Source organism: Falco cherrug, chromosome 9 (genome assembly GCF_023634085.1).
Source record: "Falco cherrug isolate bFalChe1 chromosome 9, bFalChe1.pri, whole genome shotgun sequence".
Taxonomy (NCBI): Eukaryota; Metazoa; Chordata; class Aves; order Falconiformes; family Falconidae; genus Falco; species Falco cherrug.
Window position 1 is genome coordinate 6,509,336 of NC_073705.1, and position 269,141 is coordinate 6,778,476.

General features: G+C 43.9%; 10 protein-coding genes and 1 non-coding gene across 51 annotated transcripts; 7 read left to right on the forward strand and 4 right to left on the reverse strand.

Annotated features, from left to right (window-relative positions):
- Window positions 1-1,939: 1,939 nt before the first annotated feature.
- STRBP (spermatid perinuclear RNA binding protein) lies at window positions 1,940-74,828 on the forward strand. 21 transcript variants are annotated; one of them, XR_008733832.1, is made up of 20 exons: window positions 2,247-2,375; window positions 26,812-26,987; window positions 30,272-30,489; window positions 34,399-34,564; window positions 37,242-37,386; window positions 42,945-43,039; window positions 43,452-43,547; window positions 44,304-44,415; window positions 45,005-45,102; window positions 45,576-45,687; window positions 46,377-46,502; window positions 47,338-47,537; window positions 50,931-51,089; window positions 53,190-53,324; window positions 54,244-54,384; window positions 55,974-56,097; window positions 58,210-58,254; window positions 64,512-64,576; window positions 64,857-64,927; window positions 65,989-74,828. XR_008733832.1 is itself a non-coding variant. In XM_055720308.1 (19 exons), exons 2-18 carry the CDS (start codon window positions 26,985-26,987, stop codon window positions 64,532-64,534), a joined length of 1,998 nt encoding a protein of 665 aa, XP_055576283.1. In that variant the 5' UTR covers window positions 2,247-2,375; window positions 26,812-26,984; the 3' UTR covers window positions 64,535-64,576; window positions 64,857-74,828. The 21 variants fall into 21 exon arrangements, 19 of the variants coding, with proteins under 19 accessions (XP_055576273.1, XP_055576283.1, XP_055576284.1 ...); XR_008733831.1 differs by having other exon boundaries at window positions 64,512-64,927; XM_055720308.1 differs by having other exon boundaries at window positions 64,857-74,828.
- A 12,202-nt stretch (window positions 74,829-87,030) lies between these two features.
- RABGAP1 (RAB GTPase activating protein 1) lies at window positions 87,031-161,281 on the reverse strand. 2 transcript variants are annotated; one of them, XM_055720293.1, is made up of 26 exons: window positions 161,189-161,281; window positions 154,327-154,528; window positions 147,791-148,025; window positions 147,016-147,220; window positions 146,213-146,387; window positions 145,661-145,818; window positions 142,024-142,134; window positions 140,903-140,969; window positions 139,247-139,349; window positions 137,879-138,048; window positions 134,965-135,139; window positions 133,077-133,170; window positions 130,031-130,181; window positions 106,016-106,129; window positions 104,982-105,056; window positions 102,981-103,106; window positions 102,265-102,408; window positions 100,559-100,600; window positions 100,076-100,204; window positions 95,742-95,834; window positions 94,624-94,734; window positions 91,730-91,834; window positions 91,137-91,220; window positions 90,322-90,393; window positions 89,563-89,760; window positions 87,031-88,763 (listed from the first exon to the last, which is right to left on the reverse strand). In XM_055720293.1, exons 2-26 carry the CDS (start codon window positions 154,474-154,476, stop codon window positions 88,641-88,643), a joined length of 3,210 nt encoding a protein of 1,069 aa, XP_055576268.1. In that variant the 5' UTR covers window positions 154,477-154,528; window positions 161,189-161,281; the 3' UTR covers window positions 87,031-88,640. The 2 variants fall into 2 exon arrangements, with proteins under 2 accessions (XP_055576268.1, XP_055576269.1); XM_055720294.1 differs by lacking the exon at window positions 154,327-154,528 and having other exon boundaries at window positions 161,189-161,239.
- On the reverse strand, window positions 111,791-123,290 carry GPR21 (G protein-coupled receptor 21). Its single transcript, XM_055720324.1, has one exon. It carries the CDS (start codon window positions 122,855-122,857, stop codon window positions 121,811-121,813), a length of 1,047 nt encoding a protein of 348 aa, XP_055576299.1. The 5' UTR covers window positions 122,858-123,290; the 3' UTR covers window positions 111,791-121,810.
- A 5-nt stretch (window positions 161,282-161,286) lies between the features above and the next one.
- On the forward strand, window positions 161,287-169,705 carry ZBTB26 (zinc finger and BTB domain containing 26). 3 transcript variants are annotated; one of them, XM_055720320.1, is made up of 4 exons: window positions 161,287-161,373; window positions 161,630-161,710; window positions 163,179-163,408; window positions 164,127-169,705. In XM_055720320.1, exon 4 carries the CDS (start codon window positions 164,137-164,139, stop codon window positions 165,451-165,453), a length of 1,317 nt encoding a protein of 438 aa, XP_055576295.1. In that variant the 5' UTR covers window positions 161,287-161,373; window positions 161,630-161,710; window positions 163,179-163,408; window positions 164,127-164,136; the 3' UTR covers window positions 165,454-169,705. The 3 variants fall into 3 exon arrangements, with proteins under 3 accessions (XP_055576295.1, XP_055576296.1, XP_055576293.1); XM_055720321.1 differs by lacking the exon at window positions 163,179-163,408 and having other exon boundaries at window positions 164,127-165,061; window positions 165,712-169,705; XM_055720318.1 differs by lacking the exon at window positions 163,179-163,408 and having other exon boundaries at window positions 161,288-161,373.
- On the forward strand, window positions 161,762-214,680 carry PDCL (phosducin like). 3 transcript variants are annotated; one of them, XM_055720327.1, is made up of 5 exons: window positions 161,762-161,769; window positions 207,709-207,753; window positions 208,195-208,369; window positions 209,454-209,635; window positions 210,729-214,680. In XM_055720327.1, exons 3-5 carry the CDS (start codon window positions 208,201-208,203, stop codon window positions 211,278-211,280), a joined length of 903 nt encoding a protein of 300 aa, XP_055576302.1. In that variant the 5' UTR covers window positions 161,762-161,769; window positions 207,709-207,753; window positions 208,195-208,200; the 3' UTR covers window positions 211,281-214,680. The 3 variants fall into 3 exon arrangements, with proteins under 3 accessions (XP_055576302.1, XP_055576300.1, XP_055576301.1); XM_055720325.1 differs by lacking the exon at window positions 161,762-161,769 and adding an exon at window positions 206,202-206,293 and having other exon boundaries at window positions 207,710-207,753; XM_055720326.1 differs by lacking the exon at window positions 161,762-161,769 and adding an exon at window positions 206,398-206,417 and having other exon boundaries at window positions 207,710-207,753.
- Window positions 169,851-174,265, forward strand: ZBTB6 (zinc finger and BTB domain containing 6). Of its 2 annotated transcripts, none has more exons than XM_055720322.1 (2): window positions 169,851-169,922; window positions 170,088-174,265. In XM_055720322.1, the coding sequence occupies exon 2, from the start codon at window positions 170,098-170,100 to the stop codon at window positions 171,379-171,381; it is 1,284 nt and encodes a 427-aa protein (XP_055576297.1). In that variant the 5' UTR covers window positions 169,851-169,922; window positions 170,088-170,097; the 3' UTR covers window positions 171,382-174,265. The 2 variants fall into 2 exon arrangements, 1 of the variants encoding a protein (XP_055576297.1); XR_008733833.1 differs by lacking the exon at window positions 169,851-169,922 and having other exon boundaries at window positions 169,999-173,301; window positions 173,963-174,265.
- On the forward strand, window positions 174,932-206,152 carry RC3H2 (ring finger and CCCH-type domains 2). Of its 8 annotated transcripts, none has more exons than XM_055720284.1 (21): window positions 174,932-175,095; window positions 183,608-183,904; window positions 185,340-185,457; window positions 185,904-186,137; window positions 187,089-187,264; window positions 188,556-188,756; window positions 189,158-189,290; window positions 189,519-189,637; window positions 190,005-190,117; window positions 190,751-191,059; window positions 191,805-192,019; window positions 192,969-193,396; window positions 193,833-194,003; window positions 195,103-195,258; window positions 196,641-196,854; window positions 197,012-197,096; window positions 197,634-197,715; window positions 198,125-198,259; window positions 198,817-198,924; window positions 199,974-200,122; window positions 200,736-206,152. In XM_055720284.1, the coding sequence occupies exons 2-21, from the start codon at window positions 183,674-183,676 to the stop codon at window positions 200,932-200,934; spliced, it is 3,576 nt and encodes a 1,191-aa protein (XP_055576259.1). In that variant the 5' UTR covers window positions 174,932-175,095; window positions 183,608-183,673; the 3' UTR covers window positions 200,935-206,152. The 8 variants fall into 8 exon arrangements, with proteins under 8 accessions (XP_055576259.1, XP_055576264.1, XP_055576261.1 ...); XM_055720289.1 differs by having other exon boundaries at window positions 199,974-200,103; XM_055720285.1 differs by lacking the exon at window positions 174,932-175,095 and adding an exon at window positions 175,235-180,076.
- Window positions 188,958-189,069, forward strand: LOC114016649 (small nucleolar RNA SNORD90). Its single transcript, XR_003561250.1, has one exon. It is a non-coding gene; the product is annotated as a small nucleolar RNA SNORD90 (small nucleolar RNA).
- A 146-nt stretch (window positions 214,681-214,826) lies between the features above and the next one.
- Window positions 214,827-231,515, reverse strand: PTGS1 (prostaglandin-endoperoxide synthase 1). 5 transcript variants are annotated; one of them, XM_055720315.1, is made up of 11 exons: window positions 231,342-231,515; window positions 225,366-225,482; window positions 225,073-225,213; window positions 224,179-224,322; window positions 223,591-223,772; window positions 223,401-223,484; window positions 222,820-223,066; window positions 221,948-222,234; window positions 221,018-221,165; window positions 217,590-217,712; window positions 214,827-217,101 (listed from the first exon to the last, which is right to left on the reverse strand). In XM_055720315.1, exons 1-11 carry the CDS (start codon window positions 231,463-231,465, stop codon window positions 216,881-216,883), a joined length of 1,818 nt encoding a protein of 605 aa, XP_055576290.1. In that variant the 5' UTR covers window positions 231,466-231,515; the 3' UTR covers window positions 214,827-216,880. The 5 variants fall into 5 exon arrangements, with proteins under 5 accessions (XP_055576290.1, XP_055576292.1, XP_055576288.1 ...); XM_055720317.1 differs by having other exon boundaries at window positions 216,993-217,368; XM_055720314.1 differs by lacking the exons at window positions 214,827-217,101; window positions 217,590-217,712 and adding exons at window positions 220,055-220,190; window positions 220,268-220,643.
- A 10,621-nt stretch (window positions 231,516-242,136) lies between these two features.
- On the reverse strand, window positions 242,137-256,484 carry MRRF (mitochondrial ribosome recycling factor). Of its 4 annotated transcripts, none has more exons than XM_055720491.1 (7): window positions 256,348-256,484; window positions 255,003-255,178; window positions 254,407-254,562; window positions 253,055-253,173; window positions 250,083-250,174; window positions 244,198-244,357; window positions 242,137-242,667 (listed from the first exon to the last, which is right to left on the reverse strand). In XM_055720491.1, exons 2-7 carry the CDS (start codon window positions 255,151-255,153, stop codon window positions 242,590-242,592), a joined length of 756 nt encoding a protein of 251 aa, XP_055576466.1. In that variant the 5' UTR covers window positions 255,154-255,178; window positions 256,348-256,484; the 3' UTR covers window positions 242,137-242,589. The 4 variants fall into 4 exon arrangements, with proteins under 4 accessions (XP_055576466.1, XP_055576463.1, XP_055576465.1 ...); XM_055720488.1 differs by lacking the exon at window positions 256,348-256,484 and adding an exon at window positions 256,155-256,243; XM_055720490.1 differs by lacking the exon at window positions 256,348-256,484 and adding an exon at window positions 255,971-256,126.
- On the forward strand, window positions 256,346-267,556 carry RBM18 (RNA binding motif protein 18). Its single transcript, XM_055720492.1, has 5 exons — window positions 256,346-256,479; window positions 262,165-262,291; window positions 263,519-263,605; window positions 265,451-265,536; window positions 266,927-267,556. Exons 1-5 carry the CDS (start codon window positions 256,367-256,369, stop codon window positions 267,084-267,086), a joined length of 573 nt encoding a protein of 190 aa, XP_055576467.1. The 5' UTR covers window positions 256,346-256,366; the 3' UTR covers window positions 267,087-267,556.
- Window positions 267,557-269,141: the final 1,585 nt, after the last annotated feature.

Genomic DNA, 269,141 nt, shown 5'->3' on the forward strand with positions numbered 1-269,141 from the left:
ATCCACTGTATTGTAGATTAATCCATCAATCCCTTTTCCTCTGTGTTTTTGCCCTTGGCAAATCATTAGCCCAAGGGAGAACTCAACAGAAAAATCCAAGATTTCACTCCAACCACAGCTGAAAATATCTTTCTTCTGCCTCTACAAAAGCTTCGCTATCTCAGATACCATATCTTGCAGATTTTCCTCTCCTTACTACATTTCCAGCTTTACTGCACAGCCACTAATTTCCACAGTTGTCCCTTTCCATTCCACTATCTTCCCTCCAGCAGCTGCCTTCTGGGCTATATTTGTACTGTGTCTCTACTTGCCGTAATCAATTTCAAATAAAAACGTTCTCACATTAAGTCCTTGGACCAGACCCTGATTTTCTAGCCATTATCTTCCCCCCCACTTCTCAAGTCATACGATTTAGCTGAACACATTCATTGCTTTGAAACCTCTCGATTCTAAACTTGAAAGTAGTAATTGAGATTCCTCAGATTCGTTTCTCTTTTCAGTCCTTGAACACCATGAGATAAAAGTTCATTACAAAAGTAGAGCTACTCCTGACTGTTCAAAGAAGATACAAAACATAAGATTAATTTGAAAAGGCTGGACCTTTCACTACAGGTAAAATTATTAATGCATAGGTGTTTTCTACTTCCACTCTAATGCTGCAAATCACTCTTTTGAATGGAAGGTACTGTTTCACTTCAGCCCTGAAAATCTCCTGATCCTACTGCCTTTTGCAAAGTTCTCTCCTAGGCTGCTTCAGCACAGCATGTTGTGTACTGATTATTTTGGCACAGAGCTCCCCAGTCAACTGTCTTTCACCTTTACAACCTATATAAAAATTAGTTCTGGAAAGTGTAAAAGGTGGTATTAAATATGATTGCCGTGGATTTATGCACCAAAAGCTGAGTTCAAAAAGGCACTTAACCTAGAAAACCCAAAATTTCAAAAAAAATTCTGAAGCACTCATGTGAAGGTATTGGCCCTCTGAATAATGAAGCAAAGCTGTAAAGGTTCTATGGAGCACGCACCCCAAGGAGGAAAAACCCACCAGACTGAACCCTCCCCGCTGTACCTAGAGGTTGTGGTGTGCTGCAGGTTTCTGTGGAGCCTGGTAGTGACAGCACGGGGAGCTCCTCAACCCCACCGCAGCGCCCACCTGCTCTGGAACGCTCAGATGTCAGGGATCAGGAAGGATTACGCCAGGGCAACTGGAAGCTAACTGGAACCCATTTGTCTGGGTTTCTAGAAGAGGAAGATGGAGATCACTGACCCCAGTGTTCCTCGCGCAGCCAACCTGCCTGACCATGGCACCGAGCTGCCTCGGCTCCCACGTCCTCAGGGAACCGCTGAGGATTCTGTGGTAACTACTCACACGGAAACGCTACTTCTCAGCGCAGTTTAGGAAACCGCTCCCTCTCTGCGCTGCTGCGGGTGTCACAGTGGGATATAACCCCCGAGGCCGGGCCCTGCCTGGGTACGCGGTGCCGGGGCCCTCGCACCTCACCGCGGCCTTCGCCCCCTCCATCGCTCCTTGCGGCCTGGCGCTGCGCCACGGCCCCCTCAGGCGGCGGGGCTGGGGCTGCATGGGGCGGGTATCGACACTCACGGCCCGGGGCCGGGCGACAGGGAAACCGCCCGCCGAGATGCCCGGCGCGGGGAGGGGGCGGCTGCTCCCGCCCTGAGCGGGACCGGGCCGGTGCTCCGCGCACACCTGCCTCCCGCCGCGCCGCCAGGCCCGGCCACCCCTCCGCCGGGGACGGCGATGAGTAGGACCCGACCGCGCCGCTTACGCACTCTGCGCCCGACACGCTAGCACCTACGGCATTTGCGCAGCGCCAGCCCTCTCAGGTGCAGCGCCCGTTGACGACATTACGGAGAATTCGTAGGGAACACTGACCTCTTTGAGGGGCTTTACGTAAGTGACGTTCCTAGGTGCAGGCTTGGCCGCTCCTAACCCGCGTAGCTGCGGGAGCCCTCCGAACCGCAGGGACCCCTCTCCCCGGACGGCGGGTGGGACTACGCAGTTTGCGCAAGGAGTAGCGGCCCCAGGTAGGAAACCGGCGGGGCCGGGCCGAGCAGCTTTACGCCAATTCCGTAAGGCTGCGCCGGCCTGCCGCGGGGAGAGAGGAAACGGCCGGTTCCGCGCCGCTACGCAATCGTCGCGACGGCCCGGCATCCCGCTACGCAGTTGGCGTAAGGCTCTCTCTCAGGTGCAGGGAGGGGGCGGGCCCACGTTGCCCGGCAGCCCCAGCCTATGGGGGCGCTGGGCGCTGTCACGTGCCGGAGCCCCGCTCGCCGCTGCGGAGCCGGAGGAGCCGGACGGGGCCACGGAGCCGGGACGGGGCCGGGGGGCTGCGCCGGGGCCGGCGGCGCGCGGGGTGAGGCGGGCGAGCGGCGGGGCCGGCGGCGGGCAGGGCGCGGGGCGGCGGGCAGCCCTCCCTGCGCGCCCCTGAGGGGAGGCGGGCGCCGGGCGCCGCTCCTCCCACTGCACCGGGCACTGCGGGCAGGAGGCAAGGGCAGGGCACGGCGCGGGGGGCGGCGCGGGGGGGATGGGAGGCGGCGCGGGGCGGGGGGGGGGCGCTGCTGCGCGCGCGGCGGGGTCGCTCGGCGCCCTGAGGGGCGGCCCGCGGGCGGTGCGGGGGCGGCGGTGCGGGGCTGGGCGCTGCGCGCGGGCGGGCGGCCTCGCGGCGGTACCTGCCCGCGGGCGCGCAGGTGCGTGCGGGCTGCGCGCGGGGCGGGGCGGGGCCGCGCGGGGCGGGGCGGGGGCGCCCGGCGGGCGGAGCGGGGGTCCCGTCCCCGCCAGGTGCCCGGGGGGGCGGCGGGCCGGGGCTCCCGCAGAACTTCGCTCGGGCCGGGCCCGGGGCGGGGGCACCCGCGTCCCCCGCGCTGCGCCGCCTCCCCGGGACGCGCTCCGGTGCTGGGGCTCCCTGCGGGCCGGTTCCCTCTCCTCGTCCTGCGGCTGCCCCGCGCTGCGGTTTTGTTAACGATTAACCCGCTCGCTCTGCTGCAGGGGGGGCTTGGAGGGGCAGCTGGGGTCCTGTGCAGGCTGCTGAGCCACCGAAACCTGAGTTCTGAATGGGAGCAGGAGCGCGCATTGCCTACCTCCGTGCCTTATTATTTATTTACCTGGTTCTGAAAATGGTGCCGTGTGATTTACAGAAAGTACGGAGAGCGTGTCCCGCTCCAGAGAGCGTGCATTCCCGACAGCCCGGCCACAGGGCACGGCAGTACCAAAAATTGATGAACCAGGGGGTCCTGGATGTACTTGAATTATTTTTTTTCTCCGGCTGTGCACTATGGTTCCATTAACATTTTTTAAAAGTTTTGCAGACTTTGTCCTCAAAACTCAGGAATTCAAAGTGTGGCTGAAGTAAAGAAAGGCTGAAGCGGAGGGCATTGTTGTCAGAACAGAAGGTATTTCTTATTGCCAAGTTCCAGAAAATATTTGCGCAACTGTAACTTCATTTAAAATAGCTTAAATTAAAATAGCTGTGTGTTCTAGTGAGCATTTGAAACTTGGCCTTCTAGGGTAATGACAGAAAATTAAAATAATTTCCTTCATTCATGCAGAATAGTTTAACAGCCTTGGAAGGAATGGAGAAGGAAGGACTGCTTGAAAAACTTGGTCTCATTTTATTTTTGAAGACATGGTAGTAACCATTTTTGAGAGACCCAAAGGAAGCGACTGTGGAGGCGGAGGGGTCTGGTGCTTGCGGGGAGGAAGGAAGGAAGGAGGATGGAGCAGTGCTGTCTGTGCTTGGAGGGAGGCCTTACAAACAAAACTTTTGGAACAGGAGGGGAGGAAGGCCTGACGGTGTCTCTGTAGAGGTTATGTTGCTGTGTTTCTTTATTTGCACAAGGTTGTTGCTCATAGTCTCTGAAAAGCAAAAGCGTTTTCCAAGAATTTAAAGAGTCCGCCTCTTAGAGGGGCCATCAGAAATTTGTAAAAGCTGGGTTGAAGTTATTTCCTCCCAGTGTGGAGAGGGAGAAGTAATCCATGTCAGCAGGCTGCAGCTGGCTGTAGCTTCTGCTAAATTCCTGGTCATTTTTAGGAAGTTGGACTTGCCTCTGGAAATTTTCCTCTGCTTTGTGTTGGTGTGGGATGAAGGGAGAGATGGCAAAAAGAGTGGGTAGGGATTGCCAACAGTAAGGTTTCAATATTTTCGGTTTTCTGTTTCTCGGGATGTTGTCATTGACGATGCAAGTCTAGTGCTGATTTGGCATTTCTAGTAGAATCTTTAGTCCTTGCTGGTTTTCTTATTCCTGTTTCTATAAAGGGGTTTTATTTGCGTGGGCTACTCATCTGAACTAATCATAATTATTGAACTATTGACAATGTCGTCATCTCTCCACAAAGACAACACTGATGAAGTGCCAGTTCTTGCTCTGAGTGGTTGATGAGCTAAATGCAAGGTAGAAATCTAGGACTTAATTTCTTAGGGAACTGGAGAAATATTCGATCTAGAAGTACTTGTGTGTTGGGTGATAACTGGTATGAGTGCTGCTGAAGAAGTGACTGAATCAGCCTCATGGTTTGTCTTAGAAGGAGGACTTGGACAGAATTGATTTCATACCAAAGATTCAGAAGCAAATGAGAAGAAAGTGTAAATGAATGGCAGATGGCAAAAGGCACACCATGCCTAAACATTAGAGAAGTAGTTTAAACTCGGGTGGATATGCAGGTATTGGTGACCCTTGTTTCTGACGTGTAAGCAGTTTTTTCCATGCGTGTTCGTTCAGTAACATGATGCTTAAGGTGGCAGAGCTCTTTCCTTTTGAAGCCCCTCAGTTAATGTTCCTCAAAGGCCTGCGGGTGGACTGAGATACTACCTTTTTTGAACTGCGAAATCCTGTTTGGAAATAAGAAAAAAAAATAGTCTGAGAAGCTGCTTCATGTTGTGAAAAACCTCACTGTAGAATCATGAAAGCTGCACTTTTTCCACGTTGCTTTGGAAGCAGCTGAACTTTGTAACTTGGCGTGTAAATAGAGCTCTTTGAAGAGCACATCCAGGGCTGGAAGGAGGGGAGAGGGAAATGCCCTGGCTTGGTTAACAAACTTCTGAGCGTGTAAAGAAAGCCACGGTGGGCGTGCTTGTTGAAGTGTCTGTTAAAACACAGAAGTTTGCAGAGTCTTGTCCTTGGTTGTGGTGGTGTACATACACCTAGAAGTGGCCAGCGTAAGCGTAAATATGAAACAAGTAGGAAAGTGGTGGGTTGTGTATTTCTGTAGACTGGGCTGGGGGAGGGAGAGTACTCGGGCGATGGAGGGGAAGGTGCCAGGGGATGTGCTGGACACCCAAGGGCGAGTGAGGATGCAGAGGTTCAGTCCACACCTCGCTAGGGTAACTTGCAGCTCTTGGTGAGTTAGGATTTATGGTGAGCCTAGCCGTGCCAACAGACCGCTGCAGCACAGCAGTTTGATTTCTGTAACTTACTTTGTATCGAGGCGGGAGGAGGGAGGGGTTTTCCGTGCTAACAACATGCACATGAGGAGCACTTGGCTGATGTGGTGTCCTGGATTTGCAATAAACTGAGCAATATTGGCAAGTAAAGATTGCTTTACTGCTGTATATGCTGTAGTGATGAGATCAAAAGGAAAATTCCTGTTTAAAGCAACATGAAAAAGTTACAGATTTAAATAGCAGAAAACTGCAAGTCTTAAACATTTCTGTAGAAATCATAGTTTAAGTACATTTGTTGTAGTTGCAGTGTGATTTGACAAATAAAACTTTCTTTTTCATTTTCATATTTAAAGAAACAGAAGCCTAAGCTGCCCTCCCTGAAAATATTTGCTTATATTTTTTATCAAAAGCGCTAATTGATACAAGCTACAAGACCAGAGACAATATTTTTTCAGTTGTATTTTTGCATTTCTTGGCACTTGTGCAGTTTTTCCTTCTTATGTGCATGTCTCGCTGAGCAATGATGACAGAAAACATAGATTGTGGCACATACGCTGTGTCAACTCACAGAGAGAGAGTGTTTCTGTTTAACTTTTTTGAAAACCTTAATTCAGGTCCCTTTAAGAAAACGCATTCATAGGATTTCTTATGAAGGATATGAGAGAGTTAACGTAAACTTCTTGCACTTTGGATTTTTGGACTTTATTTTGTAACTAAATTACCTTATGTTTCTGGTCCTTTCACTCTCTGCATCAGGGAATGGAAGAGGACTGAGAAAATTCTTGGACCCTACTCCGCGTTGGTCTGTGCCTTGTATTCATACTTCTGCTTTGTAACGCATATACTGACCTTTCTGTTGATTTCCTATGCAGTATCGGAATGTGAACAAGGTGCTGGTTGTAGGAGAAGCATAAGAAAAAATTCAGGGTATGTCATTTGTTCTGCTGTTACTGAAGGCATGTATGTAAAGCATGGGACTGGGGCTGTTCTGTCCCTTCTCTCCTGCTAAAACCAAGACCTCTGAGAGTAATCCAGTGTGTGGATTTTCCATGTGGCTGAGCGGGGGTGCTGTATTACTGGCCACCTGCACATTTGCCAGTTGGCTAATGGAGTAGTAAAGACCATGGATTATTAAAACCCAGGCCCTTATTGTTTTACTTAATTGATTTTTCTATAATTATGCAAAACTTCATAACTCTTTTGTAGTAAAGTATCTTCATAACGTGCTGGCAAATTAGAGGTGTAGATGGATGTTGAAGAAGAACAATCTTGCGAAATCCAATTGCTAACTGATTTTAGGGGATCTCTTGGATTGTGGAAACTTAAGTAATCCTGCTGCATGGGTTGATTTAAATTAGTTCTCTTACATTGTGGTTTGGCATACTGTTTAAGAGCCTCAAGACGCTACTTGTGATTGACATAACAAAATGTAAATTATATGCTGTTTTACTAGGCTCTGATTTATCTGTTGTAAGGTTTGTGTACCAATAGTATTAAGCTCTTCTTGCAGTAATGTTTCTCTTGCATGCACTGTCTGCATAGGGGAATTAAATTATCCTTAATTGTATGCTTAAAAATAAAACAAAATTGGGGTGTGTCTGGCTATCACAGTAAAATAAATTTTGCTGCTTCTTGTTCTTTTTGTGCATTTACTTTAAATTGACTTTATTGAAAAATTGAATGTTTGAATATCTGGTTGGAAAGAACACTCTTACTGGTGGCTAACCATGAGATGTCATGGAACTTGAAGAAATATTAGAAAGCAGAACCAATTAAGGTTTTAGACCTTAAACTGTGATGTAGTTACTGCCGAAGAAGTAAAATGATTGAAGCAGAACTTGGCATTTGGCTTGGCAGTAAATGAACTCAATGGTGAGAGACTGGTGTTGCCTCTTAGAAATTGCCCAGGAGCAGGAAAGGGCAAGCTGGTTTTAGAGGCCTTTACTTCTCTATTTCCTCCGTTTATTGGGAGGGGAGACACTTTAAATGCATTTCTTGTTTGACTTGTAATGCAGCAAATCTGAGTGTTAGCATAGTGTTTGAAGTACTGGTCCCTGAAGTGTCTTTAGTTATTTTCTGAGACACAGGTGTGATGCTCCGAACACGTGGAAGTGTTTCTCCCAGGCTATTGGATTGAGTTGATTATGACACTAAACAAGACCTTCCCCTAATCCTCGCTGTCGGCTGGCAGTACCTGCTTTCCTGGAAGAGCATAAACAGAGTACAGGCGTGTGGGAAGCGCAGGAGCTCTTTGAAGCTGTTTTGGGAACAAGTGGTGTGTGTTTTTAGAAATGAGCTTTGGCAAAACAGTCACTGTGGAGGCTGAGACTTGAGGCTGGAGAGCAGGGTGTCCTTGGGCAAGCAATGCTGCTGACTTCCTCCAGTGAGATTTTCCCACAAAATGGTTTATCCTAGTGCCAATGACACTGAAACTGATATATTGTTTTTATTCTATATGTTAAAGGAGGTGGGTCAGGTCCTGTAACAGTGAATTGTGATAAGCCATGGTTAATCTTGGAGGAGGCATCAAAAATTTCATTACTTGTTGCAGAGCATTGAGTGGCTTTGTTTTTTTGTTATGGTGCAGCAGCCAAAGCATTGTTACTGAGAGCCTGTTTAACCCTTTCCATAAATGTGGTATCTCTCTTGAATGCCCTTGTAGCTGCTCTTTTAAAAGTGTACACAATTCAGCAAGGAAACAAGCCAACATGCTGCATCCCACTGAAGTTAGTTGCCATTGTTGAAATAGGTGGTGTCTTAAAGTTGCTAGCTGGTATATGTAGGAATAAAGAAGGTGTTTAACTTAAATGGTCTTTTTGCAGCCTGCTTAGCAAGACATTGAGTGGCTGTACTAAACATATCACCTGGAGACTTGTGAAAGCCTACAGTTAAGACAGTACAAATCAGTCCATTTAAAAAACAAATTACAGCTTGTATTGAAAAGAAAAAAAAAAGCCATTTGAGTTCTCTGCCCTATGGGAGTCAGCTGTCAAGAGTGAAGCTGGTGCTGTGTTTCTGGTATGATATGTAGCATGATCATAAAGGATCCGACTCTGTCACCTTTCATAGATAGGATGAATGGGGTCGGGTTGGGGATCTTTTTGTTAGTCATAGAAACAAATAACATGTTATCTGAAAGTGCTGACTAACGTGTGTTAACATTTAATCAATTGTGGAGTTCAATTCAAATAACAGCTATTTATGTGGTGGTAATTATCTGATCCTGAGCGTGGCTGTAGTGCTGAGCTCTGGGCTGGTGGGGCACGGTGCAGGCAGCGCGGCCTGGTTTTCCAGCCGTGCTGTGGGGAAGCTGTGAGAGGTGTGTGACTGATGCTGGATCCGGATGAAGGCTTCTGTTTTCGAGTATGAAGACAAGAAGAAATATTGGTAATTTATTCTTATTTTTTGATACTTCTGTGCCGAAGGGGCAGCTCTTCGCACATTGGGAACTTGCTCTTTTTCTTTGGGGTGGTGCTGTAGTTTGCTCTCTGACCCTCTGTGTGCTTAGTACTTTTTTACTTATCTACTTGGCTTGATTTCCATATATATAACATGACACTTTTTAAGTATTTGCTGCAGTGGAGAGGGCTCTGGAATAGAAGGGGAGCTGTAGGTGTACAGCATGTGTCTTCAGGGAGTGAGGTACCACAGAACACATGCCGCAGCTGGAAAGCTGGGGGCTGTGGTACGATGGGACAGGTAGGGAACATGGAGCTCCAGGTAAGATAGTTGGAGGGAAAGGGTTGCAAGGAATCCATAAAGGACAGTATGGAGGACTGTGAAGTGCTCGTAGAGAAAACTGAGGATTGGAAGGTACCCGTAGAAAGCTGGGGAGTGTTTAGCCCCAGAATAACATATTGTGGTAGTTGTGCACCTCAGAGCCAAGCCTGGACTAATTTTAGAGTAATTAGTAAGAGAGACTTCAGGTTCGATTGTCTTTGGGGGTGGATTCTAGCAACCTGACTGGCTGATCTTTTTTCTTTTTTTCTTTCTATATAGGGACATGAAAGGTGTGCCTAGGTAGGTCTTCTGTTAATTAGCAATACTGATGTTATTATGATGAATGTTAGTTATGTAACTCCTCACCCTGAATCAAAGAGGAAGAAAAATTTGTATGGCCTCAGCTCTTGGCTTTTGCAGTTACTTTCCTGAATAGTAAGTGCAGCAAGAACAGGAGGGTTTTTTCTTTTTTTTTTTTTTTTTTCTTTTTTTTCTTTCCCCTTAAGTAAACTAGACTGAAATCCTACCTGAGAACCTACTGGAGCTGGCAGCTGGACTCTAATGAAAGTGAAGGAGCTTGGGCTCATCTTATTTGCCTCACGAAAACTTTTGACATTGCTAGACTGAGAAATGAGATCTCAGATGTAATCTCAGATGTCTGCTGGAATTATTTTGTAAATGCATGTGGTACAGAGACTTGGATTTGTACTCCTCTTCCAGTCCTAATCTCTTTGCCTTTACTCTGATAGCTGGTTTAGCTCAACAGAAGAGGAAAGGAAAACATAAATGCCCAAGAACTGATTTCTCCCCACCTCTGCTTTGAAGAATGCCTCTTCCATGTCATAGATTCTTAGTGACTGTCACCTTTTCAGAGAGCTAAAAGTGTTTGGTAAGCAGCTATTCAATGTCCCAATGCCTCATGATTTCTTGATTTGATGTCTAGATAATTTGACTTAACAAATAGATCAGGGCTTCTTTGGTTACCTGGTCATGCTGTGCAAGCCTTTAATAATATAGAGACTTAATTTGTTTCTTTAAAGTAATCAGCTGTGCCATTTGGATGACCTTAAAGAGTGTATCACTGGGCTTGAAATGGAGCGCTGCATCTGTGTGGTAACCGCGGATGTTACGTTCTGTGCATCACAGTCAAGACTTGAATAATCGTGAGCATTCCTTCTAAAACTGGAAATGGGTAAAAAGCCCAGTGAATAACCTCTTCAACACCAGGTGCAGAGCAGCACTGTGATCCAGTGGAGAAGGTCTGGTGTTTAAACTGAAAGTATTGGTTACGGGAGCATTTAGCCCTTTTTCAGGTTCTGCTGCTGATTTACCGCACAACTTCATTTCTTTGTGTCTGAAGATCCCCTATAAAGACCTGACATGTTTCCCTCTGTTGCAAAAGCTGTTATTTTAAAACCAGCAATAAACGTACTCTGGTAAATATGGTGACAAGTATTCTAGAAAAGCCAGGAAGAAAAGCAAATACTGGGAAGGTGGGGGGAGACAAAGCTGATAACTTCTTTGCTTCTGGTGGGTGAGGGTGAAATTGGTGACTGCCAAAAATATGAGCTCAGAGAAGTATCTTGTTCTGCTCTGAGCCCACATCTGTACACACCTCCTCATCTCTACAGATGGCCAGGAGGCTGAAGAGAGAACACAGTTGTCTAAATTTGTGTAAGAGAAAAGAATCATGACTCCCACCTTGAAGGCGAACAGGAACCTCCTGTAACTGGGTTATTTTCAACAATTTAAAGAATTTGGTTGATTTTTCAGTTTTAGCAAATTATGTGAAACCTGACACTGTTTTTAGTTGCTAAATAAATGATTTTTTTAAAACTACTTTGTATAAAAAGGTGGTTGGCTGGAACTGTACTCTTTACTTTTTCAAAACTAGCCTGCTAAGGAATACATTTGATCTAGAAGTCATCTTTTCATGCTGATGTTTTAACAACTTACAAGATACTTCTCCACTTCAGTGTTCATAGTACTTCATATTTTAGAAAAAACAACGGTCGCTGTTTAAATAGTGATGGTACTATTTAAATCAATCGTGATAAAAGGCACAAAAATAAAATATTTTCTTCTTTATGTTTCTCTTCTACCGACATTAGCGTGGGAATAAGATCGTTGTTTGTAGGTTGATTATTTTTATAAAGTCTGCTTTATTTTGGGGGGGAATTCAGTCATTTTCCTTATGTTAGCCCATGAGATAAAGGATGCTGTTTAAAGCAGGGAGCTGGGAGTCAGCATTATATAAGTCGTGGCCTCTTGACCAAAAACGTTTTTGTGGATGTGGCCTCATGTAATAAACCAACAATAAGAGTGGTTTACAAAGTACATCTTTGACAGTTCTCCAATTAACCCCCGTTCTTTGCAGACAGGAGTTGAATACTGAATGTTCCTGAATTGTGACTGTATATACTGTTCCCCTCCACCCCGAACACTGAAGAACCTGAAACTGGAGACTTCCTGACCCTTTTAAAAACAAACGAGCAATGTTGTTTAACTTCTTGCTATGGGTCAGGAACCTGAGCTTCATGCCAAGTTTCAGCATGAAACTGAAAACTGAAACTCTGAAACTTTCAGAGTTAAGAAAAAAATCTCTTGCAAAGAACACTTATGTGGAATTACTGATAAAGCTGCGACTGTTGAGGCGCTGTGACTTACTAAAGCAGATTCTTAAAAGGGGAATGATATGTGGCCTGCCCTAAACATTCTTCAGTAAATTAGAGTTCTTATTTGAAAAATGTAACCCAGTGCATAGGTGTGATATTTTGTGTTCCTTAATATTGATTCTGCATTGGTGGTAAAATAACTGTGTGTTACAAATAGATCTTTTTCTGTGTAGTTGGGTAGTAACACACCTCTGTTTTGGTTCCCGTTGAGATGTTTCCAAGTGTGCTTTTAGCAGTGCAACATAAGCATTGTGTCATTGTCATAACAGCATTCCATTCTCAGTGAGAAGTTGCAGCAGCACCATAGCAGCAAAGATGCCCTTGGCCTCTCCCTTACAGCATGGTGTTGGTCATCCTTCCAGCACCATGTCTGCAGAACTTTCTCTGATGGCTGCGTTGAGTTCCGTGAAATTTTGTAGGGGAACCAGCGTACTGAAAGAATATTAAGGATTCAGAAGAGTTTCCAGAGAAACAGTCGAATAGAGTTGAATTAAGCTGATTGAGATGAATGAATTGCCCAATGAGGTGAAGAGAGTCGAGGTAAAACTGTCAAATGTTCCTTCAGCATTTGGAGTATCCATTTACTGATGCTTCTGCAGTTACTGCAGCGTTTGAGTATCATTGTACCAGTGCTTCTGCAGTTGCTGTAGAAACTGTTGGCTCAGGCTCTCTCCTTGCAGTTCTCCTTCAGGGGAAGAATGGCACGAGGAGAGCTTGTATGGGCATGGGACTCGGGGGTACGTTTATTGCTTTCTTTCACACTGCGATCTGTAATCTTTATTTTTAATATAAATCCCTTGGCTAGCTTCTTTCCTTTTGCTTGTAAATGTTTGATGTGTATGTGGTGCTCGCAGTAAAGGAGTTCTCTTGTGCCAGAAGAACAAAGACTAGCTTTCTGTTTGCAATGGGCACTGCTGATTTGCAGCAGTCGACTGGTTTTACTGCCAGTTTTAGCAGGTGCACCTTGTCTCAATGGGTGCTCTTTACCCTCGTCACCCAGTACAGTAGTGAGCCTCATGCTCAGTACATAGAAGACTGAATTTTGTCTGAGAGCTGAGTACAGGGGTCTGCTATACTTCTCTCTTTCCTTTTCCCTGCTTCGTTTCCATTATTCGTGCTCTCTTGTGTTGCAGTTGGACTAGATGATCGTTATAGGTCCCTTCCAACTGAAAATATTCTAACAAAGTTTGGAATATCTCCTCAGAAGACTTCTCATGTGCATATGTAGCAAGCAGTTCAATAATATGCATGTACAAAATACAGTCAGAACTTTTCTTCATATTTCAGAATGTTGGAGCAGATTAGAAAACTTGACAGCCTATATGCTGTAAAAAGACTCTAGTGTTCAGTCATGAAAGTGTGTAGAGAGAAGGTTGTTAGTGTAGAAAAGACTGAAAAATGTGTTTTGGCTGCTCTTGTCGAGAAAGAAAAATATCTTCTAAGTTTGTCATGGGGTTACAAAAACTTGCTGTTCTCTTCCTGATAGGTAGAGAACGGGGAGGCTGGAGGGAAGGGGGGAGAGCGGGGTTGGTTGGTGGCCTTTGGTGCTGTCCTTCTATTGCAGTGCTTCGTCTGCGGCAGCACAGAGCGGGCTTTCCTCTTGCCAGACTGGCAGTAGCAGCCAAGCACTGCAGCACAGGAACAGCTTGCATTGCCCCAGCACAGAAACCATTACACAGGGTAGCTGTTGGGACTAGTAGGGGGGAAGGAGAAGAGCTGCTACCTTTTAGACCTCTCTGGGTTTGCTGTACAAGAGACAAAATTGCTTGTCTGGAGATCCAGATATCCAGAATGCATGAAGCCCAAGGGAAGCGGTACATATTTGTGACGTCTGTGCGTTCGCTTTGCTTCTGTTTGTTTGTTAAGAGCCTAAGAGAAGATGGGATTAGAAGGAGGAAAAAGTAGCATCAATAGGGATGAAAAGTGGCCTTTGGGCAGAGTTGGGTTTGTGGTAGGGGTCATCATATTGAAGTACACACTCTGTATTCTCCTTACCAACAGATCTAGGATCAAAGTTGTTGTCCTGAATGAACTCACAGAATTTATAAACTGCTATTAGATGGCTGGAGCTGAGCATGGGGAAGGTTGAAGACACCCTGTTTGAGGTGTGTGATTCGGGTACAGGCAGGGGAAGTGATGACACATGCACTACTGGTCATCCGGGAGTTGCCAATTTCTTTTCTGATTTTTGAGAGAGATGCTGTGAGACCCTCCATCCTTTTTGTTTGAGTGGTTTAGATGGCTACCTGGTATCTAGTGTGACAGCAGGGGGGGGTTGATTGGTTGATTTTTTTGTTTGTTTTTTAAGAGAGCGAGAGAGAAGAATGAACTCCATTATCCCCTATAGCCTGCCTCTATGCCATGTAGAGCTTTAGAAGTGGCAGAGACAACTACTTTTGGCTTTTTTTCTTCAAAGCCAAACATTATGCTAGAATTCTGTGTCTGGAACTAGATGCTCAATGCTGAGGAGCAGGCTGCTTTATAGAGTGGGGCTGCAAAGCTTCCTCTTTATCTTGCAGAATGGCTCGGGTCCCTTGCTAGTGTCCTGAAATGGTCTTATTTTTCTGGCTCCTGTTCTTCCTGAGAACAGACTGTGTGTGTCCTGCTGCCTAATGAATGAGGGACTCCATTGTCCTCTTTTGAAAGACACATAAGGTGCCTGAGTCCATGTCAGTTCAAGAGTGGAGTGCTCAAAAAATTTGATGCCTGAAAATAGGACACTCTGAATTAGACTCCTGAGTTTAATCACACCATATTCAGATATTGAATTGCTAATTTGAGTCTCATGAATCTACAGGTAATTGTCAAACATTTACTATGACAGTTTGCCAGGCTGACCTGTGAAGGGTGGCTGTCGTCCTGTGAGGAGAGACTGAATGGCAAAAGCAGCCAGCAATGCAGTGTCTGTTCAAATTAAACTAAAGAAGCCAAAGTAAAGGGTGGAAAGCTAGAAAGCAGGGGGAGAGAGAGCATGCTCCATGCTCGGTGTGTATAGTAAATGAAAAACTAACTACTTTTCCGAGTCCTGCCTGTTTACTGTGGCATTGGGCAAGTCACTTAAGTCATTGGGCAGTGGGGTCTCTGTGCAACAGCATAACACTTACACCTCTTACAGCAATTGGAGAATTAGTATTTATGAAGTGTTGTGAAATTATGTGCGTGTGGCTAAGGTCTGATACTTTTTGCTAATAAAAGCATGTTGAAGCTTGATACTGCAGTCAGAATGGAGAAGACTGAGTAATGGTTTTAGTCTCTGCTGTAAAGTCCAGCCTGAAGATTGCGGTCTCCCGCAGGTTAGCAAGGTGACATTGGGTAGTACTGTCTTGTTTACCGGTAGATGGAGAAGTAGTTTCCCAGACTTTCTTGGTTTGTAACCTCTGAGTCCTTTCATTCAATTTATTGTTCATGGTGTTGCAAAAAGCCTTAATCTCTTGGGTGGCTGCAGAGACAACGCTAGGGAACTTGAAAAGGTTGCCAGTTGCTTCTACAAAACAGCTTGGCAACACCTGCATACTTTGGTGAGTATCAAGGTGCAGTGTTTAAGAATGAGATCAGAGAGCCTAGGAAAGCAATATATTCTCCCCATGGAAAACTGAAAAAAATTATCACAACCACTTTGAATTAATACAGTTATGTAAGCAGTGTTACTCAGCAAACTATGCTTATTCTCCAGTGGAGATAAGTTCGATTCCTCTGTTAGCTTTTAATTTTCATGGCGATATTCCAAGAGGAAAAAACACTACTTAAGCTTTGTTTTTAGCACAGAGGTAGATGGAACATCTCTGTCACTTGTCTGAAGCCATGTGTTAAAAGGCATGATTTTTTTTTTCCTAACAGTTTTGCAGAGTAATAGGGCAGAGTATGATTTGGATTACAGAAGACACATGCTGGGTCAGTTTCAAGTCTGCCAAGTTCTAATTTGCAATTTCTAGAAAATTTAGAACAGAAACATCTGAGTGCCTGCAGAAATCATCATTCTAAATTTAACTTGTGGATTTTGTCTCGGTAAGGCATGAAACTGTCTGGTAGTATTCGTCCACTGAGTTTCAGGGTCAGCCTTTTCTTGTGTTGTGAATTCTGTGCTGGTGGTTCTGGCATTGCTTTTCCTGGTCCTGCGGGGTGGGAGTTTTAAATGCTTTAGAGCAAAATGCTAAGTGAAAAAGGGTTAGCTAGGTTTAATTACTTTCTTTTTGTTTCTCTCAAAGCAAGCAAAAAGCCTTTGGAAAAAGTTTCTTTCACCTTGTTATTGTTTTCTTTAATTTCTGCAGCTAATTAATGGTGGACTGACTTTTAAAAATGGTTCTTATTGGCCTCTAAACGCTCCGTGGGAGTTTCCAAATGGCACTGAGAAGGCCCAATACAGGGGCTTTTGTTTCCACAATAGAGGAGCCGTGCAAAGTGAGTAGAAGAACTCATAAACCAGCAGCAGCAAGTGCTCTTTCAGTGCACAAAGCAACACATCCATGTAATTTTTTAAAAAGGATTTTTCTCATTAACGCAAAAGTTTCAGGTTTTAGAGTTGAATTTTATTTGAACTGTGGAATGAGCTAGATTGACTGCATTATTTTACAACTAAAAGTATAGTTTTAGACTGTGAAAGCCAAGCAGGCTTTTTGTTCTGACAAGAGCAGAGTTCAATGTTCATGTCCCTTTGGTTCTTGTTCTCCTTGTTGTGGTACTTGTAATAATGGTGGTGCTGTGACATGGGTGCAGATTTAGGTGTCTAGGTAGGCAATAAAAATGTTAAGACTCTAATCTAGCTTCCTCATACCATGTCACTGAAGGATGAAGGGGTTTATATCCTATTGCTGAGTTTAGGAGAATACCATTCATTTAAACTTAAACTATAGCTGTTCCTTAATTCTGGTTTTGATCCTGCCTCCGCATCTTGAACTGTGCGCTCTCCTACCCTGAGAAGTTTTGGCTTTCCAAGTGCACCTTCTTTTGAAAATAAAATAAAACCCATCAATGTTGGTTTTAGGAACAGCAGGTTCCCTGTTATCGGGGGAAACTGAAGTGGCTAGACACAAAATGCAGTTAATGGCCCAAAATAAACTAAGTTAGATTGTTTTTCTCTAGTCTTTCCCCTGACAGTAATTTCAAGTGTTACTTTTAGCAGCTATAGTGTATGAAGGGAGCTTTGGGGAGAAAGTGAGAGTTTTGTTGTTGTAAATCGATCTCTCTGCAAAGCTGAGAGCATTCTGAATGCTGCTATTGATTGTGCCGTCTGTTTGCTTCCCTCAGAGAAAAACGGGTACGCACCCTCTTCTGCACTAGAGTTCAGCAGCTTGCTATCACACGCTTTGTTTCCTAACCTGGATGTCATGTCATTAACCTCCACAAACTCCCTAAAAAGCAGGTTCCTGTGGTTTGTGGCAAGCGTGTTTCCTCCAAGACACTTGATGCTGATCATAGCCTTGTATTTTGCTGTTCAGAAATGTGTTGCTTAACGTTGACAGGGAGAACAATGTGTGGTGTTGATCACTTGATCTAAGGAAAGCAGTAGTGAATGGCAAAGACTGAGGAAGCTTCCTGTTAACGAATGAGGAACTAAATGTCTTTCATGCTGTTGGGAGTAAAGTGGCACACTAGAGATGACTGCATTATCTATAAAGAGATACTAAACTAATTGATAGCTCCATATGAAATACAAAGAAAAGAGACCAAACTGGCGAAGTTGTGTCTATGTTCTTAAAAATTATATCCTGGTAGGCTTGGCAGATTTATACTGATAGCTGCTTCTTTCCACCAATTTTATTTGAAATTCAGAAGATTTAAAAAAGATTGAATGTGACTTCTTGAGTTCAAGATCAGTTGCTTGTACAGTTGTGTTCTCCAAAAGCATTGGAGAACAAGTGCTAGAGACACCTAAACATAATTTTGCTAACTTTTTTGTTTCAGTATGATGCTAAAAATAAGCAAACAAAAAAAGCTGTGGAATTCACTACTCGTTTCAGGAAGTTCCGAAGGATAAGACTGGCAGATATATCTTATGCAGAGAAATGTATTCTACAACGTAGCTTGTGGTCTTCAAACTGAGCATTCGTACCGCTGATGGTCCCTGCTAAAGTTATCTTTTTTTTTTTTTTTTTCCCCTTTTACATAGCTGTACTGTGCTGTGCTAGCTGGAGAGAAGAATAATAGATGAGTTTTGCAACTGAACTTGGCAGATCTGACAGCACATGCATGCAGCATAGATCTGCTGCAGCAAGAAGATGCTGGATTAAGCCAATAAAAGTTATTTTTAGACACATACAGTTTTACAGGGAAATAGGGTTTTTTTTCTATTGGTTTTGTAAATCTCTAAATATGATTATGGCTCTTTTTCGTCCTTTTAGCCAAGCTAGGACTTCCTACTACAAAATCTTGTTCAAGACATAAATAGTGGATTTAGAACTGTCATTCTGACATTAGTGACTTTTCCATCTGATGCATTGGTGCAGCATTTTTTACTTTCAGTATGGATATCGTTCCTAGTTTTCATGCCTAAATAAACTGCTTCAAATCTTTTGGTAGGTTTATCGAGCATTTGAAGTAAATAATTGTGTTCCAAGGCTGAAAATTGATGGCAGCCAGGGTACCCTTCCCTAGAGAGATATCCCCATTGCTTTCTGTTGGAGGGATTCTTGCACAATATTCTGAATCAAATTTGGTAGTTTCTGCCTTGCAGACAGTATCTCTACCATTCTTCTCTCTCCAAATGCTTCCATTACTGACCCTGATTCATTGGCATTGAATACTGTTTCTTTGGAACATGTGCTTTTTAGAAAAAAAATCTACTAAAAATCCCCCTTTCCCCTTATTTGTGTGTGATTGACTTACAAAATCAATTTCAAGTCAGTCATGTGGAAGAAATTCATTAATTATACTGCAGGTTCTGTTTTGTTGTAGCTGAGGACCACAGTGAGCCCTTGCAGGTGGGACTGACAGCAGCCACGGGGCAGGACTTCTGGGCTGGTGAGGCTGTACGGGTTGTATCTGCAGCGTTGTGGAGGAAGAGTGTTTTAAAGGAGGAGGCTTTTGTTTCGGAAACAACCTAAGATCATAGTTACAGATTTTGTTTCAGGTGCTGCTTTGGCAGTACGTGTTGTGACATTGAACTTCAGACTGGAAATAATAATCTAAGGCACAGGAGAACAAGAGGGAAACGGACTGAAAATAACAGGGTTGGATGGATGAGATGGCTGGAAAAAAAACTTATAGTAACCTAGAACCTTTGAAAAGATGTTTTTTGACAAAATAGCCAATTAGACAAGAAGTGAAAAATTAACCTGAACTTGTTCAGTAGTGATAGCGGTACTAAACCATGGTAAAAGTCTGATGGAGGGTGCATAATGGCTGAAAGTACAAGAGCTCCTTGCATGATACTTGCTGGGTCTAGTTGTCTTCTTTTCCAAATCCTTTTAAATCTTCTCTCTTTAATTAAAAAAAAAAAAAAAAGTCACTGAAGCAGCAAGACTGACATACTAGAAAATGCATTTAAGTGGAGTCATGAATGTTTAAACTGGCTGAAAGGCAGATGTGCCCAGTAGCCAGTGTGGATCTGCAGTATTGAAAATGCTGGCTTCTTTACATATTGACATCAAGAAGGAATTCTAGGGGAGAAATTGTTGCTTAAATTTTGCCATTAAGGGTAGCTGAAATTCTAGTCAGAAGGATAGCGTAAAAACTTCTTAATACTTTGAAACTGAAACTACATAAACATTAGAAAAATGTGTTGCACATAGTATTTACATTGTATTACTTGTAAGAGAGTTACTAAATTTGTTTTATTTACGACACAGAGGTTTAGAATCCATGTTGCTTTTCTCTTTCATCTTGCCAATTACCAAGATAGGTATTAGCTTGAGATGCGGAGCAGAGAACAGCTAGCAGAGCAAGCTTGTTTTGCTCTTGCCTCATGGGATTGATGAACAGTGCAGACCACCAGTACAAACAGATCTAGTTTTACCGTAGGACAGTTTGTTCTCCAGTCTTTCTCTTTTAAATTTTATTTATGACCAACATAGGGAGGGAATACTGTGATTTCCAGTCTTTCATGTGTACGCCTTTGGCCTCACAGTTCTGTAGAAGAAAGACACGTTCTCTTTGGTGGAAGAGTGACATCTCGCTGGCCTTTCCTCTGTCCCGGTTGTGTGTGTCAAATGGAGACAGCGGTGGGCTGCAGCCGGGGTCAGTGTGCAGCCTATGGAATGTGAATCAGAGCAGGAAAGAAACTGGGGCACTGCAGCTATTTCAGTTGAGCTGAAGGGTGCTAGGGAAGAAATGTCCCAGTTCTTAATCTCTTAAACATTGTGGCTGCTTTCCACGGTGGTTCTGGAGCAAAGAAAGCCTTGCAGCTAAGGGAGTGGACACAAATGATACAGACATGGAAAGTACCTAGGAATCGGAAGGTCTGCAAAGCTTTGGTGTTGAGATACAAGTGCAGAACAGGGCTTCGGTGGTGAGAAGCCCAGCATGGCACTAAACGGCGCTGTGTGGTTGAGGAGGTAGAGCTGTGATTCTCTTTTGGAGAATGTGATGTAATGTCAGGCATAGATCCAGAATTTTGCTTAAACCAGCTCTGTCTCTGGAAAAATGACATTGCAGATGGTGAGTGTAATTTCAGTGTAACATCATCCTTTTCATTAATTTAGTTAATTCTTCAAGTGTAAATGAATGTAGTTACAAATTTCAGATGATTCTGAATGTGGATGTCAAATTGCAACTGCTTCACAGACGGGTGCGTACTGCAAAGTAGCATCAGGTTTCCACTGTCCAGTTTAGCCAGAAGAGCAGGAATGCTTAGCATGTTAGAAGTCAGAAATCAGTGTAACATTTCACGGTTGTTGAGAATCCAGTGGTGGTTTCTACTTTGTCTCAAATTAATACTTTGCTATTAATTACTTAGGTACTATCTAATCTGTGATTTTTTTAAATTTTATTTTATTTTTTTAAGATAGCTGCCAAGAAGTGCTGCCTTTGAGATGTTTTGTTTTCTGTACTTCTTAGCTCTACAGGTAATTCAGTTTTGGATGTTTCTGACTGGTTGAGCAGGAAATACATTAAACTGTTAATGTTCATGTGTCAATTTGTTATTTAAGTGTCAACAGCCAGTTTTTAATTATTTTTTGCATGTGGTCTGTCTCTACTCAGTCTTGCATGTTGACACCCATACCAAGAGATGAAGGCGTTTTCAAAATTAATTCATTAGAGACCCTTTTAGCGCTAGCTGTGACTGGGGTGCTGGGCATTGTGTGTTGGGGAACATGAAGCCATATAAAAATCTGGAGGGCGATAGATGTAAAAAAGTACTTTGAGGGCTGCAACTGGTGTGCTGCTCTGAAGACCACGTAGGGAGTTTGGTGGTATATCTTCCTGCCCTCAGTAGTGAATAGTAGCTTAAATACTGAAGGAAAGGATTTATATTGCTTCCAAACCTATTTTTTTGTTACACGTTATAATTTGATACCTGCAGTTATTTCTAATGTATATTTCTTTCTGAGATTGGATGGTATGGTTCTATATAAAGTACAGCATTTTATTTTTCCGGTGATTGTATATATGATCGCACTGTGCCTCTGCGTTCCTTTTTTAACCTTCCTGTTAGGCGAGTGATGATTTCCCCTTAGACCATCTTTTCTTCACCCTCTTTCCAAGAGCTAAAAATATAAGCTATGCTTTGCGCATCCCTGTTTCCTTTTACCTTAGTATATCAATCTAGATTAACTGATTGTTTGGCTTGAATTCTTCAGCTGCTTTAATTACTTTACCAGTGGGATCTATTTTGGCTGTTTTTTCATTCGTTGCTTTACAATCTGGAGGGGAATCCATGTGTTCTCCCACTGTCAGTTGCAAGGACTTTGTTGCATCTTTGAACCCAGGTCCCAAGTTCCCTGCCCATGCCTGTCCCCCTCGGCACAGCTGGACCCTCGGGGAGCTCTCTCAGTAGACGGGTGGGCAGCTGCTTGCCTTGCACTGTGAGCATCGTCAGAGCTCTGGACCCTGGAAGATGACTTCCATTCCTCAATTCTGGTGATCACAGGTGCCATGAGTCCAGGTCTGTTTATCAAGTGTGTGCCTGCCCTGTCTCTGGCACTTGTTAAAGCCAGGTGTTGGGGCTACCTGGCAGAGGCTAATCCTACGGGATTTCCGAGTCCAGGAGCCTTCTCTCGAAGAGAGCTGTGAGAACAGAGTACTAGACTCAAGTGTCTGTTGTGTGAAGTGTAAGAATTTGCCAGAGGAAGTACCTTTCCCGCTTTGAACTCTAGTGTTGCTTTGTAATTATTCATTTGGCTGGAAAATTCCAGCCTTCTAAAGGCTAACCCAGATGCAACTTTGCCAGGAATTGCATTACTTGGAAAATAGTAAGACTACTATGAATATACAGTCTCCAGGTGAAATTGAATGCTGAGCATATTGTTGGAAGCAGTCTGAGCCTTATTAAATATGTATCCCAGTGTTACAATTGCACTTCTTTACAAAATGCTTATATGACTGTGAGTGGCAAGAATTTCTTTTCATACGGTGGTGAAGAATGAAGAAACCAGTTCTGTGCAGCATACAGGGAGTTCGGATTTAAAGTAGTAAATATCTGCACAAGCAGAAGGTCAGTCATACTTTGCAGATTTCTTTGCCTCATACTCCTCACTGAATCCTCATGAATTGTATTTCTTATCTGTTCCCCTCAGTTTGTTGATACTTTTAACATGAGGGAAAACTATTTTGATATTTCTCTGTCAGTTACTTTGACATTAATCAACATTGCAGATCTTGTTTTGTTTGGTGTCTGGGTACATCATAAAAAGAGTTGCTGAAAGAGTTCAATTACAATATCAGCATCTCTGCCAAATGTATTGAGCTGTTCTGAAAAGCGGCTTGTCTTTTCTGACCCAGATACACAGTTTCCAACTGTGGGAGATGCTGCCAGAAAGACTCTTGGCAGAAGGCCAGCAATAAAATTATACTGCAGAAAAACACAACATATTTTCAGCAGTACTGTATAGGGTGTGACGAAAAATTACCTGTCTGCTGAATGCAAAGCAGAAATAAAAATAAACTTCCAATTTAAAATTGCAAGCCTCGTATTCTGACTATTGCTGACTTTTAAAGGTAACAAAAAAGGATATAAATTCCTTTCTATTACCGTGTCTGATACACCTCAGGCTGCATTAGATACTCACTGATTTGTTATTAGCAACCTTATTTGGCTTTGCTGCTCTGTTAACATATACTCAGAGTGAGCTTAGGGTGATGTGCACTGTAACTGCAGTTCTCGTGGACAGACGCTGGTGTAAGGGTAGGTTAGGAGGGTGGAGGCCGTTTTTAGTGCCTCAGCTGAATATTGTTGGCATGTGCCTTCTTGATGTAGCATTTAAAACCAATTTTCATGGCATCCTTCTTGGCCTGGCCAGGTGCCTGAAGAGCAGCTCACTGAGGTGAGGGTTTGGAGGAGCGGAGTCCAGCGACCCTGGTTTACTCTTCTCTGTTGCACCACTAACACTCCCCTGCGAGGTACCACGCTGTGCTGTGAGGGGGCATCAGAATGCCGAGCACAGTTTATATCTCCTTTCTGGAAGCTCGTAGCTCCCTGATTCTGCTGTTATCTTTCAGTCCCCATGGAGCACAAGTACCTGTTTCTCCTGCTTTTTCACTTTTGTGTTCACCAGCGCTCAGAGGTAGCTAAGCGCATTCATTATTCTGGCTGTTTAAATGTCCGTCTCTTGGGAACACAACTGCCAGATGCAGGGATATATCCTACTACAAAGGCCTCATCTGAAATTCTTTTCGTTGTTTGTCTTGTGCCAAAGCATAAACTTCCTCTGTGAAGGATGGAATGTTTAATGGAAACATTGCTAGACAGTCATGGTGTTTTAATAACATTTCTAATGTGTCAAATCCCCAGTGACTTTAAACCACACTGCAGACTCCACTCCGCTCCTCTGTGACCTGGTTTGGAGACAGCAAGTATTTACTCTTGTTTTACACTTTAGGGCCACATGATGCAGAGGTAAAGTGACTTTCCCAAGGTCACCTAGGTCTTGGTAGTGCTGGTAGCTTTTCCTAGAAATTTTTGTGCAAGTGTGGGTGGCAGCCCCTGGGTAAGACAAGCGTGCGTTTTAGTATTGTGCTTTTTATTCTGGGCATCAGCTGTTAGTTCCCTGAGGATGCAGGGACAAATATCCTGCCTGCTGTAGCCTGGTAGTAAAATAAGGCTGTTGGATTTATGGAATAGCTGCTCACTTCACGTAATGCTTTCTGATGTGTTTTGTGCTGAGCTATGTTCTGCTGCCTTAGTCCATATGGTTGGAGCAGATTTGATTTTAGTTTTGCTTAATTTAATTCTGCATGCTGTCAAATGTACATTGTTCTGTATATTGTGTCTGCACTTTTATAGTAAACTCCCTCCTGTTTAGTGCTTTTGTTGAAAATTTTCTCTCAAAGTCTGAACTATATTAGGATTTCACTCCTGTGTTTATTTGTGTGAAATATTCTCGGGATGTTAATGAAAGAAGTTGTCTATCAGCTTCAACTCGACTTTCAGGATTTTTTTTCCCCAGCTTTCTGGATTTTATAGTAAAGGTCTCTTCATGATTCAGCTCTATATGCCCAGACCTTGGCCATTCACTGCTGAGAAAAAGGGCAGGTAGAATCGAACTGGTAAATACTCTCTTGCCACTGAAATTTGAAGCTGCCTTGGAAACAATATGGTTACTACAGCTTAAGGCAAAGTACTGAGAGGTGTCGGTGGTTTTGCTTCTCTGCCCAGTAGAAGATTAATGCCCATAGTAGCTGTGAAACATTTATTTTCAGTCTGTTTCAGGTTTTCAAAGAACACTGAAAAGCACTCAGCACATCCAGGATTGCACTCTGAGGTATGTCTGTTTCCAGAGCTTGTGATGTAGTTTGCAGACTTGCCCTCTAGACAACAGTCTGCTCAGCAGTTTAGTGGAGCACCAGAATTTGCTCGGCCAGCTTTCTCTGTCCATCTGCTTCCAATACCCTGTACAGGCTGATAAGCAACAGCTTGCGGTAGTCTTCGGAGGGAGGCCAGGCTGGAGTGTTGCTCGGAGTCTAGAGACACTGTACTGGGCATATGCTGCAGTCAGCAACACATTCCAGTGTCCTCCTCTCTGCCTCGAATTGCCAAGTTACTGTTACCAGAGAAGATAGCAAACTGAAAATGTGAAGTGTAGGAGTCACAGGGAAGGAGAGTATGTGAAGATAGCTGGAATTCAGTTTGAAGAGAGAACTAACTTGAAATAGATAGATGGTCTAGAAACATGTCCCATAAAAGTCTCTCTAGCTTGCCATCTGATGACTCAAAAGCATATTATTATTATTATTATACAAAAGCAAAACAAAAAGACCTCCTAAAGGGTGTGGTTGCTTCTGAAGGTGGAAAAGCTTGTGACTAGCTCGTAGAATAAATAGTTCAAAAGGAGTAATCTTTCTGTATTTTCCTTCTCAGCTGCCCCTGCTTGGCTTTCAGGATCTCTTAAGAGAAGAATCTGGTCTTACGAAAGAACATCCTCTTCCTTGATCGCTTCTGGGAAGCAATGTGGTAGAGTTCTAGTGTACCTCAGTTGGGTATTTGGCCTTTGTGGTAGGAAGTGAGGTCCTTCAGTGTTTTCGTTAGCTTGCTTTTCCCAAGTATTTTTAGTATGACTGCATTTAACTCTCTTGGGGTTTCTTCCTTGGCAATCTTTAGCTGCTGGAGCAGACAGGCCCCTGCACAGTGTTCTTGTCTGGCTGTTCTTTGTTTTACTCAATCCTACATCCTAAATTTGGTGGTGTGCGATACAACCAACCAACTATTAGGCACTTGCTGCCAAAGCTATTCGTCCTGTAAACCTGCTACATTTTTCCTTTACTAGGAAAGTAGTGAAGCAGGATTTGTTGCTGCCTTTCGCCTGGCGTGTTGAGATCTCTATGGGATGCAACATTTTAATTATTCCCTGTCACACCCCTGAGGTTCAGGCATCTACTCTGCTTTCAAGTCATCTTGCCTATCCCTCTGCTGTTGCCAAACACGCTTTTAACCTCTAACAATGTCGGGATTCTCCGACAGACAATATGCAACATACTGCTAGAGAAGAAGGGATTGACTTGCAGGAGAAAAAGAAAACAAATTTGAGTGCGTGTGTCAGTCTGCAGAAATTTACTGACTGGGTTTCCAGTTGCTTCAAAATGTTGCTGAAAAGCTGACGCAACAATATGTGCAGTGAAAGGAAAACAGGACTTTTCTGCAAGGACTAGTGTCTTGCTATGCAATGAGCTTATGCTTTCCTCTCACATTACCTGCTCTGTTATTCTGCTCTTCTATTGTCTTACAGAGTGTTTGTTCGCAGTTCCTTATGCTGCCAGGCTGGTGTTTGTTTCTTAGTGTAGTACAAAAGGGTTGCTTTTGCAGGATCTTTTAAATGTTGTATGCTGTGAAAAGTGGTGAAAGACAGAAAAGGCCGTGTGGATTATTTCAGCTGAACGCTCTGACGAGTCTTAAGTCTTCAGTTTGTTACAATGTGCTTGTCTCTCTTTATATAACGACTTGCAGTTATTGCCACCTGAAGTCTTAGTTCTTGTTGCACAGCATCTGACACATCCAGGATTGAGGGCTGCACTGGGGATTTCAACAGATAATTACATTTTGATAATTAAATACAGGGGGGTTGATTCCTAATGTGCATGCGATGTAAAAATAGACACTTCTTGAGCTGGTTTCATATAGAGCATATTCGAGATGATGGATTTCCCATCTTCCTCATATGAGAAACTTAGGTTGCCAGGTGGCTGACAAGCCACACCGAGAGAAGCTCTGACTGGCATGGGTAAGTCGTTACATACGTGTGGGCACATTACAAAAAGTTGCTTTCCACAGTGACATCTGCTTGTTCAGGAATAAACGGATCAGTGACTGCCTCCCCATCTTGAAGCCTGCTTGCTTTAATCAGTGGCTTGACTCGATGTGCTGCATCGAACACTTATTGGAATTAACATGCCGTTTCTTCTGGTTTCAAGTTTTCTCTCTCTTTTTGCAGGTGAATTACAGAAAGTGACTACCAGAGCATCTTGGCTGTATGAACTCTTGAGCTGTCAAGGGACTAAGAGGCTTATGAAGAGGTTCTGTCAGGCAAAACAGTGCTTAGCAAAGACACCAAGGAGGAGGGAAAAGGAGAAAGGGAGGGAGAGAGAGCTGAAACACTAACAAACCATGGTAGGTATTTGTCATCTTTCATAGGGTTGCATTAAAAATATTATCTGCTGACAGTCTTGCATGGGGCCTGATAAAAGGGGGGATTTTCTGACCTTGCACTAAATCAGAGATGGTGCTGCATGCTTGGAGCAAAGCAAATGAGGTCTGATATATTGTCAGCCTCTTAAAACCAGAGAGTTGTCTTGTGAGCCTGCATTACATGAATTATTAAATATGAACGAAGGGGATGCTCATAAGGTTTTCTAATAAAACTGGCATTAGCAAGCTGTACCAAACAGCACGAGTGACCTTGAACTTGCAGATTGCATAACGAAATGCTGATATTCCCCTTCCACCTCTTTCTCACAAAACCAAGTGTTGATTATTCGTATTTGTGTGCGTGTGATTGAATGTGGTTCTGTGCCTGCATTGTTAATAGCATGGATGATGTTGCTGTATATGGTTTAAATGAGGAGTTGTTTCTGATCTGCCTGGTACTGGTTGTGAATTGGGAGTGCCTGAGATGTTGAATTTGTAAAGATGTGCAGGTATGAAGTATTGTGATGGTAAGATTCTGAAAAGGTGTTCACTAAAAGCCAATAAACCTTCCCAGTTCCTGAAAAATACTTGTGGAGAGCAGTTTAAGCATTATTTTTTTTTTTTTTAAGTCCTCTAAAGTTATTACTGAGATAATGGAAATGAGAATAAATGCAATAAATTTTAAATACAGTTCTATAACATTTGTGTAGCTGATTGCTGCTATGAGGCTGTGTGTTTATATATATATATCTCTAAAAAAAAGACCTAAGGTGAGACACTTACTTCTTACAGAGCACAGAGGGAGGAAGAACACTTGACAAAGCAGAGTTGTCTATATATTTTATTTTAAAGTGTCCCATTTTTTGCTGCTATTTTTTACCTAAATTGTAATGAGGAATTGATCTTGTTAGTCCGTCTTCATTAGAAAACAGTTGTCTTCTGATATAGGAGTTTGTAATTTGTTCCTGTTTTACTGTTTTTCCTAATTGATATTTCATGAGATAAGAGATGGTGGGGGTGAGTTAATAAATCCAGCTTATCAGTTTTCACTGCTGAACTGCAGCTTCTCTCTATATCCGTGTGGCAGAGAAGCCACAAGAGGGACCTCCGGGAAGCATTTTGCAACCTGTGAAAGTGCTGGGGATGATACCAGACCCCGGCTGATGAGTTTCTTTTACTACCCGAATTGTCCATCTGGGTAGGAGCCCAGAAGTTAGGAAAGGGATGGTGTCACAATGATCTTCAGTGGAAGGGACCTAGTGAACACAATAAGCTGGGAAATCAGGACCGGTTCCTTAACAAGGATTCAACCCAGAGGCCTTTGAGCATCTTCAAAGGCTCTGTGGCTGTTAGGAGTGCTGTTACAAACCCATGAAGCAGGGAGAAAATGAAACCTAATTAAATTATTTAATGTGTAGGAGGAACAGAGGTTTTTGGTTGATGATTCCAAGTTCTGGGAGGCTTTCAGCAATGATTGATGTTTGTGTCTATAGAGAACAAGATATAGAGCTGCTCTTACCAGAGGTCTGTGCTGTGATCGCAGCAGGTCTGGGGCACTGTTTAGATCAAAAAAAGTCTCATCTGGAACAGCGTGTGGCACAAACCATAAGCTTCCTAGCACAGGTTACCCAACCGCTTAAGTTTACCTTCCTCAACAATATCACTAGGGACTCAGTTTCACTGCTGACTCTTTTAATTAGCACTCTAATATCTTCCTATTCTTTAAACTTTTTTTTTTTTAAAGAAATTACTTAGTCTTTTCTTATTAGTTTGTCTCTGTCCTCATCTTCATTCATGCCTTTGTAAATCCCTGAGCAGTTTGCTAAGCCCCTTGCAGCAGTGTGTGTTGCCGATGACTTCATCTGCAGCAGCCATGGAACCCGAGCAGGGTGGCCGTCTGATGGCCGCCTGCTGAGGTGTGTGCCAATGTCTCTAGTGCAAGTGGAGGAGAGGTGGCTGCGCTCAGCACTTCCAGAACGTGCAAAGCTGTGTTCGGAGAGTATTGGTGCCTCTTACAAAAGAGGAACCTTTTCTGTCTCCTTGTCTGCCCTCCTTTCCGCATGCTTTACCCAGTCTCCTCTCACCCTGCAACACTTAGGTTTTAAATTTCCCTGCCTTGAAATGAGGTTACCTTTTGGAATAAGGAACCCTGGCTTTTCTCTTTGCTTTGAGCTATCCAGCTGCTGAAGGTTGACACAAGCCAACAAACATCGCTAAAATTCAGGAACTCCTTAATTCTTGCAAGTATTCCAGGGTAGGGAAGCCCCTCTTTCCTTTGTACTAATGCTCACGGCTTGTAGGTCCTTCAAGCAAGATCAAGGTCTAACTGATTTCTCGCTGACTTTGAAAGCTTAATCTAAATAAACAAGCTAGTCAAAGGATGAAGGAGGTCTGTCTCTGACACTTAATGAAACTGGGAATGAAACTCAGAGGGTTTTTTGGTCCCCTGTTTCAGCACTCCAACCTTATGCTTAGCCAGCCAGACCATGTCCTCTCCTCAAAGAGAAGCGTGGCAGGGGAGGGCAGGGAGAAGTGAGATAATGAAAATGAGAAAAAGGTGGGGAGGGGGAGGTCATGAAAGGACAAGACATAGAAACTCCACTTCTAGCTGTTGCAGACAAATGCATGCTACAGGTCTTGACCGTATTTTGTATCTACCACAACTGTAGATGGGTGCATGGAGTTCTCCCTTTTTCTGATTTGTGACCCGTGCACACTTCCACTTATGAGGCATGTACCAAACAAAAGATGAAATCTGTCTTGCTTAATTTTTGGATATCTGTAACATCTAGCCTGATGTAACAGTCTAGATTTCTGTAGTCACATGTGGGTGGGTGAGGAAATGTACCTCTGAAGCACAATTTATCTCATCCCAAAGTAGACATAAACTGCTTCAGATGTGCCTGGTAGACATAAACATGAACTGTGCTCTACATGTGCATGTTCCTCTTAGTAGCCAATAAAAGGATTCTAGAAGAGGTAAATTAAGGCATCAAATATTAGGTGCCGTATAACCCACCCAAGGCCGTATATGTTTTGCCAGCTTAATGCTGATTTTTGCACTGGTGTTTGCTTGCTTTTTTTTTCTTTTTAAAATTTATATTTAAATAAAGATAAGAAATCACTCCTGTGTGATTATAAGCAATGGTCGTCATAAACCACTTTCCTACATCTGTCAGGGAGGATTCCCGTTCAGGCAATGTCCTTCTATCGATAATCCAATAACTTTGTTCTTTTTTCCCCCCCTGTTTCCCACTTCATAACAGAGATCTATCCGATCTTTTGCTAATGATGACCGCCATGTAATGGTGAAACATTCAACCATTTATCCATCTCCAGAGGAACTTGAAGCTGTCCAGAACATGGTATCAACAGTAGAATGTGCCCTTAAACATGTCTCTGACTGGATGGATGAAAAGAACAAGTCTACAAAATGTGAGGGTGATGTGGAAGCAAAGGAGGAAACTGCAGAAAGCAATGCCAAGTGAGTGAGCTGAGCCTCATAATGTGTTACTGTACTGCTCTGAATTGGGTTCCTTTCCCTCTAAATAAGAGTCTTAGTGTTACTTGATTCTGTTGCATATGAATGTTCACAGAAGGAAGTGGATATATTTGGACTTTTTGAGGTGGGAGCACATAGGGTTGAGGGCAAGGAATAGTAATAAGCCCAGTGTGGGCAGCAGTTGGTCTCTATTTCGTTATTTATTTTACTGTAATGTTGTGAAGTTGAATTTGGCAGACAAACCTTTCAGTAGTTATAAGCGAATACATGTCCCTGTAACACACCAATGCAAATCCACAGCCATGTATTTTAGGGGCTCCTTCAGCTTAATGCACAAAAAAAGATTTTTATAAACTTTGTTTATTCAGCAAACTAACTTTTCTAAGGATCCATTACCTTCCATTACTGTCATGGGTCAACCATCCAAGTGTTATCAGCACAAATCCAAAACGTTAGCCCATGCACACTACTGTGAAGAAATTTAACTCAATCCCAGCCAAACCCAGTACAATTATGTAGTTCTCTACAGAGTGAAACATCTGTTTGCTCTCTGTCCCCGTCTGCTTCCTGACATAGTGCCAAGTTTTGTTCTAGCAGAACGCTGGTAGCCAAGGAAGAAGCAGGAGCAATTAGTGGGGGGTTTTGGTGAGTTTGGGGGTTTGGGGTTTTTTCTTCCTTCATTTTCTCTGTGTAAAACTTTTTAACTTGGGCACTTCTGGCTCTTCAGTGCTTTCTGGGTAATCTGGTTGACATGCTCGCCAGCTCAGGTAAGTGTCTGTCCAGGTTATGATGAATTGGCTGCTGGTCTCCCGGTGCTTCACTTCCTAATCCATGACTTGAAAAACAGATTTCCAGTTCTCTGCACTTCCTGTGATCCAATACTTCTCCACTGAACTTCTTGGGACAGTCTGGTTACATCTGCAGCATAACCTGCACTAGAGATGCAGTCAGAGACCTCTTTCCACTTCCTTTCTGATGATGCATGGAATATTAGTCTGCTGCTGCATGGGCTTTGCCTAGTACAGTCTGATCTTAAAACTGATAAAGGAGGTGTATTCTTTTTCATATATTTGTTACATTTTCTGGCACCTTTTATGGCAGTGGAAGGTTTATTGTGAGACCTCTCTTGATTTTTGGTGTTGTGGTAAATAAGTGAAGTTGTTTACATTTTGGGATGGTGGAAGTGTAGCCTACTCTAGCAGTAGTAGATGGAAATACAGACCCTGTATGTTTTATACTTCTGGAGTAAGATACAGTTCAGTGCAAGTCATGGAAAAATATCTAACTCTGAATCAGGAAGACTGCATTAGGTTTTTAAACTGAAAAAATAGTTTACTGGCTTAATATGAAAGGGATGGTGGTTACTGTTGTATTTATCAGTTATTCCTAAATGCATAAGGATGTCTGTCTGAAAATTCAAAAGTTAAATACTGTTTCCTGTTTTATTGTAGTAACGTGGTTCTTGGTTATTTCCATGTCTTCATAAATCTTTAGAGTAGCATTTAGGAAAGAAGGTGCAAAGCCCTGCTGTGCCTCACTATCTGGATGTACCTCAGTTTAGACACAAGAGATGCGCTGTACTAACTGGGGAAGTTTGTATGGCTGGGAGGGGCAGAAAGCATTCATGACTCGATCTGGTTTCTTGGCAGTGTTGTGGATTCTGCAGAAAATTCTTCATGTGTTAGTAGTGGTTTTCCCCAGGTTTCTTTCTTAACATTTAAGGTTGTCTTTGGTTATCTCTAGGATAAGGTTGTGGGCATGGGAGCTATTGAAATAAACTGCTTGCTCTGCATGAAGTTTAAATGCAGCACCACCTACTCAGAATATACTGATCCACATAGGAAATGTTCAGCAGCATGAAGGCTGTTGCCTGATAGCCTTGGAAAAGTAAATATACAAATGGTCCCTCATTTGATGCCTGTGGTTTTCTGTTCCCTAATAAATATTTAACAAGTCTGATCACTGGCATTTTTGTGTAAGGCTGAGCTGTGATAATGTCACTTTTCTTTGGTGTGAAACGTATTCAAATAGAAATAGCAAAACACTTAAAATCATGAATATTTTTACATAAATTAATGTATAAATTGCTGTAAGACAGTGTGATTGTATTGACACAGGAGAATAATTGTAGTGGATTGGTAGGCTGCTTCTTTACGGGTGGACAATTAAGTTTTGTCATCTTCTTGAGGAAGGTATTTAAGGTCAGTGTTTTGCTGAAGAACAGTCAGTCTTTCTTGATACGCAGGTGCTGTATGTGGTGGTGCTGCCTTCCTAGCACTACTGGCGATGGTTTTAGGTGTCTTCTGATGTTGGTAAAATGAGCACGGAATGGATTCTAAAAACCAAACAAATAAAAAAATACCCAAAAAACCCAAAAAAACCCCCAAAATTAAAATCCAAGCCTGCAGTAAATGCTTTTGAGACCATTGGACAGCCTTGCTTTCACACGTGTGTGTGGGATTTTTCATGCTTGTGTTCTGTTTGGAGTACAGATTTTATAAATGTCATTGTACTATTTATACATATAAAATAATTTCTGTGTCTGTGCATTTGTTTGGGACAAATTATTTTAGTATTCACTTTGTAAACCCCTTTTAGCTTGTATTGTCCAAAAATATGTAACTGACAGTGTCTTAATGCTAATTACAAACCATATGTCAAGGAGTTCTGTGTTTTCTCATGTTTGCATCCAGATACGGTTGAAGTAGCATAGTTCCAGGGTGGAAGCTGAGATGATGTTTACTTTCTAACAGTTTTTGTTTGTTTGCTTCTGGCTAATCAAGGATGGTAGCTGGTTTGGGATTGCCACTTCATTTCCTGTGTCATTCCTTCTTTTCATCTGTCTACTGCTTAAGCACCTGTTCCTGCTCTGCCATTTAAAGCACATGAAGACAAAGACGGTACAATTATTAGATGAAGATACTTCTGAGTGAAGCTTAGGATCTGTGTGTTAACCCTTGATCACAGCATGACTGGTTTGGGTTTGTTGTTTATTGGGTTTGGGTTTTTTTTTGTTTTATATCCAGCCTATCTCTCTGGATGGCAGGAATGATGTGAACAGGAATGCTCTGTTCCTGGCTGAGGTGGTTATGCTTTCTGTGGGTTTTGCAGTGGCGATGTGCCACAGGGCGTGGGATGCATCATGTGGCAACAGCTGGTGTTGAACTGTCAAAGATGCATTTCTTGCATTTTTCCTGATGTTTTTAAGCAGTTCTAGCCTACTAAGCTGGTTTTTGTTGGTCTTGTTGTCTGTACTTTGGTTTGTACAAAACCAAAGTGTTCTTATGTTGCTTCCAGGGTTGCTTACTGTGGCTCATAAGTGCTCTGTGGAACCGTAGCTGGAAACTTGTAGTCCGACCTCTATTTCTGTAGGTTTTAGTGGTAAGATTTGTTGAAGAAATTGTGCCTGAAAGGCTTTTGGAAATTAGAAGCTTTCCTGAAATGTCAGTTTGTAGTATGGGCTAAAACTTCAGGATTCGGTTGTATAATTTTAAAGATAAAGGTTTGAATGTATGGATCAACTAAAAGAAACATTGAAAAAGTGCATGGCCATGTTTAAAGTTGGAGTGTCACTAAAAGACAACTCAGATCACTTTTGAAAACGGTTTCTGTCAGAGAGCTCCTCTAGATTAATTATTTTACTCTTTTTTGGTGGATCTGCAGATAGTGAACTTGGGTGCACTTGGTGACTTGAGGTAGGCTACATTTATTTTTTTCACAGGAGCTACTTGCATAAAAAGAGTCTGTGCCTTTCATTTTCTGATCGGTATTATGCCATTTCAGCACAGTCATCAGTCCCATCTGTTTATCTCCTCACTGTGATAGGATAATACAATTATTTTGAATGTGTGAAAATACCATTTTAATTACTCCAAATTGTTTCATTTTCAGGGATCAAGGTGGTCGGACATTGTGTGGTGTTATGAGAATTGGCTTGGTTGCAAAGGGCTTGCTGATAAAAGATGATATGGATCTGGAGCTGGTTCTCATGTGCAAAGAAAAACCCACAAAGACCTTGTTATGTATAGTTAAAGACAATCTCCCAGCTCAAATTCAGGTGAGTTAATGTAGGGTAGTCCTCTAACAATGGCCAGTAGCCCTGCAGGGTGTACTTGGGAAAAGGCTGGAACTTGTTCCAGGAAAAAAGACAAGTGGCATGGATTAAAGAAATAGAGTTTGAATCTAGGATGATATCTAAGGTGTGCGACACATTTTACGTAGTGACATAAAGTAGTTATTCACAAAATCTAACATCTTATTCCTGTTGTTGCCCACGCCCCATTTGTGATGTGGGTTTCCCATGATGGCAGTTAACCGTTCTGTTTGGTAACTAACCCAGCTGATTTTTGCTCTCTGGTCTGACCACTAACGTGAGCTAAACTGCAGCCCCAGAAGTCTTCCCCATCAGGCATGTGAATCAGTCTGTATTGTTGTCCCCTGCCGCAACCTTAAGTTCTACACTGCAGCTGCTTTGCTTCACTTGGGCTGTTCCAAGGTAAACACCTCTGTACTCCTGAGTGAGAGCAAGCCACTTTAGGTGGTCACTCATTTTAGCTCATGTTAGTCATGAGCTCATAATTCTTTTTATTTATGGCTATTTAATTCTGATGTTGGCATCTAGTAGGCAGCACTTACAGCTGACATCGGTCTCTTTAAAGCAGCTAGGGATAATACCTTTTTCACAGAGTCAGTCTGAATAATCAGTCCAGCTTCCAGACTGACATATGCTGTTGCCGAGAAACTGCCCTAAAGTATTTCACTGCAAGTGTCTCTCTCCAAACCATGTCCAAACTTGATCTGCTTTTCTCCCGATCAGCTTTTCTGGCTTTGTTGATTTCCACATAGACAGTATGTGTTTTACCATTCTTGACAGCTGTTTGTTTTCACTGTTCACATAAAGGGCTTGTTTTAATGAGATAATGTTGTGCCTGCAGATGTGGCCCTATCCATAGCTGAAAATGCTAAGTATCTATTGAGTAGTAGAGAGTAAATTTTACTTGTTTGAAAATGATAGGGATGTGTCAAGTAGTAAAGAGTACATTTTTTTTTTTTTTGTTTGTAGCGAGGCATGAGATGAGAAGGGTTGAAAGTGATAAGAAAAGTTAGCGTATGCTTCAGGAAAGTGACAACAGCAGAACAGATGTAATGAAAAGATGTGAAGACTGCAGTAAATTCAAGGGACAAGTAGTTAAGATCCTATGGGGAAGAACTGTGAGGAAAGGGATTACAGAAAAGATGAGTATTCTGACTCATGAAACAAGCTACAGCCACTGTGGGCATGAAAGACAATGAGGGGTTCTGCAGATGCACCCGATGCAGGAGGAGGAAGGTAGGTGCCAGCCCACTGGTGGACAAAAAGAGCAAATGAGGTACAGGGATGTTAACAGTTCTGCTTTGCCGCTTTGTCGGCTCGGCTTGTAGTGAGCAGATGCTTACAGATTTTCATCCCAACAATAAAGGAGCTGGAGGAGTACAGATTGCAACGAGGAAAGAAGTTAGAGTATATGTTAGATACGCTCTAACTGTGTGGTCTTGCTGCAGCAAACTCACAAACAGAAGGGGCAGCTTTAGGACTCTGAACCACCTGTGGTTATCTTTGCACTTCTGGAGGTTGAGGGAGGTCCCAAAGGACTACTGAAAGACCTGCAGACACAGATCACTTGAGATAACTCTGGTACAATCCACAATGGAACAAATTAGAAGGTGGTTGGAGTATTATCTACAAAAGAAATCTAAGCAAGAAATTAAAAGTTTCTTGAAAACAGTTTAAAGCCCACTCAGTTTATTGGTGTGCTGTCAAGAGAGGGAGGTCATGTTTTCCAGGCATTGTTAGGGATCTCTCCTGGCACTGGTATTAATGAGTGAAGTGGGTGACAGTGTTGTCTTGCATCCAGTTTCAAGCACTGTGTGGAAAGGGAGTGAGAGGGATGGGTGGACAAATTGGAGAAAATCAGACAAGTGAGAATGAGCACCTAAGAAACCCACATAATTAAAACTTACCTGGTTAGGAAAAAGTCAAGACATAATGCAGGTGTAGGTTTTAAAAGACATTAATGGTTATTTATAAAGGGACAGTGATTCAGTGTTTCACATGACTGCCAAAGGTAGGGTGAGAAGTAATTGGAACTGCAGCAAGGAGCATTTTTTGTTGCAAAATAGGTCATCTAAATTATATCTGCAGCTAAGGATCAGAATAGACTATTTGGAGAGGTGGCAAAATCTCTGTTGCTAGGGCATCTGAAGATATCTTAGGGTTGGTAGGAGATGGCCGAGGTATGTTTGGTTCTACTTCATGGCAGGTACGTGGACTAGGTGAGCTGGTGCAACTCTGGCCCTGGAATCTGTCATCCGTTTGCACTGACAGTTACGGTTGTGTTGGTCATGCCACATATGAGAGCTTTTACATTTAGAGGTAGCAGTACCTGAGGAATGTGTACTTACTAAGAACAAAGGTTGCTGGCGGTATTTGGCATGCTAGCAGCTATGAAAAAGTTAAAAAAGAGTGATAGCCTAGTGGAACTACTCGGTGTTCTTACTAAACTTGTTGAAGATCTTTATTTTTTTGTAAGCATGTTACTGGGGTTTTTCTGTTTGTTTTTAATGAGGGAGGCAAGGTCTTGTTATTGCAATGTCTGGTAGGCTTCTCATTAGTTAAGAGGCATATGCACATACAGAGATTTTGCAGTTTTTCAGTTGATTGGGAGATTCTTGAAATCTTTCTTGGTGACTTTCAGAAACTTACAGAAGAGAAGTATCTCGTGGAGGAGCATGTAAATGAGGCAGCTATTATTATTCGTAACACAAAGGAGCCCAAGCTAACTTTGAAGGTGATACTTACATCCCCTCTCATTCGAGATGAAGCAGAGAAGAAGGAAGGAGGTACACAGAGCGTTTTAACTTGTTTTTAAGACTGTTCTATCTAAATGCCCTGACTGTGCAGCACAGGGTTAATTGGGAAGTAGGTTTTTAATTGTGCATCATGTACTAACTAGATTGGCTATTGCGACCATAGGTTACCTTATCTGTGCCTTAAAAAGACAACAGTCACTTAATTTTCATGTAAAATATGCATAGCTTTCATTTGCAAGCAATATGCCTACATTGATAACTGGGACGTACAAGTAGATCTTAGTTCTTTTTTTCAGACTTGCTAGTTAATTCTTGAGCACCCCAGCGCTGCACAGTCTTGTTTTCGAATTAAGTCAGTCAAGTGGGATTGGTTGGTAGTATCTTGAAAACCTCATAAAATTATTTCTCCTTTTACATAAAAACACTCTCCTGCAAAGCTCGCAAGTATGTCATCCTGGCCCTCAATTTTTATTAATTGATGATACATATGTATATGTTTCTAGCTTTTAAGAGTTTCCTAACTGGGATACAACTGAAGTTGCAGTGCTGTAACACAGCACTTTTGCTTCTGAATTGAATGTTGTACCTCATGTCTTTAGAGCAAAATAGATGTAGCAAATGGTAACTTAGTTTCTTTCTGTTCCTTCTCCCTAACTGCTTGATGTCCAATGTAGTTCCATGCCCCTTGTTCAAGGAATGTTGACTGGTAGTATCAACCAGGTTGGAAACAAACACAGAGAACTAGAGAAGAGCAAATGTAGCCATACTTTGTTTCATTTTTAGAATCTTGTCAGTAATTTCTGCTTCCGCTTCCCAAACCTGTCCCTAGAAACTTTGCCACTGGATGATGTCAGACCTTTGACCAACTGGCCACTCTCTGTCATGACAACTGAGGCAGCTGGGCCCATGTGGGCTAGGGAACTCCCTGTTGCTCTCTTCCCATTTCTAGACTTGCCACAAGTCCTTTGCTTCCTCCCTTCTCCCACATGAAATACCGACACAATGAGAAATGTTGGTCAGTTTCTCCTGGTTTTTGTTTGAGGCCATGGCAGGAAGGATCCCTTTTCAAATGAAATGTTACACTTTGGCAGCAGTTGGATGCAGAAAAATCTTACAAAACAGATGAATGGCAAAGATTCCCTAATTGCAATGTCTGCTTATTCTCAAGTTAGTAACCATGCTCTTTTGCAAGACCATTTAAAAATAAATTGCATGTTACTTCAGTTATTCTTCAGCTTCCCATAAGATGCTGAGATCAGCCCTGTAGTTCTTGCAGCTGATCCGTATTTGTGAGAAAGAGCACAAAGTGCAGAACAAATTTTAATGGTAAAGGATTAATAAGATTCTCACAAGGGGATGCAGTTTTTCACAAAGGTTTCTGTCCAAGTATTTTCTTGCAAAAAACAATGCCTTTGTGGCAGTAAACTCTGGGGACTCCTGAACTCATCACAAACTGAGTGAGGATTTGGATTTTTATGCTTTCCTACATTTAAAATGTGGGCGTTTTGTTTTGTTTTCAGTATCTTAAAATATTCTTCAAGATTCTGTACTAATTTCTTTTAAACTTAAAATGGTTTTACTACCTCCCTTAAGAGTGCTGTTACGCTGTCATTTCTGTACAGCTGACAAGACAGTTAACAAGGTAATTGATCTTGTTTTAAAGCCCAGGTTCTTTGACATTGATTCAACACAAGTGAACAGAATCATTTATCATATTCCTTTTCTAAGGTATGTGAAAAGTTATGCAGATGTCACTAAGTAAATTTAAGAGGGGCATATTTTTTTTGTATTTCCAACCATATTTAGGTCACTTTCACTTAGATTCAGACCAAAAAGGTTTCATGTCTAATATCAAGGGAAGATGACTCAAGAGAAAACTGTCTGCTGAAAATACCTTGATCACCTCTCCAAAGAAAGTACTGCCATATTTTTTCAATACTCCTGAATAATGCCAACCAAATGTAAATATACTTTCTATGCAGTTTTAAAAACTGTTTTGAGTTTATTCCCTACATCCTTTTGAATGAAGGAGCTCAAAATGCTTCTCAACTTGCCTTTCATCTCACTGTAAGATAGGCGGTGGGGTTGCAGGCGCTGTGGCTGGCTGCCCGCCCGCTGGCACCCAGGGAGTGGCGTGGCACGAAACTGACCAAGGTTTCAGGTTCGGTGTGATTAGCACTAATCTGTCCTCTAACCAAACTGGCGAGGTTAGGCGTAACGGACCTCGTTATCAGTGCTCCCATTTGTTCTGTAGGAATGCTGTGTGTGCCTTCATGCCCTGATGTCAGAATGTATTCGAAAAACATGCCTGGATTTCTCTTCAGTCCCCACCTCTTTGGAAAAGTGTTCATGTTTAAGATGTGGTGTTCATCCTATTTGTTTTTGCTGCTTGTTAGCAAAAATAAATAGTGGACCAGTGTGTGTGTGCATTTCAGTGTTTCTCACAAACGGCTATCCATAAAGCTCTGCTGTCTCATGTGGACTTGAGAAGTCAAGCACCTAAAATTCCTGCATCTTGCATCTGTTTAAAATTCAAACTTCTTAAGAAACTGAATTTTTAGTCATAGCATCAAATATAAACCGGGCTTCCCAGACCAGAACGTTGTAGCTTGTAAATCAGTCATTGTTACTGAGCGTACAGTAACAACAAGCTTATGCAATAATGAACAAGTTCATTTACCAAAGTGGGGCTGAAATCAACCTTGCTCCTTGCGCAGCTGCTGCATAAACAGTCCTGCCTCTGCTGCTGCCTTTGCCGGGCAGACGCAGCCAGCGATGCTCCAAAGGTGCCAAGTGCCTTTGAAGGGGCAACGAGTGACAGGTTTACCTTACCTCTATGGAGAAGACAACGCTCCTCGTATGGCTGGCTGCAAATGAATGAAGTTGACAGCTACTGTGTGAAGAGAACACATGCAGCAAGCAGGGAGAGAATTCCTGAAGGATTGGTTCTGGGTTGCATAGTGTGAGCTAACGTCAGGGCTTTATTATTAACTGTTCATTTAAACTCCTTCTATCATTGCCCTTGTTAAAACCATGAGAAAAAAAGTAAAGCTGTGCAATCACATTTGAAAATTTTGATTGGGTCTCACTTTCCTGACTGGCAGAGCATGAAGAAACATGCCATTCTCCTGAGGGTATCGAAAGGGAGCCTGCTGCAAGCCGCTCGCCCTCTTCACTGCCTGTTCTCTTCATCTTTCTGTTTAATAGAATCTTGCACCCAAAAGTTGGCTGACTGCAACATCTGCGAAAGGTGCTCAGGACCCTAAGTACTGAAATTCCAATGGGCAAAATCCTCCAAGATGCCTGTAGTTTAGACCTTTGGCAACAGCCTTACTCCTGTAGGAAAAAGCGTGATTCTAACTTGTTGAAACAAATTAAATCTTACAAGGTTTTTCATTCACCTGAGTGGCAGATGACACATATTCTGTTTTTAAAGGAAAAATGAATTTGCTTTGTCAATGGCTGCAACAAACTTCGGCAGAGCCTTGTACACTACTAAGTAAAAGTCTCTAGGTGTTTAAAGATTTGGTTCACTGCAAACAATGATTTTGCAATCAGTCACCTTTGCCATTTCTAACGTTTTAAAATAAGATTCTGATCATTCATTGACAGTAGTTGTTTTGTACATGAGCTTTAAGCAGATGTTTATATTGTCCACAATAAAGTTTTCTTACAGAACTAGAGAGATGTACATTCAGTAATTGTGTGCCACAAAATGTTACTCCTGAAAATGATGAAACTGCAAAGGAAATCTAGAAGCAAATCTTGTGTTTCAAAGTGACCTTTTGTGCTTGTAGAAATCCAATGCTTTGAGACTTTGCAGCTTTTATTTGGAAAACTGGCAAGAGGTGTGATTAATCCCCGTATTGTCATACTGTTGATGAGGGCAATAAGAAACAATGCAAATATCTGCTGCGAAGTTCATTGGGGTTAGAAAATAAGCTTATAGCACTTGAGTCTTCTGCCGACAGCAGAGCCAGCAGGTGCAAACCGCAACTGTGAACTGTCACAACAAGATACCTGGTTCTGTTCAGTTTTACACTGTGGTTTAATTTTTTCTTGTTTTGGGGTGGGGTTTTTTTGGTTTTGGTTGTTTTGGATTTTTTTTTTAGCTTTGGGCTCTTTTATCCATCATAACATAATGTGCTTTTACCAGAGTAACCTTCCCCTGGAATGGCATAGGAGGTGAAGCAACTTCAACGTTAAAGATGCAGTTGCACATGTAACCAGTACTATCCAAAGCAACCTGCAATAATGTACTTTGAGGTGTTACTAATAAACTGTACTACAGACTGATGATACTTGCTGGATTTTGCTTATCTAGCATAGTCTTTAATTTGTAATGGATATTGTTTTTCATTCAGATCTGCATAGTGGTCTTGAAGACCTGGAGAGCTGACTGCTGTGAATAATGAAAAGACTGTATTTCCAAATTATTTATTTTGAAATAAAGACTAATAGCGTACTCATGGGAAATTAAACATATTCAAAGTTTTAGTTGAGCCATGGATTTATTTAGTTCTTCTAAAATGTTCTCATGTTAGCTAAAAACTAAAATATTTTAAACCAGATTTCATAGATATGCAAGGTCTGTCATTTGTTCAGAGTTTCCAGAGAATCTGGATGCTGATAGATACTTAAGATTAAAAAACCCCATAAATCTAGGGAAGAAAGGACTGACGCGTGATGTCCCTCAATATAAAACTGGATGTGACTGCTAAAAGCAGTTTGTTGCATGCTGGATAAAGAAAAGAGAAAGGGGAAAAAACCAAAAGTGTGTAAACCTGGACAGAAGATATCAGTGTCTTGTCTCTCAAAGACGACTTTGAATTTCCTCTGTTGATTTCGGTTGCTGTTGGGAAGAGTTTTACAAGAGGCGGCCACCTCTCCAGTACACTAATAATCTGGAAGTTACCAAATTTACTCACTTCTTTCATATGTTCTTGTTATATGAAAGACTAATCTGACTGTAAAATATCTTACTAGCATTTCTGGTATATTTCTTTCATTGAATTATATTGGCTAGTACTGTTCATGCAATAATATTTCAAATATATTCAGTGTTTTTCTGTGGAATTCTCAACAGTTGCATGGACGTAACTTCACTTTCTACTGATTACAGGGTTTTTTTTTTATACCCTTACAAGAATATCTTCCTTTTGTCAAAAGAAGCTTGTCTCTTTGAAATTCTCTGCCACCTTTGTGCCATGAAAGTCACAAAGGGAAGGAAGAGGGGAAAAAAGTGCCCAATATAACCCAACAACAAAAAAAAAGAACCAAAAAAGAGGAAAGTGCTATATAGCTATTTTCTGCCCTGAAATGTGTTCTACATTTTTAATAAGATCCCAGATTGTCTGTAGCAGTGGCCATCTTTATTATTACTATTATTTTACAAGGAGTGAATGCCTTTGCTTCTGTTGCACACGTGCACATTTACTACCTTTAATGGCTTGTTTAAATTAAATAACACAGTGCACTTAAATTCTGGGAGTCTTATTATCTCATTGAGATGCTGCCACTCTTTTTGTATTGTGACAGAAACCCCTTGGTCAAATTGTATCTGTCTCTTTTTATCCCATTTTTACCAGTAGATAATGTTGCGATGAAAGATCCTCCGGACTTATTGGACAGGCAGAAATGCCTGGAGGCCTTGGCGTCTCTGCGGCACGCCAAATGGTTTCAGGTTGGCTATTTGTTCTTACCTTGTTGTTACTGTAGCCTTACGAGGTTTAATTTGAGACAGTTTTAATTTTAATGCCTCTTTAATGTCTGACTAGCCCCTAATAGAGCAAAGGTCTAGAATTCTGAATTCAGTGCTGTACTGTGCAAGGGCAAACGTGACAGGTAGACAGCCAGCTGGTCTAGAGTTGTCATGAGGCTACAAAAGCAATCTTGACATTTTGCTTTCTTTTTTATGTGTCTCTAAATTGAAGTATTTTACTTTTATATAACTCTTTTTATTTTGCATGAAGCTGATTAAGTAGTAGTAATAATAATTAAAAAAATCTATCCCAGGACTCTGTGCATTTAAAAAGAAAAGCAAAATTGAAGGCCAGGTTTTTGCAGGTGTATTGGAATCATTTTGTTTGTTTTAGGCCAGGGCAAATGGACTAAAATCATGTGTAATTGTCCTTCGTATTCTGCGGGATTTGTGCAACAGAGTCCCCACGTGGGCACCACTGAAAGGATGGGTAAGTACAGAAAGAGTTGAAGGCCACAAGGTCGGGTCTCAGGTCTCCTGAGAATTGTAGCAGTGTCTGGATTGGAGAAGACAGTGCATTGTATGAAACACCTTAAACCCCCTTCCTTTTACTCCTCACTAACTGTGACCCATGTAGGGAAGTACTTGTAGGAAGGAAAGAGAACGCAAGTACTTGTTCAGTCCTTAGGGTGTACAGATGCCATGGAAAGAGACGTAATGCTGTGGGCCTTGCACATCCTCAAGGATTTGCAATAGAGTCTCACCTGGTGCTTCTAAATTTAACTTTTCAGAAATATCCCGAGAATATTTATGAGAATACCGTGAGAGTGCTGCTCCTACCAGAGGTTACTATGTCATGTTGGCAGGTTTGGGGAGGCCTAAATGCTCTGCGTATCCAGCGAGGAACATTGTAGCTCAGTGGAGGCAGTGTTTTTTCTCACGTAGAACTGACAAACCTTGAGAGGAGGAGAATATTCATGTGACTTGGCTTTAGAAGGCTCCTCCATTTAGACTTCCTGGGCACTTAATGGAGGGCAGTTGGTTTCCTCAAAAGATGACTCAGGGCAGGGAGCAAATACACATGCCATGAACTGTCCTCTGGGATGTCTGTCTCTGTCAGTTAGAGCCGTAGTGGATTAAAAATGAAGCGAGCTGATGTGAATATTCTTCCCCTCTACCCCTCCATATTTAACTGCAGTTACAGTTACCCTTGTGTCCATACTAATCATAATTTAATGTCTTCTAGCCACTCGAGCTTATATGTGAAAAATCTATAGGTACTTGTAATAGACCTTTGGGCGCTGGGGAAGCGCTGCGACGAGTAATGGAGTGTTTGGCATCTGGAATCCTGCTTCCTGGTAAGGGGACAGATTAACTTCAGGAATATCAAAGGTTGATCAGACAGCCTTAATGTTTTGCTGTGGCTGTGCGATTAGATGAAAAACGCCTCCCTTGAACTCCTAACCTGCAGTGGAGCTAAATGAATAATTTGTTGTTTGAAATTAAGAGGAAATAAAAAGAAAAAAAGAAGCTGCATGATTGTAACTGTTTGATTGAGTACTTCTAAAGCGGAAGTAGTTAGTGGGGAATGTTAGGTTTGTTTATAAATTAACCCTAGTAGACTTAATGACCATCTGTTTTCTGTAGATTCATTAAAATCTACATATCTATCCAAATTATATGTTTTTTTAAAACTTACTGCTTTTAGTTCATGCTATTACATATGTGTGGTGTTAACCCTGGTAAGTTCTGTGGCCATTGCTGCAAGGGAGTAAAATCTCGGGGTTAGCTTGCTTTGTGTGATGTTTGAATCCCTTACTAGAAAAGGCGCACTTCCTGCTCAGCTGAAGACTGAGATTAGCTGTTACAATGTCCCATCAGTCCCCATTTTCATATTGCTTCTCATTTACTACTCTCAATAATCTGCTTTGCCTCTTTTCCTCCTAGGAGGCCCTGGTCTGCATGACCCCTGTGAACGGGAGCCAACAGATGCTTTGTCTAATATGACAGTCCAGCAAAAAGAAGCCATTACACACAGTGCTCAGGTAGAAAACATACATCTGAGGAGCTAGATACTGTAGCAGTGAAGATTTTAGCTTGTTAATACAATTTATTCTCTGCCAGGATAGCTTATTTTAATGGTAGTCCTGACAGTTTTTCTGGTGCGCTGCCCTGGAAGGATTAAAGGATAGTTGATGAGTGCAAGAGTTAAAGGTATATGAAATCTAATCCTCACAAAAGCAGTCAAATGGCTGCGCACCGCCTGTGTCCCACCTCAAGTGCTTATGGCACAGAGCCCTTGAGTATGCTCCCTGTCAATGTGCCCTGCACTTTGTATTACAGAAATTGAGTTTTAAATTTTTAGACATTAGCATTACCTATAGCTATCATAGAAGATAGCTGTAGAAGCTGTCTTCTCATAGAAGTGTCTTTGTGTCTACAAAGATATTTAGAAACTTAGATAACTGAGGTAAAGTAGCGCTGTGATGTAACTTACGTTTCTGCTGTCACCTTATAGCATGCCCTCAGATTATCAGCCTTTGGTCAGATCTATAAAGTTTTGGAAATGGATCCCCTCCCATCAAATAAATCATTTCAGAAATATTCCTGGTCAGTAACTGACAAAGAAGGTAGGTATTGTTTGCTCCAAAAGTCACTAATTGGGCAGTAAACTAGGGATTAATTTAGAATGGGTGAAATTCCTGAGTTACATGCTGTGAATGTAAGGTAAAGACTTTTCTTTGTGTTAAATGTGTTTGGTTTTTTGTTTTTTGTTTTAAAATATTTCAGTGTTAGGGAGAAAATCTGGAAGTTCTGTTCTCTAGAAGTACCAGCAGAGGAGCAGCAGTACAGCTAGAATATACCTGATTAATTTTCTTCAAGCACAAAGCCCTTTGGGGTCTGAATAGCAGAAGCAGTGTTTATGATTCTTATGCTGGGGAAGGAGAGACTGTAGACTTGTCAAAAAGCATATAACTAGTGTCTATAATACGAATTTCTCAATAATTTTTCCTAGAAAACTATATACTTCTAATAAAAATAAATTTCTATGTATATTTTTGTGAAAACAGTATTATTAGAGTTTTTGCCTTAGAGTAACTGTAAAAAGCAACACAGCAGAATAACACTACTTATATCGCACATGATATTGGAAACAGACACCTTGCATGGCACGGTACAGTGAGTAATAAGCTAATATTGGCTTACGTGTAGCCGTAAGAAAGCTTTGACTGATGGTTGAGTTCTCTTCATTATAAACATGCAAGGAACAGTATGGGACTAATCAGACTCCTGCTGTGGAATTTTGTTTTTCTAATAGCATATCCATATTACAAGGAAATTTATACCCTAGGTACAGGCTCATCTGCTCTTAAGAGACCATTTGAAGATAGTGTTGGGGATGATAAAGATCCAAATAAAAAGATGAAGCGTAATCTGAGGAAAAGTAAGTGCAACACTTTTCCATTCTGTTTTCAAAGATCTATTGTGCAGTGGGAGTTGGCTTAAAAGCTTCTCTGTGTTGGTGTGGAATAGCATGTGCAAAAGTCTTTGGAACAAAAAATGTTGTCTCTTACCACCCCACATTTAGAATGTCAAACATCTCTTATTGTGCATCTGAATTTCCCCTGACATGTTTTACTAACTGAATGATTTGCATTTTTAAATGGGATTCCCCATCAAGTTACAGTAAAACTTTCAGTTGCCCAAGCAGCTGAGGTATTTTATTGATCATGTCCCTGTACCGTGGGATTTTTTCAAAATACTGCAGTGGCTTTGCTGTGTGAAGATTTGCTTTTTTGCATTCTTCCCCTTCTTGAGCTAGTTCTTGGTCTCCTAAGACCTGCAAGAAAAATAAAATGCTTAATCTACAAAACACTGACATTGCACATATGCACAGACTAGAAGTCTCTCAGCATTGCTGGGATCCAGTCCATTCTGGATCTGGTTCCTCACTACCTATAAAACGTGTTACTCCTTTTATAGCAGCCAGGAAGAATAGAGCTAGCTGCAAAAAATTGTGTTAACAATATAAAAAAAATGGGTAATGACAGTTGTTACCCCGACGCAGAATGGCTTATTAAAGACTTAACAGTGTTATGGCTACCCTCAACCTCTGAGAGGCTGAGGGGTTGTTTTGCTCCTTTATACAGACAGAAGGCACTGAAATGCAAACTGTTTCATTTTTCTGTTCATCTTGTTTTGTTCATTTTCTTTTTTTTTTTTTTTTTTTTTTCCCCACCCTCCTCCTCCCCCACCCCCTTTCTACTATCTTGTACTAGTACTAGATAGTAAAGCAATAGATCTCATGAATGCTCTGATGAGGCTGAACCAAATCAGGCCAGGGCTTCAGTATAAGCTGCTGTCACAGTCTGGTCCAGTCCATGCCCCAGTCTTCACAATGTCTGTAGATGTTGATGGTACGACATATGAAGCATCAGGACCTTCTAAGAAAACAGCCAAGCTCCATGTGGCAGTGAAGGTAAGGCAGCCTGAAGTAATCTGCTAACCCCAGATCTTGGAACAGAGAGTGTAAAATATGGTTAGAACTAGTAATATGCAACCTCAAAATTAAAAAAAATCTGGATGAAACTGAGCTACTGCCTATGTACTCTCTAAACACAGCTGGCCGTGGTTCAAAGAGCATCGCTGGTTTTATACTAGTGGAGGGGAGGGAGAAATTCCCAGGGCTGTGCAGGTCAGCTCATGTGACAATGGATCAAATGTGCTGTGTAAGTTCTGGACTGGAGGGGTTCAGTTTTGTTCTGTTCTACTCCTTCCTCCTGTTGGTTTGAAAATGGCATGTTGGTGGCTCCCTCTTTCTCCCCTTCCTTCTCTGTGTCCATTCCTGGGTTGTGAGCTCCTGGAAACATGCAGTTGTTTCGTATCTTCAGTGTCTGAAGAGTACCTTTGCGTGCCGGGATAAACAATGTACGTAAATGATTGGTCTCCACTCAATTTTTAGTATCATTCAGGTACTAGTCAACCTACTATTGCTTCTTGTAGGTGCTCCGCATGACAGAACTTAGGTCTGTAAAGCAGTGATAGACTGGAACATCCAACATGAACATCTTCGTTGTACTGCATGAGGACAGTTCAGACTGCTAAAGCAGACTGAGCCTGAGGCGTTTCTGGGAAGAAACAAAAGTTTCTTACAGACAGCTCTGGGTACTGAGGGAGCCAGCAGACATGCTCACCAAGCCACTCTCCATCATTTATCAGCAGTCCTGGCTAACCAGGGAGGTCCCAGTTGACTGGAAGTTGATGTCTATCTACAAGAAGGGCCAGAAGGAGGATATGGGGAACTAGAATGACCTTTGTGCCAGGGAAGGCCATGGAGCAGATCTTCCTGAGTGCCATCATGCAGCATGTGCAAGACAACCAGGTGGTCAGGCCCAGCCAGCGTGGGGTTATGAGAGGCAGGTTCTTTGTGACTAACCTGATGTCCTTCTACAACAAGGTGACCAGCTTAGTGGATGAGGGAAAGGCTGTGGATGTTGTCTACCTAGACTTCAGTAAAGCCTTTGACACAGTTTCCCACAGCATTCTCATGGAGAAGCTGGCTGCCCCTGGCTTGGAGGGGTGTGCTTTGCTGGGTGAAACACTGGCTGGATGGCCAGGCCCGAAGAATGGTGGTGACCAGACTTAAATCCAGCCGGTGGCTGGTCACAAGTGGTGCTCCCCAGGGCTCAGTACTGGGGCTGGCCCTGTTTAATATCTTTATCAATGATCTGGATGAGTGGATCGAGTGCACCCTCTGTGTGTTTGCAGATGACACCAGATTGGGTGGAAGCATTGATCTGCTGGAGGGCAGGAGGTGCTGCAGAGGGATGGGGACAGGCTGGGCCAATGAGCTGAGGCAACTGTATGAGGTTCAACAAGGCAGAGGGGAGACCTTATTGCTCCCTACAGCCTGAAAGGAGGCTGTGGCAAGGTGGGGTCAGTCTCTTCTCCCAAGTAACACGTGGCAGGACAAGAGGAAATGCCCTCAAGTTGCACCAGGGGAGACTTCGATTGGTTATTATGAAAAAATTCTTCACCAAACAGCCTGTCAAGCACTGGAACAGGCTGCCAAGGGAGGTGGTGGAGTCGCCATCCCTGGAGGTGTTTAAAAGATGCGTAGATGTGGTGCTTAGGGACATGGTCTAGTGGTGGGCTTGACAGTCCTGAGTTAATGGTTGGACTTGATGATCTCAAAGGTCTTTTCCAACCCAAATGGTCCTGTGAGTCTATGAAAGAGAACCTCTTTTAATAGAACTGCACTTATGATAGGAACAAGCCCATCTGCCATTCTGTCCTTCATTTTGTTTTGAGCAAGAATATCCTTTTTAGAAGCTTCATCTGGCAACTTTCTATTTTCCTTTGATTTCAGTTTTGAAAATCCCATTGTCCCATGTGCTTTCAAGTTCAAAGTGTCCAGAAGTATCTGAAGGAATGTGGTGTTCCTCCAGGAAAAGTAGCTCTCTGCATGTGTGTCCTTCCAGACCTTCTGCCTCATTCTTTTATTTTGCCTCCCTCCCTGCAGTTAGTTTTTGTTTGGTTTTTTTTTTTAAATACGAAATTTCCCTGAAAAAGCTGTGACTTCTCTGCCCTTGAACCTCTCTGCGTCAGCCAGATCTGTGCTGGTGCCTACCCAGCTCTGTTTTCTCTAAATTTACACATATACAAATCCTTGGCTACACTTCAAAACATCCATGATTCGAGCCAAGAGGAAATGGGTGGTGTGGTAGAGTAGCTTTTTTTTCTTTTTTTCTTTCCTTTTTATTCCTAGCAGATCCAGGCCCTGCTTTCCCAGACTTGCAAGAGGGAATAATGCGACCATTTCAGTTTCTAGATCTCAGCCGTTTTAAAATTTAGAAGCCCTGAAAATGCAGCAAAATAGGATTGTATGGGAGCTGAGCCTGGATTTACCCATGCAGCTCTCAGTTCAGTGTTGGAACATAGTGGTTTCTGCAAACTTTGTTCTTGGGACTAAATTTTCAGTGGAGCTTCAGGTTCATTCCAGATTCTTTTGGGCCCGTGTCTGGTACCACTGTATGACTAGGTTAGGTAGCTGGTTCGAGGAGGGGCTGACCTTGCTAGTGGAAGATGTTTTTGAAGGAACTGATGAATAGTACCTGAATCGGTAAAATTTCATTTGCTATATACAGCTCCTGGTTGTTGGAGGTTGTGACGTGGTTCACTAAGAGGTAGGCTTACTGCAGACAGTTTGTTACTCTGCTAGGTGGGCATTCATTCGCCTCACATCTGAGTTTAGGAGTTTGCTCCCTGTACACCTGCTTTGAAAGCATCTGGTGTTCCTGAAAGATGCAAGCAAGGGAGGCGCGACACCAGTCCTCTAGCTTCAGGGACACACTTTGTATACCACTTGGGTACCTACTGGCTGTTGCCTGCGGTTTCCTAGGAAACTCCAGAAGTACCGTCTGGTAGAAGTACAATGCTTTAATTCTCCTAAGACTGTGTGTCTTGTTTGCCCTACAGTCAATCTCTTGATCTGTCCATAGACACAGAGAGAAGGGGAAAATGGTGTGCAAAACAATCTCCCTACCATAGTGTTAAGCAGTGTCAGCAGTGGATGCACTTCTGAATTTTAATCTCTTATTTTACAAGGAGTTACTGAGATGATGAATGATGCTCATGAGTAATTGCTATCTTTTAAAATTCTGTTTGTGTTGATTCCATTCTTGGAAAACTGGAAGGATTTTCCCCATTGCTATTGTGGTGTTCTCCATTTCAATGCAAGAGAAAACTTATTTCTAAGCAATCCACCTTTATTAAGTGTCATGGTGAACATTCTTCTGTATTGTGATCAGCTTTGTATTTGTTTCTGTACTGCGACCTATTGTACCGTTCATTTCATGTGGCTGTGTTGTAGGTTTTACAAGCAATGGGGTATCCAACTGGTTTTGATGCTGATGTGGAGTGTATGAGTTCTGATGAAAAATCAGATACTGAAGGTAAAAATGAAACAATGTCTTCAGTCCCAAGCAATAATACTGGAAATTCCACAGCTGACACCTCTGCTACCCTAGAGGTGAGTAGTGCATTAAAAAGTACAAGTGATGGAAAAGTATAGGTTTGGGGGGTTGATTTTGTTGGTGGGGATGGGTTTTTTCCCCCTTTCAGAAGAGGGTGGCATCTTAGGGTGGTGGTTAAGGAATTAAAGAGAGAGTTTCTAGTATCAAATCTGCCATAGGCTTTGTGTCACTGTAGCACAAAGATCAGTTATTTGTCCTCTTTCCTCAAGTTTAAGGTGGGGTAGCCATCTCATTCTTATAAGACCATAAACTCTGAAACAGGTGTTGTCTCCTCTAGTGAGCTCGTTCGGTGCTGTTGGGCTCTAGTAATGCAAATTTCACAATTTCTGTTTTGTAATAGTGAGTTTGTCAAAAAGGTATACTTAGACAGTATTTTACATTGATACACATGAAGATAAATGAAAATACCAAAATTCATTAGGAGATGTTAAGAAATGTAAAACCTAATACCTCTGTGCATACTGAATAGACTAGAAACTGCATTGAAAATGCTCCAGTTTCAATATGATATACTTTTAACTTTGGTACTTGTAGCACCTGGCTTCAGCTACCAGGAGCATGCTGTGCTTGTCTTCTCACTAAAGTTCTGGGAAACAGGGTATTGCTTAAAGGACAAAATTCCCATAACTTCAGTAACTTTGGCTAAATGTCCCCAGGAATCAAGCTGCGATGGGTCTGTAGTACTTTAATTGGATATTTTCTTAAAAGTATTTCTGGTTGTTTCTTCTCACCATTGAGAAACCAGGAGATTTTAAACTCATGTTTAGATGTCATCCCTTTCACCCTTCTCTTTCCAGTTTCCTCAACCAGTGTTTGTGTCACTAGACACTTTAGAGAAGCATCCTGTGTAAAGACTGATGAACACCTTTAATTTGTATATTTCTTCATCTGCCTACTAACTCTGCGGCAAGCTCTCTGGGGGCTGTACTGATAAACCACTGTAGATCCCTGCTTTCTTTTTCATTGTAATGCTTTTTTCCAGGACTACAAGGAGCTGTGTGTTATGCTGTAAATATAAGTAATTGTTCTGTTCTTCAGATACTTCTTGAGATGTTAAAACACAAAATTCTTCAGTTGGAAGCCACTTAATTTCCAGCAGTGCATAATCACGGACAGCTCAATTCACATATCTATTTAGTCCACTGAGACAATTCCAGAGAAAGGAGATGGGGGTATTTTATACTCAACAAACTGACGTGTTAATTTTCCCTTTGTGATAGAATAAATTTTGAAGTGGGTAATGTTTTAAGATGACCAAGATACGTCGCAAACTACGTGACTTTGGGTTTCCATGTTTATACTTTTGAGACACTACTTCCAAAAGGCAGGTCCTGGTACTACGACTCCTGATCTTTATCCAGAATAAGAAGTTGCTTTGGAAAATACTGCTTTGATCCCTTAATCACCTTTTTCTTCATTAGTAAGTAGACATTTGTACCTGCAGCTGAGTGCGCTCTAATGCTGGCTGATACGCTGAGATCTCAGCGTTACCTTCCTTGCTTTCCAAAGAGTTACAGATTATTTCTGCTGAAACATGTGACCTGGGATATGAGACTTCTTCAGTCAGAGCTCAGTGGTGCCAGGACGTAATTAGATCGAGCAGCAGAGTTGTGAGCAAGGTTGGGAAGACTAATCTCTTCTTTCAGTGATAAAGCTTTTGATTTCAAGGAACTTGACACCATGGCCTCATCTTCAGCTTTGGATACTCTTGGGGTTGAAATTCCAAGTGCAGCTGATGCTGAGTTCAGCTTGTGTAGACACCAAGCCACAAGGACAGTAGCTCTCACCAACAGAAATAAAGAGGGTGGGACTTCTTTTACAGTATTGTTTGTCCTGCTGCCGTTCTTTAGAGAAGAGACTTTATGAGCATGTGAGACTGAGGCCAAGGCAGTGTTACCTTTGATACAGGTCTGTTCCTGGGAAGCCTGCTGAGGCAGGCCTACGTGTTGGGAAGAACAAGCTACTGCAGGGCCTGACACAGTGGTAACACTGGCCAAGTGGCTGGCCGTTGGCACTGTACGCCACAATGCTGTAGATGGCTGTCTGCCTTTTGAGGAGATAAAGGCTCTAAAGCAACACCATAAATGTCTCTCTAGGTAAGAACTCAGGGTCCTATACTCACAGCAAGTGGCAAAAACCCGGTGATGGAGCTCAATGAAAAAAGAAGAGGTCTGAAGTATGAGCTCATCTCTGAGACAGGTGGAAGCCATGACAAACGCTTTGTGATGGAGGTGAGTGAAGCAGTTACAAAGCTGGTAGGTGGTTTTGTTAACCGTGCTTCAGTCTTTGGAGTTGCTTGCTGCTCCAGTTCAGATTTTTTTATATTTTGCTTTTGCAGTGCATATCTCTAGTGGTGACATTTTCACAATTTTGTATCTCTTACTGCTGCTGTGATGATTAGACATGGGGAGAGGAGTATCTTTTATGCTTTAGGAAAATATAATGAGAATTAAAACTGGATTCTGACAGCCCTGAACCACATCATGTCTTGATGTGAGGAGAAGGGAAATAGAAGATCCAGAGCTTGGCAAACATACCTGATTTGCAGGTTTTGCAAACGTACTTGGTAATGCCATGTCAGTGACCTGGTGCAAATCTCCTATTGCCAGCTTGCTGGGGTATTTGGAATGACTGTAGCAAAGGGTAAACTCATTTGATTTCTTCATTAACTTGTGCCATCTCTGAAGTAGCACTGGGCTCTGAAGTAATATGAGGTAGCACCCCAGTTAAACAGTGTTATGTATAGTGTAGACAAAGAAAGTGGTATATAAGGTATTGATAAAGATGAGGGGAGCCTGAAATGATTCCTAGCCCCCCTGTTTCCTAGCCATATCATTATCATTCATGTCTTGTGAAGCTCAAATACATTGGCCAAATTCCATATCAAATAGATACACTGGTCCTTTTTGAATTGCACTTGTAGTTTCTAGATTCCTCATATCTGCGATATAGGGGTTCACAGGATCACTTGGGTTTTCTTTATCAGCTTCATAATAGAAGTAATGGAAATTTGTCACATAAAACACCAAGGATTTTTATTTGTATTTTTTATTACTGAAGTTCTTTACGGATGGCACATCATGACAACTGGGTGCAGCATGGTATTCCCAAGGATAAATACTAGGCATAAACTCCTATCTCAAATTTCAGGTAGAAGTAGATGGGCAGAAGTTCAGAGGTGCGGGCCCAAATAAGAAAGTAGCAAAAGCAAGTGCTGCGTTAGCAGCACTTGAAAAACTGTTTTCTGGGCCTAATGCAGCAAACAACAAGAAAAAGAAGATTCTTCCTCAGGTAAGAATTGTTACTTGCTTTTTGGACCACTCTGTTGTCATAGCTCTAGGTTGTTTTATGATACAGGAAGCAAGTGATTTCAGTCTTGGTTCATGCACACATGTAAGGTTTCTATTTTAATACTTCTATAATAATTACTGTAGTATAACAATATAATCTGAGAGTTGGGACCATATTATGGGCAATACAGTAGAAAAGGAGGTACAAAAAAGGAGAGGGCTAGTTAGGTGGAGATACAGTAAGGTCAGTGGTTCAATCAACGATGATGGGGAAGTCTTGTGCTTCAGGCCAGTTCTGTAGTGTGCTCCATCATGAAGGACGTGTAGACTTGGGGGATAAATCATTTATAGACAGGTACACTCTGGATTCTGGTGAGATTTTTGCAACTTTTCAGATGAGCAATTTTGTTTGGTGAGAAACATTTGTATAATGAAGTGCTCAGTCTTGTCCATTAGGTTTAACAGCCACAATAACTTCCCAAATCTATTAAGATTAAGGTTGAGCAGAGCAGAAACTAATCAAGTGTTCTTCCTCCAGAGGGCTACAGTCTGAACTAAGTCCTGAGAATTAAAATTTGTGTCTCTTTTGTGCAAATACATTAGGATTTTCTTAACATTTCATGCTGGAGAAGAATGTACCATAAAATACCCTTACAAAATACAACAATCACATCTTATTTTTGTTTTTGTTCTGTAACCAAGTCCTCTTAATTTCACCAGTATCTTTGGTTAGAAGTATTTCAGTTTCCATTACTATGTTGGAAGTCTAGTAAATGAGAAAAACATGTCCTCACAGGATAATGTTCCACATGCAGTTAAAATATACAAATGACCTCTGATTCAGGCACTTCCTACATTCTGATTTTTATTTTTTCAGTAGGTCAGTGATGGCAGTAAACTGCCAAACATGTCTTTGAAATACCTGGATTTGCATGATTTTATTGTTTTCAGGGAGCAGTCAGGGCATCTAGTTCAGCAAAGCTGTGATGTGATGCACTGAGCAACACCAGCTTCTCTAACTCCTTGCTGTTCTTTCGCCTGTGGGTAGTAACGATGGGAAAAGAAGGTGGCACTCTAGTACAATTAGGTTAAAACAGTCCAGCGTTGTCATCAGGTGGTTACTGGTCTTTGGGGTGAAATCCTGGCCCTGCTGCAGTTATGTGGGTTCAGAATGGTAGGAGAGAAGCAAAGACAATATTGTAGATAGAGGAGAGGAAGCTTTTAAGGAGGTGGGAAAGGCAGCAGCAAGACGCAGCATAGAAAGGGTCAGAAGCCATGAGTATTCATGCGCACGACTAAAACCAAGGTATATAACACACAGTCCAACCGTGCAGACTGTTGGGTCAGAGTGAAGTGAATGCGCTGGACTCAGCGTTCTGCACTGCTGGCAGTGACCTGGCAAAGGACTCACTTGGTTTCTGTCCATCAGATTCTTTAGGACAGTACTGCTACAGTTATTCTGCCTTTATCAAGACTGGTGCATCAACCATATTTAAAAATCTCTTTAAAAAGTGGTGATTTAATGCAGATGGCCTTTTATTTCCAGCAATGATTTCACATTCTGAATTGCATTTTTATTACTCTGGGCAGACTAAAGGGGTTGTCAATACAGCTGTTTCTGCAGCAGTCCAGGCTGTTCGAGGCAGAGGACGAGGTGCTTTAACACGAGGGGCATTTGTTGGGGCAGCTGCTGCTACTGGATACATAACACCAGGTATGGCATGACACTAATAGCTTATGGTTTAATTTTGGCTGCTGGGGGTGTTCTTTTCCATGTGTGTCAGTCACCTATTCAAGTGATTTCTTCAGCTTTAATCATCTGAGATGAAGCAAAAGGGAGAATTCGTGGGGCTTTAAATAAATCAAAGACCTGAAAAACTGGCAGTACCTGTCCTTTATGAGTGTACAACTTGAAGCTTGGCATACACAGAGCACACAGTTATGAGCATAATGGTTTTCCTGGCTTTGTTATTATATGTTGTCTTCATAGTTCACTGCCATGGCACAATTCCCAAAATTCTCTTCCTAGCTAAGAACCTCCTGGATCATGTGCTCTTCAGCATTAGGAGTGGCTTTCCCAAGAAACCCTTGTGGAGATCAGGTTGGCAGGCTCTGGAGTCACTGTATTCCCAGAAACTTTAGACATGAATTGTGCATGTGAGCACAGCATCTATTAGTAGCTTCTGTGGTGGCCAAAAACCAAAAAGCAAAGAATTTCCATTCATACACTGGCTGATGTTAATTCATGATCCGTGCTGCGTTGTTCTGATTAGCAGAAGCATGTTTTGAAATCCAAGAGCCTTCTGGTCCACTTTATCCATGGTGCTTACAAGGCAGAGCAGGTGACTGGCTGGTCAGGATATCTCGCTGCCGATTCCTTAGGGCAGACTTGCAGCCATCAGAAGCAAACCCATTCCAGCTTGAAGAACTGAAGTGGGCAGCCACTACTGACTGGTACAAAACAGTGTAGGGGGATTTGTTGTGTTGTTTTGAAAATGACAGGCACACAAAGTGTAAGGTGTTAAAATGTAAACACAAGAAAATTTTAACTAAATGTTTACTTTCTCATTCCCCTTTTCGAAGTGCGTTGTTTGTGACTCTCTGCAACATGTCTGAGGCTTGCAGGTGACGTGTGAAAAGAATCTCAATATTGTTTTTACTTAGAATAAGAACCACAAATTTGTAAGAATGAGATGCTGGAGATTCCTTAGTCAAAGCAAATCCAGTAGCTTCCAAAAAATAAAACTTCTATTCCTTGTGCTCAGGTTTTCAGATTACGGCATGAGCTCTAATTACACCCTTCAGCCGTTCACACATGCTAATAGCAGAGCAGTGTTGTTTGGTAGACTTGCTTCCTAGCACAGCTGACAGCATGTCGTCTTCATTGTTCCTGTATGTTCATGTAATTATAAATATTAAAAACCAGTAATTCATTTTTAATGGCTGTTAACATTGTTTTTGGAACTGTCTTTCTGGATGAGGAGTCATTTATGAGACACTTTACCCTGCCAGGGGCATGCTTCTTGCCAGCATGGAATTACTCCAGAAATAAGTTTAATTTCCCAGTTACTGTAGTTGTTAAGCTTTTACTGGCCTTGGCCTTCACTGATTATTTCTCTTCATCCCCTGTTCTTCTCAGAAATCTCTTGCTTTCTGTGATGGACACAAGTGATCCCACCAGGAAAAAAACCACTGTAAAGCCTTCATGAACTACTGAGATGTAGTAACCAAGACTGGTGTTACCGCTGTTGCTTTTTGTCTCACTCCAGAGTCATGTTTAGCTCTTTGGGGAAAAAAAGATAGTTCTCTGCATGCCTCTAGATATTCAGATGTCCTGTGTGGAACTTCCTTTTGTCTGTTAGCAATGGCAGAGAAGGCAGAATTCACTTTACTGATGGTGATGTGGTATCTGCCTCAGGCATCCAGCATTCTCCTCTACAATGGAAGTTTAAGAAAATGACTGTTCTCTGCCTTAGATTATGTGTGTGTGTGTATTTTAGGAAGAACACAGGCAAATACAGGATGTGTGGATCATGCCAACTCCCTGCTCAGACTTGAGGGCTTCAGCCAGAAGAAAATGCTAAGGAAATCAAATATGGAATTTAACTCTTTGATGCTGAGGCGTAAAGTCATTAGGTAGCTTGTTCTTCAAGAAGGATTTTAAGTGTTTTAAGCAATGTTTAATATATATTAGTGTGTTTGGGTTTTCTGTGGTCCTGTTCCATGTACCAGAAAGGGTCCCTCCCTGTGTGGTGGTATGCAAACACCGGTTGTCTTCAGATACTGTAGGAAATGAAAACCATCCCTTTATCTGTTCATATTGCAGGCTACGGAGCACCGTATGGGTATAGTACAGCTGCGCCAGCTTACGGTATGTATAGCCCAATAATTAACAAACTAGAAATGATACAGAAACTGTTGTGGCAGTCCAAATGTGGCAGTCCAAGGAGAAATTCAAAGAGATTAAAGCTCTTAAACCATGACAACAACAATACTTCTATGCCATAACCTTGTGGTTCTTTTTTGGTTGGAGTAGCTTTTTTGCCTATGCTTTGCCTGATTTGTGGAAGGACTGCTTGTTCTAATTGCCTGTTCCCTTTCATACTGAAACTGAATCGAAGTAGTTTTCTTACTTTTTACAGCCAATCTGTGCTCCATTCAAAGACTACCGAAGGGCCTATTTCAGCATTTCTGACCCTTATTTATCTAAATGGCATTACAGTACCATTGGTGAAATGTTTGTCCCCAAGTGTAAGTGGCTTGTGGACAAAACTCCCTTAATGCTGTCAACTCTAGGAAGTCTGTGTTCACATACACCCCCTGCTGCCCCACAGGCTACAACACTGCTGCCTGGGACAAGTAGAATGGTTTCTGTGTAGCCTACACCATTAGCAATCAGACTTCGAGGAAGCTAGGACGTGGTAATTTGCCACAATGCTTTTTGCTAAGAAACACAGTGATACTAGGCTGGCAAAGCATGGGTTTCATGAAGATTGTAAACTAATAATCAAAGAGCTGTGACGGAAGGGTTTTTCTTAACTCAGCTTCTCCCTACCCACTGGCTTTTTTTTATGCTAGACTAACAATGCATACCTCTAACCGGCCCTTTTGGTTACTTTGAATGAGGTTTATGTGGCAATGGGAGCAAAGCAGTTTGGAGTCGGTGATATGTCCTGGCACGCAAAAAGCGAGCCCACCTGAGCCAGTCCCGCTGTCCTCTCCTGTCACTGGGACAGGGGGAAAGCCTGCTACTGAGTACACTTCAAGGCCTGTGGTTTTTCATATGGGAAAATAAGCCTGCCGTTTGCTATTAATTTTCTAGCTTTTGTAGCATTTGCAATGCTTGTTCCTTTCAAATTTGTATAGCTTGGGCAATACCAACTCCCCTGATAGCATTACAAAGTTAAAAGTATTGTAAAATGTTGATTTCATTACTTTATTTTAGAGGTATGAGCTATGAACAATGGGAGAGTGCTGCCGCCGCTTTATTGAAAGCGTTCACTTTGCTTGACTAAGACCAGCTGGTCCTTCTCTGTACTCCTGCAGTGCAACGGGGAAGGAGAATGGGCCTTACGGGTTCCACTCACAGTGTGGAATTCTCCCTTCAAAATTGATGCCGACCTCTCTAGTTTTAGAACTCCTGCCCTGTTGAGTGGCCAAGTGCTCTGACAGCGTGGCAGCCAACAGCAGTGCTGTCCCATGGGGTGTGGTGTCTGCTGGGTTGCATTACATAAGGAACAGCTACATGTTTTTCAAGGAAAAACAAAAGGGAATTCAGTTGAGGGCTTACTTCATGGTATGGATTTTTTAAAAATCCCTTTGGTTCTTTCCAAGCAGCAGTCACAGACTAACTAAGATGACTAGTACCTGCATGTATGTATTTTTACAAGCAGTGACACACAGTGACATAGGAAGAATCCCTTCCCTGCTGAAGAAAAGAATACAGTTGTTACCAACTTCCCTCGCAGCTTTTCTTGCTTTTTTCATTCATTCCTTCCGTTTTCTGTTTTTTTCTCATGATGCCTATTTTGGGAGCTGGATTTTAATCACTTAGCTGTGTATATGTGACATATCACTGACTTCAAAGCATTGTGGAATTGAATGCTCCCATTTTTCACATAAAGAGTTTCTGTTTTTAATGTCTTATGATTGTGATGCAAAGTACTGGGATAATGCTTTTTTGGCTGTAAGGTAAACATGTCTTTCTGCCTTTGTAAGCTGTTGCATGTTGGGAAACTTCACTTTGATCATCTGGTGCTCTGGAATACCTGCTGTTGCTGCTTTGTGATTTCTAAATGGATACATAGGTTAAATACTAGAATTTAAATAGGCAAGATTAAAAAAAACAAACAAAAGTTTAATTGTGCAGAAGTTTGCGAGGCCACAAGAACTCTTTAATAATCACAAAATCAGGCAGATATTAATCTTTCCAGATTTGCCACTTCAATACAGGAGAGGACATGCAGAATTTACTGTAGGTGCTTGATATTTGGCTGACCTACCTGGATGCTTATCAAAACTGCTGAACAGTTTCCCTGTGAGTTCTCTTTCAGGCACAGCAGTGCCTGTCTGGAATATATGCAATTGTAACTGGTCTTTGAAATTAACTCAGAACATAGAATGAGATAATAGAGATAATTATCATAAAGTTCATGAAGTAGAGCTTCAAGTCCAAATACACATTCTGCTTTTCAGAATATTGCTTACTTTAATTTTACCAAACACCAGGACAGAAATAAAAGCAAACTTTAAGCTAACCATCTGGAGTGCAAAGTGTTGAAGTGTTACTGTTTATGGGACTCTGCACCCTAAAATCAAATTGACTGACTGATCTGGAAAAGGTTAATGAGAACACTACTGTAAGCTCTTATCTGACTTTCTTGGATCACTGAACTCATTTGGAGTCCTCTCCCTTTCTTCTCTCTGTAGGTTTACCCAAGAGAATGGTTCTGTTACCAGTTATGAAATTCCCAACTTATCCTGTTCCCCACTACTCATTCTTTTAGCAAATGGCAGAAGCTAATTCCTATTGATTGAACAACACAGTACAGAATGTTAGAAGACAAAAAGCCTTTTTATCCTGTTTTCTTTGAACACATACTTGAGCAAAGTCATTTGTAAAGAAACATCTTTTTCCTACTTCTTGATTTTAACAAAATGCAAATTTAGTTCTCTAAAACTTGAAAAAAATGTTCTGTGAAATGTTACCTCATTTTCAAATAACTTATACCAGCCTTCTGTTATAGGGAAGAACTAGAAGCTTAAATCTTACGTTTTAAATGAAGTATTCGATTATGTAAAATTAAATTTGTGAAGGATGTATAGAATATAAAACACTGATCACAAATAAACTGTTTTGTTGTAACACAAGAGTACTGCCTGTTTCCTAATGCAGTCACACAGATTCAGTTAACATCCTGTACTTGTTGTAGGGTTATTAAATGCAGGGCATAGTTCTTTAAAAAATAAAAATAAAAAATAAAAAAAACCCAAACCCACACAATAGAAACTTTACAGTTAACATTTAACTTTGTAAATATTATGTTGTGTAATAAACTTAGTAAAGTATGGGTTAAAATATTGTTTTATCTTATTTTTTTATAGTTAAGCATCAGTACCTGAGTTTCCTTACAATCTTTAAGATCAGCATACTGTAACTGTGATTTTGGACACAGTCTTAGTTATCCAAGAAGGCTTTTCACTCGTACACAAAATACTGAAAAACAAATGAAACAAAGGGAATTAAATCTTAGACTGTCTCTCTGTATTAGGTTGCATTCAGTGAAATAAGTATTAAACAAAGGAAGTTCCCACTGAAGGACTCTTGTTACGTAATTACAGGGATACACAGTTCAGTCTGTATTGCCCAGAGAAAGGACGACAATAATGTTACAATCAGGTTCTTTAGAGCTCAAAAGCTGCTGGTTTTCCTTTCATTTCTGTTTTTACAAAAAAAAAAAAAAAAAAATTAAAAAAAATTGTACTTGTTCTTGTGGCCTTCTTCACTTTTAAGATTGTCTGCCCACCCTTGATTTTCCATCCACCATTTCTACAGAAAGCATTTTAGTTGTCAATCTTATATTAAAACAAAGGGTTCTCCTTTTCCCCCTTACATTTATAAGAATCTAAAGCAGCAACAAGGTCCCCATGAAAACTTGCTATTTAATTGTCCCAGTTCTTGTTGAGTGCTGCTGTGAAAAGTGACACACTTCAGCCATAGGCCAGTACTTTTCTAAGAGTTGGTGCTCAAACCGAAAGAATCCTCTTTCCGACAAGGAGTGTGTGCACCTGTCTGAAATTCCAGGACAGGCCCCAGCTCTGTGCTGTCTCCATGTACTGTAGACTTCTGCATAACAACGGCTGTGGGCTCTAACGAGGGATTCGAGTAGTCTTTATTAAGGTATCACCCCACAAAATAAGCAGCGTTGTTGGTTGCACTTCTCTACTCAGACCTCACCCGTTGCTTTTCAGTAGGTTTGCTTATGTTCATGCTCTTTTAAGATTGCCTTTATCCACTCTGTTCTCTAACAGACTCTGCTGCTGAGGCAGGGGGAGCTTTATATATGAAGAGGGTGTAAGAACAGTGCTTAAAGCAATGTAAAGTTCCTCCTCCCCTATGCCCCCCCACTGGAGGGAAAGAAATATTAGAAAAGCTTATTAAGGGGTGGCTTATGTAACAAGCTGCTTTTCTTGGAATTAACTGCAGCTGTTATTCTTAAGCTAAGTATTTGTGCTTAGGAATGTGTTTGTATCTTAAATGGTTTTTTCTTCTGCCGTAGCTCTTGCTTTGGTTTGGTGTTGGTGGTACTTTAATAAAAAACGTAGATCTATTGACAAGTAGTGGTGAGCCTGCTGTTGTCATCCATGCGTTAGTGTCAAAATAAAGAGCAGGGTCTTGGGGATGTAGTCAAATTTAGTGGTGCTCATAAATCACTGATATATTTTGCTGGCCTATGGATGAAAGGAAGCCATCACGGAGCAGAAAAAGCATGGCTGATAAGAGCCCATTTTTGTTAATCAAATGTACGTTAAAGGAATCTTTCCTCTGCACATGTTTTTTCCCCACCCCTCTTTCGGAGTTCTCCTGATTGGCAACTGTTTGTAGTCTCTTTTTTTTTCTTCTTTTTTTTTTTTAATCCCTAGCTTGTAAAAATTCAAACAAAATATATTCTGAACCAATTCTATACAATGAACATTCATAAGCCAAATAATTCTTATTTCAAAAACAAGGAGGGCGCTATGCTCTTTTCCAACATGATGGCAGTCATTTCAGATGATTTATAGAAGTCATTTTTTTATTTTTTTGTCATTTGTTGGGAGTTACTAACCACATTGTAAACTTGCCCCCTTGCTGCATATTTTACATTTCTCTGCTTTACTGAAAATATGAATGAGCTGTCAGTTCTTTGTTTAGAAAGTGGTAACCTTGGAAGTGTTAGATGTTTCAATACCTTCAAAGAATTAAAAGTGCCCATTTTACAATGAAAATTCCACTTGCAGCTAAAAGAGCAGAGAAATTTAAATGGAGCTTTAGCTTCAGCCAGTCTCTGAAATTAACGTGAAGTTTTTGCTTCTCTGCTCTTTTCCCACTGTAGGTGGTTTTTTCATTGACAGTCCCTATTGCCAGCCTCTCAGCATCGCACCTTTTATTATTCACTTGGGCCCTCAAGATTTCTTCTCTGACTTCTAGAACCATCAGGTTGTGTGGCTCGAAATGGCATTTTGTACATGTCTTAAAAGCAAGAACAAACGTGGCTCGTTTTGAGGTTTCTCAACTTCAGACATGGAATCTGAGCTTTTTTCCTTTTTCCTTTTTTTTAAAGTGTTTTTCTCACTTCTTGAACTTTGTTCCGTTTAATGAAAAGCAATACTTACTCCAAGCCACAGTCCTTTCTTTGGGTACATAGCAATAGATGTGTATATACTTCTGGTTATTTCTTCACACTAGAAGGGAAAGACTGGTGTGTTGGGGGGTGGGGAGGGGGAACCAAACAACCAAACACCAAAACAAGAAAGAAAACCTAGCAGAGTGCCTGCTTTAAGCAGTGAATCCTGCATTTACTTTCACTACTTTAAGTACTTCTGAATTTTAATACTATGACTGTATTTGCGTGTTTCCTATAAACTTGCTACAAAGACTTGCAATGGTCGCTCTGGAGCTGTAGTGCTTTGTACCATTGTGCATGTCAGCAGACATGAAATGTAGCAAAAAGGCAGAAGAAAAAAAAATATATTTTTTTTTCCAAAATCTAACTAAATGATATATTGTCTCTCTCTCTCTCTCTCTTCCCCACATCATTAATATGAGGCACAAAAAGGGTAGGCCTGAACTTGACTTTCAAATGGATTGCTTTTGTGTCTCTTAAAATCATCATCAAATGATAGGAAAACATATTTGGTAAACAGCTAGTTCACAAAACTTTGCTGCTCTAAATTTACTGAGTTTTTTTCCTCTTAAATATTTGTATGTTGATATTTTGAGATTGTGAATGACCAATCAGCAATAACTGAAAGGTGAATGTTTTTTTTTAATGGTATTGGAACATCTATATGTTGCAGCTTAAGACTTTTAAGCAGTTTTCAGCAGGTTAATACCACTTTATTCTCATTCTCTCCGGACCTTCATAGCCATATGCACTTGTATAAAATAAGCAGAAATGTAGTGACTGTAAGCTGAGATCGTGATATAAAAGGTAAGAGATTTTATTTTCAGCTTAAAGAATATTTTTATTGCTTTTTTTCTAAAAATCTCATTTACCTGTGACAATCTTGTATATGGCGTTTTTATTATGTCTTGTTGAACTAAATGTTTAAACAGGTAATACATAGGTCTGAATTCCAACTTTGTATTTTTCAAGGCCACTTCAAATACTCCCGTTTCAGTTAAAAAAGAAAATATTACTTAACACTTTTAAGAAATTGTTTGGTTTTATCAACAGACTGTTCTCCTTCAAATATTTTTCTCTTGTGTAGCATAAAAAGCTGTATTGATACTGCTGTGTGTCAGGCACTGCATTCCTTGCATACCTGTGGAAAACATTTGGGTAGGTACCAAAGCCACGGCCATGGCCTGCACTGAAAGCCATCCCATGGTTGTAGGTACGTGGGATAAAAATGAGAAGTGAAATGTGTGATACTATCTAACTAATAAGGAGAGAAATTATTTCCCCAAACTATTAAAGCTAAACTGAATGAAGAATGAAAGACTTTGATGATATTACAGTTAAAATCTGCAGAGATCAAATTACATTAGGCCAAATTAATTCATGAAGCAGCCAGGTTTGCTTTCCTCTTGTGGGTGCAGTGGGAGGGGAGGAAGGCAGGCAGGCAGTGATTTAACTCTGCATGAATAATTTGCTTAGCTGTGGTTTTCTAAAGCTAGAGATTAGGATACAGCCATCCATAAATAATTACTTTCATTTCTGTAGTAAATGTTTTAACAATATTTTACTTGGATTAAAATGGTTTTGGATTATGACCTATATAGTGCACATGATATGTGTAGTTTTAAAATACTAGGTTTTTTTAATTTGCCTTTATATAACCTTGCATTATGCAAAGTTGCATAGAACAGTACTGCACAACTGCAGTACTTGCAGTACTTGAAGTTGCTGGAAACAACTCTTTTTATATAAAAACAGTTTAAAAAAAAAAAAGCAAAAGGGAGGGAGTTGATGGTGGTGTTATTAGCATTTTAGGGTCTCAATTCAGAGATGAAAGCATAAAAATCCCCGACTGGTCACAGTTTGTGCCGATGTAAAACAGGAAAACACTTGGTACAGAATATGCAGTAGTGTATCAGGCCAAAAGCTTGTTGTTTTGCATCAAAATGTAACAGCAAAAGTAAACTGTATTCCATTTCAATATTGAAACATCAGATCACTAAATAACTGCATGTGTAGGCTATCCATAACTCGGGACCTGTCTGGATAGAATTCATAGGCTGATGTAGAAAAATAGCTGTTAAATATCGTTAGCTTTGCTACTGTGGGCAGAAACCTGACCCTGCAAGTGGCCTATATATTTGCACCTGGGGAAATGAACTTGAGGAACTGTACGGGTGACTTGCCCGGGAAAGCACATAACCATTTGATTACATTTGCAGGTGCAATTGATGAGCCATCAGAATGTCCTTCCCATTCGGTGGTGCAGATTTTCATCTGCTGTTATCTTCAAGGTGCAAACCTGGGGCTTGGTTTGAAGCTCACTTAAAATTCAATTCATTCTTTCAGCCTGTCAGGCTAAGCAGTCCTGACAGTGGAGCAGCAGGCTGCTCACTTTCCTTCGGAAGACAGTATTTTATATGCGTCAAGGCAATGTTAAGGTGCATTATAATGAACTTCTCTTGAGTATTCCTTTCCTAGGCTTAACTGATGTCAGTCTGACAAGCACTGTCCAGTTCAAGGACCGATTAATAAAATGTCTTGCTGACTCTTATCTGATCTGTTTCTTTGTGGCCTGTACTTGGCAGCTTAATCCATTTGTATTGGTTTCCATCAGAACTGCTTTAACTGTCAATTTCCATATTTTTCTGTCATTACCCTTTAGCTCTTACAATCCTAAGTATTCCACTCTTCTGCTTTTTTTAAATTCTCACTTTGTTGGATCTTCTGTTTTTCACTGAAAGGATACTAAATTTCTCTAATGCATTTTTGTCCGTAATGCAAGTACTTCTGTCCGAAATTTGTCCCCTTGCCTTTGCTGCACCCTCCGTAGGAGACAACATTTCCTGATATGGGGAATACACAGTGTACTTAAGACTCCTAAATCCTGAGCTTTGCAGCCACTTGGAATCAGTGATAAGATCCTAAGGTCAAAGACTGCCTAGGAACCTGTCTCCTTGACAGTGGAACTTGGAGCAAAACATTCCTGTGTATTGAAGGGTCAGGGATGTAGACTCTTGAAGTGCCTAATATATTGGCATTTGAGAGAGCAGTTGAATTCTCACAGTAGGTTTTAACCTAACTGAAATACCAGGCTATCATCTGATGAGTAATTTGGGTAACATCTGCTTGATCAATGTTGCAGCCATCACTGTTTTGCTAAGGCAGAACTAGAAACTCCTTTCTTTTGCATAATACTTGCAGGCTTTCTTTTTTAAAAGCTGCCTCAGAGCATGGTCTAAAGTGCCTTCTCTGTCCGATTAGAGTTCTGGTTTATGGCTACTGAGCTTTCTATTTCTGGATATACCCAACAGCCAAACATGTAAACACAGTTCCGTATGCTTTGTGCAGCTGCTAGTACCCTCGTCTACAATGTTAATTTTGAATTTTAGTTCATCAAAAAGAATTCTGAAAAAGTTCCTTTCAATTAGTACATACATAAATAGCCCACTATGGGAAATCTCTGCCTGTACACTACCCACCTTAGTTTTAGCTAACCAGATGATAAGAGTGTATTTTGGGAGATGGTGTCTGGCACTGAGAAGATTAAAAGAAGCCAGAGACTTTATACAATAAAGAATTGACCTGTTTAACATGCTGTCTGTATTGGAGGTGAACAGCATTACCATTGACTTTGGAAGAACAACTGAGCTTCGGTGGCCTACTCAGTTAACACTGAACCAAGTGAGGCTATTTACAGAATGGGGAGATTAAAATCCAGACTGTTCCACTTTTACAACAGCAGTTGTTTGCCGTTAGCTGCGCCTGCATACAAACCCATTATCAGGCAGGTATGTGCTTCCCCTTTCTACTAGTGTGGGTTTCATGGGACCATATGAGGAAGAAACATGTGTATAGCAGCCTGGTGCATTGCTGACGGGTGGCTGAAGTGCCCTGTTCTCTCTGGCCCATCTCCCCTTCAAAGAATTTAATCCCAGTTGACTTCTTACACAGCTGTAGCACTGGTGTAAGAGCAGCACTGGTATGACCTTGCTGTGAGGTCATGCAGTATTTTTTTGTTTTGAAATAGGTGAAAGCTAGACAGAAGTATTGTTTAGAAATTTGTCAGCAAGTGACTTCGGGAGACACGTGGTGTTATTATACTTATGATACATTTCAGCAGGTAGCTCCACTCCAGAACTGCATAGCTCTGCAAGGAGCTGGCACCTCCACTTCACCAGCTGCAGTGGTCAAAGAACTTAAGTTTTAAACAGCAGTCTTTACAGATGGAAACTCTTAATTACGGTGCACTGCTAACCATGCCTCATGATGGGCGAGTGGCAGCAGGAATGCTTGTCATTTTCCAAGATGTGCAACTGTGAATTTTGAAGATGTAAGGTATTTAATAAAAGTAGAAATTCAATCCTACTTTGCCAGCCATATGAGATTTTTCCAGGCATGTTCTATCTAGAGAAGCTTTTAGGCAACCAGATTGGTTTAGAGGGCTTGGCTAGCTGAAGATGTGGTACATGATGCTTCCTGCCATCATGTCCTCTCTCTGCCAGTGCTTGCTGTCTCCCTCAAGCACACATTCAGGAGCTGGAACATGGTGACCTTATTCCTGGGCATTGTGCCAGTGGGATGGAGGGAGGCCAGCCTATACTCATGAAGGGAATGTGGAACACGCGGCCTGTGTTGCCCAAGCAATTTCTGTTGAACACAGTGCACAATCCAGCCCTCACAAAGACAATTTAGTGCCTGGGTAGGTGGTTCCTAATCTATCCAATTTGCTGTCATGTAGCCAATGTGAGCTAATTAGATGATGCAGCAATTGTCATGGCTCCCACTTAACGTGCAGTAAACCCTGCTGCTGTGGTTTTCACTGCAGTTAAATACCTTTGCTTCTGTGAATTCTGTCCTACTTCCCTGCCTTTTCTGATCACCTTCTAGCATCCCAGTAAATAACTGATTCTCTCTAATTATGGAATTGTTTCATAAAAGTGTCTAGATTCTTAAAAACTTTTAATCAGCCTATGAAGAACTTCAGAGAAGCAGGCTTTCCTACAAATATTCAACTTACTCATGTGCCAAGGGACTATTTCTAGTCATTTACAAAGATCTGTGAAAACTACTCTGGTATCTGCGATCTCTGGAGACTAGGATCCCTTCATTTGAGAACACTTGGAAGGAAAAAAAAGATTTAAAGTGTGTCTTAATAAAAGTCAGTGGCTAGAGGGCACAGAAGGAACTTAATTGGGGGAAAATGCACAAATTAAAACTATTTCAGGCTTTTTGCTTTCATTGAACTATCGAGAAGAATTTCCCTGACCGCAAGTTCCTCGTGTTATTAGGAAGCAGAAAATGAAGGAAGAGTGGCATGAAGATTTCTCAAGTGGTCTAGGAAAAAAAATCTCATATTTGTCGGCTATTCAGCTGTAGGACATCAGTCTCCTGGCGCTTCTTCCAGAACTCCAAGATAGCAATAAACATGAGTAGCTTTAACCTACCATGCCATATCCAGTCCTGGGAATGTCCTTGGAGAGTGAGCCTGGCAATCCCTGTCTTTTCAGTCCATTTTTTTCAATCCCCTGAAAGAAAGTGTCACTTTGCTTCCTTTGTAATTCTGCATCTGTACTTCTGAGAGCCCGTAGATTATCAGAGTCTAGAGGTGGGTTTCCTGAACACGTCCCCAGAACTGAGTAAGTGAAAAGCAAGTAGACAATACAGTTATTTCAGTCTTTACTCAGACCAAACTGCCAGTTTGCCTCTTTTGCTTGGTAGGTTAAGATACGATCATTCGGTATAAGAACTTCTTGCCTTCAGCTAAATTCTTGGTAACAGTTGCCTGTTACTTAATAAAGGGAAAAATATGTCCCAGCTTCAGCTGAGTTCCAAGTCACGGTAAACGGCTTACAAAAACAGCTACTATTTCCGGTGGCTCTGGGAAACCACACAAGAACTCCGCTGCAGTGGATTCTTTTGGACACATGATGAGATATGTAAATATGAAGTTCAGAGTGTTGCTCTCAGTTGTGAGGCTGACTAAGACCTCTCCTCTCTGGCATGAAAAGAATGAAAATGAGTTCTCTGCTGGACTCATTGAGGAGTTCTGTTAAGAATGGTTGCACTGTCTTAACAGTAACTCAGCTTGAATGTTCAGGACACAGACCCTCTCAGGCTTCCTGCTGAATAAACCAATTGAAAAATGAGATGCTTTATTGACTTGTTTAAGCAAAGTGAAGGGATATTGTAGTTGCAGCTGCTATCTATAGTACATGAGACAGCTTGTCTAACAGCTCATTTGGTTTCATTCTTCTGTTTTAGCATATCTAGTTTGCTGTGAAACTGATCCTTACTGTAAAGTGGAAATTCTATTATAGTCATTTTAGAACAATCTGCCAGAGAAACTTGGCACTGAGGTCCTATGCCTGTGGATTGTGGCAGCAGTTTTCACCTGTACTTTCTTTTGAACGTTAACCACTTAAGCTAGTAATTAATTGTTTGGCATTAAGACAGTTGTCATCACAAAGCTGTTTTATTACTTAACTCCAGAAGTTCTGTCTCTTTAGCTTTATTTGTGTCATCTTATTCATACTTATTTATGTCTAGGTTTTCTAGTGCTCCTGAAACATTTTCCTTTTTCCCCATTCTGCTCATGGAAATGGGACTGATTCAGTTGTTCATTTGTAACTGATGTCCAAGATAATACAAAAGCATGAGTAGGACGCATATGCCTGTTCCTCTAGTCTGGGGTCTTCCAGGAGAAAGGGTGCTTTTTCTGCTAGGACTGTCGAACACTGTGTAGGCAATGCAATGCCTTACTAAAAGTAGCTGTGTGAGTGATGTTAAGAGAAAACCTCATCATGCTGTAAGATTTAAATTCAGTAAAGTGTTGTATTTTGGTCTTTTTCTCCAATTCGTGTGGCCATGTGAAGCATTCAGACCACATGTTTACCTTCATGTTTAAGAGGAGATGAATGTCCAGAAGTGGTATGTGGAGATGTGCAGTTCTAAAGCAAATTTCTTATTTTGGATGTTATTTTATCTTGTATTTGGTGCCTTAACTCTGTACAATCTAAGGTCATATATACTGTACCACAGGTAGTTTAATAGTTAAGTGTACTTTAAAAGAACCCAACAAGCCTAGTCTACTTGCAAAGACTGAGGCCTTCTCAGTGGGAGAGTTCTCTTCCATGTTTAATTAATAATCCATTGATAAATAAGAGTTGCAAGAATTTAAAGAGCACATAAAAATTTTAAACACAGATTGAGACTGAATTTCCATCTTCAAAGGTTTGTGGCAATAAGGTAATTAAAGGTACAGTCTCTTCTATGCTGTGTAAATAAACAACATCAAAATGTTTTATAGCTAGCCAGAAGTGCATGTTTGTGAAAACCTCTGGACTGTTATCTCTAGTAGAACAAATTACACTAATTCTAAAAGGCATTAATTGAATGTAATTGGCTAGCCATTCACTGGTACAGGGGAGCTGGAATGAGTGAGACTTGCAATTAATTTTTAATTCTGAAATAGCATGTGGACTTAAGTCTCATTCCTGCCTCTTACCTGCATCTAGAAGCTCCGGGTGCCTTATGCTGCTTTGCAGTTCACGAGGTGTAATGCAGCTTCTACTTGAGCACATGCTTGCTGAATGCATCTGGTCCTGGTAGAATGGACTGAGGCGAGAGAGAGAGAGAAAAGAAAACAATGAAGCCAGAATGCCCTTCTCTTGTCTTAAAGGTTGAGCATCATACATGGGAAGTTGGAGGGAAAGTTGTTCCACTGCCTTTTCCAAGTCCATTAATAGAATCTGTGGTAAAATCAGGCAATTTATATCTACTATGGCAAACCAGGAGCCTTCATATACTAAGAGCAGGGGACATGATACTGTTTTTTCAGTAATTCATAAGAAATTGATGGTTTAAGCTATCTATATAGCAGGCTAAAAGCTGCTAGTAATTTTTTTTTTTTCTGTTCAGTAAATAAGTCCAGGGTGGAAGGTTTTCCAGAGGAGGAAGAACATGAGAAATCCAATGAACAAATTCTATTCCCGATGCAGCCCTATCCAAAATAGGGAGATTGCTCCAACAGTGTATATAGCACTCAACTGAATTTTGGGAAGGAAAGGAATAATAGTAATTTCCCCTAAAGTACTACTAGTAACTTATTTCTGCAATGCCCACAGTATTCTAGACAACTTGCTTTTACACAGAACAGCATAGCAACAAGGGGAAGCAGATACTGCTTCCACAACTACATGCAGTAATGTACATATTTCAGGTCACCAATATTGGTGTAACTAGTTATGACAAAGTAGGTTCACCTTACCAGAAAAGCATGTTTTCAGATTCTATCCATTTCCTTTTTTTTTTTTTTTTTTTTTTTTTTTTTTAAGCTAGAGGGGAGTTAATTATAGTACTCATCTGTTTCAAAGGGAGTAGAGCAGAAGGTAAGTTTAAACTTCATACTTCCAAGCTGCTATAAGTTGATTAACAGTGTTCCATGAAAACAACCTGATGTACTACTTTATTTTCTTTGTGCTCATTTCTATGTTCTTAGAAAAGCACAAGCTTGTGTAAGCGTAATCAACACAAAGTTACTCAGGGTACTGTGTCATCTCAGCAGCGGACACTAACTGCATCTTAAGTCAATAGGCACATATAAATAAAGCTTAATTAAGAGAAACAGAACATGGCAGGTTTTGCTTCACTACTGGCACTGTTGCAGTTTAATGATCTATGCATACGGACATGTGCGTATTGCTGCACTCTCAACAGAACCTGTAGTCCTGTAAGCATCCTGTAAACTAACAAAGTAAAACGTAGTCAGGAGAGAGAGAAGTCTTCTTTCATTATTTTCACAAAGAAGTTTATAAACAGATGGAAAACAAGAATAATGGTGGTCTGAAGACCAGCATTTACAGCAGTACAGCTTTTGGAAATTTAGTGATTATATGAATTTAATTATGAAAACTCTAATTTGCTGTACAAACTAGTATCACTGCTTCCCTGCTCAACAGGATAAAGACAAGTGTAGTTTTCTAATAACATCTATTGCATGGAAATACACATATACTGGAAGAAAACGGAGGCTGTACTGCAGAGAGCATATTCAACTACAGAGCCGTTCTCTGGGCAATGCTGCATAACATAAGAGTGGGTAAATATGCCTTCAGGGACAACACAACACAGAACAGATGTTAAAAAAAAAAAACAAACCACACACAGAAAAAAGCCTTGAAGCTTTGTCCAGTCATATATTTACTCCTCCCTGAAAAAGGAATAGCTACATTCATATACATTTACTGAGTTATATACATCAGACATCACAAAGGTCCTTAAGGACAAATGTTTTAAAGCCAGTCTCCTTTTGGACAGAAAAGGGAGGAAGTTGACTCTGTCTTCCAGTTCCAAAGTACAGTGTCTTATTTCTGATCCTAACCCTAAGTCAATATTTATTGATCAAACTGACTAAGCTTTTTAGGTCAACAAGCTCTCTACGAAGCAATTCTGTTCTCTCAAGCCTCTGCAGGGGCCAGCAACTGGTGCTTAACTACTACTTCCACTCCAGAATGTCACCGTTCTCCGGCTGTCCCAGAGCCATTCTGGGACACTTGCACTTGTAAGAGAGCAACACGGCTGGGTGTGGGGTGTGGGGTGTGCTGTCCAAAGTACTAAAATACTACAGCAGAGCAAGTCCCAGTGGGCTGTATGCTTTTTCAAGTCCTGTCCAGTTCTCAGTGACAAAGTTGAGCATGAAACCTGTACTGCCAAACGTACCAGCCCCTTAATGAGAAGGACATCTATGTGAAGCAGTCTCAGAAGTGGCAGTTTTGAGGAAAGGCTGGTGTTTTCCAAGTCCAACTCATAAGCTTTTTTTTTTTTTTAAGTGGTTCAGTTTCCACCCACCAAAAATCACCACAGTCAATCAATTAAAACAATTGCTGCTAATTTGGGCTAAAACATCCCCTTTGTATAACCCAAACTACCACCACCCATCCATCTCAAGAATTCTTTCTTAAGCAAAGAATCCTCAGGAGGCAGAGCCCTACTAAGAGTCTGCACACTAGAAGACAGAGGAAATCTGTCAGTGCAGTATAATGTGACTTTTCTGATGACAATTACTTCTACAAGACAAGGAAAAGACAGAGGCAGTGCTTTGGGGCAGTGTTTCATGCTCAGCAAGTTTGTAGAGGGAAGGAATGCAATTCTATAAATCACTTGTACTGTATTTGTTTCTAGACTTGAATGAATTTCACTTTCCCTTTGTGGGTCAGCATAGTAAACATTAAAAGAAAAGGTCTATTTTTCTAAATCTCTTTCACCAATAGAGGTCTGACCTGCAGCCAACAGATGGATTTATTTATCCACAGAGGACAGAGTGTTTATTTTTACACTAAGATTGGATATGGCAATGAGAAGTATGACCTTTGAACTATCTAAACCTTAAATACTATGAACAAATTTTACAAATGAGTAATATGGTCGACAATTCCATCTTTCTTCCCAGTAAATCCCTCTCTCAAAAGAAGGTACCCAGAATTAAACTTCCAAATGAAGTACAAGAGATCCTTGTGGTCTAATTACAGACTACTTTCAAAATATTTACCATTTCTCCCAATTTGTAATCTGTACAGAACAAAGATGATTAAACTATTCCTGACTGTACCGTAAATAAAGCAACTTCAAACAAAGCAATTTGGCAACAACCTTAGTATTTATAGCATTAAAAATTAATCTGAACGTTCAAATTGTCTTAATTTGGTAGCAGTTGAGTGGGAAGAAAAATAACTGCACACTGAATTTTAAATTGACCTGTTATCTACTCACTAGCCAAAAAAGCCTGCAAATGTAAAGTAAATGGAATGCTCTTTGTACATTAAGCTGCTTCCTCACGTGATGCTGTACCCTGTACACTTGGCTTCATTTGGCTTCTGTGTTGTGGTTTGTACGCCAGCCACTGTTATTAACTGTACACAACACTTAGATCTGCACTGTAATCTTGGTTCATTTGCCACTGATTGTAACCCAATGCTACAGACTTCTCTGTATATAAAACCGTTAACCATGTCCCATTTGCTTCCAATAGCATACAATAAAGGCTTATCTCTGTAAACAGGAATTATGGCCTTATGATTGGTTTGGGGTTTTTTGTTTACGGTGAGGAAACTGGCTTTAAGGTGTTTTGAAGCCTGGGAAGCCAAACCAGAGAAGTCCATTCTGCTTTAGTCAGGTACATGGGCACAGCAGAAAGGGGAGACAGGCTTCCTAAGGCTGCAGTTTTATCAGAAATTATTACTAGCAAAGTTGTGACTTTGAGATGCAAACATAACGCACATTTATGCTGTAACAAGCAGAATTCAGTCCTTCACAAAGGTGGCACTGAACAGAGTATACAAGAATGAAATTGTGCACAAATCCTTCTGGGTGTTAGCCAATGGAAGCAGCAACAGGAAAACCCAGAGAAGGCTGTGATGAGACTAGCCAGGAAGGCAAGTTTTACTTCAGAATAAAAAGTGGGCATTTCCTAGTGATTAGCTGATTAGAAAAACTGGATGTCTATTTTCTTAAATTACATATGTAAAGAACGAGTAAGATTCTCTCTGACATTTTTCCTTCTCCTGCCCCTCTCATTTCACTGTATTTCCTAAACATTAAATTCCTGTGGACCCAGTTTGTCCTCTGCGGTCTGAAGCAACTCCAAGCAATTTCCTTGTCCAGACAGACAATACCATGAGAATTGTGTGGCTGCTGTTGTTTGCTTGAGGCTGCAACTCATGGGAAGATTTACTGGAATATATATACAAGTATTTCCAGTTGCCTAGAGTAACATAACACAGTTTTACTCTAGAAGGAAAGATAGAGAAATCATTTTATCATATGCTTTTACCTTTCCTTAGAAGTGTTTTTTCTGGTCTTTAATTCAGCATTTCAAGTCTAAGTGCAGAGGTCATTAATCAAATTCAGAAGAGATCAGCCCTGAGGAAGGATTAAAAACTGTTGTGAGCTGACTGAAGTTCAGATTGCTCTTAATAAAATCAGATGTATGGAACCCCACAGCTTAGCATATATGATAACTAGAATAAGACTTGGTATGAAACCTTTGCATTCAACAAGAGTGTGCAGCCAGCTGAGTCTGCTGTTGTGTGGCAAACAAGTCAGTTATGCACATAAGAGCTATTGAACGACCACTGTACCAAAACCAACTAAACCATGCATCACTTAAAATTCAGAGCTCCATCAAATATTCAGCAAGTAAGATCCATAAAGAACTGAAGACAGTTAAGAAAAACATCATTAACACTTGGCTGAAACTGAGGTCAGTTTTACCCTACATATCAGCATAATACCATACCTATGTACATGATTAATGTTACCTAGCTTATTAAGAGGTCATTCAGAAAGCTACCTCAGGATTATCATCTTGGAGGTGCTGAGAAGGCTGACAGCTCTTCGGCAGTAGCCTGGCAATTGCTGGTCAGTGACAGCTAATGAAAAGAGCTGGGCCTACTCCAGGAGCTGGCTGACATTCTGTGGCCTCACAGGAATGAAACAAGGGGTAGATAAGGGAGTGGTGCATGGGAGCAGTAATACAACACTCAGTCTAGATGGATAAAGGAGGCTGGCATGGCCTTCTTTCTTCACTGTGAAACTGCCCGAAATCTCCTACTTAGTTTTATTCCTGTCCTGCTGTAACTAACCTCAACCTGTCCAGGCGGTTACACAATCTTGCTTGGCAGAACAGGGAAGCTGCGGTTTCTGGCCCCTTGTACTCGTTACTGTTCCCACCTCTCCCTGCAGCCCCCTCCAAACCAACAAGCAATACTCAAGTCTTCTACTTTTTCTCAGCATCCTGCAGTGTCTCTCACTATCAACCTGCAGATGAATGCATACAGTGAAATCTGCAACAGAAAGCTCCTTCATCATTTTCAGTACCTCTCCAATGTTGCTTGACCACTCTGGCCCCATCCTTGCTGGCACAGCACTGAAGGGATCCATGCAGAAAGAACCATCTGCTTAAGCAGGACGCCCAGTTTACCTTGCTGCAGTCATCATCACCTTGAAAAAGTGTATTTGATTACAGAGGAAGCAGGAAAAAAATGATTTCTTGACCTATGTCCATGCAACTAACAAGCCAGCCTGTCACTTCCATATGCAATGAACTGCTGCATCTGTAAATCTGCCCCCAAAAAATCAAGAGAATTAGCTCTAGTCTCACTTTACAATAAGCACACAATACCAAACAATGGAAATACCATGTCCTACTTTTCTCAATTTCAGCAGCCTGATTTATCTGGATGTCAGTTCCCTTTTCTCATGAATAAACAACAGATCCCAAATGCAAGGTTTTGTAACAAGCATTTGGGACACTGAGCTGACAAAAGCACCTATTTACTCAAAAGCACACTTACAGCCTGTGTACAGCAAACGCTAAACCATCCCTCATGGTGGTCTACATTGATGCTGGTCTGTTTTAAAAGACTTGCAAAATTTTAAGGAAAAGTAGTTAATGCAGAGTGAAAGTAGGTGTCTACTTTCAAAAGAGAAGTGGGATACTCCACAGTATCTCAAACAAGAACATCTGTGTTCCCCAGGCTCACAAACACTTGTTTTGTTTAGCAGCCTTGTGGATGTTGATGATTACAGGTTTCCCTGGCAAAAAAATCAGAAGACACTCATTTCAGCATTTAGGTTTCTGAAAACACAGGCATCATAGTCTGAGCAACACCCTACTCACCACAGGACCGCTAACCTGGGTGAGAACTGTTAGTTGTCACTCAGAGCAAAGACTTAAGCATGGGATCTATTTCTATTGTTCCACAAAAAGCATTTAAGAAGTCAGATCATGAAACTGTCCACTGGTTGCCAGCAGTAGCAACGTAAATTTCATCATCAGACCCAAGTCCCACAGAACTACTGCACTCCCCTTCAGTCCCTCCATCAAGCACCTGATCTCCCCAGCGCCAGAGGAATGTGTCTCAGCTGCAGAACTCCCTACCGGCACTTTACATTTAACTTGACTGTTACCTATCCTTACAGGGCAACACTTCAATAAAAAAGAAGGGTAATTTCTTCACCAGAACCATCCCCTCTGCTAAACTAACACAAGTTCTTCATGAACAGCACCCCTCTTTCTGCAAGAACAGATGTGTCCCCTCACTTAATTGCTCGCAGCATAATGCTGACTGGTTGTTTGCTGCAGGATTGAGTTCCAGCAAGTCAGCTAGAAAGTGTTCTTCTCTTTCCCATTTGCTAAGCTGTAAATTATCCTTCCTTTTTGTGACCCCGATCCTTGGTACATTCAACTGAAAGGAACTGGAGCTGCTAACACTTTCAGGGCCTTGAATTCATCTTCACTTTGGGGCTATACCTTCCAGCACATTTATTTGTCTGTGTGTACTCTTGTTACAGTAATACAAAAAGGACCTTTCTTGCTCCAGGCACGAACACCGGGCAAAAACTTTGGATCTCAGAAAAGGGTCACATAACCTAGCACAAATAACACTTCCCTCTTACCCTCTGCATAGGTGCTGACGCTTGCCAAAGGTGGGATTTCCTGCCTGCAGTGAAGGCAGACTCAGCCCTCTGCTGGTTATGATTTATTCAAAGGGTTGTGTTTTGTTTTTGTTTTTTTTTTAAATCTGGCTAACTTCTGATTACAGTAGAAGAGGGAAGCATGAAACAGGGCAAGATGACAAACTACAGCTCAGTAAATCAAATTAGGTTGCCCTGCAAAAGCAGTTCCACCCAAACTCCTGTATCACTGACACTGCAGGTCTTGAGGTAGCAACAGGAGTTTTGCACCCATCACAAAGCTAGCATGTGGACAAGGATTTGCCAGCTCAGTTATCCTGGTTTCAGTGAACAATGTGGTTTGGTGCTACATGTTGAAGACACATACACCTTCTGTCTGCAGTCTGGTGACTGCAAAGTTCTGCTGGTGCCTCAGTTTAGGCTGTGAATAAACAAACCTGAAAGATGGAAGGTGAGACCAAATCCCAGGGACTCAGGAAGGGTGAGGAAAGCTTTCTCCATCTTCTATTAATACAGTTATTCCAAAAATCTTCCTTATGCTGGTTCAGCTTCAAGGCTTACACCCCCAGAAAATTAAGCCATATTGCAAGAAACTGCTCCAAACTGACTTTGAGGGCTCTGTTTCTGTGTGGTCTGAAAAGAAAGGTGCTCTTGCAGAGAAAGCCAAGAGCCAGTTTCCAAGCCTCAACCTCAGCTGGCAGACCTCCTTCCAGTCAGTTTCATTTCATCTTGGCCATAGGAGGGCAGAGCCCTGTCTGCACCCTGCCTGCCTGAAGGGTGGGATTGTTCCTACCCAACAGCTTTATACTGGGAGATAGAAGGCATAAGCCACAGTTAGAAAAAAGGATCTGTCCTTCACAGCTATGGCTGACCTACACAGGAAGAGCAGTATCCTAGATTCTTTGTCATTATTGCAATCCTTTGTTCTGCAAATTCTGTTCTGGAAATTGTGGAGGGTAAAAAACACAGAGACACAGAGCTCCTTCTTAAAGGAGGCATCTGTTTACACCATTTGACAAAAGCCCAGCAGAACTAGTCTGCCAAGACCAGGCTGCATGTCTGAGCAGCTATCTCAAGTTGGTTTATGCTCTATTTAATCTCCCACCTTGCTTGCTATGTACAAAGGGCACATGGACTCATCAGGGTTGTCTAGGATAAATGAACTGGTTTATTTTAATACTGGAACAAATTACACAGCTGAAGCAAAAGGCAACACCCTCCCTTGCAAAAATAACAAAATTTACAAAACCTAAAGACACCACTAAGGCCAGACTAGCACATACCCAGATCAGAAAAATGCAGCAGTGTTCAGGTGGAAGATGAAGAATAAACTGATTCAAGTACATTAAATTATTCTCACTGAGAACAAATGAATGAAGACTTGGGACAGAATTCAGAACTTCCGAGTTACACTACTTGTCACTGGCCTCCTCACTCTGTCCTAACCTCGGAATGAGCAGCACGTGTAACTTCTAATGACATTAAGAGATCAGAGCAGGCTGTTGAGCTGCTAGTGGATTCTAAAATCAGTCTATTATTGTAATGCTGAGCACCCAGGAGCTCCACAGTTTGCTGTTCGTTTCTGTGCTAGCAGCAGACATCTCATCCATAATTCATACAAGTCTGGCACAGGCTTCCATAGCCCCTCTGGCATGCTGGGTTTTTCACCATTACCATGCAAAAAACACTTTGGGGAGATGCACAGTCGTCATCTTGTAGAAACACTATCCTTTCCCCTCCATGCTAGATGAGATCTTGTTCCACAAGTAATTCTAAGTGGGATTATGTGGCAGTCCTGCCATGCACCAGGTAGGTGGAGAGCTCAGATATACACTACTCGGTAAGCAACAAGCCTCCATCCTCCACCTCTTTCCCATCCATTCACTCTGGTGTACCACTATTAAATTACCATAAAACCACTTCTTTGAACTAGTATAAGCCTTCAGGACACAGAAGACATTAAGTCTTTTCTTGTCAGCCAAGAACTGCCAAAGCCACAATGGTTTTCTGTGGTATTTCTAAAAGAACTGATAAAACCCGTTTGCTCACATCACGAAAGCTGATACGAAAGTGGCACAGCGCCCAGTCTCATCTCAGAAAGTACTTTACTACCTTTCCTTGGGCACAGAAATTGTATGAAATCTGCACAGCAGTCGTCTTTTCCCATGTGGGATATATTAGTCAGATAAGAAAACTGCATCAGGAGTCATTCCAGTGTCACCTCCCAAAATTAATTTATGAGTGTGGCTCTGATCCTACCCTTTACTTGGATCACACAAGACAACTCTATGCATTAACAGATGCTCACAGCAGGGAGTTTAAACACACGGCTTTGATGTGTTCATGGCATACACTAACCGCACACTCTGCATGATAAGGGCTTCTGCTCGTATCTGGCAGCCTGCAAATCGCATCACTTCTGCACCTTCCGGAGTCTCAAAGTCCAGAGTGGCTGTGATTCCATCTGAAGCACTGCAGAACCTTCCTAAAAATTACTTCTGTCATACAAGCTGTTGATTAAGGTGAACCTCTGCAACATTGTAACTAAAACAGCATGCTCACTGTTACAAAACAACCTGTACTCTGAATAGTTATCTCCCCCAGAGAGTCATGTATAGAGTTAAGCTGCACACCAAAGGCCCATAAGGTGAGATGGTGATATAGCAAGCAAACAACTGTCACATCACCTCCAACTGTAACTCAAGTCACTAAAGCTGATGAAAAAATACTTTTGCCCTAACATCTTAATTAACATAAATTTAAAGTCTTCCATATTCTGAAAAACTTTTCATTATTATGTGATAAACTTTTGCCATGAAGTTTGCTGCACCTCATATCTCAACTGGTATTAGTAAAGCAACACAGTTAACAGAAAGACTTATACCCTAAGTCAAGCCAAGACTTACACTCTAAGACAAGTTCAAGATTTATTAGAAACACATCCCATAGTTTTAGTTTCAACCCACTTCAGTTTCACTACACTTCCTCCTAGCAGATCATTTCTGTACAAGGACATAACACAACTTTCAGAACAGGCTCACAAGAGAATAATATGGAATGTTCTAGTCTTGTACCCACTCCAGATATCGCTCAGATTGTAGATTTTGCGTTTGCTAAAAGGAAATGAGGGTTCACACAGAGGCTTTTGTTCATGCTGGGCACCTAGTATCATTAGATTCCTTGGAAAACTCCAGGCTTAATGATTTGAACGTTTCTCAACAATTCATTCAAACAAGCAAGAGTCTATGAAGTTTAGTGACAATGGTCAGCATGCTGAAAGCAGAAGGTTTTCATGAATGTGTCCCCCAGATCCATCTGTGCCAAAGCAACAGGTCCCTGCCCCTGGCAGTTTTGTCACTGTCATCCTCCCAGATACGATCGCAGCTAAGACTTGCTAGCTGTCTTGTTTGTGAAAGTGCTCCCAGCCTGCGCCAACCAAAATCGGCTGGGTCACTTCAAGCAGTTTTGTTGCTGGTCTGAACTAATCACTGCTCATTTTGTAAGAAGAAAATTACAGAACACTACCAACTGGTCTGCTGGCAAATTGATGTGAGTCATTATTCCAACAGCCCACAACAACTGGCATCCGAGGGCAAACACCTCTGACGTCAGCACTGCACCTGGAAGACAATATCTATCCAGAATGCTAGAACATGCTGCCTTCTTCCATCCTAAAGCAAGGGAAAATCAGAAACAGAAAGCTGCAAAGCATACCTGGAACACACATTTCATTCAAAGCAGTGCATTATGTGTCATGTGTCATCTACATCTAGTTCAGAGTACCTTTTAGGACAGAGCCTATGCTACATCAAGCTCCTGGTTATCACAAAAACTTTTCACTACAAAAAGCGAAAAGCAGCATTAAAACAAGTTACCTAGAGCAAAAAGTCATAAGACTAGTGCTACAGGATGACTTTACTGCAAAACTGTTCAAAGATACTCGAGTTAATCCTACTGGACTGAGTAGAGCCTAAGCATACATTAAAACTGCAACAGCAGAGACAGAGCAGTGAAAACTAAGGAGCTGACTCCATGGCAAATGACCATGAGGCTGGCTGTAGACCTGTCATGTCTCTTGCAGCAGCACTGGTAAGGCTGGGTGAGTGTTCTCACCAGGAATCCAGTAGGAATGTTCAGCTGGGAGAGGAGGACATGTCCTTTTAGTGCCCTCTGACCACTGCACCAGTTCTACCTCACTGTAGATCTGCACCTAGTAAGATGGAACATATTCATCCAAGAGTGTGCACTTCAGCAAAACTGAAGGTTTAGGTCTTGTAGAGTTCATCATTAGACAAGCAGAAACTCAGCACACATCTGAGTGTCCTGAGGCAAAAAAAAAAAAAAAAAAAAAATTAAAAGTACAGCATGAGAAATGCACTTGCAAGTGTTTTCTTTCTTCACCTCTTCTCTGATATATGTAGAATTAATATGACATGCCAAGCAGACTCAATAATACGTGTAATAAGGCTAGGACAGTACAAAGAGAAATATTATCTTGAAATCTGCATTTCTGGCTGGATGCTGTTTGGCATCCTGACAGATTCTATCTTTATTAGTTCACTGCTTGGATTACCTAATTGCTGAATTTTATTAGAATAGATTTTAGCTCCCTAAAATTACAGACAGCATTTAATTTAACATTAAAAGATCGTTCAACAAAGATGATTTCCGTTAAGAACCTTGCTATTTAACATTGCTCTTTAGAAGTCTTGCAGGGTCCAGGACTTTACAGTGCCATCTGCAGCAATTCTATCTACCAATTTGGGCCAAATCCCGTAATATAATTACTCAATTAAAAATATAAGACATTTCACAAAATTGGTTAGCAAACTGCTTCTGCAGTCCTCAGGGGGAGATCAGATAAATCACATTCTCCTCACATTACTTCAGGAACAGAAATCAGAACAATTCTATTCACAGTAGTTTTCACCTTATTATAAATACATTTGCGTGCATTACAGGCGTAAACACATAAGCTATTTTTTTTCTACACACATCAGCTAGTACACAGAAATATCTTCCTTTTACATATCTATACAAGCATTACCTCAGTGATTCTAAGATTTACACAAGTTTTTACCAAAGTTTATGTAATCTTTTTTCATTATTTAAGCTTTCTGTACTTCCAGCATCAGAACACAACCAACACTCAGCAGAGCTTGTAACAGGGTGGAGGAAACCATGAACTACCTTAACCTGCTCAGCAGTTAGTGATTTGATAGGCTTCTTACTGTCCAGGGTCTCCATGGGGAGAACAGTACAAGGTGACCACTCATCACATTATAGATCAAACGGTTCAGGCGCACAGTGCTTTATTAGTTCTCACATCCTATTTCAAAGCTTTCCACTTCAGGAGGCCTCAATTCACCTCTCAGCAAAGCTGGTGCAAGAAAAGAACAAACCTGTCTATAGCTGTGACAAGCTGGCATGAAAATTACCCCCACAGAATAGCAGGTGCTGATGCTACACAGGAAGAGGACTTACCACCCTCCTCAACCTGAAGGGCCTACAGCGTTGTCTGCAAAGCACAAAAAACACCCCATCAAACAGGCTGAAGCGATTTAAATACTACACAAATTAGGAGAAAATTTTACATCTTCTCCACAAGACCATTAACACACCACCAGGTTCAGCACAGCTTTCCTCCAAAGTACTGCCAATCTCTAGCAATTAACATTTCCTTCTAAACTCTATGCCGTCCCCCCTGCCCTAGCACTCCCCACACAGCAGGACATGGCAGACACCAGGGAGGACTCAAGGAGACCAGCCGGCTGAGGGGATGCCCTCTGAGCCAGGACAGGCTCCATACTGGGAATGAGGGAACCGCCATGCTGAGAGGCCTCTCCTCCCCTCCAGGCCGCATGACATGGGGTGGCTCAGCAGCTCTGGGCAGGCTGCTCGGGCTCCATGCGCTGTGCTCGCATTTGGCTCCTCCTTCCCGCTCGCCAGCGCCCTACAACAGGGCCCCTTTCCCTCGGCACAGCACCCACCACCACGGCGCGGTGCCTCACCTACCACGAAGCTTCCAGCAAACAAGATGGCGCCGCAGAGAAGCACTGTAACATCCAACACCAGTCCCACGAGCCGCTGTCTCTCAAGGGCTGCTCCTGCTGCCAATCACTGTGCCAGCCTATCAGAGCGCACCCTGGGACAGGCGGGCTCTGCCCCCACGCCTCAGGAAGGAGGGGGCGCCATGAGCACCACTGAGGCGTGTGGCTGCACACGCGGGGCTTTCTCCTTCGCAGCCGTACAAGGAGGGGGCCGAAGGGTTTGGGGTGCTCCGCATTGCCCCTCCTCACTGACATCAATCCCAGGCAATCATCCGCATGTTAAACTTCAAAGTCAGCTCAGTTCTGCTCAGCTCGTTTTGGCAAGAAATTACAATGCTGTGAGGAAACACTTGACTTTCAATATTACACCCACATCAGGCAACAAATACGGTTTCTTAACCGGGGCAATCATGCTTTTCTCACAGTTCATGTTTTCCTGCCATTCCTGTAACTGGGCTGCAGCTGTGTGGCCAGATTATCCTAAGAAAAAGCCTTCAGTACAGGATTACACTTTGTCCTATTTCATTAGCATGCAGAAAACGCATCAAAATCAAATCCTCATTCCTCAAAGTCGTCATGGCCATGCAGCAGTAAATTATAGCAAAACGTTGAAGGCTTTTGTATGCGGAGTCCTTGATTGTCTTTGGTAATACAGAAGAAATAATACAATAAAAAAAGGGTGGGGAGGAAAAAAAAAAAAGGAAAATTTTAAATAGAAAGCAATCCTCACTGCGTACAGGGATGACACATTTTCATTATTTTTTATGTAAGATGGACCTCCAGTTTAGTTGGTGGGCTCGCACTGGCTTCCTTGCGCAGTAAGGGCAGTGGGCAGGTGGCTGGGGTGGCCACTGCAGCACTGTCCCCTCTGCTGCGAGGGCCAGAAAACCTCCCTGGATTAAGCTCTTACATGAGGCACCTCTGAAGTGTCTAAAGTTAGGCTGGATGAACGCGAGCCAAGCTGCTGAACAGATGGAGTGAAATCCTCCTCTTGATAACAGGAACTTTATATCACTGCCACAGATAAGAAGGGCAGCTAAAAAAAAGTCAGGGAGGTAGTTATATAAATTTCAAGAAGGCTTACCAGCAATGTTTAAAGGTAAAACTTTCCGATAGATCTTAAATATCCACTTCCAGCTGCAGACCCTAAGCAGCCAAGAAGTTCTGCAACAAAAATGAGATCTTAACACTACAGCTACCACAGTATGAGACCACAGGAACTTAATGATGCAGCACAAACATGCAGAGCATTAGAAAGTCAGACCCTGGAGCACACAAGACTTAAAATCCAGCATCAGCAGAGTGGCACTTATCTTGAGTTCAGTGCACAAAACCAGCTGAGAGGCATATGTGAACAGAAAGGTGACTGACTACCAGCAAATAACTAACCATCTCATTAATGTAAAATACTCTTGCTTATAGCAGCTCTGACTCAACACCTTTTTTTTTTTTTCTTTTAACCTTGCTTATTCATAGTCTTGAACATCTCATCTTCCTCATCTTAAAAATGACCTGCTTCCTCATGTTTCACATGTAATTGTGCACAAGATGTGCATCTCAGCATGAGATCCATTTTTCTTATTTAGCTGTGGATATTTTAAGTGGAGTCAGATGTGAAATACATTGCTAATATTTATTTTCAAGCATCAAAATCCTTCAGGTAGATATCTAAAATAATCCATAATGACTGGAAACTGGCTGTAAAATGTTTTGTATAAAATGCTGTGAAACAGTTAGTTTCTCATTACATATATTCCATGTCCATGCTAAAATGGGGAGTTTATGCTGCACAGAGTTTTTAGGTAGTATTTAGTTAGAGTGTGGAAAAGATCTGAACAATAAAGCAACTTTTCCCCTCCCTTTAAGTACCTCATTTTTTGGAGGAAAGAGGAAAGTACACTATTAACACTATTTCCCAGTCCCTTTGGGAAGACAAGTGGATGAAGTGCTTTGGGCTTGGGTTGTTTCTTCCTCTCCCCTATTTACTTTTGAATTTTCTCCAAAAGTTACTGAGAAATTGCAGAGCTGGAGTTACCAAGGGATGGACATCTGTGAAAGACAAAGCACCAAAGACTAACACACAACCTTATAATGCCTTTCTCTTTAAGTATGGTTAGAAAAGTGACAGCATGATAACGGTCTCCTAGAGCAGGGCTGCTTTCGGAGTCACCTTTAGCCATTTTCATGACAAAAATACATTTTTACTCCTTGTTATCTGTGCAGAACACACATAGCTACAGGACCCTATGCTGCACTGTGACCCAATTAGTGCAGTCATCCAGTTGCACAGCTAAACCCTATGTTCAGCTATGACCGGAAAATCCTAGTGAAGATGACGTGAATGACACTTGACCTCACAGAATTTGTTACTGATGATGATAAGCAGAGCTAGCCTACATTTATTTCGCAGATCCAAGCAGAATTTGGAGGGCCATGGAAAAAAACAAATGTTCTAAATTGGACACGTTTGAGAATAGTGAGTCACAAGCCTCAAGCTGCACAAGGTCATTTTTGCAGTTTCTTTTTTCAAAGCAAACCCTAGATTTTGTTATATAAAGCAGCGTTGGCAACACTCAGAATATGCAGTCTTTTTTAGCAAAGCCCTTTGCAGCATGACTATAGTTTTGGTCTCAGGGAAGCTTGCAGATGCTACTGCTTCTACTTTAAGAAGAGAATTAGTTTTATATTGTAAAATATTTAATTAATTTCCTGTTAAAATGAAATGAAACAACAAAATAGTTATACAATTTTACTAGTTTATATTTCAATTCATAAAGTATACACACTGCAACTATGCTACCACAATGTCCACGCATCTAATATTGATGGAGTTACAGTATTTTTTTTTGGTATTAGACAATAGAGATAATGTATGCAGTTAAGGAAAAAAGCTTGGACATAGCATGTTCTATTCCGTAGTTACAGAGTACATTAGCTAGCATTAGTACAGTAAACAAGAAAAAGGTAGAAATACAAAATAAACCAAATATCTTTATATACAAACCAGTGCCTCTTATTGTTACCAGCTTATACTCACACTGCACACAAAATTTATCCACTGATGCAATAGATACTTCAGCATAACACAAACCATTATAAATTAAAAAAATTACAAGGTGCAAAACTCCATTCTACAGCTTTCTGGTGAGAACTCAAGACAATCCAATTAATAAGAAATCCAAGCACGTTTAGCACCTATTAGTGCAACTGCATTGAGTGTGAAAAATGACCTACACAACCTCTGAACGTGTTACCAGGGAAGCGAGTTGGATAGCTGTAGATGCTCACAGCTACTTCACGCAGTGATTCTTGCCTCATATATATCTCAGTTTATTGTTTCTTTGTCCCATTCATACCTATGTGCAAAACTAAATCCTGGAAGCTTTCTCAGAGCTTCACAGAAGGCCTGCTACAGCCGGGTAAAAACAAACAAACAAAAACAAAACAAAAAAACTGACAAAAAACAAACAGAAAGACTCAATTACATGTCAGACCATCCACATAATTAGTACTTATTAGCAGTCCTGGTGTTGGGGATTTTAACGCTGTTGATATGTGGATCAAACAATATGACACAGAAGTGAAACGGAAATTTGCCAAGAATTCTGATTATTCTTGTCTAGCACTCAGACAAGTCTCCCAGCCTCAGGTTGTGAATTTGTTTGGCAGCCCATGCCAAAAAAGCCCAGAGTTGCATAGAATTGATTAGTAACAGAAAGAAATGGCAAACACAGAGAGATGGATGCTGCATCTACTAAAACAAAGTGGGGTTGCTCGACAGGAATGCTGAAATCATCCCCATTCATAAAGCAAAACATGTCACCTCCTACTCTCCATATCCTGCCTCTGGGGACTGCTTTCTGGCACTGATGTAGTTCTTGCTAAAGTTGTCTTTTTTTTGTTGTTCCTTTTTCTTTTTTTCCTTTTTTTTTCTTTTTTTTTCTTTTTTTTACTTTGTTAGTGACACTTTTCCTTTCAAATAAAATATTAAAAAAGGTTATAACTGTAAAAAAACCTATCATATGTAAACTTAACAATTAGGGTTTGGTAAGTTCTCGTACCTAGTCTGTGAAAAGCCTCCAGCCAGACCGCAGAATGGAGTGTTTCTCTGAAGAGCTTCAATCTAGCTACATCACCTGTTAAATATCAGTAGTATGAAGATCCCATGTCTAGCAATAAAACCTTTCTTGTGTTTCCATCCTCTTTATCACTGACCTATTGAAATCCTGACATGCTGTGTTTCTATGCTATTTACATTCTGGTCCTCTCATGTCACAGAATTAAACATCTGGCCAAGGAAGGCAACAAAAGGTGTTGTGTTAAGAAGGTGTGTTTGACAGAACTGTTTTTCAACAAGTCTCTTTTCCTTGGACTCCAGTCACTGTTTTTATAGAGCTTATTGTTCTGTTGAACCATGTTTTCTTTGCAGCTTGTACTTCATTCAATGCCAGACCCAAATGGTGCTCCAAATCCTGCAGATGGAAGAGTAATTTCATTAATTTGTTATGTATTCACAGCACAAAGTTATATGAGTTAAACTTAGAAGGCTCTAGGACATCTACAATCTCTTGGCTACTTTAGAAGTTAAACCAGTCTTACACAAATTAAAAGTAGCGCAACAAGCTGATGGAAAAAAATAAAAAGCTCTGAAAAGCAAAACAAGCCTTGTGTCATTGCCCTTAGTGAAACATTCAGCTTTCTTCAGTACATCCAAACACTTTAATTCTTTCCATCTGAGAAGGAGCTATTCCCACAGGAACTGGACTTCCAACAAACTAATTTTTACCTTTCTGTGAACAAGAAGCACTGATACACCAGATTGAAAAGAACAATGTTGCCATATTTTACACAAACATCTCAAATACCTGGAGTGCTTTCCAATCTTGTTTTAAGAAACATGTCTAACATTTGTCACATGTTACATCTTCATTTAACATTGATTGTGAGATAAAGAAAGGCATGATTCAGTACTTTGTCAGAGCTTGGATTTCTTCCAAGAAGTTGCAGATCAGCCAGTAAGTACTGCACTGCAGCCAGGCAGATGTCTGGAAGTTGTAGTAGCTAGTAAATACCGTTCACGCAATTTCAATTACTTTGTCTGCATACACTAAGTTTCAGACCCAATGTTTCGTTAACATGTTGATATATAACCCATGCAGGAAATAGCAGGTTACAGTTTCAACCAACAGGATCTGTTCCAGTCCTTCTACAACACACACATTTTTCTATGAATACAGACATAGACTACAAAACGAACCTCCAAAGCATTACCTGTATTTTACATTCTGCCTCCACAAGCTGCAACTTGGTCTGGGCCAGCTCAAGCTCCATTTCTCTCAGCTGGTTTTTCAGCATTTCCTTCTCCTCGTCCGTGTCCTCATCTGAACCGTCCTTGGCAGAACTAGCAACCTTCACACGGCCTTCTTTATTGAAGAACTCCCGGCAATGCTCACAGTCATCCACTTTTTGCTAAAGTAAACACCTGATTGTGAACGCTTGCATTGAAGTGCTGGGATATGATCAAAGCCTTTTCCTGCCTCTGCTCTGGAAGAGCAGCACAACACGGGAGGGACTGCTAACAACTTGCAAACTCAGGAACTTTTGGAGAAGCACAGCCAAGGAGGAACTCCTGCCACCCCCAGATTTATGGGTAGGGGAAAAACTACTGAATTTATGGTAACACTGTATAGCTGCAATAATGGGCTCCGTACTGCCCACATGTTACTGTATGGTAAAAGACAAGAGAAATCTCCTCCAGAAGAAAAGACTCAAAAAAATTAACAGTTACTATTAACCACCATCAACATTAGTATGTAACCAATTTAGCATGGGAGAAAGCTGGCAGTTATTCATCTCTTCTCCAAGATCCCCCGCCCCTTATAATCTCCCTTCCAAAAACTCTTCCAAAAAAGTCACTAGGAAACTTTCTTTCAGCCAACATTTTAGTAATTAAATAAATTTTGTATTTGCTGTTATGATTTTTCTAAGAGATTTAAACATTGCAGACTGTGGATCTATCTGGTCTCTTACCCGTATCTTCTCAATTTCAGCTTTATTTGCTGTTTGTTGCTTTTCCAGTCGCTCGCTCAGCTGGGAACAAATCTGACAAGCAAAATCATGTGACCAGACCATTTATAAATGTAAATTTCATCCCAAATGAATGCTAAAGCACAACTAAATGCTACAGGAATATTAACATGGGTAGTCTGAGGGCTCTTAGAAAGTCAGGAAAATTGAGATGCTGCATTAAGTTGCCTCATTGTACATATCCTCATGTTCTCTACATATTATTCTATGCCCACAGGAAAAGCTGCAGTTTCAACATAAGTTATTAGCAGTTTGGCCTTGCTAAAGGAGCCAGAAAAGGTTAGGCATAACATGGCTCTTTTTTTTGCCTTTGGGATAAAAGAACCAGGCAAGAGCCAGAGCAGCAAAAAAACCAGTTCATTCCTCCAGGCCCATGTGATGCAGACTTAATGGTTTGAAGGTCTTGGGCCTGCTAAAAAGATACATGAATTTGCAGGGAAGCTGGGAGAGAACTTTTTTTTTTTTTGGAACGAGGTGAATCTCTGATACACAAGAGCCCATTTGAACATTAGGCTGTAACAGAGGCTGTGGTGACTGACGACCTACAAATACCTACATCAGAGGCAAACAGAACTGTCCACCAAGCATCAGGATCTCAGAAAAAGAAAATGCAAAACCAGCCACAAGCTACCCATTTAAAACAGCTAAAATATCTCCTCAAATGCACAACGCAGATTACGCTTATTTCCAGAAATCTACAATACCTGAGAAAGTCTTGCAATTTGATAGCAAACCACACATCATTACATTGTACTTACCTGTTTGTAGTCACCAATAATAGAGCTGTTCTTTTTGATCTCTGACTCTGCCTTATCTAGCTCCCTACGACACATTTCCTTCAGCTGCAGGGAGGGGGGAAAAAAAGAAAAAAAGGTTTTATATATTTTTAGTCAGGGGAGAAGGGGGGTAGGCGGGGAAGGGTAGTATTTCCTCCTTCTAAACCTCACTGCTATACTCCACACCAGACACCAGGGAACAACAGTCTAGCTTAGCTCCATGCAGGCAAGGAAAAGCTAGACTTTTGTGACCATTGTTAGAAAAATTGACTCGCTAAGACAAGAAAGTATGAAAAAAAAGTGCTGACAGCTGAAGCCCTAGACTGCCTCTCTGTGCAGCAATCTCTGGCACAGTCTTTGCCTTCGTGATTTCAAGTTAAAAATTCACCACTCTATGAAGCACTTGGCAGGAAAGCAAAGAATTCTGCTTTGCTGACATCCTTTACACTAGAGAAGAGGGACAAACATGACTTAGAACATGAAGCCCTTCCCACACTTGTCACTTTTTCTTTTTTTTTTTTTTTATGAATTTCTGTACTGTACAGAAATGCGAAAATGACAGAAATGCCCCTAACCTGAGCTGATTCTTCTTCTAGGCGCCTCTTTTCTTCTTCTGCATCAATCAACTTCTGTTTGGTCATTAGCAGTTCCTTATTCAGAGCATCTGCCTTTTCTTCCGCCTGGAACACAGAGAGTTGAGCACAGCAGTGAAGAGAGGCTTTCTGACTGCTGATGCTGCTGGGCAGCCATGGGCACAGGCTCCAGCAGGACACAGCCAAGACTACCGTCTTTTCATTCTCATTAATAAGGGTCTGTTCGTTGCTCTATTAATAACAATAAAACTTCATAATGAAAATTATTTTTCTAAAAATTACCATCTGCAATGGCAAAGCTGCAACAAATAAAAATTAACGAGGTATACCACTACGTTCCATCAGTCCAAAACTCCTCCTTGAATTCAGTGATTATTTTAGCAAAACTGGAGTAGGGGTTGTTCCAAAGAAACCCAGTAACAGAAATAAGTTTTCTTTTCTCCTCCAGACTGGAAGTCGACCAATACATTTTAAAGACAACAAAAGGCACAGAACAGCTCACAATGTACAAGATAGGTAAAAACTATAATTTAGCTTAGACCTAAGTTTAATTTGCAAACATTCAACTTTGCAATGAAAACAGAATTCATGATTAATCGAAAATGCCTCTGGAATTCAAGAAACCCCAGAGCTCTATGACACCTACCAAAGGACGTGACACCATCTTTATTGTGTCACCAGAAAATACTGCATGAAAAAAAATCAACTGCTAAAGCAAATATAAGTCAGACCCCTCTCTCTTTTCGTTCTTGAAGAAAAGAGATGTTGCACCTGAAACCACACAATCCTTTTTTTACTGCAGTTTTTTAAATATAAAGATGTGTTGTTGAAAAATCTTGGACTCTATAAGCCACTAAAAACTCTCTCTGCAAAGACAAGACACGTACTCCTGTGTCTTATACACAGCAATGCACTATTTCCCAATAGGTGCATGAATTCTACACAAAAATAGATCAATTATTCAATTGATATAAAAAAATCCTCAGAAAGTAGCTGTACTGATTCCCTTCAAAGGAAGAAAATAAAAAAGTGAAGTTTAGTCCCTTAAAGTCCTGCTGATCCTTTAAAACAGACGGCAAAGGCAAAGAGAACATCTTTTCATTATACATGGTTTTAAAGCTGTTTTAAAATTAAAGAAAACTGGGATGTGGGAGTCTAACAACAGTAGAAAAATGAAGCCTATTTTCTGGACTAGTGCAAAGGATATTAAGGAAATTCATTTCCAAATGCGTTGCTTTGATCTTTTAGGTTGCAAGATTTCAGATATGCCATGAAGGTATTACAAAAGGTGTGTTTTAAACAATGTCCTTTGGTACTTTTCTTTCAGGACATCTGGCTAGTAGAATGAAACTTACCATTTCAGGATCCAATTAGAGGAATTAACCAGGGTCCTAAAGTAGGATCAAACCTACCTACCTCCTCCAGGGGAATAACCCAAATGCTGCCAACATCATTTACCATCTTTGAAGGCATGGCTATTATATATCCAAAGAGTTATCTCAAAGATTTTGATTAATTTTGTTCCGCTCCCAGCTTTCCATTTAAATGAATCAATGTAAAAGCGTATCTGTGTCTCATACAGGCTCAAGCAGCCACAAACAACACTTAACAGCGGACACAAAAAGCTTTTTCAGTAGATTTTTTGCTGGAGGTGACCCCCTGAGTGCAGCTGCTGAGCAGTCTGCACAGCCTTCTATGAGCTCTCTTCAATGAAGTGAAAAAGCACAGGTCACAGGAAGCGAACGCACCAAAGCGTTGTGAAAACCCTGCTTCTAGAACATACCTCTCCAATTCACAGATTTGAATACGAAAGAGCAGTAGATGTAATAAACCTGAAAGTCATAAACTAAACCTCATTAAAAGCAACATTCACCCATTAGCATCAACATTTACTAAGAATATTTTTCCAACAACAACTTTCCAGGAGACCGTGGGAAACCTTAGATTCTCTGAAGCAGATAAGCTGAAACATTTTAAAGCCTGTCAACTCCTGCACTGTATGATTTTCAAAAGTCATTTTCCTTTGAGATTTCAGAAATGCACTTATCTTGGTACAGAACAAGAATGGCAAAACATAAGCACTTGAACTCTTCCCCTCATCTCCCCAAGCAGACAGACTAAATGCATTCTAGCCACCACATGCAGTACAAATGCCAGTATCTTTCTGTCTCTGCATGTCCTGTAAAAAAACACCTATTTCCTAATAAAATCTCCCAAACATGAATATGTAAAGCAGCGAGCAGGACAGCAAGCTCAAAGAAGAAAATCTTACTATACAAAGCGAACCTGAAGTTTCCTCCCGGGAGCTCTACTGATAATGGGAAACAACCCAGAATGATGAGTTCACAGGGGCAGATTTCAACAAGCCAAATGGAAACCACAGTAACATTTTCAGAGTTGCCTAAGGTACCTGAGAACCTGACTCCACTCAGAGCCAGACAGACTCAGAGTTTCAAGTTTATTAGGCACTTTGCAAAAGCCTGTCTGCTGTGAAATCTTATTCATAAGAATACCAGTAGAAAGAAAACAGAGTACTTACCTCTGTGACAATTCAAAGACTTGACTTAGCTCCCGCTAGACTTTCTTTTAGTATACTTAGAGAAGAAAGCAACTACTCAAGTACCAGCTCCAAACCTCTCCTCTCCCTCAAATCACTCTGTTTTTCAGGGTAATTAGTATCACAGTCATCGGTCCCGCCTCCCATGGACCTCTGACACAGGCCTATATATCATCAGTCTGCAATAAAGACATGGAGGAAAGAATCCTATCCCACCCAAATAAAAAATACTCTATGTATCTCCTCTCCAATGAGAGGAGTAGTGAGGAATTAGCCCTAGCACCTTGTCTCCACCAGACAGAATAAGGACATCTCTTACATTGTCTAAGTCTTTTCGCAGAGCGATCTTGCTAGTCACCAGTTCGTGTGCAAGGTCATCATTTTCTTGCTCAAGCCTCATGTTTGCTTCTTGTAGGCGCCGGTTCTCACGCTGTGGGAAACAAAGTAACAGAAATCAAGAGAAAGGCCTTCCCAGGTGGCTGTCTATAAAACACAATGCTTACTGTGCCTAAGCACAAATGCCAACCTTTAGATCTTAAGTACGCAAAGACAACTTTAGCAGCATGAAATTCAGTGAGGACCAAACTAGCTAGCCATATTGTAAATATAAAATAAAGGAAATAAAATAGCCTTGAGAAGAAACCACGTATTAATAACTCTGCTCAGCTATTACTTGTTAAGCTACAGAAATGTTTTTGAAGACTGCAGTAGTAGGGTTATCATCCTGCCATCAATACCTTGCCAGGAGGTACCTACAAGTACTGATTTTCTTGGTTGAAAACAGAATTTGCATGCTGGAAACAGGTGAGAGAGGAGGATCCTGGGAAAACCACTCTATATTTTCTCCCTCCTGTTACAACTCTTGGTACACAGACAGATACTAAAGGAAGTTTACAAGTTTACATAGAACTCTTCAGATTAAAATATATAAATTTATGTCTGTATGTCTGTTATTTTGTTATGCATATGCATACCTAATTATACACATAAAGTTTAGTCCTATATTTTATAAACATTTTATTAAATAATTTATATACTTACTGTAACATACATAATTTGAAATCAGGGGGCAAAATGAAGGCAGGATTATAATCAATGGAAGGCAGAGTTCTAATCAGATAGGCATTTTCTTTCTGCTCATGGCTTTTGGTGCAACAGCATGTTACACAAGTGCTAGAAACAGTCCCTAGTGAAACAGTTGTATAAGCCCAAATATAAATTCATACTGTTCCCTTTTTCATTGTGAAGTTGGGCTCACAACGACCCATCCTGATTAACTTTGCCAATATACAGAGATTCATTTCATGTTCACGCAGCCAATTCCCCTGTTGTATCCAAATTGGTCACAAACAAAAGCAGCTCAAAGAAAAAGGAGTCAAAGTTGGAACTTCATGCAGGTACCGCGTGTTCAATCAGGCTGGAATAGGTAAGCGTTACCTCAAATCTTTCTATAGGATCCTCCTGTTGAGCCTGCTGCTCTCTCATGGTATGATATTCCTTTTCATATTTCTTCAGCTTCTTCTGGCTAATCTAAATTAAAGCAGCCTATTAGTTCCTGCCCAGAACATCAATAAAAGAACACAATTCACAAAGGGTTATGGTACAAGCTTTAGGCAGCTCCTGCCTTCTACAAAACACAGCTAGTATCTTCACTCAATTTTGAGTATCAAACCCTTAGAGACTGTCAAAACTTCTGTGACAGAAGCATCCTTTCCTCTTACCCTTTTTTGGAATGTAGGAAAGGTTTTGGAAGGTGCCCACAGGAGCATCCTACCTGAGTCTGCCTTGGTGCTGCGCAGCTATTTGATGCTCCAAATACTACGCTGGCTTAGCATTAAGATTGCCTTGAAACCCACAAGATGTGTTTGATTTTTGAACTAGCATTCTGCTGAGGCTTCTTCAGATACTTTTTAAGCTGTAACATTTATCATCGTGCAGAACTATTTGGTTTACTTTACATGAGACTGCAAATGCTGAAAGGGCAAGTAGAGACTCAGCTGACATTTCTGCTAGTGTCACTCAAGCTCAGTAGAAAACAGTCCAGTCCCAGAGTTGCCTAGGTGTCTCAGCAAGCAGCAACAACTCAGAAGCACATATGCACTGTCCCCTGCTGCTCCAGGATCCAGAAGGCTAGAGTGACAGACACACGGCACTAGGAGAGTGACTCTCTCAGGGTCCCCATTTCCCCTTCTGTGAGAAGGGAGAGAAAGGTGGTGTTGGATTCAGTATTTTGTGCACAGTGTTCAAGTCCTACAGGGACAGAAAACACACCAGAGAACCTGTAACAGATCCTGACCAACATCTTCCCTGGTGTCACCTGTCAGCTCCGCCACATGCTGCAATGGTTTAGCAACACAGGCCATGCCAAGACCACCGTCAGCGTTTCGCATGCAAGTCAGTATGCATCTAAGTTAAACCTCTAGTATTGAAAGCTGGTGCTGAGCCTTTATTATTTCACTAAACCAAATAATTTTAAAAGATATGGCTATGTTTTCCTCTTTTAAAAAGCCCTGTCTCAAAAACATGTTAAACAAATTTTGCATGCGTAAATGACAGGCAGAATGAAAAACATGTTTAGTTTCTCTTATCTGTGGTTTTATCATTAACAACCTTACTTGAACTGACTGTCAAAACCTGGTAGCCAGGCTCCCTCTAGTGAGGGTTGTACAGAAACATTCCACCATGCTCAAGCTGACATTTTCTGGAGATGCCAGCCCATTCATCTGGAGTCAGTCCAGCCACATCACAACTCCAGAAGTTATTCTTACCGAGCACTCCAGACAAACACCCAGAGTATTAACCCTTTGCTGACAACTTGAGTAGATTATTTCACTGCTCTGTCCCTGCTCAAACACTGCCCAAACTACTGGATTTCATACACCAAATCTCAAGCTACGTAGAGGTTAGATCTTGAGAAGTGGAGCAGCCTGCCATGTGAGTGGAAAGGCGGACAGGCACAACAACCTGCTTTCATCTTCTACCTTCCCAAGTGCATTACACCAGTTTTGCCTTGAGATACCAATAATGAGGTGATCCTGAGAAGATGTGCCACTGCCACTGATCCTGGACACTGGAGCCCTAGAGGGAGCTGTGCCCTGGTGAAGGCAGCAAGGCCCCTGGGTTTGCATGGTGGTAGAAAGCAGACATGAACACTGAGGCCTCACCACAGCTTTTCAGGGGCATGGGAAGCAGCAGCAACTCTGTTAACATTTGACAGCAACATTGACCAGTGACTAAGAATCTAGTGTTGTCTCAAACTGATTATTTACTGACCTCCTTTCCAGCAAGAATGCAGTTGTAATCACAATGCCTCCGTCAGGCTACTTCTCCTTCCTTTAAATGATTTATTTTGACATCAGGCCCTTTTCTGCTCAAAACCACTTCCAGATACAGAGCCAGAGATTTCTACTGACAGCAAAGGACTTGTATTTTAGGTCAAAGAGAACAATTATGTGCAGCACTTCCATCAGGTGCAACACACACAGATGCAACACAGAAGGGTTCAGCATCTGTGCAGAACCCAGCAGTGCAGTCTGTACTTTCTCCATAACCTCCCACTTAATCCCCCCAAAAACACACAGCACTCAAGGAAGCAGCGGACAACCTTGCTGTGTACCGCTCGTAGAAGGCTGTTTGCTTTTAACTACTTCACACAGCATCGGGAATGCAGGGAATTTTGGCAGAGTGGGAAGAGGAACAAGTTGTTATTTGGAAACATGAAAGGCAAAAAATGTGCTCATTACACGTGATCTTAACCAGATGCACGTGCAATATCTAATCTGTGGCTAATGTTAAACAATTGGAGAGCTAAAGTAACTTTATTCTTGATTATTCCATAATTGCTACACTAGTTTCATATATGATATGCTCAAACTCTGTGCAGAATACTGTTACATGTGCTGCTGCTACACCAGGAGTACAAGATGCCTTGAACATTAACGTACAGGGACATTGTTACGCACTGATGCTACAAAGAATTCCTCTAGTGAATTTTAAGGAAAAAGGATACTTTGAACCTATCCAGTGTATTTGACTAAAAATTAATCTACATGAAACTGTAAAGAATCATTGCTTCCTTAAAACACACAAAATACCTTATCAAAGTTCCATTTTAGAACTCAATTGTTACATCAATAACTTCCTCACTCTAACTTTTTTGTTGGAAATTTCACTTGTTACAATATTTACTGATTAGAAAAGCAGTTGACTTTCGGCTGTGAGGTAATGCAATATTTGCTATAGGTAACTGAAGTCTTAATGTCAAAGGGTAGAACTTTTATTTCATACAGTTGTGTTTAAGAAATAGGGCTCAGTGGGCATCAGAAATCTAAAAAAACCCCACCACAATTAAGCAAAATAAAACCCCTCCTCCACTATTGACCTCAGTAGTTCAGACACATGGGAGAGCTCACAGAGCACTCTGAATAAGTTCTGTTAAGAAAACAGGAATTACTGAGATTAATTCTTTTATGAGACAGCATCTCTCCAGCCTATAGTACACAGCAAACCCTAGTTTCTATGTTTCTATTCTGTTCAAAGAAGCTCCTATAAGGACTAGAGATGACATTTTACTGTGATACACATTTTCCTTTATGTGTCAGAAGTCTAATTATCATCAGTATTTCCTAAACATTGACTGTATGAATAGTTAATCAATTATTTTTGGGAGAAGTCAAACAGCTGTGGTGACCATGTTAAAAGACAATCCAGATTAGCTCGCTAGCCTCAAAGCACCATCGCAGAAAGCAGTAGGTACTTAAAAAAGATTCACGTTCAGAAACATCTGCACGCCAAACACCTTACGGTATGTCTGAGCCCTACTTCCAACCACAGAGTCTTAGCACTTGTTCCCAGCACCCCAATGAAACGCCAGGAGGGAAGCCAATACTGTGAACCTCCCACATGGGCTTCTCATGAAAAACAATGCTCTTTCACACTATTAAAAAACCTCAGCTAACTGTGGCAGCTCTAAACAACATACAACTCGGCCAGCACTTTGTTTGATTTCATATAAAGTAGACCCTCTTTAGACCACAAAGATCATAACAGATTAACCTATTATTGTCAGCTACCTGGAGTACAGGTGAAACAGTCTTGAGCAGGAAATGAACTTAAAACGCGTTTTATAAGTGGCACACAGCCCTCACCATAAAACTATGACAAATCAAAACCTCACACAGGGAACACAGAAACCTCAAGGTCATTTCCCTAGTTTGACTTCTAAGAAATTTTAAATGCCATATCATATTCCTTCATGTCCCTAGAAGATCTATAAATCTATCAATGCATTTTTAATGAGCTCCCTATTGCAGTACATAAACATTACATGCACCCACAATTAAAAATAGCCATTTTCTCTCTGAAAGATTATATTCTATCTCTGTATTACTTACTCTGTCTTAAATGAACCCCCCCACACACTGCCACTCAATGATACCACCCTGTTTGCAGCTACTATTGGAGAAAGGTTTCATCAAAGAACTGCAGAGATGTCTGTAATTATTTTATATTAGCGCCATTAGTCATTTCAGGGTTTTTTTTGAAGTAGTCTGATTTTTAGTAACACTGAATACTGCTTTCTGAAAGCCACTGTTTCTGAGTTCCCCAAGCAGGCCCATATCACTCGGAGAATCTTGGGGCTTCACTGTATTTCACAGTAAAGCATCTGCAATGTGTTTGCAGTTCGACAAGCAAGTTGCAAAGTTACGTATGGAGCCAGAAATTGCACCCATTTAAAGATACGCTTGCAGTTGCTATCACCACATCTTTACCTTCATATTACATGCCAATTCCATCAGCTTTTTTGCATTTTCTTCTGAACGGTATCTCTTGGGCAGCTGTACCCGGAAGAATTTTAAAGCCCCTTCAAAGTCAGTCAGTAACAAATCATCCTTGGTAGTCTAGAAACAAGGAAAAAAACCAAAACCCAAATCCAGTAGCTGCAAAGCAGATTTTGTACAATTACTGAATTCCCAGAGACAGTAAAGCAACAACGGTTTTGTAAAGCTCCAAGAACATAACTACTTTTTAACCTTCTGCAAATTGTGTTTGTTTCTATTTCTGTAACCTTCTACTTTCCCGCCACTCCACCCCCAAAAGCACTGTGCTGCCCAAGGGCATGCCAGACAACAGCACATGGCATGCAGGAAGTTGTTAGCTTTTCAAAAAAAGCACATTATTTTTGCAATGGGCATCTTAATTATTTATATGGTGCATGATGATGCATAAAGCACAACGTGACATTGCATACTCACTTTTAATAATCCCAGTGCAACGTTAAAGATAACACTTATTCCCTGGAGAGAAAAATAACGACAAAATGAATTCATTTCTCAGTATTTACAAGCCTGGGTATTAATGTATTTAGTGGGGTTTTGTGGTTTGTCTAGTTTCTGTGAAAAGGAGAACCACGATACAAGTGGAACCAAGTAATGTTACCAAAAGTAATGTAACTTTTGTTGTATGTATATAACCAAAGTAAAGTAACCAAAAAAATGTAACAAGGTGATATATTAAATCAAAGGCCCAGAGAACTACTTTGCAAACAGCTAGGAAGTATCTTTACTGAATAGCCTTATAAACGGCAAACCAGTATTTCAACACAGGTTTTACTGCCTACTCAGTAGTTTGAAACTCTAAAATGACAATGGCACTGTTGTGTACTTTATTTTTTTAATGACTAGTTGGTCAGCTCAAGATAATTTAATTTACATACAGCAACTCCTGAAAACACTGGATTCAAATGCAGCAATATATACATCGGTATATTAAGTTCTGGTATTAGAAAACGGTGATAATTTGTGTAATGAAAAAGAAAGTGACTCACTTTAGGACAGAGTCCCACATCATCTGTTTGATGCATAACTAAGAAATGTTTTATTTATATTGTCCAATTAAATATAAACACTATCTACAGTCAGCAGTAGCATACGCCTTCTTAAGGGGTATCTTTGATAATTGACGTGTTGTTCATCTTATTTCAAGATTCTGTCTTTCCTTTTTCCCCTAAATTATTCTTTTACTATTACTTTAAAATTATTTAAAAACCCTTAAAACTTCACTATGAACACATTTACTATTTATGAATTGAAAATCTGTTTCTAAACAAACAGAACCGATTTTCTCAAGACCATCTGTTGCTTTCTATTACATTGGCACATGGACAAAGCAAGCAGCAGAGAGATACACAGAAAGGGTAAAAACATTGACCAGGAGAGGTTTGTGAATGCTGAAACTCTTCAGTAAAGGAAATGCAGACAAGCTGCCACTTCACAGTAACAACTGCAGACCCAATGAAGAATGGACATGTAACGTGAACCAGTGAGTAAAAAAGCAAATCATTAACTCAAGGATGCTTCAATATAAAATGTCATTTGTTCACTTATGTTAATAAGCTCTGACTCAAATATGCTACTCACCAGCATACCACCACATATACTGTTCCAAACGTGATTACATACAAAATCTCAACGTAAAGAATTTTGCTCTCTAAATATATGCTGTGAAGTACAAAAAGACTTCAAGGTTCCAGCAGGAAGAGCTCCAAGCTTGTCAGATTACCAGCATGAGAGTTAGCTGGGCAATTTTATATGCTATGGCCTCCATGCAATAATATTATAGAAAAAAAAATAGTTACCATTGTGTATAATATAATTTAACAACAGAGGAATCCAGGTATTTGTAAATTAACTCTCATCCCAAGAGCACTGTACAGAATCTCACATAGATTCAACAGTGTTACAAGAAATAGATTATAATCTTTTACATAGCTACTGACTACTAATTAGGATCTTTAAAATGCTGAGAACTCTCTTTCATCACAGAAACATAACACTTATATATAAAAATAATTATCACATGCTTAGCTCTGAAAGAACAGATAGTAACAAGGACATGAATCAAGATAGTGAGAAACTGTCTAAAGTTGATAGCAGTACAAGTCTCCAATTATAACACATACCTCACACAGGAGTAAGTCAATAATATGGAAGACCATGTAGAGAGGGAATTTTGCAGTGAACAGGGTAAGGAACCACTGGGAAGCATACATGTGCGCTTCAAGGCTAATGTCCAGAAAGTGGTTATACAGATCAGGAATGTATTCCTAATAATAAAAAAACCCACATAAATACTGAAAGTTAATTTATACTATTTTAGAACTGTAGCTGAAATCCCAAAGTAACAGAAGTAGGGCAGAGTGACAATCCGTGCAGCAAGGCAGGCTTCTGTATCCGCCCATGCCTGACGAGAGCTGCCTGACACGCTGCAGAACCTTCCAAGGATGCCGATGGCTGGCCCTGGTGCGGATGCTCCGAAGGACACTGTATTGCATGCACAGTAAGTCCGATCTCCGAGCCCTCAGCTTAGCAGGAAATCCAGCCAGTGGACGTGCTGGCAGTGCAAAGCTGCTGTGCAGCATGCCTGCCGCAAGTGCAGTGCCCAGAGCCACCCCCACCGCCCAGACCCCCCTGCTGTCACACCTACTGCACACTGCCAGTGGCACCAGGCTGCTCCAGGCAACACCCTCTATGCTTAAAAACCCTCCAGCATGGATAGTCCTCACTCTTACTAAGACCCTTACTACAAGGTCACAAACACTATTTACATGTAAGATAAATCACTGGTTTCGAATCGTGGGCTCTGACCCATTCAGTTCACGCAAGTGTGAACACCCACCTGCATGAGGTGCTCCAGCTGATAGAACTTGCAGTGCAAATCTTCAAAGTTTTGTTTGAAAAGTTCCCTGAGTCCATAATCAAACATGATTTTGACCAGAACACTGAAAGCTTGCTCCTCAGGCATCTGGGAGAGAGGGAAATGTATTTATCATGGAGCATTTAAATCTTTCATATTGGTTCCATTTGCCCTTACCCCTCTTCTCCTCCCTCCTACAAAAAGGCTAAACTGTCACTACTTTTTAATCTGGCCCCATCCAGTTTAAAAGTGAACAAGTATATTAACACACAAAATGAGGTCTAGTGTTGCCAACGGCATTTCCTTCTTATTCTGTGGAATACACCACCTCTCACTCACTCAACTAAAATACATCTTTCAGACATCAAGACCAAAGCAGTTTCTTGGTGCCTTTGTTCCAAATCACCACATCAGAATCAGAACCTTTCAGATGTTGAACAGCCTAACCCTTTGTAACCTACGTAATGACGACAGAAACAGTACGACTAAAGGATGTTAAACAGGATTTCCCCCTTATTCTTAATGATACATTTATCTTTTTAAATGACTATTACAACTGAGGTTTGTTTATTAGATGGCATGAATAAGAGAGACCAGTAACGGCTAAAAAAAGTTCCAAGTATCACAGCTCAGCATTGGTTTGGGAAGGTTCAATATCCCTTTCCTGCCAACAACTGAAGACACACTCCTCTAAGCTCATCAGTGTTTTGACAATTCTCCCTGACATCAAACTCAGTTTTCTTATTTCCATAGTAAAGTCTGACTTCAGGTCCACCACTTGTTCCTGTAAAGGACAGAACACCCAACCCGAAGTGTACCATCATCAGTCAGCAGATGGAGTTTGTTAAAACTGAAAACTTTGCTGAGACGTTCCAAACGGGTAGTGAAGGGCTCACAGAAACTTACATTTCCTTTCCTACAACACTTCTTTCTAATATTTATTTTCCCTAGCAGCCACACTCCACAGGCTGACTTCAAAGAGATTCAAATAAAAAGAAACTTCTTTGAATTTTAGCCTTTTAAAATGCATACATTATTCCCAGAAGCAACAGTTATCGTTAAAGAAAAAACTCTACAATAACACATGGTTCATTCTTGACGGTGAGACTCTCTAATGCAATGGAGATTTTAAAAAAGAAGATATGACAATGAAAAAAGCTTAAAAAAAAGCATGTATGTTTCAGTAAAAGTGTTCAGTTCTCCTAGCAGAAAAATTCACCCTTTTTGATTTGATTTAGTGTACTATTAAAGAATTAATTGCTCATCAAGTAAATATTTCGAATTACATTTACAAAGAACTAAAAGGTTTTATTACTAATAATGTGGCTTTTGTCTCAAAAGAATGGAGTTTACAATCTCTTCTATATCCTCCACTGACTTTACAACACTATGGAAAATCTTCCACCGAAGACCAGACTTCCTCTGCCACTGAGAACTGTGGAGAAGCCTTCACGCTTGGCTTCCCGCTAGCAACAATCACTAAAAAGCAGCTGGGGAAAAGGAATATCAAACCGCTATCGGGCTCAGGAACTCTGCTCCATTTCAACTACCCATGCTTGCAATAGAAACACAGATAAAAAGCAGACATTACTTTTAAAAAAGAACGGTCTATAAGTAATTTGTACCGATTTCTAATCCTCTCACATTTCCCAAGTGTGAGTGAATCTAAAACTTTTCCTTCTGATACACAGTGACCATAAATATCTCTAGCTTCTGAACATGCAAGCAATTAAAGGATATTACTTTGACGAGATCACTTCTACCAACAACAATTAAGTTTAAAAAAGCATAACTCAGTATCTTTAAAAAAATATACCACATTAAGTTTTAAACAATGTACTCTGCCTAAAAATCCCATTATTACTGACAAACGTGTAAGCGGATACATTGCCTGTAACCCCACCAGCTGAGCAGTTACCAGCCTGTGGGAGCACCATTTATTCTTAAGCTTAAAACAAATGAGGGGCAAAGCCCACCACTTACATGCAGCAGCAGCACAGCAGCCAGAAACGACTGGCCTTGGCAGTAACCAATCTCTTCATCATAGACAGAGTAGGCCTGAAAAAAGAATCAAGACTTTACAGCGTATCTGTCTCAAGCTGCAAACACCAAGAACAAGAGACACTGCACAGAACAGCTCCATAACATTTTCACGGGGTGCATCAGCCGCCATTCTAACGCAGGGATAACCTGTATGAAAATCAACCTGTAACATGCAGTGGCGGTTACGGTGATGCACCAAGGCTGCTGCAGCCTGTTGAACCACTTACCCGAGTGCATTTCTCTCTGAACAGGTGCTACAGGGACATTAGGAAGAGGGAGAAACAGTAGGAACACAGAAGAAAGTGCTGGAAATTTAAAACGTTCCAGCTGAGATAACCAAATACGACCACACTGTCCATTTTTGCTAATTTCTTCCCTTTAATAAGCAACTTCAGTGCATGCCTATGGTTTTATAACATTTATGGGAGGTACATTGTCATCTCCCATTTTAAAGACAACTATATATGACAACAGCAGCTTATGGCATACATTACACATAAAGGGCACACCCCAACACCAGAACATTTATTTTTCAAGAAGCAACATCAGCATGATTTCCTGCACTTTCTCTCACTTTGCCAGCACAACTTAGCCGATACTGACAACCAGGGAGCATGCTGCAGTCAAAGGTGAGCCGCTTTTGATCAGTACGGAATTATTAGCCCTCATCTCCATCACAGCACATCATCTGTCCAGCTTGATCCAGGCTGACATGTCTGGAATCACACGGTCTCTGCACCACACCTTTGTGTTCAGGAATCCAGAAGGGCTTGTTACTTTAGGTCTCCTTTCTGAAGGGCACCATAACCAGCTAAACACCTACGATGAAGAACCAGACCTAGTCTAGCGCCAGAGTCTGTCTCCATGATACAGTTAAGGGTAAGACATACACATTCTTCACAGGTAACAGTTACATCTGTTAATGATGTGAAATACAAGTTACCAAAACCAGTCAAGAAGAATTTAAAGAATACCTTGCATATTTTGTACAGGGAGTCCTGGCCATCTCCCCCAGTATCTTTAAAATAATCGTGAGCAGGGAATGTTCGATTGATATCTCGGGTGATAGCACTGTCTTGTGGAGACTCCTGTTAGGGAAAAAATAAAAATGTAAATTAAAACACATCAAAAGATTATAAATTACAATATGCTAGGACTGAGTTAGGAGATTGGTGTTGTGTTTTGTGCACTGTTCTAAATTTAACAAGACAGCGTCTATTCAACCCGAACAGGCTGCCTTCGGGCTGGCAGCTCCAGATCACAATCTTCATAGATTTGGTTACCTAAGCACATCTGGGAATAGTCAGTGAGCAGCAGAAAAAGCACACACAAAGAAGTGTTCCAGGACATTGCAATGCAGATAGCAGCCTTCCCTCGGAGACTCTGAACGCCAATACTGCCCAGGCACATTTCTTTTACCTCACAACTGCAGTGAGTAACAGTCAACTACAAGTAGCCACATGCTGCTGTCCACAACTCTGGCCCTTCGGTTCAGCTAGAGACACCACTCTTCATCCCCTCCACAGAATCAGACAACAGAAAAGAAGAAAACTGAGTAAGAGCCCAAGAAAGACACTACTGTACAGTAAAAAAGGTATACAGTACAGGGACAGTCGCTTGTATGAGCTGGGCATTTCAGCATGAGGGCAGTGGAACTTTGTTCTCTGCTCTCACGCAATTGGGTTCCAGCTGCCTCACACATCTGGGAAGCTGAACAACAAAGAGCAGACAATTAAGAAAAGCAGTAAATGTGATCAATGGACTGAAAAGACCGATTGGAAGAAACACTGAGAAAATCTGCATTGCGGGCAAGTCCTACATAAAAGGCAGTGAAAACTCCTGGTAGAGATGAAAGGAATTGATAAAGCATAACAATTAAATATAGTAAAAAATAAAAGGGAACCTTCGGACCTTTTCTTCCAAACTTTTAACTGAGGGATTTAAACACCAAACGATGCCCATGAAATTAATTGGCAATACTGATCTCAAACAGCCCACCCTACCAGGAACTGTGAGCATTGCTGAGGGTGGCTTAGAAGAAATCCTAGTCCAACCTTGGAGAAGTATCCAGGAAAAAAGTTTCCAGAATACACAAGGAAGAGGTTTGTCAGGCACGCCACAAGAAACCATAAGCATTTATGAACAATGTCCAGCTTAACCTAATTTGCCCTCTACCACAGAGTCACATTCCAAATGGGAAAACAAGCAAGTTCCATTCCCACACTGAGCTCTTCTCAGGTCTCTGACAATATTAGACATGACACCGAATGAGACATAATCACAGAATTGTTTAGGTTGGATGTTCTGATCCAGCTCATTCAGTTCAGTTTGAAACTATTTCTAGTGTAGCAATTTAAACCAGAGCTCAGTGCATTGCAAGGAAAAGTATCCTTTGAAAATAGAAAAAACTACACCACCACCACCATTAACAAATGAATTAAATTGCTTATTTAGGAAGCCAATGGAAACAGCTCATACACATCATACATCCTTCTTCAATAACAGCAAACAGTAAGAAATATGTATTTTAAAAACACACACCAGATACTGACACAAATGAAAAAATTACTAACGAGGCACACAGAAAATAGCTGCTTAAAGATTTGACACAGTCCCCAAAAACTTAACTTTACAAGGAGCATTTATGCAAATTGGAAGATTAAGCAGCTTATTCTGTGTGGATGGAAATGGGATGCTGAAGGGGGCTGTAAAGCCGCCATCATCGCAGGTGCTCAGCACTCAACCCAATGTGGGCAATCAGATCTGGTAAGACCTGCTCTGAGCAAAGGGCTGGACTAGATGGCCTCCAGAAGCCCTTCTCAACCCACGCTGTTCTATGATTAGCATACAACAGAAACTGGTCATTCAAGTTGTCTTTAAAACACTTAATTTACCCAGCACATGATAGGCAATTTTAGTATGTCTTGAATCTGAAATTGTGCTTATCACATTGAATTAAAAAAAAAATATCTGAACTGACCTCTCAATTTCAGAACTATTTCTACAATTTTATGCCATAGTTTTTGATTTCTGATTAATCAGATTTCAGATTTTGTCTGAATGTTTCATCATCATGTCTTGTACCTTTTGAGGCAGTCATGACCCAGCTGTTATCTAGCTGATTACTGTGACCATTGCTACTACCCAAATTGCTAAAACAAAACAGAAACAAAAGCTCTCTGTGTGTAGATATTTCTTCTTGCCTATGACAGGCCCTTCTTGCCACTATTTAAAAGAAGACTTTCCTGGGCAGCTAATGAGAGCAAGAGCTCCTTGGTAAGCGGGAATCATCTGAAAAGATGCCACAATAATCATTAAGCAACCATTGCTAGTGAAAGGGTCAAAGGTTCCCTCCTTAGGTGGCTTCCCTGGCAATGACTGAGCACACAAACAAAAAAGCCAGTCTTCTTCACGGGTGAGATTACCATGTAACAGTGGCCAGGTTAACACTGCAAACATACAAGATGCTCTGTGGAAGCAAAACAGAAGAGATTTTTTTATTTTTTAAAAAAGTTTTACTATATCCAAGTAACCCATGTTTCTGTTAGACAAACGGAAAAAAGGGTTAGAAGTAAACCAGAAGTAAACAGAAGTAAAAAAGTACATGACGTGATCAGTGTGATCATTAAATACAGCTTTCAGTTCATCTTTTTCTTCACAAAACAATTTTGCAAACAAGAACAAAATCACCACAGCGTGCTTGATTTTCTCTTTGGGTTTTAATCCAAGGTTAATGCTCCTCTCTGTGGCTCAATGCAGACATTTCATTAGGAAAGCATTACACTGCTATTAGAATCAAGTTACTGGATTGCTTTGGAAATGATAACAAAAGTACTGTTCAGCATTTCAATTTGACAATAATTAACACGCCAGAGAGATCCGTCTCATTATAAGGAAATCAGAAACAAACAAAAATCCAACGTTAAATAAATTTCAGATAAATATAAGCCTTTTAAGTCAACAAAAACAGGTAACAATAGTGGCTGGCTGTTAGCTTCAGCTAGTTTGGCAAGTAGAGATAGACAATGCTCAGAAACAATTCTGAAAACTTTAAAGCATGTGAATACAGTCTTAGTGATACCTTTTCATTTTCTTAAAAGTTTGCAAGACTGAATTACAGTGAAGCACTCTGCAGGAGCACAGGTACTGCTGACTGTAACAGCAATCTGTGGTACCAAACAAGCGGGTTCCCCGAGCATCACCTGTGTTCTGTTGCAATGGCAAAATAATCTTAAATCCACTTGCCTTTTAATCCACTTATTTAATAGCAGAGACCAAAGCACCTGGCTGGAAACTCTTAAGATAGGCTTCTCAAACAAATCATTCATTATGGCTAATGAGAACTAATTAGTGGTCTCTCTCTGGCTTTGCGTGACTTGTTCAGCACTTGACTCCTATGTTTCAGTACAATTCTTCAAGTAATCTCTAATGCTAGTTCCTGCAGCTGAAACATAGCTTGGGGAGAGAAAAATTAACGGAAATGATAAGGTTTAAAAAATGTTTTTCAAACCATGGCTTTGAAATCTCCCCATTAGTACAAACTGCTGCAATCCAAGCATTGTGTAACCTTTTCTTTACTCCTATTTTTATACCTTGCTGTGAGAATTGGCTCAATGGGCAATTTCTCATGCTTTCAGGGGACTGGGAACTGAAGGAAACCCTTCTGAACCCACACCCTTCACAAACTGGGATTGAAAAATAGAAAGCTAAGAATCACAGGAAGAAAAAGAAAGTAATAAAGAAAACAGAATGGAAAACAGGCATGAGAACTGAGGCAAGTGTAGCAAAGATTAAAATTCTCACAACAGTTCTCTGCTCCAAAAGAAAGTGGGAAAATGTAGATGCTCAGACTAAGAACATACCCTTTTTCTCCCCCTCTTTTAAGCACTTTAAAAATATTAGGGGAGTTATACTGAAACCTTCCTCTCCATCGATTTAAAAAGAAACTACATGAGTAATTATGGAAACCAGAATGCAGTCCAGCAGATCAAAGCTCACCCACTGTATCAGCCTGTCTACAGAAGTATAGTGGTTCCAACCTCCTAAGCTGGACACACTTGAGCCATTTTGTATTTTCGTGATCTTCCAGGGACGACCCCAGTATCTGCAAACCATACCATGCAGTTACAACTTCGATCACCGTCTTCAGACTGAGACTGTGTTACTTCAGAAGCTTTAACTGTAGCTTAAGCCACAATTAAAAGACATAGATGAGCTGGAGTTCCTAGTGCTTCTCCATGGGCTGATCTACTTGCAGTTTTCAGCAGCTCAGGTTTATTCCTCCCAGTCCCCTGCATAACCCCAAATGGATGAAGCAGCAGCAGCAAAGAATTGCTGAAGGGACAAGATGTGTGATGGGAAAAAAACCCTAGAAATAAGACATGTCCAGAGAAGCCAAGGAAGTTGCCTGCTGGAAATGGCTTGCCACCCAAAGATCATCTCCTGTCGCATCCCACTGATGGAGAAACCCAACAGGGGCGTGAAGCACAAAGCCTTTGCCTAGACACAGGTTGACTTGAAAAGCAACATAAAAAGGGAAAAAAGGTAAGGTTCAAATGTTAGATTTCCCCCCGCCCCCACCCCCTGAATGATTAAAAACATGTAAGTCTGCTCACGAGGGTGAGCTGTCTGTCACCCACCACCAATCCAAACCCTGCTGGATTCTCACTCTCGCCACAGTGGGATCAATTTTCACGTTGCTATTATTTCTTAGGGAAGTCCCACTGACTTTGTAAGGGTTTTATCACTTGATCAGAGATGACTGTGCGAAGGGTCTAAAGACTCAATCCATTGGTGGAACTTCACCCGCCTCACGCAGGTCAGACCAGCACATGGCCACGCTCCTGTCGGGCACAGACAAGCCATTTGAGAGCACCGAGCCAGCTGACAGCAGTTGTGACAAGCAGAAAAAGTCAAACCTCTCTGCAGCTTTCATGGGCAGCAAGAAAAGTGGCATCACACGATGGGGATAAGTTATTTTGAGCATACCTGTACATTTTAAGTACATCCACAAATATTAATATTTTCAGTGTTAGTAGGATACCGTGTCACCAGGTCTAATTTGCAGGTTGATGGCATTCCCAAGGTTACTTTTAACAAGCCGTACTGACTGTGGTGTTTACGCAGAGTGCATTTCCTGCATTTGTCTGCAACCAAACCTCTGCAAGAAAGTTTGGATGAGAATTACACCTGTTACTGAGACTTCGAGGAAATATCACAAAACCCACTTCAAGGCACATGTACTGGCAAACTTCTCACAAGAAGTGCTGCCCACCGAATATGACGTGTTACCTGGAGTTGGCACTTACCAGGAACGTTCACAAATAAACAGTATTTGTGGAAAAATCCTGAATAATTTAGACAGATTTGGAACGGTTAGACAGCTGCAATGTGATACAATAGTGCATTGATACAGCACACTTGCAGTCCAAATATGGCAATATAATGCAATTCTAAAAATAAAAGTGAATCCCTTGTGATATCCAGCCCTTTCGCTGTGTTCGTTTCCTTTTAGGGCTCAAGTTTCCCACAGGAAAATTATAGAGAGGACTTTGCCTACAGTGCCCTACATCATGTATGGATAAAGTATAAACACACAACGCATGCTGGAAGGTTTTCCTGCTCTTGGCAATTACGTACAAACCAGACTATTTACAGCAAAGAAGATAAGAGGCTAAAAAACCCCACCCAGCCCCTAACGAACACACCTTTATCGCCACAGTTACATAAAAGTCATCTGAGACAAGACGTGAAAACATGTGACGTATCATTTATTTCTTAAATGTATTTATGATCCATTCAGACCTTTCAAATAAAGTGTACAAGTGCATTTCAGAATAAAAAACTACACTCTTCACACAGCTCTGTAGAACACTACATTTCATCAAGAAACTTGAAGCAAAAACTTCCTATTAAACCACCCATGCATCCTTTGGCTACAATAATATCACTGATCAACAAGTACTGCTATTCAATTCTGAGTTTCCCTTTAAAGAGAAGGAGCATCTTAAAATACGCTACCCCTTCCAGAGACCTCTCTTTAAAGAGAGAATATTAAATAAATTAGCTAGGCTTTTAGGCAAAACAGTAAGGCTACTTAGTACTGTTGATGCATGATCCATATATTTGGAGAACAGGCAAACCTAGGCTATGTGAAATGCGTCAACAGCCCTTGAAATTTTAGTAGTATCAAGATTACATCAATCCAGAACAAATGGCAGACAAAAATGTAACCAGTGGAACAATCACTGAAAAATGTGCAATTTCTCTTAGGATGGCAAGTGCTGATAACAGATTCAGAAAAGTGTTTATAAAACTTGCTAAGAACCACATTGACATTCTTAAAATTACATACCGTACAAAGCCCTAAAGCTCTGTAACTGTACAATAACTGCCCTATGAAACTGCTTGTTTTAAAATCCATATATACACACACACAGCCACATACATATGTAAAATACATATATGTATTTCAAAACAAGCACTTTAACACGGCAGTAACTGTACAGTCACATAGTACACATATATATGTATGTACACCTACAGCAAAAAGGAAACAAGCCAAGAGATGTGTGACACAGCTTGGGGTACAGATCAAAGGGAATAATACATTTCTTTGAGTCTTAATAACTCATAGCAAAAATTACCTCTTGGAAATAATTATGCAAAGATTTAGAATCAGATATTTACATGCTTCCGATTTATCTAGTTCCATTTAATATTTAAAAATATGCAAGTATTATTTTAACTCAGTAACATTTGTCATTTTTGGCTCAACCGTAGTTTTTCTTATTATTAGTCTTAGCTGAAAAATCAGCTACAGAAGTATCTATTAAAACAATGGGGTAGAAGTACTCCTCTGCCCTGTATTTTAACAGCAATTCTGAGTTGGCACAAAGTACATAGTTCTGGAGCCACAACAATAACTCTCCCTCAGCTGCCCTGCACATCACAAACACCCCCCTGCACCATCGCCCCCTCCCCTTGCAGAACAAAACAGAGCAAACCCAGGCAGAGACAAGGGACGGCGAGGAGCACAGGCTGGCACCCCGATACTCCCTGTTGTGTCAGAATTACACACGGCATTAGACCCCAAAGGATCGGATTGCCTCTGATTCACCTGTTTGCTTTTCTAATCTGCTTTGGTGGATTTTTTTTCTGTAGTTCTTCACAGCAGGGGTTTCACACTCGCACGTATTTCTCATCTTTTAATATGAAAAAATGTCCAGCATTAAAAGGTGCACAAAGTTCTTACAAACACACGCACACACATTCTTACCTGTGATTTTGTCTATTCTTGGTCTTTACACTGACACTCAGGGAAAAAAACTACCAGTTGTAATACTACTTGTGTAAGGAGCTGGACTGTCTCCCAAACGAAACTCCTCATAACGACCCTTTGACAAATGTCAAATCACCACAGAACACACTGAAACCATCTCACCAGTGGCTTCTGCTGTCCTAGTTACCATGAGGGCACAGGGAGACAGGTGGGACACAAGGGAAAGCGAGCATCCTTTAAAGTAAGGTTGCTCCACTGTTATTTCATTCAGCAAAGCAACCTAAAAGCCACATGCACGCAGAGCCTCCCATGCTTGCAGTTTAATTGTAAACAGCATGTGAAAAAACAACAATTAAAAAAAGGTACTAATACAATTTTGAAATCCCTGAAGAAAAAGACATACCCACGAGTATTAAGAACAGTAAAAAAGCTCATCATTAGCAACTGCAAACTCGTTTCCATCCTGTTGCATTCATTAGAGGAATACAAAATTGAATCTAGTGTTTACATGCTAGAGTTACAATAGAAACTAGTTTCAAAGATTACACACGGAGAGAAATTTATCAGTATAGGAACTCGCAAAACACTGTGCTCTACAGCATTTCTAAAGACGTTAAGTCTGTGAAGACAATATACGTGATTGCAAATCCTTTCAGACAGTTCAAAAGCATGTCTGGAAGTAATGCTGCTTCCTGGGATCTGAAAGGATTAACTGCACCATTATTTTTAGTAGGTTTTAATGACAATTTAACCTCAAGAAATACCATTCTTGTTTTGAACGGTTTTGAAACCCCTCAAAAACCGAGGTGATCAGAAACATACAGGTACCTTACAGCCCTCAGGGTTTTATTTCTTTGTACACTAAACATCAATTTCTTTGACAGCATCTACAGAAAACATTTTAAAAAAATGTTTTTATGAAATACTTTTAATACTCAGTAATGCTAATATTTAAAAATACTTCACAGTGTGGTACTAATGTAACTTCATAAAACAAGCAACTTGAGTTAGCTAAAGCTCAAAGCCTTACTTAATATAATTATTAAAATAGTCCAAAGATTTCACACACACAAAATCACTAGCACTATAAATATACCTAAGCCACTTTAGTGCAAAGTCTGTTTTTGCTTCCCCTGACAAATCCCTCTATATTCCTGCCAGCATATTAAAATGTCATCCTTTACTAATCTAATTATTGATTTTCAAGGACTCATTTACAGTTGAAATCCCAAAAGAACTTTTTTCAATTTACCGTAAAGTAATGACTTGGTTTATTAAGCATTTGATTGCTTGTATCACGTGACCTTTGTAGCACTCACGAATGACTCACATATGCACAGCAAGATTTGAGTTCATCTTTACAAGGAGCTACTTGAATTTATTGAACTTCGTAATTAAAGGATCTCCAGTAACGACCAGCAGAGAGAAGCCAAAGCTTTGAATTACAAAATTGCTATCCTCATCTCACAAATTCATAAAAAGAAAGAAGTTGGAACAGAAAGTTGGGACGCCCTTCCCTCCTCCCAGCATGCGAAGGAGCTGCCCCGGCACAGCATCCCTCTGCAACGCGGCAACTGCCGACTTCAGCACACATTTTGCTGTCAAAACTCAGATTCCAAATACAACCTAAGACAACGTGCACCCACCCAGCATTTCTAAAAACTCCTCCGCAAATGAAGCTACCAGTTACCAGCCAGCGCACAGGTAACAGCCCCGCAGTGACCTGGCCGCTGGTCTCCCCCCGGCGCAGAGCCTGCCCCTCTATCAACCCTGCAATCCAACGTCCCCACAACAGCGTCAGGGCACAACAGAGAGGACTTCAACAACTTCTGTCCCTCAGTTTCCATATTCTCTAGCTAAAGAATTGGTTCTGACTGGGCAGATGGCAAAAGTACATCAGAGGCTGTAACCAAACACCCTGGATCAGGATACAGGAACGCAACTTACATTTCTGTTTTCATTAACTGCTAAAGCTCAAGAGATGCAAATATGCTATGGGCGAGCTCCGCAAACACTCCTGTTTGCCACCACCACTAAATGCATTTGCAACAGACACAGACCATGGCTTGTTTTAACTCTGCAATGGGAATAAGACCTGCCAAGTGGCAGCAGCCAGCGCAGAGTGGAGCCACCAGCTGCCTGCCCAGGCAGAACGCCTCACCTGTCCAGAAAACACCGTCTCATGGGAAAAAATAAACTGAAAAGATGACTACAGCAACCATATCACATTAGATTGTTTCCCTGTTGCTAGAACACCTCAGATGGTCAACCATGACGCACACTGGTATCATCCCATTTTACCTGAACTGAAATGGAGGGGCTGGATTGCTGCTCCGGGTCTGAAGGGAATCCAATTGCTGCAGGTGTGGGAGCCCGAGGTGCAGCCCAACTGCCTTCAGAGTGCAGCAAAGCAAAAGCTAGAAGGTTAAACTCCATCGCTTAAAAAAAAATGTAAAGACTATGACCCAAATTAAATACTCCATTGTTTTGACAGAACTGCAATTTCCATCCGACCACCAATGCAGGCACAGCTGTCCAGCCGGTTTCCTTTGTTTGTTTCCACTGGCCACAACTTTCAGTTTCTTTCTCTAAATACAACTGTATCTGGTTTTACACATACTCAATTTTAATGTTGAAGAGCTATCCTCTTCCATAAAAATTTTACATACAGAATTTTAGCATTGAATTTTCTGCCTGTGCTTATCTGCAGAAAATGTCTTTCAAAGCAGTACCTCTGCAGTGCACAGGCAATAAGGGATTTACAACGGAGAAGCTTTAAGACGTCAGCCTCCAGAAGTCAGGAGAACACTCCAAGTGCAAAATAGGTTGTTTTCATGATGGGGGATTCTCCCGTCATCCTAAAGGAGGGGCTGTTTACTTTCATGGAGACAGTCTATAAAACCTAAACGGCCCAACAGCCTGACCACCTGCAGCTCATGCCAAGGTCCAACCCAACTTCAGCCAAATGTACTTCAAGCTCACATGATTCCGAAGTCTTAGGGGTCCCAAAGTGACTAACACATCTAATATACTGACCTGAGACCACAGCCACATACAAACAACAGTGTTCATAGTATAAAGACTATGAAAGATAAAAACAGCCCTATGTTAACCATGCTCACAAGAGCTCTGAATTCAGCAATAGGAAGAGCAAGAGAAGAGCAGAGCAAAGACTGAAAGGACCAGGCGGGCTGAGACAGGAGGAAAGAAGCACAGCTTCAGGGGGAGAACAAACTGGCTCGGCTTGGGCATTTCTCCACCGTCGTTATGTCCCAGCCTCTCCCCTCCTGGAAGCCTCAACAGAACAAGCCCAGCATTTGCAAAGTGTCCATTCCTTCAATTGCATAAAGGAAGACATCTACTCTTCCTCCACTTAAGTATAAAAACTACAGAGTCTTTTACATCTCTCAGATCTCAGCAGAGTATCAGTTACAAACATGTGCTTTGCCAACTTCAGACATGTTGGTAGTGAGGTAAAATCCAAGTTTATCTTGAATGACACCACAAAAGGACGCATCGTCATATTCTGCAAAGTCATAGAAGGGAAGGAAAAGGTTTCTAAACTAAACGAAATAAGGGCCAGGTCAGGCAAATGTTTTAGCAGGTGCTTCAAGTACCCAGAGCCAAAAATGTGTTAAAACAAGAGCAAAAGCCCTCCAAAACCTCCACCTCCTCTTAGTAAATTAAAATTACCTGCAACAGATGAATCAAGTAATAGGAAAAATTTTAACCAGGCCTTTTGTTTGTAATGTCTAGAAGGTAGACGTCTAAAGGTAGGCTCCTATGCTCAGGTATTAGTTCCTAAGAAATACGTTTTTTAAAGCACTGACCCGAATGAGAAGTCCTGTCACCTTCAAAACCTGACATGGAGTCAGATCAGACTGAAACGTTTCAGACTTCCCGACTCATGAAGGTTCAGTGCATCCATTATCATCACAGCAGTTGGCAACACCACAATAAATATCAAAAAATCTGCCTATTGAAGTTGTATACTGAACGCGTCCATCTCACATCACATACAGGCCTTGGAAGTGTCTTTATCAGAAGCAACAAACTACTGAAATTTAGGACTTCTTACAGGTAAAACCTTTACATGAGCAGGAAAGGAAGCACGCCACAGAGATGCCGTGCAAAACTCAAATTTGGCAATTCTCATTCGAGTTGGCTGTAAGAAAGACTCTCGGCACAACCTCGTGCTACCTTGCGATGCTCTGTGTGTCGGTACTTTGTACCACTTCCTTCTTGTCAAAGATTTGTGACAAATATTCAAGACTGCCCTCTGGCACTCTGACACTGAGCCAGGTCAGAATTCCAACTAGTAGAATCAAATTTCTGAGTTCTTAAAAAAGAAGTACAAAACCCCTAAGAGCAAACAAAGACTAGTAACTAGACTAGAAACTAGTAACATTTAATTAAAAAAAACTAACAGTAGGTAACAGCAACACTTTTGTTTCACACAAAAGATATCTGTTGAGTTAAAAAATACTGTCACTTGATTAAAGATTATAAAAAAATATTATTTCACAGGTTTTCTCCAAGTCTTTGGAAAATTACAATATAATCATAACCTAAACTTCCAGTAAACTTAAAAAATAATAATAAAGAGCTCTAAATGAAGTAAATTATCACCTTCTGAGAAGTTGTGCATATAGAGATCCTTCCCATGGTACTAAAAAAAAAAAAAGCCACTGAATTGCATCCTGCAAACTGAACCTTCTAGCAGCTTAATTTGAAAGTGAGGCAGATAATCCCAATTTAAAAAAAATAATTAAAAACAAGTATAGCGTGACATGGAACTTCAAAATTAGTTCATTTAATCATATCACAACACACAATTTTTATGAAGATGCAATTTGATTTCTGTACTCTCCTCAGTGTGGCATTTATCTGTGCTCTTGACACCGATTTCTAAAGCACTAGGCACACTTGGGTACAAATATAGCCAAAAAAGGAGTAGTTTCGTATGTACAATGATGAAAGTGATCCAACTGGAAAGTTTGCTGCCTAACAATTCATAGCACAGATTGTCATGAAGAGGACTCCTGTGCCTCATGTGAACTACATGACAGAGGATGCTAAACGATCTGCTGAGCAAACAAGGTAATACCTCTCAAAATCACTTCTTCCACAGCTCGCACCATGAACAAGATGCACCCCCGTGCCATTTCACTGAAGACAACAGACTCAAACTTATAAATATTTAAAACATCTAATCAAATACAAACCTAGATCAACATTAAATTAACTTAGAGGGAAAAAAAGTAATTTACTTCTTTTAAAAAAATAATCAATAAATTAACACAGACAAAAAGAGAAATATTTGACACAAACTACGTTACTGAGGCAACACTTAAAAGTGTCTGTATAAACACTGGATGAAACTTGAATGCACCAACTGGCTGCAGCTCCTCTCTGCCTTCATCTTTTGGAGGCTCCCAGATTCACCTCTCACAGAAATCATCTGAGCTGATAAAGACTTTGAGATGAGTAAGGCAACTGAACAAAAGCCTGGCTGTTCGGAATGTTGTTATCACTGAATCTTAGCTGCAAAGCAACAACAGCATGCATCTGCATCTGTAATGACTACTACACTTCAAGTACAATTCTAGACTTACAGCTGAAGTAGCAACTGCTTCACTTCGAGTTAAATCTCTATGCCATGATTCAGACCCCTTACCACTTTTTAAAATTCTCCATATTCTCAAAAACTAGCATACAATGCTCCTAGTTAAACCCTCTATTCATGCTATGAAAAGAAGAAAAAAAGCAACAGTCTTTGCTCTCCAGCTTCCACTTAAACCTGAAACTGCCATTTTTAGGGGTTTAGGCCCTAGCAGATTCTTTTCTTCTATTAAATTTAATCAAATACTATTTCAATGATAGATTGCATCACTTCAAAGACTTGGAAATGTTAGATAAGGTGAAGAGTCAGAGAAAAGCTATTGGGAGTTTACCTGAGAGGCTGTTCCAAAAATCCCATACACACACGCTTTGATATTAGTGACTAAAGCCCTTAAATTGTTCCCCAAAGCCCACCTTTGCCGTAATACCTACAAAACACTTGAGAACAATTAGCCAGCTGATGTGCTAAGAGCTTATTATACTTATAAATGACTCAGGACGCTCTTACACCCGCTCCCCCCACAGCTGGCTGTGCCTCAGACGTCAGGCGCAGCAGCTCTGCAGGGTAAACCACCTCCGCCGCCCATGCCTGCTCCAGCCACCGTCTTACTACAAAAGACAAGAAACATCGTTGTGAAGGCATCGGGGTTCAGACAACCTTTGTTCCTAGAATTTCAGATGAACTAAGGAGGAAGTTTGCCTTGAGAGGTTTGGACTATGGATAGAAGACGTTGAAAGCAAACCAAAACATGCCTTCAATGCGCTTTGCAACAGGTTTAAAACAAAAATGGGGCCGCAGCAGTGGGGGTCTGCCCCATCCTCCCCAGGGCCAGGCACATCCATACCCATCAGAGGAACTCATGTCTGTCGGCAATGAGTGCGGGCAAGGGCCAGTCATGCCAGGAGCGCTGCATCCTGCTGCTCTGGCTTTTCTTCTCTCTCCTCCACGGCAGCCCCACAAGGCTGTACTGGCATAAATGCGGGCGGGCAGCGAGCAGGACAGGCTGCAGCAATCGTCTCATGTGACAGCACAGAGACACAAACCGTCACCCTCGGTGGCAAAGCCTGGAAGACAAGAGGCTGGGGCTCCCGGCAGGAGGGTATGTGTGTGCTTGGGGGAGGGACAGTGTGCAATAATAAAAATAATAATAATAATAATAATAATAAAAAAAAAAAGATGATCTTGATCTATAACAACAGTAGGCGAGAAACCATTTAATGAAAATAGAGTCTCCCCTTCGGCAAAGAGAATTACCCCGACTCTAAAACAAAAACAAAAATAAATCAAACTACTTTTCCCAAATATTTTTTCATTCCCACTATGCCAACACACCAACCGTAACACACGAGCTCACAGAATTCCCCAGGCTCCCAGCAGCCTGGAAGCACAACGAAGGAAGCCAACTGTGGACAGCCACGGTGTATACCCCACTCCCCGAGCGGCTGTGGTGGGGACACAGCCCTCAGCAGGAGCAGGGGGAGATAAACTGACACAGACTGTAATCTGTTATTACAGGAATACTTGGTTCACTTTCATTTCCCAATATGGCATCAGTCAAAAGGAAAGGATATCCTTCAGGAAAAACTAATCAATTTGAGGGCCACACTGCCTTCTTAACAGCATTACAGCACTCAAAAATATTTAATCTAAGCGAGCTTGAAAAAGCTGTGGTCAATGAGATTTTGTTTCTCACATACTGACTTTGTTTGACCAGTTAGATATGCGTTTGCCAACAGGATTTAGCTCCTGCTATATTCGAACTATCTTTAATCCCACGAAGGCTAAAGAAAAGTGTCTCTGATTTAGCTCTGTGCACTTATGAATAACTCAAATACTACAGTTAAATTTACAGCATAGTTCCCTTAGCTGTTTAGAAGACAATTGTTTTCTTTCCTTTCCCCTTAAGTTCTAGTATGTAAAATATCAGAAGAATTTAGATTAAAAAAAAAAAAAAAAAAAAAAGGGGACATGTTATTTTTAAAGTTGTTCTTGAGAAAATTTCCACATAGAAAACTGTGGCATTTCTCCACTGGTTTGCGAATAATTTTCACATGTTGGCATCATCCTCAAGTGGCTGCCACAACTCTGGTATCACAAAGCAACATGTCTTTTCTCTTAGCTTACCAAAACACATTTTATTTAAACTGCTAAATTTGATCTGATCCAAGTTTTTCTTCTTACTTCACAACAAACAGGAATATGAAGATGCCGTACTCTGATCGCACACACGCATCCCACCAGAGCAACGGGGCACAGAAGCCAGACCAGTCCTCGTAAGTCTACAATCGTTCCGAGTCACATCGCTGCACTCATGGCTCAATAAGACTCTAAGTTCACACTAAGACGTTCACATCGTTCACTACAGTTCTAGAAGTCCTGTCTAGGTAGCACTGAAAAACAAATTGTTTGGCCCCTTCTGTTACGATGCTGGAACACTGTGTCAATATACTTTGGCATGTATTAAAAAAATCCCTGTAATATACCATATACTGTGACATTTCCACTTCAGATCTATCATTTACATGTGAAGCACGAATCTCGAAAGAACCTAGTAAAGCTGTAAGAAAGACTACATTTTGCCGAAGCTCTCAGACACCCACTCCATTCAGTCACACCAGCTGGAGAGGTAAGTGTCAAGATACAGCTTTATTCTTAAAAATGAATATGGAGGTGAAACTCCACAGCCTCCTCCACAGCAATAATTTTTCAAAGCGCAACCACAATGATATGTGCTCCTGATTCTTCTATGTCAGCAGCATTTCTCAGAAACCTTTTTGCAAATCTGGACATCTTAAAATCATATTTAACTTATTTTGTAATTCACGGAATTGTCCCTGCACTTCCCAGTCCAGCTGATAGGCGTCTTTAAACATGACATCCGTTGGAAGATCTTTTGCTCCTAGAGGCAGAGGAGTCCTTAGCTACCCTCTGCCTAGCGCAAGAGGCGCAGATAGCCCCCGAGAGACGCTTAAGCCCCTTCTGAAAGACACTGTTGGAGAGACTGTAAATGACACAGTTGCAGAAACTGTTGCTAATGGCAAGCCAAGTGGTCAAGAAGGATGCAATGCGGTTACTATAGACATTGGAGCTCTCCAGCAGGAAATAGATAATGTAGGGCAACCAGAGGATATAGAAGACACTGGTGATGCGGAAAAGAACCATGGCGTAGCGCTTGTCCGGGCAGGGCTGTGCCTCCCCAGCCTCCCCATCCTGAGAGCTGAAGCGCACTCGCCTCTCGTTGATCTCCTTGGTGTGCTGCTGGCAGATGCGGAAGATGTTGAAGTAAGTGAAGCAGACGATGAACGCAGCTGGGGCATAGAGCATCACCACAATGAAGAGGGTAAAGTAGGGATCGGTGTTCCAGGAATTGGCACACCACTGAAACACATCCCCGTGGTATCCAGGCTTTCCCCAGCGGAAGGAGGGTAAGAAGACCAGGCAGGAGTAGAGCCAGATGATCAGTATGCAGATCCGAAGCCTCCACGGGGTAACCAGCGTGTTGTAGGTCAGCGGCTTTGTGATGGCAATGTACCTGTCAATACTGATGCACGCCAAAGAGGCCATGGAGACGCTCTTCAGCACCGATACCACATACCCAAAGATTTGGCAAACCAAGGACTCACTTAAAACAATAGGATAGTGCAGCAGAGACAAAGAAGGCACCAGACAGCTCACGCCCACCAGGAGGTCAGCATACGCCATAGTCTGGATGAAGTAGCTGGTGGTGTGGTGGTTCAGCAGAGGTGCACAGTGAAAGACAAAGATCACGATAATGTTGCCAGAAATAATCAGCACCATGAGGAACACAATAATGACCACTTCCAGGAGGCAGAAATTGATGGTCTCCAGATAGCTGACGGCCAGGAGGCAGAACGGCCGGCCACTCTGGTTGCCAACCAGAGAGGAGTTCATCTTGAGCACTGCAGCGGTCTCTTCACTTCATGCTCCCGCCCGCTGCCCGCAGCCACCCCAGGCGGCTGCTGTCATTGCGGCTGCTGCGGGCGCGCAGCGGTGGCGGCGGCGGCGCGCGGGTCCCCGGGGCTGCTCCCGCCGCGCATTGTCTGCGGCACCGCTGGGCGCCCCGGCACGGGGGGGGGTCCCGGCCTCACCGGCCCGCCCGGCGGGGCTGGGGGGCTGCGCGGGGGGGGGGGGGCACCTCCGCCGAGCCAGGACGCGCGTCCTCCCCGCGGCTGGCAGAAGAGAAGGGGAAAGCGCTTTACAGACCCGCCGGCCCCGCCACCCCCTCCCTCCCTCCCCGCCGCCCCCCGGGGCCGCGCAGCGCCCCCCCCCGGGCCCGGGCCCCGGCCAGCCAGGCGGCGGGGATGCGCGGCGGGGTCCAGCCCTTCTCGCCTGGCTCCATTTTGCACGACGCTTTTGTTCGCCGCCGCTCCCGGCCCGCCCGCCGCCCCGGCCCCCGCCACCGCCCCCCGCCCGGCCCGGCCCGGCCCGCCGCCCCCCGCCGCCCCGACCCTACCTGCCGCAGGGGAACAAAAGCCCGGCGGCATCCCCGGGGCGCCGGCAGCGCGTGCTCCGGCCGCGGCGATGCGGAGCCGGGGGGAGGGGACGGCGGGAGGAAGGGGAGGGAGGCGGGCAGCGGCGGAGGGCGCGGCGCCGGCGGGGACCCGCGGGGAGCGGGGCCGCAGCCCCCCGGGCCGCCCCCGGGCCGGAGCCCGGGCTCCCGCGGCGGAGGCGCAGCGGCCGCGCCCGGCCGGTGGGCGCCGCACCCGGCGCGGCCCCGCAGCCCCCGGGGAAGCGGCGGATCCCGGCGGGCGCCCCCCCCCCCCCCCCCCCCGCGTCGGGCGGCCCCCACCGCACGGCCCGGCCGGGCAGCGACGCGCAGACCCCGCGTTGCGCCGCAATGTAACGCGGTGCCGCCCCAGCCCGTCCGGGGAGCATCCGCCCCGAACAGGGGCGCCTTCCCCGGCCGCCGGGCTGCTGGCGGGAGGCACCTGAAACCCGGAGCAAAGCTGAGAGCCCCGCACAGGGCAGCACCCCCGCACCGGTGCGCACACATGGCAAAGTCACGGCCCCCCCCAGCCCGCCAGCTGCTGGCAGGGCAGCAAGCCCCGCACATGACAAAGGCACGGCTCCCCCCGCAGCCCCCCGGGCAGGGTAGCACCCCCCCCGGCACCGGTGCGCACACACACGGCAAAGGCACGGCTCCCCCCACCAGCCGCCACCGAGACACACCGGAAACCCTGTAACACCCCGAGACGCACAAGAGCCACAAGGCAGCCCTTGAACCCCCCGAACCCGTACCCACGCCACACAGAACCCATCGTACAGATTTAACCCGTAACGCCACGTCCATGCGTACACGGCGAAGATGCCATAACAGGATACTGATACCTCGTTCTTGGTCAGGAATGTTTTACCCACTCGACATTCTGGAAAATACGTTCCTGTGGTACATGGAAGCTCATTCTCCCACCTGGATAGCAGGCTGCTCCACGGCCACTGCTTTGGACCAGCCCATCACCACTGGACCTGGGATTTGAACTGATCGCACCAGCAAAAGACTTCAGCAATTCAAGCCCTTTTGTCAAAAATGACAGCGTGCAGCTGGCACCCTCACCAGCGTTCAGGCCACTGAGTTCAACCAACACCAGCAAAGCCAAGGCTCTGGTTAACCTGAGCTAAACGTTTGTCATTCCATGGAATACCTAATGGAAAATTAATTGCAGCCAAAGGGACAGACCTCAAAGTAGTCAAGCCACAACGCTCAGGATTTTAGCTGACCTGTAAGTAGGAAAAAACATTTCACAAGACACTTGTGTTGGTCAAAAGTCTGTGCTGGACAACAGCATGACTTGGCAGATTTTTAGTCAGTCTTGTGCAAAAGCCTGAAAACAAAGACTTTTTCCTTCTGCCCTAACTTTACCCCAGAAAAGATCCCTTTACTATTACCCTTCATTTTTGTTACAGTTTAATGGAGTTTCTACTCATGGCAACCGAAGTACTAGAACTGTAGCTAGGAAACATAAACTTTGAATTAAATTTAGGCAAGGGTATTGTGGTTATACAAAAAACAAGCTATGATTGAATTACTGCTGGAGAAATGATCTCCTATCTTTCCAAAGCAGAGAATTATTTACATACCAATTGATTCAAATAGTATTTCTGGATCCTTAGGCATGAATAGATACATTATAACATCCTTAAGAAAACAACATACATGGAACTTTAAATATATCTCAGATATATAAAAACAAGGTAGCGCTGGAAATCCTGAGACTGACCAAAACAACATCTGGTCACTGAAATTTCACAACAGAAGATGCATCACCAAATCAAAAACTCCTCAATGTTTAGATTTCTATTAGAAGTACAAGCTTAAACTCCCATAGCTGACCAATATTTCTGTAGAACAGAGATGGTTTTTATCTTTAACTGACATCCTATTGTTTCTCCAAATCTGAGTAATAACTCTGTTCAAAGTTCAGGCAAACTTACTCCCGCTTGCTTAAAACACCCAAGCCCTAACCAGCAATATTGCAAAGTTAATTCTCTCAAGCACCCCTGCACCAAGTTGAAGCGGCCAACAAAAGGTGTAAATTGCAACTGGAAGGTACCAGGGCCAAGATACACCTGCCAGCCACCCCAGCTGGCTGGTTAGAGCACAGCCAGCCTGCCCAGGAGAACCACCTCTAAGAAACAGGAGAACGTGTGCACATGTGTGCTTCGGGTAGCCCAGGTCTGCGAGAGAAGGAAAATATTTCTGTGTCGCAGAGACGTCTCCTACTCTACACAGTGATACAATACAACCTCACCCATGACTATTAAAAGGTATTCAAGAAGTCATTCAAAGTTACAACAAGAACTCTTGGGAAAATGCTTGTAAAAGATAATTAAACTTGTATCATCACGTGATCAAAACTAATCAAACCAGGGATCTAGATGTTCGGGCACACTGATAGCATGTCTATGCTATGTCATACTTTTTATACAGTGATTCACAGATGTATGTCAGGTTTAATTTCAGTTCATCATACACAATCATGGCCCTTTCTACTCCCAAAAATTAAATATTCTTCTTAATTTATATGAACATATGGAAATGTGATACAAGTGGAAAGTAAGTTAACCACCCACAGCTAAAGCACTGTTACATTTTATGCCACCGAAGAAGCAACACATTCAGTCAAATAATGGTAGTGACATTTTCATCTATTTCTTCATTAAAAACTATTATCATTTGCACCAAGACAGGTGAGTATATTTGGTAGAACTTCTATGTACTGTAATCCTCTGCTCATGGAGACAAAAAAGCAGGAAGATGAGAAAGTGGGTAGCAAGAGTCCTGCTGTAAGAAAAACTGGAACAACTTAATCTCTTATCAGGCCTTAGAATTTTACCAGAAATGGTGACCCCAGGGTAACATTCCAGGATACTCCTCCTGCCACTGGGTTTTTTTAAACTTTATTTGTGCCACAAGATGTCCCTCTCACGTCGTAATTTTCTTAATATAGCGTATTTATCTGGCACAACAGTTCATGGGTTTTTTCCTTTCAACATTATTTCCTCCCACACAGACCTATATCCAAAAGCTTTTCTTTTCTCCTAAATATTGTAAATGTCAGGTTCTTAAAATTTTGGTATTACTGAGTACTTCTCCACCGAGAGATCACCACTGATCTAAGAGATACAGTAGTTGTATTAATCCTTTTTAAAAACCTTGCCTGAAAAGTGGCTACTGTCTATTTTGCTTTGTATGAGGTTTTTGATTTTTTTTGGGGGGGTGGGGTGTTTTTTTTTTTAACCTATGTGGCTCACTTAATACTTTCCATCCACCTACAACTGTCAAAAATGTGAAGCAGATTTCCTGCAGTGTCCATTAACACCCAGAGTGAGTGTCCATGTCTCTTTTCCTACCTTTCAGTGGCTGCAAGCCCAAAGATTAACAGTCGTAGCCGTGATTGCCAAAGTCCTACCAGGAACAGATGCCTCTCAAAAGGATTGTCCAGATAGTTTTACAGTTTGCTTTCTGTCCCCGGTAGGTACATGACCTTAATTCACTGGGCTGGCTTTCAGCCACACTCCCCACCACAAGGCACGGCAATCTGGAGTCGCTAAAAGCTTTATTACTGCACACAGATGGTGCGCAAATTCTCAAAAGTAATTTGTGGAAGCACCACAATGGTGAAACTTAGGCACTACCGCAATAACAAAAGCACAGACTACAAAAATCCAGCTAGTGTTTATCGAAGAAATAAGGTGCAAATAATTAATAAATACTGTCACAATTACTGGAATGCAACAAGCACACCTCGAGGTGCAGTTTCAACGCCATTTTTAATGTACAAGTCCGATTCAAGAAGAGACCTAGACCCAGCCTTCACTGGTAGAACACAACAGAAGACATATCCTTTTCACTCATTCAGTAGCCACATATCAACAGTAAACAAAAAACTATCCTTGTACCACTTAACTCGCAAAAGAAAGCAAAAACCCACAGATTCACTAAGCATCAGAAGCCAGAACCTCACAGGAAAGCAAACACTAGACAAACTACTGGGGCACCTGCATCCAGCACCCTGTGCACAAGGGGAGGGGGGGGAATCCCTGGAAGAGGCCAGAAGCTTTTGAAGCAGCTGTCAACACAGATCCTTATTAATTTGGGACTGTGCTGCTGCATGGGGTCATGCAAAACTTGACAGAAATCAGATGCAGCTACAGGAATAGAGGTCAGCATGAAGAGAGAAGGGGCACTGGATTAGGAGTACTCAAACAGGCTTATCGCATCTCCCACTCGCACTGAAAAGCAAAGGTTTTACACCAATGCCTTGCGCTTCTGCACCGTGCCACAGCAGTTATTCTCAGATAAACCATTGCAATGCGTGGTAACGTAAATAAGTAAATAAGTGCATGCTTGCCACAGAAAAATTTGTATTAGTGACTTGCAAAATGTGGTGAAGCATTACAAGGATGGCAAAGAAACATATTATGAAGGACCCCTACCTTCACAGAATTAACCCCTTTTTCCCCCACACATGTTCACTCCTGCACAACAGCATACTGACTGTAACTGAGCTGCTATTTTAAGAGCAGTACAAATTTGTCACATTAGAACTCTGAAGTTATCAAATAATCTAAAAACAGATTGAATAATATGAAAATAAAAAATTAAGGTCTGAGTGCAGTCCAGCATTATTACACTGTTAGCATATCCCATATACAATGGATCTGCAAACGTTATCTTCCTGGATCTTGAATTCATGTTCTCATCAGCCTCCCAAACAATCTTTGCATTCTTTGCCTATTTTCATCTTTGGTACTTCCACACAGCCACTGATAACCTTTTCTGAAACCTTACACTTCTTCCATTGCCTGCAGATTGAAGAAATCACAGTTCCACCGTGAACCACTTTTGCCCTCAATACACCAGCCTTTGCCCACGGTACAGGAACAGTCACAGCCATTTTCATACTTCAGTCACAATAAGGCAAACAGCCTTATTAGACCACTGCTAACGGTCTAATAAGGCACTTCCACATTAAAGGAGACCTCACTTTCATTTGCTTGAGCTGGTTATTGTAGCATGCTGGTAGTATACTACAGATCTTATATGACTACAGCGGAGCCTGAAAATGGACATGGAGTACTCATTTTCTTTCATTGTTTAATTTCTTAATTGGTTTCCAGGCTGAGTGACCTCTGCAGGTATAGCCAGTCCTCTTGCTGCAGAACGCAGTGCGGGATCAGTCTACTCTGCCTTTCACTTGAACTCCAGAGATGCTTCCAACACATTAGATCCAGGTTACTTCCTTTGTCTCTGCCAAATGTAAATGAGCGGAAGTTTCACAGATTTAAGTGAAATGTTACACTATTCCTTTCTAGCTTACGAAGACAGCAGCAGTAAGTGCCACCAACTGTGCCACAAAGAGATCATCTTTTCCATTCTGATACCAAAACACTGAAACAGAGAAACAACCGACGCTGTCAACTACTCACAAAGCAATTAAAATAACACAACAGAATAACTGTGATACTCTCCTTGCCAGAGCACTCAACCTCCACATTATTTGTATGATTTATTCACCATAAAATCCAAGTTATAGCTCTACAATGCATGTACTAATATTAAGGAACTCAGATCAAGTTTCTTCTATATTCAGTAAGTATGTGAAAGTACTTATGGCAGAACATTTTTAGCTAATCTAATGTGATTCATTCAGATCACATAGGATCCTTCCTGCATGATTTCAGGAGAAACCAAGCTTAACTTCAGGGGCTCTCCTGCCCTCAGAATAAGGTCTTTAATTGCTCCTTGCTAATCCATGCCATCAGAACATAGATATACAAAGGCTGATTCAGTTTTGCTTTAAACTGGTGAATAATTAATTTCTGTTATATTTGTACTTAAGTTGCATCATTGATTTCTATTAGTGATCTTCTACACTTGCAAGTTTGATTAAAGCCGTAAAATACGACATATCTGTACAGATAGTGGTAAAATCCAAATTAACACATCGGTTTTCTAGATAAGGAAGCGACATTTCATTTTGTGACCCATTTGTTACTCTAGAACTTAGAGAAATACTGAGTGATGTCTATATATAGAATTTTGTTTTCTTTTCCTACGTTACTGAGGTCAGCATTCAAGATGAGAAATTAAAAAACTGCTGTCTAGCGCAAGAATGTCCAAAATGGATTTTTCTATGAAAAAAAGGCTGCAATTTCAGCTAATGTTGGATTTTTAACATAAATATTAAGACATTGGCTTTCCTGAATGAAAGCTGAATTTTGCTCTAAACAAGCAAAGGAAATCAGCTCCCTAAATCTCTGTCAATTATGAAAGCAATTAATAGAATACCCGCTTCTGACAAACTAACTCAGAACTCATCCCAGTGAAACAGAAGTAGGACTGTTAAAAAGAAAGCACTCCAAGCAGATAATGCCACAAATAGCTCTGCTGAGAGCGTTCTTTGTCGGGGGGAGGACTGAATTACTCTCGCCAGCTGATACACTACATTCACTCATGAACCTTTAACATGAGGGTACACACTCAGAAGTCTCTGTATATCCATTCTTTAAGATATTGGGGGGGGGGGGGGGGGGGGGGGAAGATGACAGAAAGCATTCTACCTTGGTGATGAGAATTCGGTACTTCTCCACCAGGTGATCGTTGTTGTGACACCCTGCCAGCAACTGCCACACTTCGCCTCTGAGGGCCTCGGGGACACCACTCCTCACCAACGCTGACAATGTCTTCGGCCTCACGCTCAAATTCAGATGCCTGGGTGCAGGGGAAGGCATTGTTACTGTTATCCAAATACAAATAAAGAAGTACATGAGCAACTGATGTGTAACATCAAACATGACAAATGGCAAGAATTCCAAGACAGTCCATATGTTGCCAGCATCAACTAAAATTCAAGTTATGGAAAAAAAAACCCAAAACAAAACCAGCCAGATTTGGAGAAGTATTTTCCAATCTATTTCCTTAATTTCCATTCCATTTAAACATAATATAAATACATAAAACACTCAACAAACCAAAACGCTCCAGCAGAAACTATAACTGGAGGACAGATACCACACTGGGTAAGATTCCGAGCTCAAACTGCACCAAAACAAGAATTAATCTGCAGAGGCATATACTGCTCTCTAGACTTCCTACACCCAAGCGGGCAGGTAACCTTCTAGGTGAGAGAGGGAGAGAAGACAGGCAAACAGAACTAGTAAAAAAAATTAAAATAAAACCGCACATCTATCTATGTCCAAGCAGGTTCCACTGTACAAGCTAGTCCCATCCAAACATCTTTTTCAAGTGAGACTGGTGATAGCACATAAATTACAGCACTAAGTTGTAAAAACTAAACATACATATAACCTATGCAGTTACAGAAAGTTAAGCTGAACAGTCGATTCGTTGCTTATACATAAAATCCCCAAAAGACAGAGGCCTTAAAGAAAATTCAAATTCTCTGCAGTTATGAAAAAAATACCTTCTAGGTAAAATTATTACAAGGACTGATAGACAAAGCCAGGCAAAAAACTGAACTTGTATCAACTACATTATCTTCTTAACAAAAAGCTGGTACTTAATAAGGTTTGTTAACAGTCATAATAGATATATGGATGGTAATTTTATACAGACTATGACCCCTTGTTGCCTTTCTCCAGTCTACTGTGTTCCAACACAGCAATCTAGAGACTAACGATGCAGATATTTAAATCACTGTATATTGCACAGAACCTGGTACCATAATGTCCTCCTCCACTTCGTTTTCTCTAAACAGAATCAACTATAATATTTATATAATCATTACATTTATACCAATGTACATTCATATCTATAGACTTAAAGATCATATATTTAGAGAGCATTTATTGTATTTTTATAATATATAATTAATTTTAAAATTTATATAAAATACTTGTTATATCCCAAATACCCAAATTCTTTGTAAAGGCCTACAAAACTGCTTCTGACCTCAGATCAGAACAAGTACAACAGTAATTCCAATGAATAGTCTACATGAACTGTAAAGCTGCAGACTATAAGCCCCACACTAGTAGGTTCTTCCAAACTCTTTCGAAATGAGAAAATTGTGTGACTCAGCAATTACAAAATATGAGCCAAATATTATTTCGAAATCACAACATACCAATGCATTTTTAATTACTATACAAATCTAATGACAGAATTTTAAAAACTAGCACGAAAATACCTGAACTCTGATTTTTTTTTATGATTTTCAATCCTCTTATGTTAAAAGCTCAAGGATCATTACTTCCAAATACTCATTTTTAGTTAAGAAGGAAAGCCCTTTAACACATATTAAAGTTGTTGCCAGCATTAGCACAGAAGCACTTCACATCCTCTTAGAGCTGCCAAAACATTTTCAATGGGAGTCAGGTGGCTTAATTATCTTTGAGCCCTTGGAAGAATTACACAAAAAAATTCAAGTTGAAAGGAACTTTCTCACAGCAGCAGATGCATAGAGTTCATCTGTTAAAGATGTTTCTGTAAGTCTAAGAGAGGGAGGGAAAAGGGATCATATATCATTTCACCACAGCCTTCCCCTTCTTACTACCAAATTAGCGCCATATATTAGTTCAAAACCAAACTGGAAGTAAAAGTACTTATTCAAACAAGTACCAAGTAACTGCAGAAAATAAGAAATGCTAAATTGTTGTAATCTTAAAAAGAATCCTGGCTAAGTGGTCACATCAATACTTTTCCTCATCCAAAATGCACGACTTCAGACTAATCTCTGCTGTCCTACTCCTTAGATCCAATATTCTGTTCAGACCTTGGTTTGCTGGATACCACCTGCCCTGCTCCTCAGCAACGTTAAGAAACACAAGGTAACAACTAAAGCCAGAGTCAAAATGCAGCATATTTGAGCTCAAGCTGATGTGGTGCCTGTCATTCCACTTCACAGAAAAAAACAACCAAAAAACCAACCCCCAAACAAATAAACAACTGAATTTTGCAATAAGCACCATCGCTTTCTTAGAACTGCTCAGGCTACTTCAAGATGAATAAAGGAGCCTTCCTGAAAGGAGGACAGGTGTCGCATTAGCAACTTGACTGTCAAAAAACACTCTTCTTGTAAATTGGCATTTTCTACGAAAAAAACCAGAAGAGCTCGTATACTTCCTTCTTGGCAGGCTCTGGAACCATCTTCCTTTAGATAGGGGAGGAAAAGCATCTCCACTATCCAAGTACAGATCTCCCATATTCTTAAGCTACAGTTACTAAGATATGACAGCTGCAGGAAAAATTGGCTGCGAACTAAATCAGAATTACAAAGAGGAATGGAAGTGATCTATGCAAAATAAAGGAAGAGCTATGTTTTCTTTATACTTTGTTAAGTTTTTCTTTAACAAAATCCCAGTGAAACTCACAGAAAAGTAAAATGCTGATTTGAATAGAGAAACACTTAAAGAAACAGCACAAGTAAATTTCTATTCAAGCATGCACTCAACAATTAAAATACTCACAATATCCTCTGAAGAAATCTGAAAACACAAAGCCACAGAATAAGGGGGTTTGTGGGGATGAGAGAGGACTAAATCCATACTGATCTCATCTCAACTGGCTTCTGGAAACAGCAACAAAAAGTCCAAGCAGAAGGAGCAAACAGAACACGAGCATTCAGCATGTGATACTGCCACTTACCATTTGGACAGCAGCTCTCCCCACGTCTCGAGAATTTTTTCTGCACACTCTTTGGAAACATCTCCAGAACCACTTAAGAGTGGTTCATCATTGTCTGCCAACAGAACAGAGGAGATCTATGAGACCAACAGTCATCACTCTACCTCTGCAGATTTAAATGCTGCTCTCAGCTGTGTCACTGTGTGGCAAGAGCTCACTCCCCCTCGTCTGGGGGTGCAGCACTGCGTGCCTGACACAGACCGGCAGGAGTAGCCCCTTCTCAGGGGCGCACAGAGATGTGACGAGAGGCAGAAGACAAGCAGCAACATGTGAAATTCTGGGTAAAAATCTCACAAAAACAATTTACCATGAGGGTGGCCAAACCAATACAAGGGCCCAGAGAGGTTCTAGAAACTTCATCATTGGATGACAGTCAAAACCCAACAGCACAAGGTCTTGAACAAGCTATCTGAATTGCCTGAATCTATCTGGCTGGATTCACAGTGAGTGGGACGCACGATTAGAGAGACCCCCAGAGGTCCCTTCCCACTGAAGACTATTTTCCTACCTCCAACTTCTGGAAGACTACAAAAATTCTCAAAGAGCAGAACTTTCTGTATATGAAAAGCTACAATACTCATTGAAGCAAAAAAGACAATAAAATCCATGTGGTGCCACTGAGCAGCCACAGACTTGCCATGCTGTTGCACATCCATGAAAGTCCACAAGGTATTTTACTTTTAATTGTTTTGTACTTTTACTTTACTAGCATTTTTTGGTAACTCCCCTGGCTTAAATTAAACAGCTTTTTGAATGAAACGCGTTCAAAAATTAGGTGGAGGGGGAGGATTAGCATTATCACAGTTAACTTTTTGAAAGCAATACTAACTCATGCACTCCTAGATATTTTTAAACAGAGCAAGTATCATATATAAAAACTATATCTCATTGATCAGTAGTCAACATTGGTTCTGCACTATTGAGGAAATACATTCTTTTTCATTAAATCTTTCTCAGCTGACACCTGAACTTGTCAGCAAACTCTTGCAATGCTGCAAGTCATACCAACAGTAAACAAAATATGTGTGTGTTCCTGGTCTAGAAGAGAATACCATGGTGGTTTAGTGTCGTGGTTAGAAATTGCTTATGAATCACACATTGCAAAAGAGTTAATTTTCAAACCACTACCTCCTCCCGCCACCCACCTCCCCCAGAAAAAAAAGAAAAAAAAAGAAAAAAGGAAATTAAAGCACAGGAATGAAACAATTCAGTCAAGGTCACATAGAAGACCAGTAGAAAAAGTTACAAGCAGAAACTCAAGTCATCTGCATTTCAGCTCAGAGCTGCAAGGCCAGATGTTTATATACTCAGAACTAGCCCATATTTTGGCTTCAGAGAATTTTTAGAAAAATGAATACAGATCTTGAAAATGCATGAAGTTTCAAGCTGGGTAAGTCCTGGTACAGTTTTGTGTATTACAGATGTCTATACTCGCCCCTTCACTAAAGCATGATGCACGCTAATATTTCCAAATAATACCAGCTTCTCATCTTCACTCTCAAATCTGTTCACAGCTACTCGGGGAGGGGCAGAAGCTACATGATAATCCCAAATTTTTAACAGCCTCTTTTCACATTGTTCCAAATATATCAGAGTGGAGGCTTCAGAGGCCTGGGCTGAGAAAAGCACAGACACAGAAGTGTCAGACAAGGGAGAGGCTGATCCAGGAATGCGGGGGTACTGGTTATTGAATACTTAACAGCATTAAAGCAAGAAAAAAAAAAACCCCAAACAAAAAACATCAGCAGGCCAGATTCCAACTGGAAAGGATTCAACTTGTTTCATAACTACATTATTTACCAACCGTCCTTTCCCTTACAGTATGCAAAGCATACAATCCACTCCTTACCTTCCTCTTCATCATCCTCTGGAGGAGAAGGAATCATGGAGCCCTGTGACCCTGACTGGGGCAGGTGAAGCGAGGGGCTTGCTGTAGTTTTTCTTCTCTCCCTCTCTGATTCACTTTCTAGGCACACAACCTCATACAATGTGTCGGAGTTGTTCTTTCTGTCCTTTTGCTTTATCTAGGAAACAAATTTCATTTTCCTGAGAAAAGCCGTGCAAATGCTCAGATTAGTGCGTGTAAGGCTCTGCCTTCTCTTTCTGGCATATGAGAGCTGAGAAATAATTTTTATCACAACCTCCAGCGAGGAACGCTCAACCCTTGCAGCACCCAAGGCATCGCGCACACCTGCAAGCGCCTCTGCCCCTCACACCCTCGAACAAGCCGCACGCTTCCGCGCCAGAGGCGTGAGGAAGATCTGTTCTAGCTGGAGCAGGAGCCTTACTCGGGGCTGCCGTCCATGGGTAGCTCATCTGTTCAACCATAAACAGCCTGGACACACACAAAGATTCCTAAAGCTGTAAAAGCATCTGTACAACAAACAGCCTCAAGAGAGGAAGGCTCCTCAATGTGAAGCAACTCTGCCTTTCTTTAAACATCAGTGGAAAACTAAAAGCAAAACCTTTAAAATTATGTCTGATTTCTCTCTTTAACTTTCTGGGGATACTGATGGTGGGAAAAGGACAGTTTTACTAAAAAGCTGTTTATTGTCCCACCATGGCAATTGTCTTTAGCGATGCTTCTAAGTCATCTGTCAGTATACACATGGCTGCAGAAACACAAGCTGTTGAGTCCCAAAGTTTATCATGCAGCCCTGTTTTCTCCTTAATTTTCAATGCCTTGATACCTTCCTTTCAGTTCAAGGAAGGTTTTTCTTTGTGAAGTGGTTCTAAAACTTTAATATAGTCTAAGGATTTATATTTTTTTTTCATAAATGAATAAAAATAGAGTAGAAGAGGGAAGGTGAAGAAAAGAGGGAAGATTTATAATTATATTCTAAGCTCTCAGTGCTCAATTTTATCCTTTGGAGTATTAAAAATGAAGAGAAATGCATCAAAACTAAAAATGACTAAATCACTAAATGTAATCTGAGCAAATAAAATCCCTCTGCTTTCACCATTTCCGAATAAAGAAACACTGCCAAAGAAAGATAAGCCAATTCTACACAGCTGTATTTTTAATAGGCTAATCATGACTCCATAGAAACAGGTTTCCCTTCCAGGCTTATCAGGCAGTACATTCTATATTTGTTGCTTCCACTATGAATGTTGATAATCTTCCATTAGTAAACACTGGAAGTTGGATAACCTGACAGTGCCTGTGGAAAAAAGAGAATTAGCTAAGATAAGTCACAATGCCTGTGAATTTGGTAAGACAAAAGATACAGAATTAGCGAAGTAAGATAAGCTTCCTTTAAACTGCCAAACAGAAAAAGCAACTTTTAGAGGCTATAGAATATTTATAGCCCAACAACTTTCACTGTTCAACATCTCCATTGTCCACCTCAAAAATATCCTAAACAAAAAGACTGATTTAATCTGTGAAGAATTTTTCTAACTTAAATTTTGAAGGAAATTCTGAAGAAAAGTTTCCAAAATGTTTATTCATGCTTTACATAAAGACTAGGACATACACAAAAAAGAATCCTTAGTAAACCTTTACTCTTTATTACTACCAAGATGCCATTATTTGCTAGCACTGTCAGAGAAGTGCAAAAAGAACTAAGAAAAGCCTCTTATTTCATTCAAAACCTCTCTCTCAAAAAAAAGAATTTATCAAGAAATCAGGACTCCAACCTCGCTTTTTTGGGCTGCGCCCAGAATTATTCAATCTTGAGAGTGCATGTAACATCCACATTGTTACCTATGTATTTCTATTTCTTTAAAAAGGACTCTCTTTTCAGAACAATAATTTCTAAAGCAGGAGGATGGCAGCTACTTCAAGTATATCTCTTTAGTGACTTGGACCTTCAACTTTCCAGCCTTATTTTGAGAGTAAGTTATTGCTTTGTACTGTTACTTGGAATATCCTGGACAGAAATAATCCTTTACTTTTCAGTATATAGGATAAAAAAGTAAGGTGGAAAAAACAGTACAGGGGTTTTTTTAAAGTTCTAGGGATTTTCTGTGGTTGCTTGGATTTTTTTTTTCCTCAGGGCAAACCTGGGCTGTGTGTGAAATCTCTGCTTCCAACCACGTGCAAAGGGGAAGATAGCTTTCCACCAAAAATCTTTTTTACCTCCTAATTTCATGTGGATGTTTGTTCATGTAAAAAAAAAAAAAAAAAAGTTGGATTTGTATGATAAAAATCAATGTAGTGACATATCAGATATAATGTCACCAGGATTATATTAAAGCGTTTTTTAATTTCAACCCTTAATTTTCACATACTTACCCTACTAAACCATTATTGCAAGCTACTCAGCATCACCCCAGTATGCAGATAAATCCTCTGTTCCTTCTACTTCTGTGGTTTGGCTGGGAAATCCATAAGCCTCTACGTAACTTCACAACCTCATCAAAGCTACCAAAATTTGCTTTGAAATGAGGACACCCAGCTTTTTGTGGGAACTTTAGATAGCCACCACAATTAGCATAATGAAGGACAGCTTTTCTAAAATTAAAAAGCATTTATTGTACTTCTTTGACCCAGAAGCAAAATGTTGAAATATGAACATTAGTAAACATTTTACCAGTCATAGAGAGGAAAAAACCAGAGTGAAATTCTGATCTGCCAATGGGCACTAATAACTACAATTCATCTTTACCACCAATGCACTTGTATTTATTCAGTATTACACCACAAACCTACCTCTCAAGTATCAAAACAATATAACTGACCATACCACAGCTATATTTGAAAAATAAACTTGCCAAATGCCAAAGTAACTGTAGATTATATTTTTTTTTTAAAGCGTTACCTGTTTCAATTTCAGAAAAAAATTTTCAGTAGAGCTACGTTTGCTGAAGGGCCAGAACAATCTCTCATTAGGTGAACAAACTCTGACTTTAGTCTCCAAAATGAATCGAACAGGTTCCTGAACCTCAGTTATCACCAAATCCACAGCGGTAGTCATGAACAATACTTTATCTAGAGAAAAAAAACAAAGTGATAGTATTAAAGAAATTTCATACAAAATATTTCACAATATTTTTCTTACTAACATGAAAGAACAAAAGAAACTTTTGCAGAATACAATTTCCCCCCTAATTTAACAACTCGAAAACCTAGAAGTTTCAAAACAGTAAAATAAGATGACTAAGCACTATACCCTAGAGAATAAGGAAACTTAAGTCTTCAAGCCAAGAAAATTATCTTGTTAAAAGAGAATAAAATTTTTACTTTTTCAAATCCCAGTGAAATGTATCAAAAATCTTAATTAAACATTATAAAGGGTCTATATACTTAACTCCATGGTGCAGATCTCTTGCCATATAACCTAACTACATTCTAATTGTTTTTTGGTTTTAGAAGTTACTGTGACGACATTTAAGTCCCACCATATTAAAAGTAGCATTTAAGACCATCTCAGCTGTGAGATTCAGAAAGTTGGCTATACAGTATGATGCTCCAAAAGGAGGCAACTGGATTCAGTGACCTATGAGATCTCTTCTGGTCCTAAATGATAAATGGTGTCCTTCAGGCAGGATGGCATTCAATCTAGTAATAGATTGTACCCAGCTGTACTCAGCAGCTGACTCCCATGACTTTTCCCAGTTCCCATTAACTTCCCCAATCTCTGGCATGCAACGGTGACAATAGATTGAAAAGATGATAATTCAGCTGACATCTTAAAAGAAGCAATGACAGATCGGTTTCAGGGCTCAAGAGCAATGCAGCATCAGCTATTTACAGATTAAAACACTCCCAACTGTATTTTCAAAGGTACGGGAATCCTTCTTTTTTAATTAGTATCTTGGGATTCAGAAAAATCTGAACTGACCACAGAAACTAAGCAAAGAAATCTGCAGTAGTTATTCAGTACAATTCTTGATGGGATTCTTACGAAGACATAATGGTGTGCAAAGCATCTGCATCCTGTCCTCACACCTACACAGCCTCCTACTAGGATACAGTTACTGCTACAAGGTATTATTGAACACAGGAGTTTTCTTCCAGCCTTCAGTTTTGCTTAGGTATTCACGTTACATCTGGCATCCTACTTTCATACTATGGGAGATTCTCAGAAAGTCTTTTTGCAGGATTCATCTTAAAGACAGAATTGATCCGATGCCCAGTGTGTGAGTCATTTGTCCTGGCTAGGGATAGCATCTGGCACAGTTCATACCTTTTGGCGTTTCTTCATTTACAAACTGGAAGTGTGGAGATTTTTGATTCCAGCTCCCAGTGATCACATATGATTTCCCATCAGAACTTTTACCCATGGACTCCTGGAAACAAGGTAAGTTTATGTATTTTTATTTAAATGAAAGAAATCTCTATATTATGAAGTCTCAGCCCCAAAAAACAGCTACTGCACTGGCAAGAGAAGGGGAAGTGTCTGAAATCCATGTGACATAGTTCTGTAACAGACATCATTTCTGAAGAACAGATTTCCAATGCAATCTTTGGTCTCCTTGCTGATAACACAAAAAGGCCAATTCATAATAATTGTTATATATATGTATATGGTATGAACATGTGTCTAGTGAGACCTGAAGACCAATAGCTCAATTTGGAGGTGCCCATTTGACACAACTTTCAGCTCACAGAGGCGTAGGTAAGATCACAGCCAAGTACTTTGAAGCACAGGACTCCAAGCTACAAAGGCTTTGCTTTTTTGTTGCTGTTTGGGACAAAAAAAAAAAAAACAACAACCAAAAAACAAAAACCAAAAAACCCCCACAAAAAAACCAAACAAAAAAAATCAGGGGGAAAAAGTCCCCACAAACAAGAAAAGAAACACCTTTTCACGCTTCTTTTAAGTTGTTCTGGAAAACCCAAGGCAATCCACTCATTCTGGTCTCACTTCGCATCATTCAGTCTCTGACTGACAGCTGCCTGAGCGGTAAAGCATTTAAACATATAAGGCTTTAATCATGAACTTAGGGATGTAGTTCATTGCCTCTTAATACAAGAAAACAAATTAAATCAGAACACCCTCCTACAAGCTGCTGAACTTGTAAAGTTGGCAGATATTTCACATCAACACACCTTCTACTTCGCTATCATACTTTAATACCCAGACATGCTTTAGTTTACCCTAAGCAGCTATTTTCTAAAATAAATTTTATTCTAAAACATCTTGAGATCCAGCTTTATTCAGCATTAAAAACACATGTTATTCAGGTATTCAGAATCAAGTCAATGTTTTATCTTTAGTGTTCAGCATGTCTGTTTTCCCACCAACCTCATTTTCTGGGCAATTCAAAGCCTGGTATAAAGCACAATTTTCACGTAGCATTGTACCTTTTTGGCTACTCACAACTGTAACGAGCATGTACTTCATAAATATCAGCAAGTTTGTTTTCACAACACACGTGTGGTCAGATGATCTCTATCATCATTTTATAGATGGCAAAGTGAGTCATAAAGTAGAGCTCTCTAACTCTCAGTGTTAAATATGAAGCCACTCGGGCCTCAACTTTTATAGTAGTAAGTACGCTGTAAAACTTTTTATGTTCAAAGTACGGCTCTTCAATATTCAGCACTTCCAAAAGTAAGGTTCCATGTTTCTTTCTTTAGGCCCCAAACCAAAACCAGCCATAACTGACTGCAAAACCAGGCAACTCCCCTGACCAAGCATCAGGACATACTCTTAATTCCGTAGCAGAGGCAGGGGTTCAACCCAGCTGCCCAAAGCCTCACCCTCCACAGCATAAGCTACAGCATCAATCCCCATCAACAAGTGTGCTTAAGCGTCTAAATCTTTTTTGTCTATCCTAAGATCGTGCACAATCATAATAAAAATTATTACTGAATATTGTTAATGAAAGATCCTTACCAAATCCAAAAGGTGCATGTCACCGCTCCGAACATCTTTCCCACGGCTAAGGAGAAGGCCGAAACATCTGCAAACCCAGACAAAAAAATTAAATTGCAAAAGTTAGACTTACTCGTAAACAAACTATTAACATTCCTCATCTAAATATTCGCTGTCATACATCACAACCAGCCCATGAATCCAGTAACACATGTCAACAAACCTTGACTTTTGAAAGCAGCATCAAGCAAAACAATGTCAAGCCAGTATTACAAACATTGAGTAAGGTTTCATAAGCTTATTTACAGTATGATTTTACCCTGCCTACAACAGCCTGGAAAGTTGTTCCATTATCTTTGTTTGCAAGAAACCAACACTGCTAACAAGGGCTCCCTACCCCACAGGACACCTTGGCCTGCATTCTTCTTCCCTTTTGGTTTTTTTTGGTAGACATATTTGCATAGATTTACCCTTTGATACAGACAAGAATTAGATGAAGCACAAAGACCTGTCTTTTTGAGTTCATTTTGCAAAAACTTGCGGCCCACAGTGATGTATTGCACCCCAGCCCCCAGTGTACCACACTGTCCTGCACTACGTTTCTGACAGCAAAGGCTAGGAGAAGCGGCACCTTTTCTCTATAGTACGAGCAGCACTGAACTCTGTCAGTAGTCAAAAACTGCTGTTTATTTTTAAGCAGTGAAAGACTTGAAGTCTGGGCTCTCCCCTTCCCTACACAGATGCTTCATGTTCCAGAATTCCAGACTGTGGCAGGTGCAAAGTGCACTTAATTGTCAGATGCCACAAGGAAAGCCTCAGCATTTAAGACAAACTGGCCACTGCAAATAAAAGCATGTATGTTTTTTAAGAAAGGTTTTGAAATGGATATTTAGAGGGGATGTGACCTCTGATTCTGCAACCAGATATGTGGAAGATTTGCCTGTGCCTGCATTGTGTCCCCTGCCACACATGTGCTGAACAAACCAATCTGATCTTCTGCGCAATCCCACTCAAGAGAGATGGGCGGCGTTAAATTATACAAATGGAGTGTGCATAAAACAATTACTAATCTGCTGCCTCAGAGGAAAGAACGCAAAACATCAAACAGATAAAGCATTAAAAATAATAATCAGCGAACATACCTCTCAATAGCAAGTTCTTTATTAGTTGTCTGTTGGACATAAATCACTATCTTCTTATCAATTCCTTGGCGGAGTTTAAAGCATTGCCTGTCCTTGTCTTTGGGAACTGCACTGTTATTTATCAGGAAAGGAAAAAAAAACTCAGATCGTCATTTATCTGTATTCCTTGCATGCATCAAAACCAGCATCAGACACTTGGGTGAAGCCAGCTGCTTACACAAAAGCACTCAAGACCTTCCTTCCTTGCACAATGAAACCAGCAATATGAAAGAAAGTGCAACATAATTAGGTGAAAACCAAGGACAGTTTTCAAAACATACACTGTGACTTTCTATTGCGTGGCATAGTGTTGTGAGACTTCCAGCAGCACTTCAAGAAAGTTTCTAAATACTGAATCCCCATGTAACCTGCCAGTATTATCTGTAAGCAATTACTTATAAGAAACTCCATACTGCTTGCTTTCACAAGGGACGCGTCTGCCATGGTACATGATAAACCACCAAGCCAAAAGAGTGCACCAGCCTTTAGACTACTTCCCTTATTTTTTCTCTACAGAGCCCCTTCTCCTAAATGCTGCAAAGAGACCCCTGAATGCCAATATGCACCCTAAAGTTTTAGCACCAGCATTGCCTGCTGAGCAGCATAATTGCACTAAACACTGGACAAACTCAGCCTGTTGGGTTTTGACTTTCTAAGTCAACCACATGTTCACTTTTCCCATGGATATATAAATAATCCTTATTTTATTTCAGACTTTCAAACTACGCATTGTCACTCGCAGGAGCTGAAAGCGGACTGTGGAGCACTGCCCATAGTTTAACACCTCCAACGCCATCTGGGTTTGTATTCTGGCAGCAGGTGCTTACCCCAGCCAGGGAATGGCAGTCTGCCTTTAACTGGCCGCAGGAGTTTTGTCTGCGTGGCCAGGACATGGATTTCCACATTTACAGCCAGTACGTGCGGTCAGAGCTCATTTTCCTGGCGTGGCAGAAGTGCACTAGTAGTGACCCAGGGTGATGAGCGAAGGCAGATGAGCCGAGACAGGTTCTGGTACATTAAGAATTGAGATCAGAGACTGAGTATGTGGAAAGCGTTCTCCCAACTTCCAGGTCTGCACACCAAGGGGCAGTGTCAAACTGGTTCAAGCTTGCTATTTGAACCAAACCCTGTGCTGCACACCCAGCGTGGGTACGATTCTGCTTAGCTGGAGGCAAACATCCGCGTTTCTTCACCTTGTACAGGGTAGGTACATAGTTTTTAAACAAATGCCCTGTTCCAGCCCTAATGCAACTGTGGTTTTGTGGCTGAAAAGGTCTTTAGATACATCCCCACAGCAAAGGCTGTGGTTCAGCCTACCCAGGCTGGTTAGAACTGAAACAGCTCTTCCTTCTGGAAACCATGTAAGCATCAGATCCCAGGCTGGCTTACGCAGGCTGCACCACTGTGGCCATGCTGACATTGGTACCGAGCCAGCAAGACTGAACTTCAGCAGGCGCATCCCTGTGCGCCACAGCCACGCTCCCACCCACCACGGACCCCAGCAGCTGCTGCTGCACCCAAGCCCCAGATCCATCAGCACCTTTCAGCCTCAGAGCCTCAGCCAAATCGTTTTTCACTTTCAACACTTGAGCAGTCCTCTGGAGTGCTGAATAAATACTGGATTGTTAAATGGGATTTATTTATTTAATAAATAAAACTTGAGCTGAATGTAAATCCAAGAAGAGAAACATCTCTGAAGCTGTGGCTAGGAGCCAATGCGCTCAACAAGTCAGAGCATTTGGCAGACACGCTGTACTGAAATAAAGGCACTTCAGCAATTACAGAACACTATAAATGGTTACATAATACATCTAAGGGCGCTATGTATAGGCTAAGCAGACAAAATCTTTTTAGCATAAACTAAAAAAGGTCTTTTTAGAAACAAGGTTATCCAGCATCAGACTTAACATGAAAACATTAGCTGATACAATGTGAAAATCTGCTCTAATACTCTCAACTTACACCACCACTTGCTAGTAACACCTGGCTCAGGAAAAAAAAATGGAGGAAAAATTAAATTAAATTTTGAGAACTTGGTCAGAAAACAGAACCCATTAGAAACAGAGGCAAGCTTTGTTCATAAAGCTTTTTTGATACTGATGAAGAAACACTGCTTTACAGATCAGAACAGCTGAGTATTTTAATGAAACAATCATAGCAAACCCAAGGAGAGCTAGTATTGATGATCTTTGATAATAAATTGGAATTCTGCCTTCTTTTCTGCTCTTAATAACTAATCCAGAGATCAATTCTAAGACATCACAGGGAAATGGGTACAGATGAAGGATTTATCCTTCATATTCTTAAAATGTATGATGTAACTAGAAGTTGCAATCACAAGGAGGAATACAGCAAGCTGGGTTTCTACTAGGATAAAAACAACAGCACATCTACATAAGGAATGCCATTCAAGAAATTTGCCTTTCCTGGGCAGCACTGGAAGATTTCAGCTTGAACTACGCAACTGCAATAATACCAAGGCACCATCATGTAAAGAGGAAAAAGTCCATCAGGGATGTTTGTTCTGTTACACTTTGCTCTCAAACTTCCCTAGAGAATTCTCTTTGTTCAACATATTTAAGAAAGGCTGAATTGAATTTATCCCATTCACGGAGCAAAAGCAAACCTAATGACCAAAACTAAAATGCAAAGTGATCTTTACATTCCAATATATTAGAACCTTCTGCCTCTACACAAATATCTTTCCTATGACTGTAAGTAAACAACTATTTAAGAAAAGGGTTTAATTAATATTATTTAGTATTATTATTGAATTTTTATATTTTGAATTTTAATATTGAATTATTATAAGAGAGTGTCTCTAATTCAATTATCACAAATTCATGACTGTATAGTTGTTTTCTGACATCGGGTTGCATACAGACCCAGATGTCTGGAGACAAAAACCACATTATGGACAACTACACCTTTATTTAGTTCTGGAAGAGCAATGTGGGAAGACGTTTGAGATTTCAATCATCAAGCTCTCAGCTGATGAAGCAGTAATAGCCCTGCACTAGATATTAAAAGTAAACGTGACTTGTGATGAACAGATTTGACTGAATGTTTCTCTGAAAAGTAACTTAAGTTTTTAGGATCAGAAAAATTATCTAAAAATTTGAATTTTTCAGAGTTTCTAGTTTTCTACACCTTCTTTCATGAGACATTATTAAAAACATGTATGCTTACGCCTCCTGCAGTATTCACACAGTATTCACCTTTGAAAATCTGGCCGAAAACAGGCACAACGCTGGATCTGAGAGCACAGTCACAATGATGCATTTTCAGCTTCAGCAGCAATTTAGCTGAACACAACTTAAAAAGCATTGCAGAGAAAAGGGTTTAAAGACAAAAGAAAAATACCAAATGGAAAAAGCACTCTGCAGGTAGCACCAGGTTCAGTTCAACAACCAAGATGAAATAGTCCACACGGTCACCACTGTTTTACTTCCCAAAAATGTTTTGTCTGGGATTCCTCTAAACTAGAATAAGAAACTTTAAAAAAGGGGATTTAGGGACCACCGCAGGCTCACACTCTCTATTCACTCACTCTCCAACAGAATCAGACACTGTATGCACAGGAATGAAGAAGCTATACCTGAAATAGCCTTTCCCATCATCTTCTTTGATTTCCAGTGACACAGAGAAGGTGAAAATATCACTGTCTGGAGTCTGTGGGGTGGCAATGGCCGAAAGCGGGGTTTGTTTGGCAGAACGACGGAAGGCAGTGGCAAAGCTGTACAGTATTCGGCTCACCTACATTTAGACAGCACCAAAGAAAGATCAGAAAACTACAGACATACAGAATGCAGCAGCTGAAACCGACCTGAATTTTCACTGAAAAATAGAATGAGAAGTAATTATATGAAAATAATTCATTTTCAGCATCTAATTAACTGCTTTTCTACACTTCTTAGAAGGATAAACTATTAAATGTGTGTTCTTATTTCATATCATATATGATTATAATAATAATTATAATCATAATAATATGATTATATTCATATCATATAGGTTTCTATAATTAACTTGGGGTAGAAACAAGTCCAAAGTGATGAACTACATTACTTCTGAAGTGCCTGAAATACTTCATTTCAGTAATAACATTTACATATACATAAGTATCCTCTGACAAAAAGATTCAACTTACAGCCTCTTGGATTTCACATCGGAAGACATGAATCCTGAAGAGTTCTGCATTGTAGTGGCTTTCAGTGAAAGCAAAGCAATCACTTTCAGGGGTTCCATCATGCCCTCGTACACAGAAAAGGATTTTATAGATTGGGTAGTTTGCTATTTCTGTGTTTGTCTGAGGATCTAAAAGTCTGTTAAAAGAGAGAGGGAAAAAAACAAAGCTTGCACCTTTATAAGAATTATTTCAGCCAGATATTAACTTGCAAGCTTTAATAATTCAAGCACTACTGGAGAAAGTACATCACAAAGAAACTAGCTCCTGTCATTTACTGCACAGCTTGACCAGAATAATTATATTTAAATTGAACAGCATAAAAAAGTACAATACAACAGTCATTTCCACAAATAATTTCCCCAAAGTTTTAAGGCCACAGGGTTCCAAAAGCTACACTAATATGCAGCAGTGGATAGCCTCCTCCCTGTTAAGCCTTGTCTATCAGCCATTTTCCAGCTCTACAAACTAAGTATTTCCAAGGCTATTTCCAAAGTGTTCATCAATAAGCACTCCCACTACAGCTTTGGAGACACCTTGGATCATCATAATATTTCATACTGATCCTTGGGACAAAAAATGTCTTTGGTAAACAAACTCAAAGCATCGCTTTTTTCAGATCTCTTTACAACCTGCTTTTTCCTCTAAATGAAATTCGAAGTTGCTCATGTCTCCTTCCAGGTAAACGGGTAGCTTGTTTCCTTTGCTAAAATTAAGTAAGATTAAAATGCACACAGTCACAGAGTACACCTGAGGGAGCTCCATACCTCACCGTTCCTTCAGAGACATTAGGCACTGACAGAGTCACATCTAAAGAAATCTGGCACTGGCTTCGTAAGATGGACATCATCCTGAGGGCTTCCACTTCACTGCGCGGAGCATTCACAGAGGCACAGCCTAAGTAGGTGAGCTTACTAAACACCACGCTGTCCTCATCTGTCATAGGTGTAAAAGGGCTTAAATCCTCACAGTCTAGGGTGAGACACAAAGTTGAAGGTAAGAAGCAAGACAAGGCATACATAAGGAAATTATCAGATTGAGTCATAACTAGCTAAACGACAAAAGCAACCAAGAAACACATCACAGCAAGTCAGGTCAGGCCAATACACTGCAGGGAAACCCTGCCTGAGAGCCAGTTACTGGTGGCAGAGCACAACGCAGCTATCCCAACTCTACAACCAGTTCACTCAGAGGCCTTCTTTTACGTATCAGTGCACCAGTTTTCATTACAGCAGTAAGATTGCACAGACGAGCTAAACAGACCAGTATTTTACACAGCCAGGCAAGTAACCATGACATTTCTGCACACACCTCAAGGCTAGTACAAGTGTTTTCAGGAGAGGACAGCTCAGCATATGTTAGCTCTTGTATCACATAACGTGACATTTACCACACTAGGTGATTATAACGGGAAAAACGGGGAAAGGCTGGTGGACACACCCATACCTACATTCTCCTTCCTTTCCCCACAGAAAGCTAGCTCATTCTTGATACCACCAGGCATTTCCCCCCCCCCCCCCCCCCCTTTTTTTTTTTCCTAACCTCCCTGGGATGGTTTCACTGGCAAACTCATTTCTGGTTTCTGGAGTCCTGCCACCAACACGGGGTTAATGGTAGAGGATGCTGAAGCTTCAAGGACAACAGGTTCTTCCCCATCTCCATCAGTTCTAACTTCTTCTCCATGGTCCCGGTCACTTGACTGATCTTCCATGGGTGGGTCCATCAGCACGTCTTCAAGCTCCCTCTGCAGCTGCTGTTCGCTTCCATTCCCCACAATCTAAGAGCCACAAACAGAGTTGGGACACAAAAAAAGACTGTTCAAATGAAAAAAAACAAACAAACACCAAACCAGAAAAACAACCCCCTCAGGCACAGGGTCATTCATACGGCTTTTTCTGCCAACCAAAGCAGCAGTTAACAAATTTAACGTAGTTGCAACTGTAAACACAAACTGTAACATGCTTTAACAAATCAACAAGCTCAAAGCAGGAATTTTCTAGCACTGGGAAAAGTGAGATTACTTTCAAAGTAGTCTTTAATCACCAACTACAAAGACTAGCTTATGACGGAAGAAACTTAGAGCTGGCCACAGCCCAATGGTCCATAACAATTCTCAGAACAGTACCAGAAAGGGCCAAACATAATTAAATATGCTATGTGGTCCATGGGCAAGATAGCAAGGTTTCACAGGACGAGAAGAATCTGGAACAGGATCCTGCCATCACGCTGAGGAGAAGAGGTAGTGTTTTAATTCCTAACACTCATCTACAGCCTGACTTGGCTCACTGAAGTCAATGTGAAAGCATGAAGCAACCTAAATGGTGCAAAATTACGTCCTAAGCTAAAAAGAGCACGAAGACATTAATTTCAGGAAACTCTTAGGTACTGTATCTGAGGAAACCCTTTGTCTATTCTTCTGCAATTATTTGGGAAGTGACTGATGCTTTACGTAGTTTAGAAATCACACATGGAAATGAGTTTACAGAAGTGTTTTACCAGATGGAAGTCAGAGAAAGGTACTTTGTTCCAACACTTGAGCTGCTGCTGGTTATTATTGTTGGCACCAAACCTCAACCCTATGAGCAGATATGCATTTCTATATCCTTATGCATCTGTAAGCTTACCGACTTAAGACGCTACACGCAAGCTAATAAAATCCAAATTGTGCAACTAGCCCGAGTTCTTAAAAAGAATGTCAATGAAATCTTACTAAAGAAAACTTTCTTTTTAAAAAAAAATCTGTAAAATAGGATGGTAAAGAAAGAAAGTAGTTAAAAACAGGAGGAAGAACACAGAGCAGACTGAAACCTGCCCGTAACACAATCTCAGTATTAAAGCAAATTCCATCTGCCTCAAAACTAGCATCTCACGGTAGAAAATTAAATTAACTCGAAAGTACCTAAAGGAACCACCCAGGTTCTCACATTTTAACTGTAAATATATCAACCTGAAGTCCAGCTAAGATAGCTGAAGTAACACTGGAACAGATAATAGAACGCCTTCATGTAGGCAGATTAGCCTTACAAATAATTAAATGTACCGAGTAAAACATCAGATGTCACTTAAATATGTGTATGTGCATTTCCACCAGGCATATCTCAGGAATAATTACAGTGAGATTAGAGGTTTCTCAGCCAAGTCAGAATTCTGACATATGGTTACATCCTTCACATCCCCAAAGACAGACAAACTTCTCAGTTTAGAGGGGAAAACAAAGAAACATGAAGCTTACTTACTGTCTTCTCTTTCACACTCAGACTCACAACCTCCAAATAATTATCCGTATCTGCAGCCTCTATCTGCATTGCACTAAAGGTGCAAACTGCATATTAGTTTTCTGGTGAAAAATAACTAATGCACAAGAATATTAACAAAGAACAGAAACTTCTGACCTGGAATTACTCTCGAATAGAGCAAAATACAATTACTTTAAGAGAAGAGAAGTTCCAGATCCCTATTCTTCAGAAGAAAGTAGGCATAACATGAAATTCACAGGTCATGAAAAAAAAACCAGCAAGCACACAAGATCCTAGAGGCAGAAGAGACATTAAAAAAGTAATAACCTAGCAACTGGTTTACTACAGAATCTAAACAGCAGCAACAAAAACCTGTGAGATGTTTATGCTCTTGAAACTCATGCTCAAAGTAATTTTTTAGTATGGATTAAAATACATCCACGTACCATCTGGGATCATCTGCCAGGAGCAGGACAGAGTAATTGCCTTACTCAGCTGTACATCCATAGAAGCATCAATAACTAGTTATAGGATTCCACAGATTTGCATTTTCCTCCCAATAATTTCAGTATTCATTTGCACAATTCATCATGGAAGCAATGGAAAATCTTGTACAAGCATGTGGTCAAAGGCATAATCCTTTTAACTATCAAGTTGATTACTCAGGTCCTTGCAGGCATTTGTCAGAAAGGTGATGATGATGATGGAAGATGCACCATACTACTTTACTGCACACAGTTTACATGTCTTGCAACAAAATGTAATGAATCAACTATGATGTCCTGCCAGCGCTGTTAAAGCCTATCTATAAAAACCCTAAAGCAACTTCTAGTTTACAGGTCGCGTTTTCTATGACACTTGAAGTTAAAATTCGTTCTGGCAAAAATGCATCTCATATGTTTTTCCGCACCGTGATTAAACAGATGTCAGTCTGGGTTTGGGAAAGAAAGGGGAGGAATTTATATCCAGTGAGAATTAAATGTTGTAATGGTATGAACATAAAATGCACATGAAAAATGTTCTATTCCATTAAGATTACAAGCCAAAAAAGTCTGAACGGTGATCCACTGTATTTGGTAAACTAAACTGTATCAATTACTTTATCTAGATACTGCCCTATAAAACATGACCTTGAAAATAGAAGCTCCCAAAAACAGTAGTGACAGGTAAAATACGAGTCCAAGTTTTTACGGTGTGACAGGAGATAAATACTTGTTAAAAAAAATCAGTCTCAAATATTCTAAAACCTTCTCATCAAAATCTTAATTTAAGAAGTTAATTTAAAAGGATCCCTCCAAGAAAGCCTTCCTTCTCAGCCCAGGCTACCCTCAGAAAGAGTTCTGAGAGCCACAGTAAATGCACGTTTGGGCTGGAGGAGCTCTGCTGTTCTCACAGTCAAGTGCAACAAAGCAGCTGCCCAAGAAACGAGGCCTAAAACACAAACCAAGACTGACTTTCCATCAACCAAAGTCCCTTATGCAACCATATAAATTCACCACATCATGGGAACAGCGTACATTAAGACGTAAACATGCTCAGAACTTTATTGCAACCCAAAAACCCGTAACAGGCAGCAGAACAGAGTGCAGAACTCAGGGCAGAAGGGAGGACACAAGGTGTCCCCAGGCAACACATCACATAGGTTTGCTTGAGATAGAGGAGAGAAACCATTTACCCTAATCATTGTTTTCTCCATTTCTCATAAAACTGAAAAATAATTTTACTGAACCTTTAAATAAGATGTAGCAAACTTCCATTACAGCTACATGGGGGATTTACTAGCAGTGTAGTTTATTCCGTTCTCCTGATGCACGTGCTGCTGGCCTCGGCTGCGAGAGGTCTCACTGCACCGTGCTGCTCAGCAACTCCAACAGCGTGCTCCAGGAGCCAGGCTTTCGAAAACCCAGCTCAGTCCCACTGGCGGGGGTGAAAGCAGACAGGGACACAATACCAGAAAGCAGAGACAGCTAGCAAATTGTATTTCTGGAAAACAACCACTGACAACTCCTCTTCAAACTGAACCAAGTACTTCAGCACAGACAAAAAGCAAAAAACACACTTATTAATTATGACCAACTGAAAAAACCCACAGTTCCTGATTCTATTAAAAGAAATATTTCTCTGGACTTTAGAAAGGACAAAAATAAAAACATGCATTAATTCAGTTCACAGCACTATTACTTCAAACCATACCATACCAACAAATTTGAAGTGAGAGCCTTAGGTTTGATATACAAATTTCACAGCCTATGGCATTCAGCAAACACAAGCCTAAACTTGTAGCACCATCCTCAGACTGCGCTTAGCAAATGAAAGATCCTCAAACTGCTTTTCTAAACAAATAAAACACCAGAAGAGGACACCTGCTCAAATAGTTTGCTTTTCTTAGTGGGTACATCAAAGCAAATGGGTTTTGACATATACAAACAAACTGACTTCCCTGTAAGTACCAAAGCAATTGCTTCTGGAAAAAACTCATCTCATTTGTTCCTATGAAATATACAACTTCAGTTCTCATGTTGTACTGTTAATATTAATTTTCCATATACTATTTAAACAGCTTTAGATATCACAGTGACAGTACTTTTAACATACCTCTGACAACCTTCACAACTCCACTTACCCACACACACAACAAACAGTTTAATAGGGTACAACTGACTACTGAATCACTATTTGCAAGCTTAAAAAAAAAAAAAAAAAAAGACACCAAGAACAAAGCCATGTTCTATGGCAGTATGTCTCTCTTCTTGTAGAACAATACCAAAAGACAATGCCTGTCCCTAAGAACAGCTAAAAAGTCTTCCTGTTTCCTCTGTTACAAGTTTTCACCTCCTTAAGCAGAAGGAGGGAGGTTAACAGGAAGATCCCTGTGTGGGAGAACTCAGCCTGCGTACCCAAGGTTGTACACTTCCATCCATTGCTCCGACTGCAGCCAACAGCCCAAGAGCACATACTCAAACCACACATACTCTCAAATGCCACGATACTGAAAGGCTCAAGGGGAATCACTTTGTTCAAGGACTGTGCTCAGTCTTGGCACCAAATTCATAAAGCACCTGATCTTTTAAGACCTGCAAAGCTCTGTGACATTCAGTGCCAAATCAGGGAACAGCATAACTTTATATTACAATCATTGATGATCAGGAGGCAGCAACGTTAACATTCTTCTTTCTTTATCAAGAGAAAGAGCATACCTGTAGCCAGCATTTTATAAACCACTTTGGAAGCAAACACATGAGCAAAATTTAAGAAATAAGCTTCAGGAGTCAGTTTGAAATTGATTAAGGATATTCTTCTCTGAAATATTTACAAGCTTTATGAAGATGACTTTATATACAAGTCTCTTCAATTTCTTTGGTTGTACTAAACAAGATATAGCATGTCCTAGAAACACTGCAGGACAGCCACAAGGCAATCGTTAGACCAGCAATACAAATAGCTCCCCCGTGGAGCAAGAAGTGTTGCAGACTACAGCATTCCATGTTTCCAAATTTTCCTTGGGAATAACAGGATGGAATGGAAAATCTGGTTGACTGTGTCTGTTCTCCTGGGGTCTCAAACGATGCATCACAACTTTGGGAGCTACACGTAAGCATTCCCAAGGTAAGCACCACCATGGAGACTATTCTGAATTCTTAAGTATTTATAGCTGCTGGTATTTGCAGCATCTAGAAAGCCAAGCATGAGGTTACAGTCTTTTTTCACAGATCACCTGTGATTGTTCAAGAAAATTTCAAATTTTTTTAGACTATCCTGTAATGTAAAAGTGGCGATCTTCTGCATTAGCAATAAAACATAAGGGAACATTTTTGCCAGATTAAATGAAAGTAAGATCTTGAGACTCTTAACTAATAGAATTAGCTTGAAGTCCTATGTAAAAGAAAATAGCCACTGAAATGGCATGTATTGTCCAGGACTCAAAGGAATGCAAGAAAAACAAAGCAGCTGGGAGGTAAAAGCAAGATGAGCAAAAGCATCAAGAAACGTTCAATAAAGTCTCTGTTACAATTGCTGTTAAGGAAAAGAGGAACACTCAGTCCAACACGCAGAACACGCAATTTCTTATCACCTTTAAAGACACTATTTTTAAGACATAGATGTGATTGTCAATATCAGACTCTTGCAATGGTGGAATATCTTTCCATCTCCCACAAAGACCACACTAATTTGACTCACTCTAGGAAAGATCCAGTTTTCCACGCATTAAAATGATGGAATTTGGAGTGTTCACCTTACTTGCGTTGCTTTGCTTAAATTGGGATGAAAGATTTTCTTTAAGTAAAGGGGAATAAAAAAAAAAAAGAGTGACAAAGGTCTCTTTTCAGAACAGCACTTTTTAAAAGTGAGAAGATGTCAATGCCCCTCCAATTCACACAAGCCTACCATGTAGGCTTGTGTTCTCAGATTCATGCCAAGTTGTTAGTTATAACTCCACTTCTACATTTCTTAAAGAGAACATTTCACATTGGGGAAAACTTTAATATATGTTTGAATTAACAGATATGGTCAAATCAAGTGTATGACAGCATTGCTTATCTGAAAGCTGTGACAAAATCATGGTTCCAAGTTCTTGACAATCAGTCTGTTTCATCCTAAGCACTTCATGACCGATTCTGCCAAGTGGGAAAAACCCCACAGGTAGTGATGGAGAGAGATTTTACTCAAAACCTAATTACCACCTCTGACATCAGCAACAGTAACGCAAAAATTACTGGCAAAATCAATTCTTGAATAAGTTCTCCCTTCCGTCAAGTTTTCCACAATAAAGAAGTCCCTCTTTAAGCTCTCTATGGTTAGTTTTAGAAGGATAGGGAAGAAACTCAGGTTATTGATTCTTACCTTCAGTCCTGTTTTTTCATCATCACTACCATTATTTGTAGATGGTGTTTCATCCCCTTGCCTGGAAACCAAGACAAAATCTTCACTGTTAAGAGTGGATACCGAGTCTGAAGAGACACTGATTTTTCCAACAGAAGCCTTGTCATCCATGACTTAAAAAGGAAGTTCGATTCATGAATGAGATTAAATATGTTATAAACTCCTGAAAAACAAAAATCATAAAAATACTTATATAAAACTTCATCCTAAAACGCTCTTTTCAGAAACCTGCCAACTAGTTATAAGAAGTAACACATCTGACAGCATAACCGAGTGGCAGCTCTTCTGTCAGTGTACGCTCACAGTCCTGCTCTGATTTTGCTCAGAAGCATGCCACTATCAGAGCACTGGTTTCCATAGCCCACAAAAGGGAAGTTAATAGACCTTTTTGCAGTATTTCATTATGATGTCAGGCACCACTTTCTACACACAGCACCAAACAGGCCCCTGGAACACACACTACACCTGCTGACAAAGGACTCGTGTTAAGGCCAGAGCTATAGAGTCCATTACTTTCCTCAGATAATCTGCCTTCACCTATGGTCATGCAAGAATGACTTTTGTAGCTATCAGATCTCACTGTATGCTGCGGTCTCGTTCTTTTGCCCCAAAACAAGAATTAGATGTGGAAGGATGCTCTAAAACCTTGGGACATACAGAATTTTATGAATCCATGCTGAATCTTCTGTACTGTAAAGAACAATAAAAGAAAAGATTTCCAAGAAGCAGGAAGAACAGCGTAGGCTGGATCAGTACTGAGAATCTGAGCCAACAGAGGATTTTAAAAAGCTGGAACTGGCACTGAGAGGCATGTGAAGAAAGGAACAAAAGGTGAAGTTCATCTGTACACCTTGAACTCTACAGCACAGATTCTCAGAATCCATGGCTCAAAACAGACTGCTGTGATAAAAATGGGTGACAAAAATTCCCAGAAACCCAAATATACCCTTATCACAATGGCTCGAGTCTTTACATACTCCCAAGCACGACCAAACCCAAGTGCTTTTTCAGCCTGAGGTTCCGCCCTGCGTTTGGTGGAGCCCTGTCCCAACCTGGCTTCCAGCAGAGCACCAAACAGCGGAGAATCATCGCATTCGTCCCTCAACCAAGAACAATGCACCAAAAATAGCAAAGCCTGCTTTTATTTCTATCAATACCCTTCCCTCCACAGCCACTAATATGAAATGAAACCTGCCAGGAGGATAACAATTATTTTTTTTTCCCCTCTGGGTTATTTTTAACCTGATTACTTTACCAATTGAGTCACTCTGTGGTCCTGAAATGTGTTTCAGTGGACAACTGAAGCAATGCATAAGAGGAAGCACAGATGTGGGTTGTTCATGAGTAACAATATACCTATGATTATTGGGTTTCATTTTCAAAGGCATTTAAGTTATTTAGATAACCTTTCAAAAAACATTTTAAGATCCACTGACTTGAAATGAGAATTACTGGCTGAGAAATGTAGGTATTTTGAAAAGTTTTACTCACTGTGTGTGTCTAGCTAGTATTACTTGCATGTACCTTAAAGACAGGTCAGAGTTCTCATTTCTAAAGATGCTTTTTTTTTTAAAAGAATTCATATTAAAACATTTCTAATTCCCTATTGCACCATCTATATATAATACACAGATCACCTGAAAATTACTAAATCAAATATTCTGAAACAGATTAAAAACAAGCTTCAAACACCTAAGATGCCTTTAGCTTTACTGTTTCCATTCAAACAGTGCAAACTTATATGCCACACAAAGACGGCATGAATAGAAGAGCGGACTTTGATCGCAAGCAGCTGTAAAGATCATCTAGGCAAGGATCAGTTTAGTAATTTATTTTGGTATAGTACATCCATCTCCAAGTGTTAATTTCAGCTGTATCCAAAGTCTTTCAATCTGACACCTTTCATCAACATTAACTTCAATTAAAGAAAAAGCATGCCATGCTTTTCCATACTCCTCCTTCTAGCAGCACGGTGTAAACAGACACCACGCTTGATCCTGCGGCACAGCTGGCTTAGCCTAACCCCGACGGTGGTTTCACAATACAGCATTGCAACAACAAAAGCTCTCAATTAGTCCAACTTTGCCAACATTGAGCAAAACTCTTACTGAAATTACACAAGATAAGAGAGCACAGGAAAGGGGACAATGTTAGTAGACTACTCTAAGGAGCTCTTATTTATTAGTGATGTACCAGCAAGCAAGGCTCAATGGCCCAGCCGTGCTGGAATCAGTCACAGAGGTTCGCTGGATTAAGGCTCCAACAGTTGAGGTACAAAAGCAAGGTCTTAAAACACTAAAAATGCTGAAATATTGCCTGAAGTTAATGAAAATTTCCACATCCCCATACTTTGCTTTGCATGCATTTTATTTCCTCTGTTGCTTGTTATCAGTTTGTTCCATGCAGATTACTGCACGGATCATTTTACCTGAATCAGAAAATTCACAATGGCAGAATCAACAACAGGAAGCCCATGAGCTCGTTAAAATGTGGGCCAGCCTAGAAGGGCACACATCAAAGCCCAGCAGAGCAATTAAGTGTGGCAGGCTTATTACTCCTCTGGAATCAAAAAGCAAGAACAAAGAGCAACAGTAACAGTGCTCTGCAGTAATACCTGTAACTTGCCTAAGATGTGAAGTTTTTCCTGTTGCCCCAGTTTAGAGAAGTAGGGGAAAAGACCCCAGATCTCAAGTTTTAATGTTTCTCAGAAGAAGCCAATGTCTCATCCCTTACATGGGAAGAGACTTTGGTTTCCACATAAATAAAATATGATCTTTTGAATTCAGCATAGTTTAGTTCCTGACATAAAACTGCACCACAATAACGTAGTATTTGCCGGAAGACACCTTTACACCTCTACGGGAGATGGAGCATCTAGGTAAAATGCACACCAAGAGGCACATTTTTACCAACTTAGTTACGTGGGTGAGCACAGAAATAAGTGGGTATCCCTAGCCTCTCCTCACAAAAGAGATCATGAGAAAAAGCTGCAAAATGAGAAAGTCAACACAGCTGGCTCTTGGGTCACTGCTTTCAGTTTTATTTAAAAATCTAATTCTCAGTGCAAATCACCCTCACTGCTGCTGCTATACAGTGCTGCAATAATCAAACTATCTGGTAAAGGACTGTTCTCATTTACCTTTAAAGCAACCAAACAGCAGCAACCTACCTTACTCTATTCAAGATAACATGCAAAGGAACAGCAAAGACACCATCCATCATGCTAAAATCTCAAACTGGAAAACAAACCTATCAAAGTTCAAGATTAGTTACACAGATTTATAAAATATTTATCCTTTACTTTCCTATCCTCTCCGAAGTATTTGGCACCTGACCTGCAACTTGTGATCAAATTTTTCCTTTTAAGTACTGCCAGAATGAATTTAAAAGAGCTTAAAACAAACAGTATATAAGGAAAACCCAGAACCCCTTCCATTTTGCATTACTGTAAGAGACTGACGCTCGAATGCCACCTTGAGACGTGCAACAAGTGAAGCAAGGCACTCATAACTGCGGCTGGTCTCGCTCCATTTCCAAGGAGCACCTGTTTTCTGGTGTTCGGAACATCCACAGCCACACTAAAAGCCAGAGGGTAAGCAGAAAAAACCCAGTGTTTCAAGCATGAACTTTTCTGACTGTTTAAAACAGCAGTTACCTTTAAGTCAACTGCAAATGCATTTTAGTAGTGAATTTAGAGGGGAATACAACACAGAATACGCTTAAGTTTTGGGTTTTCAGGGTAGAAAAGAGAAAAAGCGTGAGCACAGGCATGCAAACTAAAAAGGAAAAGAGATTATTTCTTTCCCTGTTCACATCTTTCTCAGCTTTTATACTTCTGCTGCAATTCCTATAGCAGTTCCCCAAAGTAACAGTATATCTGATGAAGAATGTACCAGATACAGAAGAACAATATAACAATAGGAACTAAATTACTGAAGAATAGTATAATTCAAGAAGCTACCTTGAACAACAAAGTCAGAAAGCTCGGCATGCAAAATAAACTTAGATCCTCTATACCCTAAAATACACAACCATTAAGTATAACGTTAAAAAACATGGAAAACAAGGAGGTAGCATGCAGCCAAGACACTGAGCTAACTGATTCAATACAAACTGATTCACTGAAAATAACAAGTTTTCTGTTTGTATTCCTCTGGCTTTATGCACAGCTTAACAATAATAGCCAGTACAGTTCAATCTAAGCTTACAAAGTTCTGCTTTCCTAGTTTTCATCATTAGCATCTTGGCGTGGGTGACAAGTGGAATTTGTAGCAGAGCTCAGAAGCTTTCCAACGTACTTTGCAAAGCTGTGTTATGACAAATAAGCCAGCATTCTTTAGAACTCAGCTCTTCACAGTCTTTGACACCTATGGCTTTTTTACCTCCACAATTCACATAGTGTACACTTACTGTTTTACAAATTCACAGCGAATCCTGAAAAAAAGCCTGGAAAATACTACAGCACAACACTGTCATCACAGGCAGTCGTGCCAGGTGTTTCAGTCTGAGCAGCATAAGAGCAAAAGCGATGTCACACTGACAGACACATGGGAAAGGAGCTGTAGTTTGACTTTTTTTGAGCACATACACACCGCCTGTGTCTTACAGCGGCTTTGGAGAAAAAACCCAAATACACAAGAAAGATCAATCACTTGCAACTCACCTATCATGTGATTAGTTTGCATAATCACATGTTTGATTTTACCCACCTTCCCTGTGCAACACTCACCCTTGAATGCAACAAGTATTTTGCACTCAAGATGAAGCAAAAAAGCCACTGAAATACTGCACGTGAAAATAAAGATTCAGGATGACTAAAGAGAGTGATTAATAAAAAACAGCAACCACAATACTAACTTTTCTGCTCACTTTAAACACACTGACAGCCAGAAATGTTCTTGCTAACCCCAATAGCCAGACAGAAGAGCAGTATCATTATTTGGAGATATGCTGCCTCAAATGTCACCCCTCCACCCCCCTCCTAAGAGCAGAGGAGTGAGTGAATCATTAGACACTGTATGCAAAACCAGGCACCAGACAAAACACTTCAGCTAATGCAATCTTTGTTAACAGTCCTTAACAGATCCATAGCTATTGCCAAAATAATTTTGCTTTTAATTTGAACTATCTGCTCAGGGGACAAAAGTCTAATTTTAGGCTCTTGTAATCCCAGAAACACGCGGCAGGTCCTGGGAAACCATGGTATATAAAAGAAATGCTGACACCGCCTTAGCTAACCCATCACAAGAATGTCACTGGAATGAATTAACTCCGAACGGCTGGTTCATCCACTGGCGCTCCATGGGCATCAGGGGCTGCCTGCACAGGGGAGCTGGGACACACAAGGACACAACACAGGCTGGAGGCTGGGATAAAGGCAGCACGGCCAGCGGCTAAACAAACTCTGAAGCTGATGCTCTGTACACTTCTGGAGCTCCTCTCTCATTAGGATTCAAACAGAAACGGAGTTACGCTCACCAGGCAAACACAGCACTGCAAAGACATGCTGTGAAAGAGCTGAAAAAAGGCGAGTTACGTTGGGCGCAGGCTGGTGAAAGCTGGCTGCACGTGGGCTTGGAAAAGGAAAGGAAACTCCTGTGCCAAGCTCCATTTGCTAATTTGTTTACTGTGTACACAAAAATAAGTTTGCTCAGGTCCTTGACCTTTTAATGGGAAGCAGAGGCCTTTAAAGAAAATACAATGTTTCTGAAATTTAACTGGCAATAGGTTAGCCCACGCAGGTTTGCATTTTCTGATGAAGTAGCCAAAAATGTCAGGAATCCTATCAAGTTGTGCTTTAACAAAAGGAATAAAACTGGGAATACAGCTCAAGCCATAACTGTACAACAAAACAGGTGCGCAATATGGGTCTCTGACTTGTCTTTAGCAGCCATGACCTGCTGCCTCTCTCCAAACCTCTCCCGAGTGTTTTTCCTCCTCCTCTCTCCCCCAGGATGCCCAGAACATGCAAAACTACACCGACGAAACCCACCAACTCTACTTCCACCGCTCCGACCTTCACTTAATTCTTGCTGATCTGTGTTTTTAAAGCAACTTAGCACAGCCTGTTTACACTCAGTTTTCACCCGGATACAACCAGCCCCAACCCTGCTCCTCTGGGGGCGGTCCCGGTGGGATACACGTCCCGGCCACCGGGAAGGTACAAAACTACCGAGAGAAACACCCGTTACGGCACGTGAAGCCAGGAAAGGGGTCTGGGCGCAGGGAAACGCCACACCGCCGGATCCATATGGAAGCAACAGGCGCCAAGCCGCACGGCCCGGCCGCGGAGCGGGGACCGGGCGCCCGGCCGGTACCTCAGCGCCGCCCCCCGCGGCCCGACACAGCACGGCCCCGCCGCGGCGGCCCTGGGGCACCAGTGTGTCCTCGGCTGGAGGGGCCAGGCCGGCGCCCCCAACCCCCGGGGCTGCCGAGGCCGGGCCCAGCCCGGCGCCCTCCGCCCGCCCCGGGACCCGGCGGCGCCCGGCCCTGCTCCCACCGCTCCCACCGCCGGACGGCCCCGCGCCGAGGCCGCGGCCCCTGGAGGGGCGGGAGGGCAGCGCGGCAGGGGCAGACGCGGCCCGGGACGGCGAGGGAGGGGCGCGCCGGTGAGGGGGCGCAGCTGCCGCACGCCCCTCGCCGACCAGGGACGGGGAGCGGTGGCAGAGCCCCGGAGCGGCGGCGGGGCAGTGCCCGCACAGCGGCTCGCAGGCGCCGCGGGAGCGGGCCGGGGCCGCCGGGTGGCGGCGGGAGAGGGGCGTCCCAGAGGGCGGGGGGGGAATGGGGCGGACGAGACCCGGCCGGCAACGCGAGCCCCACCTACCCCGGCCGCCGCCGCCGCCGCCTCCCGGTGCCGGGCCTGGGCCGCCGCTGCCGCCCACCACGTGACCGGCGGAGGGGGCGGGCGCCCCGCCAGGCGCTTCCGGGTGCGGGGCGGAGGGCGCGCGGGCGCTTCCGGCGGCCGAACAATGCGGTTCCGAGTCGCCGTCCTGGGCTGCGGCGGCGGCTGTAGGTCCCGGCGGGCCGGCGGGGCGGGGGCGGCGGCCCCGGAGCGGGGTCCGGAACGGGCCGCGACTCCCGCTGCCCCCGCCGCCGCCGCCTCTGCCGCGGGCCGGGTTCGGCGGGCGGCCCGGCCCGGCCGGGGGCGCGGCGGGGCGCGGGGCCGCCCGGGGGGCGCGGCTGGCGGCCGGGCCAGGCCCGGCGCGGGGGCGGCGCGACCCCAGGCCCGGGCGGCGGCTCACGGCGGCTCTCCTCCCCTCTCTAGGTCCGTAGCCGGAGGCCGCGGCGTGCGCTGCGGCAAGAGCGGCCGCGGGTGCCAGCGGGGGGACGCGGCCCGGCGCTACAGGTACCTGCCCCTTCCCTTCCCTGCGGCGGGGCCGGGCGCGGGGCGGCGGGAGCGGGAGCAGGCGGCCTGCCGCCGCCTTTGCAGAGAACTTCGCGTTCGGGCGCCGTTTGTAACAGCGGCGCGGGCACTCGGCCGAACTCTCCTGGAGGGAGCATCGCCTTCCCGGTTATCGGGAGTACGGAGCTCTCCTGGAGCATCGCTTTCTTGGCTATTTGGAAGCAGGGAGCTCTCCTGGAGCATCACTTTCCCGGCTATTGGGAAGCACGGGGCCGGGAGCCGGTGGCCGGCCGCGGGCAGTAACGGCGGCGACAGCACCTGCTTCTAGCGGGGGGCTCCCGGCCTGTGGGGTGCGGCCAGCCGGGGGGAGGCTGCGTCTGCCCCCCTCCCCAGAAAGAGGGCTTGGGGGTCATTTGAGGGCTTTTTCTTCTTTACCTTTTTTTTTTTTCCCTTGGGGATCAGTAGTAGTGGAAGCTGAACAAGTGCCAAGGCAAGTCTCTTCTCTCTTTGGCTTCTTACGATGTGGCTCTTGCAAACCGCCCGGGAGGGCTGAGTGGCTGGAATAGCTGTGCCAGCTTAACGGCGCAGGGTCATGGCACCTTGGCGAGGGCCCTGTAACTGCATTTGTGTTGTAGTAGCCCAAGGCAGAGAACACAGGCTTACCAGTAGGCTTCCTTTGTCACCTCTAAGAGAAAACAAAGAAACTGTTTGGTAATGCCTGAAATTCGCTGAAGATACTTCATGGAGATCTGTTGCTGCTGTTCATGTCTGCCAAAGGCTACTGCCTCATAAAGTTAAACTTTTTGCCCTAGGAATGTGTATGAGTCAGGCAGTGCTGAAGACAGGATGACTGCAACTGGCAGATCTATTTTCTGTAGATTCAGCAGAACTGGTTGTACTGCGGAACGATGCTACCCCTGTTTCAGAACTTTCCATGGCCCCTCGTTTCTGAAGGCTTCTGAAATCCTTCAGCAATTTTTTCATGCCATACACTGGAAGATATACTTGATCCAAATGATAACTGATCATCAAATTAAAGAACCCTGTTTATTAACAGGTACTTCTAAAAATGTTCTTTTTTGAACCCTTGTGTATTCACTCGTTTTCACTGGGCGTGACTCCATTCCCATTATGTACACTGAGCTGGTATTTCATGCCCAAGAGAGCATTATCTGCTTTTATCTATAAACTTCAAAGCTTCCTTTCAAGCTTTATGTGGTGTTTGTAGTAGTTGTGAGGTGTAAGTTTTGCTTTGTTTTGTTATTTTATCTTGCCAAATCTTGCATCATTTAGTCTTCTGTGATTTCTTCACTTCCTGCAATCCCAGTTCTCTGGCAGGGTTGCGTGAGCAGTGTTTCATCAACAATCAGTGTAGTCTTACAAATTCTTGAAAGAACTGTTGAAAGACAGAAGGTTGATACTTGCTTTATGGAAGATGCACTGTTCTTCATTCCATGTACTATCAAACAAGAAGAAACTTCCTAGAGGAGTGATCTTCCAAAGAAGAAGACAAGAAACAAGACACCCTACATTCCCTGGTTATTCAGAATGGGGAGCCATGAAGGCATGATTTATATAATGAGGGGCCATACAGAAGATTTTTCTGTGATCATCTTAAAAAACAAAACAGAACAGCACACAGCAAACCAACCCCTGCAAAAAAAAAAAAACAACCCAAACTTAAAAGGACAATCTAACACGGTGCGTTAAACCCAGTGCTGCAGATATTGCAAAGCTCGCACAGGCCTTCTTGCTAAAATCTGCCATGTCAAAATTGCGGTTACTGCTGATGAGACATGTTGTACATCAATATTCCTGCAAATTGTGGGGTGTCCTAGGGTAACCGTAGCCATTTTTCTTGCAGTGTAAGTCTTAGGAGCACTGTATGGATAGATACAGAAGGTAAAGAGGGATGTTTGTATGTCTGGCCAGTGCCGGGTTCTGTCTCACTTTGAATTAATTTGTTATGAAACCTATTTAGGCATTAAAGGAAATCAAGAACCAGAAGCTAAAGGAACGTTCCTTAGCTCGTAAAGACAAAATCTCTGAGGAGTTTTAATGTAGAAGCAAAGCTTAATGAGAACAAACACTGCTAAAAATACTATTATGGTTTCCCTTTAAATTCCAGACAAGTAGTTTGGAAAACATCTTAACTCTTTAGGATACTGCTTCACATCACCTCTATTTTATATTCAAGCTGCATTAAATTAAAAAAAAGGTAAAAGATACTGTAAGGCAAGATGTAAATTTGATATTTTTTTTTGTTTACTTTTAGCTTGTAATGGACTTTAGTATGTATCTAGAATAAAACATCTGATTAAACACACTTTATATTACTACTTTAGACCCTTCTAACTTGCATTTTAGAAAACAAAAAAGTTCTCACCTGGTTTTTTTTTTTCTTGCTGCTTTTCCTTAGGTGTGCCAAAATGTCAGAAAGATCAGATATTCTTCACTTCAAGTTTGACAATTATGGGGATTCGATGTTACAGAAAATGAACAAATTGAGGGAAGAAAACAAATTTTGTGATGTCGTGGTTCATATAGATGACGTTGAAGTTCATGGGCATAAAATTGTGTTTGCTGCTGGCTCTCCCTTTTTAAGAGATCAGTTCTTACTAAATGACTCCAGAGATGTAAAAATCTCTATACTGCAGAGTTCAGAGGTGGGAAGGCAGCTGCTTCTCTCCTGTTACAGTGGCATTCTGGAGTTTCCCGAAATGGAACTGGTAAACTACTTGACTGCCGCAAGCTTTCTGCAGATGAGCCACATTGTTGAGCGATGTACGCAGGCCCTCTGGAAGTTTATAAAACCGAAGCAGCCATTGGAGAGCAAGGAGTGTGAACAGCAAAGTGACTCCTCTGAGCTGAAGGAACATCAAGGAGACGATGACTCTCTGCAGCAAGATTCACCTTGTATTCAGCCTTCAGAAGACAGTATGGACATGGAGGATAGCGATATTCAGATCATCAAGGTGGAGTCCATTGGGGAGGTAACAGAAGTTAGGAATAAGAAGGATCAGAACCAGTTTATTTCTTCGGAACAAACTGCACTGCATTCCTCAGAGCCTCAACACTTTCTTATCAACTCCACTGTTGAAAACAGGACAAGTGAAATAGAGCAAAATCACCTCCACAACTATGCCCTTTCATATGCTGGCAGTGATAACATCATTCTGGCCTCTAAAGATATGTTTGGGCCTAACAACCGAGGTATAGACAAAGGCCTCCAGTGGCACCATCAGTGTCCAAAGTGCACAAGAGTATTTCGGCATCTGGAAAACTATGCTAATCACTTAAAGATGCATAAACTATTCATGTGTCTACTCTGTGGCAAGACATTCACTCAGAAAGGTAATCTTCACCGGCACATGAGAGTGCATGCAGGCATCAAACCGTTCCAATGTAAGATCTGTGGGAAAACGTTCTCTCAGAAATGTTCCTTACAGGACCATCTCAACCTGCACAGTGGGGACAAGCCCCATAAATGTAACTACTGTGACATGGTTTTTGCGCATAAACCTGTTCTGAGGAAACATCTTAAACAGCTACATGGTAAAAATAGCTTTGACAATGCTAATGAAAGAAACGTTCAAGACATAACCGTGGACTTCGATTCATTCACGTGCAGTGCTGCTACAGACAGTAAGGTCTGTCAGCAAGCTGATGCAAGCCAGGTACTGGATGCAGGGAAGCTGCCTCAGGCTGTGCTGGGTTTAAGAAATGATAGTACCTGCGTCAACTAAGCAATTAAAACCAGCCCTTTATAGGGATCGTGACTGAGAGGAGCAAACAGTTGGTTTGGGCTCTTACCTAAACTAGTGGTATGCCCTGCAAGGCTACAGATGGATGGCTGGCGGGTTGGATTGCAAAACCTGGCAGGTCTTCAGCCATCATTCTTAGTCTTACTTGATATTTTCTGTGAATAGCGATCTTCCTTCAGGTTTCTGTCTGTGTCTCTACTGTGGATTATGGGGTTAATTGTTTCATTTCTCTCTGATTAGGAGACTCAAGACTAAGACCTTTTGAAAGACTGTTGCTGTGGGCTGCAAGTAAACCATCTGCTGTACAGTTAGAGGCCTCTCTGTGTCTGGGCAGATGGAGGAAAGAGCAAAGAGGACAAGTCTGTGAGATAACCCAATTTTTTTAATTTTTTTTTTTTTAAAGCACTGGATAACCGAAAGCACTCCATATAGTTAAATTTAAACTTACCTCTTAAAATTATCTTTCTCTGATCTTACCCCTAGACCCCTACAGTTGAAATGAAGTATTTTTGCATTGCTTTTTTGCCCTTCTAAACTCTTTCAAGAAACTTCTGCTGCCAATCAATGCTATCATAAAAGCTCTCAGGGTTTTTAACCTCGACATGCATTATGAAAAGACAAAACCCTAAATGATTTGGCAAGGTTAGCTGATCGTTGCATAGAACTGTTCAAAACGAAAATAAACTGCAGCTCTGGAATGTGAGAGGCCGGTGCCTGGAGTGCAAGTATGACCTATTTCTTGTGCTGTCATACTTAGAATTTTTAAAGGCCACTTACCAGTGTACATACCAAGACAAGCTAAACATTTCAAAACTAAAAATAACCATCCATCTTCCATAAATTTGGTATCACATAAGCCACAACAGTTTTTGGTTCAAGAGCAAAGCTGGAGTGGAGAAACACTGCTTTTTTGACACTGTGAATAGAATCTGTTTCAAAAGCTGCAATGTGTAACAGCTCCATGCTTGCTTTTGGGTTTTATTTTGCTTTTTTTTTCTTCCCCCAACCTCCTGCCATTTAGTTCTTTTTTACCTCTCCTTCTTGATATCTAATAAGGGCCACATGTCAGTTAACTTAAAAAAAAGGATCAAAAATACCTGCCATGAGAACATTAACAACAAAGGTTTTTGATTTCTTGGATGTTCAGAGAATATTATTTTTTTTAAGTGACCTGCATAGTTCATGACCGTTAGTGTTTTACAGAGCCTAGGATGAGGTATAGGTAGCACAATTTCTGTAGGTTAATATATCAGCTATTGACTGTACTCAGCAATACCTCTTGTATACCGCCTTAAACATCAAATGTAGCGGGAATGACGTGTTAATTGGGATTCTGAGATTACACCATATCGCTTCTCAAAAGTGCCGTGGAATTATCCGCATCCCAATCAGGCTGAAAGAAACTAATTTATCTGAGGAACACCATTCCCAGTAGAACAGCACTCTTATTACATTGAAGTGTAGCATAGACTAATAATCAAATGGCTGATCCTCGGTAGAGAACTGCTGTTTGTATTTGGAATAAGTGTTTCTTCCAGTGCAGCTCTTTTCCACAAGGTTTGCCATGAGGCTGAGATTATGCTTCCTACCTAAAAGTAGTACTGTTTGTGTGTTTGAGTGAGGGGGTGGGGGTGAACGGCTGCTATTGTATGGTTAAAAATGCTAAACAGGTATGACCAAAGGTGTGTTAGAGCAAAAAATGTTTTGTATGTAATTAGCAAAAGTTGGTTTTGATCTTCAGATATGTGTGTGTAGAAGCCAGGATTTCCTTACACAGACATTACACTGATGGACGATAAAAAGCATTAATGTTGCAGAACGCTTTCAGAAATCCACGTACTTTCAAGTAGAAAAGGAAGGTGATTCTGTGAATCGTTTTTTGCAATTGAGTTCTTAAACTACTGTACTTGACTGTTACATGAACTATTACATGGACAGCTGTGATGTAAGCAATGGAAATGGAGTCAGGGCATTATACCTTTCAAGTTGTAGCAAATATATTTAGGCCTAAGATCTAACTATTTGGAACTTTTTAAAGTTACTGTTCAGGTTCATGGGGCAGAAGATAGGTTTGCATGGCAAGAAAAACTTTTTCTTCTTAAAGCCACCTGCTTTCAGAATAGTTTTGAGCTAAAAATGACCGTGACAGTTGCATCTGACACTTGCATTCTGTCTTCAGGCAGAATCTTCCATATCATTCAAACATTTTGGTAATTTATTATTCACTATATGGAAATAAGTTGTAGTGCTAATATCAAAATGAAGATAGACATGGAGAATAAGAGCTTGCAGAGCCAGGTCAATGTGCTGTGAGGGACTAGTGAATAATCTGACCAGATATGAATATGGACATGCTAAAGAAAATGGTTTTCTGCCAGAGAAAGGAATAAAACTGTACAAGTGCTAGAAAAAGTGGCAGTAGAATGGACAGTATTGAAAGCTTTGTCTGTCTGGGAAGTTATTTTTTTTTCTTGTGGAATTAATGAAGCTGTAATGTTACTGTAAGGAGAATACAGTTTGTTGAAGTAGCTGTGGGTGACCTGAAGCTGATATGAAGAGACAAGGGGTTTCCTAAGAAACAAAAAAAGTGATTTGGTCAAGATATATAGGTTTTCAATCCACCCTGTGCTGTGGTGATGTCAACGTCTGAGAAGGCTGAGACTGCAGGCCGTTCAGTTAAAAGCCTGCTTGTGGTCATTTGGTGAGACCATGGCAGAAATAAGTAGGAAAAAGCAGGAGTGCAGAAGACTGCTTCTTCAATGAAAATGGACGCATCTGTTGGATGAAAAGTGACTTCTTACTAATGTATGTGCTTTTGGCCTGGCAAAAGGGTGCAGACCAAAAGATTTATGCAGGAGACAGCTGTGTGACTCCAGAAGCACTGGAGATCTAAGAGGGCAATGCACTGATGGCACGGTGCATTGTCGGTGCATTCGGTGCGCGTCGGTGGTAGAGTTCATCCAAGATTTGCCCCTATATGGAACAGACAAGTGAAAAGTATAGAAGAGGTATTAGAAAAATCTGGCTAATGCTTCTTCTCTGAATTATAGATTAAAATGGAGTGAGAATTATTATAAATGGAATATACAGAGGCAGCTTGATTATAGAATAAGATGAATTTAATTGTCCATGTATGTAAAATGTTGTCTTCATTGCAATGTCCCGATTAGTGAAAGACTAGATCCATTGGTTGTTGCTACTGATGCTGCATATTCAGATGAGGACTATGGCAGTTATCATAATCTGTGTGTTAATGTGTAGAATACTATTTGCTGGTAAGTGGATAGTCTCACAACTTTATGTGCTGTACAACTTCCTGCATATTCTAAAAATAACTGAAGTCTATTACAAAAATATTTTAATAACTCCTTGAATATATTAGGATTTTTTTTATGTTTGCATTTTATTTATTTATTTTATATAGAAGAAGAAAATCTTAGAACTCTTTAGGTTTACCAGAGGTTTAGGCTCACCACTTTTCTGAGTGGTGGTTGCTTGTGTAGCGTGTGTTCCTGGCAGCATACGGTGCAGCTGCACAGCCTCCTGTCTAGATCAGGGATGAGTCTTTCCTTAATTTATTTTTCTTTTAGAAGACCTGTTTTGCAAGTTAGTAACTGATAAAATTGAAGTGTCAGTCTTTTTTCTCCCCTAGCTTTTTGGCAAAACTTAGATAGCTGCCGCTGAATTTTTTGTTGAAATAACTGAATTGTGTGGGGCTGATTTTGGTTCTGGAGTCGTCGGGAGGAGTAAAGGCGAGGAGGGAGAATCCAAATGTGCTGCCAACTGAGGCTGTGGAGAGGATTCTAAAGTCACGTTAAATCTTGGTTCAGGGGGCAGGCAGCTGGCCCTCCCGCGGGGCGAGGGCTGAAGGCGGAACGGACGTTTTTCCTCCGGGACTGTAACCACGGCCCAGCATTAGCTACCTCTTCAGTGATGGGCGAAGGTCTTACACTACGCGTAGTTACCAAAGCAGGCGGGGCAGCGGCTGCGGGCAGCGCCCCTCGTGCCCCGGCCCTCGGCCTGGCCTCGCTGACGGCGCCTGCTCGGGCGGCGGGGCGGAGGAGCCCCCGGGCAGCCGCTCCCCGAGGGGCCTTACGGGGGCGCCCCGGGCCCGTACGTTGCTACCTCTACCGGACGTCGGGCGAGGCGCGCCCCTGCCGGCGCGGCGCGGTGTCCCCCGGCGGCAGCCGCTGTAGCAGTGCCAAGTCTTCTAATAAACGTGCTGCTAACTCTGTCTCCCGCCGCTTCTCATTTCCCGCCGCGGCACCGGCGCCCTGGGGGCGCGGGGGAGGGGGGGGGGGCGGTGGCGGGCTCTTCCGGCGGGGCGGGGCCCTGTGGAGCCGCTTCCGGCGGCGCTGCAGGAAGGGGCGGGTGGGGGAACCGCTTCCGGGGCGCTGCGGCACCGGCGGCGGAGCACGCACCGGCTGCAGGGACCGGCCGGGCCGCGGCCGGTGAGTGGGGTGGGGGGCGGCCGGGCTGGGGCGGCGAGAGGCTCCGCGGGGCCTGCCAACCGCCCCGGGGTGGGAAGGGGGGAGCGGGGCCGCGGCTGGGCCCTGCCGGCGGGGGCGGCCTGCGCCCGGCGTGACTGTCCCCGGCGGCGCCGGTGCCTCTCACAGGAGCGGCGCCATGGCTGCGGACTCGGAGGTGCTGCACTTCCAGTTCGAGCAGCAAGGGGATGCCGTGCTGCAGAAGATGAACCTCCTGCGGCAGCAGAACCTCTTCTGCGACGTCTCCATTTACATCAACGACACGGAGTTCCAGGGGCACAAGGTGATCTTCGCCGCCTGCTCCACCTTCATGAGGGATCAGTTTCTGCTCAATCAGTCGAGGCAGGTGCGGATCACCATCCTGCAGAGCGCCGAGGTGGGCAGGAAGCTGCTGCTGTCTTGTTACACAGGCGCGCTGGAAGTCAAAAAGAAGGAGCTGCTGAAATACCTCACCGCCGCGAGTTACCTCCAGATGGTTCACATTGTGGAGAAGTGCACGGAAGCTTTGTCAAAATACTTGGAAATCGATGCTTCAATGGAGAACGGTAACCAGGCTGCAGAGAGGTGTCATTCCTCAGATGCAGAACTGGGAAATGGGGATGAGGTTTTAGATAAAGATTGTGAAATAATTGAGATCTCTGAAGACAGCCCAGTGAATGTAGAATACCCTGTGAAGCAGGAGAAGGGGGATGTCTCGCAGCCTGCAGTGCAGAGCTTGGTCTCAGAAAGAAAGGACACGAAAACCCCAGAAATATCAACAGTTGAAATTGGATATAAGGACGATGAAATCTGTATCTTCAGAATGGATTCCATGAGTGTCGCGAATGTAGAAAATGATCATTTTCCTCAGCCTTGCACCTCCTCTAAAACAAATTTATATTTTCCAGAAACCCAGCATTCCTTGATAAATTCTACGGTTGAAAGCAGGAATACAGAAATGTCAGGAAATCACTTTCAGGCTTTTGTCAGTGACAATCCAGAAGGAACTTCTAGTCTGATGAATGGCTTCCAGAGCTTGGATGATTCTGGCAGCTCGTGGCGGCACCAGTGCCCAAAGTGTCCGAGGGGATTTCTGCATCTTGAGAACTACCTTAGACATCTAAAAATGCACAAACTCTTCTTATGTTTGCAGTGTGGCAAAACATTTACGCAAAAGAAGAATCTCAACAGACACATCCGGGGGCACATGGGTATCCGCCCCTTCCAGTGCATGGTGTGCCTGAAGACCTTCACTGCCAAGAGTACGCTTCAGGATCACCTGAATATACACAGTGGTGACAGGCCCTACAAGTGTCATTGTTGTGACATGGACTTTAAACACAAGTCTGCTCTTAAAAAGCATTTAACTTCTGTTCATGGAAGGAGTAGCAGTGACAAACCAAACCTGAACACTATTACAAAAGTTAAAATAGACTATGATTAATAGATGGGTGGTTGCGGAGCCAGGCTCCACAAAAAGCTCCTGCCTAGTGAAATTCTAGATGAAATTATACATACAGATCCCCGGAGAATGGAGAGAAGCACAAATACCTGACTGGTGATCAAAGACAGGCCTTGCAAGCAGCAAACTTTCCTGCTGTGTTAAGGTTGCTATTGCTGTAAGTGTGAAAAAGGTGTTTAGTAGTTCAGAGTAAACTGCAAATTAAGGAAATAATTTCATGCTTCTCTTCTATTATTCTGGACACATTCTGATTTCACATCCCACCCCCAACCCCCCAGTTATGTTTTATACTCCCCTGTTTCAAGGGAAGGCACTGCTGGTTCTTAAAACTATTACTGATACTACAATAAGCTGAAGCCTGAGCTGTGATGTTCGTGATCTGTAATGGCTAAGGAAAAGGCATGTTTGTATTCAGCAAGTCAGTCATTCCCACCCAGTTCATGTATCATTTATGGTGAAACTTACCTCCTTACTTGCCCAAACTTTGCTAGATCTTTCAGCAGAAAGGAGGCATGTTTTCATACTCAAATCCGTGATATTTAAGAAAGAGCACACAAATAATCAAGGAAGCTTTCAAACTGCCTCTTTCAAATAGGCAATTCGTAAAAAAGAAAGAAAAAAACAGTATTGCCTTGCAGTTTGTTTTTTAACTGGATAGTCTCATTAGAAAGACTTGCTTTCAGTTTTATGAATGAGTTCTGAATTTTTCTGAACTTCTTTCTTCTGATTTTTTTCTGCCATACCAGTGTTTTGCACCAGAATTTGACTTAATTCCAGTAAAGTTAGTCCTGTTTGTTGAGCTGTAACATTTGTGTTCATTTTTTACAGAGTTTAGATACATACACTAATGTGAAAAATTAAGCTGTGTGCTGCTACATAATAGCAGTTTCTATTTTAATTTTGAAAAGCAATCCTTTGTATCTTTTTAGAAATGGCTTAGACATAGAGGTCCTCTCATGCTCTAATTCTGTGATACAGTAAAACAGTAACAATGTGTGTTTGGATAGGCGTGTTTGTACTTTGTCAAAGGTCATTTCAGGTTCATCACAAGCATCGGAAGCCCTGTAACACAGAATCTTTATTCTGTACCTGTCTTTGACTGGTATGTGTTTCTTCCACTTAATGTGATATGAATAAAGAGTCAATTCAGTTGTTAATATGAGATAATGGTACTTACATTAGATTCCCTCCAGTTAGCAAAAAGCTGTAGTTCTTCATCCTGTCTGTATTACAAGGGTATGCTTTCCTTCAAGTTTCAGAAGTGCTGTTACCAAGTTCTTGCTCTCAGTCCAGAAGTCTGGCCCGTGTGCTTCATAACCTGGCTGGTTTTAAGACAGTAGTTTTTAATGGCAGTTACCAGGTTTCTGTTAGTTTCCTTCCCTGTCTTTGTGAGCGCACCAGCTGTTGTTTGGGGTTTTATATATCAGTTACACAAGGGGTTAGGTGTGTACAATATATACCATGCAGTTTCCTGTTATCTATGATTAGGCATGGTCAGCTGTGCCAGCGTTATTAGTCTTCATCTCTTGGAAATTTCAGTTGAAGACTATGTAAAAACTTGTTTCATGAAGGTTTTTTTAAGCTCTCCATCTGATGTTTTTAACACTTAAAAGTACATATTCGTTGGATTGCAAGCAGTATTAGCAGGTCCTCGTTCGTGCTAGGCCTTGTGGTAGGCAGCATATGTTTTCCTCAAAAACCGATTAAGTAGGTTGGCACGTGTTCTGAAGCTGAGCTGGCCACTAGTGTCATATTCCTCAAGAACTTCACAAAAATGTCTGATTTTACGTAGACAGTTGACTTGTGAAGAACTCCATTCTGCTGGATCACTGGAAAGGTGTGCGTGCCAAGTCTGCATACAGAATGGTCCCTACAAATAATGACAGAAATTACACCCCCTGAGTAAGTAGCTACTGTAACTGTGAATTAAAATCACCTTTTTAATACAGTACTTTAAGCATAAGGCCCAACCTTTTACAATCTCTGCTACTATTTCATATTAAAAGTTAAGAATTTGATTTATTTTGGTGATTTTCAGCTATAGTAATTGTCATGACAGTTCCTGTTAAAAGGTTTGGGAGTCATTTACAGTGTGACTGCCTGACATTTTGCAAAAAAATAGCATTTTATAGCACCGTGTTCTGTTTGCATCCATTAGTCTGTTGCTATTTATAGCCTTTTTGACCTTGTGATTAGTTTTGTTTACTTGGTTCTCACAGGCTACCATTAATTTTTGGTTCCCAATTGCATAAAAATTAAGAGTCTGGTTTTCAGAAGCATGCTAATACCTGCACTTGCCCTTAAACATAAGGGCATATGTCCTATATGTTTATATGTCATAAAACAAGGAAAAAGTTTACTTCCCTCGCCTCCTTCTTTCTACATTGGGCTGCTATTATTGTAGTTCAGTAAATAAATGTATTGTGCATTTATGGGACAGATTTGGTTCAACTGTGCTTAAATTTGTTCAGTTAATATGCATTTTTGACAGGTGTATGATCATCATTAATAACACTTCAAAAGATCATGCCTAGTTTTTTGTTTGTTTGACTGGGTTTTATAGGTGCATGGGTATTTCCCTGTGCGTCAAAGGGGAAACAAAGGCTGATCTTCTGAAGTGCATCTTCAGTGGGAGCAGGACTGAGAGTTATTTTGGTCTGCTGTTGTATTGCATGTAAACATGAGAGGGAGTTGTGTCGTGTGATGGGCCAACAGCATGTTCCGTTCAGTGGCTAGAGTGTCTTGGTAAGATTTGTGAACAAAAACTGGTTTTGTGCATATGTTCACATTAAAGGTGTTTCTTCTCCCCGTCCATACATGTAACCGCTCATCCTGTCAGAACACAATAAACTAAATGCAAACAAGACATTGTTTTGGGAATACATATGCTTTCCTCTAATCACAGTTAAATAATGGTGTGCATACCTTAGTATTTTGGCTTGCTGTGGTGAGTAAACAAGATTTTGTGAACAAAATAACAGCATGCAAGTGCCAGCCCTTCAGCAACGTGTTAAGAAAACAGGTTTCATCGTTGCGAGTGAGCGGAGAGAGGCGGTGGGTGCCTCCGGGCCTGTCCCCGGGGCGGGTGCGGGGCAGCAGAAACCGGGGGCTCCGGGGTGGCCTGGCCGGGCCCCTTCCCCCGCGCCGCCCCGGGAGGCCGTGGGGGGGGGGCGGCGGGAAGAGGTATGTCCTCTTATGGTTCTCAGTGCTTTAAAATTTGCAAAGGAAAATAAGCAATGGATACTAGCGGTACGGGGCGGGCGCTGTGCGTCGAGGAGCCGTTGAGTCGCAATCCAGGCCCGGGGCGCCGCGGGGGGGGCGCTGACGGCGGCGGCCTCCGCTCTGCCACGCTGTCTCGATGGTTTCCTTATGCCGGCGGGGCAGGTGCGACGGCGACTCTGTGCCGCCGTCTCAATGGTAGCTCCCACAATGCCCCGCGCCGCCCCTCCCCGCTCACCAGCGCGGGGTCACGTGCGGGGCGGCGGCGGGCGCGGCGCGGGCGTTGGGCTCTCGCGCGGCGGCAGGCGGCTCTCGCGAGAGGGGGCGGGGCGGCGCTCCCGGCTGTCAGCGCGATGAGGAGGCGCCGCCGAGGCCCCCGCCGCTGCCTCTGCCGGGCCGCGCCGCGCTGCCCGCCCCATGGCGTGTGAGAGGCCGGGGTCGTCGCCTGCTCCCGGCCCCGCCGCCCGCGCCTCGCAGGTAGGAGCGGGGTTGGGCGGGGGCGGCCGCCGCAGGGGGACGCGGTGACCCGGCGGGGCCCCGCCCGGCCCCCCGCCCCCCCCCCCCCCCCGCTTCCCCCGCCTCCCGGCGCCCCGCGGGGTCCCGGCGCTGCGGAATCCGGGCGGGGAGCGGGGCCGGGCCTCGCCCGCCGAGCGCGGCCTGTCAGCGCCCCCGCCCCGCCGGGCACCGGCCGCCGCCGCGGCGCGGGGGAGGGGGCCGCCGGGGTTCCCCCGCCGCCACTAGGCCACTGGGCCGGCCGGGGCCGCGGGGCAGCCATTTGGTGGCCGCTCCGAAATGACGGCGAGAGCCATGGCCGGGCACAGGTGCGCGGCCGGTGGCTGCTGACAGCGGCCTGGCGGAGGGGGGCGAGGCCCGGCGAGGCAGCTCCGCGCTCTCTGCGCTGGCACCGGCGAACGGGAGGAGGTGAGGACGCCGGTTACCTGCCCGCAGCCCTGTCGGGAGCCGGGGCGCCGAGCGGCCCGCTGTGCGGGGTCCTGCAGTGCGGGGGTGCCCGCAGTGTGCCCCCTCCTGCGGAGCTGGGCTTGAGTGACGGTGGCGAAGAGTCACGGTGGAAAATAGGCCTTAGCACTGCAGCCGTCGTGTCACGTTTAAAGTGTCTTAAACAAAAAAAAAAAAAAAAAACCCAAAACAACTGAGCAGGAAAAGCGTGTCTTGGTTCTGCTGATGCTGAGGTGCACTGGGGATTTGAAGTTAAGTGTAGAAGTCAGCACAAAGCGTAGGAAAGGGCAGCCGGGTGATTGGGGAGCGATGAGTATTCGGTTACAGGCAGGGTTCACTGTGAATGGCATGTGCCTTTAATGAGAAAATAATCACAAAGTTTGGGCTGACAACCAGGGAAATTTCTGATGTTGGTCTCCTTCCCTGTAAGTGCAAACTTAAGATTTTGTTTGGGTTTAATTATAATTCCTGTGCCCGCTCTTGTGATCGTACTTTCATGCCTATTGTCGCTATATCACAGTGTTGAAACGAAAATGAAAAACAGCTCTTCAGATTACAAGGGTGTAAACTTGTAGTTGTGGCAGAAAAGATCTTACTTGAAAGGAGAACCAACAAGTACAATTGTAAATCTTCTGAACCAAAATACTGTTACTTGCCCTTTGGTCTGTGTTAAACATCTGTAGACATTCCAGAAATTGAAGCTTGTGTTGCTAGTATAAGTATTGTTCCATGAAACACTGAATTTTTAATTTTTGTAATTAGTCAGTTTCCCAAAACCTGCATGTCTCTTTAATGAACTTTTTCTTGTTTCTGCAATGTAAGCAGAGCTTTCCACAAGAAAAGATTTCTTACTAACTCACATGCCTGTCTTTTTTGAGGTCATGGCCATTTATCTCCAAAATAATAAATTCCAACAAGTTTAGTGTCGGTACTTGAGATACCTCAAAGTTAAGTCCTAGTCTTGAGTGTTGATCTCTTGTTTAAGGCTTTGTTGATTTACAATAGATAGAATTTTTTCAGGATCCAAAGGGTAGTAATCAGCAGCATTTGTTTTGTTAGGTGTGCATCCCATTTTGTTTGGTAAGATTTTGTATGCCTCTTAATGGGATAAATAGAAGTAGTCTCTCCTTACTGACTGGACAATCTTAATGAAAGGGGAAAAAAAATCTCTATCTGTGGGCACATCGAGCTATTCTCTATGAACTTCAAAAAGACTTTCCAACTCCTATGGAACCCTCTGTTTCTCGCCTATGTCTCAGAATGGAATTAGTATTTCATTGAAATTATTTGGAAAATATTAGAATATCGAATTTCTCTTCTGTAAAATGTATACTTTAAGTGTGGAGGTCATGGATTTTTTTTTAAAAAGCATGGGGAGCTAAGCCATACACAAGACTCCATATTCTCTGAAAATATTAGTGAGGAGTAAGGAATTCTTCAGTGTATATGTTCTTGAAGTAATTATGTCAAAATAGATCTGCTTAGAAATAGATGCCTTTCTTTGCATTCAGCGTAAGTTCAGCTGGTTTTGGTGGCAAAGAAATTTTTTCATTTTTTTGCCCTTCAGTTAGTCCTGAAAAGTCAATACTGTTACAGGAGCTGAATTTGTATCAGGCTTGTGGCAAGGACAAACTCTCCTTTCAGTGACACCTACGAAACACACACAAAAAAAAACCAACCACCACAGTGCCATTACATAAGTATATAGGAAACTTTTAAAATGTAGTAACAGGATTTCTGCTAGCAACACTTGAACAGGAAAGAGCAGGTGTGAACTGTTGAGGATACACTGAGTAGTGCTGGTTTGAAGGGTGATTTACCTCTGAACTTTGGCAGTCACAGAGCAACCCTGAACTTTATTTTGTATTAGTTAATTGTACCACTGTTAATAGGTAATTACTCTTCAGTGTTTTAAGGAGGCAGAGGGGATCTAGGGTTTTAATTCCGTTAAGAAGATAGCAAGTAAAGCATCCTGTAGGTGTGTTGGCAAGACATAGTCTGGATAGACATATGTATTCATATATATTTAGGACACGAGGAAATGGAATGAAGCTGTGTCAGGGGAAGCGTGACTGGATGTAGGAAAGGTTCTTCACTGATAAGGTGGTCAGTCCCCGGCCAGGCTCCCCAGGGAAGCGGTCACGGCAGCATGCTGGCAGAGTTCAGAAGCGTCTGGGCAATGCTCCTAGTCATACATAAGGTTTAGATTTAGGTAGTCGAAGGAGCAGGGAGCTGGACTCGATAATCCTTGCAGGTCCCATCTAACTTGAGAAATACTATGATTCTAGTATGTCACCAAGATTTCTCTTGATGATAACTTCTCTGGAATTTGAATTGGGCTGTAGATACTCCCAGTAGCATTAATGTTCAGTGAAAAAAATTGCATTGGAATACTATCTTTAATGGTCTGCTTTATATATAGAATTTGCATGTGATATAAAGAGATTTACATGTGACAGGTATTATGGAATACAGAAATAAGCAAGTCTGCTCTGTAAAGAGGATTTATTTTAATTTCAAGCCGTCATAGCTGAATGATGCAAAGCTGTTATGGGGATGGCCCTTTTCTAAGCCTTTAATGAAGCTAGTTCTTTAGGTCTGTAGATGATGGCAGTCGAAGAGAAATGAAAAAAATATTCTAGCCCTTTCAGAGAATAATTTAATACTGATAATTTGATTGCATGGACACTTAAGTTTTTGACCCAGTCAGGATTCTTTCAGAACTATAGAATTTACGAAGGAAGACTTGAAAAAACTACCTCCTTGTAGTGCAAACAAACAATTAATCTACATAAATGGAGAATTGTAATGGAGATAACTCAAAAAAAGGAAAATACCATGATCTCTGCAGTCAACATTAAGAGCAAGTGAGGATCAATGACTCCTCAATTTAGTGATTAAAAATCAATTGAATTCTAAAATTAAGGCTTAAATCCAGAGTGAGATTGTAATTGAACTACCTTAATTTGTGAAATTGCCATATAATTTCACAAGTTTTTCAAGATTTTCTTCGTCTGTAGAGAAGACTTGCCTTTGTTCAGCACTGACAGAATTAGTCAATGTCATGTTCTCGTACAAACTCTGCTCATTAGACATTCCTCAGCCGGTGTCCCACAGGGGACCTGATCAAGTAGACCTGAGCAGGGCAGGCCTAACATGGAGCTGCAAGACCACCACTTCTGTTCAGAAACATGGCTGCTCGTGGTACTGCTGCCTTTTTTTTTTTTTTTTTTTCCCCCTAGGCATTTGCCTAGGCTGGGAAGGAACTGAGTTCAAGCCTTCAACTCTTCCTTTGAAAAGGGATGAAACTTGCTTATCTCACATTTTGGTAAATGCCCTGACTCTGGACAGTGTGCAGCTTTGAAGGGGATCGCTCCCTGCCTCATGTTGAACCTGTTTCCCTTTGAAGAGAAGAAAGTTTTCTTAGGTTGAGACCCATGCTCACCATGCTGCCTAGGAACTGGGGCATGCAGCTGGAGAGGAGGCACTGAATTTTTTTGCTCCTTGTTCAAAGAACCATACCTAGCTTTTATCCAATATCTGAACAGTAAAAACACCAAAGTGATCTTTAAAACTGAAGCAAAATCCAAGTTGTCTGCTTGGGCAGCTGAAGGTGAGGATGCAGTTGTCTTTGACTATTCAGTCCTTTTTTGTGTGAGGAACAGCTTCAAGGGGGAGGGACTGAAATTGCCCTGTCTCTAAATGTATGTGTTTGGATGCTTTTTTTGTAAGATGAAAACATAGGTTAAAAGTATTTAAAAGTAATTGAATTTGTATCTCTTGGTGTAGGTGAGAAATCTAGTCAGTGAATTAAGATGTAAAGGCAGACCATTAACTAAAGAAATCCCTGTGTTTGTGTAAAGTTGTTGAACTCCTGATGTAATTAACTTGTGTGGAGATCTCCTTCTGGTGTTAGGCCTCTAAGCCCTGGATAAAGGTAGATTTTTAAGATAAAGCAATGTCATCAGAATTTCTAATTAGCTAGTCCACGGAACATTCAGCTCAACATGCTGGCTCAGTATCCTGCCACAGGGTTCTGAAACCTCTCCTTGCCTTGCTTAATGAGTACTGATACTGAACTCAAGAGGCCAAGTGCCAAAGGTTTGACATTGTCTTCATAAATCAAGCCCTCTGTCTTTAAAGGTTTGTTGGAATTCCTGCAGATGTGTCACATCTCTGCCTTCCAAATAGCCCTTTTTTGTATCTGAACAAAATGTGATGTTTTTTGGCTGGGTTCTGGTTGGCAGGTGCGTTTATGCTGATAGATCAGAAAAGTAGACAGGCAGATAACTGCTGAGCCTGGTGCTGAAGCCTTTCCTGAGAAGCATGTGCATTTGGAAGTTTTTCCACATACCAGTTTTCATGGAATCGACGTGCATTTCAGACATGATGCATCTCCTACCACATCTGCTCAAAAGTGGTCCAGGGGACCTGAGGTTCATGTGGGAGAGGAACAGACTAATAGAACAGCAGGATCACCTAAGCTTGGTTTCTTTAGAAAGTGAGTATTAAATGATACATCATGTCCAAAGGTTGTCAGCTAAGTACAATGGCTTGGATCAGTTGGGATTAGGAAGCTAAAAGTCAATGTAAAATAAGAACATCTAAATCTTACAACTTCCAGAATGTGTGAATGGTGCAGCTGTTTGAGGAAGGTTTTGGTGCTTCACCCTTCTCCCCTTCCACCCCACTTCCCAATTTCATCAAATACTCTGCTCTAAAATTATCATGGGAAAATCAGTCATTTATCCTTGTTACTCTACTCCTACTCCATTGCAACCATTACTGCAGTGGGGAGATGTTACTGTATTAGAAACAAATTATTCAGCTGTAATAGTTGCTGTTTATTATGTAATTTCTGAACTTAGGCTTGTGTGGTGTTCAGTTTGTCACCTGAAGTATTGCTTCTAATAGTAATAATATAAAATTTATTTTAACTATACTATGTAAAGATCTTTTCAGTGAAAATAGCTGTGTCTCTTCAAACAGTTTGCTTTGTATGTTTGGCCAGTTTCTGTACCAGCCATTTCCTTGGGATTTTTTTTGCAGGGTTCTTTAGCTTTGACGGGGAAGAGATGCCCTGTGCATGTGTAGAGGTAGATAGTGTATCTGCCAGAATGAACAAGTAGACCAAGGGTAATTGTTCTGACTGAGTTCACTGCCTGTTAAAAACAAAACCAAAATGATTTCTAGTTTACCTTCATTATTATGCTCTCCTCCTTGTGTTTGGTCAGTTTAGAGCACTAGAGAAATTTGTTCTTCAAGAGGACATCCCTGAAATACATTGTTTCTGACAAGGAGCAAGAATATTAAATGTTTGGCTCACAGTTTTTGTAGAAGTTGACATGATTATTAGGAGATTTGAGATTGTTTTCTTAACGCGCTGGAGTGCAAGAATGGCAGGCTAGCTGGCATGCTTAATAGAGGATGGAGACTTCTCTGTGTATGGCTGCTTGAAGTTTTAGGAGTTGAGTGCTTTCCCCAGCTGTTTGCTGATTTAATTAGATTTTTTCCTGTCAAGAAATCTGAAGGTCAACACATGCTTAGTAGAATCTGTCATTTATGATGATTAAATACCCAGAAATAGATCTTTAAAAATCAGTGGTGCACACTTTTAAGAATCTGTTGTATTTGTTTCTATGCTGGTCAGGAAAACAACCAACTATATTTTAAAAGCTGCTAAATAGAGAGGTGGCTGTTTCTTGCAAGTCTCTGAAGTATCTGTGGAAACTGAATGTGGGTACTGTTTCAGAGCAGAGATTCCTGTGTTGGAGATAATTAATGAGCAGTGTGGAAATAGAGACTGTTTATTAGGAGATCGTTAGTGAGAGTAGCAATTGAGCTGTGTGTGTGCTAGCCTTTTCTTAAAACTTTTCCCTACGTGAGTCATAATAATAGCACACGTCCCAGAGTGGTCTAATTTGTGCTGTTACCTGTGTCACACAGACAGGTGAAAAAGCACCAATATCTTTCCCAGGTCAGCAGCAGTGTTGGTGTTAGTATCTTGACATTTCTGTTAATGTTGGCAAAAATTTTGAAGTGTTTACTGCAAGGGTCTACGCTGCAATTCTGTGCATCTCGTACTGCTGTTTTGGCAGGGAAGCTGAAGGAGGTGTGCTGAAGGAAATGGTGGGATTCTTTAGAGAGGAATTTTAAAAAAATCTTTCTAGGCATGTTGGCTCATTGTTTGGTTTTGCTATTATTTGTTTTGCTTTTGAATTTCCTTGGTTAAAAGACACATGTAGTAATAGCAAATTAAAGAGGACTGCTGTTTTTTTTCATCCTTGCAAGAGCTTTGATTGTGCTTTCCTTGAAGTTGGATGAAAATCTGTTTCATCCAATGCATGTGAATATTCTGGCTGGTGTTGAAAGTATTACCTCAGCAGTTTGGTTTCGAAGGGACAGGTTCAGCTTTCAGGTGGTTGTGTTTTACACTTACTATGGGAATTCGTTTGGGGTAAAATTCACTGCATTATATTGAAAAGCTCACTGAGATAAGGACATTTTGTACGAGTATCCTGTTACTTAAAGGGCACTGAATGTTCATAGAACTAAATACAATTTCTAAACAGATGGTCATAATTAACATAAAATACATCCACAGATAGTCTATTTGGTGTTCTAGTAATTATTTCAATGGTCCAATACTTTAACATTAATTAAACTGTAGCACTGTGAACAACGGAATTGCAGTAAAGAGTTACTGAATTCAAATGCGAAGGGGAGATCTCAGCTTCCTCAAAACAATTACCTTTTTTCTGTCATTGGAGAGGGGGGAAAAAATGTTAAACATGTAATTAAAACATTTGTGTGTTTGTATTTCTAACAAGCAGCTAGGAGAAGCTTGTTCATAGCCTTGAAGTGAACTAACAGGTCTCTAGGTTGCACAGAAAGTCAACATCATTGCACCAAAGGGTGGGGCTGTTCGGTTCTTAGATGAAGCGTGACTTTAAATCTTCATGATGAAAGCTTGAATGTAAATGGCTTCGATGAACTTCTTAGGTCTGTTATCTTTTTCAGGAACGTAAGTTCTAGAAGATAGAATGTCTTTCAGAACAATTCCTTTCAGAACAATTCAGTGTTTTCTTTGGACTACATTTATATGTTTATGATTTACATGGTACTCCTGCACAGTGAGATGCTTCAAGAGAAAAGACTCAATAGCAAGACAGCTGAAGTTATTGCTTGCCTCCATAAATTTTGTCTTAAATACCTGAATTTTCAACACATTAGAGATTTTCTCGCTGTGAGTTCAAGGAAGTGGAGTTGCATTGTTGTGTAAGGTACAGCTGTGAAAAGCAAAACTGAATACAGTAACCTGTGCCCTTCAGTGTTCCACTGCGTTCTTGGGAGAAAAGGGGGAAGTAACCCAAGAGAATCATATAACTAAAAACTCATCTCTCATTCTTTTAGTGTTTTCTTATGATTCTTAACTTTTGTTAATTGATTTGTCTTTTACAGAAAGAGAAAATGTGTCTTTTAAAAAAAAGAGCAAAGCTTTTTTTAGTTTGGTGTCTGATTAAGATATGCAGAAGGAAGACATTGTTCTACCTCAAATGGAAATAACATTTTAACTCACCCACCCCCAAAGAGAATAAAACCACAAATATCTGTGTCTTTTCCCCACCCCAGGCCCATTCTACAACCAGGGAGTGCTTTCAGGGTTTTGAAGACTTGAGGTTAGATGGGAGAGTGTGAGGGAAGGTTACCGTGATTCACGCCTGTTTCCTGTGCCAATAAATGTCTTCCTCTTCCTGCGCTAAAGGTGTATTTAATTCTGTGAGAAGAACTTTAATGCCATTTATTGTGAATAGGTTCAACTTCAGCTTACGGTAGTCTGCATGAATTCCGTTCATGAGCCTTTTTTGGTACAATTATTGAACTAACACAAAGTTGGGTTTTTGAGTACTTCAGCATAAGGATTTGGTTTTATTCTGTAAAACATTGAAATAGTGTTTTGGTTTTTTTTTAATTAAGAGTCATTCTAAATTACCAGAAAGCATGTTTTAAATACTGTGTTATTCACTTACAGCTGCCAAAACATAGTACAGTGAAATAATGGTCTGCTAGCCTGCTAAACAAGTGTCCAGCTTCCACAATGCCTGTGCAGGCAGCTCAGTGGACAGAATTTCTGTCCTGCCCAATCTGCTACAACGAGTTTGATGAGAATGTGCACAAACCCATCAGCTTAGGTTGCTCTCACACTGTCTGTAAGACCTGCCTGAACAAGCTTCATCGCAAGGCATGTCCTTTCGACCAGACTGTCATCAATACAGACATCGATGTGCTTCCTGTAAACTTTGCACTCCTCCAGTTAGTTGGAGCCCAGGTATGATTTAAGCAGCTCTTTGTTATGCCACTTCATGTTATTACCATTTACATGCCAGTTGCAATACGTGTGCTGATCACTTTCCCTCATTTTAGTCTAAAAAAATAAATGGTAGGACACTAACTTTGTAATATTTAGAAGTCCATGCATACTCTAAAAGCAACCACACTGTTTTCATGACCATCCTCTTCTCATAAAATGAAAATGTGTTCTAGTTGTAAGATTAATTCTGGTTTAAAAAGGCTCTTGAACTGTGACTGGAGAAAAATACCCATTAGGAAATAGACAATTATCTGTCACAGTTGTCATTAGAAAAGTGGACCTGCAGATTGCACCCGTTCAGTTCATTGTACTCTTGCAAGGAATCTCATTTCTACATGTCACATGTTCGAAAGTAGCTAGCTGTTTAACCAAGTTTCAGAAGTGTGTGTGTGTGTATAATTTATTTTTTAAAAAAATGTGCATGATGGTGGCTTTTCAGTTGCATTTTCAGACACTGCCTAATCAGGCCAGGAATGTTCCCTGTGCTGTCTCATAGCAGTGGCAAAACAGCGATTACATAATCACTACTGTGCTTTATGGAGACTAAATAAAGTCTGTTTACCTTATGCTGATTCATATGCTTTTACATATTACTCTCATCATAACACCTGGGTGATGCAGTAAGAAGATGCTTTTTACTTTGCTTTTTAATGTCTTACCACGTGCCTTGATACAGCTATTGGTAATAACACTATTTCACTGGTTTTGTTTCTCACAAGTTCCCATGCTCCTTTAATTTTTTTTATTTCTAAGTTTGTGTCAAATCACTGACTTGATCTTACAACATTCATTTTCCTTTGTCTCTTAACTTCTTGCAGCATCTTTCAATTTAATGTATTTTGACTAATACTCTCTGTTTTCATTCTGACCTTGTTACTCTATGAGTTTTTTCCACCAAGTTTGCTAGTTCTCCCTTGAAGATTTCAGTATGCCCAAGTTACGCTTAAATTATTTTTTAACTTTGCTTTTTCATATTCTTTTCTTGCCAGTTATTTTTGTCTTAAAACTTTGCTTGTGTGTCTGTAGTAAATTGTGCTGATCTCGTACACTGATCATCCTCTCAAATCTTGTGTTCTTCATTCATCTTTTAAGTACCTTCTCATTAAACCTTGGTTACTGTTTTCTATCCTACTTTTGTTCTTAATGTGTTGAGTACTAACCAAAATAGTCTTTCATCACCCTGATCCTAATTTTTAGTCCTTTATTTTTATTCCTTATTACATCCTACATACCTTGGGTTGGTCCTGTCTTTCACTTCTCTAAAAAGCACCGTACATCTGCAGTGTTATGTAATTTAATAGTAGTGATGTTGGTACAATCACAGGCATATCAGATAGGTCAGCTGGGTAAATACAATTCTTCTTCCCCCTGCTCCCCTTTTGCATTTTCTTAGGTACCTGATCATCAGACAGTAAAGTTGAGTAATGTAGGAGAGAACAAACATTATGAAGTAGCAAAGAAATGTGTTGAGGATTTGGCACTCTACTTAAAGCCATTAAGTGGAGGAAAAGGTGAGTTTGCTCAACAGCGGAATTTTGATGTAGCTTGCTTTTAACAGCATTGTGTTTTCAGCACTCATTTTAGACATCAGTGAGATGATCCTTTCATTTTTGTAATAAAATTTCCTTTATGTCTTTAAAAGCTTATTTACACCTGTGACACTTGATTATTTTTGTTTTATTTGAAGCTTACAGAAGATTTTTTTTTAATTTAATAATATTACCTGGGGGCTAACTTTGTAGTAAAGCTGAACTTTCCTCCAAGGATGGGTTTGATGTCAATTTAACACTTAAAATTATTTTTGGTAATTACATAGAGCTGCCTAGGAGAAGGGAAGATACCTGTGACTAGTATCCAAGTCCTAGAGAAAAACACATACTATTAGACCTTTTTGTTTGTGTTACCCAGAAGAATTTGGCTAGAAGCAATAGTTTGCCTTTTCTCTCTTTCTTTGAAGGTGTTGCAAGCTTGAATCAGAGTGCACTGAGCCGTCCAATGCAAAGGAAGCTTGTGACACTGGTGAATTGTCAGCTGGTGGAGGAAGAGGGTCGCGTTAGAGCTATGAGGGCAGCTCGATCACTGGGAGAGAGAACTGTTACAGAACTGATCTTGCAGCACCAAAATCCTCAGCAGCTTTCTGCCAATCTCTGGGCTGCTGTCAGGGCACGAGGATGCCAGTTTCTAGGACCAGGTGAGGTTTCGGTAGAATCTGCAACAGCGTCTATGTAGCTGTACCTTTTCTTAACAAAAAATTCTTTGGAAATTTATTCTGTTTGATTGAAGATGTAATTACTTCTGGTTTTCAAATTTTTTGCCAGGAAGAAAGGAGAAGGGGGGGGAAAAAATCCGCCAGACAAGTTGGTAAAAATCTGCAGGTTTAAAGTTTTTGGGTGCTCACTCCTGCTTATTAAATGTTTTTCAAAATTGTGAGGAAGCATTTAAAAAATCTGGGCAAAGAAGAGTAAATAAGCATGCTTTCTGCACAGTTTGTAATGCAGTGTAACAGTAACAAAGGCTGGTTGTACTGCTGCCTGTGATTAGAATTGGATAGGAAACTGCAAATGCTCTCTTGCTCATACTTCAGCTGTAAATACAATCAGCCTAACTTTAATTGCGGCACACTTGAATTTTAAAATTTATAATGATCATGTTTGTTTGATAGAAACAGCAAATTCTTAGTTAAGAATGTGGTGGAAGCAAGCGCAGAAATGAGAAGGAAATTCTGTTTAAACTGGAAGTAGGCCTCTCTTGATTACAATAACTGATGATAGCATTCCTGTACTGTTCCCGTATTTATTTTATACAGTTTCATGGTGTAGCATTGATGAGATGTCCAAAATGATAAAAAAGCTACAGGACTACACAGTGGAGAAGAGTATAAAAACTGCACTTACTGATGTGTTTATTACTGGAAACTAGTCTTAGCTCTTCAAGTTTGCTGTGCTTAGAGTGCTTCTGAATACTAGAAGATCTCTTAAAATGTTTCAGAGGGTTTTTTTCTTACGATTAGTGAAATAAAAAGTAATAAGGAATTATGTTCAAGGTGATTCAGATGCTTCTACTTATCTGTTATATATGATAGCCTTGCTATTTTTTGGCAATATATTTAACTTACTATCTTTTAAATTTTTTTGTGTTAAAGCTATGCAGGAGGAGGCACTGAAACTTGTATTATTGGCACTGGAAGATGGCTCTGCACTCTCAAGAAAAGTTCTGGTACTTTTTGTTGTGCAAAGGCTAGAACCAAGATTTCCTCAGGCCTCTAAAACAAGCATTGGTCATGTTGTGCAGCTACTGTATAGAGCCTCGTGCTTTAAGGTAAAATACCAATACTTGAAATTTGTTACTGTGAACTAGTGGAGCTCCAGAGAACCTGACCTAGGATTAGTATCTTTCACCTGTAAAATGTTACGTAAATGCAGTTTCTACACATTCAAATAGCGTAGACTATATAAAATTTTATATAGAACTGCCATGAAGTAGCTGTTTGATATTTAAAAGTCCCTGCAAAAGGAATAAATTGTCACGTGTGGAGTTAGCTGGAACAGATTCTGAAATTACTGCCCTCATTAGTAACTGCTGCCCATCATCTGCAAATTATCTCCCCGAAAGATGCATGAAACCTGCCTCTGTAAGGCACTCCTAGCCTGCTTCAGGAAAAAGTGCAATGTTTTAATATAGACACTTCTGACTTTATTTAGATTCATAAGAGTTGGTCATGGCAGACATGCCAGACTGACCTGGATGCTGTCAAAGCTTAGAAACCAATTCCAGCATTCTAAAGAAAACCTGGAATACTGTAGTCCTGGGAACTTTCTTAGCCCCAACACCAGGTGTGAGAGGGGGTGCACCATACACAGAGATTGGTGTCAGCCTGAACTCAAACATTGCGTTCCCACACATTTGTCACTCTTGTCTTTTGTCTGTATCTAACTACTTTGCACTGAAGAGGCATTTTATTTTCTAGATATAGGGATGGGTTGTTTAAACTGAATATTCTCAACTCTTCAAGTCTGGAGAAGAATGAAAAATTGGTTCCATGAGTCTTTTTTTTTTTTTTTTTTCTTTTTGGATCACAGATAAAAACATGATCATCACAACATCACTAAACATTAAAATAACAAGACCTGTTGCTCTCCTTTATGACTAATGTCTTCTGTAACTTAAGAGTTTTACTTACTTATGGTGGACTCTCAGTTAAATATTGTTCTTTGAATGTTGATATCTTAAGGTTTTTCTTCCTTTTTGTTATTTGTCACTTCTAGAGACTTTCCTGTTTCTTTAAGTCACTCTCTAATACTGTGTAGCAAAAACCAATAGTAGAACTGCTAAATATATATCTCCTGTGACTTAACTAAATCTTACTACTTTCCTAGTTGGAAGTAATGAGTTGGTATAGTTTTGCACCTGTGATGCTGTAAGAACTTGGAGCTGGCTTTTTTGCCTGTGCACTGCTAATTAAGTGGATGAATACATGGAAGAAAACAAAGTATATGCTACATATACAAAAGCAGTACTTCTGTGATTTGTCATGTGTAACTGTTTTTTCTGATGGACTTGGAGATTTTTTTTGTTAAAAGAGTAGTATTAAATTGTTACTATTTATTAGGTCACTAAAAGGGATGAAGATTCTTCTCTGATGCAACTTAAAGAAGAGTTTCGGAGTTATGAGGCTTTGCGGAGAGAGCATGATGCCCAAATAGTTCACATCGCCATGGAAGCAGGACTTCGAATATCACCAGAACAATGGTCTTCCCTTCTTTATGGTGACTTGGCACATAAATCACACATGCAATCCATTATTGACAAGGTTTGTCAAAGGAATTGGTTTACTGTCTTTGTAGGATTAGATTTGACTATTAAGTGTTATAATAAAAATCCAAGAACTGCTTGAGTTAACTTTTTGTCTTTAGTCATATCAAATATTAATTAAAACGAGAATGAAGAGAGTTTTCCTCACTGTCGTGTATTCTTCATACGAAGACATTTTTGATTTTAGTACTTGAAGGCTAATTCCCTTTTTTGTGTCTTATGATGAAGCTTCATAGGGCAGATTCTGAGCTGAGAAATAAAATTTCTCTTCACTGATACTCTCTATGCCATCTGAAGACACTAAATACTGTGTTTAGAAACCAGTGTAATGAAAATATTTTTAAGATTAGTAGTTCACAGTTGTAAGATGCAGCACACTAATGCTCACTTTGTTTTCAGCTCCAGTCACCAGAATCTTTTGCAAAGAGTGTACAAGAATTGACAATTGTCTTGCAGCGCACAGGCGATCCTGCAAACTTAAACAGGCTGAGGCCTCATTTAGAGCTCCTGGCAAACATAGATCCAAATCCAGGTACATAAATGAAGGTTTTTAAATGCTTCTTGATATTTTCCTGTCTAACCTCCGTTCCTGGTTTCAAAATTCCCGTTAATTAATATAGTATATCATAAACTCTTCTTCAGGGCTCTCTGAGTTCTGTTGTAGTACTTGGTGATTTGAAGTACTTAGAAGAGTTGCCTCTTATTTATGATAGTACTGAAATTATTGACAGAATGACGAGCCTGCTTTTAATTATTTTAGATGCAGCATCTCCAACATGGGAGCAGCTGGAAAATGCAATGGTCGCTGTAAAGACTGTGGTACATGGGCTGGTGGATTTCATTCAGAATTATAGTAGAAAAGGCCATGAAACTCCACAGGTAACTGGATTCAATCATTGCATTATATGTCTTAATGTACATTTACTGAAAGATGCAACTTTGTAAACTTACTATTGATTTGAAATATTTATGACCTTTTCTGTGGAATAATTGATGATACTGTTACTGCATTCAGGTTTTGAGAACTTAACTGTTTTGAATATGGAATGCAGCAGAGCTTGCTGTAGTGAGAGCCCTACAGTGGTGTAGTACTTAGCCCATCAACAAGAAATTTTCTTAGTTTTCTGATTAAAGGTGCAAAATGTAAAAACGTATTATGGCTGTTCTGTATATTTTAAGCCTGTTCTTATGTAAATGTCTCTTAAATCGTAAAAGCAGTGTCTTGTGTTTTTGCTTTTTTTTAAAGCCACAACCAAATAGCAAATATAAAACAAGTATGTGCCGAGACCTTCGACAGCAAGGGGGATGTCCAAGAGGAACAAACTGTACATTTGCTCATTCTCAGGAAGAGCTTGAAAAGTGAGTGTGGGAGACTTCCCCCCCCTTCCAACCCCACCCCACCCCCATCCAACCCCCCCAGTTTAAATCTAAGCAATCTCCATAGAATTTTGAAAACAGTCTCTCCTATACATTTATTCATTCGGAAGGATTTGTGAATCTCTTGAAGTGACAACTCTTAACGTGAAACTGAAGGTACAGTAAAGCAATGTCTGCAAATAAATTCCAGTTTTGTTTTTTTATTTTACCCCATATGAAGTAAAATTTCCTTTCCTGGAACTGAGTCTAGGCTGTGTCTGTCAGGGACTGGTTATATCACCTACAAGAGAGTGAATGTTAATTACATTTTAACTGATTAAGGAATAAAGTGAGTTATTTGAACAGTCTGTAACATCTGCATTCTTGAAGGTGTTTTCACACAAATCCATTTTCAAAGAACTGCAGGAGTGGATATTCTAAGAGGAGAGATGATCTGTGGTTACAAGGAAGACATTGGTGTTCTATTTGCGGATTGTTGAAAATAATGGGGTTTAAGTCTTAGTTTTTGGTTATCATGTTCTTCTCAGTCTTCTAGTTTTACAAATATATTAAACTTTACAACAAGCAGTTTTTAAATTGTCTGTCTTTTGTCTGTGTTTGTACATGTGTTTATAGATATCGCTTGAGGAACAAAAAAATCAGTGCAACAGTGAGAACATTCCCCCTTCTAAATAAAGTTGGCGTAAATAGCACTGTCTCAACCACAACAGGAAATGTAATTTCTGTCATAGGAAGCCCTGAAGCAACAGGGAAAATGGTGCCAAGTACTAACGGAATAGGTAATCTAGAAAGTGGTGTTCCCCAGTTGATCCCTCGCTGTGCAGACACCTCCTTGAGAGCTTTGGAGAACACCAAGAAGGGAGGGAAGACCGGAGCCAATGGCCAGAATGTTTCTGGATCCCCTACAGAATCACTACCTGAAAAGTAGGTAACTTTTTTCATAAATATAACTAAGCACAACATTATGCTTTTGGATTATCATGGAGTTTGTGAATGGCAAAGAGTAGATACTGGGTTCTGGTCCTGGTTTGCAGTTGTTGCTGGTGCTCACTGGCTGCAGATTTGTGTAAGACAGTGCGGATACCGTTATATAGTGTTTGTGGATTCAAGCTCTTGGAGACAACACTGGTTGTTTTAGCTGTTGAATGCTCCCATGCAATATAGATAAAACGGTAAATGTCTCTCTTTTACCTTTTATTTTGTTGTTCTCAGTCTGGTATCTTTCTTACTGTTGTGTTATTACATACAAATAAAACAAAAAACTTGTACTCAAAATGTGATGTTTCCTGAAACCAAGAAGGGTGCACGTAGTACTCCCCTAATGATCTTGGAAACCTTCTGGTTTTGGAGTTTCCCCTTAAAACTTTAGATACTTCTCCAGGAAGCACTGAGCCGCTAAACAATTTTTCAAAGCCTTTGTTTTTAACAGAATACACTTAAAGTGGTACGTAAGCTTCTGGGTACATGCCAAAACATTTATATCTGCCTCTGAGTTCTCTTACAAGAAAGTCTAAGATATAATAATAGTATCAGTTTGGGGTATGAAAAGCAAAATTCCAGAGGAAATAACATGGCCCAAATTTCCACATTACATGAGAATGTACACAAAGAGATGATTAACTGAAATAAGTAAAGATCTGCTTAATGATTTCTTGATAATCTTTTTCAGTAAAATTGGTTCTCCACCCAAGACTCCTGTAAGCCAGGCAGCAGCTACCTCAGCTGGTCCTCCTAATATTGGAACAGAAGTTAATTCTGTGCCTCCAAAATCCAGCCCGTTTGTTCCCAGAGTACCTGTCTACCCTCCACATTCTGATAATGTTCAATATTTCCAAGATCCCAGGACTCAGCTGTCATATGAAGTTCCACAGTACCCGCAGACAGGTGAGAGAGAATAGCACTGAATAAAAATAGCTCTGAACTTTCCTCTAGGTAAGCCTGAATGCCGAGAAGTAACTTATCTCAGTTTTGTGAATTATGTTTCTTAAATATCAGTTGAATCTTCACTTGACGGAATACTAATCCAGTCCAGTGCTGATTATGGGAGGGACCTGTAGTTTGCTCTCAGTGTTCTTGTCTTTGTGTGCTGTATGTTGTGCAGCTTGTACCTCAGCATCCAGAAGAACTTGAACCTCAAGGTCTTTCATCTACTTTTTCTTACATTAGCATTTAATTGCATTTATTTAGGCTTGCTCATCTCATGCCCTGTTCGTGAGGGTATTCATAGACAGGATTCAGACCCAGAGGCATAGCATGCTTCTATACATCTTTGTGCCTGATCAAATATTTTTGAAAAGTTTCAGTCACTTTTTTTGATTGCAGTGCACATGTTTAAATTAAGCAAACCATTAGGTGTTATAGCATCAGGTCATTCACAAGTTCTCAAATCAGAAGGCAGAGGTGTTCAGACAGTTCTCTCCAAAGAAAAAAGAATAAGCCAAGTGTGAAATGGTTATTTATGGACCTTTGAAATTACGGGGGGGTTTAGCAATATAGCTTTTTATATTGGAGGTAACTATTTTAACTTCATAAAGAAGAGCGTAGGATGCTGTCTTTTCAGTTACATAGTTATACCATAGTACAGAAGAGCAATGGCAGAGAAACCCCATTTTCCAAATTGGGTCAAGGTGGTAAAGGGTCAGCACTACATCTGCAAATACGATTGTCATACTTGAAATTATATTCCACAGAAAAATGATAGGGTCAGCAACAGTTTTTTAAATTGTGACTTCATTCTCTGAAGGTACTTATAAACACTATTTACAGTTTTAGAAGGTGTAAAATTCTGGGTCGTTTGTGGTTACATTAAATATGCCTTTTTCCAATTTTTAAGGATATTATCCACCACCTCCAACAGTACCAGCTGGTGTGGCTCCCTGTGTTCCTCGCTTTGTGAGGTCCAATAATGTTCCAGAATCCTCCCTCCCACCTGCTTCCGTGCCATATGCCGATCATTACAGTACATTTCCCCCTCGAGATCGACTGAATTCTCCTTACCAACCTCCTCCTCCGCAGCCGTATGGACCAGTTCCTCCTGTCCCTTCTGGAATGTATGCTCCAGTTTATGACAGCAGGCGCATCTGGCGCCCACAGATGTACCCACGAGATGATATTATTAGGAGCAATTCTTTACCTCCCATGGATGTGATGCACTCATCTGTCTATCAGACATCATTACGTGAGAGATACAACTCTTTAGATGGGTATTACTCTGTGGCTTGTCAGCCTCCAAACGAACAGAGGACTGTGCCTTTACCAAGGGTGAGTGAGAGCCAGAAAGGGAAGGATGTAGTCTTGGTTCTGAAGGTCATTGCTGAAAAGTTGGTGAATAATCAGCACAGACCTGTTGTATTTATTTGGGGTTACATGATCAGGACATGTGACCTGGATAGAGTTCTTGTTTTGTTGTTAACCTGAATAAAATGAGCCTGTAAAATAGACCACTCAAATTTGCATTAGGATGAGAGCCTCTCTGCCTCTTTAATTCCCATACATGTTGCTTGACTTAATTAAATATTTAAGGTTTGAGTTGCCATACATGGGCCAAGTTCTCCAAATCCTTGTGAAATTCTTCTAGTGATGTCAGTGGAAGTTTACAGACCCAGGGGAATTTGGCAGTCCAGGTGTGTTCCCTGCAAGTATTTGCCTTCTGATTAGAGCATGGTAGGATATACAGTCCTATATTTATTATTGCTAGGAGCCTTGTGGTCATTTGAAGACTGGTTATGATGAGCAATTAAGACGGAAGCCGGAGCAATGGGCACAGTACCACACGCAGAAAACTCCTCTGGTATCGTCAGCCCTTCCTATGGCAACACCATCTCCAACACCACCTTCTCCTCTCTTCAGTGTAGATTTCAGCACAGAGGTGGGAAGCCAGAGAGCAACTTTATTTTCCCTCCCTGTTTCTCTGAGATGTCATTTCATATTCCTAGTAAAGATTTTCTACCTGCCATCTATTGTTCATAAAATTAATTTAATCTTCTAGCAAAAGGAAGGTAATACCTAGTAATGCATTTAATTTGATATTAAGGTGATGTGGAAAACAGGTCAAGAAGTGAAGTGATTCAATTTACCCTCACTAAAGGAAATCTAATTTTGTTGAGTTTTGTGAAATTCCAGGTTTTTGTGTAGGGAACAGTAATTTTTTTCCATTAAGAAGAACCATCCCTTTTATACTCCAAATGGCATTACAACATGATGAGTAGAGTGAATCAAGCTGCAAATGCTTGTAAAGTCCTAGAGAATATATATCCCTTAAAAGTGGCAAATGGTGTTGGTAGAACATTGTGTACTTGGGTGATAAGTTCTGTAAACAAGAATGGAAACTCTTCAAAAGTGAATTATTTTTTTTTTTCTTCAAAAGCACGCTAACTTGTGGTATTTATTTTCTATATATGTAAATTAAATGCATCCAAGAAACTAGTTTGAGAACCATTGTGCCAAGTACTCTTTGCTGTGGTTTGACAGTTCCCTTGATGATATTTAAGGGGTTATTCAGAAAAGACCTGGTAAGGAAGATGTAGCTGAAATCCCTTATGGGTGCATTCAAGGTAGATCAGGATTTCGTCCTTTTCATCCAAATTGGAGGGTTCCAAGTCATACTTCTATCTGTCACTGGCTTGTATCTTAAAGGAAAATACATGGCTTCCTCTCAGTTTAATTACTGTAGGTATTTGCCTGAAGAAACCTGCCACTAACATAGTGACACTGATTTCAATCTGTCATCTTGGCAGACCAGGCAGTTATTTGTAGTGGCAAAGCTTGCCTGCCTTTGACAGCCATCAGCTGCACTGGTTTTAAGTTTGATGGAATAGGTTACGTTGTCCCTAAGTCAAGTCTTGAATGTGACTAGAACTCCTTGATTGACTTTTGAGATAATTAAATAGCAGTAAATGTTTTTTCTTATTTTAAGACTGAATTCCCTGGTTTTATTATTCACTGCTTATTTATTCCCTTTTCTATAGTTCTCAGAGAGTGTCAGTGATTTGAGTGGAACTAAATTTGAGGAAGACCATCTCTCTCACTATTCACCGTGGTCTTGTGGCACTATTGGCTCTTGTATAAATGCTATCGACTCAGAGCCCAAGGATGTGATTGCCAATTCAAATGCCGTGTTAATGGTAGGGGTTTTCTGCATGTTATCTCATTACTGTAATGATACTTACATGCTGAAGTGTCTTCTGTTTAGTTAAACAAGCCTTTTTTTTTTTTTTTTTTGATAGCTTCTATTCTTAGTATTTTTAAAGTGGTTCTGCCCATTTGAAGTTATTTTGGAATATCTTTTCCCAGTTTTGTAAATAAACATGTATTTACTTCAGTGACAGAATGTAGTGCCAATTCTCCGATGTCTGAAACAGCTATTTTAATAACAGATCTCTGTAAATCAAACTTGAAGCCAAAATATTTTGAGTCAGTGGTCTGTAAACTGGTAAGAATCATTAGTTTTTAAATGTATTCTCTGATTATTAAGAGTGGGATACAAATTTTTGACTTTTTAATTGTTTGTCTCTCTTCAGAGTTCTTTGTATAAAAGTATATGTGTATACATACATCCTTAGAATTTCTGAGGGATCTAAAATAGTCTCAGAATACGTTGCAGTGGCAGACTTGACTGGTTAATGCAGGGTCACCGTGGTCAGTTCAGGACAGGTGTTTCCACTGCAGAAACACATCTCCTGTTGGGCTTATGTGCAGTAGTCCATCTTGTACAGATGAATCACTGGCCTTTTCAGGATTCTGGGATTTGTTATGTTGCCATTGTTTCAGAAAATCTTTATTTTGAAGTTAATCCCCAGAGCAACGTGCACTCACAGAGAAAAGTTGAAATGCTGTGGACCCAGGAGAATCTGCAGAAACTTTTATCTCAACTGCTTTGTACCCACAGAGAATCTGTATGTGAACTATTTTCCTAGCCTACCTCTTATTTGGGTGGAAGGCACGTTCTCCCCTAATAAGCAGTTTAATGGCAACAGATCTGTGAACAAAAAATACAACTTATTTTTATCACTGAATTGCCATGAGAGGGAAAAAAAGGCTAACTGAAAGACTTTAAGAAACAAAAAATCTGTAGTATGAATCATGGAACACAGCTTACCTCCGGAGGGGTAAGAGCTCATGCTTTTTGGAGACTTTCCGCTATGCAGTGTAGTAGGTTACTTGTATGTTCTATGAATCAAATCTCATCCCAAGCTGCCTTTGACCCCTTCAAGTATGGGAAAGGGTACTGAAGGACCTTAAAGCATACTGGAAACATTTTTTCGCCTGGAAACACAGGCTTGGAAAAGGAAAGTTATTTTTTCTAGCACTGGTAATAGCTTTCTCGTGGTAAGTTTGCTGTTAAAGGTCAGTAGTTAAATCATTGAGGCCCTTCTTGGCTCTCTAGTTGGACAGATTTTCAGCAGTTGTTGTATTCAGCAACAATAATCAGAAAATTATTGGTCAACTGAGGAATCTTGAGTAACCTCAAATGAGTCCATGTATCTTCTGTCTCCTAAATACGTAGGATTTGGACAGCGGGGATGTTAAAAGGAGAGTGCATTTATTTGAAACTCAGAGACGGGCAAAGGAAGAAGATCCTATAATCCCGTTTAGCGATGGACCGATCATCTCCAAGTGGGGTGCAATCTCCAGGTCATCCCGCACGGGTTATCACACGACAGATCCTATTCAGGCCACTGCTTCCCAAGGAAGTGCTACTAAACCCATCAGTGTATCAGGTACAAGTACAGGCTTCATATGACAATACAGCATACGTCACGAGCATTTCATCCTATTCGTGCTTACCACAGCAATGAAGATGCAAAGACCTAAAACACCTGCATATCTCATTTTAAGAACAGAGGAGATAATGAAAGGTATCTTAATTTGTTGCAGATTATGTCCCTTATGTCAATGCTGTTGACTCAAGATGGAGTGCCTATGGTTCAGATTCTACTTCATCTGCACGTTACGCAGAACGGTATGGATTTTTTCCCGTGCTCTATTAAAAGAAGTATTTTCTATAGCTAGCTGTTCTTCTAAATCCTTAATGTGGGGGAGGGGGGAAATTTGGAACTATTAGTAGACATTCTTAACTTTAAAGTAAAAGATTTTTTTTTCCTATCCAGCATAAAGCCTTGGAAAAACCAGGTTAAAACTTGTGTAGTCTTTAATACTTAATGCAGTTAATAATACCCAATTACTAGTAACGTAACCCTTGAGAGACCTAATCAAAGAATTGGAGTCAGGTACTGCCATGCTGTAATGTCCAAAATCTATGATCTCTAGTAGGTTCTCTCAAGTCTTCTTGCCTCATCTTACCCATATGTGAAATAAGGATCTTTGCGTCCTGTAATGCCTTGGGGTGTTGTGAGCCCCAATGAAGATGAAGAGCGCTTTATCTTAGCCACATCATTTCTGTCCAAAAAGCGAACATGGATAGACTAATGAAGTTTATGGGGCCTTTGATTTAGATAACTTGTTTTTAATTCCTAGTTTTACCTTCTTTCTCTTAAAGGGACAGGTTCATAGTTACAGATTTGTCTGGTCACAGAAAGCATTCCAGCACTGGAGATCTGTTGAGTATTGAATTACAGCAGGTAAGATCAGATATTATACCACTTGGGGGGTTTTAATTTTAAAAAAAAGTGATTTATTAAAGTGATTTTAAATAACTTTTCTTAGTGTAGCCTACAGAAAATAGCGCAATTAACGAAATGATCAATAAGGGCTAACTAGGTGCTAGTCCTGCAACACTTAATATGATGCATAAGGCCTGCTAATATATATGAGCTATTCCATTGAGATCAGTAAGACCATTTTTGGGAGAAGGTAGTGGTACTGATACATGTGAGCAAATGTGGAACCAAATAAATGCTATGCATTAAAAGAATGCATAGTTAGCCATCTAGCAAAAGAACTGTTCTTTTTGTAGGCTGATTTATTTTGCCATTTGACAATACATGGTTTAAGTGTGGTTATTGGTAACTGATATGTTTCTTTCTATAGGCCAAAAGTAACTCATTATTACTTCAGAGAGAGGCAAATGCACTAGCCATGCAGCAGAAGTGGAATTCTCTAGATGAAGGCAGTCGTCTTACCTTAAATCTTTTAAGCAAGGAAATTGATTTGAGGAATGGTGAGGTAAAGAAAGGGGTAATTGGGATGGAACAAACTTTTGAGGTTTGTCATGTATCCATAAGTGCATGCATTTTAACTAAGAATTAAAACTCTTTAGTTTTAATATTCCCAAATATTTATAACGCATTTGTGCAAGTTAAATCACTGCTGTTTCACCTAGTTATTTCCCTGAGAAGAAGTAGGTGCACCCGCTATGCTGCTGCTCCAATCATCCATCTACAAAACGGGAAGAACGTGACAATCCATTTTTGTGCTATCGTTAACTTTTTCATTCTACTTGTACATGTCATAAACATAAACATTCTGCCATTGTACTCCACAGAAATTTCTGCTTCAGTATTCATTTTACCCCTCTGTTTCAGTACTTAAATGTGATTAGATTTAGCTTTGTATTGTGTTGTCTATGCACGAAGTTCTATTTGTGTCTAACTAGTTCTTCTGTATTGTAGAAATGTTGCGTCCTAGAAGTGCATCTTCTGTTTTCCCTTTGGTACTTGTGTTGCGTGAAGCAGGTAAAAAGTCAATTTGATATTTACAGAGCATACCAATTCTTTTTTTAGACTGATTATACTGAAGACTGTGCAGACACAAAGCCAGATCGAGACATTGAACTGGAGCTGTCAGCCCTTGATACCGATGAACCTGATGGGCAAGGTGAACAAATAGAAGTAAGTACAAAAATCTGTGTGTCTGAAGAGGTCACTGGGTCCTTTTATTAGTTATTAAAACAGTTCTATAATTTCTTTGTGAATTAGTAGATAATGTTGATAGCAAAGCCTTTTGGTTTTAGTCTTTGTAGTGATACCAGACGTTTGCCTTATTTTAACACTAGGGGTCTCATACTTCTCATTCAGGTACCTGGAGGTTAATACTACCAAAGTTAAAAACAGCTCACTGTGTTCTTTGACGTAGCTTTGAGGTTTTTGCTCTTCATCTTTCGATAGCAAGTAATGATGTGGAGTCTGTTCTTTCCCTTTCCTCTCCAGTGTCGAAACTGTAGTTAAGAACGTTTTACACTGAAGTTTACATTTAAATGTGATCATGTAATTTAAACTTTATGCTCACCTGATTCTAATAGTAAAGTCATTTAAATGATTGTTCTTTTCTTTTGCCTATTCCTTCATTGTTTGTTTTGTAATTCTGTGCATCTGCCCCAGTTTATTCTGTTATTTCCTCCTTTGCTGTACAGTCATAAAATATTCTGGTGTTCATTCCAAGCATTAGGATCAATTGTCCTCTTTGTAAAGCATCATACACTTATGAAAAATGGAGTTTCTTATCTGGAACATATTCCATAATACAGTCCAATACTGGCTTACAGTACTGGCTACAGTTTTTGTTTGCTCTGCCCGTGGCATGTGGTGCAGTACTGTAGTATGAATTGTGAATTGCCATTATATGGGTGGAAGGACCTTTATTTTTAGTCTTTCCTCTACCCCTAATTATTGAAACAACTCTCACTGTCTTTGTCTCCTTCATATCTCACCTGATAAATAATTTTTTAGCAACTGACATTTGTGCTGCTGTTGTAATTCACTGCTGTCTCTGAATTATGTTTTTTTTTCTTTTTCCTATAGTAAAATGTGGTAGACATTGCAACAGCATGAAATAAAAATGAGTTTTCTGATGAGACTCCCATTTCCATCAGCTTTATGTAGTGGAAAATTTAAAGTTGGTAGCAACAGTATTGATGGACTTTTCTCCTTTTCTTCTGTAGGAGATTCTGGATATACAGCTAGGTATTAGTTCTCAAGATGATCAGCTGCTCAATGGAACAACTGTAGAGAATGGGCATCTGCTAAAGCAGCACCAGAAAGAATCTATGGAACAGAAGAGACAAAGTTTAGGTGAAGACCTTGTGATTCTGTGAGTGTTAGACAAAACAGCAGTGTCTGCCAGTATTAGACAAACAGCAGCAACAGAATAGTTGAAGCAAGATTATTTAAGGATGAACTGCCTACCTACTCAGACTTGGATTAGACATCTGCATTGTGTGTACATGGTGAAGTGAGAAGAACCTGTTAAGAAATAGAATTAGGTGACAAGTATGAAAGTCACAGGATGGTACCGTTGTTCGTATGCACTGTTGTAATCATATATACTGAAACGTGTCACAGCTGTTAAAAATACCTTTCACATTCAGTAAGCAAAAAATGCAAAAGTATTTTTATAGTTAACAGAAATCAAGAAAAACTTCAAAAGGTTAAATGTCATACTGTTTGCACAAATCTCAATAGAGAGGTAGTTTTTAAAATACACTATTTTAGGTTTATACGTTCTGTAGTCTTTAATGTATAATGCAGCCTTTAAAAATGAGGCAGACTACATTTAACATCTTGAGCGTACCGTTCCATAGTAAGATGTTTAGCCTGTTGCTAAAAATGAGTTTATATCATTATTTATTTAATGCACACAATTCAGTTGCGGATACTTGTGCATGTCCTTGTTTAATATTTGTGTAACTTATTTTTCTCCTCAGGGAGGAGCAGAAAACAATCCTGCCCGTAACTTCTTGCTTCAGTCAGCCGATCACAACATCTGTTAGCAATGCAAGCTGCCTGCCCATCAGCACATCAGTCAGTGTTGGCAGCCTCATTTTGAAAACTGCTCACATTATGTCTGAGGATAAAAATGACTTTTTAAAGCCTGTTGCAAATGGCAGGATGGTTAACAGCTGAAAGGCATTCATCTTTCCAGCTTGTGACCACACCATGGAAGCATTTACACTAGCTTTTTATATATATAATATATATTATATAATGTATATTTTTTTTAAAAAAAATAATATTGGGGTCATGCATTTCCTGTGGACTCTTTGATACTTCAAGCCCCTCTCGCATTAGCATTCTGAAGAAAAAAAAAACTTACTTTACTAGGGTAAGGTGTTCACTTTCCACAAATGAATGGAATTTGGACATTGTTTTACTTAAGCTTAAAGCAGCTTTTTATGAGTTTGTAGCAATCCGGTGCGGTATCTGAGCCATTCTTGTTTAAAATGGCTTCTGTAGAAAACTAACAACTCAGTTATTTAAACTAGCAGGATCCTACGATGATACATCTAGTGAAAGGAAGACTAACTTATTTGTCTCTATTTTGTTTCATGAGAGAAGAACTTGCGTCTTGTTGCAGCTGCTTTTTCTTTAGTTGTGGAACTTTGCATGGAGTATTGTTTCCTGTTTGAAGACTGAGAGGTGGAGATTTGGACTTAAGACTTTTACAGGGTTAACACACCATTAGCTTTGCACTGCTACGTTATTTGCAGGTCTGTGGTGCAGTGCTCTGCTGCAGCTTTTTGTTTCCATTCCCACCCCACCCCCAATTTCTGCTTTAGTACTGTAGATACACATACACAGGCTACTTGTCCAAGTGAAGTTATCAGAAGTAAACCAAGTGCCTAAGTCCTCCAGCTGATGTACTAGGTATTGATTTCCCCAAGTTATACGTGAAACAATTTTCAACCATTTTGAGAGGTTATGCACTAATGTAACAGCAATTTTGGGTTTTCTTTTTTTTTTTTTTTATTAATAGTTCTCAACTTGGAGATTATAGAATCCAGATGACTTGGCAAAAAGTATCAGGTGCTCTTGGCTTTCCTTTGAAAACCCTGTATGTAGTGTTTGCACTGACTAACAAGATGGTGTTGCTGTTTTTTGTACTGTTTTTTTTATTTAAACTAAATATTGGGAATTTAAGGCGGTTGTATTACCTTTGTTAAATGTTGTTAATCATAATTTTATATTCAGGTTTAATTTTTGCTTGTTCAGTGGCAACTTATTTTCAAAGACCTTGAAAATACAATAATATAGCATTATCTGACCTTCATAGTACTGAAAAATATATGAATTTATGCCCTGTTAAGATGTGACACAGAACCATGTTAGACATGTCAACTGAAAATTGTTTTTCGTAACTATACACAAACTAGAGCCCTGGGCATATGTTTTTGAGAAGCTGAAAAATCCACTTTTTTTTTTTTTTTTAAAGAAAACAGGACTCTCTCTCCTGATGATTACTATCTTCTTTGTCCTGTTACTTTTTTTTGTGACAAGTTTTACTTTTTTTTTATGTTTTTATTAACTTCTGTGAAGTTGTTTACTCTGAAAATTGTACTGGAATATTTTAAGCCAAGCTGATCTTTCACCAGGTGTACTGCATGTAAGGGCTTTTCCTGCTAGCAAAATGCTTAAAGAGGATCATGTTACTGGTCGTCTGAGTTGTTATTTTACAAAATCACAGCTATGTGGTCGGGTAAGATTTTGATAATTGTTTTGTGCACGCTTCTGGGGGGTGGGGGTTGGCATTTCCCTGAGGGTTACTGATTAGACTAAGTAAATATTGGTGTTTGATATCTCTCCTAATGAACCTGTCCATGAAATAATTATGTTGTAAATATACCTGAAAATCCAAGGGTTAGTTTTGATATTCTGGTGTCAGTATGGAAGATCTTACACATCTATTTAATACTCAAATGTAAAGGAATGTATGTAGAAAAACAGTCAAGTAGTCTTTTCTTAGTTTCCTTTGGCTGTTGCTGTACCTTCCTATAGCCAGTGCCACCTCATAGCTAGGGTTAGACTGATGCTTTGTTTCACTCGCAACTTGAAGTGAATGGATACAAGAACCAGACCACCTTTGTCACCTTAACTTATTTCCTATTGATGTTAACTTTAACTTAGAATGTTAGACATAAATATGATTGTTGTATATTTTATACCAAGACCATTCTGTAAATATGAATTTATATTACTTTTGAAATGCTTCTGAGATACTATTATTTGCTGTACAATGTAATTCGAAAACAGATATGCAAACAAGTATGTCTCTTTCATGGATATTTAAACAGTGAGATCTTCCATGTTGAAGGTGATGTAATTTTTTTAAAAGATTTTTAAATTTTAAATTGCTATTTTGTTACAAAAATAGAGAAAATATAAAGGTTTGAGAAGTCCTTATTTGCCCTCAGGGAAAGAGCCCTCTGTGCACCAGAACTCCACAGAACATCTTCAGCATGATCTGAGGGTGAATATATACTACATAAATTGATTGTGTATTTACCTTAACTTTTTAATTTTAAAATTGCAATTTTAAAAACTTGGTTGTGCTCTGCTGGAGGGGGATTGGGATAAGCTGCTTACACACATTTGCCTGTTTGTCCAGTGAAATTACATAAGCCTAACATATTCCTGCCAACCATTTCGGCATATTTAAGAAGAGATGTATCTATATACTCGTCTGCAGCAGGAGGTCCCATGATATAGCAGTTCTCTAGTATGACCATACACTTCATATGGAAAGTTGGTTCTTAACTGAGGCTAGGATTTTTTAGTTGAATTTTTTTTATATATAGAATGACAGGAAAAAGAATTATTTGGGGGTTTTAACAGCATGCCAGCTTTGTCTTACAGTTTTAATACTGTGTGGTTTTTGCCATGAAACTAGGCCCTCCAGTGCCCAGACGAGGAGAAGCTATGGGTGGGAGCCTAGTGCTGGCTGGCTTTGAAGTTTCAGCCCTTGACCCTACACAAACAAGGATGTGTAAATTTGTCTAGTTGCAAATCAGGTGCCTTTGGGCTAGGGAAGGGCTTATTTTCTGGCACTGAGATACAGTGACATCTTTGTGTGTTAATAGCAGTGATTCCCATGTAGGTTTTGGCCTAACTTACCTGTGCTGTCAGAAAAAAAGGCCCATAGCAGATTGGGGAAAGAGATTGGCTCTTTTGCTTTGCTTGGACAAGCATTTTGGGTTGTTTTGGTTTGTTTTTTTGTTTTGTGGGGGTTTTTGTTGGGTTATTTTGTTGAAATTTTTTCCCCCACTAGGGGTACAGCAGGGATTTCACATGCAAGAGATACAGGAATTATTAGTATCTAAGTTAATTGTGTTGCCTCACTACCTGGATTCATTCCTTGGTTTGCCTCATTTCCCACATAGGTCTTAATAGAGACTAATGCTTGTGCTGGGAGAATGCTTGTGTGAGAAAGTAATTATCTGTACATTCTTAACGTATACTTAGAGCAGAGTGATTGCCCTGCTACTGATATTTTGTTCCTGTAAACAGGTGACAAGAAATGATTCTTAGTGTTTATGCAGATTTTGCATTGTAGAATGTATACTAGACCCTTCAAAGGAAAGGTTAGACTCTTTGCAAAGCAAACTGGCATTGGTTCTTGGTAGTCTAGTACAGGGACACTAAAGTTTGGCATTTGATTTAGGAAAGAAGAAAAAAAAAAAAAGCTGTATGCAGCTAATTATGTTAAATAAGCTCTTAATTGCTCTTTGTGGAAGCCTAATTTGGAAGGTTTTAGTGCTTTGATAACACAATTGAAATTTTAATTTATCCTGTACTCAAGAGCTGAATGCTGTTCGTGTATAATAGTGTACTAGGCTGGATGAGGTACAAAATAATGCACAGTGGTCAGAAACAGCTGAGGAAAGAATATTTAAAATTACTTGATCTAAACTCAGAATAGTTCCAAACATTGTTTTTGTTTTGCTTTTTTAAAGCACAAGTTGTCAAGTTGTACCTGTTGCTGTACATAAACACTGTATGCCAGCAGCTCCTTGATCATATTTGTGAACAGACTTTTCATTATTATTAGACTGTTATTAAAGGAAGATGTGGCATTTGAGAGTGTAACAAAATGAGAAATGATCGGATTATCTATAGTATGTAAAAGTCCATTCTTTATGTTGTAGTTTAATCCCTTTGTTAGGAAATTCCCTCTCATTGAGGGACCTCTTCTGCAAGCAGAACACAATAAATGTGCTTTTTTTAAATGACCCAATTTTCCAGTATAAATGAACAGCTGACTGGCAGTAGTCATCACCATGCATCTCTTTGCTGGCAAGGGAGCACAACAAGGAAAGAAAAAAAAAAAAAAAACCCAAACCCCAAACTGTCAGTGATGAGATGAAACAAATCTGAATAATCAAAATGACCAATAGGTGAACATAATACTACACCCCGTTATTTAAGAAGGATGCTTGTGGAAGCTTTTAATCACTCAAGTTTTTGCTGTAAAAGCGAAAATAAAACAGAGCCTGGCTGCATTTATTACTGCCAAAAGCCAAGGTCATTTGCACATAGCCCATCAATTTATCCAGAGTAGATCTCAGTTAATCCAAGGCATGGAAATGCATGCATTTTCTTAGCTGGGCAAACAAGTACATTATACAGTAGTTGTGATACAACACATGTGGCTTTTATTTGTACTGCACATACCCACTGTACAGCCACTCAGAAGTATTGTGGTTAGCTTGCAGCATCTGCTGTCCGCATTTATACTGTTTACTGCGTATTCTTTTCCCTGGAAGTTTTAAAGAAAATTTTTTTTCTTGTTGCATTGATTACATTTTATAAATTTGCTTAGCTGGAAAGTTTGGGAAAAGAGGCCTGTTTGTCAATTGTACAACCGATTGTGAAGCTCTAGTGTGAATATTTTTACGTCTGTATTAGACATTTTCTTTGCAAATCTATTGTTCGATTGAAATGTAAATGAAATAAAAGATGGTGTACACCCATCATGTATAAAGCAGGCACCATCGCTACGATGGATTTAATGCTCATTTTTATGGCGCATTCTCAGCTTCTATTTAAAACTATAATTTAAAAAAAATAATCTGTAAAATGAAATGGGGATATATGGGGGAGTAAATTCTATTCCGTTTATTTCGGTTTTGAGTTCCCATGGTAACGTCCCTTGGTGTTAGAGGTAGGGGGGCCCCGGCGGCGGGGCGCTGCTGTGTTTGCTGTAGCACTGAAGTGAAGAGGTTGTAGCTTTGGCTGGTCACGGAGTAGAGCATCCTGGTTTTTCAGTGTTTGAGAGACTTGATGGAAGAAGTTTGCAGTATTGACATGTATTTGCATGCACGAATAAAAATTATTTGTCCACCTTAAAGCGCCTCTCTGCCTTTAAAAGGGGGGTGGGGGGGGTGGGCAGGCGGCCGGCTCCTCCCGGGGCGGGGCCCGCCTCCTTCCCGGCATGCTCCGCGCGGCCGCGCCCCGCAGGTGGCGGCTGAGGCGGCGGGGAGAGGGAGCGGTGAGTGAGGAGGCTGCGGCGGCGGGGCGGGGGCCGCCGGGGCCCGCGCTCGGGGCTCCACCGGGGCTCCGCTCGGGCCGGCTGCCCCCGGTCTCGTCCCGGGGCCGAGCGCGTCGTGCCCTGGGTGGGCCCGAAGGGTGGCGGGCGCGGCCTGAGGCGGCGGCCCCGGGCCTGGCAGCGCGCCCACGGGGAGGGGGCAGCGCCTTGAGGGGGTGGGGCGGGCGGTCCCGGGGGGTGCTCGGCCGAGGTGGCGGGCTGGGAACGGACCTGCGGGGAAGTTGGTGCTGTTCTGCTGAAACTCGGCCGCTTTTACCTGCTGCCCGCGCTGGCGCTGTGGAGGCCCGTGCGGCGGCCCGGCGCGGCTGCGGCGGTGCCGGTGGCCCTCTGCCCCGCGGGGCTCCGGGGAGGCACCTTTAATCCTGGGCCCTCTGCCCGCGCCTCGGACATGTGCTTAATCCGGCCTTGACTCTGCAGAACCTGCTCGCGGTTGGCAGAAACGCTGAAAGCCCTGCTCTGTCCCCTAGTGCATTGCTCGGGGTGGCTCTGTCAAATAGGCATTAATAGTGTTGACTGATCTGATTAGAATTGTGCGGTTTTTTTAAATGAGATTCTGTGGACGTTTAAACGTAGTTCGTGCATCCACAGGCACATATCTGACCGTAGTGGTGCTCTTTTCTACGCCCTTTGCCCCTCACCTAAGAGAAGAATATTCTCAGGCATTTTACACCTCTCTCCGGCTGAGATCCAGTCAGCAGCTCTTTTAGAAGATGGTGGTGGAAGGAGTCAGTGGCAAGAGAGCCACAGACTCTTGAGCTGCTCCGTGGCTCTTCAGCTTTCCATCGCTTAGAAGCATTTGATCTTTCTGTTCTGATGCAAGAGGCTTACCAAGTCTCTAAATGCTGATGCTGTCAGTAGCTTTAGCAGGTCGATTCTGCTGCTGTTCCATTTAGTAAAAGATGTTTTGGATAAATAAAATGTTTAATTCAATAGAAGTAAGAATTTTGAGCATAGCTGCAATCACTTTATCGGTATGTCAGCATCTAACTTTCAATGTTGTCTGTACAAACAAGATGCTATTGACTTCTGTGATGGCCGATGTAGTCAGTGGGCAGGTGAAAAGATGACAGACGTGAAGGTCTGTCTTTCAGTGTATTATTTCTTAGCCTGGAGGTGATGTTCATGAAATTGTAGCACTAACTGCATTATGGACTTGTATGTTCTCAGTGCTTAGAAAGTATGTTTTCTGTGCTTGAGAGTGACCTTTCTTATTAAACAGCAAACATGGTCACATTTGCTTTAAACTTTTTCCTTGCATGTGTGACATTATTTAAATGTGCCAGATTTCTGCAAAAGTTTTTTTGAGATTGTCTTTCATTGGCAATTTGAATTAATATAATCTGAAATTTCTTCTTCCAGGTTTTGATAGAAGCTTGTCTTTGAAAGACTGGAAAGGAATAAAGGTCAGAACATTTTAATTTGATTATTTACATTGATCATTTTTCAGCTCAAATAAATCATTCTTAAAATAATTTAAATTTCAGTAACTGGGGAATCAGTCTCATGGAGCTGTCTGAATGAGGCTGGTTGGAGTCCCAGGTCATGGTTAGCAAATTCTGTCTCCATGAATGAGAACACATAAAGTTTCTGCACTAGTGACCCTCAAAGCAGTTCTGTTTGTAAAGGTTTAGGTTTTTAACTGAAGTGAGTTTGAAATTGTGAGTAAGAATTAATTCACATGACTGACTGCTCTGTGGTCTGTTTGGTAGTGGGCTGTAAACGGTTCTTACGTGGCTAAAAAACTGCTCTGAGCAGCTAAAGGACTATCATGCATTTAAAATTGTTTCCTACACTGCATATTTGAATAAGAGATACATTCTCTGTTTTCTGAATTTATTCTTTAGAACATAATGACTACTTTGGATGATAAACTGCTTGGTGAGAAACTCCAGTATTATTACAGCAGTAGTGAGGGTGAGGATGAAGACAGTGATAAAGAAGATAAAGAAGGGGAGAGCACCATTCCTGAGAGCGTTGGGGAGGTAGAGCTTACCAGCGACAGCAGTGCAGTCAACACAGGTATTCTCTTACCAAACTAATTGTTTTGTAAATACTTTGTTTATTGGAAGATTCATGTGGTTTTTCTAAAATGAATTTTTCAAAATAGAAGTCCTGTTTCTGTGCATACTTGGGTCAGAGATTGATCATTTCCTGGCTATAGTCTAACCTTATTTTTAATACCTGGTTCTTTATATTAATGTTTGACTTCTCTGAGACACTTCAGCATTATATGTAAAGCAGTTAGGCTTTGCATGCAAAGCTGATTTGTACAATTGCTTAATAATGCATACGTTTCTTGCCTGTAAGCTGCCCTGTTGTTAACCACTAATAGGTAGGTGCTGAGCAAGTACATGAGGAATAGACAGAATGTGGCCAGGCTTTCTGAAAATACGGTTCTCTACTGCCACTGTCAGAGATACAGTATGACTCTGCATGGATCATTGGTGTGATCCAGAGAGTATTTCTTATGAAAGACTAGTTGTCTGCATTTTACAGTTTCTCTTTAAGAATGATGAAAAATCTTCCTCTGTGTGTTCACATCTTTCATCTGTAGCAAGAATGGAAGAATTCTAGTACTAAACTGGCATACTTAGAGAGGACCTGAAAAAGTAACTCCTCTGGGCCCCAGCAGCCAGGTGAAGCAAGGTGAAGTCTGTAAGAATTAACATTATTATACATCACAGAATTTACTTCTGTACAAGAGCACTGGCAAACTTAGTTATACCTTCCCATCATTATTTTTGTTCTTATGAAAAGCTGTGCTAACAGTAGGGGAATTCTTGAGGGCTGGTGGTTCTATTTCAAGCGCACAGATATTAATCTTTGGAATAAACTTTGGGACCATTATGAGAGTAGCCTAGTTAGATAACCTTTAGTCATCTTAGAAAAAAAAAAAAGAAGCTCAAGGACATGTAAATGGAAAATTCCCATGTCCTTGAAAGCTAAATTCTTTTGTTTCATTTCAACATTTTGCACAGTAAACAAAAAGTTTATGACAGGGCCACTATTTTACTGCTGACTTATAAATTATTACTTGAATTTTAAATGATAGGTGTAATTTTATTACCCTTTTATAGGAAATGCCTATGTATTTAATTTCTAGGTCCCAAAGGAGTTATTAATGACTGGCGAAGATTTAAACAACTGGAAACTGAACAGCGACAGGAGCAGCGCAGAGAAATGGAACGACTCATTAAAAAGTTATCTATGACATGTAGATCTCACTTAGATGAAGAGACTGACAAGCAGAAGCAGAAAGAGCTTCAGGAAAAGATCAATGGAAAGGTAGCATGGCACAAAGGAATTTAAATGTTTAACATTTTCAGTTTCACTATTTGTGTATGCGAAGCAGATAGGAATCCTTGTTCTGTCAGTAGATAGGTATCGTTTCTCCCTAGTAAACAGGAACACATCAGCATTATAAGAGGTGTGTTATAACTGTATTTGCCAGGTGTTGTCAAGTTTGATTATCGTGCATTTTAGTGGTATTCCAGAAGCATTGTGTTTGCCTGTGTTAAGAGATAAGCAGTTTAGCTGCTGTACTGAAGAAGTCCAAATCCTTTTCCCAGACTTCCCTTATCTGTTTATTAAATAAGTCAGCTTCAGGGGATTAGTACGAAGAGTTGTACAGCAAACCTGTGAATACTGAGTCTCAAGCCTAAAACATGAGTTTGGGAGGGAGTCCTTACTGATTTTGTATTAGTAAGTGGATGTTGAGAATTTAGCTTTGACTTTGAGTTCCAGAGACAGAAGGCGTTGGATGTGATGAATGGTTTTAATCAACTGGGCTGTATAACTGGCTCTTACAGTTATAGTCAGAGAAGTTGCTAACTAGCAGACAGGCTTTCTTGCATTCAGATGATGAAAGTTGGCCACACTGTCCTATACCTCGAGTATGGCAAATACGTTTAATAAAGCAAGTGAACAAGTAGCAGGATATATAAAATTTGTTAATTTTAATTGTACAGACAAGATAGCGCATTTGTTTAACTGAAAAACTAAATGAAAAAGCCAATGAAAAAGAAGCTAGACTTAGGACAAGCACGTTATCCAAATCAGTGCTCATAGCTTAGTGAAAGCGCATAGCCACCATTAACCTGAATTAAAGTGGGAGCATGGAGCATCCACTTGTGTTATTAGTGCAGCTCGTGGAAACTAGAATACCCAGGGCTGAAATGCTGTTCCCACTGGACATGGTTTCTAATTAGATCAAAATGGAGTGTAATACAGAGGGTGCTTGAGCCTGCATTGGTTGCACTTTGCTGTTATTAAAGATGAGCAACCCACATTAATCCTCTTAATTTAAATTCTCATTATATGAGTGACCCATATAGTGATGCAGATCCTTTTTTCATGTATCTTTGTATGTGTTTTTTAGATGACGTTACAAGAATATAACATGATTCACAATGATGAAGACGATGAGGAATTTCTACAGCGATACAGGAAGCAGCGAATGGAGGAGATGAGGCAGCAGTTGTACAGTGGGCAACAGTTTAAACAGGTTTTTGAGATTACCAGTGGAGAAGCATTTTTGGACACAGTTGATAAAGAGCATAAGAGCACACTGATCGTGATCCATATTTATGAAGATGATATCCCAGGCACCGAATCCCTGAACGGGTGTATGATCTGTCTGGCTGCTGAGTATCCAACAGTTAAATTTTGCAGAGTGAAGAGTTCGCTCATTGGTGCTAGCACTCGCTTTACTAATAATGCGCTGCCAGCTTTGCTGATCTATAAGGCAGGCGAGCTCATTGGCAATTTTGTGCGAATCACTGACCAGCTTGGAGAAGATTTTTTTGCTGTAGACCTGGAGGCTTTTCTGCAGGAATGTGGTTTGCTCCCAGAAAAAGACCTAGTGCTCCTGACTTCCATACATAATCCATCTGCATGTTACAGTGAGGACAGTGATCTGGAAATAGACTGAACCACTTATGCCAAGGGCCAGTAGGTGTAGTTGTACTGTGGGATGTTCTTGTGCTAGGGACTGCTCTCTTCCGTAGTGTGGGTATGTATGCTTCCCCTTCATGTACTTTGAATTTTGCTTGTTAGAGAGTTGTTAAAAATAGCATAAGGAATTCCTAACATTTTCTTAAATTAATTCAGTAAAGTGCACACTAAAACAATCTTGCTTTATGCAATTCCGATGTATTTTACTGAACATGAAGTTGTAACACAACTCAGTAGGTTTAGGAAATTGTGTATTGTCATCTCTGTTCTCTAAAGCACGTAGTTGCTTTTTTTAAAATGTTTTTGTTCTATCAGCTGTCTATGGTCAGCCTTGTTACAGGTTTCCTGGAACATTGTAATGTAAATACTAGTTGGATTGAGATGTGGCCACCTACTCGCTAGGACAAGAATCGAGACTGCAAATGAAGAAGTTTTTAAGCATTCAAGACTTAGTAGCCTGCAGCTGAACTGCTGCCAATTAACAGTGCAAGGTCCCACCTTCCATTCCCTAATTTGCAGTCCCCTTCTTGGAAGCACCTTCTTGTTCTGACACCTGGCATCAAATTTTTGTCCCTTTGTCACTTACAAATAACAACAGCCTCTGACTTCACCCGGAAAATTACTTCTCAGCTGGAGAGAAGAGTTCTTCCTTTAATCTTGCCTGAGACTTAAAGGAGAAAATACTTTTTCAGTTGCAAATTTTAATACATTCTTGTGTTTTAAAATACCCACCCTTAGAGTTCATAGTAGTCACTTCATCAGAAAATGTTCTCAGCTTCTTAAGAGAGAGACTGTCTTATCATAAAAAGAACGGCAACATGTGTGCTGAACAGCCTCAGGAGAATTTTGCTGGCAAAATGCAGAATCAAGAATTGAGTAACGTCAGAATTTCATTTCTAAAATTACTAAATCAGTGCAAAAATTCTTTTCCGTCTGCCTTCATATGATCTGCCTCAGCTGGGTCATCAGATGTATTCTGAATATTAATAACCCCTGGACCTGAGAGATGACTGGATGGCTTTGAGGGAAAGCAGCCTTGAGCTAAGAGACTGGGTTACCAATCCAGGTATTCGGAGGCCGGCCCATTTTTTCACTGCTGATTCCCTTCTCTGAAGCTCAGTATTCTGCAGTGTTCAGCAGGATCAAAAACATTGCCGCTGTCCTCTGATGGCAGCTCTGTCAGAGCACCCTTTTTGTACCATGCATCAGTGGAGTTCACTCAGAAAAAAATCTTGTGGGGTGGGGCTGAAACCTGTGTGGAGATCACAGTTTTTCCCTCTGTCCTTCATAAGAAATAACAAAGGCTTCCTCAGAAGCATCGCCACAGCTGTTCCAGTTGCCCAGTGACACTGATCTTAAAGTTCTCATCTTCTGCAAAAACACAGGGTGACTGCCACTTCGGGCACAGAATGAAAGCCTGTGCTGGCTGAGCCCATTTGTGTCTAGGAACATTATTGCTACCAAATGCAGCAGCTGCATATTAATCTTCCCTCCTAGAGCACCTTTGTCATTACCATTTGTCATGATTACATTTTCATTAAGGTGTGTTTATTTTGTTTGGGCTCTACTTCCTTCATAAATCAGATCATAATATGGGGAAGTAATTTTCAGGGTTTCTATTACATTGAAGTTCACCCTGCCTCCAGCAAGGCTGGTGCTACGTAGCTGCAAGATAACCTAATGCAAGATGGCATTAGACGCCAGTAGCAGTTTATAGCAAATGCAGGCGTGAGAACCTCCGAGGATGCAGAGCGAGGTAAAGGCATTACCGGCCAGATTATGGTGTGGCTGAATTGCTCAAACAACGTACCCAGCACAAACAAGCACACTGAAATATGTGCGCTCTGTCCTTCATTGTTATTGAATAATTGTCTGTGTACTTAATTTGGTATTACGTTTGCTTTCTCATGCTTTACTTATTTTGCTTGTTATTTTTTAATTTTGGGGAAAGTAGACTGTCATTACCTAAATGTGTGACCCAATGTAATGCCTTGTTTAATGATTAAATTTAATTGCAAGTTTTATGTAAGGCACTTTGGAACACCAGGAAGAAATGCAAATGTCTCTGTGTAAATACTAGGTTCTTAATAAGAATGGATCTTGGGCTAGAAAAAGAAGAATTTGTAATTGTATCTGTTTGAACTGTGTTTTAACAAGTAGTATAAGCAGAAAAATAATTTGTAATTAAAAATCACTGAATTGGCAGTAATTGTAGCTGTTTTAAGGAAACTGGCAGGAATCCAGATTTTAAAATGTGGTAAGAGATTATTTCTCTTCATCTCAGAATTGCAGAAAAAACCCACGAAAGTTATAATGAAATTAAATCGTTGAGCATGGATATCAGCACATTTAAGAAAAAAAAAAGTAGCTTTTAATCTATATTCAGGATGAGATTCAGTGAAATCTGTCGTGAGGACAGGGTACATTATTAGCATCATAATAAAACCGGGCTTGGAGAGGGTGTCAGGGGAGAGCTGACTGCTTGAGTTGCTTTGAAGTTTTTTCATGAAGTGCTTTTTTTTCCCCCCTATGGCAGCAAAACTGTAATAGGATCAAAACCTCTCCTGCTGCTCTGTGTTGGATGGCCTGCAGCAAGGTGACTCCTGGCTATTAATCTCCAGTGCTCAGGTATATGATAGATGGTTTACAGTGCCAGTAGCAAAAAGGAAAAGAAAAAAGGTCTGAATCCAATTAAATATTTATCTGGAAGAATATAATAAGCACAAAGGAGAGAGGGGTAGGGAGAGGATGCGCTATAATGCTTCTTCTCGTTCTCAGCACAGGCAGCACAAATGTGAGAAGTAAGGGGAGGCTGACAGTGGCTGCTGAGAATTGTTGCTGGCAGCACTGGGCGCTGCTGCTTTTATCCATTCTTGAAGCTAAATCCTTCCAAATTGACCAACGGGTGATAGCCCTCAAAAAACCCCAGCATTCTTAATGTGCATTAAGCAATAAAACTAATGTATAACAGGTTAGTTACTAATTTGTAAGTGCGTGCCCCCTATCTGTTCAATACCAATAAAACCCACAACTCACACCAACACTGTTATCTGTAAATGTTCTGGTGGAAGTGTTAGTCTGCTTTACTTCTCTAATTTTAGATGTCATAACGACCTGCAGGTTAAGAATTAGGGTGTATTTATATACATGTACAGGGGATCAAAGTGAAAATGAAATTGTATGAACAGCTACATAAAATAAAACTGTTTTGAAACATTCAACTTGGCCTTGAGAGTGTCAGGTTTGCAGCTTGATGCCGGTGCCTCTCCTTCCCCCAAAGCCATCGTACTCTGTCGCTGTCTGAACTTCATTTAAATTGATGCATTCCTACTAAATGGTTTGGACTTGAATAAAGGATGCTTTTTAATTTTGTCAAAGATGTTTTGTCTGTCTTTTCTGGCAGCTTCCCTAGCACGTAACATGGTTGTTGGTAGAAAGCTGGTAGGTTGTGATAGTGTGCATGCTGACAGTTCCGTACTGTGCTGGGCTCTGGTGTGGCACGTGGTAGAAATTACTCAGCCCTGATGGCTGAGGAGACTACGCTTGAGTATTTTGTCGCTAGACCTTCTCTTGCCTTGGCCAAGCATTCTGCGTGTGGCTAGACACCAGCTGAAGTTAGGAAAGATTTGCCCACCTGTTCTCCCTGGCTGCTGGGCCACCTGTGCACCTCCTGACATTTGCTGGACGGGCGGCGCAGGCAGCAAACTGCAGGGAGGAGCATTCCGAGGCAGCACAGGGCTGAGAACCTGGGCAGGTACCAGCCTCTGAGTTTGTCCCTTGACATCTCCCAGTTGTTTCTTCCCACACGTCGCCTCACCAACAATTCTGTTGCTTTTTTTAGTGCACCTGATGAAATTGGTCTGAGATGCAAACGTTGCTTGGGAAAGGCCAAGGGAGCCTGGAGTCCTGGTGCAAAGCAACCGGAGTCACCTTGTCTCATACTGGCAGAGCTGTGCAGGTATTGTTCATGCTTTAACGTTTTTCGGATGCAATTCTGCCAGCACCGAAAAGCCACACATCAAAGCAAACTTTTCAAAATCTGTTAGTTTCAACAGGACAAGAGAGCTCAGAAAGAAAGCAGCTGGTCCTGGAAAATAAGGTTGGTATTTATCACCTTCAAATGTTCTGAGACACTGACACTAGTTCTATGTTTAAACCACGACTGGAAGTTAACACGTGGTTAAGACTGAACAAACAAGACCTTCCTACCGAGATGTTATGTGCTCTGTCTTTGCCGCCTGCCCTATTTCCATTCCATTTTCTACCTGCTCCTTCTCAAGCGCAGGACAGAGGTGCAGGCTGGCCCCAGGGGATTTGGCTCTTCCTGCAGGTAGCGGCTCTCTGCTTGGTTTTGTGCGTCACCTCGGCTGCAGCCTGGTCTGCTTTACGTGATACACTCTTCAAATCAAGAAGGTACATGTACTAAGTCCAAGTCATCTCTGTGTCTGATTTTAATCTTCAAGAAGTGCTATAAATAGGAGTTGAAAAAACACTTGTCAGGTAGGTTGTGTTGCCCCTGGGAAATGTTCTGTTTTGGAAAAAGCAGCCTGCTGCAGAGAGGGCAGCCAGAAACAATGGTGTTTACAGGAGGGTGTAATTCTGCACTGGGAGAGAGGAGTGTAAAATCACCTGGGTTTGTTCACATTTAATGATGTTCCAAGACAAACAGCAGAATTTGGCCACAGAATGCGAATGCTCAAGGAAACGAAGACGGCTGCTTGGTGAGGGCAGGAATGAAATCACAGTTGATGAGCTTAACACGGGCATTTAATCATGGTGCTGACCCGGTTGCCAGGCAGTAAGGAACAAGAATTTAGAACAGTTAAGTTTATACTGATATTTTTTTGGCCTCCAATCTACCTCTTCTTTCTAAAGTGTTCAAAATAGGCCTTTGTTGAAAATCCAGACAAGTGTTCCTGTGCCATGGCTGGCATGACTCACTGCCGAGGGGCCTGCTGGGCTCGGACGGGGGATTGCTTTTCCATTCAGCCTTGGTGCCCTGCTGATTTTTGCCACCACGGGGTTTAGATAACTTTCCATGGTGAATCTTGATCAGGCATGGGGCCAGAGGGGTGCAGGGTGCCCAGGGAGGGAAACGCCAAAGCAGCTGCAACCCAGCTGCAACTTCTGCCCTTCCCTCCAGCCACAGGGACTGCTTTGCGTGAAGCAGCAGTGCAGGGAATTGGTCTTTCTTGTGCTGTCTGCTCTGGTCGGCAGTAACCTCCTGCTCAGTGAATCATTGTGCTTAAGAGGTCGCACAACCACAGCCAGATGTTTTCATTACTGCTGCTCGCACTGCACGAATGCAGGCAGTGCTGTCCTCCTGTCCATGTCTGTCCCCACACAGGCGAGCTGCGGCTGAGCTCCTCAGAGGCACTTGTTTAAAAAATCAGAGGACATCCTCTGAGTTGTGTTTACCAAGAGCTCAAACAGAGGGTACGTCTGGCAGCGCTGGCCTCTGTGCTGTCACCAGAGCTTGCAGTGGCAGGGGGCACTTGGAGCACTTGCCTTGGCTGGGTGATGCTGGTGGATGCACCAGACTAAACACCGCTTTTAGATAACGCAAACTACCTCCTTCTACCTTGGATTTGGCTGTGCATGGTGATGGACAAGCTGGTGAGGTTGTGAGCAATTTCTACAAACTGCCGTGGCTGAAAGACTAGCAAAGAAAACACAAGGGCTTGGTGGCGCTGGGTGGGGGGAAGCTCCATGTGCAGGGCTGCGCATCCCCAGGCGTGTGGAGGAGGAGGCTTCAATGGCATGTTGGATGCTGCACCTGGGGTTGGTACCTGTTGGTCCTACAAAGAAATAACCTCATAGCTTTTCCCGCTGGCAGAAGGGTGAGATGCAGGAGGGAGTTGCTTTGCTGTCCCAAACTGCTGTGCAGGAGCTGGTGGCATGGCTGGAAGAGGTGTCGGGTTTGCCAATGTTGGCTCCGCTGAGCTAGTTCCTGGTGAAACATTCCTTCTTGGTGGCAAAGAGCATCCAGGCAGCTCTCTGTGCGCCTGATGGGCTCTCCTAAGCATATCAGTTGCTACCAACACAGCGCTGGCAGCCTTCGATAGCTATAAACAAAAGCAGGATGTTTGTGGTCTAACTGAAACAAGCTGAGCTTGTGCCTCTAGCCAGACGGGGAAGGGCGCTGGGGGCTGGAGCAGCTCCGCGCGGGGTGAGGGCAGTCACACGCACACTCTGGCAGTGTGCTCCAGCTGGCTGGAGACACGGGGTGCAGGGATCCTGGAGTGTGTGTGACATGTTGACAGTCTTTGGATGATCTATCACTCACCGTTTGCTGCCGTTTGCCTTTCTCTTGAGTGTTGCGTTGCTAGCTGAGCGAGGGAAGCGCAGCGAGGGTCACGGTCCTCGAGGAGGGTCACAGCACAGGGTACAGCCAGTGATGGGGCAGACCCTGGGGGAGAGACCCCCACCACTGCCATGTAACAAGCTGTCGGCAGGTGTTGGACATTTTGGTACCTGGGCACAGCATCACCTCCGTGTGATGCGGAAGGGGAAGGGAAGGGGAGAGGGAACTGTAGGGTGGGAAAGGACTGTGTCCTCCTCTTGGCTTGCTGCTCAGCACTTCTGCACTACATGGTGCTGCGAGCTGCGTGGGCACAGCGGGACTAGCGTCACCACATGCCAGGACAGCTGGAAAAGGCAGGCAGGGCAGGGCCAACACAGGTGAACAGGCAACAGGTAAACCTGCCTACTGTGCCTTCCTGGGCTGGGCCTGCCTCTGCCTCTCTGTGTGCCACTAGGACACTAAAATCCAGATGATATCCAGGTAAAACCATCTCATTTCTGAAGGGTTAAAGAGAGCGAATGAGAAGGCTTTTGCCTTGGGCGTCTCTGCTTGCAGATGTTCCCATGCTATGACGTCCTCCTAACATGTCCTTGCCAAGCCACCAGCTCTTTGTATCTCCCTGGTTTAAAATTCCTGTAACACCACCCTGTAAATGCTTTTATTATTGACTGAAAGTGCCTCACAACCCTCTCGTGAGGCATTTGGATCATGACATACTTGGCTGATCAGGGATACAAAAATCAGCTGGTGTGACAAGAAATGACTGAAACTTCCAGGGCAGAAGGTGGGACATCACAGAATTGTCACTCCCTCCCCAAATGCCCAACACCCCCACCCGTCCTCACCCCCCTAGGGAATGGCAGCAGAGAGCATGGCGGGGGCTGTGGATGTATCTACCTGGAGATACCGTCTCTGTTGTCCTCCTTGCCCCTGCCTGCTCCATCCCTCACACGCTGCCTGGCCCCAGGTTTCAGGGCAGTGCTCTGGACCAGGACTCCCTGCCCAGCTTCTCATCTCCCGTGGCTCTGTGTGATGGGCAGAGGAGCAGCTGGCACTGCCCAGGGGAGCACGATGGAGAACTCAGCAAGGCGGGTCTGTCCAGGGGCAGCGCAGCCCCCACAGCCTCATGGCATGAAGTCACCATGCCAGGTGGAAGTCCTGCTGGGATGGAGCAGGAGCCCAGGAGCTCAGCACAGGACGAAACTTCAGCCCTCTGCTCTCTTACAGACTGTGGCTGTCTCATGCCTACAAAATACCTGGCCAGCAAGACTTACGTGTGGATAGATTTTATGTGAGATAGAAATACATAATGTTGGATGTAAGCGCTGATACCGGCATCGGAGCAGCACAGCACAGGCTGTGGGGTGGTGGCTGGAGGGCTCAAACCTTCATGGGAGACTCAGGCTCAGAGACCCCCACCGAAGGATCTCCAAGGAGAAGGGTTGCTCCATTTATTTCTTCTGATGCAGTTGGCAATGACACAGCACAGCGCCAGTGAGCACATCCCGCTCCGGCTGCATGGCCCAGCCATGTCCCAGCAGGACACCAGCCTTCCAGCAACACTCCAGGACTTCTTGTCTGTCCCAGCTCCTGCTGCCTCCCGAGTGTCCTCTTGCACGGCCTGGCATTAGTGAGACAGAGCTTGGAAACTGGCTGGAGGAAATGAGAAGAGTTTTTAAAAATCATTTATTATTTTGAATGTCCATTTTCCTGGAGGTCAACCAGGAACTGATGAGGGTCAAGGCCAGCGACAGTGGCTGCCAGCTACTACTTGGTTATGCCAGTGAGGGCTGACATCTGTGTGCGTTTCTGCAGCAGGATGGAGGCAGGCTCCATGTGCATTGTGGACACCGTTTGCTGAGCTATTACTGCAGGGGAGTGTAACGATCATAGAACGGAGGAGCCTTCATCACTGTGTTTGCGCAGAGGTAGCATCTTGCTCCAAGCAGGCCATCGTGGGCAGCTGGTGGTGCGTGCCGGGGCCCTAGCCAGCAGGTGGAAGACACAGCAGGTCTGAGAGGTGTGATCTGATACTTCCCTGGTCTCCTGCCGCAGAGACGTTGCTTTGGCTCCTTCTTGGCTGTGTCTCAGCTGTGCCCGTGTGCTGGGCAGGCTGGGGTGGACAGCAGAGCAGCCGCAGGAGAAGCAGATCAGGGCAGGTTCCTACTGCAAGCGCAGCCTTACCAGGTGCAGCAGAGGAGGAAGGATGGTGAGGGCTCCCCGGGCTCTCTGCTCCTCTGTTCTGAGGGGGGAAGCCCCGCAGAGGGGCTGCTGGTGGCCTGGTGCTGGAAGGCAGTGGAGGGCAGAAGGTGACAAAGCACAGGGAAATCCAGAGCATCCTGGGGAGGTGGACATTCCCTAGGGAACCCCAAAGCTGGCTTGTTGCGATGTATTCGCTAGCAAGAGAATTGGGTCTGCTGAGGACAGCAGCGGCAGCCACGCTCCTGAGGCACTTGAGCTTTTCACAGAGCTGGTACCAGCCTCTCCTGGAGGGCTGCTGGGGAGGATGCCCAGGATGGGACCATCTTCTGTCCTGCTTCTGCTGGGCACAGGGTGGGCAGGTCCCCGTGTCCCCACCACCCCCTGTGGGAAGGAACGGGATATTCAGTGCCAGGCCAGCAGCTCAGCTCAACTGGTGCCTGGGCAAGGATGGTCTCTACCTGGGCAGGCTGTCCTGGTGCTAGAGCTCAGTATATGATCCACCAGCCCGAGGGCTGTCATGTTCCGCAGCATCCGGCACATGAAACGCAACGTACGGGCACTTCTTCACATTGAGGCACACAAGCTTCTTGAGTGATGCTGTCTTAACTATCTCAAAGCCAGTTGCTCCGCCAAATGTACTGGGTTTCCAGTACTCTGGGGAGCAGATGGGGTTTCCAAGAAGCCCCTTCAGGGAAAACGGAGCTCCAATCTCCACCATGCTTTCCCCAAAAATACCATTGGGTTGGGGTTTCTCAAGCAGTAAGCCTGGATAGAACTCCAGAGCATCAATGTCTCCGTACAGCTCTTCCAGCTCTGCTGCATTCTCTTCCTCTCCTGTGTCAAGTGAACATCAGAGTGCTTTAGCAAGGGAATCACCTCTGGCAAGGACTGGCCTTGCTGTGGGGAACGGGAACATGGCAGCTCCCACAGCCCAGGCAGCAGCGAGCCTGGCTCCCAGGCCAGCACTGCCCTCTGGACCACTCATCCAGCCCCCCAGGAGGAAGTACACCTGTAGCCAAGGCATCAGCCCTCTACCCAGTGCGAGGGTCACGACCAGGCAAGGCTTGGATGGGCTGGAGTGGCTTCTCCTCTGGGCAAGCCTAGCGGCAGGGGTACAGCTCGTGGTCTCGTACCCCACCTGCGGGCACAGACAACTGCAATGCCCCAGTGCAGCCCCCCGAGTGCCTGCGGCAGCGCTGCAGCCCTACCTGTCAGCTCCTGAAAGGACCTGTAGGGCTTCATGCCAAATCTCTTCCGATACTCGTTGAACGGCCGTAGCCTCAGCTGCCGGGATTCCTTGATGACCCCAATGGCCACTTTCAAGACATTGGCATTGATGGTTTGTCCCCCACCGATCTGGAGGGCGGGAACACAAGGAGGAACACACATAAGGCACAAGGCGGCACCAGCATCTCCTCCAGGGGAGCCACCATACTGAACCATCCATGTCCTGGGCACAGCGTCACAGAGACCAGCACATCATCACAGCAGCAAGAAGAGGGGGAATCACTGGACAGTGCCAAAAAAGAGCTGTAGAGCAGCCTGGGCTAGCCACTCCCGTTCCCAGGGCAAGTCCGGGAATGGTGCAGGAGAAGCCCTGGATGGATGGTGACCTCCTGGCCTGGGGGGAGGGGAGAGATTACAGGGGTTTGGGGTCACAGGGAGAACCCAAACACCTGAAGAGCAGCGGGTCTGCATCTCCGCCTTGCTGCTTTGCACAAGCAAAGGGGGTCAGAAACGTAGATGTAATTGCTTGGAAGAAAACATCCATGTGATGGCAGCAAAGAACAGTGCCAGGCAAGCTGCTCCTGTGCCCAGGCTGCTCCACCGCCCTCTGGGCTAGGAGACCCCAGCCTGCGGCAGCAGGATGCCAGGCTGACCCCATCCACCAGCAGCAGAGCACCTGCCGAGGCCCAGCCTTGCTACGCTGCTCACGGGGACCACTCGTGATGTGCCCGTCAGGTGCTGCTCTGGGTAGAAGATGCTGTGTGTGACATGTGACCCACTGCCAAATGGGGATGTTCATTAACAGGGATGTTCGTTACTGCTGTAACGGCACTGCCTCCACGATACCACCACCATCCCTCCCAGGGTCCCACCGCCCAGGCTCTGACAGGGAGGGGAGAGCAGGACCTTACCCTTCCTGCAGCCTGCTTGGAAAAGGACTCCACCAGCGCCTCCACGCCATAGTCCATGAGCATGGAGGTGTTGTACAGGAACTGGTCGTAGCTGTACTCTTCCCCCTGGATGATGAAGGAGTCGGGCATCAACCCGTGCCAGTGATAGAGCTGGTTGAACTCCACTGCGATGCGATTCCGGTACTGGAACTGTGTCCCAAACAGCAGCTCAGGGTCAAACTTGAGGCTCAGGTAGTACCCGCTGAGGTGCTGGACATAGTCTTCAATGACGATCTTAATGGTCTCCCCTGGGCAGGAGGCAAGAGGAACAGCCATCACCTGGCAGCAGCAGGAGCTACCAGCTCGGTACCCCAAGATGTAACCCACACGCTGCAGCAGCGCATCCCAGCACCCACCCACCACCACCTGGGCTCCTTCTGACTATGGCCTTTTTTAATTCGTTGGGAATTTTTCAGTAAATTATTTTTTCACCAGCAAAGGTCAGTCTGCCAAAACTACGCTGGTTCCTGAGGAAGCTGACCTCGATACTCTTCTTAGAGGTAATGTAGTGACAAGGCTTTTTTCTGAATTTTGGTCAAAAATTGCTTTTCATGAATTATAGTAAATGTATAATGACCATTAAAACAAAATAATTCAAAATTATGACAAAATTATTCAAAAGTAATTTCTTTGATGGACCAAAGCCAACTTTTGCTACACGGACCAAAGCCAACAATACACAGACGGCTGCCGGAGAAACTCCTCCAGCCTCTAAAGCCAGCCCGGCCACCACCCCCAGAGACCGACTAGCACCCAAGTCCTTGGGGCTTGCCCAGGGAGGTGCGACACGGGGGTCCACGATGCCTGTGCCCCACAGTGCCACTGGTCCTCACCGATGAGGATGAGGCGAGCTGTCTGGAAGAGCTGCTCATCGCTCCAGGTGGGATGCTCCTGCTTCAGTATGTCGCAGACACGGTTGTGCTCACGCAGCCAGAGCGTGGCATACATGCAGAGCCCTGGCAACAGCCCGAACACCTCCTGCCCCATCGCCAGCTGCTTCTCCTTGGGGATGGCAGACGGGTAGACCATGTGAACGGGAGCATCGGTGACCGTAGGGGGGTACACCTCTCCATCCACCACCTTGGGGAGACAAGAACGAGATGGCAGAAAGGGAGGAGGGGAGAAAACCACCTCAGTGAAAGCCTGCCCAGCTGGGACTTGCCTCCCTGCAGGCACCACGGCTGCTCTCCTACAAGCAGTGAGTGGGACAGAAACAGCTCCTGCATACAGCCCCAGCTGCGGCACGCCTGCTGCCATCAGAACAGTGACACTCCAAAGCTTGTCCCTCTGACACTGGCCAGCAGCTGCACAGGGCATCATGGCTGGGGTCTCCCGGGAGCTGCCAGAGGGACACGGGCTTCAAACAACCCTGGATCACAGGGCTGAGACATGTTTCATTCATGCTGGGTGATACCTGGAATTTCAGCTTCCCATCTCTGAAGAGTCGCAGCTGGTGCTGCCGCTGCAGGTTGTCCCCGTACAAGTGCCCCAGGTCCACCTGCCAAAAGAGCATGGCTTCAAGGCTGCTCCAAAAGGCCACACATCCCCTGGTTCCCATCCTCGCTCCCCACGTGCCCCCACACCCTGGCTCCGGTAGCCCTCACCCCATGCCCCAGCGCCTTGGTGAAGCCGCGTCCCATCTTCCCGGACGTCTTGAAGAACTGGTGGGTGAAATGCTGGGCGAAGAAAGCAAACATCAGGTTGGTGCCTCGGGGATCAGCTTCAAACTTCTGCCGCAGCAGGAACCTCTCCGCCAGGAGCTGGGGGTCGGGGAGCTGCTGCTTCCCTGCAAAGGATGGAGGTTGAGGGCAGATGCCCCGCGCTGACCCAGCCGGGTACCAGTGCTGGCCATGGGGCTGTTGAGGAGCACTGCGATGTCTGCTGCAGCACCAGACACTGGCTCGCCTGCACAGGCACCTTACAGCCGCCTTACACAGGCTACGACATGTCCCCGCTGTGTTCTGGGTGCTGTCAAGCTCCTCCTTGCCCGCAGGCCACCTTGGGCAGGACAGCAGTAGGACATGGCACTGCCAGCGGTGCCTTGCAGACGTGCCCATGGCAGCAAAAGCTTGGGCATGTGGGTGGGTGGCAAACCTCGATGCTGCACCAGGTATGGACCCAGGGTGCTGCTCCGGCAACTCAGCCTCAGGCCTGGGACTGTGCACTGCTGGTCCCCAGTGCCAGCCACATACCTTTGGTCCCCATGGGCGTCGGGCAGCTGTCCGGCACGGGCGGGAGGATGCGGGTGTAATAGCTGACGTTGGCATAGGCCTCCCAGCTGATGTAGCCGTAGTCAGAGTTGAACGTGGGGGGGCTGGGGATGAGATTGGCACGAACTGAAAGGAGAGGGTGGGTCACCACTGTGGGGCCTGAGACATGGGGCACCATCCCATGGGCTCTGCCCACCGCCTCAGCCCACCTGCTCGGTGCTGCTGGATGCCCTCCCCTGACACCCTGAAATCCAGAAAGGTGCCAGCAGCGGAGGCACATGGGTGTTTGGGGCTTTGCCCCCAGCCTTTTAAAGGCTGCAATTCCCTGCAGAAAAGGGGGGCTCGTACTAACGCACTAAGTGGATTTCTGGATGATGAATGAGATGACAACCCCATCAGAAAGGTAAATCCAACAGCCAGAGCATTCTGAGCATGTCGCTACAGCTCCAAGAGCTGGAACCTAAATATTTATGCAAAGTGATGAATGTGGGGACATATTTCCACATGCTGCTTTCCATGCAGCTGCTCAAGAGCCCTTTGGCCCGGAGAGCACAGCATGCCAAGAGCCTGCTCGTGTGTTCCAGCTGGCTGGCAGCCTGGCGCACGGCTGGGGACACAGGGACACCCCAGCCTGCGCACCCCTGCACCCCACTGCTGCTGGGCTGGGCAGCATCCCCCGGCAGGGTGACGGCACGGCAGAGTGCTGGAGTGACAGGGTGACAGCATCCCTGGGTCTCCCAGTGAGGGGACTCAAGCCTGGTGCCCATGGGAGCTGCTCAGCATCACTGCAGCCATCCTGTTCCCACCCACACCTCTGCTGATGCTCGGGGGGTCCCCGAGTCCTGCTGCACCCCAAGACCCACTCAAACCCCTCACCTGTAAGCACAAGCCTCATGAGCGTGTCCCTGATGAAGGTGCTGTTGATAATGTCCCAAACCCACCTGAAGTGGGTCAGGATGAAGTGGTAGAAGGCAGGACTGGGCTTCAGCACGTTGTAGAGGCGCGTCCAGAGCTCGGCTGGGGAAGACAGACTGGACAAATCACTCACCCCACTACGAAGCCCAGTAACAGCCCCAGCCCACCCGCGCTGCCACCAGTGAAGGGGGTGCTGCAGATGCAGCGTGCCAGCCCGGGGCCCACGGGTGCTGCTCTGGGCGAGAGGGACTTACGGGAGCTGCAGTTGATGCCGAAGTATCCCGTCCGCGTGCAGTCACACTCGTATCCTCCCAGGCCGACCCTCACGCACACCCCTTGGTGCTGGCAGGGGAAATAGCAACAGGGATTCACTGCGGGGAGAGAAAGGGGACATCACCATCCAGCCACAGTGTCACTGCGTCCCGTGGCTCCCTGCTCCTCACAGGGTAACGCTGCCCACGTACAGCCCAGCCGGGTCCAGCTCAGGGGGCTGCACCTGTGGGGGTCCCCCTTAGATGGGGCTCTTTGATGCCAGCTGCTTCTGTGAGCTCAGCCCCCCAGTCTGGTGAAAACACCGCGCTGCAGGCAGCTGGCAGGCAGGTGCTGCAGGTGCTGAGCACTGCCCTGGCCACTGCAGGATCAGGCCTGCGGTAATATTGCTACTCAGCTCCTCTATCATCCCCCTGGTGAGGCATTTTGGGCAGGAGCATCATGCTGACACTGCGCCTCCTTCCTTGTGGAAGCCTCATCTGAAACCCCCGGGCCTGCCAAAGGACCCACCTGCACCCCACAGCCGTGCCCTGATGGGTGCTGCGAGCTTGGGCTGCCGTGGCCGTGCCCTGCCCGGTGCCCCACGGCACAGTAGTGCCCTGCATGGCCGGGGCCATAGCCTCACGTATGGGGGACTGCTGAGCCCCTAGAGCCCTGGCACGGGACAATGCCATGCAAACACAGCGCCGGTGCCAACAATAGCAGCAACCGTCACGGCTGAAGTTTTCTTTGGCAAGTGGCTCCTCCGCCCTCACTGCCCCAACGGGATGAAAAGGGCCAACCGCTGGGCTCCCCCGGCTCCCACCCAGCCCCTTCCTCTGCCACCTTCGCACCCCAGCCTGCAGGCGGGAGATAAGGGCCCCTTCCCTCCCCTGGGACAGAGGGAGACCCCCCCGACATGGAGCAGCCCCTGGTGCTGGGCTGGCACTGGGCACCCATCTTCGCCAAGCCCCCCAGGTCCACCCTGAGGCAAGCAGCCCCCCCATACCGCCACTGCAGGCAGCCCCTGCCCCTCCACTGCAGGCAGCCCCTGTACCCCCACTTCTGGCAACCCCTCCAAGAGTAGCAGAACTCAGGGGAGAAAGAGAAGCTGGAGCTGGAGCAGCTGGAGCCGGAGCAGCTGGAGACCTCCCCTGCCTTTCCCCAGCCCAGGGAGTGGGCTGGAATTTCGGATGTCCTCTGCCACAGCTGCCTCCTGAAGCCCCACCAGTGGCAACCCCAGCGTCACCACGCTGGGCTGGTCCCCGCAGGAACCTTTGTGCCAGGAGAATAAAAGTGCGGAGAGACAAGCCCTCCCACAGCACGCCTGGCTGAGGGCTTTGAAGCTGTTGGCAGGACAGCGGTCACAGCCCCAGCAGGACACACAGCACTCGGGGACAGTGGTGCCACCGGCACACAATGCACAGCTCCAGTGCCACCAGCCATGGGGATGGGGATGGGCAGCATGCCCTGAGCACCAGAAGGGGCCGAGAGCTGTTCCCAGTGTGCCCAGTGCCATGGCTGGTGTAGGAAGATCTCCCAGATCCATCGGCTGCTCTGTGTGGTCCATGGGCTCACCAGGCCCCCGCCAGACCTGGTTCAGATTCTTCTGGAACTTGGGAACAGGTTCCAACGCTGAGGAGGAGGGATGGGCATGCAGAATAGAAACCACATTTTTTCCATAGGAAATTGCAGCTAAAAATTAACATCTTTGAGAAATAAAGCTAATTATGCAAAGTTGCTCAGCCTGCCAGCCAGCCACGTACTCAGGGCAGGGCAGGGGCTGCCCAGGAGCCTGGGACTTGGCCAGCAGCTCCGGCCTGGCCGCGCTCAGCCCCGTGACCCCAAATCCCTCACGTCATGGGGGCTGGCTTGCAAAGACGTGTTCGGCTCCCAGCCCTTCCATCAGGCTGCCTTTCATCTCTGATCTTCTCATGTATCCAGATGGGAGACAGTAGGCAGGTTATTTATCTCAGACAAATTAAGGTCAGACCACCCGTTCGGTATTTTGCAAGACGGAAACTTTTGCAAAGGGGGCCACGTTGCAGTGCAGCTGGAGCATCCTCCGGGCTATTCCTGTGCCAGTAGCTCTGCACTCTATGCTGCTGCAAACTTTGCAAACACCTAAAAGAGCAGCCCTGTGCCGTGCCCCATGCAGCCCGGGGGGGATGTGGGGCAGCCGCAGGCGCCACAGCCACAGGGCTGGGAGGATGCTGCGTACTGCGAGCTCTGGCATGGCAGGTCGTGTCCTGCCCTGCCTCTCCAGCTGATGTGGGGTGTCAGGAGAAGTTCACTTTGCCGGGGCTCTCCCCGTTGCAGGGCTCGATGGCATGTTGTGGCGGAGCACTCCTCCAAGGCGGGTTTGGCAGCATGCTGGGTTGGCCACGCTGCCTGCTCCTGCGGTTCACAGCCGTGTCAGTGCCGTGCGGTCCCAGAGGTGGGGTGGGAGCAGCATGTTCTAGCTAAAAGGGCAGGAGGGGACGTAGCATGTCCTGGCCCATGACAGCAACCCCTTGCATCCTTTCGGAGCCTCCCTCCCACGGTGGCTTCATGCCTCTCCCCACCCCAGCCAGGAATCCTGCGCCAGCCCTGCCAGGATGGCTCCAGGTGTGGGAAAAGCTGCTGCCAGCCTCTGCACTGGAGCACAGCCCCCTCTGTGACAGCAGAGCTGGTGAACGTGCTCCATCACTGCTGAAAAATGCCAGATTTTGGGGACAACATCCGCTTTGTGAACCGCAGCCAAAGCAACCTGGGGTGAATCACGGCCCAGCTGGAGCCGGCCATGCTCAATGGGACATGGCTCCGTGGCTGCAGGCTTTGAAGATGATGAAAGACTCACGCATTTGTTTTTCTGATTCAGCGAGGTTTCCTCGGGCCCACGAGCTGTTCACAGTACATGCACTGCAGCCAGATTGTCATCTGCAACCACTTCTGGCGGCACCATGAGCAAGAGCAGTGTGCCAGGGCCGCAGCTGCGCACCACATGGGGCTCGGCAGCCCTCCTCTCTGCACCTGAGCCAGGCTGCTGGCCCGAGGGTGGGCTGTGGGCTGCGGGCAGAGCGGCTGGAGTGGGGGATGCAGCCCCAAGGCTCTCGGTGTGGCAGCAGGCTCCTCGTTGTAGCCCAGGTTGAAGCTCCATGAGCCCCGCTGCAGAGGGGCTGTGCTGGGGGGAGGTGGTTGACCATGAGCCACAGAAACAGGCATGAATCCGAAGTGGTTCTGCCAGAGGTCCCCTCCTGCCCTCGCTCAGCGGGGTCCGTGCCCAACCTGCCCCGTGGTTGGAGCTCAGGCAGACAGTGATGTCCAGATCCTGCCGCACCTCCCATTTGCCAGTGGGTGGAACGGAGTGAGCTATGGAATGGCTGTGGAGAGGATATTCAGGTTTATTTTGCAAGAACACTTGTACAAAACTACAGCCCTGAAGGCAAGCCAGCAGCCAAGGACAATATCTGCAGGGGAAAACAGAGGAGCACCATGGGACCAGCTTCGCTCTGCTCACAGCCAGAGGAAAATTCTACAGAGAGCAAACATCACAGCTCGGAGCCAAGCTGCAGCCAGCAAGGAGTCAAATAGAAGTGCTCTAAGCAGCAAACACCAAATTAGCAGGAGATCCCAGCCTCAGCCCAGCATCCTGTTATTTGGCCTTTGAGAGCAGATCCGAGGGCTAGATTAGGGCTGTGGTCCTCCTTGCGCAGCGCTGGGGAGGAACAGGAGCCTGGCTGCGCTGCAGCACCTTGGGGCACGGTGCAGTTCCCCTAATTCCTCAATCAGATATCTCCCTCCCTAATTAAGACTTGGAAGACAGACGTCCTTTCATGTATATCCTGGGTATCTTTTTTCCCCCTCCTCACGTAGTGAAACTTGCTTTGATCCTGGCATGCAGAAGTCAGCTCCAGGGTGGGTCACAGCTCTGCCATCCCAGTGTGCGTCTGTCCCAGCTGCTTGGAGCACGTGGGTCCCCAGGCCCTGTCCTGTACCCAGCAGGACAGACGGATGTTGCTCCCAGCTGTCCTCAGCTCCCAGGAGGAGCTTCTCAGGGAGACGAGACCATGCCGGGAGACAGCCAAGGTGGAGGAGGAACAGCACAGGGGCTGTCTCTTGTCTGTCCCCACCACCTGTGGTCCAGCCCAGTGGGTGACAGCCAGTTCCATCCCATGGGATCCCTACTTTTGTGCGGACATGGCTGATGACGTCCACAGCAGGGTGCCTGCCACTTCCCCAGCACCAGCCCTACTCCTCCAGCCTTGCCCCTGCTGCTCCTGCTCTCGCTCCTGTTGCTCCTGCTCTGACCCTGCAGCCTGAGGCCGAGGAGCCTAGAGGGCTGCAGGGTGGCTTGGCCACGCTGGCGCACCCAGCCCCACTGTCGCTGGTGGGTGGGCCTGCCACCCCCCACCAGGTCGGACCTCGACTCCCGGAGTCCCTCACATAGCAGGCGTGGCCACCCTCCGCACAGCCACCGCCATGGGGCCTTGAAGTGCTGCAACGCCAGGTCGTGTTCCCCTTCTGGACACACTCTGCTGAAACAGGGAAGCCCCCACCTCGGGATCACTGGTTTTGCACAGGACTGGCTGCTCTGGTGAAGAGAAGTCCCTCCTCTCCCAGCAGGATGGTGGCAGGGTTGGGGTGTGGGCAGTGGGAAGGGCAACATGCCCCACTCGTCTGTGCCTGCACACCCCAAACCTTCTTGGTTTGAGCCACTTCTCCCATGACCCCGCTTCCCCTCCAAGGTGCCTGCTCAGCTCTGCACACTCAGCCCATGCACATTTTGGGGGCTCTTGGGTTTCGGCACATCACTTCCACAGCGGCAGGTAAATCCAGGCAGGCTGTTGGAGGCAGGGGCACCATCGGCACCATTTGCAACGCAGGTGCCCAGAGCCCTGCTGAGGGGATACAGCCCACGTGCCTGGGCTGGTTTTGCTGAGACATCACTTTAGTGAGGAACTGTAAAACCTGGAAAGTGCCACGAGCTTCACGCTGAGATGGCGTTTTTCTGCAGGGAGGAAGGTCATTTCACGGAAGAGGGACTGGAGTCACCCCATTAAGGACATGGAGGAAACTGCATTGTAGGGGCTGGGGATGGAGCTGATGGGATTCAAGAAGCAGTTTTATTTTGCAACACGCTCCACGGATGGCTGCCACAAGCAGCATCACTCCTTGACACCCCTGGGCGCACGGGCAGCCGTCAGCCACTGTGGCTGGGCCAGCACACATGGCACCGCTGTGGCATGTGGGCACGAGAACAAGACGATGGCTCAGGCCACCAGAGCCACCCCTGCTGCTCCCAGCCCTCCACCCTCCCCACACTGCAGATTCATCTGCTTTGTGTTTGGGGGGAGCATGGAAGGGCCCTGGCTGCCGGCATTCACAGGTATCGCCCCCCTTTCTCCTGAGGCGCCCCGTCCCCGCTGGGAGGCTGCAGGTGCTGCCCCTCAGCACGCTGAGGTGGCCACGGCCCCATCCTGCCCCAGGGGCTCACAGGACGCCGGTGGGCTTGGCGGGACCCCTGGCCCTGTCGTGTGGTCGTGCTGGGGCCACCGACGGCTCTGCCAGCGCTGCGTGCGGCCCCACACACAGCGCAGCGGGAGGTGCAGGGGAAGTTTGTATTTCAGGGGCGATTTTGCTCTCCAGTCCGGCATGACGGGCCAAAACCTGCAAGCTCGGGCGCTGCGGGGGCGGGCCGTGCGCTCGGGGGTCCCGGCCAGCGGCTGCCCGGCTGCCCTGCCCGCCCTGCCCGCCCTGCCCGCGCTGCCCGCCCTCCCCCCGGGGCTTCTACCGGCGGCCCCGCGGCCGGGTGTGGGCAGCGCCGGGGCAGGGGCGATGGGCGCGATCGCGGCGCCGGGGTCCCCGCAGCGCTGGGCTGGGGCATGAGGCAGCCCCCGGCCGCCCCCGGCCCCTGCGCCTCCGCGCCCCCCGCGCCTCCCGGTGCCGGCTCCCCCCTCGCCCCCCGGGTCCCCCCCGGTGCCGGCCCCCGCCCCGCGTACCGGAGCCGTCGGTGGCGGCGGTCCCGGCGGCGCAGAGCAGCACGGCGTGGGCGAGGAGCAGCCGCAGCCCGGCCTGGCACAGCCCGGCGGCCAGCGGGACCCCGGCCCCGCACCCACCGCCCATGGCGAGAGGCAGCTCCGCCGCGTCCCGCCGCCGCTCCCGGCCCGGCCCCACCGCCCCCGCCCCCGCCGCGCCTCCGACCGCCCCCGCCGGGCCGGGGCCGCCTCCGACCGCCCGGCCCCGCACCCCTCCCCGCGGGCCCCGCGGCCGCCCCTGCACCCCCAGCCCTGAGCCCTGTGACCCCAGGAGCCCTCTGCCCACCTCCACGTCCCCACCTGTCCCTCCCCATCCCCACCTCCCCGAGCACCTCGATTCCCATCTTCTGGTCCCCAGGTCCCATCAGGCTCTCCGTGCGCCCTGCCCTGGTCCCACATCCCCTTGCAGCCCCACGCCCATGCCCTGGTCCCCATGTCCCCACCCTTGTCCCCCTGGTCCCCACATCCCCCTGCATCACCACACTCCCTGCCCTGGTCCCCACATTCCCCTGCATCCCCACACCCATGCCCCTGTCCCCACACTCCTCTGCAACCCCCATCCCCATGCCTGGTCCCCAGGACCCCCATGCCCATCCCCTGAGCCACAAGCCCTCTTCCTGGATCCCCATGCCCTGGGGCACCCTGGCACAGCCAGGGCAGCAGCAGCACCCTGGCAGCGCAGCCGCTGGCTGTGGGCCTGGCTCAGCTCCCTCCGACCTGACCCGCTGTGGGAAGCTGTGCCGGCAGCCATGCCCAGCTGGCGCCAGCAGCCAGACTGCCCACAGCTGCCAACAGCCAGAAAAGCTGAGTTTATCAGTGAAACCATCACTGGGTGTTTCCTGCCTGGCTGCTTTGCCCCCCCAGCACCAGCCAGCAGGGACAGGATCAGGCCAGCCCAGCCCAGGCAGGCACCAGCCACCCCACAGGGAAGTGTGTCAGCCGAGAGAGGCTCCGCATGAGGCTGGGGTGGGTGAGAGCACGGTGGGCTGCAGGCCTTGCTGGGACAGCCTCAGGCGATGTCCCTGAGCCGGGTGGCACCCAGAGCCCAGGGGCTGTGGCTCCTCGCCCTCTCCTGTGCTGCTCTGCAGCAGTGGCAGAGACCCCGGCATGGGCCCGGGTGTATTTCCAGATTATCTCGGGTTTTGCTGTCACCTCCTTGCAGAGTGGCAGGAAGCCCCGGCAGGGCCAGAGGGTGTGCGGTTCCTGCACGGTTCCTGTGCATGTGGTGTGGAAAGCAGCTGGGCAGCAGGAATGGGGCAGGAGCAGGGCGGTGGGAGTAGGGTGGTGGGAGCAGGGTGGTGGGAGCGGGGCAGTGGGAGCACTGCGGGGCTTTGCTGTGTCTCATCAGCAGGGAGGGAGCATCCCCGCAGGGCAAGTGGCCTTTGCAGTATCAAAAAATGAACAAGGGCCTCAGATCCAGCTTCAGCAGGCAAATGCACGAATGCAAACATGAGCTCAGCGGGCTCTCAGCGCACTCTTGTAGAATGGGGACAGCAGCTGCCTCCCAGTAACTAATACATGTTGGAAATGAGTGGCATGTGTTGCTGTACATGTGCAGTTGGTGCAGTCAGCGTGTGCCGGGGCCAGGGCTGCTCCTGCTCACTGCCGGAGCCTGCCAGCAGCCCTCACACACCCAGCTGCTTGCACCGTCCTCTGGTCTTGGAGGCAAAGGGTGGCTGAGCCACCGGGATGGGCACCAAATGAAAAGCCATGGCAGGCTGGTGGTTTTGCACAGAGGGACGGATTTCAGCAGGGTGTTGGGGTGCTTTCAGTGGGAGCAGGGGAGGACAGCATCAAACACTCCCCCAGGCACTGCCCTGTCCCTGTCCCTGTCCCTGTCCCTGTCCCTGTCCCTGTCCCCACCGCCCTGTGCCTGTGCACTCCTGGGCTGCAAGAGTAGGGCAGCGCTGGGTCCCTCCACCCACTGCCACCACCAGCCCCACAGTGTCACAGTCCCACAGAGGCCCCACTTTCCATCCCTGCAGGCAGCCCCAGCTCTGGTCTTTTGCCTCCTAGCCTGCACTCCATGCTCTGTGCTGTTGACCACAGCACACGCGATGTGGCTGAGCCCGAGCCCCCGCACCCCCCTGAGCCAGCCCAGCAGCCCTCAGGGATGTCCCAGCTCCAGGAGCACTCCCATGCTCACTGCTCCGCTCCCTTCCCTCTGTCAGCTTTTAACAACCATTCCCTTGCACGATACGGGAAGCAGTTGCAACAGCCCCGAGGCCGGCTGTCTGGCCAGGGCCACAGAGGGGCTGCCCTGGAGGGGCCACCCATGAGCTGCTGGGCGAGGGAGGGGGCTGCCGCCGGCAGCTGCAGGGCAGGGGGTGGCCCAGCTGTCCTGCCACCCCCCCTCTACTCCTGGCATCTCACCTGGTACCCAGACCCCTCGCCCCACCCAGACCCCTCACTCCAGGTGCTCGGTGCCACGCTGGGCTGCTCAGCACAAACTGGCAGCTACCGACCCCCCAGTGCTGCCTGGGCTGCCTGGCCTTATGTCCTGGGGGGAGCCAGCCCTGAGACCCCCGATGAGACCCTGTCCCCAGCCAGGGCAAGGGCAGCTGGTGCTGCCTGGGCATGCATCATGGTGGGATGGCAGCCTCGCAGCATCCCTCAGCACAAGCACGATCCCATGGCCAGCTGGGACACGGAGGGCATGGCCAGGAGTCTGCCACGCAGTGTGGGGCTGGATCTGGCCAGCAAACACCCTGGCTGCTCTGTAGCAGCAAGGGGAAGCGCCAGCGTGGTGCTGTCGGGCCCCGCGTGTGCATCACCACCATGGCCCTGAGGGCTGGCAGCAGAAAACCAGGAAAGGATAAAGGTTTCCTTGAGCCTGATGAACCCCCTCGGAGGGTCTCATGGGGCAGTGGCAGCCACTGTCTCTGTGGTGCACACAGGGAAGGAGGAAGCGGTTGCTGGGCCATTGCCAGCACCAGGGAGCCCCGAGCCAAGCCCACCGGGTGACAGCCGAGCCCACCGGTTGGCAGCCACTGACACTGCAACAACTGACCCCAGGCAGGAGCACGGGCACCGCAGCACCGCAGCACCCTGCACCAAGCACCGCACAGGCAACCAGAGACTCCCCCCTTCCTCACCAGCTCTGCCCTCGGTGGTCCTGGTGTAGGAGCTGGCGGGGCTGGGGGAGCTAAGTGGTGCAAAGGGTCTCTCCTCCAGCTTTTTGACCCCAGATCATGGCCTCGTGTGTGGCCCTGCTGTCATGGAGCCAGAGATGGAGTGTGCGAGTTCCCAAAGTACACGAACAGCCTGGAGTCTGCACTGGGAAAATAAACTCATGCAAGCAGCTTTGGGAAGAGCAAGAGCCTCCCCGGGGCCAGGTGGATGAGGGGAAGGGGGATGGGGATGGGTGGCTGCTGCTCCTCTGAGCGTGGAGCAGCAGCGGGGACATGCCCTTGCCGTGGCTCCTGCCGGCACTCCTTGCCCAGCAGCTGCTAGCAGGGCATCGTGGTGGCATGTGTGGCCGGGTGGCTGAGGTGGCCTGGGTTGGGGGGGCTCTGGGTTTCAGGTTCAGCCCTGGTGTCTGGCTCAGCCAGAGCACCCAACACCTTCTCAGAGGTGGCCGGAGCACTTCCTGGTGCCCAAAGCTCCTCTCCCTCTCCCTCTCCCTCTCCCTCTCCCTCTCCCTCTCCCTCTCCCTCTCCCTCTCCCTCTCCCTCTCCCTCTCCCTCTCCCTCTCCCTCTCCCTCTCCCTCTCCCTCTCTTCCTGCTCGGTGCAAGGCCCTCACTGTGCCTCATGCCACATGTTCTTGAGCACCTGCTCCCAGCCGCCCCGTGCCAGTCGCACGCTGCTCTTCTGCTTTCTGCATCAGCAGCTGTGGGTGTCAGGGCTGCGGTTTCACCCCTTTTCCTCCAGCAGTTTCCCTCCTCCTTCCGGAGGCATCACTGGAGTTTTGCTTCCTTTTTCTCCCCCTCTCCAGAGCAGGGAAGATGCGACTGTGGCCCCCCCTGGCTCTGGCCATCCTCGGTCTCTGCCAAGGCGGCAGCCGGGCAGGATGGGTGCGGGGGCTACCCCGGTGGTCTTGCTGCAGTTTGTAATAGGATGGGAAGGTGGTTTTGGAGACGCGCTGCAGCCCTGCTCGGATGCAGCTGAGCCCCCGCGGCGGAGCAGCGGCTCTGCCCGCACAATGCAAGGCCGGAGGCAGCGGTGAGAGGTCACTGCCATGGCGTGACCCCACCCCGGGCCCCCCGGAGCCCCGGGCAGGGCACGGGAGGCTGCGGTGCTGGGGGAGCGGGGGCGGCTGCGGGAGCTGGTGCTGCCGGCCGCGGGCTCCGTAGGGAGGCAGCAAAACACCGTCAATGGCAGCGGCGCTGGCCGGGGCCTCCGGTGCACAAAGCGCCGCTGGTCCTGAGCCGCTCTGCCTTGGGGTGCCCCGCCGCTCCTCTCCGCCCCCCCGGGACCCCTTCCCTGCGTCTGGGGGGGCACCCCTTCCGTGAGCCACCGTGCCACCAGGGCAGGCCAGTGCGAGCCGAGAGCCCGCGGTGGGCTGGCATTGAACCTCCTTCCCCCCCATCTTCCCACTGTGCTGGAGCCCTGGGGACCCCCCATGCCGAGACCCCACAGCTGTGGGGTGGGGTGAGGTGGCAGCTCAGTGCCCCCCCCCGGGCAGGTGAAAGGCCACGGGGGTGCCGGTGAGGGGCCCTGCGCCGGGAGCAGAGCCATGGGACAGCCGGGCAGGGGCACCCCGGGGCTCCCCAGCCCAGTGCTCCAGGGGTGGCCGTGCCTGGGAGGAGTGTGTCCCCCTGATCCCGGGGGGATCTGCGTGGTCCATGGTCCCTGGCTTCCCTGGGAGGCTGTTTGGGTGGGATGTGGCTTGGCAGGTGGACCCTTGACGGTGGGCTGCAGGGGCTGGGCAGGGAACAGGGAAGCCAAACTCGCTGGTTTTCTGCCATAAGGTTAAGAGGCAACTGGTGACAAATGCGCTCCCGCCCACCACCACCACCATGGGGAAGATCCCCAACAGCCACGGGAACTTCAGTCCAAGACATCAGCACAGCTGATGCCGGTGGCTGGAGACCCTGCATCACTCTGGTCTGGCCCAGTGCTGGGCTCAGGGGGGCTGTGGGGCACAGGGCCAAGCGGGGCAGCGGTGGGGCAGCCTAGGGCACGAAGGTCTCCCTATGGCCGAGCAGGGCTGGTGGCCCCTTCCCCAGCTCCACTGGGCACGGCGGCAGAGGACCCAGCGTTTCCTCCAGCTCGGGGAGCTGACAGACACTGTTTGGGGGGCTACAAATCAGAGCTGCAAAGCCGGGGCTGGACAGGCTGTCTGGGAACCCGTAACCTGAACCCCGGGAAAGGAGGACTCAGGAAAGCGCTTTCAGCAATCATATTCATCATCTTCAGCTCAGGCTCATTAGGCTCACGGAGCCCAGCCCAGCCCCGCCACCGCCTCCCGCACGCAGATAGAGCCGCTGGCTCAGACAAATAAATGCTTCCAGCTTCCCGGTGGATGCGGCAGGTCAGGGAGCATCTGATGCCAATTACCCGTGGTGTAGGGTTCCCCGCCAGCACCGCAGCCCCGCGCTCTGGCCCTCCTGCCCAGGTCTGACCCCCTCCACCGGGGTGTGCAGCCACCTACATGTCCCCTCCAATTTGGGGTGACCCCATGGGTCACTCTCTGCTCCCTGTGCCAGGAGCCACAGGGGCAGCCAAGGGGGGAGTTGTACGTCTCCCATTGCAGGGGGAAGAGCAGCCCTGTGCCACCCATGTTTTGAGCATCTCCATCCTGGGGTCAGGGACCAGCGCAGGGATCACCCACCCAAGCGTTTCAGGGGATGCTTGAAAGCCACCTCACTGCATGGCCATCCCCACCATGGCTGGCATGTCACTGCTGGGGTTTAACTCCCCCAGGTTGTTTCCTCCCAGGCTGCCCCCATCACATGTGCTCACAGCAAGGTGCAGCGGGACCCCTCCTCCCTGCGCCCCGGGTGCAGGACTAAGGTGCAGCACTGCCCCGGCTGGTGCAGCAGGTTTGGAGCCACCCTGGCCAAGGGTCTGGCAGAGCCTCTGGGTGCGGGGCAGCCATGTCACCATGTGGTGGGAAGCACATTGGGGCTGTGCATCACCGTGTGACACGATGCGGGTGCCTGGCTGTGCCAACCATGTGTGGGTCCCAGCGGTGTCCCTGGGACAGCACATCTCCATCTCAGGGTCCGAGTAGAGGGAAGCTGTGGGAGTCTCCATCGGGTTCAGGTCCAAAATTACAGTGGACCATGGAAACCCATGGATGGCGCTAGGAAGGAATTCCAGGGTCCGGGCACCCATCCTGAGCAGTGATGGCAGCCAACACAGCCTTGCCGAGCACTGCGGCGAAATGGGTGCAGGCTGCTCCGCTCGCCCAATGGCTCTTAGGGGCAGCTGCACATTTCCACTTCTCCAGGTTCAAGCCGGCCTGGATGTCCTTAATTGCCCAAAGGTCGGCATCCCCGAGCCTGGGGCCACGTGTCGGAGGGACCCCGGCCAGGAACCTGACGCGGACGCGAGTCATTCGGGATCAACGCTGGGGGCCAGGAAATTGCAATGGACACGAACCTAAATATGCCGCACGTCCCCCCAGGTAATCAGGGGCTGGGCCAGATTCCGGCTGACAGCTTAAATGCCTTAATTCCTCGGCCGCAGCGGTTCGAGGGGGTCCCATGTGCCGTGGGCTTCTCCTCAACGGTTTCTGAGCTGGAGATTTGTCTGTAATTGGAGGCACGTTGCGTGCCCCTGAAAGTAGCCAGGTCCTGCTGGAGGGGGGCTGTGGGAAGGCAGCAATTTCCCTTATGGAATTATTTACCTGATTAGAGAGTTTATTTTATCAAAATTGCTTCAGAATGGGGCTGCTTGGTGTGTCCAGCGCAGGGAGCACCCCAGTGGGGCTGGCAGCCTGGAGACAGGTAATTTGTGTGCTTAATGGGACTAATCCACCAGGCAATTACACCAATAGATTTCACGGCTGCAAAGTGCTCTGTTCCCATTAATTAAAAATCTGTTAAGAAGATTAGCACATAAAGGTATCAAAAGAAACCCAGGAGTTTCTTTCCCCACTGGCACCCAAAGGCGAGTGTGGGAGTGCTGGATTGCTCACATTAGCACAAAAATTATTCTTTTAAAGGTAAGGGCTTTGCATCCAAAGTAACCACTCACAGTTTTCCCTGACATCCCTACCAAGAGGTCCTTTATGTTTAATTACAGTTTGTTTAAATTAGCCCTGATTGTTCGTGTGGAGTGTTAGCTTAAATATATTTTGCTGGTGCAGTTCCCCCGTGCCCTGCCGGCGCGGTGCGAGGAGGGCAGCCTCCGGCCGAGCCCTGTGCCCTGGCAGGTGCCCCCGCCGTGGGGCTGGTGCTTGGGGCTGCCCAGGGGGAGACGGGGATCCAGACAGGGTGTGAACTCAGCACCCCCTGGTTGAGATGGTGACACCAGAGCAGGAGCCGGGGATGGCCCACCAAACCCAGCTCTGCAGCGGGCACTGGGCTGCAGTGGGCACCTCCTGGGCATGGTGGTCTGCCAAGACCTCACCAGTGCCTTCTCTGCCAGCAGAAGCCCTGTGCCATCACCGCCTGCACCCCGCAGACACCCTGCTCCTGTCCCCACGCTGCTGCTTCTGCCGGCCAGCCTGGCACTGCTCAGCATCTCGCTCCGCGGCCGGTGCCACTCCTGGCCTTTGTCCACAGCCAGACACCCAGCAAAACAAAAGCAAATTCCCCGGCAGCTGAAGGTGCCATTTTTACGGCTCGGCTGAACGAGGAAGTATTTTTTCGATCTCTTAAAAATCCTGAATATTATCTGACAGTTTATCTTGTTTCTCTGCATCCGTGTCTTTGCAGCAACGCCAGCTCATTTACATGTGTATTGCGCCTGCCTCCACGGGTGCTGAGGTCAATTGAAACTCAAGAAAAGAGGAGAAATTTATGCAAAACTGTTGATTGCATTTGTATGTAATGAAATCATCCAATATTCATCTGACTATAGACTCTAATCTGAAAGGAGAAGTGAAGGACATAAGAGTCACTGGAAAGCAATAATGAGCCTCTGTAGTGATTAAAAAAGCACTTGAGCTTTCTGAAAATCCAGCCAGAAATCGTGTCTAATCAACACGGAATATAGGAGGCAGAGATTACATTGATACATTTTGCAAAGCTCACTGTTGAAAATGTATGCAAGCTGTAAACTCCGACATGCCATCCATGGTCTGTTTTATACAAATCCGGGCGGCACACAATCAGCGCCCGGTCGTCCCTGGCACAAAGCAATCTTGGTGTCTCTGCTCGATGACTCACAAGGAGCGCAATCACATCTATTTGAAGAGCAATGTTGGTTTTTAACTATGTCGAGAGCTTCCTTGGAGTTTTTCCTTCCTTTTGCCTCCGCTTCACGTTTCCCCACGGCCGCAGTGCTCGGGCCGGGAGGTGGCCGCCCCCTCCATGCCGCAGCCCCCTCGGTGCTGCCCCTCGCAGCCAGCCCAAGCGCCCTGGCAGAGCTGAGAGCCCCGGAGAGGGTGAGGGTCTTGGCCCAGCATGCCATGAGTGGGGACATGCACAGGGGTCTATGCATGCAGGGGTCTATGCCATGAGTGGGGACATGCCGGGAGCGCAACCCCCTCAGGGACCACCAACCCAGCAGGCCATGGCAGCGCCGGCCAGGTGGAGCCCGATGGTGCCCCAGACCCACATACAGTGGGGAGGGGGCTCCCAGCGAGCGCAGCAGGGTGCCCAGAGCCCAAGGCACAGCTTGAGGGGGTCCGGCCATGGCCCTTCTGCACTGCCCACTGGCATGTGCTGCTGAAGCTAAAGCATTTAGTGGCTGCAGCAGCATTGCTGACATCAGACCCATGTTACACCCAGCCCAGCCATTTTCTGGCCCAGGGTCCCTTCCCCTGCTGGGTTACTGGGTGCAGCTGGAGCTCCTTCCACCCGCCAACAGCATCAGCTGCAGCTTCTTATCAGCTCTGGGTGCAATCCAGGCTGGAGCCGAGTGAAAGGCTCCTGCTGGTGCTGGTAGTTTTTTGAGCAGGCAGGCCTTGTGCTGCGGCTCCTGGCGTGGAGCACCAGAACAGCGTTTGTGCAGCAAGATGGAGAGCGGGCCCTGTCCAGAGCTGCCCTGCGCCAGCCACCTGCACCTGCCGTGAGGGTCCGTCCCCTCCTCTCCCGAGAGGTTTGTGGTGGTGGGTGGGGGACCAGCATCCAGCCCTGCACCTGGCTGGGTGGGACTGGGGGGAGCTGGGGCTGGGGCTGGGGCTTTTGTCCACTCATCCTGCAGCGCAGGGTCCCACAGCGAGTGGGATGGGCTGCGGTGGCACGGCTCGTGGGTTCGCACGCTGCCTGCGCTGCTTTGCCGGTACTGGGGCGAGAGCAGCACCCGTGGGCACTGCAGCTGCTCCTGGCTGTTGCAGAGCATGGGGGGCGAGGTGAGGGCGCAGGCAAACGGGCTCCCCAGGCTCTACCCTGCCGCGGGGCTGTCGGCTGTGGCTGCTCGGAACAGATCTCTGCCTTCCTTCACAGTTACAAGCTGGCTTTGCGTGTGGTTTTGCCTCGCCAGCGGGGGCCAGCCCTGGACCCCCTCCCAAGGCATGGGGCACGGCTGCGTGGTGCACAGGCAGCTCCAGCCCCAGCCCCGTGTACTTTTGCCACGAGGTTTTAATTCACCTGAGGTGGTGTGAGATGCTATAGGGTAAGGAATAGCAATACAAACACTTTAGAAATTCCTCCGTGCAATAAACCCCTGCAGCTCCATTGCCCCTCCTCTGCCAACCCAGCCCTCCACCATCCCATCGCCACCGTCTCAAAGACTTGGGGAATGGGAAGCGGCCAGAGAAGCCCCCGTGGGCACCAGCCCCGCCTGAGCCTGTGCCAGCAGCAGCTCTTCCACCTGCCCTGGCTGAGAAACACCCAGCTCACAGCTCCCGGGCAGGTACCAGGGAAACCCTTCAAGCCCACACTGCTGCTGGGATGCCGAGGCTGCAAAAACAGAAAAAAAAAAATCCGTAGTTGATAAATGTCAAAAGAAATACAGTAATCGGCTGAAAGCAATTTACCAAGCCATGCAACCGCCCTGGGCTCGCCATTTTCCTTTATTCATTTATCATAGTAAGTGCCTCGGCCAAAATACACAAAGCAGAGAAATTGTTGACATGTGGGGCCCTAGCAGAGCAAATCCTTCATCCTCCTCCCCCTCCCCACTGCACACCAACCTAACTTTTTTGGAGTTGTTTATTTAAGGACTGTAGAGCACTCAGTGCTCTTTGAACCCAAACGGCTTGGGAGCAGGGCTGCGGGGCTGGCCACCTTCCCTCCCTCGGCCACCGCCCCAGGCTGCGGGGTGGCCGTTCACTGCCCGTACCAAGTACCTGCTGGTAGCGAGGAGCTGAGCTGTGCCACGTGCTCAGGACCCTGCTCCGCTTCTACCTCCTCCACCCCCCCAAAATGTGGCACTAGTGGCTTGTGCGGGTGTTCGTTAACTGGTCAGGGAGGGCAGGTGCTGCCCGTGGAAAGCTCCCGTGCTGGCTTTTGGTCCTGCTCCTGGCTAAACCAGCCATGCCGACTGCACCGTGTTCAGTTCTCCACCCACAAAGCCTAGGGAATTGCAAAGCCCATCTCCCCTGCCCACCCTGCCCCAGTCGGTGCCGAGCTCTCTCTTGCCTTCCTGGCAGTGAGGCTGCAGGTAATTCTGCTGGCCGTGGCAACGGGCAAATGCTTCTTTTGGGACGCACAAACCCAAAATATCACACCAACCAGGAACTGGCTGTCCCAAGGTCACTCCTCCACATCTCATTTTGACTATATTTTAAGCAAAAATCAATGCCAAGGTTCACAGCAAGACAGCACAGGTTTCCCTTGCACACCAGCCTGTCTGCATCCCAGCACCTTGCAGCCCGGCAGCAGCAAGGTGAGCAGGGCAGTTGTTCTTCCTCAGCTTCTGTGTGAGAGCCCTTCCAGCAGCCTCCACTCCTCCATCTCCTGCCATTTTACTTTTCATCTCAGTTCATGCAGTCCTGTTGCCACCTGCATGAAGAAAAGTGAGAAGAGTTTCCCCCTCCCTCCAGTACAATCCAAGGTGGGGAACGGGAGCAGCCAAAGCACAGAGATGCTCTGGAGGTCTGGCAGAGCCACCCCTGCCCATCCCTGAGGCTACTGACTCCAGGCAGGGACAGCCATCAGGTTGCATGGCAGTCTGGTCTTGCTTGAGGGGAGAGCGTGTCCATCGGGATAGTGCTTATCCAAGCAGCTCCTTGGTCTTTGCTGCCAGCAGCTTGTCCATCTCCGCTGCAGCACTGTCTGTCATTTGCTGGATCTGTGGCAACACAGTACAAGTCCAAGTCAAATGCTGGGTGATGCCAAAGTTTAAAGGAAAAGGAGTGATGGGATCATCTCCTGAAGCAAAGCCTGGAGTCCGAATAAAACCCAAAATGGTGCTGGGGCAATAACTGACTCTTCCTGGCGGCTCCCCGCAGCCCTCAGTGATTCTGTGCTGGTGTTGCATCTATACAGCAAGACCAGGGATGGGGCAAAGGCTCCGCAAAGAGACACAACCTCTTGGCTGAGCTTCACACGTGACTTGGTCAGGTCCTTTATTAACAGAGCGACTTCAGGGGAAGGCAGGGTTAGAGATCTGCTGGTGTTGGCACCAGAGAGGAGAGGGCTTATCTCATCACCTCCTGCAACCTTTCCACTATTAGAATGAACAAGGTAACAGCAGGAGCGCAGCCTCAGCACGCGCTAAGAATTCATACACCAGGTAACAGACCTGTTTATATCTTGCATGAGGAAATAAATGGCGATTGTTATGGCCCTGCCCAGGGAGCGGTCTCCTGATAGCAGGGATGGTCACGGCAAGCATGTGAATGGGACCAAAGGTGCGCACACACCTTGAGCGAGTGCAGCCAAAGGCTGGAGCACATCAGTGCGTGTGTGTGTTTATGCACTAGTGTTACAGGACTGACTAAGATGCACTGGCTCCCGAGGCCCAAGGTATATGACAAGGACCTTTCCCCACGCTGAACAATTTGGGTACAAGCAAAAATCAGACTTGAGACGCCACCCCTACAAATGCAGAAAACCATCTGTCTGCTCTGGGAGAACTGCTTCCCAACAGGATTCAGTTACAATAGCATGGCCATTTTTCCCGCTTGCACAAATGCTCTGTATATCAATGTTTATTTTTGCGAGCACACAGGGAACTGTCCTGAAGCATTTGCAATGTATCTAACTTTAGCTGTTAATAAACAAACAGCTAAAAAGTAATGGCCTGCCTTCAGAGGCATCAATTCAGCAAAACACTAAGGCTTGTGCCTGAGTTTATGCCCAAGTAATTGACTTTAGTGACATCTGCTCTTAGGGAATTAGGCATGTGCTTAAGTATTTTCCTGAATCGGAGCCAAAAACTCCTAACAGAGATAATCTCGCTAGCCTTTTCGTTAATAACAAACTGGAGCAATCCTCATTAGCACCAGCTGTTTTGCAGTGGCCAGGCCCTGTGTAAATGTAAATGTAAAGCTATGAATGTCAGTCATTCTGTTCCCCAAGTTCAGCTGGTTTGTGCAACAATCCCTCGTAGTACAAAAGCTTTTGGGGAACATATTTTTTTTTTCCTGTGTCAGCTTACAATGATTCATATAATAAATTTGGCTTTGAGATTGAAGCCCCAGATCTCACAAAGGAAAAACAAATACACCAGCAATTGCCACTCCAAGCATTCAGCCCAGGACCACCCATTCCCCAGCCGGGTTCTCAGCGCCGGAGATGTGTCAGCAAGGGCTGGGACAAACGTACCACAGAGTTGTGAAACACCGTGATATGGCAGAAGGGGAAAAAAAATAATTACCTGCTTTTCTAGCAGCCAGATGGTATCCTCAGACACCTTGTTCTTGAACTTCTTTACCTGGTTGATGCTTTTGCTTCGCACCTTTCTCAGGGCATCCTTGGACTTGTTGGTGGATTGCTTGGCAAGCTTGGCCAAGTTCTCCCTGTGCTCTCTTGTTACCCTAGCAGCAAGGGGAGAGAAAAAACACAAAAGGAAAATAAGTGTCATGTGTAGCACAGTAAGATTTATTTTCTGTGATGGAATCTGGGTAAATGCAGCGATCCTCTCCGCTGCAGTACCTCTCCGACTGGCCTCGACAGAGCTGCTGGGCTGTGCAGGGACACCCAAAAGCCACCTGTGTTAAGGTACAGCTCGCTCTGTGTAGAGGTCCTGTGTCACAAGAGCAGAGGGACTTAGCTCAGGGTGTGCTTTTATGCTGCTTTGGTCCACCTGAGCGAATGAGCCACCTCTGCACAGCATCCCCAGGGCAGCACAGCCTAGCGAAGCGAGTCTTGACCCTGGAATGGAAAGTTCCCAGCACAGTCCTAAGCTGAGGGACTTGGAATGAATCTTGTTGTGTAGTTGTCACTGCCGTGCCTGAAAGCCATGCTGAAACGTTCAGACTTTGTTTCTGCTGCCAAAGCATCTGCAGGGAAGAGGGAAAATCCAGCTCTGGACCCGAGAGATGGAGCTGAAAAGTATAATCCTGCAAAGCCAGGAGGAAACCTCCATCCCTTCCTGAAATTTGGTATTGTCCCCCTGCAACTGAAGAGCCTGAATTATGTATCTGGAAGCTACAGAGCTTATGCTTCACTCAACTTCATTCCAGCTCATCATGACCAGGCTTTTCCATCAAGATGACATGAATGCCCAGGTTGGCAAGAGGGTGATGCTACACCTGGCCAGCCACAGGTAACTCGGCCGGGAGAACTTCAGCTGCACCCTCCCCCAGTGCGGGGCCAGTTACTACGGTGGTGCCACAAGAAAATCCTCAACTTTCCATCCCAAACTAAAAACTGCAGGTGATGAGGGAGCCTGGACATCTGAGTAAGGCACAGGAGTGGCTGATGTGTCACCTCAGCTCCGGTAATGCTCCAGCACCTACAGCTGATCACTGTCAGCATCAACTGCTAGTGCTCAACAGTAATATTTTAATTATTTTCATGGCTATTGAAGTTTCCAGACTGCCTCGAGACTGAAAAACCCCCGTGCGCTCACTGAGACTCACTAGCAGGAGAGCGCCTGTCTGCTCGCAGAAGATATCGCAAAACAAACATTTCACAGGAGTATTTAGAAATCGGCTGCAACGGTCTGGGTCACTGAAACACAGAGGCCAGGACTCTTCCTGCAGAGCTCAGGAAACCTGGTGCGAGGGTTCCCAGGGCAGTGCGAGCCCTGCCCCTGCATGGGCGTGCGCCATGGGGGGCTGTGGGGGTGCGATGGGACCCCCAGTCCCTTCCCAGGCTCCTGCTCAGCCTGGCAGGTGACACGCGCTGACTCCTTCCCTCGGCAGCCAGGTCGATGTCTGTCTCACCAGTTATCTTTGTATCATGGGGCAAGAGGGAGCAGGCTTCCCAGAACAGATTAGTAATTGCAGGAATTTGGGATTGCCGGAAAAGCTGACGGACCTAGAGAGCTGCACCCCAGCCCCGGCATCCCCGATGCCCCCACAGCCCTCACTGGGGCACCCCCAGCCCAGCCCGCTCCCTGCCCAGGGACAGCTGGAGGGAGGTGGCCAGGGAATTTCACATGTGGCAAGAGACTTCTGGTCAGTGCAGGCTCCAGCCTGGACCGCATGCCTGATTCGAAGCGAGCAGCGTTACTTGCGTTTTCCTCTGCATCCCAACATCGCTGCCTTTAGGGCTTCTCATGTTCGAGCTCCCCAGCCAGAGGTCCTGCAGCACATGCAAAGCCTGCTCGAAACCAGAGGTCCGGCTGAGGTCAGGTTCTCAGGCAGCTTTTTTTTTTTTTCGGGGGGGGTGGTGGTGGTGGTGGGGTGGGGTGGGCAGGGAGTCAATCCTGGCTGCTACACTTGGAGGAGGGAGCTGGAAATCTCTCCCATCTCCGGCTGGGTGGTGAGGCGAGCGGGCGCGCAGCGGGGCAGACGGAGCTCGCCTCAGCTCTGCCTCCCGCTCGGCTTTTGTGAATTGTGCCGAGGGTATCACTCGCCTGCTCGGGGCTGCTGAGCCTTTAAGGAAATGTTTTTGTTTATGCAGCGCTGCCAGATTTCCTATGCTTCTTGGCACGGGGTCACAGCTTTCATGCCTCCTTGTCTGTCTTTATTAACACCAATTTCTTTTTATCACTGCGCAGCGCCGTGGAGTTTCTCAGCGGGTTTTATGTTCCAGCCAGACTGTGTGTAAATTCTCAGCAATGCTACCAACAGTGCCAGAAACGGACACTTTTTCAAGCAGATGCTGTTTCTGGTTAAGGAATCCATCAACACGAGCCAGGCCCATGGTTTCTAAGGACAGTTGTTTAATCCTGCCCCCAGATCTGGGACTTTCAAGCTCTTCTTAGGTATGTTTTCTTTTCTGTCTAGTAACCGTTGCCCCTGCTCCCTCTTTAAAGTAAAAAAAAAGTGTGAGGTGAACCCTGGGAAGGGGTGCCAAAAGCAGGGAACAGGACAGTGTCCTCTCCCGTCACCCTGGGGGGAATGCTGCCGTCCCCGGCAGCTCCAGGAGCAGCGGGCTCAGATCCTGCCGTTCCCCGGGGACAGTCCTGCCCTGCCAGGGTCAGGGCACAGCTTGGCGAACTGACATGCCAGGGTGTTCAGAAATGCACAGCACCCCAGGGGTAACATCCTTTTTTCCGCTTCCCCCAGCGACCAGCGGTTTAAGCACTGCAACCCTTGGATGCTCCTCTCCCCGCATCCAGTGGGAGCAGACCCACAGCAAGCACGACGCAGGTCATGTCTCGTCTCCAACGCAAGACATTTATGCGGGTAAGAGTAATTTCTCTATCTCAAATGCTAGGAATTTCCTGTGAACGAGAGGGTTCCGTTAAAGGAAAGCAGGCTTAACTAAATACTCTGCATGCATAATTGCAGATAAACATAGGGTGCAACATATATTGCTCGACAAAAAGCATGTAAGAGACTTCTGCCGATGAGCGATCCGGAGCAGCACAGCTTAGAAACAGCTCTGGGGTTTTTCGAATAAGATTTTTTGAGTCCTTTCTCCCATAGTAGGTATCTTTGCATATTTCTTAAAGGGCAAAGGAAAAAAAAGCTCACAATGAGTCATTAAATGTTCAAATGAGTCATCTGGTTTTCAGTAAAGCATGTGTAAAAATATTACTAATTTACAAACAATATCCAGTGTAACACAATGGGTCCAAAAAAGATGAATCTAAAAATGAGGCAATACCATAAAAGACACAAGGTCAGGTCAAATTCGGCCAAGAGATCAACCAATACAAATGTTCCCATGGCTGGCTGGCTTTTTTTTTTTTTCTTTTCTTTTTAAACCCTCAGAGAATACTTTTTATACAAATAAATATTGCCTATGCAGTGCTGGCAACACAAACAGGCGAATGCCTTAGGGAGCAGAGGGGATCCTAGCAGGCAGCAGAAGTAAACATGAACGAAGCGAGTGTATTTTTCCTGTTAGAGCTGCAATGCGAAAACTAAACTAACAGAATAAATACTGAAAAGTAAACTCTGTTTTAAAATGCTCAGTTGAAACACTCTCAAGCACTGAAGCACAGCTGGAGCTTCGTAAGGCAAAACGACGTATGTGTGTCCAGCTGACAGGTCAGGCTAAAAAGTGCCTTTAATAACAGGTAAGGACAATTCAGGTTTGATTTTACTTTCACTGTGCCTCCTCTCATGAAAGAACCAATTTCTGCAGAAACAATATTGTCTTTTCATTTTGGCTTCGTTTGCTCATTCTGCACACCTGCCATACTTTTGGCAGTTTCCCTGCATCTGTCTGTCGTATACTCTCATAAATATCTTTAGAGTTGGGAAAATGAAAAACTTTGAAAATCAAAAAAAGGTAATTCAGGGATCTAATATTAAAGAGAGGCCTCTAGCAGAATTTGATTATTTCCATCCTCATTAGTGTTAGGTTTTAAAAGGTTGAAACTGGCTGCTTGTCTTTGCTAAGCGGATGAAACTCTAAAAGATGCAGCCGTGTCACCGAAGAGCGGGTGGGCAAGCAGAAGCAGGGGCAGCCGCCAGGGCACACCAGCAGGGCACGTCGCCCAGGCCAAAAACCTCCTTAACTCAGGGGTCCCCAGGCTGCCACCAGCCGGGGAAAGGGGCCAGGAGCTGCCACCCTTCCCCGCTGGGAACCAGGCAGCGCACTGGGCAGATCCTCCCTGGGGAGAGGAGAGTCGTCGCTCTGCAGCACCACAAAAGCTAGTGACAGACTATATACATTTGTTGAAAAAACAGTATTTTTTTAAAGATGGGGATATGCAGTTTTGGAGTTTCCTCCCCTGCAATTCATATTCAAGGGTGACCCAAGTGCCCATTAACAATCAAACCACTGTGCAGCAACCCGGGAGCCTCAGCAATTATGAAGATAATGGTGCCCTCCTCCTCCTCTGCCTCCTCTCCTGAGGAATGGGGGAAGGGCAGGGAGCACGGGGAAAAGAAAATCAGCAAATAGAATGATAATGTCATTCTCTCTCACCGACAGCAACGGAAAGCTGCAATTAAGACTTCTCTGATCAAAATGCTGGATAAAATTCTATAGAATTTTTAAAGAAGATCTAAAGCACAAGAAATACTTGGTTCATCTTTACTGAGAAGTCACCTACTTGTAAAATGCAACACACGTGCAAGGTGTTTGCGGGCACAGGCAGCGCACAGAGCAGCCTTTACCCTTTGAAGGGAGTTGTTCACAGCACGCCAGGATCACATACATCCATGTCTGCCCAGCGTATTTAGATGGCTCCATCACTGCAGGTTTCCAGCACCCACAGGACCTTGCGAATTTTACCACCTACACCCGGGCAGAGCAGTGCCACTGCCCTGTGCCTATGCTGGCGAGCTGTGCAGCACAGTACAAGCGGAGCTACTGGGAGCTCTTGCTCCAGGCGAGATGCAGCCTGGTCCCAGGCAGCCGGGGAGTGCTCTGTGCGCTCCCAGAGGGTACCTCTCTAGTTTCATCTGAAAGGAATCCCGTTTGCAGGCAGAGACCCCAGCATGCTGCAGCCCAAAGCATGATAAGCTGGGATCATCAGGATCGCTTCAGAAGTGTTCTCCTGACCCAAACTGCTGCACTCAGGCAGTGGCACCTGCCTTCTCCAAGGGTTGGGACACAGCTGTGATAGGTGAGGGAAGCGATGCTCAATCCTCAGCCAGGAGCAGCCTGCTTTCCTATCAGCCCTGTACCAAAATTTCAACTCAGCTGTCAGTTCACAATGTGTATTCCATGAGAAGAGGAATTTTTTAGTCAAAGCTATCAATTTTCCTCCCTCTTTCTTTCATCGCTTCCTTTTTGTGTTCTCTGCAGCAAGGTGCTGTTCACTCCTAATACTACTGGTTCACTACTGCGTTACTGCTGCTCTGCGCTGGTGTAATTCAAGGACTTTACAGCAGGCAGCACAGAATCAGCCCCTGAATAAAGGCAATACAGCTTCAAAAGCCTCTGGCTGTCTCTTGCAAAGAGCTGCAGCCAGCTAGGACTGAGCTTCCCCTCCAGGGGAAAGATAAAGAACAGTAAGACCAACCATCAGCTCATGTGGTGACTTAAGAGCTCAGACACTTGGAAGAGGTTCCACCAGACGCTTTTAGGGGCTCAGATATTTTTTCTGAACCTGAAATACAGCTATTTGGAAAGCAGCTGCATCACAACATCACAGCAGTCATGCATGCTTACCCCCTGAAGGGCACCCACTGCAACCTATCGTGTTATCTTGCATGATGATGGACTCAGGCAGCCATCAATACTCACTTAGGAATTGGCACCCGAATTACTGTCCCATCCACTTCTGGGTTCAGGTTCATGCCGCAATCCCTTATAGCCTTCGTAGCTGCAGCTGTACTCTGTAAAACAGATCAAAAGGTAAAGGGAATTAGGAAATAATCATTCCCATATGCCAGAACTCTGTCAATAGTTGGCAATCCATCTCCATGGAACATGGAAACATTTACTTCTGTTACCAGTAAGATCAGGAAGTTACATTGGTGCGGAGAGCTTTGATCAAACCGAGTGGGAAACTACGGCTGCGCTCAGTATCGGGGTAGGGGGGCACGGGAGGGGGGGGAACGGGGGACAGAGGAAAGGAAGCAACAACAAAAGAAAACTGTTTTGCTTCTTTGAAACTATTTGAATGGTTTGAGGCAACGCAGAGTGAAACCGCAATAAATTCCCAAGGCATAGCCTGACTGTGGCAAAGGAGATGAAAGATTCTGAGCATTTAAAAATTCCAGTTGAATGTTTCCCACTAGAAATCACACAGTGCCAATTTAGAAATGTTAACTAACTTAACCGCTTCAGCGCTACAACCTAACCACATTACATCAGGGCAGTAGCAGTTGGCTGAGAAATAGCGCCTGTGCCCAGGTCTATGTTTATTTTACAGTTTATTACTTCAGATTAACTTCTCAAAACTCCACTACTGCTGGCTGACGCTCTGCTCTGCTTAAAAGGTGGGGTGCACAGGTTTGCCTGGTAACTGCAAAGGGATTGAAAGGCTTCTTCCCGCCCCCAGGGCGCTGGGGTACCTTTACAGAGTGTCAGGCTTTACGGTTAAATCAGAGTTTTGCTGGCAGCTCCCACGGAGCTCTGCCAAGTTCCTTCATTCTTGACATTGACAATAACAAGACCAAGCGAGTCTCTATTCTTGCGGTGCTCGCGTGGCATTTCCTACAAGGCGCGTTGCTATTTCTGATACTCCTTCCCATCATTAACTTCAGCTCCAGGCTGCTGCAGCAGACTGTATTTATGAAGTTCAGCTTTTGTCAACTGAGGCACAAACTAAAGCACTGCATATTTGTTTAGGTCTCCGACGCGTGACATCACTGAGCGAAGTGAATGCTCTGCTAGTGTTTTGTAAGACATAACTGCTGTCCTCTAGAACACAACAAGGGCAGAGGAAAATGTAACCAAGATGATCTCAGCATGTCAGGAATGTAAATGTGTTATTCTATGGACGGTGCTTGCTCTGTAGGAAGGAAATGCTCAGTAAAAGCTGTGTTGTTTAACACACATATTGGAGGAGATGGAGGAAGGGGAAAATATGGCAATATTGCCCCCATCCTCTTGCAGTCCATGAAAGAAATAGCTGTGCTTAAAATCCATAGTCTTGTTTAGCTATATAACTCTTGGGCAAACAGAATTTAGCCCTGCAATTCCTTTTTAAGATTATTTTCTTTCCCAGACTCTTCAGGCATTTTTATTTGCTTTTCAATGCTATGAAGTACTGACTATATGCTGTAAATAATAACACCAAGTAAATGTGTCTGTAATAGATTTGAAGAGTTCAATCTATCCATGGGAGAGTTATTGTATAAAACAACTGTGTTGAGAGAAATGGTTCTGGCTCTAGTTGACATGAAAAAAGGTCTTTTGGCTTAGAAGGCAAATGCAGGCAATGCTACGTAGTGTGGTATTTAATTTCTCACATGCCCATTTCTCAGCCTGAGCTCCCACTTGGACAAGGGCTAAGTCACGGAGGGACTCCCCTGGCCCTCTCAGCTCCGGCACCCCGAGGGACCTTGGTGCACTTGCTGATGAGGGGCCTTTATCCTTCAAAGCCGTTAAACACGCTGGATACACTTTAAGATACACTTAGGCATCAAGTGCCTTACACTGACCTCCTCTGAGACTTTGCTGACTTAATTAATTGGGGAAAGCCTTGGCAAAATAAATAGAGATAAGCTTTGGCAAACCTCCAGACCTGGAGCGGGATGAACAGCCAACCTTGCGCTCACGGCTGCTCCTGTCGCAGCTGCCCGGCGGGAGCCCTGCGAGGCACCCACAGTGCTTGATCCCAAGGTTGGGTTCAGATTCGCCACCTCACTTACAGGCCTGTCTAACTGAGGCTCCTGCAGAAAATTAAGGAAACTCAGCTCTCCCAGAAGACAGGTCAAAGCACCAGCTTTGGGTTCTGACCCGCAGGCTGCCGGGGAGGAGCTGGCTGAGCTCAGCAGTGCCTTGAGCCAGCACTGGGCAGGGGCCCGGCTCAGCCCCACCAGGGGGGCTGCAGGGACTTGCAGGCTCCAGCAGCAGCTCCCTCCATCTGCTCTCAGGGGGTGTCGCTAGCCCTGGCGACAAGCAAGTTTTAGAGGAGTTTGATGATGTCCCCAGGAAAAATACACACTATTCCCACTACAGGTCTGGTTCTGTGCATGGCCACGTCTTCATAAGGAACTGAAATGACATAAATGCAACGGGGCAGAGGCTGCATCGCTTCCACTGTGTAATTCAGGTGAACCAGAGAGCGTGTGTGTGTGCTCAAGACTGCTGGGTGCCATCAAAGCACGGGAAATGGGGAGACCTGGCAGGGCACAGTTAATCCAGGCATCTGGTCTGTGACAAGCACGGCTTTTCAACCCAGCTCTTGCAGACCCCACTGACGGGAAGCCAGTCTCCAAAGCAACCCCCTCATACCGTAGCGTTTGTCGGATATGACCCTGAGAGCAATCGCAGCCCGACGGGCAGCGCGTAACTCTCATCTGACCCTGTGCACGTGCGATGCTCCATGTGCCAGGCAGGGCTGGAGAGTCACTCAGCCTGTGCAGTCAGCAGCAAAATCGTGCTTCTGGTTTGTGTCAGCCGCGAAGCAACACACAGCCCAGCCAGAGCTCTCAGCCCTGCCAGGTTTAACTCATTTTGTCTAAATGTTCCTTTGCTCAGCGTCAACCTGTTTGTTCCTGTGGTAATTATGTCCCCTTGCAATGCCTTCGGTAATGTGTCCTTACCTCTGGAAAACTGGTCATGTTCACTAGAATGAGCTGCGGTGACTTCTGTGAGATCTGCCCCAGCTGGTTCAGTGGAAACTTCCCATCTTTTGTCACCACAATTATGTGATCAAGGGCCCCTCAAAAGAACGAAACACAGGGGAGTTTCAGTATGATACAGCAGTTCACAGTGATGCTGAAGAAAAAAACACATATGGATTGTCCCACTTCCCTTCTGGTATGCAAAATATAGACGTTACAAAAGAAAAAAAGTATGTCTCTTCAGACTTCAGGTGCTGTTTGTGTTCACACATCCCCTGTAGTATTTGCAAGCTAAATATTTCAACGCTACTTTAAAGCTCAAAAACATGAAAACATAAGTCTTGTTTGTTTTTGTTACTAGAATAGGAAAACTAAGCAAGATTGTGACGAATTAAAAGGAAATTGTTATTTTTTGGTTCTTAGAACTAAAAATCAAAACGTTGCTACAAAAATTGACTATTGTCTAACTTAGCAGTGTTCTCTTAAACCTCTCATTTCCCCCCCCCGCCCAAGTCCCAAGAGGAGGTGTTGTACACTGCCTAATTTAAAGTATTCAGTTTCTCCCTGAGCTACTCTTAATCTGCTCTCTAGTTTCTGCTGCAAAATGTTAACAGGCCAAAAGGCACATGGGACAAGAGGTACTTTATCAGTGCAATTTAAAAAAATACCTATGGTTAAAATAAATAGTTAAGAGACTGAGCTTCGCTTTCCAACTCCATTAAAGACTGAAGTGCCCCTGCCAGAGCTGGGGTGGTGAATGATTCAAATTTGGTCATTGTTTAATGTTAAATTTTATCCCTGAAACTTGATACTACTTACAAATATGTATGTTCAGAGTGTTATAGTAACTGTAGCTTAGTCAAATATATTCACATTTCTTCTTAAAGCACAAAACTCACTAAGTGAATGAGGCTTGTAAAGGTCACCAACCACAAGGATGCACAGCAAAAAAAGTTTGCACATGCCAGACACCAGCCTGATGGCAATTTCCAAAAGGCTAATTTAATGGCAATTGGATTTTTCCTGCCCTACTGCACCATTAGCTGACAACCTGCTTCTTCATCACATCTGCAAACAGTTCAGCTAGACACTTTTGACATCTCCCACTTACAAAAGCTATTTCCAGGAAGCTATTAACAAAAATGGATCCTTCCTGGTCAAGCTCAGGGTGAAGAAAGCCTTTAGCTGGGGACATTGAGGCTGTAGTAATTGGGTGCCCAGTGAATAACTCAATAAAAAGGAAATAAATTTTGAAAAAAAACAGCTCTGTGTTACTAGGGTTGGTATCCTTATTTAAGGGCAACCGAGCATCATACAACGAAGTTACCAACCTGCTGAGGTTCTAACACTGATGTTTCTGCTGAAATCTTCTTTCAGAGCTTCTACCACTGCCTGCATCTCTTCATTGGTTTCCTCCAAATTGATAATGTCCTCAACTAGGGCAGCACTAATATTCACTCTGGTTTGACTCTGCCCTTTACCTTTAGCTGCAGATTACACAAAAAATTAGTTTCTGTTTCTGACAGCACTTGGTTGTTGCATTAGAAAGCAGAAAGGAGATATTAAAACCCCGTTAGATTCAGAAGTCTTAAGATAAACCAAAGTAACTGTATTTTTTAATGAGGAAATATCCCAGCACCTGAGCACATAAGCCAAAATATAGCTGTAGGTCACGCTGTGTGCGGTGACTCCAGCCCGGCCTGTGACGAAGGGTACGTGCTGCCCAGGGCAGCGGCTGTGCCATGCAGTGCCTCTCCCACGGGAAGGGCTGAGGTTTCCTGTACACAGCGACGCTGTCAGGCAACCCCACTCCTCCAGAGCTGCCCGCGTTACACCAATACAGTACACCCGATAGAAGGGATAAGAAAAGAGATTCTGGCAGCAGGCTGAGGGGTTGCAAACGCTAGAAAAAGGCTGCTGCCTTCACCTTTTTTGGTAGCCAGCTGCCTGGCCAGCAGCGTCAGGTGGACACCGTGCCCACAGCCTGCGGGTGCCGGCGGCAGGGCCCTTGCCACTGCGAAGGAGGAACGACAAAGCAGGGAGGGCAGGTGACGGAAGCATCTCAGTGACGTAGCCATTGTTTACAGCTCTTCTCTAGCTCACCTGGAAAAGAGAAAAAGGTGCTGCCCGGCGTGCTGCTCAGCGGCCTCGATGGGTGCAGGGCAGCCACAGAGCAAGGCAGCTACGTGGGCCCCTTTGTGGGCAGCCTGGGCACACCTGCCCGGGGGGGGGCACGTGGTGATGCACAGGCCACGTCTGCTAAGCAGGAGCCACTCATATCTGGTGCTTGCGCGACAGCTGAGCAGAATCTTTAATTTCTGCACCATGAGGTGTGTGGCCCCGAAGCCCCCCGGCCCCCCCCCGGGTCTACTAGGCTGGGCTCAGGGCGGCAGAACCGCAGACCCAGGCCCGGTGCCCCCCGGGCAGGGCACAGGGGTGCGGGAGCCAGGAGCTGCTGCTGAGGGACACCAGCCTCGCTCTGTGCTCCCCCAGTCCCGGGACAGCCCCGGGGGTACCGAGCCCCCGTGCTGGGGCAGTACAACTGCCCCCCTCCCTCCCCCTTCCTGAGCCCCTGCCCCCAGAGCCCCCTGCTCCGCGAGACCCTGCTCCCTTGAGCGGGCCCCCTGAAACGCCTGCCCCTGAGCTCCCCTGTGCCCCCAGCCCCCGGAGCCCCCCACTCCCTGACCCCTGCCTTCTGAAACCCCAGCTCCCCAAGCCCCCTAACACCCCGCCCCTGCCCCCCCAGCCCCTGCTTCCCGAGTAAGCCCCCCGAGCCCCCCACTCCCGGAGCCCCCGGCCCCCAAGTCGCTGCCCACCGCGGCCGACGGTGGGGACCCCCGTGGGTCCCGGCCCCGCCACACGTACCCACAGGCCCCGCCCCCGCCCCGCCCCCACCCTGGTGCTAGGCCCCGCCCCTCTGCTGGCCCCGCCCCGCCGCTTCCCGCTCCGCGGGGGCTAGGTCCCGCCCCGCCCGCGCCCCCCGGGGCCCCGCGGAGGGCCGGGCTGTCCCGCCGCCGGGCCGGGCCGGGCCGGGCCGGGGGCGGCGAAGGGGAAGGCGGGCACCCGCCGCCTCGCTCACCGCCGCGCAGCCCGGCGCGCTCCAGACGACGTCATCACACCGCGCCGCGCCGTCACAAAGCGGCGCCGAGGGCGGGGCGAGGCCTGCGCCAGGACGAAGCGGCCGCGGCCTGCGCGGTCCCGCGGTGTCATGGTGAGTGCGGGCCCGGCCCGCGCCCCCCACCCGCCCGCCCGCCACCCCGCTGCGCTCGCACTGCTGCCCGCCGCGGAGCCATGGAGCCGGGGCGCCAGGCGCTGCCGCTGGAGAACGCCTCCATCCTCTCCGAGGGCGCGCTGCAGGACGGCCACCGCCTCTGGATCGGCAACCTCGACCCCAAGATCACCGAGTGAGTGGCCCCGCCGCCCTGCCGGCCCCCCCCGCCGGCAGCCCCGCCTCCCTGGGCACCGGCCCTCGGGGCCGCCGCCTCCCTCCCGCCGAGCCGCCCCCCGGCCTCGCCGCCCTCCGCGCCGCAGCGCCCCTCCCTGCCCCCCCCCAGGTCCTGCCCGTTCGCCCAGCAGCGCCCCCCGCAGCGCTGGGCAGCCCCGCGCCTGCCCGGCGTCACGGGGCCTGAAGGGTGTACGTGGGGTGCCCCGGGGGCTCGGGGCCCCGAGCCGGCACCTGCAGCCTTCTCCGAGCCGCCGCTCGGCTGGCAGGCCAGGGCTTGGACGCGCCTCTGTTGGCTGAGCTCGGGAGGTGTTGGAACGTCGGGTTTAGGACCTCCTGGGTGGTCAGGAGCCCGGTTCTGTGGCTGTGCTGGTGCCGGGAGTGGGGTGGAGGCTGAAGGGGGAGAACGACTGGAGTTAGCGAGTGGTGGGGAGGTGGGGCTGCTGCTTGTGGTGCGTAAGTGCAAGAATCAGACGCGTGTGTACGCCCTCCGTGTCTTCTCCAGGCTGCAGATAATTATCCTCTGAGCAAACATGCGATTTGAACAGCTGAGTTGTCAAGGAAGTACAACTTGCTGTCCGATATTTGGATACTGTGCTGAGAAATCAGTAGGTTGTATAAAAAAACCCAACCAAAACAAAAAAACCCAAACACTTTGGGGTTTATACACTTCTAAGAAACAAGCATTTTTGATTAACTATTGTATGTGTCCTTCATGGAATACTTTTTCTTCCTGCTTCTTTTTGTTTGTGTGCAGGTGCTAGGTTTTTATTCTAAATGTGGTTCATCTTAACAGAGCGGTTTTCTAATAGCCTCTAAATGGAATCATTAATGCATTGTGCTTTCCAGCCATTCAGCTTTGGGTGGTTTCTGCATTAATTACCATTTTTATCCCACAGCTATGTTACTCTGGTTTGTCCACATTCACTGACCACGTAAAATTATATACGGGAGTTCTTGAGCATGTTGTTTGCTGGGTCCTTAAAGATTCAGGAACCTGGGTTAGTGTGGGGGGAAGAATAGTGGGTGTTAGTAAATGCCTTAGATCCTTCACTTCCCAGAGTGATCATTAGTGGCGTTTTTAAAGACCTTTTCAGGCCAGATTGTTCCTCTGAATCTAGGCCGGACAAGTAATAGCTGTATATGGCAAAATTTACTGTTTTCATAGCTTGGGTGAAATGAGTTCTGTGGGTTTCACTTGGCTTCTTGCGTGGGCAGGCTGTTCCTTTTTGAATAACTTACTGCAGCTGCATGAGTTCAGCCTGGGTGTGGGGCACGGCTGCCCTCGCTGCTGGGGACTGTGTCCAGAGCAGCATCACAGCTGTGGGCAAGGGGCTGGTTAGAGGGCCTTCGTTCTCCGGTGTCATCAAACCTAGAGCACTTCCATGCTACTAAACGGTTAAAGTTTGCCCAGTGATGAGTGACAGATGCTAGTTGCTTATTTCAGGTTTTATAATTTTGTGCCTTGCTTTTGGTTTTGCTTTTAAAATGGCTATTTTCTCTGGCAAACCATATTGTAATCTCCATTTCCTTGTGAATAAAAGAAGAGGAAGTTCCTTTTAACACATTGTCAGCGCAGTGAGAAAGAGTGCGGTTCTCTGTAAGGTCTGTAAGCTTCTTGACCCTTACTTTCTTATCCTGAGGACTTACATCTCTTCTCATAGTTGCTCATCTGAATTATCCCTGTTGAGATTACTGATCACGTGACTAAAAACATATACCTGAAAATTACATAGCTGTTTCTTCATTTGCTGCTTTTATCTGATTTTTAAAGAGCTGCCTCTGCAATTTCTAGGTTAGATTTGTTTAAGACTGTGTAAAGTTGATTGAGTTGTTAGCAGGGTTAATAAGTGGTTGTGACTTTCTCGAGCAGAAATGAGTTCAGAAAGTCTTGAATTAATCCAAGACTTCCATTTAGAGAGCAACCTATAGCTGCAATCAAGCGCTAGGGAGTTAATAGGTAACATACACATTTGAGCACAAGCTGCGGTAATGGGAATTTATAAATGTAGGGCTGCCCACAAATTACAGCCTGCAAGTTGATGGTTTGTAGGAGGTTACTGAACGTACTGAGTAACTGTGACTCAAACAGGAGTCTCAGAGGACCTTGAATGCTGATGTACCCTACGTGCAGGGTTATAGTGGGTCCTCTGGTGGGCATTCCTCCTTTGCCAATAACGTTTGTTTGGGTGGCTTCTTTTATCCAGCATCCTTAGAGGATTGTTCTGCCTGTGGAAGAAGATAGTGTTAGGAGTCTACTGAGTGTTTTCTTAACGGCTGGAAGAAGGTGAGCTGGCACCATAGGACCTTGCAACTGTTCATGGTGTAGGGGACAGTCTCCAGGATCATTCAGCATCAGAAGTGCCCTGGTGTGGGGCCTGCCATGGCAATGCACAAGGAGAGCAGTAGCTGGTTGATTCTGGGCTTGCTGTCACTGAACAAGGAAGCTGTGGGGTCCCCTTGCCATCACTGTGAGCGTTGCCTGGTGCAGTGTTTGTCCCCAGCTGCACAGTGGAGTAAGAGATGTGCTGCAGCACAACCCTTTGTTCACATCGCCTCTCAGTGCTCCCGTCCTGTGCTGGAAAAACCCATAGTTAGTTGCATATCCCGCGTGGCAAGTGGAGTAGTACTGCCTCTTCTGCCCATTCCTGTTTGTAAAGTCTCTTGAGATTTTTGAGCATTTTGGACAGGCAAAAACTTCATTTCCAGCTCTGCAGTAACACATACTTATTATCTAGTTTCCAGTAGCCTTTGAATGACCGTTCATTTTCCATGGGTATGAAATAGCGGGTGTTCAACTTTCTTGGCTGTTCTGCCGCTTGTCTAGGATCCCATCTTGATGAGTCTCACCTCGAAAACAATGTGTGCATAAGTTGTTGTTACAGACCCCTGCTGACTCCCAGTGGGGCAAAATTCTTCGCAATAATAGGTTTCGCATGTGGCCCGGTACCTTTGCGGTATCCTTGGGACAGCATTGTTCAGAGGAAGCCTTGCCTGTGTTTGAATAGCACTTGGGGTGCCAGGAGGAAGAGTGGAGGAAAAGGAAATGGGGGAGCTGCTGGTTTGTCTCGCATTGACATCAGATGACAGGAAGTGGAAATGGAGGTTGGCTGCGGTGATCTGCACAGCACAGTGGGGCCACATCTGTGTGAATAACGTCCAAGCTCTGGATAACCCAAGTTGTTGCCATAGTAAAGCTTTTTACAAGTTCTCACTTTTTTTTTTTTTTTTTTTTTTAAGGCTTTGGGCGTTTTGTAATGGATCTTCCTTCAGTACTGAAGTTCTCTTGACTTGGAGAACTACTTGTCAAGTTATTGTTAATGCCCTCGCTATGTTAACAGTAACAACTCATAATTGCAGCCTGAGACTTTTAGTTATACAAGACTTCAGTTCCGAGCTGTTCCATGGAGAGAGTAGGTGACCTCCAGTTGTAAAAATTGCATGCATGGCTGGAAAACAGTGTTTGCGTCATGTACGATCTAAAGATTCTAAATAAAATAGATTTTGTAGGCTGTTACTAGACTCTTAATGAAATTTGTTTCAAAGCAACAACTACCACTTTGCTGCTAAGTATTATTTGAATGCAGAGGTTCTCAGGAAAAAAACAACCACAAAATACTCCTTTTCACTGGGCAGCTGCAGGGTTTTGTTGTCGCTAAACAGCATGCGATGAGAATCGTTGTTCCCCTTCCACTGCCTCTGTAATTGCCGAAAGGGGAACAGCATTCTAGTGGTAAGGACTTCATTTTCCTACTGCTGAAATTGCAAGTGCTTTTTGTAGCAATATGTTTACAGAAACAAACCTGAGATGCGTTTACATATTTTGGAGGCTCTGAAAGTTCAGTGTGGGGGTTTATATACATCACATGTCTCAAAGTTAGTGGTTTTACTTGTACATCTGTGACTCCTTGTTGGTAGCTTGAGATGTGGTGGTGAAACTTCCCCCCCGCCCCCCCCCCCCCCCCCCCCCCGCTCTTGCTTTTCTGTCTCCTCTGCCTTCTGAGTAGAGACTGAGGGTTCATAGGCCTCTTGGAAGACCATGTGCTTGGTCTATATTCTGAAGGACGTAGGAAGCCTACCATAATCGATTACAGTGTGTTTGTTCCCCTGGGAGATAACTTGGCCCTTCTGTGCTGCTCATCTGTGCACTTGCTGCACCTTTACCTCTTTAAAAATGTATATCCTGAATGTCCACCGTGACCCATCCTGTCAGATGACTCACATTCCTGGAACCTTCTTGCCTGGCTCCTGAAGCTTAACAAAGGGCTAAAGCCCTTTTCAAACATCCTATCAGGCTTTATTAGGAAAAAAATGTTGTCTGCCCTTCCTATTTAGACTGTCCCTAGAGTTGCCTGGTGTGTTTGGCTGTCTTGGGCCACTGCTGACCATTCATGCCTGGACATGCTGGGTTTCATCCAGTGCCTGGTGCTCCATGTCCATTTTGAGTTATCCTGGTAGGCTTTCAAGAGCACTGTGTTATCTTGCAAGCTGAAGATTGGGCTTAGACTACTAGATGACTTGCTGACAAACGCTGTACAGCTGATCAGGAGAAGATGAGTCCTGGCTAAGACTCCCTTATTAAACCCTTAGACAATTCTTAAAGGCTGGGGATGGGGTCAGACAGTGAAAGAGTAACAAGTGTCATTTTCCTTCTAGGTCAGCTAGTGTTGTTAAACACTTCGGTCCCAGGGAACAACAACAAAAAAAACCTGCAAAGAACTTTTCAGGATTGGATGTGGCCTGTACAACAAATGTGCTGCTTATTTTAAGTTGCTCAGCGCACTAGATACTAAGCAGACAGATTTACTCTGGCTTTCTCCAGTTTTATTGGAAACAGCACACTCCCCACTGGATGGCAGGAAGATAATTGGCTAAATAAGTGTCTGACTTGCATGTGCATGTCGCTGAAAAGCTGTCTGAGCCAGAAGCGCTGGCAGATTTGGCCTGGATGATACTGAGGTCTGTCTGGTGTCTTTTTTTGCCTGGCCTGCTGTCAATTCCTGGCTGCAGTTTGTTCTGCTTATTCTTCTGCCTTCCTGCTTCCCCAGCTCTGCCAGGCGAGCGGCTGCGTTTCTGTGTGATCTGGCCATGTCCTTACCAGGGCACTGGTACTGCTTGGCACGGGGAAGAGAGGGAGGGCAGCAAGAATAGCGGGGATCCCGAGTGATGTGGGGTACTGTGGGCTGGGACTGCTTGTGCAGGGGGAGGAATACAGGGCTTGGAGATTCTGACAGTCGCATCAGGGCGAGGGAGGCGGAAATGTGATGTTTGTGCTTGAAAGTAGGTGTGATGTAGAGAGGCGGGAGGCAAAGCCCTCCTAGACCCCTAGGGAGCCATTGCAGAACTGTCCAAAAGCCAGCTGTGAAGAGATGCTCTGCATGCCCTTCAGCTGGCACCACTGGGAGGGAAGCTTTGTGCCTTGGGGGTTTTAGAGCAGTCACTGAAAACGCAGCTTGGAACTATGGACGGTGAAGCGTTGCTGTACAGGGAGTACACCTCTGCGGGTATTTGGGATCACGTATGACACAACTGAACTGCCTGTGTTAGTGTGAAGTGTGTGTGTGTGTGTTGGGGGGTTCGTTTCAATCTCTTCACTTTCAGAGCGGTGAAAGGTGTCATTGTCATAAATGTCTTCTTTCCCCTTCAGATACCATCTACTCAAACTCCTTCAGAAGTTTGGCAAAGTAAAGCAATTTGACTTTCTCTTTCACAAGTCTGGTGCTCTGGAGGGGCAGCCGAGAGGTTACTGTTTTGTGAACTTTGAAACCAAACAGGTATGTTGCTTTTATCTAAAATCCTGATTTAAATGACTAGCTTCTTTCCCCCATCTCTTTTTATGTTAATGTAAAGCTGAAACAGGAAGGGATAAATCAAATACCTTGTCTACACAAACCCACAGACTCTTAACAGCTCCACTCTGTGACAGCCGCGTTGTGACTGCTCCTGAAAGTAGCAATAGTGATTTCCTTTCTCCTCTGCTGTCTTTTCCTGAATCCTGCTTTCTAATGCTAATCAGAAGGGACCAGTTCTTTGGTAGTGAGCTCATGGAGTTGAACCGGAGATACTGTGATCCATGCAGAGCCTTGCTTGGATCAGCCTGCCAGACTACCTGAAATCCAGGACCGCTTTGAAGTCCTCCTAGTTTTTCTTTTGGCTTCATGAATGCACAAACACCAACTTGTGTGATACTGTCAGATGTACAACGTGACGCATCTGCAGCACCCTGGAGCACACTGCCCCTGGCTGTCTGTTTGGGGGTTTAGCTCTTGTTACAAATCAAAATTGCAAGTCATGCTCACCTGCAACATCAGAGTTGTAGTTATTTTGTCGTGATTCTGCTAGAATTGTTCAAAAGTTAGGAAGAACAGTGAATTGTGGTTGTCTGACCTCATCTTTTTGCTGTGCAGTTGCCAGTAAGGGTGGCAGAAGAGCACTGACACAGTGCATTAGCTCTAGAAAATTACTCATAGCAAGGTGGTGGAACAGCATTGAAACATAAGTCTTCAACTGCTGTGAATCAAGTTTTATGGGAGTGTCCCAGAACTGAGATTCCACTGCTGAGCCTAGAACAGGACCAAGTGGGTAGTGTTCCCGGTGCACATGAGCAGGGTCTGGAATAAGCGTAGATGGGTGTTAATGAGACACATGTGATCACTGTCATGAGTCACAGTATTTTCTAGAGAAACTCGCACAGCATAAACCTCCCTCAGAATGCTGTTCCGGTGGCCTCTGTTTGGTATTTTCAAAACTCCTGATAATTTTCCCCATTTCCTACCCCAAAGCAAGTGAAAGAATAAACTGATAAGGCTGATAAAAGTGTGTGGTTACTCAGATGTTGGAGTCTTCCAAAGATATTCCTGGACTGGGAAACAATAGGATAAACTTTCTTTGCTGTCAGTTAGCTGTACTTGCACAAGACTAACAAAGAAAAAAGGCTTTTTACATCTGAGTCGGTTTTGACTAAAGGCTTGGTTTGTTTATTGAACTGTCTTCCTGTGCAGGAAGCAGAAAAGGCGATCCAATGTCTCAATGGGAAGCTGGCCCTTTCCAAGAAATTGGTGGTGCGCTGGGCACATGCACAAGTCAAGGTAAGCTTTTTGTTGTGAATAAGGATTGCTTTTAATTTGCAAAATTGAAAAATGCTAATGTTAAAGGAACGAATCTTGCCAAGGCCTCCTTAGCCTGGCAAGAGAATTTCAGTCTACTCTAGGAAGTAACCTTCATGGAAGCGGTATTGACGATCTACCACTTCTCTTGTCTACCTAACTGGGCCGGATTAGCTGTGAGTTAAGGACAGGCCATTTAACCTGACGTCACTTGTAAGGGAGTTTCTGATCAGAGCTGTGTGAGCAGATTGCTTCTATAAATGTCCATGTTTTAATTTTTCCCAAACTTAGTGAGTGATCGGCTGAAAGTTTGAATCCTTCCCTCTGTGGTTTTGCTCCCTTTTTGAATAGGAGATGCATGGAAATTACCAATTACCAAGGACTTTGTTACTTTGTTCCACTTCTGAAAGCACTTATGCGGCAGCAGCTCTAATTACTTCTGACTTTAAAGCAACATATTTCTCATCTAAGCTAAATACTCGTTCTATGCAACAAAACAATCAGTAACAAGTTTTTAAAATTAATTTAGGCAGTACCTTCTGGAATGTCCTTCTTTTTTAAAAATTCTTGCCTTGTTTCTCCTGCAGCTATTTACTATCTGGTGTTTGATAAAGCAGTTTATTTTGAATAACTTTCTTGGCAGATAAATGGATTTTGGGGGAGGTGGGGTGGAGCTGCTTGTTGTTATTTTCCTTTTGGGTAGTTTGCCGTTTTAGCACGTGTCAGTTATCCTACAAGCAGCTTTCTACCCTTTCTCTTACCAAGTATAGTAGCGCATCTGTTATGGATGCTAACCCCACCCCCCCCCAAGCCCAAACCAGGTTATCTTTGTTAAAGGAGACCATATTGTTTTAATTATTGGCTTCAAGGGCTCCAGGCTCTTGTCAGCACATCCAAGCTTGTGCAAATCCAGCCTCCATTTTCTTTAGCTCTTGTAGCTACTAGAATGCCACGTGCTTCCGGATGCCTGAAGAATGATCGGGGCCATAAAAGGAGTTTGAGCCAGAGGAGTGAGTGTCTGCTCTGCTGGGAGTTCAGCAGGGTGGCTCAGAGCTTGGCTGGCCAGGGTATGGTGAAGAACATGCATAAATAATCAGTTTGCGTGGCATTTTCCAATTGAATGGAAAGATTTAACAATGCAAAACTTTGGCTTATTGTAACAAGTGTTTATTTTAGACAATACCAGCACCATGCTAAGTAACTTTTAAGATGAGTGGCCAAGGCTTTCCAGACACTGTTGGTTTGAGCAGCTTTGCTGAAAAACAAACCTGACTTTGTGCCAAGCGAAATAAGGAAGCAGAACACTGCAAATAGTTCAGGAGGCCTGTTGCCCACAAAGATGACAGACTCATAAGCTGCTGTCTACAGAAAGGAGGTGGCTCCTAACTGGTCTTTTTTCTTTTTTTTTTTTTTTTTTTTCCCCCCAGCACTGCATGATTCCGTGCAGCCATGTGCTGGGGTTACAATCTGAGTCTGCACGGTGACTGTATAAAGGGCACAGCAGCACAGTACAGTAGTTACCTTAAAATTTACATCTTTGCCTCATACCTTATATAGAGGGGAGCAAGAAGTGGTAAGACAGGATTAGGTTCAAGGATCCATAGTACGATGCGCATAAATGTTTGGTATCGGAGTCTATGTTCCGTGTTGGTACTAAACAAATATTATGGTTGGGATTTGCTTCAGTGTTTGGCTGCCAAAATCATTCCTAGCAAAAGCTTCATAAGATCAGAGGTGGTGATAATCCAACTTTAAAGTGTATCTGTGGGCAAATGCTTCTTTATTCATAATTCTTGCTGACTGCCGTCCTTGGTCTCTTGTTTGCAGAGATATGATCACAATAAAAATGAGAAGATCCTTCCAATCAGTCTGGAGCCATCTTCCAGCACAGAGCCACCCCAGTCTAACCTGAGGTAGGAGATGGGGTGGGTGAGAGGTGACTAGACTGGCAGTGGCAGGGAACTAACTTGTTTGATTTCAGTAAGGTCTAGAGTTGTTGTCGTTATGTTTGTCCTAAAAATCTAATGTGGCAGAAAAGCTGTTTTCAGAAGGGCAGCATGCTGCAAAGTAACTCATTTGATGTGGGAAACTTCAGACGTGAAGCTCATTTTCTAATGTGTGAAGCTACAAGGGCAGTAGGAAGGAAAAGAGGCGAAGAGAGGAATTGGGAATGTCTTCATGTTGCAGCTCCTTTCACCGGAATATGCTTTGTACTTCTTCATATGAATTTCAGTGAGAGGTTTTGTGCTGTACTAATGTGATTAAGCAGAATGCTTATGAGCAAGAATTTCTACCATAGCGGAAAAAGATTAAAACCAAAATTACAGGTAGTACTTCACACAAAACTATTTTTTTTTGCCAGTGTTAGGGATTGTAGGCCTTCTCTGTAGGATGTTGGTTGAATTCTCCAGCCCCTCCATTTACCTAAAGCACATAGCGCTGCTTTGTTAATCCACAGTTTGGTTGAAAGGGTATGTGATTTTCCTCTGTGTTCTGTTAGTGGAACCCTATAAGTAACCAAGACTGGGGATAATAATTAATTTGCCTACAGATAAAATGAGCTTGGAACTCAGAAGTAACACGCTAAGAAGTAACGAGCAGAGAGGCTCAGGTCCTGCAGAGTGTTACCTATGTCAGTGGTGTGAAGGAGCTGTTTCAGTGAAGATTGATGCTGCAAGAAGCCCCAGCAGAGAAGGGAACATTCCTCAGTCCTACCCAATGGAGGACAGTGAATAACAAAAGCCCTAGGAATTTGGGGTGTAACCTAGGATAGCTTCTCCCTTTGGGATAAACCCTGCTAATGCTGAAATAATGTTTCTTCCTGGCCTAATTAGAGGCTGGGGTTTTCCCATCCCAAGCGGTCTTGTAGCTGGGAGGAAGTCTGGCTTTCATTTCTCTGCTGTTTCCAGCAGCCTTGTCTGAGCTGTGCTCTGCTGCACATGCTCAGACCTCTTTAAATGACATCATTTTACATGAAGTAGGAAGCCTTGTTTTGTGCTTGTCTCGCTCTGTGTCCTCGAGAAAGTGCTGAGTAGGTGCAAGGACCGTTTTTTTTGTGGTGCTGCGATACATCTTGGAGGAGCAAATCCATGCTGAGGATTGAAATGAAGCAGCGTGGGCTTAGAGCAGTAGATTCCTGCCTCCCAACTTCACGTAGCTTGTGAATGCAGCAATGGGGGCTGCCTAGCCCCTCCTTGTGTGACTAAGTATTTGCATGTCAGCAAAATCTCTGGGGATTGCTGTTCTAGTCTAGTTCTGTGGTAAGATCAAGCTTAATTTCTCTTTTGCTTTTCCTCTTTCCAGTGTCAGTGCAAAAATAAAGGCCATTGAAGCCAAGCTGAAAATGATGGCAGAAAATCCAGACGTGGAATACCCAGCAGCACCTGTTTATTCTTACTTCAAACCTCCGGATAAGAAAAGGACTACTCCTTATTCTAGAGCTGCCTGGAAATCGAGAAGATGATGCTTATGAATGGATAATGGTAGCAAGAAACACTGCTTTGTATACCTGGAGTCCTCCAATGCTTTTGTACTTTGTAGAGTGAGAAGGATACTGCCACCTGAGCACAGCAATGCTGTACATGGCGCAGTGTTCTGTAACACCTTAGGTGGTCTGCCGAATGCTCCCTGCTGCCAGTGCAGCTTCACAGCTGAACGCTGTTCAGAAAAGTCTGTTCTCTTCAAAGCCTCTGATGAACATGCAGACAACCTCTCGTTAATGTGCATTCATTAGCAAGATTAGAAACAGTAACCAGTGTGTGGAGTAAAGCACATCCAAAAATACTCCATTTAACTGATTACTTTTTAAAGTATTTTTGAACAAAAAGTATTCCGATTTGTGTTTTTAATGGAGGGGAAGCACTTGGGTTTGATTAACATTCTGTAGTTACCATGGAAGACTTTTTCATCTCAATAAAACTCATTTAAAATAGATTTTGCAACACTTTTAGTAACTGTGCATGCAACGTTTTATATGCACCAAAGCAAATTTATTTTGCATTTCAAATTACAAACTTAAGGTATTACTTTATGATGCAATAACCTTAAAATATTGACACACCATGGGTGTTTTCAGTGTCACTTAGGCTGTAGGTGTGTGCCTCCATATAGGATCTGGTGTATTTGCACACCCTAAGCTTCAGAGCGCAGCAGTGGCTTATCTAATGCCTGCGTTCAGTAATCCCTTTCAGTGGCAGCTCTTCATAAACCAGATGTGACAGCGTGAGAATAACACTGCGGCCTCCAAGACATCTGTCAAGCACATGACCTGAGCATTTGCCCATCAACCAGTCGAGCTTCTGATTGATGAAGTGGTGAAGGTGGTTGGTTGCCTCTTGTTGTAAAGTGGCACTAGCGTTGGTGGCAAAATGGTTCTGCTGTGTACTGGGGATTACCTGCACTAGGTGCTTAATTTACAAGTCTGATGGATGGCATTTTGCTTAAACAATTTGATCTGCAGCACGTTTTTCTCCCTAATCGTTATCTGCAAAATAGAAATCCGAGGGGGAAAAATAAACACCACTTTCTGGCAGAGTTTTCTCCTTAGTACACACAGTGCTGTGACTGCGTGTGGAAGGGGGATGTTGGAGAACACGTGCACTCGGGTCCAGGAGATAGTGGTCTGATTTTGCCAATGTCTGCTCTCTCTAGTCCTGTCAGTGTTGAATCTTTGCCTCATTCATCACTCTCGAGTTGCTTCTCCAAGCTGATTAACAGTGGTCTGAAACAAGAGGAGGAAAATAATTTTTAAACAGCCCCTGGTTTCTGTACGCAGATGTTGCTCACTGGCGTAGCAAAGTAAGTTTTGTATTCCTACAGCAGAGCATGCTTCCTGCTTCCAAACCGAGCATCTGGAATGGAGCGGTGCATGTCTGTGATGGATGGATTGTTAAAAGCCTGAATTGTTCAAAAGTAGGTTTTGTGATATTAATGTTTGCTTTCTAGTTTATGGGTACCTGAGTAAAGAGAAAAGTAGTATCACAGAGAGTTTGTACCTCTATAAATGTCAGTAACACCCGTTTACATTCCTTTGTGAACAGCCTGTGTTTTGTTCTTGCATGGTCTAACGTTTGTAGTCCTCTGGATCTGTACACGTTATTTAGAAGAGCAATCAATTCTCTTTCTATTAGGAATTTAGAAAATACCTAGATTCAAATTGGGTATGTGATGGTGTTCCCGTCAGAAACATACTTTGATATTTATTTGTATTTAAATACTATTTGTTGAAATTCATACAGCTCTAAATAAACATTTAAAATGCATGTTTTCCTCCAGGAAAGTGAGGGCGGCAAGCAGGAAGTGAGGGTGGTAAATGCTTGGCATCGGCCGGAGTCCACTGATACAAATCTGGGTACAATAGCATCAGTCTTTTTTTATTTAATTTTTTTTTCACTGCCACGGTCACTAACAGAAGTGCCTTGTCTGTCTTTCGGCCAGACTCAGACCTGGGGGAGCTTTATTGCAGGTCGGTGTTTGTGTCGGTCATTCCCGCTGCCGCTGGCCTGGCAGCGCTCCTGCT

Coding starts and splice junctions, on each gene's coding strand:
- ZBTB6 (XM_055720322.1), top strand. CDS start 170,098: ATGGCTGCGGACTCGGAGGTGCTGCACTTCCAGTTCGAGCAGCAAGGG.
- GPR21 (XM_055720324.1), bottom strand. CDS start 122,857: ATGAACTCCTCTCTGGTTGGCAACCAGAGTGGCCGGCCGTTCTGCCTC.
- STRBP (XM_055720298.1), top strand. Junction 45,688..46,409: donor GTCAGTAACTGACAAAGAAG/GTAGGTATTGTT, acceptor TTTATACCCTAG/GTACAGGCTCATCTGCTCTT. Junction 47,538..50,930: donor AGCTCCATGTGGCAGTGAAG/GTAAGGCAGCCT, acceptor GCTGTGTTGTAG/GTTTTACAAGCAATGGGGTA.
- RC3H2 (XM_055720284.1), top strand. CDS start 183,674: ATGCCTGTGCAGGCAGCTCAGTGGACAGAATTTCTGTCCTGCCCAATC. Junction 189,291..189,518: donor AAACATAGATCCAAATCCAG/GTACATAAATGA, acceptor TAATTATTTTAG/ATGCAGCATCTCCAACATGG. Junction 197,097..197,633: donor TCTGCACGTTACGCAGAACG/GTATGGATTTTT, acceptor TTTCTCTTAAAG/GGACAGGTTCATAGTTACAG.
- ZBTB26 (XM_055720320.1), top strand. CDS start 164,137: ATGTCAGAAAGATCAGATATTCTTCACTTCAAGTTTGACAATTATGGG.
- PTGS1 (XM_055720313.1), bottom strand. CDS start 231,465: ATGGGCGGTGGGTGCGGGGCCGGGGTCCCGCTGGCCGCCGGGCTGTGC. Junction 225,483..231,341: donor CGCCGCCACCGACGGCTCCG/GTACGCGGGGCG, acceptor CTCTCCCCGCAG/TGAATCCCTGTTGCTATTTC. Junction 221,166..221,947: donor CCAAGCAGGCTGCAGGAAGG/GTAAGGTCCTGC, acceptor CCCGCCCTCCAG/ATCGGTGGGGGACAAACCAT.
- MRRF (XM_055720491.1), bottom strand. CDS start 255,153: ATGGCTACGTCACTGAGATGCTTCCGTCACCTGCCCTCCCTGCTTTGT. Junction 253,174..254,406: donor CAGTGTTAGAACCTCAGCAG/GTTGGTAACTTC, acceptor CGTTCTTTTGAG/GGGCCCTTGATCACATAATT. Junction 242,668..244,197: donor TCTGGCTGCTAGAAAAGCAG/GTAATTATTTTT, acceptor GTGTTGCCACAG/ATCCAGCAAATGACAGACAG.
- RABGAP1 (XM_055720293.1), bottom strand. CDS start 154,476: ATGGATGACAAGGCTTCTGTTGGAAAAATCAGTGTCTCTTCAGACTCG. Junction 138,049..139,246: donor AAATGAAGAAACGCCAAAAG/GTATGAACTGTG, acceptor TTTTTTCTCTAG/ATAAAGTATTGTTCATGACT. Junction 95,835..100,075: donor AATTGGCATGTAATATGAAG/GTAAAGATGTGG, acceptor GCTTTAATTTAG/ATTAGCCAGAAGAAGCTGAA.
- PDCL (XM_055720327.1), top strand. CDS start 208,201: ATGACTACTTTGGATGATAAACTGCTTGGTGAGAAACTCCAGTATTAT. Junction 208,370..209,453: donor CAGCAGTGCAGTCAACACAG/GTATTCTCTTAC, acceptor TTTAATTTCTAG/GTCCCAAAGGAGTTATTAAT. Junction 209,636..210,728: donor AGGAAAAGATCAATGGAAAG/GTAGCATGGCAC, acceptor TGTGTTTTTTAG/ATGACGTTACAAGAATATAA.
- RBM18 (XM_055720492.1), top strand. CDS start 256,367: ATGGAGCCGGGGCGCCAGGCGCTGCCGCTGGAGAACGCCTCCATCCTC. Junction 256,480..262,164: donor CTCGACCCCAAGATCACCGA/GTGAGTGGCCCC, acceptor TTTCCCCTTCAG/ATACCATCTACTCAAACTCC. Junction 262,292..263,518: donor TGAACTTTGAAACCAAACAG/GTATGTTGCTTT, acceptor CTTCCTGTGCAG/GAAGCAGAAAAGGCGATCCA.